At 42.8% G+C, this 231,959-nt stretch overlaps 3 protein-coding genes and 1 long non-coding RNA gene across 22 annotated transcripts; 2 read left to right on the top strand and 2 right to left on the bottom strand.

Annotated features, from left to right (window-relative positions):
• Positions 1-3,265: 3,265 nt before the first annotated feature.
• On the bottom strand, positions 3,266-17,683 carry LOC113021443 (guanine nucleotide-binding protein G(I)/G(S)/G(O) subunit gamma-13-like). Its single transcript, XM_026166130.1, has 3 exons — positions 17,201-17,683; positions 5,553-5,679; positions 3,266-4,231 (listed from the first exon to the last, which is right to left on the bottom strand). The coding sequence occupies exons 2-3, from the start codon at positions 5,648-5,650 to the stop codon at positions 4,126-4,128; spliced, it is 204 nt and encodes a 67-aa protein (XP_026021915.1). The 5' UTR covers positions 5,651-5,679; positions 17,201-17,683; the 3' UTR covers positions 3,266-4,125.
• Positions 17,684-52,672: 34,989 nt separating this feature from the next.
• Positions 52,673-60,620, top strand: rad23aa (RAD23 homolog A, nucleotide excision repair protein a). Of its 2 annotated transcripts, none has more exons than XM_026166128.1 (9): positions 52,673-52,779; positions 53,828-53,989; positions 54,108-54,310; positions 56,605-56,648; positions 57,189-57,316; positions 58,558-58,645; positions 59,859-59,989; positions 60,073-60,234; positions 60,355-60,620. In XM_026166128.1, the coding sequence occupies exons 1-9, from the start codon at positions 52,777-52,779 to the stop codon at positions 60,466-60,468; spliced, it is 1,035 nt and encodes a 344-aa protein (XP_026021913.1). In that variant the 5' UTR covers positions 52,673-52,776; the 3' UTR covers positions 60,469-60,620. The 2 variants fall into 2 exon arrangements, with proteins under 2 accessions (XP_026021913.1, XP_026021912.1); XM_026166127.1 differs by having other exon boundaries at positions 52,675-52,993.
• Positions 60,621-69,398: 8,778 nt separating this feature from the next.
• On the bottom strand, positions 69,399-202,284 carry nfixb (nuclear factor I/Xb). 18 transcript variants are annotated; one of them, XM_026166110.1, is made up of 16 exons: positions 202,062-202,284; positions 201,169-201,912; positions 192,024-192,107; positions 183,663-183,698; positions 161,011-161,542; positions 97,367-97,432; positions 95,511-95,585; positions 94,465-94,585; positions 94,173-94,208; positions 93,515-93,645; positions 91,086-91,160; positions 85,714-85,842; positions 81,357-81,532; positions 79,704-79,851; positions 77,522-77,613; positions 69,399-73,707 (listed from the first exon to the last, which is right to left on the bottom strand). In XM_026166110.1, exons 2-16 carry the CDS (start codon positions 201,169-201,171, stop codon positions 73,693-73,695), a joined length of 1,719 nt encoding a protein of 572 aa, XP_026021895.1. In that variant the 5' UTR covers positions 201,172-201,912; positions 202,062-202,284; the 3' UTR covers positions 69,399-73,692. The 18 variants fall into 18 exon arrangements, with proteins under 18 accessions (XP_026021895.1, XP_026021894.1, XP_026021898.1 ...); XM_026166109.1 differs by having other exon boundaries at positions 201,169-202,284; XM_026166113.1 differs by lacking the exon at positions 183,663-183,698 and having other exon boundaries at positions 201,169-202,283.
• On the top strand, positions 120,133-128,466 carry LOC113021440 (uncharacterized). The gene is made up of 2 exons (XR_003272298.1): positions 120,133-126,212; positions 126,552-128,466. It is a non-coding gene; the product is annotated as an uncharacterized LOC113021440 (long non-coding RNA).
• Positions 202,285-231,959: the final 29,675 nt, after the last annotated feature.

Here is a 231,959-nt window from a genome sequence, read left to right as displayed (position 1 = left end):
CAGAAGCAGAAAACACACAAAAACCAGCCAGGACACCCAAGCTGTCTAAAAATCTTCTACTTTATTCGATAAGATAAATGTTTTTGTAAAACATTCAATAAAAAAATGATCTACAATTTATTGCTCGTTGTCATCTTCACACTAGGAATTTTGATCTGATGCATAATATCTTTTTTCCAAACCACTCTCACGAGGAATATGTTGCTAGATATTTAGACAAGGTTTTATGTTGTCATTATAGTAGTTATAACATACATACATACTCACGTTCAGAGTATATTAAAAAAAAACAAGTAAAGTTACAGTAGCTAGACAGAAAAAAACAGACGAGGGACAGGCAGACTCAGGAGTCCTCTCATGTACTTGTTACTTTAGCCTGCAGTGGCCAGCATTTGTTGCTTTCCCAGAGTGAGTGTTAAACCTTTAGAGCAATTTCAGGGGGATCAGTAGGTATTAGACTTAATATTAGACTCTTTTATGTAGACGCTCGTGTTTAATAGCTCTTTATGGGTAACACATGTGTTCAAATGGAGTTTTTAATGTCCGAAAAATAAAATACTGCTCATCCATCCAATCACGGAGCAGCATTTGGGGGAAACACAAAAAGAAGAGATTCATGAGGATGACCTGAGGCTCCGCTGTCCCAAGTCCTTTAGAGAATCCCACATCCTTGCCGCGCCTCCCCTCATACACATTCTCACTAAGCAGTGTATCTGTGTATTTTGTTGATCTGCTCCTCCTCAGGCCTGCCTGCATGTGTGTGTCTGTGTGTGTCTGTGTGATGCAGCTGTGCGTGTGTGCTTTACAGTACACATGGGAGCCTAAAGTCCAAATTTCTTTTGTAAAACATGGACGCACAAACACACAGTTACAGTCGCATGCACGCGCAACCGCCGCCTGTTCTGCAGTCGGCGGCGATGTCTGGACATCATGCCAACATATTTACATTCTCGTTTTAAGGAAACTGTGTACAAGGCAGTAGTAGATGGTGATCCGGCAAGGTGAAGAAGTCGTTTTTGGTCGTTTTTGTGATATATTTTGTTTTAATCTTGGAGGGCGGGATTGAGGAAGAGGGAGCGGAGACGCAGGAAACAAGAAAAAAAAGAAACGTGAAGAAGAAGAAATCTTGTCAATAAATAAATAAATAAGTTAATAAGTTAAACTGGTCTGTCTGTACATGTGTCAAGAGAGACAATATGTGCATATATGTTTCTGTGTTGGTTGTCATGTCTGTATTTGTGTGTGCTTATATTGTGTAGCCTTTAGGGGCTGTAGCTACGGAGGAGAAGGAACTCAAACCCCTCCAGAGACCCAGAGTTCTGCTCTGACAGCACAAACAGAGCTGCTATGACACTCAACAACAACACTGTGTGCAGGACTAGATGGGATAACCATGCTTTATGAGCTATTTTAAAACTACATATGAAAACCTGCAGGAGTCACACTGAGCGGAGAGCTGTGAAAGCTTCTTGGTTCCATGCAAGTTGTTTATCGCACGTAAAGGCTGGAGTTTCAGTCACTGGCTGTAAATTTAGTCTGTGGGAGATATTTTGCGAACGTTTCATGTGTTATGTTACGTTATGCATTAAGGTGGTCCAGCAGAGTGCTGAGAAGGGAGCCCGTCCGCCGACTTTCCAAGCTCACAAGTACACCAGTTTCACACTTCTCCCTGATTTTTTCTTTCTTTCCATTCTTCTGTTACTTTCGTCACTTTTCTAGCGTGAGAGCTTAACAAAGCTGAACACTGTGGGTGCCTTAGAGAAAAGACTGTCAGGAAGTGTGCACCATTATACAGATTTCACCCTGCATTCGAGTGTGGCAGTTCTGAACCTCTACAGACATTCTGCACAGAGTCACAGAGACCATGCAAAGGCTTGTTTCCACATTTAAATCATTTAAATGAGTCTGTTTTGTGTGTAAAAGTCTCATCTGTAACTGTTTGTTAATTACACTTGTAGATATAAAATTAGCTTTTTGATGACTTGTGTGTCCCGTGAGAACCTATAAAGACTTGCAGTTTATAGTAGGACAAGATATCGGTCATGGCCTGCTCCGCAATCGTGTAATGGACTACAACTGCCCCCAAGCTAAAGCTTTGAATATGGAGAAAAATACAAAGAAAGATACACTAAACCATACCAGCTGCCCACACAGGCAGCATAACAGAATGCTCTCTACCTGTGATATATACTTTGCAGCCCAAAGCACATTTTTACATCTTTTTTCCTGTTTTATTTAAACACGTAACTACTGTAAGCTCTGTAAGCTACACCAACCGTGCAGACGAATGCAAACGTGCTGCTGAAGCTACTCCTCCTATAGTCATTCATGCATCGTTGATGGATTGGATAGCTATTAGACACTGAAAAAGCTAAATGAACATGCACTTCAGATGAAATGAAATGTGTCTGTGCAGACTACTTTGGAAAGTAGTGCGTGGACATGTTTCATCTGTATCTTTGTGTTAGCACATTGGTCAATTTGCTCTGCCATTTTCAGTTATCCGGTCTTTAAGTGATGAGGTGATGAATCCTGCCCAAACTACCCTGCGTTTAATAAGGCTTTTGTGTTTTTAACATGTTTCAATGCTTTGTGTCTTGTTGTTTTTAATCTCAAAAAGCTCCTGCAAACAGGCAGTGATCACTGTCGGCCTCTGTCGGTTTTTATTACCGCTATTCACTTTAAAGCTCAGTTTTTAAAACCTTACGATGTAACTACAGCCCAGCCCGTGCAGCAGTAAATTAATGACTAACCTCGTGTTGTGGATGGATTATCTCAGTTGTTCTCCTGACTGCAGTTTGGTCCGTTTACAGCATCCTGCCATGCGATTGCATTTGTCCCTAACCATCGGGAATCTTCACGTTAACTTTTATCGAGTGAAAAAAGTTAGCGTTCATCCTCCAGCGTTACTGCTTATATTATGCTAACATAGCTGTGTCGCTAGCGATCACGTAGCACATCATTATATACCAGCTAGCCCAACTTCAGTAAACCCTACAAACTTCACTGCTGTTTGGTTTCCTGTCTTCATTTATGTCGGAAGTGACAGCAGAGCTGTACGTCTTAATTTGTTTAAGAAATCCCTCGCTCAGAACATGCTATATTATATTTAGATGGAAACTAGCGAGCTAACTCCCTGCTAACTTTTAAAGCCATTAAATTTCATGAATTCTATTTTCATGGATGCCTGGTTGTTAAACTTAATTGTTACACCTGGTAGAGCAGAACGCTGATCATTTTATTACAGATGAAAGAATTTATACAGTTTTTAACTCTCAGTGATCGTTTGACCTGCAGCGGAGTTTGGGCCCAGACACAGCTAATGACGTCATACTTAAAGACGGGATAAACAGGTACAGGGTCGTCACTGTCACCCTGCACTGCACTGGAGCAGAGCTGGAAGCGATTTACATGTAGCTTAGGAAAAGGAAGCCGCGCAACTATTGCTAATGGCGATGCTAATGGTCATGCTAATGGTGAATCTAGCTAAATGTGATGCTAATGGTGATATTAGCTTGTATTTGGTTGAAAGGCTGTCAAAAGAAAAGGAGATCTGTTTACTTACAAATCACTATCTTATCAGTTCTTAGTTCATTTTTTTTCATCAAAGACTTTATTAATTCGGTTTAAAGGGGTCTGACTCGTTATATTGTAATGGTGGTCATTTCCAGTATGGAACAAAATTCCCCCAGCAGATCTACAGTCAGTCTGGCAGTGAGAACGTGACTCCATTACACATCTTTAACGCATTTAGGAAATTTAGGAAGAAAAAAACTGCAAAGGGAATAAGCTTGTGACTGGCAGCTGCATAAATAAAAGTTGTCGTATATTCATATAAAGACACGTAGTACAAGTATCGATCACTTCTGTCATATCATAAAAACGATGCATTGCCGTGGCAGGATTAAACTTGCAGTGTTAAGTGTGTGAATGCGTGTCTCTGTCAGCGTGTATTTCTGTGCCCTTGGGGTGTGTTTTTGGGGAGAGGGTTAGGTTTGCCAGCTGTTGTACATTCACGGTGAGAGGTTAGGTGGCGCTGTCCTGTCGGTGCATTCACAGGATCAGCTTCAGGGGTCATCTGTAGGGCATGTGTGTTGAAATTCAAGGGTCATTAAATGGTTAAATCTAAAGAAGGATGCATTTTCCTTTCTCCACCCAGGGGTTGTTCTTCATCAGCTCCGGGTTCAGGAAGGGATCCTCTGGGACACCATCCTCTATCCATTTTACCAAACTGTGTGGAGAGAAAAATAGAAAGAGCGGCATTTTTTAAATTCCTGTGGTATAGTCTTACCACAATCTGTCCTCTATCCGCTTTCCCATATAAGGCAAAAGGACAAGGATAAACTGAGCGACCATAAGTAACTAATTATATTCAATTTTGCAACTTTTGTTTGTGTACTTTAGTTCTAACGTACAACTCTGTTTCTTATTAAGAGCAGACGTTTATGATTTTGAATTTGAAGCCAGCAGAAAATAAAAAATAAAATAAAAAAAGCATTTTTTCTACTGCCTTGCATGACCTCTTCTTTAGTGTCTGCAGTAGTTTGAAACACAAAATGTTGTCCCATTCATGCTTAGCTGAACAGTTTGGACTATGCTTTTGAAATAAGTGCAGAGGGAGGTCTTGCATTGTCTTAGTGAAATAGGCCTGACACTGTGTGGATGGCAGCATGTGTTGCTCCTAAACTTTAAATCCCATAATGTCACAGATGTCGGCATCAAATTCAAAATGAACACGTTAAACAAAAGCAGGTTCTCAGTTTCATTCTCTTTTTGAATGTACATTTTATAACATATATATATAACTGTTTATTCTTTTGCATCCTGTGAACAACAACATTAAGGCAATTACACACACAGAGCACTGAGAAAAAGTGACAGTAAATTCTAGCAGTGTGCATTCTGGGCTACAAGCGGTCTGATTGGTCAGATCTGTTGATCTGGATTTGAAAAATCATTTTTGATTTTACATGTCTGGTGTGAAAAGGCCCAGTGCTGATGAAATGCTTCCTTGGGTGTTTAATCTGATGGGACTGCAGAGAGAGGGCAAGACAGATAAACTTAGTGGTGAAGCCAAACGGTACCAAAGCCGATCTATAGCAGCTCACAGACTCCCTAAGACGCCATCATGCTCATCTGGAGCATGCCCAGATGTTACTGACAGTGCATACAGGCATGCGGGGGAGCATACACAGTGCTGAGCCACATTATGGAAGCAAGTACATGGCTTGACTTCTGACTGAGCCCCATTTGCTGATGAGGGAACTTGAACTTGGTCTCAAAACTATACACAAACTAGTACTAATTTAAAATAATGCACTGAATTAATGAGTAAGACGACACAACCAGAGATAGTAACAGCTAGTATAGCTCTATTTTCTCTCCCCAGCCTCTTCCTGTAAATGCAGTTACCAGTGTGTTTGGCATATTTAGCTAAAACAAATATCTTCCCTTTTCAATCTGAGAGGCTCAGAGCGATTTATCTTTTTTTGTGCACAGTTGATTTCAGGGTCGTGAACTCTGCGCAGCACAGCAGTGGAGTAACTACTCACTCAGTCACTGTTTTGGAGGACTTCTCTCTTTTGAAGGCCAGCTGGTACTTGAGGCTCTCCACCTCCTTCTTCATCTGGGGCAGGTCCATCTCATCCATGGCTGCAGCTTGTTGTAGGGCTTTTCTGCCTGTACAAAGTGGGAGGAGGCCACAGTTATATTTATATAGAGCGCTGTCAAATAGCAGGCAGACACGCTCAATACATCTGTGCCCTGCAGCAAGAACACCACAAAGTGCATCTGATTTATGACTGCTGCTTAGTGATTCCACCTACAGGAGGGAGAATAGAGGCTGGTATGTTCATAGAGTACAACCGAGCTGCCAAAAATTTGACAGACTCTCTTAACTCTACAGGATACATTCGTTTGATTTCTTTTGTGTTTTTTGGGCTTCATGTTTCCACTTCCATGGCTTTAATGAATACTTTGGTAATTTCATACTAAGGTCACAAAATGTTTTGCGTCTGTACTCAAAAGGAGGAAAAGGACAGCATGTATTTGTGCTCAATCTAATCTTTCTCCTGTGCTATTGTGTGTACATGTTCAGTGCTGTCCCAACACACCCACAGACACACCCACAGACACACCCACAGACACATGATATTGCACCATATTTACCACAATCAAATGTGTGAAATTGGGTTAGCAAGCGAGCAGAGTCTAACTTTAAAATGGTGGGTAAGCTGATAAAATAGTAACTAAATGTAATTGATATATAGCGTTAATAGGTAATACCAATGAATAAACATTTCTAGTTAAACCTAAAGAATAATTGGTTACATTTGAAAATCCAGAAACCTAAAAATGTTAAAGTTAGCTAAAAGTTAGCTAAAAGTTAAAGCTAAAGTTAGTTCTGTGGTTTCAACGCAAACTTGAAACAGCAGCCTAAAAAATAACAGCTCAATTTTATATTACGGGTCCATATAAGCAAACATTTACAGAAAATGTTTCAGCAGTATTTACAGTGGGGCAAAAAAGTATTTAGTCAGCCACCGATTGTGCAAGTTCCCCCACCTAAAATGATGACAGAGGTCAGTAATTTGCACCAGAGGTACACTTCAACTGTGAGAGACAGAATGTGGGAAAAAAATCCATGAATCCACATGGTAGGATTTGTAAAGAATTTATTCGTAAATTAGGGTGGAAAATAAGTATCATTTTAAGTGGGGGAACTTGCACAATCGGTGGCTGACTAAATACTTTTTTGCCCCACTGTATATAGGTGATATTGATGAACCACCAAACAAGGATGTTGAGGTAACATGCTTGGAAAACAATATTTCCTGTTTATTAATTGATTGATTTTTTTTCTCTGTTTTCCCCCAGCAGCCACCCCCAAGGATTTGGTGAGTATTGAAAGAAATCTGTAAGCACCTAATACCAAAGCTTATCATCCATATCCACAGCCATAGTCATGTATGAGACATCTAAAGTACTGAAAGGCATAACTGAATTTTATGGCTCCTGATAGCTGTTGTCATCATGTTTGGGAACTGTCCTGCTCTTTTCATCCGCACAGGTTTCAAGCATCAGCGCAGCTATCAGTCAGATCGATCTTCTTCCTAAAGATCTTGAAATAAGTTCCTAAAACTATATGCAATTAGAAAATCTGATCCATCGATCCGACATAATGGGATCAGCACTTCTTTTACACAACCTGTAGAGACTAATGCATCAGTAATATGCACTGCAGGTCATATCCATTTCATCCATGGAAGTAAGAAATGCAATTAGCTAAAGTCAGAATCACTCCTATGGAGACAAAAAACATCAGTGTATTTTATCGTGAGATAAGAGATAACTGCAATTACAGGTCATGCCTTTTTGCCCCCTGCTGGCCATTGGAAAGAATGCAAATTTAAGCCACTTCTTGCTGGCTTTCGTTGATCGTATATACCGGGACAATCGCACATACCTGTATAAAAGAACAGGTATGTGCATTATGCAGGACATCGTTGTTTTAACAACCCTGAAAATGGCAAAGAGACACGCTTACGAAGCACAGTTTAAACTGAAGGCCATCAGCTACGCGGAGGAACATGGAAATCGAGCAGCGGCGAGAGAATTTAAGATTAACGAATCGATGGTTCGCAAATGGAGGAAGCTGGAAAACAAGCTCCGGCAGGTCAAGAAAACGCAGCTGAGTTTCCGCGGACATAAGGCGAGGTGGCTCGAGTTGGAGGAAAGACTCGAGCGGTGGATCATCGAGCAAAGCGCGAGCGGGAGAAGCGTTTCGACGGTCACCATTCGGCTAAAAGCAGTTTCACTTTCACTTTTTAGTAAACGGTGCCATTTTTCCATCCGGACCAGGACTACGGTAGCGCAGCAACTTCCAGCGGATTATAAGGAAAAGCTGGCCATCTTCCGCTCCTACTGCAGCAAACACATCGGCGACAAAAACATCCAGCCCAGCCACATCACAAACATGGACGAGGTCCCGCTCACTTTTGACATCCCGGTGAGTCACACTGTGGAGAAGAAGGGGACCAGCACGGTAGCGATACGCACAACGGGGTATGAAAAGTCTTCTTTTACTGTTGTGCTTGGCTGCCATGCTAATGGACAGAAACTGCCGCCTATGGTGATTTTTTAAGCGAAAGACTTTGCCTAAAGAGAAGTTTCCAGCAGAAATCATCATTAAGGCAAATGAAAAGGGCTGGATGGATGAGGAAATGATGAAAGACTGGCTGAGGGAGGTGTATGTAAGGAGACCAGGTGGTTTTTTCCACGCATCACCATCGCTGTTGATCTGTGACTATGCGTGCCCATCTCACAGCCGATGTGAAAAAACTTGTGAAGCAAATGAACGGTGAGCTTGCTGTCATTCCGGGAGGCCTGACAAAGGAACTCCAACCGCCTGTTCAAAGTAAGGCTGCGAGCGGCCTGGGAGCGATGGATGACCGGTGGAGACCACAGTTTCACTAAGAGTGGAAGGCAGCGCCGGGCGAGTTACGCCACAATTTGCCAATGGATTGTAGATGCTTGGGCTAACATGTCTGCTGGCACTGTTGTTCGAGCTTTCGCAAAAGCCGGCATCATTTCCGAGGAGCCGCACGGCACGGAAAGTGACTCTGACGGTGAAGACAGTGAACCTGGCATGTTTGATGGAGATTTAGCGCAGCTGTTCAATTCAGACACAGAGGATGAGGACTTCGATGGGTTTGATTGATGATAAAAATGTGAGTACCAAACTTTGTTTTGCTCCTGCTTTATTTTTAAATAGGCACACTTGTATGCTTGTGTGTTGTTGATGATGACGATTACCGGCAATAGAAATGTGAGTAAGGTACCGAATTCAGGTTTGCTCCCGCTTTATTTTTAAATACGCATACGGTACTTGTATGCGCCCTATGGTCCAGTGCGCCTTATGTGTGTGTTAAATACTCTCGGAAGCTAATCTTTTATGTACAGTACTCTTACAGATTACTTTTTCTGCAATAATCTTGTAATAGAATGAGTTATTTTTATTGGTAATGTTGCTCCTTTATTGTAGGGTCTTTACCTTATAATATAAAACACTTTGAGGTCATTGTTGTGATTTGTTCCTATATAAATAAAACTGAACTGAATTGAATCATTAATCCTGCTGATCTGTTCCCATTAAAGAGTATATTCAGGTCCTGACATAACCCACTGAGGCACTCCTTACAAACAATGTATACATATATCTGTACCTGTACAGATCATCTGATTTACAATTAATAAACAATGCGACATTAATATCAGTTACAGGATCTCTCAGTGGCCAACTCTGCACAAAAGTGGAGTATTTTTTCTCTTCCGCAGCGTCTTTTTTGGTCCGTTCCTCCCTCCTGCTCTCTCTTGCTCCCCTCCCACGCTTTGTGTCCACTCCACTCTCTCAGTAATACGCAGCCCCTCTCGTACGTGTGCTTGTGCTTATGTACCCCCGTGTGTGCTTTTATGAGTCATGTGAGGATTCGGGTGAGATGAGTGCTTGTCTAGTCTGCACTCAGAATTGATCTTGTTGAGATCCTTCAGAATAGAAACAGCTATGGTATTTTTAAAGGGGCACTGAATAATGGTTGATACTACGCAGTTGTCCTTTATGACAGTTTAGTGAGTGAGGGCTTATATTCAGGCAGGAAACAGCGCCCCGAATCTGACAACTACTTCATGGTCTGGATCCAAAAGAAGCATCCAGTCAGTTGTCCAGCAAAGCCTGTCGTTTGCTATATGCTATATGCACAACTATCTTTTGAGAGACAGTTATGAACTTAAAATATAAAGACGTCATTGGTTTCTCCTCTTGTGCATAGCTTATTGCGCTCCTCTAGCAGAGGTCTGCTGCAGTCCATAGTTTGCAGGGAAGTTCCCAGCTTCCCTGCAAACTACTCACCAAACTGCAGCGAAACTTGAGGAAGACCAACAAGTCAGCATCTTTCATACTAACTACAGGGAACCACATCTCCTGGCGACCAACACAATCACAAGGAAGTTTTTGTTGCAGCACGATTTTGTGACCAATTTCACCCGGCAACAGCTGGCAGCCTCCAGCATCCACTCACCAGCTGGCCAGGGAATGTACATTTTCCCAGCAACCTTAAGTATCATCCCGTTCCATATGATCCTCTGACTTTGTATGAAAAGAACACAGCACTTGTATGTTTGCTTCATTTTTCACACCAGAGAGCTGCGTTCTTCTTTTATACCACCGATGGCTGCTGCTAGGCTAGCTTGAAATGTATCGCTCTGACATGTATTTCCCTAAATGAAAAATTATCCCTAACAGTAGTTAAACCCTGGAGTGAGATATGCACCAACTTGACATTTTGGCGCATTACAGTAAATGTACTAGTACAAGAGGCGATTGATACTATCAGGACAGTAATATTGAGCAACACAAAGCCGTAACTGGTTTTTAATGATTTTTCCCCTCTGAAAACTGATATTTAGGACTCTGGAACAGAATGAATCAATCATCACTCTGAACATGGGAAAGCCTCAGGCGTCAATGTAAAACACCGGCTGACATGTTTATTTATTTTTATCTTTAGCACGTCATTGCTATTTGAGAGACGGGTAAAAAGGTTGTGGTTTTAAAAAAGAGGCAAGATTGAGAGAGACGAGGAGAGATGTGCAATCGGTGAGTCGGTGAGGTGCACACGCGTGTGAGTATGAGGAAAACACCAGGTGCAATATTACACGACAATGTGTGTGTGTGTCTTACCAATATTAGACACACAGGACTAGAGCGGTGGCTAGTTCCCGGCTGAGATCAGGTTTCAGCAGCATCCTCTAGAGACAACACTGGGATTGGATGCTTTCCTCCATCTAACTCTATCACTCACCATCTCCTTCATCCCTGTTTTCACTCTCTACCTGTTCTTCTTTTTCACATTTATTTGTCTGCTCCATCCTTCTCTCTCCACTCCTCTCAGCCTCCTTCTCTTATTTCTTCTCTGGCAGCGTCTCTGTTTGACTCCTTTCTTTTTTATTTATTTGTTTTATTTTTGCACCACTTATTGATCGCCTCCCTGGTTTTTTTCTTTCACTTATTCTCTTCCCTGATCTATGTTACTCCTGTCCTGGGAAGGCAGGTGTAGATTCCCTTTACTGCACAAGTCTTAAAATGAAAATGGAATATGGTAAATGGCCTGCATTTGTATAGCGCTTTTCTAGTCCATAGGACCCCAAAGCGCTTTACACTACATTCAGTCATCCACCCATTCACACACACATTCACACACTGGCGATAGCAAGCTACAAATGGAATATTTGCCTTTGTTTGAACAAAATACCAGCGAGTGATGATGCCCGGTGGAAATGTTAACCCGTGATGTCGCTCATCACAAAGTGTTTGAGTCTTAGCTTGGAATTAAAGATAACATTTAGGTGGCTACAGTAGCAACGTCACTGTACAAGCTGTATCAAATATTTCACTGGAAACGTAAAACATCAACAAGCGGAACAATATTCCCGACACGAAGAGAGAGAGTGGAGTTTGGAAAGCGTGGAGAACACAGACATCTGTCACTACAAGTCATTTCCTCCATCCTCCCACCACCACCACCACCGCTGCTGCTGATGTGGATTTACTGCCTGCAGGTAATGCTGAGAAAGAAAGGGGGGGGGCTGCTGTTTCAAACTGTTATGTTTACAAGAATCTGCCAAATTTCGAGATGCATGGCACAGTCAGCGTGCAGTTTCACTAACGAGACAGATTTCAAGCCATTAAACGAGTCCAGCAATTTCATCAGGATACTTTAAAAGCCGCCTAAAGCACCAGAAGTTTGAAGGTCAAGTTCAGTGACTGCAGTTAGCAGAGGTGAGACCTCGCAGACAGCTACAGCTCCCTGTGTTGGCGCGTCTGTCAAAGCAACCATGCCCTCAACTGTAAACGCCATAGCTGTCATGAAGGGAGAAACTATCCATAGATCCCAAAACACGTTTTTAAAGCTGTAAACGTGCTTTTTAGTGCTTTATTGTCACTTTTACATGGAGTCTGTGGGGACTGACTCGTCAACAGAGTCAGTCTCAAGTGGCCGTTAGAGGAACTGCAGCGTTTGGCACTTCCACGTTGGCTTGATCTTTCAGCTCTGCAGTCTGCTAGAGACGACTCAGTCATAATTATTTATGTTTATGTTTTATCCGCTACTTTTGTTGCTGTAATTATATTACTGAAGCTGATCGCAAAGGAAAGCAATGGAAAAGCTCATCAGTGATTATTTAAATGTTACATTTGGTATTGTCATTTTGCAGTTAAAAAAAAAAGCGTATGATTTTTAAAAAACGTTTATTTTCTTCAGAGTATTTTGGTTGCTACAAATAAGTAGATTAAAAATGCGATTGTGTATAAGGGCTAATTTGGATGCTAATTCCCAGCTTATGCTCGGAAAGTCATGCACTGACCCCCCTCCCAACTACAGCCTTTTTTTCTGGGAACAACAAGAATGCCAAAACTGAATTATACAATTATACTACCAGAAGTAATGAGAAAAATTCGTCTATCATTAACAGTCATTGAATGAACCCAAGAATTAAACGTCGTCTTCATGCCAGCTATTTCTTTCTTTCTATCATACACCTTTGTCTCTCTCCATCTCCAATTACTTTGAATGGGACTGGATGAATAGCCAACTGTGTAAATATGTCTGTGTTTATCTGGTAAAGCTCTGCTTTAGACAGCCTTTAAACGCCACACAGAGTAAATAATGGAAAGACTCCACCATTATACTGCCATGTGGTTTACTGATATCTTACTCTGTGGGCTTTGAATCAGAAAAGATCAAGAACTCTGCTGCGTTCTCGCTCCCGTCCTTTCGCTGCTCTCTGATATCTGTTTCTGACTGTCTCAGGCAGTTAATCTGTCGCTTCTCACAGCAGTCGTCTCCGTTTTTTTGTTCTCCGGCCAATTATGGCAGTTGTGGAAAAAAACTATCAATTATATCCCATTTACTCTAAACCAGCAGTCACGTGTAATGGTGCTTGTGATGTATATTAAAACATCAATAAATCAGAGTCAAATTTATTGCGATCCCTTGCTAATGTTACTCTAAACTAATCTCATAAGCCCTGCATTGTTTACTATCACAGGGAAGACCCCGGCTTCCTCGTAGCTTCTATCACCACACTTACGAGGATGAGCATGTCGGAAGTCTTTCCCCCTCCATCACAGCACCATCGACTAGCTTCACATTCACACAGGATATCGTAAGGGTGTGTACTGGATGTACAGCGCTCTTTTTGTCACAGAACCAAACAGGCACTCCACAGCCAAAGCTCACAGCACTGTTGATATTGTCAGTTAGTTGACAAAGTCTGATGTGTGTGTTTTTGTTTTTTCTAGCTCATCCTGTAGTTCTGCCGGGTTCATCGAGCCGTGACAGCCTGCATGAACCGGGCAACATGCAGTAAAGCATGAAGCGGTCAGGATGAGAGTCGGAACAGTTCACCTTCACGTTTGGAGCAAGTTACTGTACCAACCAAGGGCAGTAGAGTGTCATGGGGACACTCACAGTTTTCTCAGATATTACAAGCTACCTGAAAATGATGGAAACGACCTTGTTGTAATCAAGCAAAGTGGGAATGTGAGAAAATTCCCTCTGGAGTCGAGCATGTTAAAATACTTGCTCAGCACTTAACTTGGCTATACATCTTAGCATTGTTAGAGTCGAGAGAGCGTGCTGCTTTTTATGAATGTGGAATGATCCTGAGTGTAGGTGGATCATTTGCACAAGCATCGTGTAAGAAAGCTGCACACTTCCCAGGAGGGGAATGTAGGCAATGTAGTTGTTGGAAACACAGCTTTGTTATCTCGTAATGAAGTCAGATAAGTAAAATAAACTACCAGGACCATCAGGCGCATTAAGCGAATCAAAGAAGTCAGATAAATCAAACTTTATTCAACTCATTCTTCTTGCTTCCTCCACTTCTGTACCATTGATTCATTAATGTTGAATTCTCTGCAGCTGCTCTATGTTGTTGCAGTATATGAATGACTAACCTCGTATTGTGGATGGATTATCTCAGTTGTTCTCCTGACTGCAGTTTGGTCCTTTTACAGCATCCTGCCATGCGATTGCATTTGTCCCTAACCATCAGGAACCCTCACGTTAACTTTTATCAAGTAGAAAAAAAGTTAGCGTTCATCCTCCAGCTTCACTGTGTTTATGTTATGCTAACATAGCTGTGTCGCTAGCGATCACGTAGCATATCGTTATATAGCAGCTAGCCCAACTTCCGTAACCCTACAAACATCACTGGTGTTTAGTTTTCTGTCTTCATTCATGTTGGAAGTGATAGCAGAGCTGTACGTTTGAATTTTTCAGAAATCTCTCAGTCAGAACATGCTATATCATGCTTAGGTAACTAGTGAAACTAGCGAGCTAACTCCCTGCTAACTTCTAACTCTGTTAAATTTAATAAATCCTGTTTTCATGGATGCCTGGATGTTAAACTTAATTGTTACACCTGGTAAAGCAGCAACGCTGATCATTTTATTACAGATGAAAGAATTTGGACAGTTTTTAACTCTCAGTGTGCTGCAGTTTTGGACCCAGATTACTCCACGAGGCTCCTGACTACGGTAGCTGTAATGCTCAGACAATCCATCAAGCGGTGTGGCTTCGTAGCTTACCAAACTAAAATATTTTTGACAGATTTTTGAGCCAGTAAGCACAACCAGAATTCATACATAAGGCGCACCAGATTATAAGGCGCACTGTCAATTTTTCAGAAAATCAAAGGATTTCAAGTGCGCCTTATAGTGCGGAAAATACGGTAGTTGGATGCGGTGGTCATTTTGTAGCTCAGGCGGTGTAAACTTTCTTTGTCGGTTTTAATAGATTTTGTTCATTTTACGTCTCTTTAAAAGAATTCTGCCTCTTGGTGCTCGAAACATGAAAAACACTTTTCCAAAACATGGCGTTCACCTTCACTGTTACCCTCAAAAACATGTTTGACCTGGATGCAGCTCTGAAATATGACTTAGAAAAGAGAAACTAGGGTTACCCCTAACAGGTTTCCCAGGGGGGAAAGAGTTGACCGGCTTTTAGAGATGATGGCTTTGCTCTTACCACACAGGTAGTTCAGAGCAGTAATATATGGTGTTTGGTCAAGGTGTGGCTGTCTTTGCAGAGCTCACTGCAGTGTATACAGAGCTGTAAGTTTATACTGGGACACTTTGCCATGAATGGAGGTCATCTTTTTCTTAAGAGTCTGCTCAAGTTTTATAAAAGATGAAGAACAAGTTAATTACATGTTCTTTATAAAAAAAAAAATCAACTATTTTTATGAACTGAATCTGTTTTCAGTATTTTGATAACTCACAGTGCCTCAAAAATGTAACATTTAGTCAGACTCTGGGTCTGCATCAAAAAGGCTGTCACATATCTGTGTATGCCTGAAGCTTTTAAAAAGATATATTTGGGTTTGTGTGTGTGAAGGTTAAAGTGGGGTGGTTGTTTTAAGAGAGGGTATATAGGTCATGTAGCGATTTGGGTCAAAAGCATCCAGAGATTAACCTTTACCCCCCGTCTCCTCTGCTATCTCGCCCCTCACATATACTATAGATATGTGTGTGTGTGTGATGGAGAGAGTGGAGCAGGTCTATTGTGAGGTACTGCTGTTGAATGCTTAACTCGTGGTCCTTCTGACTGCTATGATTATAGCTCAAGGTTAAATTAGAAAGCCAAGGATAAAAGTGTGAAAGTGTAAGAGTTGGTGGAAGGTAAGGCCAAAGCAAAAATAAATAAATTGTGACAGATAAGGATAAGTAAGAGGCAGAGAGGCTGATGATGGAAACAGAATGAGAGCCTTCTCTTGCCTCTATAGCTACTGCATTGTAAATAGAAGCTAAAAATAGAAAGGAACAGGCAGAGCTCTTCTGACCAGCTGAGAGTGGCGAGTAAGAAAGAAAGAAGAGGCTCCTTGTAGTTAAACTGAAGATGAGATGCTGCTGAGGATAATAAATGCCAGCTTCTGACAGATGATGTTTGAGCTTTTACAACCAGCTAATCTCTTCAGCAGCACTTCAGTGAGCTCTGAAGTGGCTGGGATCAGTCCAGATGTTATCACACTAGTGGGGCCCTGTCTGCATGAGGGAAACATCCAATCAATGGAACCTGATCAATGCAGGCATGAACTAGATTGGATGGAATTAATGTTTGCGTGCATGTTTTTGTTTGGGTGTATGCGTGTTCCCCACAGGGCCACGCATACACTAGGGGTGGTGGTGCCTGCCCCAGAACACAAGACAACGGCAAAGAGATGCAAAGCTTACACCTATACACCAAAGACGACAGGAGTGAGAGCACCAACAGCTATAAGTAGAGATAAAACGTGTAGAAAGAGATAGAACGCAATCGCAAAGAGATCGAAAACAACACACATGTAAAATCTATAGTAAATTTGTTTTAAGACGATCTTTTTGTGACGGAAATTGAAAACTGCAAAAATCCGCTGCAAAGAAATGAACCACAGAGAGACACAAACAGCTGTGAGTAGAGAAAACCATGGCAAAGAGAGGTGAATGAGATGCAAACGTACCACAGAGACACACATTACATACCACAATGAAGAGGCTTGGTATTAATGAACTACAAAGCACTCAGCCATAAAACGGAAAATAAAAAAAATAAATAAAAAGGAGAGACGATCTTCTCAGTCTGGGGGTTGTGCAGCTTTTATATCTTGATCCAGGGGTCCACGTTCTCATAACCAGACGGTTTTAGGTCATTTTAAGTTTACTATCCTTTTATTACCAAAGAAAAAGTGTAAAAATTAAAATCTTCACAACTCTTCACTCCCTCCCTAAAAACGTCGTCCGGAGCACCATCTATCCCCAGAACAGGGTCAAAAGAGGCCAGGGAGAGAAAAGGGAGGAGGAGGAGGAAGAGAAAGTGCAGAGGACAAATATAAGTTTTATGTAACATTCGTGGGTTCTGTATAGCCTGCGTGGTTGCAGTTTGTGAAGTACGCACGGAAAAAACCCAGCCTATGACACAGATGCATAAGGAGTGTACTTATCGTCTTGCCCAGATTAAAATAAAATCCACAGTTTCATTTAGGGGTCAGTTTGACCTCCGTGCTTTATGCGAATAGGCGAGCCTGTAATATTAATAAAGGCCCCGCTATGTTGGCAGAGCAGCCACAGAAGATAGTGTACGGTGGCATAATGTGGCTCTCCTACCTCACTGATGCGCTGGCGGAGGCTGTTGCTCTTTCCAAGTCTGACCGGTGCAGTTAAACTGGAGGAGAGGGCGAGAAGACAGCTGGCCTGACTCACGGAGACTGATTTCCCCCCTCTGCTAGAAAACAAATAGCGCACTTAATGTCCGTAGACTTAGTTTATCTCGGAGAGGCGGTGTGCACTCTCGGTATCCGCTGGAAAAGATCAGGGATAAAATCCGCAGTCTCCAGAGTAAAAGACGCGATGACGACCAGTCTGAAGCTGTCTGGAGCGCTGGAGGAGTCTCGCTGTTCGCCGGTAGTCCGGTTTGTTGCTGCAGCTGCTGAACCTGCACGAGAATGAGGCGGGGAAACGACAAGTTAACGATCTGGTCCCGTGCGCGCTCCGTCGTTCGCTGCCCGCTTCTCTGCTGGGATCCTCCTATATGAGCGCCAGTGCGCGCGCGCGTGAGTGTAGGAGCGAGAGGAAGAGTGTGTTCCCCCAGGATGCGTACGGAGAGTTGATAAGGCGAGGAAGGGGTGGGGGTATAAGCGCAGGTACAGCACAAGGGAAGACTTCTGTGTGTGTGCGTGCGCGCGTGTCCGTGCGCGCGCACGAGGACTCTTTTTGCCCCCATTGCCAGATCCTGGATTTCTGCCCTAATATGGCCACTTATAGCTTCAGAGCAGGAGAAAGATTTAGGTTTCCAGTCAAGAAAAAAGAAACACGTTTGCTTTATGTCACTTTTAAACCCTCTAAGACAACAGAAGAATCTGTTTGATCACACGGTTTGTATCAGCAACTAAAGGAGAGATTCGTTATTTTACTGCCAACCAGTCTGTATAACTCTTGAGTTACACCTTTGATTTAACCTTTAATGGCTCTCATCATCACGTGACAGAAGACACACTGAGTTTAGATTTATTGCTAAAGATGGATGTGGCTTACTGGTCCTTCTATCGGCCAGAACTCTGGTTGAAGAAAGAAGTTTTGTACAGCGATGCAGTATGGTCGTGCAAAGGTTGACTACTAGCTGAATTTAGAGTTCAAATGGAAGTATTGACAATAGTTACAGTGGCTTGCAAAAGTATTTGGCCCCCTTGAACTTTCCCACATTTTGTCTCATTACAGCCACAAACATGAATCACTTTTATTGGACTTCCAGGTGAAAGACCAACACAAAGTGGTGCACACGTGAGAAGTGGAACGAAAATCAGACATGATTCCAAACATTTTTTACAAATAAATAACTGCAAAGTGGGGTGTGCGTAATTATTCAGCCCCCTTTGGTCTGAGTGCAGTCAGTTGCACATAGACATTGCCTGATGAGTGCTAATGACTAAACAGAGTGCACCTGTGTGTAACCTAATGTCAGTACAAATACAGCTGCTCCGTGACGGCCTCAGAGGTTGTCTAAGAGAACATTGGGAGCAACAACACCATGAAGTCCAAAGAACACACCAGACAGGTCAGGGATAAAGTTATTGAGAAATTTAAAGCAGGCTTAGGCTACAAAAAGATTTCACAAGCCTTGAACATCCCACGGAGCACTGTTCAAGCCATCATCCAGAAATGGAAGGAGTCTGGCACAACTGCAAACCTACCAAGACAAGGCCGTCCACCTAAACTCACAGGCCGAACAAGGAGAGCGCTGATCAGAAATGCAGCCAAGAGGCCCATGGTGACTCTGGACGAGCTGCAGAGATCTACAGCTCAGGTGGGGGAATCTGTCCATAGGACAACTATTAGTCATGCACTGCACAAAGTTGGCCTTTATGGAAGAGCGGCAAGAAGAAAGCCATTGTTAACAGAAAACCATAAGAAGTCCCGTTTGCAGTTTGCCACAAGCCATGTGGGGGACACAGCAAACATGTGGAAGAAGCTGCTCTGGTCAGATGAGACCAACATGGAACCTTTTGGCCAAAATGCAAAACGCTGCACATCACTCTGAACACACCATCCCCACTGTCAGATATGGTGGTGGCAGCATCATGCTCTGGGGGGGCTTCTCTTCAGCAGGGACAGGGAAGCTGGTCAGAGTTGATGGAAGATGGATGGAACCAAATACAGGGCAAGCTTGGAAGAAAACCTCTTGGAGTCTGCAAAAGACTTGAGACTGGGGCGGAGGTTCAGCTTCCAGCAGGACAACGACCCTGAACATAAAGCCAGGGCAACAATGGAGTGGTTTAAAACCAAACATATCCATGTGTTAGAACGGCCCAGTCAAAGTCCAGATCTAAATCCAATCCAGAATCTGTGGCAAGATCTGAAAACTGCTGTTCACAAACGCTGCCCATCTAATCTGACTGAGCTGGAGCTGTTTCAAAGAAGAATGGGCAAAGATTTCAGTCTGTAGATGTGCAAAGCTGGTAGAGACAGACCCTAAAAGACTGGCAGCTGGAACTGCAGCAAAAGCTGGTTCTACAAAGTATTGACTCAGGGGGCTGAATAATTACGCACACCCCACTTTGCAGTTATTTATTTGTAAAAAATGTTTGGAATCATGTCTGATTTTTGTTCCACTTCTCACGTGTTCACCACTTTGTGTTGGTCTTTCATCTGGAATTCCAATAAAACTGTTTCGTGTTTGTGGCTGTAATGTGACAAAATGTGGGAAAGTTCAAGGGGGCCCAATACTTTTGCAAGCCACTGTAAAATGCTGCGCAGAGATCTTTCTCTCAGTTTTGGTCGGCTGACCACTTCGTTCCTGAAAGGCTTTTCTAAAATCGCCTACAGCGATAGTGTTTCTTCTTTGCTGGTTTTCTGTGGGTGGCTAGCTTGTATGCTCTCCACACATGTCATGTCACGGCCCTGGGTTTTAAGTTTTTGCAAGTTGATGTTTCTTTTCAGTTGTGAGAATGTTTTGTTCCTTGCATCTTTAGCATATCTGATTGGGTATGATCATTTGTATATAGTCAAGTCTTCATTTCTTGTTATTTTCAGTTACTGTTGAGTATATATTGTACTCCTTTCAGTTTACCCTGCCTCCCTGGTGTTCCCTGTGTATTCTCAAGTGCACATCAATGATGTTCTCTTGTTTGGTCCTTTACGTTTCATTTTAGTAGTCTGTCTCGTGTATGTAATATTTCTAGACTTCCTGTCTAGTTTTCTTGATTAGTTGCAGCTGTGCTTCTGGTGTTTCCTATCTCTGTAATTACCTTGTGTGTGTTTATAGCCCTTGTCTTCTTGTATGGTGCATTCCAGATGAGGTCGGAAGTTAGAATTTCCCAATTGGGTTTTTCATTTTCAACACCCACTCAACTCAGTTTTTCAAATGCCAGAGCAGTTCTACCAACCCCCAGTGAACAACAAAAGACGGCAGGAGTGAACATAAATGGTAGTACACTGTAAATTTGGGACTCGCTAAATGAGCCATACGGCTCCACAGCACTGACCAGGTCCTATCCCCCCTCCCAGTATTATGCTGACTTGCTAGCAATGCATGACTGGCTCTACCTTGCTAAGTATTTTTGTTTTTGAGATTTTACAGCTGGAACACACTAACTCAGGTGATTTTCACTTCTGAATTCCAACATCTGAATTCCAAGGTAACTGGATCACAGCATATTGGGAGTGACGTCAACTACCGTGTCATAATGACTACCCCAGTTCTGTATTTGCATCTTCCTGTGACTTTGGGTTCTCAGACAATGTCTTGTTTTTGATTTCCGTCAGACTTGACCCAGTAGGGGAGTCTGGGTGTCTTGATATTTGTGGAAACAAGCTAAAACACTGAATTATCATGTCGATTAAAGTTTGTGTTTTTCTCTTTCTCTCTTTCTGAATCAGTTGTTGAGTCTGCAAACATGTAGCTTTTCCCTTTATTTGGTTTCTTTTCAGAGACAAAAATCCAAGTGAACTTCAAACGAAGCAGAGTGCTGGTGAACATGGAGAACAGCAGTCGCTAGCTCACTTTAGCTCTTTTGATTACTGTGTTGACATCTGCAGAAACAAACTGCCCCAAGGAGGAAAACGAACCAGAGTTTGAATTAAACAGACTGAACACTGAAGAGATGACATGTTTAGTCAGTTAAAGGTGCTGCGCTGTTTAAGATATGAAGGCAGTAAACTGTGTATCAAAATCCTGCTCCAAAGCAACGATTGCTGCAAAAGTTCCACTTGCAGAAACTTGAGCTTCAAACCAACAAAACACTAAAGCAGTAGATTTTTAAAAATATATAATCATCATCTACGCCTTTAAATGGAAAAATAATGCACTGACGTAATCCCTCCACATGTTTTCAGCGAAATAGTCTGTCCTGAGAATTTTAAAGTAAGACTTCAGTGACCAGTATACCTTCTTGAGATTTTTACATTAGAGAGAACCGGCCTGTGTGAGACCTGACATTCACTTGTGGCTATCAGCACAGTAAACCTGACATTTCTCCCAGGCTGTACTTTGTTCCTGCTACGACCACATCAAACGCCAGCAAATTGCTTTTAGCCATGTTGTGCCTGAACTTGCCATCTAAAATTCCAGTTTGCTCTGAATCAGCAGATGTGAGTAAACTGGCACCATCTGTCAGCGGATGTCTTGTAACATGAGTCAGGACGCAGGACTCTGTTTTAAAGACTCTGAACAGAACAGTTTACACTGCTGATGATTGTTATCCGAACAAATCGAATAATAAAATGCAATCTGCAGATTACTGCACCCAAAACGCAGCGAAATGAGTGATTTTTGGGTGCAACTTCAGTAAGCACGTCCCAATGCACAGTCTGGATATGTAAATTGTTACATGTGGTCTGCTAATACTAATCTCAAGCAAGCCAAGCTTCAGCTGACGGTCTACATGCAAAAGCAGGACTGGGAAATCTTTCTCTGAAATGACTCTCTCTGCGAAATCATGTTCTCCCCCCGCTTTAACCGACATACTTTGCAGTCTCCATTAAGACATGCGACTCAGGGAGCGGCAATATCAGGATGCTGGCTAGATGGAATTAGTCCGCCTCACCTCTCAGGGTCACAGTCTGCCACACTTTAAAGTGCTTATAAAAAACATCTATTTCCATTGGACAAGAGAAGATTTCCTGTACCTGCCACTACTGTGCTGCTGGAGCCAGAGCGCACACTGGGTGCAGAGGTGGTCGACCACTTTCACAGGAGGTGTGAAATGACTGGGAAATTGGCTCGCTGTCCTAGAAAGTCCTTAAAGAGTTTTTTTCCCTCTCTTGACACTATTGATTCCCAGAAGCAGAAGACAGGAGGTCAGCGAAAGAGCTGGGCAGCTCAGATATATCTCGCACTGATAATATGTGAGCAGAGAGGATTATACAGGGTGGGCCATTTGTATGGATACGCTGAAACCAAGCACACCATTGTTTTTCTTGTGACATTACCAATAAGTGTGATGTGTCACATGGCCCTCCTCCTATTGGAAAAACAAAAGTTGTATCCAAGATGGCCGACTTCTAAATGGCCACCGTGGTCACTGCCCATCTGGAGGAGTTTGCCCCCTCACATATACTAATGTGCCACAAACAGGACTTTAATATATCACCAACCATTCCCATGTTATTACGGTGTATCCATATAAATGGCCCACCCTGTACTACATTCACTATGATTTCAATAACTCTGATCTTTTCAGCACTTGGTTTGCTTTTATTAGTGCTCCTCAATTGAAAATTTAATGTTTTTATTCAAATTTTTTTGTTCAAATGCTTTTGAACGCCTACTTTTGTGGTTCAAATAAGAAAATATGGACAATTTGAAGATTTAATAGTGTGTGTACCAGCACTTTAGCTAAAGGTTTTTGGTGCAGCACTGCAGACCTTTTTGGAACATCCAGCTAACACTCACCAGACGGTTGGGGAATATACATTTTTACCTACAAGTGATGGTAGCCAGGGAATCGCCAACTGGTCTCTAGGCCAGTATGACTGGTGCCTGAGGGGGGTGTTTTAGGGAAGACTCAGATGTCCAAACCACCTAGCACATCTAGTATCATCATTTAACTGTCTTTGTCTTTCTCCTGGTAAATTTCTGAACAGGTACACACCTCCACACACTGGAAACATCTGTCATTAGGCCTTTGATGGGCTGTTTCTAATCCTGGAAGTCTCCACTCTTTCATTTATTTCTCATTAATCTGATGTGATTAATGGTGTGACATATTTGATGGAGGCCAGTAAAGAGGGTCTGGATTAGATTAGATTACAGCTCTTTGTGTAAATGCGTATGCCACTGTTGGACTGCACGTTTATCTGTATGTGTGCAGGGATTAGACCAGCAGATTACTGATGCTCCATTAGAGCGGGTCCGCTGGTTCAAATGGACCACAGTCAGTTGTGATCAGGAGCACTGAAGCAGATCCCAAACAGAAACAGCCGGGTCACTCAAATATAATTTATACACAAATATAATTGCCTTAATTACTGTAGAAAAATCAAAGAGACACTGATTGTATGAATAAAGTCTCCACTCCTCTTTCCCATTAACCTGACCCACAGATTCCTTCACCAGTTCTGTGCATTACACTGAACTGCATTTATCAGCCATTATCATTTATGGGCTTCCTCTGAGAACGCTTTTAGAAGCAGCTTTGTTTTGTTTTTTTAACATACATGCATACAACATCTGAAACAGGCATGATGATAGCGCAGACAAAACCACTGCAGTAATATAGGCAATGAATGAGTGAGAATTTCCTTGTAGATTTTAACCAAGCCGTCATTTTTTTTTAACAGAAAAAGTAGAATAAAAATCAAATAGAAGCAAAATAAATGGCAAAAAAGGTTGTTTTAACCTCTCAAACTCTTGTCTTCTGGTTAGTGTGATTTTGCATCCATTTAAGGTGTTTTGCACGTTTTTGCTGTAATTTAAATGAACGGGAAGGGTATTCTGATTAAACCTCACTACGTGCGGAAGTTGGAAGAGGCCCAAACAGCAAAAAATATTAATTGCAATCAATTGCCAAGCACCATTTTTTCCTGGTCGCACAGAGATTCACATGCTACTTTTACTCTAGTGTGATTGAGGCCTCAGGGTGGATCTGACTGACAGTAGCAACTCGTCATTCACAAGCTAGGCAGACTCTGTTTTATCCTCCTGTTTGATTCTCATCAGAACACATGTTGTATGTAACTGAATTTAAATTCACAGACTCTTCCAGAAAGTTTCAAATCAAAGGAACCAACCATCAGTTTCCCATGGATGAATGCACTTTGGCATCGACCTTTTACATCGGGAGACTACGTCCTCTTTCTATATTCAGGCTGTTTTGTTGGCGGTTGAAACATTCATCGCGATCCCTTCGCATGAATTTGTTTTCCTTTGGCTGCTGATGGATTTACATTCTGTCTCGATTCTGCGACTGAACAGTTTACATGCTAATATTCATATGTGAATGCTGAACCGACTGCGGTTGCGTGCCGAGAGGCGGAGTTTATTCAAAACTACGAAATGCACACGCACAAATTTGAGTAAGGATGTGAGCCCCAGCAGCACTTAGAGACAGGGCCTTACTCAGCACTCATCATTAATTCATGACACACACCTCGGATGGAAGATCACATCAGAAACCTCAGCTTTACATGACTTAAAAAATGACCGACCGAGAAGGAAAAATAAATGGGATGCAGAGAGAAGAAGTGAAGGGGAAGAAGGGGGTGTTTGGATGTGACTGAAAGAGAAAGAACCGGCTGTGTGTTCCATGCTCTGTTTCTAAAAGCATCCACTCTTCCACATCATGTTCCCTAAAGACACTCCTGCTCTTAGCTTTCCCTGTACTCTCCTAATCTAAAAATCTGTTTGTTAATATGCCTCTTTGTTGCATTATTCAAATCAATTGGAAAAAGGGGGCTGTTTCACAGAGTAGCCCGCTGCTGATGTGCTCACACTACGAAAAAGGAACCTTTATGAAAATAGATTTAATCCCTTTTTTCCATCATCCCAGTCCTCTGCCCGTCTCTCCCTCCTGCTGTTTCCATCACCCTGCTTCCCATCACAACCTTGCCCTCACCATTGTGTGCCTGGCTGCCTTTCTGTAATCCAGTGTGTCTCTTTGTGGCTGTACAGCATGTGGCTCAGCTGCACTTTGGCCTCTAATGGACCCAGTCAAGGGGGAGAATTGGCACCCTGTTGTCTCTATCCAGGTCAAGTGTACACATGCTAGCGCGTGTGTGCTAGTGGGGGGTCGGCTTTGTGGATTATGTGTATTTTTTGTTTTTGTTTGCATGTGTGCTTGCTGTCCGCTTGCATTTTTTCAGAAAGATAAGCACGTGTTCGATCTGAATTTAGGTTCAAACTTGTGTCTGATTTCATGTTTAAGTTGATGCGTTTCAGATGTATGAAGTATGTGCTGACATCCAGAAATCCTACCAGCAGCTGGACAAAGCTGGACTGGAAGACAGCACAGAGGCATTAAATATGTCAGGGAAAGAGTTCTAAGTACAAGATCCATGGGGGTCTATCGCACCAGGCAAGACCCCAGGTGCAGGCTGTGTAAAGATGCCCCTGAGACAGTCCAGGATATAACAGCAGGGTGCAAGATGCTAGCAGGCAGGGCATACATGGAACGCCTTTACCAAGTGTCCGGCATAGTGTACAGGAACATCTGTGCCGAGTACAGCCTGGAAGTCCCGAGGTCAAAATGGGAGACGCCCTCAAGGGTGGTGGAGAATGACCGAACTAAGATCCTGTGGGACTTCCAGATACCTGCAAACTGGCGGTGGCTAACCAACCGGTCATAGTGGTGGTAGACAAACAGAGCTAGGTGTTCGGAGTGAAAGATGTAGTGGTACCGAGGGATAGCAACATCAGGAAGAAGGAACACAAGAAGCTGGAGAAACTAAAATTTACGTTGTAGATTCAAAACTATGAATGAACACATGTGGAATTATGTGGTAAACACAAAAGTGGGAAATAACTCAAAACATGCTTTATGTGTTAGATTCTTCAAAACAGCCACCCCTAGCTTGGATTACTGCTTTGCAGACTCTTGACATTGTCTCGATGAATTTCACGATATAGTGACCTGAAACGATTTTCCAGCAGTCTTGAAAGCGTTCCCAGAGATGCTGAGCACTTGTTAGCCCGTTTGCTGTCAGTCATTCCAAACCATCGCCATTGGTTTTAGGTCAGGTGACTGTGGAGGCCAGGTCATCTGGCTAGCACTCCATCACTCTCCTTTTTGGTCAAACAGCACTTACGCAGCCTGGAGGTGTGTTTGGGGTCATTGTCCTGTTGAAAAATAAACGATGGTCCAACTAAACACAACCCAGATGGGATGGCGTGACGCTGCAGGATGCTGTGGTAGCCATGCTGGTTCAGCGTGCCTTCAGTTTTGAACAAATCCCCAACCGCGTCACCATCAAAGCCCCCCCACACCATCACACCCCCTCCTCCATGTTGCACGGTGGGAACCATCTAGAGACCATCCGTTCACCTTTTCTGCATCGCACAAATTAGTCGTGGTTTCTTAGCAGCTATTTGACCATATGGGTCACATGGACTGTCCTCTGAACATGTAGAGATGTGTCTGCTACTGGAGCTCTGTGTGGCATCTATCTGGGCTCTGATCTAAGGTGCTGTTAACTTGCGATCTCTGCGGCTGGTGGCTTGGATGAGTTTATCCTCAGCAGCAGAGGCGACTCTTGGACTTCCTTTCCTGGGCGGTCCTCATGCGAACCAGTTTCATTGTAGCACTTGATGGTTTTTGCTGCTGCACTTGGGGACACAGTCAAAGTTTGAGCAATGTTATGGACTGACTGACCTTCAGTTCTTAAAGTAATGATGGACTGTGGTCAGAACATCGGATTCACGTAGTCATATAGAAGGCTACAAGCAAATGGAAAGAAAGATAAAGTCATTTCTTCTCCCCCTTCCTCTCCACTGCTTCTTCACTTCATGAATAATAGAAAAACAGGATAATATAGGAGGACTCTCAACTTTCTTTGACCCTGTCAATGCCTTTTGGTCTCTTACATTCTCCTTCCTGTCTGCCTATTTCTGTCTGTGGTGACTTTTTCCTAGAGCAGAGTTCTGTGGAAACACGAACCTAAAGCCAGAACTGTGTGCAACTATTTCACATTTTTTAGAAAATAAACTCCCTAAGAAAGTTATTCTGTTTAACATGTGCCTGAAAGAGGAAAGAATACACTTTATAAGCAATAAAACATACTCTTGTTCAATTAAAGTAGTAAAAGGTTACAGTTACTCTTTGACTTCTTCGCCTTGTTGGGAGTTCTGGTGGTTTCCACATTTACTCCAGTTGCTCCAGCATGCACCACTGGAAACTACTGAAAGCTAGTGTGGTATATTTACTAACGTTTACGTCATCATTTCTATTTCTGTTGTTTTTTATTCAACTTCTGCTGCGTTTTGTGTGCTTTTGCAGCGTTTTTTCTATTTGCTGGTGTTTTCCCAAGTTAAGCTGAAGTCTGGGCTCTACATGAAGCTTCTTCTTTGACAGTCACAACCCTGCTGTCTGACATAACAACCAAAAACTGTTACTTAGTGTTTGAGCACCGTGAACACTGAGACATGACAGTTAAACTGCATCATAACGATCATCACTGAGATGCATTTTGGAGTTGAACTGGAAAACTATTCCTCAGACAACACGCACGGTTTGTGAAGTCTTACATTAGCAACTACTCTTGTCAGGTAGCTAAAGCATACTCTGTTTTATCCTCCTTTGTGTATCCAATGGCGACTTTAATTACATAATTGTGATAATATTGTTAACCCATTACAAAAGTGTTTAGTGAGGTCACAGACTCAGGCTACCTGAGTTCCAGTAGACTCCTTTACAACCAGAGGAGTCTGCTCCTGGTGGCCACTCTAGCTTTAAGTACTGAAGGACAGAGGATTTTCTGAGAGATGCATATAGAGAAACATTTGGTAAATCAAATGTAAAGGAGCCTTGATCACAACACAACACAGGAAGCACCTTTGGGCAGCTGAGTCAGATTCAATTTCTATATTTTTTGTTTGATATATATTTTAAATAACACAAAAAGCGGATGGTGGGGAATCCAACTCCCGCTCAGGGTGTGTCTGTCTGCCTTTTATGGGTCAGTTCCCCTCAATCCCTTCACCACACACTGGCACACACACGGACTCTTTAATGCACTCAATCCCACTCGCCCTCGCTGCTAAATCCTCACCCCCATTGTCCCTTTCGCCCTGAAATCCTCAAACCATCGTCTTTCCTTTACACACGCGCACGCACACATGTCAGCCCTCTCCTCAGTCCCTTTCCCCAGTCTGTCTGCAGTCGGGACTAATGCACTGCCTAATGGCTCTCTAACCCCTCCATCCACTCTCAGATTACACTCTCGCGGTCACAGGCACACACTCAAACGTGCACATCCACGAGCAGACTTAAACACACGGGATAATGTGGACATGTGCCAATACTGTATACCTAAATGCAGTCACACACTGAACACATGCACGCTGCAGGCACTAATGGCCTGTCAGTCCTCAGCGTGCACACTCATGAGTGGATTAGGATTAACAATCCACTCACAACACTGCTACACAGATACACACGCATACACAAAGACAACAAGAAGCAATCTCTAATGCACATTCTGCCGGTGGTGATAATCTCTCTCTCTCTTTCACACACACAGACCAGGGGAACTGCACTCTGTGCTGCTGAGATCACCACTTGTCATCTAATCTAAGAGCTTTAATCCACTGTTTTGGTGACCTTTGCTCTCTCACTCCTTCTCTTTTATGAATGCTTTTTTCTTTGCTCACTTGTTTTGCTCTCGTGTAGGGTGTGTATTTGTAAAATTTGCTTGTGTTACTGTAACAGAGATGTTGAAGTTTAATCTTGTTTCTTGCAGTTATGCTCTGTACAGTGCTAGATCACACATAACATCATTTTCCTTTTTTTTACAATTAAACTGTGTAAAATCAGTAATATTAAATTGAATTAACCTAAAATATGTCAAACAAATTAGATCTTGTTTTATTTTTTTTTCTTCAATACCAGATTTTTCTTCACTCTGCAATCCAGATCATCCCAAACCATGTCAGCTAGGTTTAGATCAGCTGACTGCAGGGGTGAGGTCCTCTGATGCAGCACTCCATCAGCCGTCCTTTTAGTGAAACAGCCCGTTTTCAGCATAGAATGTATACAAAAGACAGCCATAGCCACAGGAACATCTCCCATTTATTTATCAAGTTCAACTTAGCCTCAAGTTGCTGGTTAAGTGTTGCTTAAATTCTGGATAAAATGGCAGCAGTGTCACCAGCCTCCACGCACCATCACAGCTCCTCCTCCATGCTGGGAACCACACACAGAGATACCATCCGTTCACCTTCTGTGAGTGTCGCAAATGTCACAGTAACTGGAGACCAAATATCTTTTTTTAATTTATCGGTCTCCCTGTGTGGTGGTTTCTTTGCAGCACTTCAATCCTGATTCAGACTCTTCCCAGGCCTGAGTTAAGATATGTCTGCTTTATATTGTTCAAAATAGGACATTAAACATGTTATATGATTACAGGCAGTGTTATAAAAATGTATATATAAATTTATTATATATATCCAATCCATCCATTGAAGTCTGACTGTGTGTTAGTGTTAGTTTGAGAAGTTTGGTAGAAAAGCATATATGTAAGAACCAGTCCATTTATCATATAGATTTCCTTCCTTGTGCTAGTGTAACAGTAACGTATACAGTAAATATTACATACATTTGGAAACAGATTTAGGTGATGACAGTTCATGCAAGATTATTAAGTCAAAATATGCAGCACATTTGACAAAGTAAGCAGTGTAGGCCTGGTAAAACATATATATTAAAAATAATTCCCCACTCGCCCCTGCGGGCGGTTTATCCTTCAAGCTCGGGTCCTCTACCAGAGGCCTGGGAGCTTGAGGGTCCTGCGCAGTATCTTAGCTGTTCCCAGGACTGCGCTCTTCTGGACAGAGATCTCCGATGTTGTTCCCGGGATCTGCTGGAGCCACTCGCCTAGCTTGGGAGTCACCGCACCTAGTGCTCCGATTACCACGGGGACCACCGTTACCTTCACCCTCCACATCCTCTCGAGCTCTTCTCTGAGCCCTTGGTATTTCTCCAGCTTCTCGTGTTCCTTCTTCCTGATATTGCTGTCATTCGGAACCGCTACATCGATCACTACGGCCGTCTTCTTCTGTTTGTCTACCACCACTATGTCCGGTTGGTTAGCCACCACCATTTTGTCCGTCTGTATCTGGAAGTCCCACAGGATCTTAGCTCGGTCATTCTCCACCACCCTTGGGGGCATCTCCCATTTTGACCTCGGGACTTCCAGGTTATACTCGGCACAGATGTTCCTGTACACTATGCCGGCCACTTGGTTATGGCGTTCCATGTATGCCCTGCCTGCTAGCATCTTGCACCCTGCTGTTATATCCTGGACTGTCTCAGGGGCATCTTTACACAGCCTGCACCTGGGGTCTTGCCTGGTGTGATAGACCCCAGCCTCTATGGATCTTGTACTCAGAGCTTGTTCTTGTGCTGCCATGATTAGTGCCTCTGTGCTGTCTTTCAGTCCAGCTTTGTCCAGCCACTGGTAGGATTTCTGGATATCAGCCACCTCCTCTATCTGCCGGTGGTACATACCGTGCAGGGGCCTGTCCTTCCATGATGGTTCCTCGTCTCCCTCCTCTTTCTTGGGTTTCTGCTGCCTGAGGTATTCACTGAGCACGCTGTCGGTTGGGGCCATCTTACTTAGGGCTGCTCAAATAATCGAATTTTAATCACGATTACGATCTGGGCTTTCAACGATCGTTAAAAATGACTGAACCGATTATTAGCCCCTCCCTCGTGCTTTACTCTCGCGCTGCTCCGTGTGGCAAATCGAGAGCACCTCTCTGCATTTCGAACACGCAACACAACAATTAAGAGGACCCGAGGGAAGCTCGGAAAGCTAAGCAGAAGTTATTTGGGGAGGAGAGAGTGACTGCCGTTGGTTGAAAAGAGAGTTTAAAAAAAAAAAAACTTCAGTGGTGTGGAAACATTATGGGTTCAGTCAGACGTGGATCAAGTAGACACAGTGTGTAAACTTTGCTACAGTGTCGTAGCTGCACCACAGAGCAACACTGCAAAGTTCACTAAACATAGAAGTTTACATTTTTCATTTATTTTTTATATTGCAAACATTTGCACTGTAATCAGTATTTGCACTGTTTTATATTATTTTTTAAAGTCATTATTCAATACATTGTTATTGTTAACCCTTTAAATCCCTGTAGAACCTGGACCGTGTAAGCTAGCGCAATAATTTGTTTTGCATATGAAAGCAGAGGAGTTGTACTTACATCTGATGCCATCAGCTTGTCCTCGGTCACGGTTTCCTTCCACACAAAGCTTTGCAAAAACTGCATGAAAAGCGCTTGCAGGAACAAAAACATAATATTCCAGAAACACGCTTTGCCGATCCGATCAGCTGTTCGTAACACTTCCCACAGTGAAACAGACCTATCGCATGTCCGCCATTTCCTGTCCGAAACCGGAAGTGATGTCATTTTCGCGGAAAATGTAGTTTTTTACTTGTAGGCCTTAAAAGCCTTTACTGGTGTTTTTATAAGTCATGTTTGACTTGTTTCTAGGATGCTTAGAACTCGAATTGCACTGCTGGAAATAGTTTATTTTGATGCACCTGCTGTTTTCTATGCAAATTTGCATCATAGGATTGTTTTTTGTTTTTCCTGCAGTATATAAAAATTGCTATATCTCCAAAATAAAACTATGAAGACACTCAAAATAAATTTCCTGTTGTTGTAAACTATTTTTTGCAACCTTTTTGTATTTAAAGTTTTGAGGGATAAACCTCTTAAATTTCCCCAAGTAGAAATATATGTAAAAAAAAAACAAAAACGATTTTCAATTTTTTTGTAGTTTATTGCACTTTTTTGTAATTAATGTAATTACTATGGACTTAATGCAGACATATTATTAAAATATGGGCTATAACAGTTGTATTGATGTATAGCAACTTGAAATGCTCCCAAAAATGGCTCCACAGCATGTAAAAAAAATAATATAAGCTCTGGAGGACTTGGTTCTATAGTAGGTCTTAAAGGGTTAAATAAATATCGTCAAATAATCGAGATCTCAATTTCAGTGAAAATAATCGTGATTATCATTTTTGCCATAATCGAGCAGCCCTAATCTTACTGACGTATTTGTGGATGTTTGTTGTCTCATCCTGGACTGTGGTGCTGACACTCAGCAGACCCCCCTTCCTTGTCTTGATGTCAGTGGCTTCTATCTCCTCTACAGGCCTATTACCCCAGCAGGGTACCTGATCACGGGCAGGGCGTACGTGTTGATGGCCCAAATCTTGTCTTGTTCTTACCGTTCAGCTGACTCCTCAGGACTTGCCTGACCCTCTGCAGGTATTTGGTGGTTGCCTTCATGCATCTATCTATCTATCTATCTATCTATCTATCTATCTATCTATCTATCTATCTATCTATCTATCTATCTATCTATCTATCTATCTATCTATCTATCTATCTATCTATCTATCTATTTATCTATCTATCTATCTATCTTTCTATCTATCTATCTATCTATCTATCTATCTATCTATCTATCTATCTATCTATCTATCTATCTATCTATCTATCTATCTATCTATCTATCTATCTATCTATCTATCTATCTATCTATCTATCTATCTATCTATCTATCTATCTATCTATCTATCTATCTATCTATCTATCTATCTATCTATCTATCTATCTATCTATCTATCTATCTATCTATCTATCTATCTATCTATCTATCTATCTATCTATCTATCTATCTATCTATCTATCTATCTATCTATCTATCTATCTATCTATCTATCTATCTATCTATCTATCTATCTATCTATCTATCTATCTATCTATCTATCTATCTATCTATCTATCTATCTATCTATCTATCTATCTATCTATCTATCTATCTATCTATCTATCTATCTATCTATCTATCTATCTATCTATCTATCTTTTTTTTTTTATGGGATCACAATTAACATAAAGTAATTCAGATTTTCGTGATCATACCTACCTCATCATTACCTACCTAATTACACTGGAGGTAATGTTCCCCAGGTTTAGACAAGGCTTTCATTTATGTATTTATTTACAAAAACATAAGGGTTAGTTTACTTGTAGTCAGTCTTTATGCAGAACATTCATCAAACTGCTATAAAGAGCGTGCAGTAGGCTTCACAACATCACAGTGCCAATGAAATGATCCACTAAATTATCCTTTTTTAATTTAGCTGGAGCTCTTGTATAGCAAAGGCAGCTTTGAAGGCACCCTCGTGTGTCACAGCTCTGAAACAAGTCAGAGAGATCTGTTTGTTTTTCCACTCTCGAAGGCTATTTTGGGTGCTCAAAAAAAATTCTGGCTCTTCTTCGATCTGTCTCCCTTTACTCAAAATGTTTACTCTTGTTCTGCCTCAGGTTTCTCAAAAGATATGACCTGAGTGTGTGTCTCTATCCGCCCATCTGCCAGCCTTTCCTGTGTGATCTTAGAGATTACTGAGCTGATAGTGGAAGCGGTGGATTCTCTGATCTTTAGGTTGCCATTAGCACTCATTTGCACCAAGGGTTAATCTACCCGAGCTGCAGCTCAGACTCTGCCATATCCAGATGGAGCTGTCAAGAAACTCGAGTGTTTTTACAAGGCTGCACCAGATTTGGGCAGCTTTTAGTGGCAGAGACTGCTTGCTGCAGTTACTGCTGAATATTTGCTCAGCTTCCAAGATGTATTTGACGTTCTCTGCTTCTTCCATCTGTAATAATGTGAAAAAAGCTGAAGTATGCCAAGGTTGAAAGACAGGCAGGTGTAAAGTAGGAAATATGCAGTTTAACTCCACAGTTTGTGGTTTTGGTAACTGAACTTGGAAGCAAGCTGATAATTATACAACAAGTACGCAGGATGAAAATAGAGAACAATCACCTAATCAGTTACTTTGATCATTTTCATAAAGTGCTCACAGACTATGTTTCAGCTCCTTGTTTAGCTGCTTAGCCCACAGCTTTAGTGCTCTGAGTCACTTTCATACTCCGATAACGTAGCAGCATTCTCCTCCGTCACAGATGGCAAACATGCAAAGTAACTGACTAGGTGGCAAACAGGAGGAGCACCTTTTTGAATAACCGCTTATTTGTTGGGTATGGTTGAGACGAGCTTTACTAAATCTCCTTTAGTGTGTTGATATACACCCATCAGCCATAGGATTATGAACCCCTTGCCTAATATTGTATTGGTCCACATTTTGCTGCCAAAACAGCCCTGACCCATCGAGGCATGGACTCCACTCAGGTGTGGGGGTGGTATCTGCACCAAGATGTTAGCAGGTCCTGTAAGTCGTGAGGTGGGGCTTGGACTTGTTTCTCCTGATCTCCCAAAGACCTGGGGAATTTGGAGGGCAAGTCAAGTTGTTGTTGTGCTTCTAAAATGATTCCCGAACCATTTCTGTTTTATGTTCGGGCACATCATCCTGCCGAAAGAGGCCACAGCCATCGGGGAGTACTGTTTCTATGAAAGGGTGTACATGGTCTGCAGCAACGCTTAGGTAGTTCTTACATGTCAAACTAACATCCACGTGGATGGCAGAACATAAGTTTAACATTGCCCAAAGCATCACACTGCCTCTGTCGGCTTGCCTTCCCATAATGCATCCTGGTACCAGATGTTGGTATGCAGTGTTGGGACTAACGCGTTATTAAGTAACGTGTTACAATAACTACGTTATTATTGTGGTAACGAGCACGGTAACTAGTTATTATGCCAAAATCAGGAACGCGTTACTTGTTACTGGGATTTAGATAGGGTCGTTACCCGTTACTTTGTGTGGTGGCTATCGCGGAGCTTCCACAGATTCAGTAACATTAGCAGGTGGTGGAGGCCAGCAGGTGGATGAAGGAAAAGGGAGGCAAGAGGAGAGACCCGAGGCGGGCGCTGGTCCGAGTGTCAGGTGAACTGAACTTCAGGTAAGAAGTTATGACCTGCAGTCTATCTGGGTCAGATATGAACCAAGTTTAGGTGGAGTTTATTTTCGTTATGCTGACTTTTTCGTGCTGGGTACTAGCTAGCATGACGGAGTTTCTACACAGCTGGGTGGTGCTATGTTACTGATGTTGAACTTTATTTTGTTCATAAGTTATTAGAGTTGCCAACCGTCCTGTCTGGTATTCAGAGAAAATATTACGCGTTTCTTGTTGAGGTGAAAAGGAACAGTTTGTCCCGTAATTCAGCTACAATGAAAAAGACACAAAGCTGGAGTTATTCTGTCTTTGCTGCACAGCTGCCTCTCCTCTCATTCTCCCCCCTCCCTCTCCTGTTTCTACTTCAATCATGAAAACTGATCAATGATCAGCTGATCGGCTCTCTTGTTTGTTTATCGCTCACTTTGCGCCGAAAGAGGAAACCAGCGGATGTCAACAACAACAGCAGCACGTTTAAGCTTGATCAGCTGTTGTTAGAATTTATTTAATATTAATTTCTAGTATCAGCTGATGTTTGCTGGAGCCACAGCTGTAAAGCTGCTGGTCATGATATCGGTTTGTATATCTGGTGAGAGGGAAACATGAAGATGAAACCAGGAGATGTCCTTACTGAATCATCAGAGCTGAACAGGTGATGAAGAAACAGGTTTACCTTTTAGGTGACATGAATGAGTTGAAGGGAAGTTATGAACTGTTTCTGAGAGACAAATAACACCAGGATCCTTTTTTAGGTAGCTGACAGCTGGTAACTGTGCAGGGGCGGGTCTAGCAAAGTTTGGCCAGGGGGCCAGGTAGGGCATTAACAGGGAATGGGGGGCACAAAGAAATACTTTTCTTTCTTATTCTCATTCAAAATGTCTAGCTTTTAAAAAATAATTATCTGAATCTTACAACAAACGATTGATAGATTGATGCATATATACCATCAGAACAGTGAACATCACTGTCACAACAGTGTTTATTTTCATTCAAAGGCTTTATGATTTTTCCTATAATGGTGGGTCGGTCTCTAGTCAAAATGCCCGGGACGATTTTTTTGTCCCAGTCCAGCCCTGTATTCAGCTCATCTGCAGTCTGGTGTTACCTACATCTTCCTATTCAGAAGACAGAATTTCCGAGTTCTGAGTACAATCGAAAGCACCACGACTGCAGTTTTTGTGTTGGATGTAAAAGGTGCACATGACGCTGTGACGTAGGCTAGAATCATGGCAGCAGTCAATGACGGGCCAGGCGTGGGATTTCTCTCGTGGAAATATGCACGTTATCATATCCTTTCTATTGGTAGGTGGCACAGTGCACTTGTGGCAAGTAAGCAAGCTAGAAGACTGGCAAAGTTATGGAAGAAACACATTAACAAGAGAATTCTGAGTAAAACCAAAGTTACTTTCCCTAGTAACTAGTTACTTTGAAAGTAACGAGTAACTTGAAGTAACTGAGTTACTTTTGAGAGAAGTAACTAGTAATGTAACTAAGTTACTATTTTAAAGTAACTTACCCAACACTGTTGGTATGTGATGCACATGCACTGGGCTCTCCATGTGATGTAAAAGAAAACATGATTCATCAGACCAGGACACCTTCCTTTGCTCCGTGGGGCAGTTCTGGTGCTCATGTGCCCATTGACGGTGCTTTCATTGGTGTACAGGGTGCATGGAAACCCTACTGGTCTGTAGCTATGTAGGCCCATACTACCACACCCTAAGCTGTTATGGACTGTGTATTCTGAAACCTGATTAGCAGTTTTTCGGCACTTTGAGCTACAGTTGCTCATCTGTGCATCAAAAGACAGCAGCATCCAATCTATTTAAAGGCAGTGCTGAGGAGTCAGAGGAACCTGTGACTAACAGATAGTTATGTCACTAAAACCTGGAAGGATCTTTTAAAAAATGTGTAAAACTGGTTTGAAGCTATGTTGCACTAAGAAACAATGTAGTCACTTAGTAACAGAAGAATAACAATTTAATCTTTGGTATTTCCTGCCGTTTCCTTATTTAAAAAAGGCATATACAGTCACATGAAAAGGACAGCTTCATAGGACTCTATTCAGGCCTGTGAAGCACAAATGACACCGTTACAGCTTCCACAGGAGTAAAGAGGGTAAGTAGCAGCCAGGTGTGCTAATCAAATACACTTGATTAATTAATCATCAGCAAATGTGATTACTTCCATGAAAGCACAAGTCTTGGCAGTTTGCTCCTGTTAATTTAGGTGAATTCAATGAGCATTTAGTGCTACAATCTCGTGGCACTGATGTCTCACCAAAGGTTAGCTGTGTAATGTTCAGAGAGGCTACAAAAACCAAGAGCTAATCCTGAGCTCAGCAGACCCCATTTATCATGTTAAAGGTCATGACAGGACAATTAGAAAAAGGATGAAGAAATGTGTATTTTGGAAGAGAAAGCCTTCCTAACAAGAACCAGCATGGCAGCAGGGGTTCAGTTTGCAAAGCTGCATCTGAACAAACCACAAGACTTCTGGAAAAATGTCCTTTGCACTTTGATATGTTTAGTTTTCTCTGCATTTAGAGCACAGTGATGGAAAAGTGATGATTTTGGGCTTGTTCTGCAGTTACAGATACCTTGTAGTCATTGAGTCAGCTGTTAACTCCTCTGTAAGTATTCTAGAGTCAAAATCTGTGTCACAGCTTAAGCTTGGTTAAAATTGGGGCTCACAACAGAATAAAGATCTCAAGGACAGCAGCAAATATAAAGAGTGGCTGAAAGAATTAAGGACTACCAATGACCCAGTCAAAGTCCAGACCTCAGCCTGGCTGAAATGCTGTGGCTGGACCTTAGAGAGCTGTGCATAAACAAACTTCAATGAACTGAAGCAATGTTGTAAAGAAGAGTGGCACAAAATTATTACATAAGAATGTGAAAGACTGATAAAGTCATACAGAAAATGATTATTTAACTTGCTGCTAAAGCTGCTGGGGTGTACGTATTCATTTACAGGATTACAAAGAGTGACATGACTGCACCATGGCAGCCTTATTTCCAAAACAACAGTCATATAGTACATGGAAGTCCTCTACAGTTATGTCTAGTCTAATTAAATAGCTGTCATTAAGTTAAGAAGCCTATAATCTAGCCAATAAAATCATTACTGGAGCATCTACATGTTTTAATTAAACTAATTATTATCTCACTTTTCTAACATTTTATGATGAAGCCACTAACATTCAACTTCAGTGACATGTCATCACCAATTTTATCACGTACCCAAACTGATTATGTGACACTTGCAACAGACCTAAGGTACAAATAATACTGCGGACTATGACGATGTCTACTGTTCTTGTAACGTATACATTCAGACAAAACTGATTAAGCCTCATTAAAATGAAAACGTTTATGACTGCAGATGCAAAAATGACTGTCATAGAAATATAGTCATTTATAATTTTGGGAACATAAACCAAAGATGGTCTGATTCAGTAGTTTGCTTCACTTTCTTCTATTTCAGATAATGACAGAGTAGTTAATATTCAGAGCCCCATCAACACTGCACCCATTAACCCAGAATTAATCCAAGCTCAGCTCTACAATATCAATAATAAGCGAGCAAACAACCCGCTTGCACAGTTTATACACAGCTAAATCAGCAGTGGGGTCAGGTCAGCAATGGGAGGGGGATTCACAATGTATGCAGGGACGGAGTTGGTTGCCAGACACTGCTTTTCCACTATGTGTTTTTAGAAAATCAAACCAAGGTAAAAACTGTTAAAGCAAAGATGGTTTTCATTGAGATGTAAATTAAATGTTGTAAAGTTCTTCTATAAATATTCATCAACCAACAGCCAAGTGACAAAAACTAAAGGTTCTCAAAGGCTACGTTCACACTGCAGGCGAAAGCGCATCAAATCCGATCTTTTTGACCCTATGCGACCCATATCCGATCATGCTATGACAGTGTGAACGGCGCAAATCCGATATTTTCAAATCCGATCGGGGTCACTTTCGTATGTGGTACTGAATCCGATACATATCTGATGTTTTAGAAAGCGACGGTTTGAACGGTCATGTCGCATTAAATCCGCCTTTTACGTCACTGACACAAGACTGAAGCCAATTATCAGCGCCAGAGAAGACATCGCGAACGCTTCCTGGCCATCCAGTGTAAATGTTAGTGAAACTGTTGGGAAGACAACGTAAACATTTTATTTGTACTGTATAATCTGCAGATTCTGACAGAAATCTGCAGCTAGCCTTTGAAGCAGCGCTCCTCTCTTAAACAGCAATAAGGATCATTATTAGGTTATTTACATTATTATGTAAATAACAAAATAACTTAAAGCAAAAATTGTGAAACGTAAAGTCAGAAACAAGTCTTTATATTAAGGGCCATCAGTCAAACAATACTGTTGCTCTGGGTCTAAACAGAGCGCGTTGTGTGTGACATCTTCTTTTGCGCATGCGGCCGCTTTGAGCGTTCATACTAGAGCGCGTTTGCTGTCGCATTTTATCTGTAGTGTGAACGAGCAGACAAAAAAATCGGATTTGATCAAAAAATCGGAATTGAGCATCAAGACCTGCAGTGTGAACGTAGCCAAAGTCAAGCACTCTGACCTAATACACAACGAAACCTGAGTTTTGTGTATAAATCTGTCGAATCATTAATGGAATGAAAAAATAAACCCGAGGGGACATTGTAACCTCTTTCCAGTTGACATTGATCTTCAGGTATATGAAAGCTTTTTAGTAACTAGTGCCGTATTTTTCATACATAAGGCGCACCTGATTATAAGGCGTATTAAGCAAATCAAAACAGTCAAACTTTATTCAACTCATTCTTCTTGCTTCCTTCACTTCCGTACCATTGAATCATTAATGTTGAATTCTTTTGCAGCTGCTCTTTCCCATGTTGTTGCAGTGTATTAATGACTAACCTCGTAGTGTGGATGGATGATCTCAGTTGTTAATATTTATCGAGTGGAAAAAAGTTAGCATTCATCCTCCAGCTTCACTGTGTTTATGTTATGCTAACATAGCTGTGTCGCTAGCGATCACGTACCACATCATTATATACCAGCTAGCCCAACTTCAGTAACCCTACAAACATCTCTGCTGTTTAGTTTCCTGTCTTCATTTATGTTGGAAGTGATAGCAGAGCTGTACGTTATGATTTTTTCAGAAATCTCTCAGTCAGAACGTGCTGTATCATGTTTAGGTGGAAGCTAGCGAGCTAACTTCCTGTTAACTTCTATCTCTGTTAAATTTAATAGATTCTGTTTTCATGGATGCCTGGATGTTAAACTTAATTGTTACACCTGGTAAAGCAGCAACGCTGATCATTTGATTAAAGATTAAAGAATTTAGACCATTTTTAACTCTCAGTGACGCCGCAGTTTTCGTTTGACTTTGGGACCTGAAGGAGACGACGGAGTTTAGGACCCAGATTACTCCGCGAGGCTCCAGACTACGATAGCTGTAATGCGCAGACAATCCATCAAGCGTTGCGGCTTCGTGGTTTACCAAAGTCGGACTAAAACATTTTTTGACGGATTTTTGAGCATCATGTACCACATGAAATCAGTTCAAGGTCAGTAAGCACAACCAGAATTCATACATAAGGCGCACTGTCGATGTAAATGGATACATTCTTTGCTAACCCGTCATTTTTCCATTACGCTGGGTTTTGGGTACGATGGGCAGCAGATTTATATTTTATTTAAGTTAAAGTACTATCAGCAAACTGTGCTCAGTGTATCGTTTGATTTAAAAAATATTCTTACATCTATATCTTATATATGATTCTATAATGAGCATTTGCACAGTGACAGGTAACAAGCTTGATAGACTAGATGGTACATGATTTATGTTAGAAATTTAGTACTTTACAAACTAACTGTTCATGTTATTTAATGGAAAATTCCAGTTTAAAAGCTGTTTACTGGTTTCATCGCAGCACTTGTGCAAATCTTTACTGACGGATGTGAGTTTGTTCTTCAGCAGCAGATTCTTCCTAAAAGGCACTAAAACGTCGCCTGTCTTTGTCAAACAGAACGAAGACGTGTCGTTGAGTTCAGCTCAGTTCGGCTGTCCTAACATTTTACTGCCGCTGCCAACGCTTCAGCATACACAGGTTTTACCATGACGGTAAACTTTGTTTGATCTCCGACAACATCGAGACGGCCTACCTGGAGGAGATTAGGAACCTGGAGACCTGGTGCCAGGAGAATAACCTCCTCCTAAACATCAGCAAGACTAAGGAGCTGATCGTGGACTTCACTACAAAGCAGGCGAGGAATTACAAACCCCTCATCATCAGTGGCACGCCAGTGGAGAGAGTGGACAGTTTCCGATACCTGGGTGTCCACCTCACTCAGGACCTGTCATGGTCCTGTCACATCAACACCCTGGTTAAGAAAGCCCGTCAGCGTCTCTTCTTCCTCAGAAGACTTAGAGACTTCCATCTGCCACTGAAGGTGCTCAAGAACTTCTACTCCTGCACCATCGAGAGCGTCCTGACGTCAAACATCTGCACCTGGTTTGGGAACAGCACCAAGCAGGACAAACGAGATCTGCAAAGGGTGGTGCACTCGGCAGAACGCATCATTCAATCAGAGCTCCCTGACCTGCTGTCCATCTACACCAAGCGGTGCAAGTCCAAAGCTAGGAAGATTATGATGGACCTCTCCCATCCCAACAATGGACTCTTCTCACTGTTGAGGTCTGGGAAGCGCTTCCGCTCCCTTAAGGCCAAAACAGAGAGAATGAGGAGGAGCTTCTTCCCCCAGGCTATTCGGGGCCTGAACCAGGTGTAGGACTGGACTCTCCCAAACACGTCACTATAAGACTGGACTCTCACACACGTCACCACACGCACCACCACACATTTCCTATAATCCTATAATTCCTATAATTTATAATCCTTATCTTTATAATCTCTTCTGCTATTTGCACATTCTTTACTGTAAATTCCTAAGTTAATTTGTAAATTTTTGTAGTAAATTGTAAATATTGTAAAACTTTTCTTCTGTCATTTAATGGTCGGGCATTGTACAGCTACAAGCATTTCACCCCCATGTCATACTGTCTATGGTTGTGTGTGTGTGACAAATAAAATTTGAATTTGAATTTGAATTTTCACAGTAAGCTGGATAATGGAACAAAATAACGCTGTTGCATGTTGCATCTCTTCATTTTATGTGACAATAAAACAGTGAAAGCCTTAAAAGGAATCGTGACTGTATGCGATGCATTCCCTCTCCTGCTGCAGCAACCTATTAAAGAGGCATGAAATATGTATTTTGAGATATGATGGCCAGCTTTGCACACTTTACTTACTTTGAATTTCTAGTGCATGTGCCAGCATGTTGCATCTTCAGTAAAAAGGTGTAAACCAAGAAAACAAGGATAGCTGGTAGAGACAAATCCAAGAAGAGAGTCGATGATGTTTAATTATTTATTTTTGTCATATACGTATTTATTTATTTAATATGCATAAAGAAAATCTTGGGGAAAAAAGGTTGTCCAAATGCCACAGTAGCCATCTGGTGTAGCCTACTTTAGCACTACTACACAGAACTGCCCACTATTGTTGCACACGATTCCTGAGCAGTGATTGCTCTGTACTGTCGCCGTCTCAACAAAGATGATCATACTTGGTCATCTTTGTGCGTATTTGGTAAAAGGCATATAAGGCACGCCTGTGGAAATTTATCTGGATTACTCCGACTCAGCAACAGCGTTTTTACCTGGGTCAGCTGCATAAAAGCGGCTTACGTGATGGATTTTCCTCAAAAGTTTGGCAAATCTTCAAGTTAAACAACAACCCACCATTTTCTATTTTCACAGAGGCCAAGACCTCATGATGAAGATGGAGTGGAAAATGCATTTATCAAAGAACATTACAGCACCACAGCTTTTAGATACTTTTCTATTTCTACATCACCTACTTTGTAGGTTTTAAAAGAAAACACTGCATCACTTTACTGCACTACAGTTACCTTACATGTAATTACCGCACAAAGCGACAGCACTGAAGGAATATCAAATTTAAATCAGGCATGGTTTAAAACCTCGTATGAAACCTAAAGACAGATCATAAACATTAAAGTTCATCTTTGTTTTTATGCTGGCACAACTGACCAATTTTATGACATCACCTTAAACTAACCTGAAAGTAAAGGGACACTCAGCATCAGTTTTGAGGCTCATTTATGTGTCACAAGAAGACATAAGACGTCTCACATGAGATAACATCACTACAACTATGCCGCAAAACTGTCAAGGTCCCCCTACTCTACAGTCCATGGCTGTAAATGGAGAAAGGATCAAGGATGTGGTTCATTAAGACGCTCTGAGCAGCATCTGATGTCTGCTTCAGAGCTCTGACTCTGGCCTCATCTCTTTGCCTTAGAAGGAAAAGTCCATCTCAGCTAGAGCTTAATGTCGGCATCCATTTTTATGTCTCTGTCTCACTTCCTTGCCTCACTTTGACATAATCCCTCATCTTCCTCTGCCCATTTAACGTCTCCCATATATAAAACAAAAGATACAGCTCCTAAACATCCACTGTTTTTTTTTCCTTCCTACTCCTGCTTCTAGGCTCCATGTGTCGGGAGATATGGGTCACACAGGGGGCAAACTTCATTTCCGTAAATGAGGACAGAAAAGGAAATCCTGACACACTGGTTGCTTAACAGCACACTGCCCCTCTCTCACCCCAACACACACACACACAGCAAGAGCACGCTGAGACCTGTTTGTAGATCTAATTAGCATTAGCTCGCTCCGTGTACGAGTATCTGTCCGTGGGAAAAGAGCGTGTGTGTGTACCTGGGAGAGGGTTGTGCTCTGTGGCCCAGTTTTAGCTGAATAAGGGAGAATACTGTAGGCCTGATAGAGAGGCAGGGGTTAGAAAGGACAGATATACATAGAAGTGAGAAAAGGAGAGGGAGGGAGGGATTCTGGAGTTGTTAACAACTAAAGCGCTGCACTCCCTTGTGAGTTTCCTGTATGTGTGTGTGTTTGAATATTCTTGTGTGTTGTGTGTGTGTTTGCACGCTCATCTGTGTTTTTTCCTCTGAGGTGTCATTACCGGTTGTCCCACTCTCAGGGGAGTCCGTGTTTACCCAGCATGGTCTCTGAGTTGTCACTGCGGGAGTCATGCATCCGTCATCACCATGGCAACCAAAACATGCAGTGCGCCCAAATGGGTGTCACCTATAAATGCAACCTGCATACGATATTAGATACTTGTCAGCCGATGCATGAATAACAACTAACTAAATTATTTGTAGGAATTAGATTTGTGCTACATTTATGTCGTGAGAAATTTGTCGCTGACACAGCCAGAACATACTGGTTTCACTCATCCAAACACATGCATGGAGGTAATTCTGGCTGCAGGTGTGGAAGTGAGAGGGTGTGGTTCTTTTTGAGTCGGCCCTGCCATGGACTGGTTCAAGGATCTTTGACTAAGTTTGAAAGCGGTTAAGGAACTCATGTGTTGTTGCAATTTCGGGATGCAAATGTAGATTTCCAAGGAAAAGCTAAAACTCAAAATATTCTACCAGGAATAATAAAGGTGCATTAACTAACTGAGTCAATCGAGTGGCTACTTCTGGGTTTGAAAAATAGAGCCAATGCAAAATGGCAAAAATTGCAGTTCCTCCAGTGGCCACATGAGGCTAACTCCAAAAACAACAAATCCCCACAGACTCTACAGCAGAAAAAGGGTATTGTTTGCAGAAATATATATTATTATTATTTAATTACATCTTCCAACAAATTGATGCATGATCATAAATTTTGAATTAATCTATTAAAAATACACGGGAAGTTTATTTTATGTTTAATTATACAAACTCTATTGTGCCTGCACTTTATGATGGCATTTATTTATCTACTTTATTTATTTATTTATTTATTTTACGGATTTGACTTATTACGATGACTAAGCTGACCACTCATTTTAAATCTTAGACCTTTTTTTGTTGTTTTTTGTTGGGGGGTTTTTTGCGTACGGGTGTGGGTTTTGAAACTTTGCACATCTCTTTTGTCCACTCAGGAACTGTTATTTCATATTCCAGGGTTTATTATTTGTATTATTAGCTTGGATCTTTCTTTTTTTTTTACATCTACTGGCACTGTTGTAATTGTGAGGTGGGAATGTGTGACTCATATTGTTTTACGTTCTTCAAAATGAAAACAGCATATTGTTCAATTTGTCTTTTGTAAAACTGATGCAAAAAACTAAATAAAAATATCTGGGAAAAAATACACAATACAATACTGTGCTGTGGAAACTAAATTTTATTACACTTTATATATGAAGGATCATCCCTATGTTTTTACATCTACATTTAGCAGGGCTTACCAACAAAAAATGTTCAGGATATCCACAACAATTCACCTCAGTATCGCTGTCATCGGACAGAAGTAAGCTTCACTGACTCACTGACTCATGTCGGACTCCTTTCACAAACTTTTACAGACTGCTTTGAAAGTTGAGGTAAACAGTGGACTGACAGCCTAGACTCACTGCAGACGAACGGCAGCCAAAGCTATTTGTACGGTGGCCCTGAGAGGCCAAACGGACTGCAACTTTAAGAAAACACCAGCAATATGAAAAATGCTGCAAAAGCACACAAAACACAACAGAAATAGGAAAAAAAAGATTTCCCAAAGCACAAGGGAAGTGTTTCTGGGGAGACAATAATCTGACGGATCAGTTGCAGGAACCAAAATATGGCAGGTAAGTGTGTTTTGATCTCATGATTCATATGATGACGGATTTTTAGGCTAATAGTTAGGCTAACACACTTACCTCTCACCTTTCTTTCCAGAGATGCTGCACACTGTACCTTTAAGCCTGGCACAAACAAATAGCTATACTCAGCATAATTAATTTCCCTCCCATAACACCTCACTGGGAGTATTTTGTGTATAACTGCTGTTTAAATTGGATTGAGTCTTAAAGTTTGCATGTTTGGGGGCGTGGCCACGGTGACAGCTGCTCGGTGACACATTTAGCTGTGGCAGATAGATATTTACTGGGCTTCAACTCAGCTAATCAGAGTCTCTGAGCTGGGCCTTGCACGTGTGTTGGTGTTTTGTAAAGATTTTAATGTCCCCAAATACGTGCTCTGGGTTTAGTCTGTATAGGCCTTGTAATATGTTAATATTGTAGCAGTGCTACACTTATAAAGTTTATCGATGCTGCTTGATAACAAAGCTTGCTAGCTTAGCTCATCATGTAGCACTCAACACTGAAATCTTTTGGCTTCAAATATGTAAACACGCTAAAATACTTTCAGTGGTAGTGCTCATAGATACATAAGGGGTTATTCACTGTGGGTTGATGGTGACAGTAGACGACTACATGTAATCACGACTGTTGCCGCAACGGGCCAACTAAAAGTTGTCGGTTTAAGCTGCACATCACAAAGAGAAGGCAGGGGGTTGTTCAAATAAGGCAATGCTCTTTAAATACAAATGAAAGCAAAGCGTTGAATGCCAAACACAAATAAGGAGATAAACACATTATAATTAGGTACAGATTGTGAGCGTGTGCCTGTGTGCGTGGAGTGTAGGCCTTCTGGGTCTCAAAAGTCTCATATTAGCAAGAATCCCTGTGGGCTGTGTACGTGAGTCACTCATTGTATCAGTGACAGCACCAGTTCTCTCTCACACACATGCACACACACACAGAGCAGTGTGACATATCATGGGTGTGCAGATGATACCGCGCTGTGGGGGTGTACCTGTGGAAGAATAGAAGGATTTCTCTCAGAGGACAGAGAGACAACAGGAAAGAGGAGGAGGAGTGACACAGTCAGTAGTTTCTCTGCCAGCTACTCCCCAATTAAAAATTATTTTGATCACACGACATTTTTTCGCTCTTGGAAAGTGTGGTTGTGTTTCATATATGTTTTACTGATATTCTATACGAATAAGTGCAGAAAAAAGTTATAAATTATAATTCACATTTTTCTAAAATGAGCAGGTGCGTATTGTTAATAACCAGTTAGTATGTGAATCTTTTGGTTTTGAACAGATTTTTTCTTTTATTTTGACACAAACGGGGATAAAACAGAGAACATGACAGCGAGAGCTAGCCAAGATATAGCCTGCAACAAATGGTGTCTAATCCTGGCATATGTGTGCACATGGTATCTGTATTTGTTATGCTGCTGTTCCCTGCCTTCAGTTCTGCATTATGTACGTGTAATAGCGGACTCAGTGAAAAATAGTAGGCCCCACAATACAAACTAAAGGTGCTCCATTGGCCTGGAGCTTTATTAGCCCCTACTAACTAAATTCATCCAAGTACCATGTTAAAACACTGTTTTCTTTTCTTTTTTTTTGCCTTTTAATATTTTTTTGTAATGTTTTGCATGTTATGATATCTTTTTAGTGTCTAATGGGACACAAAAAACTCCACAAGCTGACAGAACTCACTGGCCCTCCTTAACAAGGTTGAAAAATGAATGTCCCCAGATGTAAGAATGACTAACAGACCTGAGGCTCCTTTTAGGCTCATAAAGAATTAGCATGTTAGAGATATAATTAGGGGCAACCCCAAGTGTGCTTTAAAAGTCATCATTCACCCGAAAGACAAAACTCCAAAACACAGACTTAACAATGTGGTGTATGCGGTACAGTGCAGCGAGGAATGCCCAGACCTCTACATTGGAGAGACCAAACAGCCACTTCACAAGCGCATGGCACAACACAGAAGAGCCACCTCCACAGGACAAGACTCAGCAGTCCATCTGCATCTTAAGGATAAAGGTCACTCTTTGAGGATGCCAATGTTCACATTTTGGACAGAGAGGACAGATGGTTTGAAAGAGGAGTGAAAGAATCCATCTATGTCCACTGTGAGCGACCATCTTTGAACAGAGGCGGGGTTTACGACACCAACTCTCTGCCATCTATAATCCAGTTTTGAGATCCTTCCCAGACGCCTTAACGCCCACTCACATCCTGGGCCATCTGACCTCAGGAATTCGCATGATAAGGTGGGGCCAGGTTTCACAATGAACACACCCGAAACTCTGGCTGATTGGGACCCACACCCAGTTTCACACTTTGGCTCAGGCGATTAGAGGATCATCAGGGGGTCCTTTTGTCCCTCTGTGGGGGGTCACTCCCACTGGGTTTAAATCTGGGACTCTCCACCATTTGACCTTAGAACTGAAGAAGCTTCTCGGATGAGAGGTGAAACGTCTTCAAGTAACTTAAAGAAGTCCAGACGCTTTTCTTTGCAGGATCCTTTGACCACGATGACCTGGATGACTGAGAACCTTCACAGACATCATTAAAAAATCTTAAGCAGTTCTAAATCATACAAATAAGCAGTGTATGGATGCAGGGGTTTGCTTTTGTTAGCCGTCTTGCTGCAGTATTTCAGAACCATTAAAGTTAGGACTGCTGGTATATCTGTGAAGGTTCTCAGTCATCCAGGTTATGGTAGTCTATCGAGCTTGGAAAGAAAATCATCTGGACTTCCTTAAGTTACTTGAAGATGTTTCACGTCTCATCCGAGAGGCTTCTTCAGTTCAAAGGTCAAATGGTGGAGAGTCCCAGATTTAAGTCCCATGTTTCGGGTGAACCCGCTGTGAAACCTAGCTCCACCCTATCATCTGTCTTGAGGATGCCAACGTTCACAATTTGGACAGAGAAGACAGATGGTTTGAAAGAAGAGTGAAAGAAGTCTGTGAACAGCCATCTTTGAACAGAGGCGGGGGTTTACGACACCAACTGTCTGCCATCTATAATCCAGTTTTGAGATCCTTCCCAGACACCTTAACGTCACTCACATCCTGGGCCATCTGACCTCAAGCAATCTCAAGTTGGGTGGGGCCAGGCTTCACAATGAGTTCACCTGAAACCTTGGCTGATTGCGACCTACACCCATTTTCACACCTTGGCTTGTGTGATTAGGTAGAGGATCAACAGGAGGTTCGTGACCCTCTTGGGGGACAATCCCCTACAACTTAAATCTGGGACTCTCCCCACCCTAGAACTGAAGAAGCTTCTCGGATGAGAGGTGAAACGTCTTCAAGCAACTTAAGGAAGTCCAGACGCTTTTCTTTCCAAGCTCCTTAGACTGCTGGTATATAAGACTTTTGGCTGCAGCATGTTGAAATAATATAGCTGGTATAGCCTGTATAAGACAGGAATACATGCCACCCACTTGTGTTAACAGCTAGATTGGGGAGTCATCAATAAAAACTGCTACAGTGTTTCAAGAATAGAGCCCGACCGATATAGAATTTGTTAGATAAATCTGATATTTTGGTCATGTGCAGTTACTTATGAGTAATTACCAAGATAATATGATAATGGAATTTAAAAAATAAGCTTGTTTTATTATCATAACATGTCAGGCACGCTCTGCCCAACACTGCTTGGAACAGCCGATTGTTACGCCCTGCGTTGGCATCTGAGACGTTTCAGAGTGCCCTCTGGTGGACAAACTATGCTAAATCAGTACTCGAACATGGTTGAATGGTGTTTCTCCCATCCCTTCTTTAGTTTTTTTAATTTGAGTCAGCAAATGGCTAATATCAGCGGTTGGGCTTCACTCTAGAAGATGGCTCCATGCTCTGGTTGCCTAGATAACTGTCTAATGTATTTGCCACCTTATCGTGTTAATCGGCTGTATCTTTGGCTCTAATTGCTTAATCACTTTAATCACTCACTTTAAAGTCTGGACACCTAATTTGCGTCACACTTGCACTGGCTTTCTATGGTCTCCACATATCGTTTTAAATGTGGCTGCCCCTCGATGCTTTTAACCAGACAGTCGTGGTGTCAGATTTGGTGAGTAGTGGCACCAAGATTTAGTGTTTTATTTACTTTGTAAATGCTTCTTCCATACATCCAAGAGATCATTTAACAGCCATTATTTGCAGTTTCTGGTTAACTCCATAATACTGTAGCACTCTATTGTCAGGTGTGTGGCTTAAGTGAGGCTGATGTAATCGAGGTTTGACTGCAGCACTCCAGCAAACAGCCAAGCTTACAGTCATATCGTCCTAGAAAAGACTGTCGTTTTGTTTGAACAAAATAAAAGCCTCCAGAAAAACACACACATGCACACAAAAGCGGACACACAATCACAGACATTTAAGTGGGTCTGTGTTTAGAGCCATATGCCTGCAAATGCGGCTGGTCTCAATAAAACATGGTGGTTGGTTGTTAATCTTTAATAGTTCCTGTCCTTGAGAATTAACCCAGATGAACACACATTTAGGGCACCATCCTCTCTCTTACACACACACACACACACACACACACACACACACACACACACACACACACACACACACACCGTCTCTCATTCTTCTTCATCAATCTCTTACGCTCCAGACGTTCCCCCTTTGACACCCTTCTCCTTTCACTTCATCACTCATCCCTCTGTTCCTTCCTCTCTCCGCTCTCTTTCTAATCTTGTCTTCACTTCCCTCTGTTCTTCCGTGATCTCTCCCCTCGTAGCCCTCACCCTTTTTCTCCTGATTTCACACAAAACAGGGTAAGCCACTTTGGTAGAGGTAGCATCAGGTGTGACAAAAATCACCAAATACAAGTATAATAAAGGTTGAAAGGGGAAAAAAAATCTTGAGAAGAATAGGAGGATGATCATGAGGAGGATGAGGAGCCGCGGGAGAGGCAGGGAGACCCTCGCAAACCTGGCAGTGAACGATGGAAGGAGGGTAACTTGATAAAAAATTGATGTCACAAAGCTGGCTCAAGACTTGACTGATCGTTGGCTCAATGTATGTGCACATTGTTGTGTGCATTTGTAACAAATCACACACATAGGCTATTATATTACAGATTACTGTAGCACCTACCACACTTTACATTCATCTAAAGGTTTGTAAAATGGAAACAAGCTATTTCCTCATTCCCCGTGTTTCTCAAAAGGCACAGTCGTGTAACTCTGAGTAAAACCTTTGCATCCACCCTCTGTAGTACGGGCTCAGCATGTGTCTGATGACAGTGCCCAGTTCCCATTCTCGTGAAGGCTTCAGTTAAACAACCAAAGCAGCCTCACATACAAACACAATCTCTCTCACACACATGCTGGTTTTTATTGCTCAAAAATGTCCCATGTTTTCTATATCCTCTTCATTTCAATCAGAATGTGTTTCGGAGTGGTCAAACTCTGCCCTCTGGTGACTGTAACACTAAACTGCACTGATTACTGATAAATTGCGTGCTTGCAGTGTGTGTTTGAACAAGATGCCAACAAACCATTCTCCAAACTGCTTTCACCGTGTGTGTGTGTGTGTGTGTGTGTGTGTGTGTGTGTGTGTGTGTGTGTGTGTGTGTGTGTGTGTGTGTGTGTGTACCTTATAGGTAGTTTTTGTCAATGCGCAACATAGAGTAACTAAACTTTACAGTTGTGATCAATACAGGGCTGAGTTTATATGGGACTGTTATTGTAGCACAACTATCTGTGCCCAAACGCTGGGGACACTGCCAATCTGAAAGCGCTGCAAAGCCTGGGAAGTAGGTCCAGAGGAAGCTGCAGCGCCCTCTGGTGGATGTTAAAGGATGTGAATTTTATTTTGCCTTTTTTGTAGTTACTCTACGTAATATTTCAATTTCAATAAGGAGTTAAAAAGTGGATCTTTCGTGTACTTGTGTTCAGATATGTGGTAGATTTCTAATCGAAGCACCACAGGAAAGTGGCCATGCAAAAGGCAAACTTTGGATATCTTCGGTAATCTATTAATAATGGGATAATAGACACAACGACAGTACTTCTCTCATGGTTCAAAAAACAAAACAAAAGAAAGAAAAAGAAAAAATGAACACTTGGAGAATTTCTAGTTTCCATAATTGGTATAATTTAAATCCAGTCTGATAAGGGCTGATGGTTTTGGTTTCCACTGACTGTTGTTATGTCATTTTCTTCTCATTGAACATACATTCACCGTGTCCTTAGGTACATCTTGCGAGTACCGGGTCCGCCTTTTCCCTTCAGAACTCCTTTAAGTCTTCACGGCATAGATTCAACAAGGTGCTGGAAAACATCCCTAAGAGACTTTGGTCCATATTGACATGAAAGTCATGACCTGGCCGGTGAGTGTTTAGGTCAGTAAGCATTTCCAACTTGAATATTTTCTTCATGAGCCCAATGTAATTATTAAGCGTTCTGGACTTTGTGCTTATAGTTTGATACAGACGGACACACACTGCATCCACGCCACAGGTGTTACTAAACGTTTAAAACGCTTTGTTCTCTGTAGGTACAGAATTGAAATCATTACACAGCTTGATTTACAGACTGTCATACAAAAACAGCTGCTGCTTAAAAAGGTCTGTGGGTGCTCACTATTGTAGCAGTTGCCGTGACCCAATCACAAGATTGATTCTTTTGTTTATTTTAATTGATTTGCAACAAAACCATGTTATTTAACTACCAGTTCGTTAATGTTATTGTCACATTTCAGATAATATAAACTAAATTTTACAATAACATGAAGTTTTCTGACTTTAACCTGTTGTAACTCTAATTGGCCATATTTTCATAATAATTGTCCCATGTGGACACGCTGACTGTGTAGATAGAAACCCCATAGCTTGCCATAGTCACGGAGCAGAGCACGTGAACGCGAGATCTCTGGCGGAGCTTTCCTCGCCGCACCACCAACTTGTCACCAAAGATGGCGAGTTGCTGAATGCTCATGGATACACACATTTCTCGGCTAGTTGTTATCTTACCCGAAACGCCAACTTTAAAAACAAATTAACTGTTTAGCGAGCAGCTGTTTCTCCGTTTGAAGCACCTCTGACCCAGCGTCAGTCGCCGCTACCATGCAGATCACACTTAAAACGCTGCAGCAGCAGACTATTCAGATTGAGATAGACCCCGAACAAACGGTGAGTGGCTATAGCTAACGTGCTTTAAGCTAACAGTGCTAGCTGCGGGACCTGTGTTTTGGCTTTGCGTGAAGACCCGACAGCTTTCCATTCATTTATATTACACATTAAAGAACGACTAACAACTAGACTCGACTGGAGGCTTCGCAATAGTCGCACACGTTACAAAGAGGCAACCCACAAGAAACCGCAAAACAACGCGACGCCTCACTTCTGTGATGAGTTAGCGTTAGCAAGCTAGCTAGCAGAGTAGCCCATTATCAAAGTCATAGCGACACAGTTTTAAACGACTTTTTTCATCATTTAAATATTGTTTCGCGGGTGTGGCTACTACTCTTTGTTAAAGGGTGATATGGGTTAGGATTTAAATCTAATATTTTTTGATGAACGCAAGCTGTGGACTACGCTCGTGATTGCTAATGCTAACGCCTATGACACTGCCAATTGCGATTAGCTTCACTCAGAAACTGACTCTTTCTATTAGCATGTCCTCACATCCGAAGGTGTAGTTGCAGGGCCCATTGTTAAGTGATATATTATAATGAAATAGTACGAGCATACTCTCAGTGGATATAATTCTTGTGACATTCCAAAATTTAGTTTTTAGTAAACACGTAATAGACCAGGTGTGAAATAGACCACTGCATTTTATAGCATTAGGATCCCTAACTTTAAAGCTGAAGTCAGCTAGGATGACTCCCTGCTTTGTAATGACTTGAAGGAAAGCCGGCCATCTAATATTAAACCTCTGGTATTACAAGCACTGGAAGACATGTCATGGATAATAATGAGTCCTGGGGTGGTTTTTGTTTCTTGTTTTGTTATTATTATTAGGTGAAGGCCTTGAAAGAGAAGATAGAAGCAGAAAGGGGAAAAGACAACTTTCCTGTGTCCGGGCAGAAGCTGATATATGCTGGGAAAATTTTGCAAGATGACACACCGATTAAGGACTACAAAATTGATGAGAAGAACTTTGTTGTAGTGATGGTGTCCAAGGTGAGATCCTAATTAATACTTGTGGCTGGCATCAGTGTATTTGGCTTCTTTTCTTGTTAAACAGATTTAACAATATGTTGATAGTCTAATAGCACTTTTTTTTTTAAATAAACAAAAGGCTAAGCCTGCAGTTGCAGCCTCACCATCAGTCTCAGAAGCACCCAAACCCCCAGTACAGGACTCTGGCTCCACATCAACAGCTGCCCCGACTACAAACCCAACTCCAGCCCCAGCCCCTGCCCCTGCAGCTGTCCCCATTCCTAGCGGGGAGGCCAAAGAGGAGTCAAGTGCCGTAGCCACAGAACCACAACAACCAGCTAGGTACACTCTCTCTATTACTAAAGCTGTTTTTCTGCACTGCCAGCTGAACTCGTGTAGACACTACTAAGTGGAGATAATTGTATGATCTGGACAGCTCGGACATTAAACAGCCTTTAACCAGCCAGTGTCATATTATAGAGTCTGTCTGGTTTCTGAATGCACCTAATTTGTGCCAGTGTGAGAAGAGTGTAGGCAAAGTCACAGCTAGCAATTGAACATCCTGTGTCCTGCCTCCTGCTCTTTTCAGGCCTCCATCAGAGCCAGCTCTGCACATTCTTAACTATTTTATAGGAAAATGTGTCAAAGTGTAATAATTCCAATAGCTTTAAACATGGCAAATATTGCCTGTGATAATTGGCCATGCTGATCATTAAAGTTTACTCTGATAAAGGAGAAAACTGGATGATGTCACTACATCATATTTTCCAGAATGTAAGTGAGAAATGTTTAGAGCTGTAAGAACTGTGCATTAATTAAGTGATTGGTGGGAAATTACAATCATAAATTAGTCATTTCTTTTTCCTTTTTTAAATTCTCCAAGCTGATAAGCCATTGATTAATGCTTCTGTTTATCATGTTAAGTGGATATCTGTCTGGTTGTAGACATACAGCCGACCGTCTTTGGTTGTTAGAAACCAGTCGGCGCGATTAATCAATAATGAAAACAACTGTAGGTATTACATTTTAGTAATAAAACATATTATAGGACTTGTTCAAGTCAATATCACAGCTGATAACTTTTAAGATATGAATAGGGAGGGTTTTAACCCGAGCACACAACTCATAACTGGAGTGCTTCCCATGCACACACTCTTGGTTGGGCTGCCTCATCTGGTGACTAAAATAAAATTCTATTTATCAATTTAAGAGAATCACCATCAAATATAGAAATTCTCTTAGAGTGAGATTTGTAGTGGAAATCAATCCTGTCTTTTTTTTGGTCAAAGATCAGCTGCAGATAACTAGCGAGCCATCCCCTTTTCTGTCTCGTGTCATCCTGTGTTTTCCTGTACGTCATTCAGCTGCTTAGAATCTAAATCTGTGGGATCTGCTCTTAGGCTTCATGTTTGTCAATAAGTTGGCTAAATTACAAACCAAAATGTTATGCTTTGTATTTAGCAGGCATACCTTGGGAAAAGATGTGCATGATTAGTCTGTAATAAAACCATTTTAAACATTTCCAGTGTGTCTGAGCAGGAGTTGACCTGCTTGTATGTACTGGACTCATGTATAGTTAAATCTACATACTTACAATGGCTTTGAATAAACTGTTCAACAGAGTTGCAGCTGCCCAACTATCTGTGTACCACTAATTATTACCGTTACTTACTATGCACCATTATGTGGTATAATAAATAATTTAGCATCATAACTCATTTAGTGATTTGAAAAGCTTTTTAACTAGGACTTCCACTTGGGAGTGAGTTCCCAGCAGCAACGATGGCAAGAAAAAAAGCTACAGTTAGCCTAGCTACAACTGGTATTGGAATCTGGTAGCATCAAATTTATACTGTTATCTGATAATTCAATTAAAAAAAGGTTTGCTAGAAAGATCGCCTCCCTGTGCTTTGGGTTAATTAGCTGGCATAGACACTGTAGTTCAAGTCTAGTGTTTATGCCTGAAATCAGGCAAACAAGTTTTAGCTAATGTTACCCAAAAGAAATCCTAAGCTCGACCTGACTGAGCCATACAGTTGGTTGTATGGGCATTAAAACCAGCTTTTAGTTATGCTCATCATGTTAGCTTACCTGCTTAGTCAGTCAGTTTAATGCAGCAGCCTCCTGACTAATCTGAACTTGCTCTATCTCCAGTGTTGTTGGTGATAAAATTGTCTGAAGTTACACCAGAGTTTGTGTTTTTTGAGTTTTGTGAAATTTGTGGTTGTTTGAGAAATGTCCGCTTGTTGACGTTACGTGATCAGCGGACTCTCTTGGCTAATTGCTAATGCTGTGAGGAAGGTTAAGAAAGGCCAAGCGTATAGGAGTGAATATTATATTTTAGACTTTCTGTGGGGCATCAAGTCCACAGGCTTTTAGAAGCAACTGAGGTTTTGTTGTTCGTGTTTGTTTTGTTGTTGTTTTTTGTAAATGTGTTTTAATCCAGTTTAACCATTGCCTGTATGATTTTGTTTGTTTTGTTTTTTTGTTAATTGGATGGAACAGATGTTGATCACCAAGCTCACCTCCATCACCATTGCCTGGTGCCTCTCTCAGCACAGCCTCCGTTCACATGAAATCACAGGAAACCTGTCTAATGTATATTTTTTCCCTCGCTCCAACTTTCTTTTTTGTAGCTCCAGTGGTGGAAGTCAGGGCCTGGATGCATCCTCGACGCTGGGTAGGTAAAGCAAGCTATCAGACTTACATCGCAGGATCGGATAAAAGCAGCTGGCGCCTGTCTTAATGAAATAGCTTTATTTAAAAAGTAGCTGTTAAAAGTGAACTGTACAGAGACAGACAATAGCCTGTGTTGTGTAACGCTTACATGAACTACCAGAAGCTGTTACTGTTGTAAAAGTGGGACTTAACTGGCTGCAGTGTGCTACATGCCATTTCTATATTTAGGCTCTGACAAACGCAAGCCGCCTCTTGTTGTGCCTATGAGTAACGGGGGATTCCCATTATAAGAGAGGGGAGTGTATGCGTAAAGTGATTCTGTTTAAATCATGTTGTAATAAAAAGTTTGCTGAGATTCTATTTCAGTGTTTTCATGGTAAAAGCTCGGAGTCTGAAAGTTGTCTCGATTGTACAAAGTGGATTTAATTTGTCAGTACGATAAATGTTTGATGAAATTTCAGAGGATATTTTTTTTTAAAATGTGTTGATTTGCAAACAAGCATACCATGTTTGTTTCAAACGTTTACATGTGCCCTTTCAGTGACCGGAGCGGAGTATGAGGCGATGCTGACGGAGATCATGTCTATGGGCTATGAAAGGGAGAGAGTTGTGGCTGCGCTACGGGCCAGTTTCAACAACCCCCACAGAGCCGTGGAGTACCTTCTTACTGTACGTCACACACATCAAGGGGAGGGCGTTATAACACGAGCTAGTCATGGTGGTGGGCGTCACTCTCCACAATGCATACTGCATGAAAACACAGTAGCTGCATTGCTGCTGCTGGTGATGCTGAGACACTAGGGAGATGTTTGCATACAGAGATGAGTGATTCAGCCACAGTAGCCATAAGTGCGGCTAAAATGGCTTTCATCTGTTTCTGTGTGTATAGGAGACTCACTCTCAGGTGTTTGCAGCACAGACAGACATGTTGGTCTTTTAACAGAGCATTTCTGCAAATATTAGTTACAGTAAGCTCTAATTTAACAGACCAACAGACAGAAATACTCATCCTTCACATGGGCTCAGGAAAAGTATTGAGGTTTTGCAAACATGTGACCAATAACCAGTTTGGACTCATGGTGACAGTGGGAGCAGTCACACAGGCCTAGAGACTATCTGGCAACCACTGGTACTGAGGGAAAATGTTGCTGAAGCCCGTCAAACAGGCCTGCACACTGGTCAGTCACCTCTTGGCAACCACCTGTCCCTCGGGAAAGACAAGTATTCATTGAGTGGTCAGTAGCACATAGCTGCTGTCCTAGTGTGAATGAAAGTGACAGACGTGTACACAAGTGCTGTTCAGCTGCTCTTGGAGCTGTTTTGAATCTGTGCAACATAAACCTGAAGCGGAGACAGTTTGCCTTCAAAGTGAAAGTTGCTCCTTTGGAAACATGTTGCTGGAGCGCTTAGGAACAGCTCTGACTGTACAGGCCATCGTTCTCCGTCTCTGGTTTGCGTCAGTTTCTCACGTTGTGCTGCTGCTCAGCTTGTAGAGTATTTGGAGACATCCAGCAACCACACATTTCCCTAGCAACTGGTTTGCATTATGTCCAATATGGCAGATAAATCTCAAGCATGATGTCAAATAAAAACTTCAATGTTTTGATTATGTTTTTATTCTTTTAAAAAAATGTAGCATTTGATTTATGAGTGAAAACATAGGATGTCGATGTACTTTCTAACTGGCAAGAAATAATAGATGATTTTAACTGCCAAACATGTCTTTGAATATCTACTATTGGTTGTGGCTGTTAGCTGTTGTGTTGATGTTGTGGTATATAAAGAGTGAAATATGCCTGTGTGCCACAGAGCGTGGCTATTGCAGAATGACCGTATGACCGTAGACTTTAATGGTCTTAGCCTGCTTAAATGTCTGTGGGTGTGATTGACAGTTGTATTGTTGTTTGCAGGGTATCCCTAGCAGCCCAGTCCAGGAGAGTAATCCCCCAGCGCAGGCTCCCACATCTGGAACCACAGAAGCTCCGTCTGTACCAGAAGGTAGGGCATCCGACTCGCTGTGATCCAAACACAAACATGGTGTCAAGTGTGTTTGTGCATCTCTGGCAGCTGTGTGACAAACAGCACAGTCACTGGCACTGTGTAAGCTTTGATTTTAAAAGGTAGAAAAAACACGTCTCGCGTCAAAAATAAGATTTTTTTCCAGAGCGCTGGAATGTGTGACTGCTGCAGGGGTGTAGACACAGCTACACTTAATAACTGTCACTGCAAGATGACTCATCGTGACTCAGTAGTGGCTAAGCGGTTCTCCACCACAGGCTTGTATGAAGTGTTGTTAAACCTGTTAGGTGGCATCAAACCTGCACGTCCATCACATCACTGCAGACTTGCAGCTCACCCGTACCCTATTTCTGATTTCCAGTTAGTTTACCAGGAGACTCATCGTGGATCTGCATGCATGGATAGAAATACACTCTTTACTATGCAGCCTGTTCCAAGGCTGTAACAGCTAGTTTGGTATTATGGGAGAAGTCATTAGTTACAAACATAATGTAAAGCTGTACGTACTGACTTGTGGCATCGCTTCATGTTTAATGTTTAATAATACATCAAGGGTTCAGTGTTTGATAGATCGTGTACATTTCTGCATGCTGTGGAGGAGGTTGAGTGGAAGAAGGTTTTTGGTAATAATTGTAAGACTGGAAAAGATGACCTTTAAAAATCAGTAACTATATTACATCATCTAACAAAAAGATTCCTCAGTTCATTGTGGGGGGGCTGGGTGACTTGTACACAGTCGTCCATCTTCAGATCCTCAAAAATAATGAGACAAATGACTTAGTTTGATGGCCCAATGAGGCCTGTGACTACATGACAGCTAGAGCAGATGCAAGATTTGAATTAAAAGCCACTGGTGGTGTGCAGAGCTGGTGGTGTGCAGAGCTGGTGGTGTGCAGAGCTGGTGGTGTGCAGAGCTGGTGGTGTGCAGAGGCAAAACTAGAGTGGTGTTAAAATGACATCACGGTCCTTGTGGACATGAATGCATGCAGCACAGCTGTTCAGTCTTTGCTATCAAAGAATAAGTGATTAGCTGTTTGAGCTGGTCATGCTGCAGTCATAGTGTGCAACATTGTTGATGTAACTAATCCCAAACACACACATGGGTCACAGCTGCAGGCTCGCACAAGTTTCCTGGTGGAAATGTTGAAAGAGGACAAAACTCTCACTGTTGCTCATTCTTTTTGTGCTCTAGGAGAGAACCCGCTTGCATTCCTGCGCACTCAGCCCCAGTTCCTGCACATGAGACAGGCCATCCAGCAGAACCCCGCCCTGCTTCCCGCTCTCCTCCAGCAGCTAGGCCGGGAGAATCCTCAGCTTCTACAGGTACCACAGCCTGTCCGAGTCCTCCTGCTGCTCGTCTCTGTGAGAAGCTTTTTAAATTCTTCTTTTTTTCCTCTCCCAACTAGCAAATCAGTCAGCATCAGGAGCTGTTTATCCAGATGTTGAACGAACCAGTGGGAGAGGGGGGAGATGCACCAGAGGTTGGAGAGATGGGGGCAGCAGGGGAGGAAGGCGCGCCTGTCAACTACATCCAGGTTACACCTCAGGAGAAGGAAGCCATTGAAAGGGTGAGCGAAGAGTAAAGGCTAAACATCGGCACTTTCTTTAATTAAAAAAAGGCGGTTGGTTTTAAACGCCCATCTTCCTCTTCTCTTTCCTCTGCTCTTCCATGACTTCCAACGGAGCAGTTAAAAGCGTTGGGTTTCCCTGAGGCGCTGGTCATTCAGGCCTACTTTGCCTGCGAGAAGAACGAGAACCTGGCGGCCAACTTTCTCCTCAACCAGGGACTGGAAGACGACTGAACGGCAGAGGGTCACTGCCTTCCTGCTCCTCCCTCCTACCCTTCACCCCTCTTCTTCAGCTCAGCATAAAGACTGCACCCCCAGATTTTACTGTACAACCTCAGCTCATCCCAAACAGGAGGGGGGGAAGCCAGTGACGGGAGAAGGGTGGAGGGGGGTGGGAGAAGAGGGGTGGCGGGGCAGGGGGATGGGAAGGGGAGACGGGGGAGGGTTTAGGTTTCGGAGGGATTACAAGTACACAAGGTCGACGGTTGTGTGCAGGAAGGTCGGGGCGGTTTTAAAGAAGAAAAAAAAAGTGGAAGAATTATGAAATCCACGTGAATTCCAATGGAATGTGTGGGGTTTGTTTAGGGGAGATCTATAATTTGATTTTAGACGCGCTTTGTGAACATTCGGGTGGGGGGGGGGGGGCGGGGCAGTGAGAGTGTGTGCTCGTGTCTGCGTGTGTGTCCACGTATGCCTGTGCAGATGGATGCGATACAGTTAAGCTGAAAAAGTAATCGATCTGGCATCCTCTAAGTTTGTTAATGCTGTAGCCGCGATTGTAAGGAAGCACGTTACTCCTCACCGCACGTAATCTGTGTGCGAGCCTGTTTGTGTGTCTGTGCGTGTGTGTATAAACTGCTCGTGTGTTGGAAGCTAACAGTGGAGGAACAACATAGATGGACTGGTTCTTGCTGCCCCCCTTGTTTTCTCTGTCTGACGTGACGTTGCTGGGAACCATCGGCCCACATGAGAACTAAACTGACAAATGAGTATCTGCTTTTCCTGTTCCTCACTTTGTGCTGCCCAGTCAGGAGTCCCTGCAAACACTGTGCCCGCCCGCTCAAACATCTGAGGGTTTTATGTGCGCTGATAGCTTCTTGTGCCAATTAACACTACTCGTAAACATCTGTGGTGTTCTCCGTAAGAACACGGCTTTAATTTGTGGTGGCAGGTGTGCGTGCCGAGGATTAGCAGTGCCAGGTCACCATCATCGCTTTGCATCGCTTCATACTCATGAGGCTTTAAGCTTTCGAAGAGACAAACGTCTAAATTGACAATCATGAAGGAAAAAAAACCTACAATAATCACGAGGAATGAATGACCTAATGCAGCGAATTTATATGTTAAAGAATTTCACTCACAGACTTTCAGAGAAGACTGCGTCATCTAAAGCGTTAATTAGCAGAGCTTTGTAGCCACCTCTTCTTTTTCTAACAGGTTGCATCAGAGTAGACTTGTTATGCTTTTCCTTTATTCTGTCATATTTATGTAGTGTTAAAATTATGGAATAATAAACATAGCAACGAGTTTCAACTAACGATCCATGTGTATATACACATGAGGCAGGTGTCTGACTGCTTTAAATGATCACTTTCAGGCAGTTTTTCTTCTCTTGGCTCTGTATGATGTCACAGAGAGGGGCGTCCCCACCCACCTGCTGCTCAGATCTTCTGTTTCTTGGGGGAAACTTGAGTCTAGTTTAAGATGAGGATTATTTTGAGCTGCGAGTCTTCCGTCGCCTCTCTAGCAGAGTCCAAGAATAAAAATGCAGTGCTAAAAGTGAGCAAGATAGTTCCTCTTTAAGAACAAGTGAACTCGTTGTCTGATTACTACCTACAGTGACATGTCTGGGTGTTTGCAAAAGTTTCTTTTTTAAAATTTGAGTTTCCTTCTAAATCAGCTTTCGGACACTAAAAAATGAAAGGAAAGGTCTGGAAATCAAATAAGCCTTCAGCTTCCTCGTGGAGCAGATGACCTGTAATCATCCTGGTCTGTGGCAAACTGAATTTAAAGTGATGTGGCTAAATAGGAGCGTGAATAAAGCAGAGATTCAGTTATGCTAAATTCACTCCGGCATTGTCTGAATGTTGTGACACGGAGTCTGAGAGGGCCACGCAGAGAAACATGCTGCTGTTCCCTTTATAGTCTGATTAGCTAGCCTCCTGTTACCGTGTGTAATGTGTAGTTATCATTAAGAACAAAAACCCACTGAAGTTGAGTCAAACTCACTTGAGATGTTGGCCCTTGCACACCTGCCGTCGATCATAAGGCCGTGCTCTTACTTTGCAGTAGTGTTGATCAACACGGAGGCGCGCACGGGTTGGATTGAAGGCTACCAGTGCACACAGAGCAGCTAATGAGGAGCAATGTGAGGAACAGATCTGATCCATCGTCACCATCATACCCACCGTATGTGCACACGGGCTCATGACCCACTACAGATTACTGTTTTGAAGCTTTGCTGACCCGGGCCCTGTTCTTCACACGTGTGGGGTGACTAAAACCAGCTACATGCTGCTATCAGGCTAAAACAGAGCAAATTGTCGCACAGTTAATTTCATCTGAAAGCATTCTGAGGACTGATAACCTCGGATGAAGTTCTCAGTGCGTGGAGCTGGAGCCGGAACTCCAATCAGCACAGTAGCTTTCAAATAGTTCTGCAGGTTAATTTAGGATTTTTAGTGTTTAAGAAGATACATTGTCATTCTGATGTCTATCTTTTAATGGGTTGTGCGTTCTTTTTGGGTTTTTTGTCATGCGTAGATACAGTTAAGATTAAAGATGCAGTTATGGATTTTATTAAGACATTTGGATCAGAAAATGAGTGCAAAAGTGGGATTCCACAACTCTGGCTTCAAAGAACCGAAACAGTCCAGGTCTCGTATCAAATTATCAGCTAACCTTGAACGACTTGAGGCGTCCACACGCGGAGAACGGGGCCCCGGTTTGTGGTGTGTGAGGTGGGGATGTGTGGAAACCTTGATGCGGGTCTGCAAGGAGACGGTAACTGTTAACTGCAGTCTCATCCTGTGTGTGCGTGAGGGCAGTTTATACTGACAGCTGTCCTACAGCATCAACATGATCTTAGACTATGCTGTGCTACATTAAATATCAGCAGTCTTTCAGGCCTCTGACTCTGTGTGTCATTTGCATCAGCATGGATCGCACTCGCTGCGCGCATCATGCACTCACCTGGTCAGGAGGTGCCTCCTAGTGGTTAAATATGCTCCATACTACAGCCAATACTGAATTTATTGATAGTTTTCACATAAAACATGTTGGATTGTGAGGGTGAACTGAAATGTTGTTGACAACCACAAGACCTGAGGAATGTCAGCGGGACGGGAAAAGAACAGTGGTAGAAAGGATGAACACTCATGTTCTCACACTTAATCCTGTCATATATGTCCTCTTAATCCACTAAATAGTTAATGTTAATCACAACACCCACTGAAATAGAAATGATTAAGCTCATTCACCCTACTTTGTACAGTGCACTTGAAAAATGGCAAAAATCATATTTTGCGTGGTTGGATCTTTACTAGGTTCCAATTCGAGCTTCAACACGCAACAAGAAGAAATGAGAGTGAGACAAAACATTTTTCCGAGTATCCAGCTTATTCAAAGCGACGCTTAAACGGAAACAGGCTGCTTTACAGCTGATCAAAAGTTAGGAAGTTGTAAGACCACACCTCAAAAAACCCTGCAAACACCCCAAATCAAAACTCAAAGTTCCAACTCAGTAATGAGTAGCTGCATCGTTATTGTTGATCACTTCAAAATTTTGTTGCGGCAAGCTTGATGCAAGTGTTTCCATGAGGTGAGTGGGAACATTTCTCCAAGTGGTGAAGACGGCTGCACGAATGGCATCTGCTGTCTGGAACTCTTTTCCATTTTTGTAAACCTCCGTTGCCATCAATCCATCAAAGCTTCTCAATTGGCTTTAGATCAGGGGAACACGCAGGATGGTCCTTAAAAAAATTCCAACTAACTGTCTTGGTGCGTCCCACCTTAGCAGTGATAGCCTGCTGCTTATGCAGTTCATGTTCAAAAGGAAAAGGTGCCTTTGCAATCAGAACGTCACGACACTGATACCTGACAGAAAATGACACTGAATCCACATTTTTGCACAGATTTGGTCCTCTAAAGGTGTGTAGTCCTAAACAAGATAAACTGCATCTCTCCACAGACGACAACAATTCACAAACATCTTGATAGTTAACGGCTCATTTATCAACACTTCTTTATCGCCTCTCGATGCAGGACTTGCCATAGTAGTGCATCGTTAGGTGGAAGTTTTCATTCACCTGTTTTGAGTCACTCACATTTAACGTTGACCAAAACTGTAAATATTCATTTATTAATGAATACTCACATAAGTGCTGAAGCATCAGACCAAGTAGTATGATGGGTCGTCTTTATGTCCAGATTTCTTCAGTTCTATGTGATTTTACTGTGTTCCTCAAGTGTGGCATTATACTCAGTCAACTGCTCAGAAAATAAAGGCAACTCTCGGGCATCACAGTACAAAATACAGTCAGTTAAGTGTCAAGGACACCAATCTCCCCAGTTAGAAATCAGAAACCATTTCATTTCACCTCCTTTGGTGTAAATGAAAGTGACACCAGGTGCACACGCCCATGAAGGGAATGCTTTTGCTGGTTCTGAACACAAACCATTGGCGCTCTTTTTGACCCCTCCTCACTGATTTTGCTCTAGTTTTGTTTGGTTTTTTGGCTAAACGTCTACAGTCCTCTGCTGAACGTTCAGCTCCTCCAAGGTAAGCCTATGGCAACCAGGTCTGCAGTTTCTCCCAGTTGTGAGAGTGTGGGGAGGATACCAGGAGACAGGGTGTTACTTAAGAAGAGCTGGACAGGAGATCATAGTAGAAGATCATCAGCTCAGCTGCAGGACCGGTATCTGCTCCTTTATGCGGGGAAGTACAGGAGCACTGCCAGAGCTCTACAGTATCACCTCCAACAGGATACTCGTGCATGTTAGATTAGATGGATTAGATAAAACTTGATCAATCCCTCGGGTGGGTTCCTCTGTAATGTAATGTTCTGTTATGTTTGTGGTCAGAGTGTCAGAACCATACTGCCTGCGGGTGGCCCAAGGGCCCAACAGCCTTTACTGGGACCTGTGCTCATAGGTCCCCAGACCTAAATCCAACTGAGAACCTCTGTGATGTAGTGTATCCATCTGATGGTGCCACAGACTGTGGCTATATACCTGTATTTAAAAGTAGTGGCAGTATCAAAGAATTAGGTGGTAGTAACAAGAGATGGACCGATCCGATATGCTGATCTGATATAGGGGAGAAAAAAAAGTAATCCGATCCATTAAATATCACAAAAGCACCTCACAAAACTTGGCGTAACCCAGGTAGTGACCTTAGCACGTCGGAGCAGTATGCGTCACGTGGTAGTTGTGTGCGAGACCTGTCGGGGGTCTGGAGTTCACACTGAAAGCATCTGGAGCCTCGCTATGTGCTGCCAAGGTAGGCATCGCAGACAGAATGTGTTTCCCTGCTGGGCTTTCCGAATCACAGACAGACTCCCACATTCTTGATTTTTAGTTGACAAACACTTCTTATAACGACGAACTACTCCTGAAACCTTGGAGGTTTTAGCTCTTTATACAATAAAGTTACAGGAGGATAAAAATAATTATCAGGCCAAATCTCCTTGGTTTGGTAAAATAATCCCGTCTGCGTGAGAACGATAAATACATCATTTTCTGTTGTAACCCTCAAACTGAATGGTAATGTAACAACACTTTTTCACGTCTTCACAAACAAAACAAACACTTTTTTCATACTTGTGTTAAGTTTGTATAGAAATTACACAAAATTCTGTCTCAGGTTAAATGTGATAGAAACAGCTTACACTGGCACTCATCTTGCTAAAAGAGGAGCGTCGTGAGAAGCTGTGTTTGCACATATTTGCACTGCTTTCCACTCTGGATGTCTATTTATGTATAAAAGGGTCCATTCTACAACCTGCTTTTTTTCCAAGTTGTCGAATATAAACATTATTTTGTGCTGATATTGCAACTTCTTTTTTTCAGAGCCAAAGACTTTTTGAAACCTGTATAAAATTTTAAATTATTTTTTGAATATTACTTTAAACACTTAAAGTTCTGCTAAGAGTTTAAATAACAAGATCAGTATTGCTGAACTGAAATATTTTGGGTGCAGTGTATAGAATAGAATAGCTTTAGTGTTTTGTCTTTTAAAATTTTAGGATGAACTTATACGAAATCCAACAAGATACTAAACATCTTTTTATTGATTATAAACATAGACTATATCAGATTTATATCGGTATCGGCAGCTATACAAATTTATGAGATCGGTATTGGACGTTAACAAAGTGGTATCATGCCATCTCTAGTAGTAACACATCAATTAAATCAGTATTTGTATTTTAAACTGAAGCCCAGTTCGAGCTGGAACAGCGTGTTAGTAAATCTGACCCGACTCTTACAAAATGTTTGGAAAACGTCTCCGACCTCTGCAAACATCTTCCTGTTGAGTTCATGGGCTCAGTCCTAGAACAGCTCTGTGAATTTTGGTTGTTACCCAATTCATACTACAGTAGGAATTTGTTACCCAGCATCACATCTGGTCACATCTGGTTTCCAAAAACCTGCCTACCCCTCGGCCTCCTAGTAGATGCATGTGTGGCTTCCCTCAGCTCATCAGTCCCAGCAGGCAGTTACAGCGTTTCTGTCCAGAGTGCTTCTCCTCTTGCAGCGCTGACGAGGACACGGTAACAAAGACAGGCGACACAGGCAGGATACAGTCAAGAACATCCTTTTATTCAATCAACTGTTTTTTTATTATTATTATGGAAAAGAAACTGTAATTAACACATGCATTTCACCATGGGCTCTGGGAGGTGTGTCTGAGGATGGGACGGCTCTGACAGAGGGGAAGGAGGGGGAGGGGCACTTGTGGTGGGCGGGGTTCAGGGTGTGGCGGGGTTAGTCTAGCTTGGGAGCTCAGTCACTAAATCGCTAAACAGCATCCTTAAAACAGTGATAGAAACTGAGCGAGGAAAACGTAAAAGTGAAACATGCTGACGGTTGGGCCACAGGGTCCGACTGGGCTCTTGAACGGTGCAGGCGTCGGATACTGCAGACGCCCGCCTCTCGACTAAAGCGCGCACACGCTCACGCACACGCTCACGCACACACACACACGCGCACTCGCTCTGCTGTGTGACCTGTTTGTCTCTGATATGGCTTCTCAGCTATGGCGCTTTCACTCGTCAAGGCTTCGCTGATAATACTGCTGCTGGCTTCATTCGCTTAATGCAAAAAAAAGACATCTAAACGTTGCATATACTTTTTTTTTCTTCCTCGATTTTGCTGGTGGAGCCTCACGGTGCTTACATCTAATGTTTACAGGATTTGGAACCGCATGGTGGATAGTGATGGATCGATAAGTCACATTTTGTAAGGATTGTGCTGAATCTCAGTCTCTGTGCTGTGGCACCGCTCTGTTTTTAAGGTGCTTTGAGTCATTTTTCATGGTTTTTTCTTCTCTTTACAAGAGCTATTCTCATTCACTCGTTCTCAAGATGCATAACCAGGTCACGATGCATCGTCCATCAAGACGAAATAATAAAAAAATTTCAAATTCAATTACAAAACAGAAACAAGGAAACCTGCAAACGAACAAACCTGCCTGCGCTAGCAGTCCTGCTGGTCACCACCCTCGCCTAAAGCCCAGTATCACATTCCTCGTGCTTTTATCCCTCCACCTTTCTTTCTTTTTCTCATCCTGTGCCCTTGTCCTCAGCACAGCCCAGAGCCCTGTGGTGTAACTTGTTCACTTACATTAGCTGTTTGAATGGAGAAGCTGAAGAAGATGGGTATGGTAATACAATGTGAAGCGTACAGACAAGAATAACATGTGAGCTAACTGCATTCTGCTCAGACAACAAAAGAAAAAAACCTTTGCGTATTCTTCTTCTTTTTTTTTAACCCCGCCGTTCAGAGAAAAGGGAGAAAAGGAAGGAAGTGGGAGAAGGGTACGCGGCTACAGACTACTCCAGTGTCCAAGTTAGACAGACGACAAGATACAGAGGAAGAGAAGCAAGACAGAAAATATTCTTTTTTTTTTGTTTTTAGGTTTTGTCTTTTTTTTTTTACGTCTTTTCTTAATAATTCAACAATAAAAAGAGGAACTAAATCACACCAATTTCCTTTAGTACTATGTATACTGCTTGAAAAAGCTCTGAAGAATAGGAAGAGAAAGATACAGAAGAAGCATGAAGGAGGGGACTTTTTTTGAGATGGGCACTCAGGATTACAAGATGGAATCTGTGAACAAAAGGCACTTTTTAGGGACAACCTTTAAAGATGCTCTGAGTCTATAACACTACATCACCAAACAAATATTTATAATCATTTACAGCGGGGAAGGGGATTGGGGGAGGATGGTGGTGTGTGTGTGTGTGTGTGCATGTGTGTGTGGAGGGTTGGGATAGGGGGGTAGGGTTCACATTGTTGGTAAATTGATGACAGCACCCCCCCCCCCCAGCCAGACAGAGGCCGCTGATTCCCTCTTTCTTTCTTTCTTTCTTTCTTGTTTAAACAAGTAGACATTTACATTAAAAAACCAAAATAAAAGAAACATTTTCTTTAATTTCTATGGACGTCATCATTGGTGGTTTGGACTGGGGAATCCGTACTTGTGCATCTCCCAAAAATGGGGAAGATCTTGTCTTTGTCCCACGCTAGATGTGTTGGACATAACATGATGGAGAAGAAAAGAAAGAAAAGAAACAAGATCTGACGTGATTTTCATTTTTTCCCTGTTTGTTTGTCCTGCAGTGGCGATAAAGTTCGGGGAGGAAAAATGCCTTTTGTCCTACAATGAACCTCTCACCCCCCCGCCCCCCTCCCTCGGTAAATACAAAAAGAGAAATAGAATAACGCACACTTTCCTAAAATTTGCTTTTTATGATAACACTTAGTTCTTGTTTATTATTATTTATGTATAATAGAGACTGAATGTACTTTATTCTTTTACGAAAGCACCAGTTGTCATAGTGATATATATTTTACGAGTTGCAAAATTGTTCCTTCAGCCCTCCCATGGTTTTTGAAAACAAATGAATAGAAATGAAGTTTTTAAAAATGAACAAAAAAATGTAAAATAATTTCCCCAAACTTACTTACAAAGACTGGGATTTTTTTTCTCGCTGCTCTCATATTTAGAGTCCCGGAGCAGGTGGACTTTAAAACAAACAAAAGCCCCTCCCCCCCAAAAAAGATAAAACAAAGAAAAAAGAAGAGGGTTTCCCTCTTTCTGTGTGACACCCTCAAACAATCGCTAACAAACAAACACAATTCCTCTACCAAGGCATTGCACATGGCTCAATCAACATACATCATTTAGTTTCAAGAACAATACTTCCCATCAAGACACGAAAGAAAACAACAAAACCTAATCTGCTTTATCTTTTAACCTCAACTACGTCATCATCACTTGTTGTCTATGTATCTACTGTTGCGTTTGCCGTCCTTTAGCTTTATGTCCTGTAACGCGGGTGCGAGCGGGTTTACAAACTGGTACTTTACCTCAAATCAGCTTTTTCTGTGTGTGTGGTTTTTTTCTGAGATGCATCCTATGACTGTGCGATGTACGCCATGCTTCAAAAAATAACTAGACTGCCACAGAGCTTATCTTGCAAATAAAAAAAGTATATATCTATAAATATATATGTGTATTATATATAAAGATGCTTGTGATTATCTAGTGAGCTGTCAACGTGTTTTTTTCTCCCCCTACTGACATAAATGTTTTTTCCACCATTCACTATAGCTTATATGTGAGAAAAAGAACCTGAATTCATGTTTGACAAATTGCATAATGGGAATACAGAGGCACTTCCATAGATTAGAAAAGAAATCACCTTTAGCCGTCGTTAATGTCTTACTCAGCGGAGCTAGATCTCTCTACGAAGCTGATGAGATGATCGCCATCGATTGGCCAGCTATGTCGCGCTTTTCCCTGCAGTGAAGAACGTGGCCAGGCAGTCCAGTTATTTTGTGAGGTTGGATGGGTGATTAGCTTTTTAGTAGGGCTAAATTTGTGGGCTGATTCTTTATATAGTTCTAGATAATGATTGAAAGCATAAAGGCCTCCTCAGATTGTCTATCTTTAAGACTTCCCTTTGAATTGAGTCGGGCACGGGGGACGTGTTAGTAGTGAGTGGTCTTCGTAAGTCTGTGTGGAGTTTTTTTTTAAAGAAGTGGCGATCTGTGCTCTACAAGTGTGATTCCATCCCAGTAATACATCCACTGATTTGCAATACTAAGTGGTGGTCGATCTATTGTAACCATTACAAAAAAAAGGCTGATAAGGTTGGCTGGCATGATTGTATTAGTGCAGTTTTTTGATCTATAAGGGCTCTTCCATTCACCGTAGCTCAGTGGGAGTGCTGGTGCGTGTGTGTGCGTGTAAGTGTGTGTTGTGGGAATGCTATATCCAACACTACCAAGCAGCCTTTACCTGATCCTGTGCACCGGCGTTTAAACGGGCACACCCGTGATCCGTCCTACTGCTAAGCCTCGGCTCTCGTCCCCTCTCCAAAAACAGCCAGATATGTCACATATTCATTTTGCTCCGCAGTGTGGCCCCCTCTGCTCTTGGAGCAGCGGCTTGTCTGGGAGTGTAAACAACAGGGTAAACTTTAGGGAGACAGAAAGAAGAGCTACTCTCTCCTTAACTCTGGGTCCCATCTTCAGCAACCTTCCCTCCTCAGATCTGTTTTCTATCACTCGTACATCCCCACCAGCAGCCACTAGCTGTACCTGGATCCAAATAGTAGGCGCGACTATTTTGTCTTCTTTCCCTGACCGTTATGGCCGAGCAGGCGATCTCCCAGAAAAATAAGCTTCCTGTGATTGTCAAAACCCTGCATCGTGTTGTTCTACAGGAGACGTTCATCTGGAAAATATGCTTGTTCGATGGGTCACCTTCACATGAAGCAGCTAGGTGGCTCTGTTCAAAGGTAACGAGGGTCCCCGCATTCGTGTGAATCTTACTGCCTTCACCCCAAACAGTCGCCGAGGTTTCCTGGTTCTGCTGGAGGTTTCTTCCTGTTAAAGGGGAGTTCTTCCTTGCCAGTGTCACCAAGCACTTGCTCACAGGGGTCATGCGATTACTGGGGTTTTCTCTGTATCATTGCAGGGTCTTTGCCTTAAAATATTCAGCACCTTGAGGCAATTGGCATTGCGATTTGGCGTTATAGAAATAAAATTGAATTAGTCAGGGTAGTTCCAATGTACTAGAATCAGGATAAAAGCAAAGTGAAGTGTCAACTAAGGAAATATACGCTCCACCTCTGGTGGAAAGTGAGGCTAGAGCGGAAGTGCTGAAAACCTGGGCTTTTTCTAATGGCCAGCAGGGGGCGACTCCTGTTTGCAAAATCTGATTGTATCCAAGTCTATGAGGAAACGATCCTCCGTATCACTTTCTGACCTCAAGAAGTACTTTTGTAATGAATTCATGGTCTCAATCGCTAAACTGACGTCTTCATTGATATAAACTCTGAATTTCTAGTGAAGCAGTCATGCTTTTGCATGTGGCTGCCCTGTGTTCCTGGGTTTTAAGTCAAAGCCACAGTTAGCTTATGATGTCCAACTGCCAAAAAGCTCGACTTAACATATACAATCAACACTAGTTACCTAGTGGATTACTTTCAAATGCTTTGTTCTTTCTAGGATTCTCACAGTAACGGTGTTTTCACAGGACACTGCATTGCAAAGCTACAAAACGCCTGAGCTGCCGTCTAAACTGTCGCAGAGTTGATTTCAACATTCCTAAAAAAATGACCAAACGGGTTTCGGGTCTAAACCCTCTTAAAACTGCTCATATTCTGCACGGATACGTCGATATAAAATCATCATATAATCAAAACGGTCACTGGGGGTGCAGGTTTGGTGGTTTTATTAACTTTGGACAGAACCAAGCCAGCTAACCTCAGCTAAGCCAACCAGCTGTAGCGGTATCAATCAACTCATCTCAACTCCCTGGAAAAAGAAGCAAATAAGCATATTTCCCAAATGTTTTTGCAAGCGCTACTTGATCTGGGTAAGCTAACCACCCTGTCTCCACTGCTTCAACATACCGCTTCTGACTGTGTTTCTCTTTAAGGTGCTGTCATTCAAATACAAAACAATTATAAAATAGTACAAATCCAAAAGAGGAATAAATTCAAATAAGAGAACACACGAGAGATAATAAAATCATTCATCTACATTACATAAGGGCAAATTGGGAACCAATAGCTGCTGCCTGTAGCTGTGAAGCTGTCAGTAATTATATAGTCACACTGCGATTTTCAGTGTGTGTGTGTGTGTGTGTGTGCGCACAATGTTTGGATATCTAATTAAGGTAGAAAGACTTCACTGGGCTTAAAAAAATAAGAATGAAATAACACAACACCACCACCTATAAATACTACAACCTAAATGTGAGTCTGGGCACGTGTGTGTGTGTGTGTGTGTTTTCATACATGCTGTGGTCATGGCACAGACTGAGTGATTGTTCTGAATGTGGGGAGACATGAGAGTGAGTGGAGGCCAATGATCTGTCGAACTGAAAGATGGGGGCTGAGGACTTGTGAAGGCTTCTTGTACCTCAGGTTTGTTTCCTCTTTAAAACTTTTAAAATAGGCAAGTCTGGTTTACCTCCCATGCCTTGTAGGTAAATAGTGCACATCTTTAAGATTAGTGTTAATTGATTCAGCTTGTAGTGCAACCCTTAATCAAGTTTTGGCATGGTCACTAGTTAGTAGTAGGGTGAAAGGGGCTATTTTAGGTCATTCAGAAGGATAGAAACATTGGTCATTTGGATTTTGTTTTGAGTGATGACAGACATCACAGGAGCGTGGACTGCAGCTTTCCCTGGAAACCGAATTGCTTTGATTAGACTGTGACTTGAATTTGTATTTGCTAGACAACTGATTTTTCTAAGCCATTTGTTACACAATGCGTCTTTATAAAGTAGGAGAAGCCGACGGTTTTCATCCTCAGGTTCCTCCTGCGCTGCTGTGCTGGTTCGGTGGTTTGAGGAGAGATGCCTCCTTGCTGCTGCCGTCCCCTTACCCCCCCTTCTCCCTGTCATCCCGGCATCCTCTTGTCCATCTATTCGTCTTTCAACGTATCCATCTTTGCTTGAAACGGGTCCTGCCTCTGACTGTGTGTAAGTAAGTCCAGAGTTCCACTAAAAGCGTCATGCTGCTGTAATTTCCTGCGTTGCCTGGTTACATTTTGTATCAGGTGAGACATACTGTCAGGGCCAGTCGGTGGGTGGGTTGGAGGACAATTATTATCCTGCGGGTTGTTTCTCTGGTTCTTTTTGTGTTTTTTGTTGTTGTTTTTCTATTTCTGATTGCAAAGAAAGAATTCTAGTTGCTGGTTTGCACACAGATCTTGTCAGAGGAACCAAGACTGAAAAAGAAAAGAGAGGGAAAGACGGGATGAGATTATGTTAGTAACAAAAATAGTAAACAGCTTAAATAAACTTTATGTGCACAAAATGTGACCCACTGTGTTTGTTCAAAATAAACTGGGATTACTACTTTGCAGCTTCCACCAACCAGTGAAGCTGCAGTTTACCTGCGTGTCTGACTCTTTACTGTTGGCCACCAAAGGTTAGTGCAGTCATTTCAGCCTCCTACCAAATGTTAAACATCACCACAATCTTCTCTCTGTTTCTCCGTTATGGCATCAATCCGGTTGTTCAGTCTGACGTCACTAGCCGTGTCTGGGCCTAAACTCCGCTGCAGGTCCATATATCAAACGATCACTATGGCATTACTGAGAGTTGAAAAACTGTCTAAAGTCTTTCATCTTTAATAAAATGATCAGCGTTCTGCTCTACCAGGTGTAACAATTGAGTTTAACATCCAGGCATCCATGAAAACGGAATTTATGACATTTAACGGAGGTAGAAGTTAGCAGGGAGTTAGCTCGCTAGCTTCTATCTAAATACAATATAGCATGTCCTGACTGCGAGGTTTTGGAAACAAATTAAAACGTACAGCTCTGCTATCACTTCCAGCATAAATGAAGACAGAAAACTAAAAAGCAGTGACGTTTGTAGGGTTACTGAAGTTGGGCTAGCTGGTATATAATGATGTGCTACGTGACCGCTAGCGACACAGCTATGTTAGCATAATATAAACAAGCTAACTTTTTTTTCACTCGATAAAAGTTAACGTGAGTGTTCTCGGTGGTCAGGAACAAATGTAATCGCATGGCAGGATGCTGTAAAAGGACCAAACTTCAGCCAAGAGAACAACTGAGATAATCCATCCACAATACGAGGTTAGTCATTCATATACTGCTGCATGGGCTGGGCTGTAGCTACATCCTAAGGTTTTAAAAACTGAGCTTAAATAAATGATTAGCGGTAATAAAAGCCGAGGGAGGTCAACAGTGATCACTGACTGTTTTAGGAGCTTTTTGAGATTAAATAGAAGAAAATGCAAAACATTAAACATGTTAACAACACAAAAGCCATATTAAACGCAGACTACTTTAGACCCGGAAGTAGGATTCGTCACGTCATCACTGAACAACCGGATAATGCCCATAAATGTGTTTGAAGAAAAATATGATGATATCCTTTAACCTGTTTGTTATGAAATGCTATCATCTTTTATTCTAACACACTGGTGTGAAAGTTTGTCATAATCTGAGTAAATACACAAGAATTTGCACCAAATCCAAATCAGTTCATCCTTTAGTGTAAGTGAACATTCCTGCCAAATTAAAGGTGTTTTCTCACATGAGGTTGCTGTGACCTTCACCTCGGAGCATGGATGATCAACCTGAAAACAATGCCTGTAGCCACACCTGTCACCAGCTGTATAACGAATGCCCATCCAAAGAGCAACTGCACCACAAATGGTTTCTGAAAATGTCTGCACACCGTGTTGGCTTTTGGCTTCAGGGGGTTCCTCTAGTTTTTAAATACAGTGAATGACAGAATTGTCATCTGGGCCTCTAGCCCAGCTTATTACCATCGAGTCTGTTCATTTCTGGAGAGAAGTACAGTATGTCTTGAATTTGGCTGAGTAGTTAATAGCTCCTAATAGCCAAGCAGCAGCAGGGAGATAGCAGTCTGGCGCTCTGTGTCACTTGCGCCTTCTTCACGTTGAGTTTTCTTCTCCTCAGCATGAGCAAGGAGCAGAAATGGGTCACCGCCACTGTTGTTGGCTGCCCTGCTTGGCCTCCAGGATCTGGCACTGTGGGCTGGTGCACCAACATTCTAGAAGTCAAGCCTTGGAAACTACTCTGCGCCTCCAGGGAAGCAGCCTTTTGTTTTGTTTGACTCTAACAGGTCGCATGAATACCCCCCTGCCTCCCTCCTGCCTCCTGCCCTTCTCAGCTACCCTACTCCCCTTGGGCACGGTCCCAGCAGGCCTTGGGCATTGTAACTTCTCCCTTCTTAGTTACTCTGTCCCTCTGTGTATGTGCTTACAGACACACACAATCCATCTATCTCCCGTGAACACTCCCACTAAATCCTTGGCAGCAGACAGTGACCACCCTCTTTTCTTTCCTGCCCCCCTCTCGAGCAACCCCTTCTCAAATTCAAGATCAACTGGCTATGACATCATGTCTGGTTGCCAGGGGTAACGAGACGGCCAGGACGTGACTTCTATAGGGGCCGAAACTCTCTGTTGCTCTGTTCCCTCCATTTCCCCTCTCGCCTTGCCCTGCTGGTATCTAGTTTCTCGTCTCGCCTGGATGTAGCACCCAACGTTTGCCACTAGAGGGAGGACAAAGCCCAGCGCTGGTCCTGAGCCGCCACAGGCTCGTTTTTGAGAGGATCTTTGTTTTGTGATTGATCTTTTAGTTTTAAAGTGGACCATTAATCTTTTCATGTCACTGCAGAGACACGTGTAAACAGTTGGTGCCGTGTGTGTTTTAGCTACGCATTGAAAAGTAAAACCATATTTCAGACAATTTGTCCTAGTCGGTACAGAACATCTCAACTTTTCTATGAGACACACAGCCAGAAGTTTTTGGTTACCTCTGTCCAAATACATCTGTGTTCTTGGTGCTATATTTTTTTAATGTTTTTATGGTTTAGGCCTAATGAAACCAAAGACATAGCGGTAAGTAATATTTTTGACAACAATGTGTTGGCAACAGTTTGGGGAATCCGATATTTTGCTACACACAGAGCCAGATCCATGAAGAAATAGTTTTAATGTGAATTAACTTCACTTGGCGTTAAGGGGAACTCTGACTGCAAGTCTTTATTGCCTGAATTCAGTGCTTTAACTCACAATAATGGCCTTGTGGTTAAAGAGCAGAGGCAGTTAGAGGAGCAGATTAATACCCACGGATCTTGAACCTGATGTTTAACAATTAAATACAGTTTGTATGTGATGTTCGCGTGTCCACACAGTTTGGCCACATGATGTGTGCAAAGTTCAACTTCCAAGAAAATAGAAACAACTTAGAGTTAAGCAACATAAACATTTCATCAGCAAAGAAAACGTTTATGAAGTGATGGAACAAAAAGAGATGAACAGTGAAGCAATGAAGGGTAAAGAGCAGAGTATAATGAGCGGAGGGGCAGAAATGGAAAGGGAGAAAAGAGAGAGAACAGAGGGCAGAGAAACAAGGGAGGAGATCAGCAAAGCAGTTTCAGATGGTTTCCATGTGTCGACGAGTGGAGCTGAGCTGGCTCCAGGCGGGTGTGGTTGGACATTAATGAGAAAAGTACTGGTGGTAATGGAGGAGGCACATGAATGAGGTGCAGGGTGGTGAAGGGGAGGAAGAAAGAAGGTGAGAGAAGGAGAAAGTAAAAGGCAGAGAGTGAGCAAAGTGTGGTAAAGCTAAAAGGACGGAGAAAGAGAAGTAGGAAAAAAAAGGGGGGCAAGAGGAGGGAAAGGAAAGGAAGCAAGTAGAGAAAAAAAAAGCTGTGAGTAAAGGAGCCTGAAGGGTAGGCTCCATGTGTGCCAAATAAACAGTTGAGCACATATGGTAAACCACACACGTACTGTAAAATACAGATGTACAAATGCACACATTGATGGCGAGCTGTGGGATGGTGCGAGAGAAGAGGTGGAGGAAACCGTGCAGCAGGTTTCAGGCAGTGAGGGAATAAGAAATATTTTGGCGTACATCCACGCAGTTAATAAGTTTCCAGAGTTTGACCAGTAATTGCAGCGAAAACAGCTGAGTTTCCTCCTCACTCTCCTACAAAGCGAGAAAAACTGCCAGTATATCACCCAACTCCTACCTGTGTCTGCTGCGGGATGTTCAGAAAGTTGTTGTCCCGTGATCCGATGCCGACAAACCTGTTGGGAGCTGTGGCGCCTGGCGTGGAGTATGCTACGGAAACAGAAGGAGGACAGAAAATCATCAGTGCCAACTAAACAGCTAGCACTGCAACCTCTCATGGAGTCTTAACTGGAAAGGTGCAAATTCTGCGAAGTAAATGTGTACACTCATTTTATGAAAGTACAGTGAAGAAAGGTGTTCTACTTTCATGACTGTAAGCTAAACCGAATGTAGCTACCTGCTTGTTTAGCTTAGCATAGCATTAAAACTGACCATAGGCTGGATAAAATGTGATGAATGTAGCCACGGTGACACCACTTATTGGGTTGTAAAGCACTCTTTTAAAGCTCCAACAATATCTTTTTGTCTGCTCCCATGTTGTTGTTTTTCTTTTAGAAACAAGTGACTACACACGGCTGAGCATAGAGTGCTAGCTTATCAGGTAACGCTAGCAAGAACGCCTTGGCTAGCAAGCGGCACCCATTAATATTACAATTTCTCTCTATCTGTTTAATTCTTAATGACTTTTAAAAAGAGTACAATTCACTCTTCATTTAATAATTATAAAATAAAGACAGGACCCATTTTTTTCAAGACTAAGGAACATGGACATCTATGGGTTTAGCTTGTTTTTGGAGTCAGTTGTTTTCTGGCATTTTAGTGTTGACTTTATTATGCGTTTGTTTGTTTGTTTGTTTGTTTTATCTCTGCAGGTTGATACTTGACTAAATAGCTAGCACAATCCAAAGTTAGCAGAACCCCTGGAGCCAAAAAAACTAAACAAAAACAAAACATAGCCATACCTGTTGAAAACCGAGATTCTAAATTAAGCAAACTGACGTTACCTTCATGTGATTGAGCGATTTAAATGTTTTAAACTTTTTCTTCTTCTAACTTTGGCAAAAAAGCAAATCATTGTAAATGGTCATTGCTTCAACATGAAATGGCATATATTAAACCTAATAGATTTTAGGAAACAGGCGCTTGCTTCTACCGAAAGTACAGCTATACATCATTGAGGTCATTAAGACCCCATGGAAATCTGGCATGCAAACTCAGATCTCCCCGGGTGATTAAGGATACTTGATAAACTTCGTTGGAAGCGATTATGCACACTGAAATTCTGACACTGAGGAGTCAGGGACATTTAAAACCCAGTGGCATCAACGTCTCTGACAAATTTAGGGCAGTTTGAGGTACCCTACGGACTCCAGAATCTGAATCTCACTGAGGCATTCAGAGATGTAGTGTGTAGACTTGTGCATACGTGTGTCTGTTTGAGTGGAGGAAAGGGAGGACAAGAATGAGAGACAGGAAGGAAGATAGATATACATCCATGTGTTTCTAAGAATTGGAATAACATAGATAAGACATAGAAGACTTTGAGACGCTGACTGGGGGTAAAACAAAAACACTATATTTGAAGGAGAGCTAAAAACAAACAAAAAAGTGCTCCATCCAGTGCCCCTCCTACCACAGGTGAGAGAATGTACTGTATGACTGACAAAAATTTAAATGCACACCCTGTTCTTGCTCTCTAACAACTACCATGCAACAAAAGAAGCTAAAGCAAAAGAGGTACCAGTAAGTTATTCCATAAGGTGTCCCAATCTCTACTGGAATGTTCTTGGAGTCCATATAAATTAACTGCCCTAAATTTGTGCCCTTTCATAAGCAACAATAAGTTAAAAATAAAAATCTTCTTACGAGGTTTAGCGATGTGCCCAGAGAAGGAAGAAAAGAGGATTTAGAAGTAGAAGAAGTGGAGCGGTGATGTAGCTTTCTCACACCAGGCCACGCAAAATGGGTTCAACATGTAGAGCTCCTGAAACTCATGGGACCTAATACAGAACCCTGATGAATGCCACCCAAGTCCATAATGAAGACTACTTTGAGCCAAACCTTTGATGGCCTTGATCTACTCTATTGTGCTCCACAGTATATTCTGTGCTTGCTGTTATTGCCTTCCACGGGGCTAGGGAGATGCGATGCTGGATACACAATGATGGGGCGAAGTTGGAGGAAGAACACTGACAAAGGTCCTTTGCCTGGAGAGGGTTGGGATTTTCTGATTTGTTTTTTATATTTCTTTTTTTTGGTGTTGGTTTGGTTTTGAGAACGGTCTCTGCGGGGTCACTTACACGGAGATGCGGGCGAGGAGAGTCCGCCGTCAGGGGGCGTGCTGTTGGGTTTAGAGTCGGGCATGGGAAGGGGCACTGGGCGGGCCACTGGGGGAGGTGGAGGCAGCAAGAAGGAGCCTGGCATTTTGCTCTGGCCGCTCCCGTTTGGCTGCAGACAACACAAATAGGGTCAGGAGGGCGACATGCGACAATCCGCAGACACGGAATGAAAACAGGACGCAGCTTGGGAGGCCAGGTCCAAAAAAATATCCATGACGGCGGGAGGAGGAGTGGGAGGGGGGAGCGATGGTGGAAGGAGGAAGAGGAGGAGGGTGGGAAACAACAACCAAAGGAATGATGTATGTGGACGGCATCTTCATGAAGGTGTGAAAAATAATAATCACCACAGGGTTTGAAAGGAGTAGGAGTTGGAGCTAAAGGTGAGAGGTTCCACAGGGTGGTCCGTGTCGGGTGGAGGAGGAGTGGAGGAGGGAAGTGAGCAAACTGTTTGACTGGGTTCGTCCAGAAGATGGCAAGAAATCAAAACCATGGAAGGATACTCTTCTACACAAGCACAACACCACCAACAACAGCAGCACCAAACAACCAAAACTTCAACTAAAATCAGAACGGCTAAGAATGAAAACAGAAACACGATGACACAACACAGGGCGGGGATGCTTGACTTGAAGTGTGCCGTGACTGATTCATTCTCGTGCTGATGGTTATAATTTCTGAGGGGTTGGGTGGAGCAGAAGAAAGAAATAAAAAGAGGAGGAGGGGGAACGTCAGGGTCTGAAAGAGGAAACGGCAAAATGACATCGACAAGACAGTACAAAGATTTGTAGACCAGCTGAGTAAACGAATGTGACGTGTGCTGTATTTGTGTCGCCGTGGGTATATTTCCCTATAATGTAGGTGGACACATCGTCAAAGAAGCTCTCTGCCATTCCTAGTTTATTCAAAGTAATAGTATAATGGTTCATTCATGATTTCAAATTTAGGGCCATAGTTACAGTTGAACTAGCTTTTAGACTTTTGAATATGTCATTAGATTCCAATGAGGTATGATTAAGATGTGCAACTACAACAAAATTTCCAAATTAAGACAAAAAGAAAGAGATTTGTATACGTCTATTCAAGCTGCTCAAATTCTCACCTGTAAATCTATTAAACTAGTTAACTCCAAGCACCAAAATGACAGATGAAGGATTAAAACTAAAACAAGCACTATTCTTGAATATGTATCACATCTGTCAGTCACATGATCCGAGAAAAAAAGCAAAAACCAACAGAACCTCAGGGATAATGTGCATACCTCTCATTTGGTGAACCTGACATCATGTTACGTTATAATTAACTGAGAAAGACGAGCCACAAACACAGATTTCATTATGCACACAGCTTCCGTATGCTGCACTGTTTCACTAACATACGGTGGTCCCTCGCTATAACGCGCTTCAGCTTTCGCGGTCTCGCTGTTTCACGGATTTTTTTGTGTGCAATTTTGCATTCTTTTTTTTTTTTTTTTTACAGCGCATTGTGTCCTGCATCCTGATTGGCTGCAGACCATTGTCAATCAATCTCGTGCCATGTCTCCTGCACAGTACAGAACGCGTTCAGCTTGTCAAATTTACATAAATCATGTTTACTTTCATTGGTGGCGGGTCTTACCTGCCCAGCGGCCTGCCCTGAGCCATCGGCACAGACAAACTGCACAAATTCCTTCAGGGGATCCTGTCCAGGGTGGTGGTGATAGCGGATGGTTGGGTGGGTGAAGTAGGGGCTAGACTGCTGGATGATGGAGGGAGATGGGAAGTGCAGGGCCGAGGCTGAAGCACGGGGGCTCCCTGTAAACACAGACGTTTGGTATTAGAGGAAACACGAGCAGAGGAAGAGCGGGACACGAACCGCTGAGTTTCTAAACATTCTTACAGTTGGGAGAGATGAACTGAGCAACCATCAAATGATAGCAAGAATATCACATCGCAACTGGAAACAATAAAACTTAAATCTGGTTTTAAGATGAAAGGAACTCGGTTTTTCTAGGAAAAGCTAATTTCGAGTTAATAGGTATTGTATGCATTGCTTATTTTTTATGACTCCTCCAGTAAACCCTTACAGCTTTATTGAAGAAATTTATATGAAACGCTGCATCCAGATGAACACAATGAACTTTTCGGAAAGAGATTTTTACACACACATATTCACATCTGAACACTCACTGAGACAATGTAACAATTTAGGGCAACGCCGTTCAGACTGCACACACTTCTAAATGGGCACAAATTCAGCAGATAAAAGCGCTGCATTTTGAAATCAGATCCAAAAAGCCTGTTAAAAAACACAAAGAGATCATTGAGGAGTGTCTTATATTAGCCTGTCTTAATGCCTGCGCTCCTGTGTGCTGTTTTTGAGGGTGTGATTCACTGGCGTTGATGCATTTTGGCATTTACATACTAAAGCCTTTTTTATCTGACACATTTTGTTTCTAAGACAGAATTAATCTGTAAATACTCTCTAAATCTGAGTTAATATTTTTTCTGCTAAATGGCTTGTGAGCTTTATATCTGTGTATGTGCACGACAGGTGCGGAGATGCAAAATATAACTGCATTCTGTGGCTAATAAGCTTACAGAAACAAAAAACATTCTGTTTTTCACCAAAGAAAATAGTGAAACTCACACCAAACAGATGAATATATGTCTGAGGTGCGAAAGGGGAGCAGTTGGTTGAGCCCTACCACACCGAGCACAAAGCCCTCCCTGTCAGACTTATATCCATTACTAAATCTCCTTGTTTTGTATTAGTAGCCTGTTCTCTTAGCTGTGCCAGTTTAACACCCACCCCATCCCATACAGGCCCCCCAGCTGCCCACGTTGGGCTGCCAATGCTCTTTAGTGCTTGCATCTTATACATTGTGTGTGAGTGCACTTCATAAGGGTGCCAACCCTGCTGCATTACCCCCCAGACAAGGACCTATGCTTCAGGGCCCAGCAGCACCTTGCTTCCATGCCAGGCTGCCTGCTCCCAAGTGAAGCAGTCGCCCTGCTCCTATAGTCGCATACTAATCCCATTAGACACTGGGTGAAGGCCAAATGCTGGGGGTATGGGAGTATGGATGGGGTGGTGGTGGCCCCTTCATACTTTCACCTTCTTTTGATTCCCATCATATTTGCCTTTAAACTGGCAAAGCCCAACGAGCCCTTCACTGATACCACCTGACATGTCACAGAGGTATTAAGAATGTTAAGATATTAAAATATTGCTAAATAAATTCATTATAATCCTTCTTATACAGTTGAAATATCCGTGTTTGCTTAGTTTCTAACCGTGCTATGCTAATATCCAGGGTGGTAGAAGCTGGACATTTAAACCAAACGGTCACTACTTGAAGGCTAATATTTATCAGCTGTTTTAAAACGTTTCCTTTACTTTCAGCTAATGGTGGAAACAATTTATTCATTTCTTTTAGATAACAGATATACATTTTTGTAGGTATTCCACTCATTATTGCACTACTTTAGCTAACTATTTTACAACGTCAGCCAACTAATCTTTGTTACTTTCAGCTAGCTGTGTAAGAATTTATCTGTCATTTCAGAAACATGTATTTAGCTTTGTGTAATTTTTTCAACATTTAGAAATGATTTTGAGCTCTTCCAGCATTTTAGACATTCCTGCTAGCTAAGTGTTTCAAATACTTTTTGAAACTGTACATCCAAACTGTCTGTTACATACACTATAATTTGTTTGGTTCATCTGCTAACTAGCACATGGTCCTTCAATACAAACACAGATTTTTTTATATAGGGAATTTGCAAAAAACAGTGGAACCATGGCTGACGTGGCTGAAGGGAGAGACTCCATGAAAGCCACCCTTTAGCACCGTTGCTGCTATGAACAGCTGGGCCCTGCATGCTCCTTATTCCCACTTTCAATCCTTTAAATCTCTTGGATCTTGTCTTTTACGTAGAATAACAACAATGCTGATGATGTGGTAACCACTTTCAAACTAGCATGGCAGCATTCCCAGTGTGCACGCTGCCACAGTTTGTATAAAAAAAACAAATCCCAAAGTGTGTAACTTAGAACCTCTGGCCACCGCAAGGATGGGATATTGTATACATGTGTGCACGATGGTGTGAACACTAACAGTGCATGTATGTGTGTGTGGAGACTGGATTTGCTGTAGTCACATCTCAAGAGGTTCTGTCAACAAGCGCTGAGTAGGGTTTAATGACATGGCGGTCAACCTCACATCTGCTCAGTGACTAAAAAATCCTTTGATGTAGCGCAAGCACAAGGGTAATTATCTCCAGTGAGCTCCTTTACTTTGTGAATTTAGAAAAGTACATAAAAAAGAGAAAGTCTCTAATTTGATCTGTACTGGTAAAAAATTATGATTTCTGTATTTATATTTGGAAGCTCTTTAGCTCCACGTGTAAATAAAGTGGCAGGGTTTAAAGATTGATCTGGTACACAGTAGCTCAGACTCAAAACATCACTTTGTGGCCGTGCTAGTTTGAATTACGTGTTCAACCTGGACTTCCCAAACTGGAAAGGGAAGCAAATCAATAGGAATTTCAAGAAAAAACCCGTAACGTGACTAGTTGACTAATTAAAGGTCATGAAGCAAAAATGATTTGAATGAATGACTGATTTCCTTCCTGTCTGGAATGATACATATTCACTACTGTTACCACTAAGTATCAGTATGACCTTGCAGCTTGCAGATTTTGATAAAAGGACCCCGTTTAAGACAAAACAAAAACGGGAATTTATCAAATTGTTACAAACCAACAGTGAGTTTGGGGATCTGAGACCATGGCAGTTGCGCAGTTGGCGTCATTACCGTCAGACATTAAAAGGAAATGTTTAAGACCAACAAATAGAAGCTGAGATAGTGACTTTTAGTTTGTACTAATGAGGGAAGCTCTAGACCCCATAACTCAACAGCGTCTTTCAGAACCCACTCTTCAAGTAATTCTGACTTTCTGGTAAAAATGTAAAGCGTTCAGCCAGGATGAGATAACCTGTTGGCCCATTATGAAGTCATCGAGGTCTTTTTGCCCAACGAGTCAAACTTGTTTCAGAGCTAGAAAATAAAAATGCAACAATTCTACTTCTACAGTTCTTGGACTGTACTAGGGCAGCTTTGCATCTTTTACAGTTTGAAGTAATGCTTATTTCTTTTTTGCTGAGCCTGGTCATAGCCTAGTCGACCTGCCTTCATTTCCCCCTTGATTGGCTGCCAGGAGGCTCGAACAACGACTAGGTGAGGTTGCTTTGCTCACAGCCAAAGCTGTGACATCATGCAGAGCCAAGAGTTACGTGGTATTTAGAACAGCCTGAAGCCTTGGCCTTTGGCTCACAGGGATTAGTCGTGCGTACACTTACCTCATTCATTTGAAATTTTGTCCATGTTTATCGTGAGAAAATCTGAATTTGGACCCCCCCCCCCCAAAAAAAAACAAAGCAAACAAACAAACAAAAATCCTAACAATAGCTTCTTTATTCATTACTCATTTCCACCTGTGGTCCTGAGACTGGTTTGCCATCCAGGAGTCTTGAAATGAATACTGGGAGTGGATGGGTAAGAGGAAGCTGTTTTATTCATGTAACATCTTGACTGATCTGACAGAACAGGTTGCAATATCCACCAAATCCCTCTAAGAGGACAGAGGCAATCTACAGAAGAGTACAACTAACAGCCATCCACCACCAGACAGAACTAGAGAAGCCACACACCACACCCAGAAACCCTGCAAGCTCCATCACCGGCAAGACCTGCACCCTACGAGGTAGGAGGAGGCAGAAGAGGACGAGGCACAGACCCACAGAGTTACCTGCCAGCTTCCCAGCCACTCCCATCTCCCAAAGACAACGCCCCCAGCTCTAAACCACAGAGGGGTAGGGTGGGGGATGGGGGCACTGAAAAAGTGAGAAGTGGGTAGGAGGAGATGGTGAGGAGGGGGAGAGGAAGGGGTTGGGGCGATCAGGGGGGGATCGGGAGCTGGGTTGGTCTCACCTGGTCTCACTCCCGCCAGCATTGGCAGTGGGTGGTGGGTGAACGCCATGCGGGGGGACCTCGTCTGGGAGGACAGGGCGCTGAAATCGAATTTCCCCGGCTTCTTAAGTGAACCAGGCGACGAGAGTCCTGGCAAAAAGGGGATCAACAAAATGGCAGAACAGAGACGAGGTTTTAATCAAACATGGCTCCTTTTCTTACTTTGACTCTACTCAAAAAAAGAAAAAGAAATTTATCAGACTTTGTCAGATTTGATTACAAGAATCAAATGATTATGATCGACTGAAATCAATGGATTGATCGACTGATTCATTCATTGATTTGTTTGATTGGCTTAACATACAGATGGGTCCTCACAACCTGTCTATTCTGTGTCTGTACAGTCAGCGGGCTGTACCGTGTCTGGGGGCTGAGGGCAGGGTCCGGTGAGAGGCCATGGTTCGAAGCAGCGGGGGTTCAGAGCAAAGGGAGGTGACGGGAGAGGGGAAGGGGTGGGTCGGGTTCAGGTCGAGAGGCTGGGGGCACAGCGTCAGGACAGAGGAGAGCTGGGAAATGCAATAGCAGTTCAACTATGGTCACCACTGAGTGTATGAACAACACAGCAATCCCCCTGCTTACTTTAACCACTGAAATCTAATCAAACGGTCTCCTTTGTGAGGCGCAAACTACCCGACTAATCCCACACGACAACGCTCTCAGAGCCCGGCGTCGCTACAGAGAACTTCAGGAACGCAGTCAACAAACATGCCAACCAACCTACTCACTGCACTTGTCAGGATGCCTCTTTAGAATGAATGGGATTCTGGATGGCCTCATATCTGGGGCAGACTGTGCTTTCGATTCAATGCCAGCATGAGCTGTGCAACTACATATAGCTGCAGACGAGCATGCCAGAACATACATCAATGGATCCTCTGATGTAGTGCCCTTCTGCATATCTGACTGTCAGGTATTTTATGTTACTGACTTATAGTATTTCATAAAGACGTGCTTGAACTTATATACACACACACAGACGCGCGCACACACACAAGCTGCTCAGGCTGGGTGGTAAGCACCGGGCGAACTGCCAGTAAAGGCTAGATGGCAGAGCTGTAGAAAGATGGAAGAAGTTAAGCAGGAGCGGAGCGGTGACGGCATGGCCGGCACACACAGACAAACATATTAAAGTTTCCCCCCTTGTCTATAAATGTCGGCCGAGGCTAAAAGCCTGCATGAAATATCCCTTAGTTTGGCAAAAAGGGGCACACAAAGTATAGGCCCAGCTCACCAGCGGACCAGAAACATGGCCAAAAGTGTGAGAGCTACAGATAAAAGAGGCTCTCTTCTGTGATCAAGGCCTTGTGTGGTGGGTGCTGAGGGAATTTATTTTGATGTATGGTAATCCAAAGGCACAATTTAGACTTTCTGGGTTTGAGGAATGGTGCCAAATGGTGTATCTGACCTCTGCGTGGAACCGCAATGTTGAATATAAGCTGAAATAAAACTCTGGAAAGAAAAAAATCCATAAAACAGAGAATAATGAGGAAGTTAAAGTACAGAAAAGTACATCAGCATGGACACACAGAGCTCATTACTTTTCTCTGGAACATGCGGAGCTCGTGTTTTGCTTCACATTTGGTTGAAAGAATAGAGCGATAAACAACCTTGGCGAGAAGGACGCCCGTAAACTACTAAGCGACACAATATTCACACATATAAAACAAACACACTCGAATAAAGACGTGGATCATTTCAACACGGCCCGAGAGATGTGGAAATAGATTTTATGAGCTGAGCTTATAAAGTCTAACACAGCAGATTTCTAAACAGCTTTTTCTTAAATGCTAAACTGGGAAATGTTTTATCACTATTTAGCCACAATGCTCACAGGCACCACGGGTGCAGCTGTGCTTGTGTGGGCACCTATAAGCACAGAAAAAGGTGGGCGCTGGCACTTATGTTCAGATAGGCACGTCACGTGACTTCACGAGTAGGTGGGAGGAGCGGACACGGCGAGGAGGGTGAGATGCACTTTATTCACCGATAGATTTATGAGACAAATATCATCCATCTGGTGATGCTTTCTTGGGGGCATATTACAACCAATTTACAGCTAGTACAGTAAAGCTGCAATCTACTGTTAACAGACTGTGGAATATTCAGCAATCAGCCAGAACTTTCAAATCACTGGCAAGTGAAGTGAGTAACATTTATAATGCCATTAAAATGTAATATTATGCTGGAAACTTTGGATGATGTCATACATGTGGCTGTTACTTTGACATGCATTACCCACCACGACGTTGATCCAGACCAAGCCCACCCTTTCCCTCGTGATGACTACTGTACTCCCTGCTGGCAGGCAGCATGCCTGCCAAACTCCTCACGAATGGCTCAAGAAACGTAAGAGCTCAAATTTTCAAGCCTCCAAAGTCTTAAAATTGTAAAATGACAGAGCATCACAGCACCCAATGAGGTCCCCTGTCCATACCCCAACAGGTCAGAGCTGTTTGGCATGTTAGGCAGATGGTTTTAGTTTTGTGGCAAATCTCAAGGAGTAGTACGTAAGGATGTACCCAATGATGAGCGGTGCTCAGGAGACGTGCAGAATCAATCAGGCTCTGGAGTATCTTTGAAGGAGTCGAGACCACAGATACGGCTCCATGTTCAGATTTTTTTTATTTGAGGGTTTAAATTGTAATAAAATACTATTTGGGAGTATCAGAGATGTCACTGTCGTAGCACCGTGAGCATGTGTCTTTTTTATTTCACACATCAAATGAGCAGCTGCGCAGGATTTCTTGCAGCAGCAACCTGAAAGCAGCTGACCACCACAAACAGCAGCGTTTCTGTTTTGATGTAATTTTCATTTTTATTATCCTTTGAAAACGTCTCCCATCACGATTGGTTTCAACGTAATGGAAATAAAAGGACATGATATGCCTAATTTTGACTAATATCTGATACTTGTGGGCATTTTTGTGTAGATGCAAGTTTAAATAATGGTTTTAGCAGGGCTCTGTCTCTTCACAGGTTATCTGCAGCCATGTTCAGCTGAACGGGTTAAACAGGGATGGCTCTCTGTAGATCAGCTCTAGTCTTTGGCTGGAAGTCTTAGAAAATGTTCATTTCTCTGGTTCTGCATTGGTTTAGCTAATTTTATAAAATGAATTTGTAACTTCTGAGTTCTTCAACTTTCTCCCCCCCCCCCCACACACACACACACACACACACACACACACACACACACACACACACACACACACACACACACACACACACACACATGAAAAGACATAATTTAAATGGTGTTAAAGCCACAGAGACTGAATGTAAACATGCTGTGTATTCAATGCTTCCCTGCAGCAAAGCCTGTTTGGCTGCAGTTCCTCTGTTGGACGTATAGGCAAGACTCTGTGCTGCCACATCCCAACTTTAATTATAACCAGCTTATTATGCACAAACAGCCTTAAATTATACATATTGTTTTTAGTCTCTGTGATATTCCCTAATTAGTCGCTATCTTGCTGAAATATCTATCTATGCGGCTTCTCAGTGAGGAGCAGCAAATGAGGCCCAGATGCCCAATGAAAGCTTTGTCTGATAAAGCTAACAGAAGTTACTCTGATCTCTCTCTTAATCTGTGCGTGAGAGAGCGCGTGTGTGTCTGCACATATGCACGCACGCACACATACACAGTTGTTTGTTCTACGTTATTTCTGTGTCCTGCTCCTGGCACGCTGCGCTAACAGACTGGCAGCCAATTGCTCCCATGACCCTGTAGTCTTGCCATGCTAACAAGCTGGCGACCACACAAACCCCCTAACTGTCACAGAACTGGTCCACTAGCATGTGCGCGCGCACAACAGAGAGACGACAGATCTCGTGCACTCCTCGTTCAGGTAAGCGAGGAACAACAGTGTACATCAGCAGAGCAAAGCACCTCATTATACTCGCTGCCACGCGCAACATTAGCGCTCGTAAACACTAAGATTCAGCGCAAGGACACCTCCGCAAGACAGCCACACACATGACGATTTAATGCCCAGATAATTAGCTTGTAATCTCTGTCAAAATCACAAATACACGGGAAACCCACCCCCTCCTTCCCTTACTGAAAGGCTGATAGTGGGCTTTCCCACCACTGAGCAGCAGCAGCAAGCAGGCAGAAGGAGAGAGCGGAGCAGAGCTGAGCGGGAGACAGCGGACTTAATGATGAATTACATGATCACCTGCTATGCCTCAGAGCTTTTCATTCAGGTAGAGAATCACCTTCTGAGCACGCAGAGGCGGAGACTCTCCCCTTTCCTTCCCCCCACCCCCCTCCCCCTGTCCTCCGCCCCTCTTCTCCTCTCCACATCTCTCACTCCCAACACCACCACCACCATCACCAGAACAGATGTCTGCTGTAACCCAGTAGCTCCCTTCGCTGTAGACACATGGAGGCGCCATCTGGACCGGAACGCTGCTCCTCTCCAGATTGGGGAGCGTGCTTATGTGTGTGTGAATGTAAATCAGAGAAGGCGCTTAAATTTAGTTTTCTGTGCGCGTACGCATGTGTCTGCATGTCATTTGTAAATGTGCGCGTTAGTGAGTAAGCATGTCTCGCAGACAGAAGGCGCCTTGTGCATTGATGACACACCTGAGTGCCTTTAGTCTTGTTTGTTTGGGTCGTATGTTGTTTTTCCTGCGCTGTCTTTCAGAGATGGTTGAGTCAGGCCTACAGCAGGTGGGACGCCACTCAACAGCTCTGTCTAAACAACCGGCAGGACGAAGCAGCAAACCCCCATTCACACACCCCGCTCCTCCTTCTTTGTGTCTTTCAGTGCTTGCTTTCTCTCTCCGGGCTCAACAACAAAATTACAACACCCAAGGCACTCAGCTGAACGCCGCTGACAAACTCATACCACCTCGCAAACTCGGTTTGCAGTCTGTGGTTTTTCAGATATGATAATGCACCTAATTGCATATGTAGACTAGGGTTTACATCAGTATAAGAGCATTCAGACATGTTCTCAATGCCACAGAGACGTCTTTATCCTCCTAGACATCACATTTCTTTCACAGATTTACATCTTTAATGCAGACAGGCGGAAGATGTTATGGAGCTACTGGGCTACCAAAAGGCTTTGGTGAACCCACAATGGACAACAGCAGACATCTGGTAGAAACACAACCCCACCCAGCAGCAGCATAGCCAGAGAACAGGACACAAACAGAGGGATGAAGAGAAGAGAAGAGAGGGACAAATGAAAAATAACCCAGATTCGCTCTGAGAGCTCACAGATTTGAAGAAAGGACAGAAAGAGATGTACACAAGCTGAGGGTGGTGTGAGCGGAGGTAGAGCATGTATACATGAACACAGTATAATGTTTAATGTTGTTCTAACCATGGTAAGGAAACTGCACTCCATCGCTCTCATGCTTAATCTTCCTCTCCTGCACACTGGCCAAATGGTGCTGCACTGAAAGGCCAAACAGGGGAGAAGGGAAGAGTTAACAATGGAAGAGGGGAGGAGAGAAAAAGAGACATCGAAAGAGATGGAAAGAATGAGAGAGAGAGAAACAGGGCTGGTTAAATAATAGGCAATAGGGGATTTTAATGTTATAGAGTGCAGCAAGTGTCTATAAAATAGTTACATCATTACTGTTGGCAGTATTAAAATGGCAGCATGTGAGTGGGAGGGACGGAGAATACATGAAAATTTAGCAATTTAACAAAATCCCCAAAGCCAAATACGACACCCAAGAGATATATGTTAAGTCTATTGAAAATACATTTGACGTGATCACCATCATGATGGTTAACAGTGCGGTTACCCAAAGAGTGAGTGGCTATGACTTCAGCATGTGAATGGGTGGTTGGAGTAGTGCCGCTCAGGATTTTGGTATAACTTTTAGGTATCTGGAGAATACTCAAAAATGAGAAATTCAACATTTTGGGAAATAAGCAAAATACTGATGGATGATAAAACTGGTGGCCTTCTGATGTCTGTATTATAAGTCAGCATTGAAGCAGCCAGCTCCTGGTTAGCTTAATGTTGTCTCAGTAAAAAATAAATAGATAAAAGAACAGCTAGCTCGGCTCTAGTCAACCAACAGCTCTGAGATTCACAAATGAATATAAAGAAACAAAAACAGAGAGAAGAGCAATTTGCCCTCATGGCCCTTTACAAGCCAGTTAGCCTATCACAAAACAAAGAACAAACACTTATTCTCATTTAATAACCTCGAGATAAACTGAAGCAAGAAACACAATGGTGTCACGTGACAGTAGCCCATCAGTCACATGACCAATTAGTCTCTGCACTGCATTAGCTAACTGGCTGCTAGCACAGCTTCCTCTTTGCTGTGCAATAATGTAAATTGCTGTATTTCCCAAAATCTCAAAGTACTCCTTAGGAACACCACATGCAACATTACAGTCATTACAGTGGGTTTACTTTAAGTTAGATTTGTAAAGGACTCGGTTACACCCACTTGATAAAACAAAGTTGCTAAACATTTAGCAGATGATGTTTGTGTTTCGCAGTCTAATGCATGACACTCGCACACACGTGCACTCAGTCCTGGAGGTGAGCTTAATAGATGTTAGCTCTAATGCCGTAAAAACTAAATGTGTCCATCTCTGCAGCTATTCTCACAGTCAGACAACAAACACTAGACAGCAGGCTATCCTCAGTTTGTGGTCTGATTGAAGGGGCAGTTCAGCCAGAACAAAAAGTTTTTTTCTGTCTTTTATCCAATAGCTTCAGGATCAGCTTTCTTTCTGTATCCCATCACAACAGTGGTGTGATGTACATAAACCTTGTTTGTTTTGAAGAACTGGTACTGGAAAGACATTTTTCCTATTTCCAAACACAATTTTCAAATGCATTAAGCATTAGATGATGGCAGAATTTCCAGCGATGGAAATAAAAGACCTTGAAATTTCTGCAAATTCCCCCGAATCTCTACAAACTGTTTAGAGTAACTGAGAAAATGTGTTTTTTACTGGCTCTTTAAGTCCCTGCTGTATGTGAGAAATGATGCTTTGGTGGGGGGTCCATTTAGGTATGGCATATAAGAGGATTAGAAGTTGAAAATGAAAGATGGTGCAAGTGGGGATGATGAGGGGGGGGCGAGTATTGAAGAGTCAAAATAGATGCAAGCGGGTATGATGGTGAAACATAATTAGCTTTAGCTTCTGGTCCATGTCAAGTCAGGAATTTAATATTTGTGGGACATTTGTGGGAAATACATCTTTTTGCCTCGTTGCTGAGAGTTATTTAGAGCGTTACCATTCTAATAGCTGCACAGTAAGTATGAGCAAAACACAGCAGGAAGTGGAGGGGCTAGTTTGGGCTTTGTCACATATGCACTGTTACAGGAGGAGACGATCATATTAAACATGGCTGTCTCAAATAACGAAGTCAGTGCCCAAACCTTCTGTTTATAAATCAGGAGAAAGGCGGCTTGCCTCATAATGTGAACGAACTGGGCGCTGCACCAAGGCCTAGATAACATCAGATAATAATGCTCATTTTGATGACCTCAACTAGCAATGAGACCTTTTGCTGAAACCAGACTGCTTGTTTCCCTCTTTTAAAGTTACGCTAAGCTGACCAGCTGGTGCTTGCTTCTTGTTTACTCTACAGACATTACAATAGTATCAAACTACAGAAGCTAAACGTATTTCCCCAAATGTCAAATTGTTTTTTTAAGGCTTTACGATTCAAGGTGAAGCCAGTGTTTAAAGTTTGCCTCTGAATTGATGTGGACCTCAGCACAGTTTCTGGATTGCGTGCAAAATCTGATGCAGCAGTTGCAGCGGGACTACCTGCATCCACATCATTAGGCCAGCCGCTGGACTGAGAGCTGCTGCCAGCCGCTGGGGAACGGCCCGAGTAGAAGACATCATCCACTGGGCTCTCCATCTCACTGTCGTCAATGGACTTGCGCTTGTTGGAGCTGGGAGAGGAAGGAGAAAGATTAGTAAAAGGGATTCATTATGAGAGCAATCTGAAGCAGGCCAGGGTTTCCCACTAAAATAAATAGGCACAACTAATTAGTACAGGGGACACTGATAAATGTCATATCATCTTAAATCAAGGGAAATGAAACAAAGTCACCTTTTCTCTTCAGTTATCTACATTTTGTTTTCATATTATGTTACAGTCTTAAGGGACAAAGCAGCATAATTGGAGACAAACAAACACGAGGCCAGAATTTTAACAACATGCTGTGTCCACGCCGGCTCAAAGCAGCCGCGCGCTAGAAACTGCAAGCAGAAAGTGTGCCTGGTGATGTCGGAGCCTATTTTTGTGTGTGTTTGCACATTCCTACAAACACATACATCTGTGACCAATAAAATAAAAGGGGCTGTGAACGTACAGCGTGTGCGTATACGTGGGACAGCATGCGTGTGGCTTTTGTGTGATGCAGGGGTCTGTGCTACATTAGTATCAAGGGAGATATTCTGTAATGAGTGTAACTACCTCCGTGGGAGACTTGCATAAAGCTCCATTTCAGTCCTGCAGCGTAAGATGAGCGGGAGAGGACGGCAGAGGAGAGGGAAACAGACACAAACAAGGAACGGGTGACAGACAGATCGGTGGGAAATATGAGTGGGGACGAGGAGGGTTAGTGACGAGGAAGGAGAGAGAAAGATCACGATCAAAAAGCAGAGCAGGCTAAGCATTAGGAAACACAGTACAGAGGTTGGAGAATGAAGAATAGCAAGTGGCAGAATTAGATTTAGAAGGAGCGTTTCGAGTGCTTCGTGTGTACCTGGTGGAGGGGGTGGAGGTGATCGAGCGCCGCCCCAGGGTCACCTGGTTGATGTTGTAATAGCCGGGGCTGTCCAGGTCAGCCAGAGAGAAGTTGGGGCCTGTCGCTGTAGCCACAGGGGCTGAGGGGATGCACACAGAGGAAACGAGAGAAAAGAGACACATCATAGAAAAAAACTAGAATTAAAAGCTGAAAGTGTGAGAGAGCCGTCGACTGCAGAAACAGTTCTTTGTTTAAGCTTCGCAGAAGATGATTCCTGATAACTCTGACGTTTCAGTAGCACTACAAATGTACTCATTTCAAAGTCTCTATAGCCTTACTAGTCCATTTTTGGAGACACTGACACGATTATGTTTACAGGACTTTGCTAAACTTCTATTCAACCTCGTAGGACCTGGTGTCCACATATGGGAACATCACATTTTGGGTTGTCTGGACCAGCGGTCCCCAACCTTTACGTTTCCCCAACCACAGACCGCTTTATGTCTGACCTTTAAGGTGTCGCAGATAAATACAACAAAATAAAACCAGTAGAGCTACCACAAAAAAAGATTTATTCATGACACACAGGACACTGACTTAATGATAAACATGATAACAAAATAATGATAAAACCCTGAAGACCATAAATTTCACACTCGAGCCTCAACTCTCGGGCCCGGCACCAAACGACCCACGGACTGGTCCTGGTGCGTGGCCCGGGGGCTGGGGGCGGCTGGTCTAGACCGCAATACTAAATTTTGCTCTTTCAAAATTTGTTGTTTCTCATTTTGTTTGTGTACTCAGGAAAATGCTGCTGTGTTCAGTTTTGCACATCATTACTCAAATGTGACTTTTAGCGTTCTATCAAACACCATCGAGCCAGATAGCAAAGAGGAATTCAAAATGCACGTTCGGATCTTAGCAGGTTAATGTACGAGTGATATAATTATGCAAATCAATCCAGCTACTCAAAACTACTAGTTATAATAGGTTATAGAGTAATATACTTATAATAACATAAGTAACTATATACTAAGAATGAGAGGTGACAGTGGTTGACTCACTCTGCGACACACGGACCAGCTCGGCTACGTTCCACACACCCGAAGTAACAAAGCAGTCCTGGAAACTCAAGTTGCCTGGTTAAAGGGAGAAAGAGACATTTGTGAGTTACACTCTGAATGCACACACACACACACACACACACACACACACACACACACACACACACACACACACACACACACACACACACACACAGAAAGAGGCTGAAAAACACGTGTGGAAAGGCCTGTCACACTGCTGGTGTCATCCACTGGGCCCATGTGTTTTCTATAAGGTACAACAGGCCTTTGGTTTGGACGTGTTCACTTTCTTGACTGTTGACAGTCCAACATACACAACCAATCAGATCCAACAAGCGGCTGTAATCTCCACACAGACAGCTATGTAATGGATGATGCGCTGCGCATTGCGATCTTCATGTATATATCATGCGCACGCATAATAAAGTGCACATGTTTAATAAGAGGTACTGGAACACTGATATACACACGTCCTCGCACATCTGTCCTTTCAGTCTGTTGAGACTGTAACCAAAACCTTGATTATAACTTGTGTTGAAGTTTCACAACTACAGTCATCATTTCTTCTCAGTCGACTACACTGCGCTGTAGCCTGTGATGGGTTTTGTCAGTGGAACATTTTCTTAACAGTTCTTAGTTTCAACGTTACGATCATCTGACTGCTTGTCAGCTGTGTTAGTTTCCAGCACCGTGTCGCTTTTATCGACAATAACACGTATGAACAATACTCGACTTCAAATGAGCTACAACAAACCCTCGACGCTTGCTGCCTGACGATTGACCAATATGCTGACCCTTGGCCTAAATCTTAAATCTAACATTTTAGCCATCAACTCTTGATTTTGAGCACAAAGGCCTAAAAAGAGAAAAACAAACAAAAGAAACAAAATACTGTAAGATGCAAAATCACTTTAAGCTAGCAACGAGCCAGACAGCAGAACGTGCAGATAAATTTGCAGCTAACATAATAAACTGGACTGATATTTGTCAGGTGTCTAGAAACCTGATGACTGATAATGTTCTGGTATCAGCTGACAACAGGTAAGAACCTTGTTTTCACATAAGGAGCTTCATAAAAGTCTTTAAAAAAGGCTTTTATGAAGCTTAGTGAACTCACCTGATCTTTGATTCTTATTTTATTTAAACTGAATGTAAACAGCGAGGTAAGTGAAATGTCTACACACGAAACACACCGTCACAGGTGAAAGTGGTACCACCAAATTAAATGTGCTGCATTCTGAACTTCTGTTCCCCAAGTAAAGTTTAAGTATGCGACACTATGTTGTCCATGTCGTATTACGCTGTGTGTAAAGCGGATCGCTTTATGGCTCCGGGGCCGAATCCATTTTAAATCCACACCCTTCTCTCCCCCTTCCCTCTGTCTGTCCATCACTCCCCCCCACGCCTTCTCCCTTCGCCTCTCATTCTTTCATTCAGTTCTTTTCAGCCCTCCTTATTTCTTCTCCTCTCGCTCCTTCACTCCATCCCTGCCCGGGGTTAACCACAGCGGGGAGAGCGCATGAGGTCAGCGCTCAGCTTCGGCAGCGGCCATGTGGTTCCCATCTTCCAAGAACGTCAGTGTGATTTATGAGCGGCCTGCCACAAACCCAGCACAGCCCCCACGCTACAGCACCATCAGCTCGCCTTACCATAATAAACTTAGATCCAACTCTGCTGGGACGCACTTGCACAGGCACAGAGGCCCGCGTGTAGGGCTAATGCACATACATGTGCATGCATGACTGTATAGGTGTGACTGCGTGCAGGCACAGGTATGTTTTTTAATAATTGCACATGTAGAGTGAGATTAATGGAACGTGCACTTGTAAACCTACCGTTTGGTGGGGGCTTCACATCTGTGTCTCCTTGCTGGTTTGAGTTGTCTGATTGTCCTGATTGTTCTGCAGAGAGAGAGAAAAAGAAAGAAAGATGGTGAGTCAGGTGGACAGATGTCTGGACACTGACCAAGGTGAGGGGGCAGGTAAAGAACAGAGGAGTCTCCTGAGAAACTATATGGTAAACTCTTTTCACTGACAACGGACAGACGTGTTGAGATTAAAAAGGCAGATATTTGCACTCGGTCGAGGCTCAGAGTACCGTTAGTAGATTCTTATCTGGTCATTATCGTACTCACAGCCTTAGTGTATGTTTGGTAAAGTGCTACAAATCCCCCAAAACATTTTTAATGCCAACAATTAACTCAGCGTAGGTGTAATTTCTGGGTATTGATGCACCGTCTTTGCCATTTTTTTGAAAGACCTTCTAAAATATAGAATCTGAATACAGTGTAAACTGGCTCAAGTGTTCCTAAGAAACAAACCTCTGCTTCTGAGTCGCGGTTTTGAACGTGTGCGTTCCTGTATTCTGGGTACTGCTGTGTATAACTCAACTGTTTTTGTATCTTTGTTTCTTGCAATTACTCAAACTCACCATTCATGTTGGGCAGAGAGCTAATGGTCCCAAGAACTTTTAGAAATGCATCATTTGGAGTTGAATCACCTTAAAAAATCTTTTCTCTCTTTGTGTACCTAACTTTTCGGCGCTTGAATGTTTGCATGTGCACACAGCTACAAACACTAGGTAAAAAGTTAGGTAAAGTGACAGATGTGTCACCTCAACAGCCCACGCTGACTAGTCAAATGTGCACTTTGTCTGGATTGCATCTCCTGCATTGCTTCCATCTATAGGGACACGAAGGCGCTCAGAGAGTCGTCTGCTTCAGCTGCTTTTCTTTGGCTCGCTGGCTGCCATTCTTCTTCGGATGTGTAATGCACCCTTGTGGAGTTTTATGGTTGTATCATATATACCATTCAGGCCAATTACTCCAAAGCACTTAGCCTTTAAGGGCGTCTTGGGCCAAGACTCCCAATCCAAAACGTGGCCCCCTTGCAGCCACTACTAGGCCCCCCAATCTCAACATCTTCTAAACCCAAATCAGTGTCCTAATCTTGGGTGGCAGTGTTGCGTTACGTGCCAGCAAACTGGTGCACTATTCACCCTGTCGGTCGCGTGCCAAAAGCAGGAAAACAAAAAGAAACCCAAAGCACCTCATCGCTCTGGGAAGAGGGAAACACGAGGAAGAGCTTCTTTTCTTTCCTTCTCGCAACACTCGTCCTTCATTCTGCACAAGAGTCCATCTTCAGGTCTTTCTCCCTCAGTTCCTCTCACATTGGTTTTGTCTCTTTCTCTCTTGCGCGCTGTCGCTCTGTGGAATCCTGGCAGCCATCTTAGCGCTTGGCAGCCATCTTAGCTTTGGCGGTACCCATGCATTCCTGCTAGCTGACGGCACACCCACACACACACAGAAATAGACACACATGCTTGCAAAGCACACTCACTCTCAAACACAGCCCCAGTGGTCTTAAAGATAAAAAGACCTACGGAGGACGTGCGACGCTGATGGAGTAAAGGGACGCTTGTTTACAATCCTGTGAGTATCCTGTCGCCTACGCTAATAGGCCGTTAGAGTTCGACAGCTGATCACAAATATCAGACGCACTCGTAAAGCGACAGGAAGTGTGCAAAGGGCAACACAAAGAGAGTCCTCCAAGGTAAACGAGGCGATGTTTGGAGGAAGCCTGAGGCCTTTCTCATCGCTGCAGCGCTCATCCCGACAAACCCTCAGCAAACAGTCAAAACCTCTGAAACCCGCGTGCCTCAGAAAAATCTCTTGCCCTGTGTGACAGCATCCAAGCCAAAATTCACTGCCTTGTTGTCATGACAACGTGGATGGCACACCACAGTCCCTAATGATGAGTGGTTGTTGAAGCCTGTGTGTGCATATGTGTCGCTGTTTGGCCTGGCAATTAGTTCGAATGAAGATAATAATATAGCTTCCTGGCATGCGCTCAATGTGTTGTTTTGTTTAAGTATCTCTTGGCACAACGCAGAGCGGTGGCCGCACAGCCACTCTGTCACACGCCTGCTTTACTGTATCAGGAGTTCTTCTGTTTAACTCTCCAGGCTCGGCTTTGAGAACTTTCCTGTTTCTCTTGTTAAATCACAGCGACATATACACCGAATTTCAAATGTAAATGAAGTGATTGCAACTACAATACAAGTTCTGAAACTTTAAACTGATTTTGAGGGTTTCCAGCAAATGAAGGGTGGCTTTCTATCCTTAAAACTTGTGCAATGTTTAACAACAGTTAGCAAATGAACCAAGGTTATCCTATCACTGTGCTTCATTTGCACCAGGAGGTTTCTTCCTGTCAAAAGGGAGTTTTTCCTTCCCACTGTCACCAAGTGCTTGCTCATAGGGGGTCATGTGATTATTAGGGTTTCTTTCTAACATTGTACCATGTTTGTGCACCTTGAACTGACTGTTTTTTGTGAATTGGCGCTACATGAATAAAAGAATTATAATAAAAGGAATTGTATTCAAGGCTGAAAGTTGGAAAATGAAGAAAAATGTTGTTTGACAGACTCCTTTAAGACCACGTGCCCACATCGGAGAGAAAAATAACTGTCAATTCTCTCTGCTAGCAAAAAGCTGCAAAGTGACTGATAGCACATGTGTGGTTGGACGCCCTACCAACAGACTAAGGAACCCATAACCAAGGATGTTTTCACAACTTCACTGTTTAGCCCATTTGAGCTGACCCCTGTTTTTTTCCTCCCTTGGTGCAGGTTGTTTCTGCCAACATGAACGTAGTCATCGTACTCTGATTCGGACCAAAGCAAACGCCCTTTGGAGGAGGTGCAAACCTCAGAGCTTTTAATAATCAAATTAATCTGACCCAACGACCAGCTGTGCGCTGCAAGTTTGAGCTAAATGCCATCCCATAGTCAGGCATGCTTTGCATTCTGTGACATAATAAACACAGACATGTAGAGTGCCTACCGTAGTATACCTAAGCAGGCCGGACGTCCTCAGCTGGTTTATTGTAACGCACTTTTGCACTACTGGAGTTTGCTTGAAGGCTACAACTTTGCTAAGTCATTAACTGTTTCGGGCCACAGTAAACAAAGTATGGATAAGACAAAAAATGTGTTTAGTGTTTAATTAACTTCTGAACAAAAGAAATGAGCACTTTAGGAGACGTGAGCAAGATGAACTACAGGAAAACACTGACAGATGTAGCATTCGCGCTGTCACTAATAAATCAAATATGAGGTTTGTGCTACTATATTTCTATAAGCCAAAGTCAGTGTTACACTGGAATGTGGATCATTCAGGAGGATTTGGATAACATACAGCAGCTTTTAGCACATGGCTAATATTATCTAACAGCTAAGTAGATACAGCCAAAATAAACTTTTTAAAAGTGTAATATTTTAGTCAGCCAGAGGATTTTAGCAGCGTTTCGGCCTCCAGTTACATAACGCGGGAAATAAAGATCTAAAAATAATGTATGAATATATATTTTATGCCAGGTTTGCTAACATTTCTTATGTTTACGGTACACACAGAGATACTAGCAGGTTAATATCCTGGATCTAGTGGCATTCTTGATTGTTGTGTAAAGCAGCTATAAAAAACAATCCCACTCTGTAAGACGTTATGGAAAAAAACGTTCATGTCTCACTAAGTTTTGGTTCAATTTGATTCTTGCCTAATTTCCCGTTTGTGTATTTGCATAATTATGTGTCATTCCCATGCTCTGCTTAGTTCAATAAAGCAAAAATGTCTTTGTCTGATATTAATTTAACGCACGAACGCACTTCACAATATGTATGTGCTTGTATGTTTTATGTGCTTTCATTCTTAAATGTGCACGTGTATGGATGGAGTGTAATCCGTGGCACGGTGACAAGCATGCATCTATATTTACATACATTGTGTGGGTGCACAATAGGTGCCCAAAGGTGCCTCTACAGGAGTACAGTAAGGAGGGGGTGTGATGCCCTTAAAGAAAGAAGACGCTCTACGCTCCTGGTAAACAATAGCAGTTGTGTATTATTATACAGTCATATAAGACCACCGTGCAGGGAGAAATCACTGCCAGCAGGCCTCCCATCCCCACTGCAACATTTGTGTGTGCCCACACCTATAACACGCAGAGGAGCACATGTGACCGCTTTTATTAACGTGTTGGTTCAAGTGCTCGGATGTGCACACTCCAAACATGGATGCACATGCCTCCAAAGCACAAACATGCTCACACACACACAAAAACACAACATTCAAACACAGATGAATCACCCTTATCTCCTGCACACAGTCGCCCCAAGGCCCCCTGCACACACCCCGCTAGAGATAACACACACACACACAGGCCATCTAATACACCATGCTATCGCTCTAATCACCAACATGCACACACACATTTCACTTTGTTTCCTGCTCAACATACAGTACAATTATTGCTAATGTACTCCAGTAGAGTCTATGTAAAAGTTAACACTGGCTATACATTTGTCACACTGCAGACGCAGACGAACTCACACCCAGGCTAATGTACACACACTCAGAAACCACACTTGCACAATCGCTCCATTCATCATACACGTAAAAACAAAACGACACCACGCACGGATACACAATTACGCAATCTGGAATCATTAAGTGACACTTGAATGTAAAATCACATAGACGTGCTCCCCTCTTAGTGCGCAGGCAGCCACTGCCAGCGCTAATGGACTCATTTACGACGTGCATATTCATATACGAGCGCACGCTGCACACTTTTTGCTAATTTACAGAACGGCTTAGAGTGTTTGTTTGTGCATCACAAGCACACGTGAGCAAACAGGCCCTCTGTAATCTAATGTGCACTAAGTGAGGGGGATTTTGCAGACTGATGAGAGACTATAAAGCTACCATCACCAGTCCAGCACTAGAGATAAAATATAACGTCCTTTGGATGTTAAACTCGAAGGCGATTGCAAATATTTCCATAAGCAAGTTATTGTAATAGTCAGTATTATCATCCTGTTTATGAGAATCAGATGCTTTTCGGGGCCTTCACTCAGCTGTCTTTGTGACTGCCTGCACTAAAATACCAAATCTGTAGAAAGAAATAACCAGATTAACACAAAAACACAGCTACAGATGTACCGAGAATAACTCTACATGCTACTTCTTAGCAGAGACTGATCATAAAAAGCCGTTAGCTTAGCGATCATACCTAACAAAGCACGTCTGTCTTCACACGTTCATGTTAAACCGACAATAATTCGTTGCAAATGCAATTAAAGAAACACAGAAAAGCACGAGTACAGGTGCGCAAAGAGGGTTTAACAAAGCGATGCTATGAAGCTGCATTGTGGAAAACTGAGGAGGCGGAGCTCCAGCCTTGAAAGTCCACCATGCTGGTAATGAAAATTCAATACTACGCTGCTTCCCTTTAAATACCTTAAAAATACAGATTTAAATCTTTAAAGTGTTTCATTTAAATGAAGCTGGAACGAATTTTGAGAGTAAAAGTGAGAAATTCTAATCCACAGTCGAATCTGTGGATGTAGCTGCAGCCTGAGATCCTTTGACTTCCTCTGTCTCCACCCTCTGCGTGTCATTTAAGGATAGTTCCCCTGACATGGTTCAGTTCACAGTCAAATGATAGGGGCCTCTTCCTCTGACTACTGCAGAAGTCTGTGGACAAGTCTACCACTGTTCTCCCTCCTTGATCTCCGTCTCGCTGCTGCCTTTCACTCTCACACTGTAACCCCCCTCGCTCCACCTCAGCTTCCTCTGCCTCCTTTTTTTCTGGATGTCTCTCTCTTTCACTCTTCAGAGTTCAGGCCTGCTGGTACATACAAACCCCGTCATTCCCTCCAGAGTTCAGCAAAGGATCTGCTCTCAGCGAGGCCTTGACTGGACCGCAACGGATAAAACACAGATCTACACAAAGAAACACTAAATACAACGGAGACTGCACAAAGGTACGGCTGCCTGCAAATGGAAGACTGAAGTAAAGCAGAAAGCACGACTGCACTGACTGACATATACATATACAAGCGTAGCTGCGCAGCCTCAACCCCTCTCTCCACCCGCACTCCCCATCCACCAGCCTCTGGATAAAGAAACCGAACTGCCTCCCCAATTGGGTTTCGCTTAAGAGGTTTATCGGTGTGTTGCTAAACATTCTGACCTTTTTTTTTAATCTTTAATGCGCTTAAAATGTTCCAAACCCTCCTAATCCCCACGGCTATCCCACACAGATGTTCACTCGGCTCTTTTATTGGACTTCATTTCAACCTCCTTTTTTTTCTTCCTCTCCTCCTCCACCACCTCCTTCATCCTCTCCACATCTCCCCCCCTCCCCTCCGTTTTCATAGGCCGATTCGTTTTCCAGTTTCTGAATACTAGTCACTGCCTCCTGATCGCCCCGGCGCTGCTCCCACCCCCCCCTTGTGTTTCAATCTTCCACTAGAAAAGCTCATGTTGAGCCTGGTTTTTAAGCCACGGGGGCTTCTTATTGGACGCTGGCTGCGCTGGTACAGTGTCATCTGTCCCGTGAGTGACCTCAGCTCACTGTGGCCACCTTTCGGTTCAGAAAAAGCGTGAGTGTGTGAGAGGATGCCACTTTTACCAAAAAGCGCTCTGGATAATTAACAGGAGTTAGTTTCATTAGTGTACAGTTTAGTGTAACAGGATAATAACAGGGGACGGTGAGAACATTGTGGTTCTTCCTGCTGAGCTATTAGGACATCTGGAACAGCCTGAACAAATCCAGTCTTTCGCTTTTTAATGACTCTCAATGTGAAATCTCTTTATCTCTAAAATGTTACATGCAGAAGGAAGTTTCTACATTTATAGAATGAACTCTGGTTACGGTGCTCCAGTGTTGTATCAATTAAGTCCCAGTTACTAAAGAAATGTGTTGTTTGCTTGATGAAAGAGATAAACTTGAGCTCTGTGCTTTTACCACATCTTCTGTTTAAGGACAATGTGACCTGTAAGCAGTGATAAAATGCACAAGTGGCCCATTTATGAGTCAAAAAAGTGGATGTAGCTAATGTGACTGTTGTTGTGGAGCCAGAAGCAACCATATTTAAACAAGACAGTAGAGTGCTAAGGAATCAGCTAATGCTGTACAGCTTCAACACGCTGATGCTAAGTGACAGACTAATGGAAAAGGAGAAACTGTTTTTACTCTGGAGTACTAATTTCTTGTACCAGTGAATTCAATTAGCAAAGGTGAGATGTCGAAAACACCTGCAGGCTACAGCTGCCTGCATCTGCAGCCGCTCGTCAATCAATCACAGAAGCCACAACTTTACACCCAAGTCAACATTGGTGATTTACCTCTGTACAGGTGTTAGAGGTCAAAAGGAACTTTAAACATGAAATCTGTTTTCCGCACCGTGTTGATTTCATACCTGAAGTTGGACGTCGTAACACGGGAGTCTGTGGGGACTGACTTGCTTTGGAAGCCACCCTCATGTGGACAGAGGGGAACTGCAGGTTTCGGCACTTCGGAGTTTTCCACTCGAGTGCTGTGCTTTTACTGCCTTGTCTTTTTTTAAAGGAGTGTTTGGCACACAGGAAACATGTTAAACCTTGACGCTATAAGATAAGAGATAAGATAAGATAAGATAGAACTTTATTAATCCCTCGGGTGGGTTCCTCTGGGAAATTCGACTTCCAAAAAGCACAGCAACGACCGAAGTTACAGTTACAGAATTGTTATATATATATATATATATATATATATATATACACACACACATATATAAATACAGAGACAAATATAAATAAAATATACAAAGGGGATAAATAGAATAAATAGGAATAAGGCAGACTTTACAGCACAAGAAACAAAAAAAGGTCACAAAAATGCAACATTTGACGCATCAAGGAAAAAGATTCTGAAAGTGCTCAGTCACTGATTTATAACGATTTATAGATTTATAATGAAAAGCCGCCTCCATCCTTGTGAAACTACCCTGCATTATACGACTGTAATGACAGCTCATTTACTGTCAATGGAGCAGCACGTTTCTGTTTACAAATCAAGCCAGAGTTTCTAGAAATTGAAAGAATAACACAGGGGTTTGCTGTTTCAGGATGGGTTTTCCTTTCAGCTATTTTTGGCGCCTTCCTGGGAAGTTTATTTGGCTTCCATATCCACACCCTACCTATTAAACCAGCAGCTTCCAGCTCTGGCAATTCCTCTGGCAATGTGGCGGTGCACAAAATACCTCTTACAGGCTAGTGCGCTTACGACTTCCCATCTTTTTGATACATTAAAAACATTTTTCCAAGTCTACATAAAATCAATCTTAGTGCCCACATTCAGTGTGTAAGTGACAATAGTGCATCTCTGAATGTCTGGCATGTAACTCCATGTGACAGCGCAGCATGGGGCGATGTGATTAATTGTGAAATGTGTTTCAGTGCTGCTAGTGCTGAAGTGTGAATGTGTGGGTGTGACACTATAAATACCTCACTTGTTGGCTTTTGCGTGTGAGATTGTGTCTTATATATGTTTATGATATTGTATACGTGCAAAGATTTCTGGAGCGCACGTGTTGAGGCACAGTTGGAGATAAGCGTGTAAACATCTGTGACTGACAGGCTGAGCAGCAGAGTGTGGGAGGCAGACGACGTTCTTTTATTAAAACACGCGTGTGCAGTGCGTGCATCGCTTCGTGGGAGTGTTTGCATGTGCGCGCTCCCCGCGATTCTCTCTATACGTGTGAAAGTTCAATAAATTAAGAGAGATAATTCTGTGTAAGATGCACATCTGTGTTTGTACGTGTGCGCACTAGTGTGTGTGCGCTTGTGTGTACGTGTGTGTGCTTGCGTGGCCGCCTGGCCGAGCCCTGTGCCAGCAAGGAGCAGGTGTGGGGAGGCAGCCCTGCTTTGCCCGTTGCCCATCTGCGTGGCCGTCTGTGTGCCGCCTGCGCCCTCTCTTTGCCAACGCCACACAGAGCCGGGGAGCCAGGGGGTGAGAGGGGGGTGAGAAGGGGTGAGAGGGGCCTAAAGGGAATCAACCATGGGAGAGAGAAGAGGGCAGGGGGTAGAAGGGATGGAGGGGGCTGGCTGGCTGCCCACGGATACCCCCTCCTCTCTCCCTCTGCCCTGTTTCTTTTATCTTTTATCTGTGCCTATGCTGATGAGCTGCGATGTACAGGGAGAGGTGGGCAGGGAGGGAGGACCAGGCGACACAGAGGGAGAAACACAAAAACAAAAAAGAGCCCTGCTTGTTGTCGGGGTAAACGCAAGAGTAAAAAGGGCAAAGAAAACCATCGAGCGATTTGAGGCTAGTTTTCTAATCTGTGGCTGTTAGTCTCTCTGTCTGAATAATAGTCTGTCTCTGAATTTCTGAACCTATCCAAATGTTCACGTCGAAACTGAAAATGCATATGGTGAGGTGTCATTCCTCCATTTGGCCAGCAGATGTCACTTGTTGGCAGTGGGGGCCACAAGGCAGCAACACATGCTAAAGAAATCTGCCTCTTGCAAGGGGAAGAGAAAGCAGTGGGAAAGATTTCAGCAGGGCTGCCGTGGCTTTAGAAAGATAGGAGGTGAAAGCTCTCGGGCATATTGGACTTTAGTCGAAACTACGACCACCAAATGAAATATCTGTGTCTCCAAAATACAGCACAACTGTGTCTTTTTCATAGCGGACGTGCTGCATGTTAGCTTCATACCTCTCTACCCACAAACTGACAACTACTATTATTTTTCCCTGCATTTCCTCCTCTTGTGTGTTTCTGATCACATGTTGATAATACTCGAAGCCAGCGCGATGACACGGACAATAAACATATAGTGAAAAATGCACCATGTCCATGCAGGCTTTTTGCACAGGAAGAATTGTTTAAACTGCACTGATGATGTGTGTATATATTAAATTTCATACAAACAGAACTAAGCAGACAACGTACAGCACTGAGGTTCACAGGGCTGAATGAAAGACATCAGCCACCCTGTGATATATGCACATGCATGTGGGTGTTTGTGTGTGTGAGTGGGGCTGGGTCTGGGCACAAGTGGGAATGGGCATCATGTGATGCCAGTTCGTGCCAGGGAATGGAGGAGAGAGAGAAACAGAGGAGGAGGAATAGAAGGAGAAAAGGCAAAAATAAAAGGGAGGGAAGAGAGGCAGTCTGAGGGAAGAAGGGGGCACAGAAAATGACAAAAAAGTGAATGAAAGAGAAGAAGAAGAGGAGTGGGGTGAAGAAAGGGAACGAGTGATGAGAAAGAGGGGGTTAGAGAGAAAGGGAGGGGGGTGAGGTGGGGGCTGGGGGGATTGTGAGAGCTGTGGGAACGTTTTGCCTCGCCAAGAAAGACGTGAGCAGAGAGAATAAAAGAAGGAATGAGAAAGAAAGAGAGACTTGTTGGCAGAGCAGAAGAGGAGAGCAGAGGAGGGTACGAGGAGGGGGAGTGAAGGCAGCGTACGGCGGGCACCAGCCAGGGAGCAGACACCATCAAACCCGGCACTACGGGGGAGACGAGGAAAAGCAAACACACAGCGCACCACAGCCACCACAAGGCAGTGCCATCGTTTTGCCAGGAGCCAAACATCGCAAACTATCCTCCCCAACTCATAAATTTCACACCCAAATCCATGACAAGCACCGGGCAGATCACGGTGACCTGTCACTCAAACGTCGCCCCTGTGTGTTCGGACTGGGGAAAGCTCAAAGTGTGACCTTATGAACTTTTGGCTTCACATTTGATCGCCATTCCCCCGCTGCATCAAATCCCCTCGTGACAAATTCTCAGCAGCAGACCCACAGTGGACAAATTCATGCGGCGAAAAGTTGTAACGCCGGAAAACAGGCAAAGCAACCTGTGCAAGATGGGAAATGACATCCCCAGGCGCACACACCGTCATCCATGTCCCCAAAAGGCTCCCACATGTACAATTATCAGAATTGATTTTGGTAGCTGGCAACAGATTTGTGCAAATTGCTTTGGGAATATGCACCCAATCACAGTATCAACTGCAATTATAAGACACTTAAAGGTACGCTAATCAATATTTTATATTAATAGTGATACAAATGACTGTGTGCAACGTGAAGGATGTTTGGTTTACAGTAATAAACCCAAGCTCAGCCACCTGTGCAGTTTCAAGTCTCTTGTTTGGCACCTTTTAGACTTTGTCTCGTTTCTTGACTTGCTGTTACAAATGTGGATGATCACATTAAACATGGACAAATACTCACAGCCAGCAGCTCAGGTTTCAGACAGTTTTCTACCTTTGGCTCTGTATGATGTCACAGAGAGCGGACCTGTTGTTAAAATATTTTGCTGACCAGAGGCAGCCAATCAGAAGAAAGCAACTGTAGCAGCTTGTTTCAGACAGACGATGAACTGACACACCCACTATAACATGACTGAGGATTATTTTCAACTGTGAATCACACAAAACTACATTAGTAGAGTCTAAGAATAAAAAGCTACAGATGAGCATAATGATCCCCAGTAAACACTTTTTCCTGATTTGGAAACCTGTGCCAAACAAAAGACGTTGAGCATTAACAGTGAACGATGTCTTATTGAAGACCATAATAAAGCTGAAAATGAGAGACAATATTGTTGTTATGGGCAATCATGCTACCAAATGAATGCTAATGGTCATGTATTCAGTTTGATTGCTAAACAAGTCAGCTAGCTTGTTGCAAAAACCCCATGAAAATGAAAAAGGAGCTCATTAATGCAGGTTAACGGACAAAGCTAGCTAGTTTTGATGGCTTCTGTTGGACTGTATGCACAAATACTCCAAGTGACTTGTTTTGTACTACTGAGCCTAAACTCTGCTTCTGTGAAGTTCTTCAGACCTACACAGAAGAATGTGTTGGGGTAACCACAGGCTCTGTTGGAGTAAATGTGGATTTCAACAAAATGCCACAATGTGGCATGAAAGTTGATAGGTTGATTCATATCCTGTCAGGATGCAAGTTCTGAGCAGAGAGGAATGCATGTATGCAAAGGTAAATAAACAATGTTAACAACTACAGATAGCTCTTCTGGCCTAAGGCAATACGGTTATATTTAACGGTCTTCTAGCACTGCAAGGTTGTGATGGTATGCTGTGCATCCAGGAGCACGAAGCTTAAAAAACATTCTCACTTGAAGACGTCCGAGTTCTAACATTCCTGTCAGGATTCACACCAACAGTGATTCAAATAGTGTGCAGCCAGTATTCAGCTGATGTAATCCCTCACATGTTTTAATACAACATCAACAAAATATGATTCAGTTTATAAGACAACACGATTTGCATCTCGCTCTTTATTTACACCAATGGGCTTTCAGCCTGAACGCACTAAAGATTTATTTTGGTTTGGTGAACTATGCAAATAAATGCTCCCAAATCTATCTGGGGCTTGGAGAACGTGTTTTATGAGGGCTGTAAAACTCCACACAAACACATAAAGCGGGCCTGTAAAAATAATGTGTGCTCTGCATAAATGCTCATTTGGACTAATGAATTAGGGTAGCGATGAATGGCTGTGCAAGTGTCCACATCCTCCCTGGGTGATGCCGATGGAGGCTTAATGTTAGATGTGCATGATTTGTGAGTAGTACTGTGAGTGTGTGTCTACATATGATATGTTAGCTGGAGTAAGGGGGAAGTGTTGCTCTGTTTGTGCATGTGTGTGGGCACCAGTGACTTTGCTCCTCCTTTAACAACCTCATTCAGCTGTCAAATAAGGAAACCAGATCCAAAACTATAATGAACCAGATCTGGGGGCGACATACAGAAACACAAAGAACAGCGGTACCGGCTAAACGTTTCTATGAAGTAAGTAAAAACTTTGTGATTTTATATCTTGAAAGGTGCTATATAAATAAAGTTCTTCACAAGAGCCTAAAATGAATAAAAAAACGAAACAAGAGAAATTAATAGAAAGCAGATTTTAAAAGATATTTTTCCCAACTAAACCGGAAAAGGTCCAAATCTGTGTTTCTGGGGAAGGATCAGCCACATCTACAGCATGAACTGAAGACTTACTCTTTTATTTGATGGCAGCAGAAAAGAGGAGGAAGAAGAGACAGACAGAAGCAGATGAGGCCTGAGAAAAAACAATCAGCCAAATGAGGGCACAGACAGAAAGACAACCTTTGACCACCAGCTGTCTGGGAGTCACCGTCCAGCCGCATTTCTCAGTCTGTGTCCCCAGATGAACCCGGCCCAAGGGTCAGTGGCTCCCAGCGCAGCCGTGTGTTTGCGCGGCTCGTTTCCGTGCGGGCACACACGCTGCTGCACACTTGTGCACACGTGCATTAGGGAGCCTTCCAGTGTTTGTGTGCGTGTCCATGCGTACGAGCTGCCTGCTATCTGTGTCAAAGCTGGCTTTATCTCTCAGGCTGATAAGGTGAGTAAACAACTGCCCCGGTCTCCCCGTCTGACATGCTAGCTGATAAACTATGCAGTCACCAGTATCGGCGGCGGGGGGGGGGTGCTGGGACAAGTGAGCCAGGCTAGTCCCAGGCTCCAGCTGCAGCCAAAGGCCTGGGAGGGAAATACTGCAGCATTATAATATCTTTTGTTAATAACATTACAGGTAGGGTTGTGCAGCAGCCTCACGTCTCTCAGAACATACATGAATCAAAGAGCATGTCCCTATATGTCACACACAGAGGATTAGCCTAGTTTGGGCAGCTTATGGCTCCACTCAGGCTCTCTCTTTGGTCAAGCTGATAATTGGAGATTTATTCCTACCATCTATCAATCCATCTATTAACTTATTAACCCAGAGAAAATCTCTAAAACCATCCTCCCCACCCTCAGCAGATCCAACTCTGCAAAGTGAGATTAAACTGATGCAAATCCACTTAGCAGCTTCAAAAAACATATTCATCAATAAGCATCGCTGACCTCGCTCTTATTATCTCAGCTTCTGCCTGCACTTTAAAATCCGACACGCACTGGGTGATAATGACAGGGAGAGGGGGAAAAAGCAGTGAAATTGCATGCTTAAGAAAAAAAGGATGAAAAATGAAAAAAACAAACAAAACAAAAAACGTGGAGCAGAATTAAGTTAAGTATTCACACTGAGAGGAAGAAAATCCTCTTCCGAAAATGAGCTCACAGTTAACTAACACTTTGTAATCTTAATACTGACATTTTCCACCGTGACATTTACTGTGATTATGTCATAAGTGCGCCGTGACTGGTAATCATGGATCAGACGTTTAATACATCTGCTATGAAAATGTCCAAATGAATTAGGCCTTTACTCAACAAGTTCCAACTTAGCGATCGCACTGATACCGCGATCGATCCATGTCCGAAACAAAACAAAACAAAAAAAGCAGGATTTGGGTTAAAGTGGAGTGTTTCTCAACTAACACGTGAACACACCTAAGCCTTTGTTTTATTTAGTCTGTTTACTATTTCTAAACCTGAAAAACAATGCCTTGAAGACAACCTGCAGTACCCTCAACTACCACCAGGGGCAGCAGCTCACACTTTGTGAGTCAGTCCCTTAGTTTCCTTTTCTAGGTTACCTGAGTTAGAAGCAGCACAGGTGAATGTTTGGTTATTAATACGGCCACTAGAGGTCACTTAACTTCAAAATACAAAACAGGGTGGTGCAAGAGCGAGTCCCCAAACATGGAAATAAGTTAGCATTTCTGCACATTTTGTTCCCTTATGCTAAACCCAGCAGGTTTCCTGAATGGGTTTTTGGGTACACGCCTGAAACAGTCATGGTTAATGTTTTTTTTCTTAAAATAAAGAATAACAGTGTCCTGGAAAAGCATTTGCTAACAAGCGAGACTAGAGTTGGTAACATAAACATCATCACACTGACCACAGGAGCTTAGCAGTGAGGATGCTAAAGTGGCATCAATTTCCATGATGATCCAAAAACCTATGGAAAAATGCTGTTAGCTTTTTATTGAGTGAATCAGGGCAATGCTTTACTGGTGGCCTCCAAACTGAAAAAAAGAAGTCATCCTCATATCTCACTAACAGCTTGCAGAGGCATTCGGGGGGGAGGACAGTCTTCCTCTGCCATTACAGCACATTAGTTTTGTGCTGTGCAGCTCTGCTAATGTCCAAAACATACCAGAACAAAATGACCAATAAGTATATTAATTTAAATGTGTCCCTGTCAGTGTGTTCTGCCTCTGTTCAAGGCTGGAACGTCAGTGCAATGGTTGCCCTGCTGCCTATGGGCTCTGCGGTGTTAAACGGAGAGGATGTTCACGTTGAGGGGCAGACCAGAGGAGCCTGCATCTGTTTGGCAGTCGCTCAGAAATGTCTAGCGTTTCACACTACGCCTCTGGGAGCGCTGGCTTGAGCTCAGCCAGAAGTTTATGAAAAACAGAGAGTGTGAGGGAAATGAGGGAACCAGGAAGGAGAGAAATGCACCGGGAGGGGGCTAGAAGAGAAGAATGAGCTGGATGACATGAGACGACAGAAAGAGAGATAGCAGAGAGGAGGAGGTTGGACAGCTGAAATGAGAAAGGGAACCGGTTTAGAGGATGATGTGATGTTTTCCACTCTGCCTGTGGTGCGTGTGCAGGGGTTCTCCTGAGGCCCCCGAGGATCCCGAGGGCCCCTGGTAGGATCTACGAGTGGATTCAGGTGAGGAACAGGTGTGACCACATGTCAAAACACATTGCTACGAATGTGGTAATTACACACTTTAGGGACAGAGGACAATGGTATCTGTATACGTGTCTGTAAGTTTAAACCACATGTGCAATGCTGCATGAAAGTAAGTGTATATTTTATGTAGTGCAAGAGAGCACAAACGCCTGTGTATTCCTTGGATTAACATGTGACAGCCGGCCCTGCCTTCAGTCAAGCCCAGTCCTCCACAACAAACCCGCTCCCCAGAGCCCAATCGTTGGTTTGGTCTCCGTCTCAGCTGTCACCACGCCTGCACTGTCTGCCTCCTGTCAGCTCGCTGAGAAAATACATGGCGATTTATAGCCGTACCATAGGGTACACAAACACACTCACAGACACACACTTTCACATACATCCAGGCATTGAGTTTTCTTCAACAGGCAGAGCAGTTGAATGTGCTCTGTCTCAAAGTGTGGTTGTTATTATAAAGTAAGAGGACATCAAGAGGAGGTTAAAAGGTTCCACACACCAATAAAGTTACTTGAAGTTAAGTACTTTGTAATATCTGTGTTTTATGTGACAGCCTGAGGAGAGCACACACTGACCACAGATATTACTAAAGATGAGCAAGATATGTTTACAATCACCATCTGGTTTGGGTTGCATCTGCTAAGTTATTATAATTAACTACGGAGACGTTCTAAACTAGGCGTGCTGCAAAAAGCTAATTAAATGCTTTGAAAAAGGCTTTAGTAATGTGTAAATCAGTAGCTGGGGAGATAAAACTGTCAATCATGACTGTTGGGTTCACAGGCCTGTACTTAGCTGCAGAAGTCTGCTAATGCAGACATGCCTGCTTTGAGTGTTTGCATAGGGGACGTATTATATGTGTTTATCTGCAAGTATTCAGGCAGTTTAACTAGTTTTCTTCCAGCATAGCCAGATTAACCTGCACTGGTTCTCCACTACCCCACTCACTGTGCTATTAAACCATGCCAATCTTACATGATGTCACCAGTCTTGCTAGTATTGCTAGTCTCTTTATGTTGCCTGTGGGCCAAGGTGTAAAACTTTTTTTACATATTTGTAGTATTTTGAGCAGTGAAATCCATTTATATGAAACATCTACGTCTACACTCGTGCTCTCACTCACACTTTGTGCCAATAAGCCCCTCAGGTATCCCCTCACTCAGGACAGTGACCCCCCACTGCTGCCCACTTTTCACTGTGTTGTAACAATGTTTTATAATGTTTTCAGTTTTTCTGAAATTATCACCAAGTAAAAATTATTTTTAAATGTGAACACAGCATAGATCTTAAGAAGTAGAAGATGTAACACATCTTTCTCTCGCTGTGTACTATTCAGGGAAAAAGTGTCTAATTCTTATTTTGTAGGGACCATAAGAAAACTGGACCAAAGCTAAAAGCAAAGTGCGCAGATATTAGTAACGTTACAGTTTTAACTACAATACCTGAATGATTCAACAGTCAGTGGAAAGAATTTAAGATGCTTTAGTTTTCTGTCCCACAGCCAACACAGTAACCCTCACTCATCTGGTATCTGAGGCAGGTTAAAACCCTTTCCCTCCATTTCTATATACGACCCTGCTCTAGTCCTCACACACTCACAGCTCTGAGGGGATCAAACAGAGCAACTGCAGGTCAGATGAGGCTGTCATCTCTCTGCACGTGTTTCACTATTTCATCCAATAAAACAATCAAGCGAATGTATTCCTAAAGACTTCTAGAAGTAATACGAGCCGGGGTTCTTCCACTTTGGTTTGGATCTGTGTTAGACCCTCCTCAGTGAGGCTGTGCACTAACTCAGGCCTGCAGGAGGGAGGTGGCAGCGTGTTTATTTTACTGTGGGCTGTATCTGGCCATCATTATCTCACACTGCAGAAGGAGCGCTGTAAACAGATGCTTGCGGCCCACTCGGCTGCAATAGTGCGCCTGGCTGAGGCAGCAGCGGGAGTGGGAAAGAGGATCTAAGCACGCTGAGGTCAGAGGCAATGAGAGCGGGAACAGACTGTGGCAAAATTTAGACGTGCCGGGGCCGAGGCTGTGATTGAATCTGTAGGGCGAGGATGCTGACTTTTGAGGTTACGAGGGAGCGTCTGTTAGTTCTACGACGATGGCTGCGAGGTCTTGGAGCGAGGCAGGGCCCGATGCTTCGGCCTCGCTGCGGCTTGCAATATTAACACACCAAAAGAAAGGTTGGCTTTGTAGTGGTCATAAAACAGGAGGAAGTCATATCAATGCTGGAAAGCTCAACAAACACTGGCAGTGAAGTTTTCACAGAGCCATGTGGCCTAAACAAACTGCTGTGGAAAGAAGAAGACGACGAAAAAAGAAGGGGTGGAGGAGAAAAATGAAATGGCGTCTCTGTTAGCTGCAGTTGGGAGAGAGCGAGAGTGGGATCTGCTGCTCCTTTTTCTTTTTTTACTTTAATCAAAAGCAGAGACGCTCAGCAGTGGAAAAAGCATGACGAAAAGCAAAGTTTACATGAGCTAAAGGCAGAGGGGGAGGCGGCGGGTGGGGGGGAGGCGGGGTGAGGGGTGGGGGACGGGTAGACACAAACAAACAGACAACTACTGACGAACAGCTGCGCCGAGCACTTCACTGACAGCGAGGGCGAGGGAGGAAGAGAAGGAATGACGGGAGAGAGAGAGCACCCCAGTTACAAAAATGGAAAGTCCACATTTCAGCGCAGTATGGAAATATGGTCCTCATTTCATGATTCAATTCCCGCTCCCTCCCTTTCCCTCCCTCTCTAACTACCCCTTTCCCTACCAAACTCTCTTGCTTTCTTTTGCAGCTGCAGTTCGGTTATAAAAGGCTGTTAAAACACAGGAAGGCCAGTAAAACGGATAAAAAAATAGCGGGCGGGAGGTCTTTTGGTCGAGCGAGGCGATGGAGCAAATGGGAACGAAAGAGAAATGCAGGCGGAGATGTGGTGTGAACCATGAGATCTTACTGAACTGCTGAGTCTCCCTGACTTACGAGCATTTCTGGACTTTCGTCATAAAAACATCATCAGCCTCCACCACTCCATGCCCCGCTTTAATCTCCAAACTTATCTTCTCCTCATCCCTTCCTCATCCCTGCGTTGCGTGTGCAGTAAGACACACAAGTTTCAGGGTTGCTGCAAAGCCCCTTGTTGACTGCCTGAGCAACGCCGAGGAGCCCGGTCAGCTGTGGCCTCTGCGACTCCGTAAAGGCTCATCCCCAGCCTCGTCTCCCATGTCTTCCCCTCATATAAGCCTAATCCTGGTGGCTTTACATCTTAACCCCCCACCCCCAGTTTCTGGCTCAGGATCTGCGCCAGGGAGAAATTAAAAATTTGCCCTAAGAAGCAGAAGAAGCAGTTTTAAAAAACCCAAACCTGCTAACATTATGCATGTTTTCGAGTATCAGAGCCACCATTGGCTCTGCCGAAAAATACTCCTCTTCTGCTTCCCATGCAAAGCATTGTCCTCAAGTGACATCTTCTATGCTCATCTGCTTTTGTTCACGCCACTATCTGTCAGAGTTACTTTCTTTACTTATTCCGCCCATTCTCTCTCTCCCCTGCTCTATCTTCCCTCCATCAGGCCGTACACGGTTCTTCTCTGCAGTTCACTTCCCTCCCTGCTCAAATCACCGAGTTAGGCCAGGCAGTTCATTATTTCAAATTTACGGCCTGTCCGTTTGGCCTGCCTCAAGGAGGAATAAAATCAGGCTTTGGTTGGCGTAGTGATCTGGTTCCAAGCCCAAACCCCTCCTTCTACTCTTTTACAGTTTAATATAAAGTCATATCACATTAAAGTTAACGAATTAAAAAAAAGAAACTTCTCCTGTGCCAAGAGCTCTGCGTGACCAGAGAGCACGCACACACATGCATAGACTTGTAACTCAACACTTAGCTGCCATCTTTAGGGGAAATAAGTGAATTTGGCAAGAGCGTGTGTACGTGGAGGCTCATGTGGGGGGTAAAAGGAGGCCGAGGACTGTTCATCTGGTGGAAGGAAGCATAAAATTGGACACATATAAATAACATATATAGTGCACGCCTGAAGTAGACAGCGACATCATGTAACTGTATATGGATGTAGCGGAGTACCATGAATATGTCAACAGCTGTGTGTGTTTGTGTTGTGCGTCTTGACCCCCGTCTATTAACCCGACACAAACGCTGCCACTGAATAGAAAAGAGAAGGCTGTATTTTAAATGGATCAGGCTCCACTAAATAATGACGGTTGTGCTGTGTCAAGGCCCTCAAAGCCTTCCTATCCCTACATACTCATAGGCCCTTTGGGGATTTCAGCCATTTGAAAATATTTTAAAGAGGCCCGATTGCCCCCAGCTCAGCGGCTCAGAGAAGCCTTAAAACCCTGCAGCTAAATCCCGGGGTTATGTAAGGTAAAGCCCTAAATCTCACTGCGCCTGATGTTACATATTACTGTAATTGCAAATGAAAAAAAGGGAGTAAAAAATACAGGGTGGGGTGAAGAACTGCAGAGAAAAAGGGAGATGTTGGGGGCTAGAGGACGGAGGAAAGAAGAGGAAAGGAAATGAGGGAGGTGTGAGAGGATGGATTGGAGAAAGAGAAAAGATGCAATCAGAAACTGATCAGGGGAAAGAATGAGTGGAGGACGTCTTTGACACACCAGATCCCAGAGGTATACTCTCTCGCGCTCTCTTTATACTCAGTTCTGCTGTTTTTTTCTGGGGGTTTAGTGACTCTCTTCCCTTTTAGCAGGCCGAGTAGACTCGGAGGGAAAGTCAGCGCGCTGGCCAAAACCGTGGACTAAAAAGGAAATCCAGTAAAACTTAGTCTGCGTTTATCATCGGTCCACCGTACATCGTTCGTCATCTTCTAGCACAATCCTCCGGGGCCAGATAGAACTGATCCGACACACGCTCACACAAATGCAATCTTGAGAAGACGTTATAAAGTACCCCCATGAAAAGAAACCCACCGTGTCATAAATGCGCTGTTTTTCATGTCTAAACATAGTTTTGTGGGTACATGTGTGTTTTCTGTGCGATCGTCCCTGAACGTATGAATCTGAAATGTGTGTGGAGGCGGATAAGGCAGTTAACGTTGTGATCACAGTGCATGATGCAATCCATCGTCTAAAGATGTAAACAGGCTTTAGAGTTTCTGTTTTTCCAGCGTAAAATTTCTGGATGGAAGCAGAAAGGGGGGGGTTTGGGTTCGATTGTGGAAAATTTGTCTAACCGCTTCAAATCTGCCAGTGCAAAGTTAAGACTGTGAATATCTGTAGTGGTGAAAAGTATCACTTAATCGCTGCTTTTCTGAAACAAAATGAAAGAACACTGCAAACTATTCTGATCAATAACAAGACTTCACTTGTTGCTTTTGCAACTTGTTGAACTCTTCTAGGACTCAGCCTGTCTTGATCCTGCCAGTCGCCTGGTACAAAATGTCAGAGTCTGCTGATGTGCGAATATTTTGCTGCCCTTACTGCTAGAGACTGGTTGTCATGTGTGCATGGCATCAGTTAAGCCATCGGTTAAACCCCACGGAGGATTTCCACCAGTGAGAACTAAAGAAGACCATTTCCTGTGCTGTGCACCATGTAAAAAAGGACGTTTTCTTGACCTGATTCCTGGTCAAGCTTTCATCCCATTGCTGCTGAAAGCTTTCACTGACACACAAAGACAATCTGCTGTGTGTGGATGAGCCAATTCAATAGAAATTCATCAAAGCTTGTGGATTGATCGACAAACTGACAGGACCTCAGTTCTGCTCCACACACAGCTGGAATAATAGGACCTCAGAGGAAAGGGGGAAGTAATTGTTTGAGACTGTGAATGCCTCGGGGAACTATCCCCAAAGTGAGACCCACACTGCATTATAGTCATGTAACCCGGCCTGTTGCTATGCCCATTAAACTTCATAATGAAATTAAGCCTGCATTACCACTGGCACCGGGGACTGGATTATACATCGCTGTGGATTAGAGGGCCGTCGGCGGTGCAAACTAAAGAAAGGTTAGAGCGAACGAGCGAAGGAGGGGTGGCAAAATGCCGCTCACGAAGATCACTCACACTGTCTGTGTCGCAGGCTGCCATCCAAGAGAAGGCCAGTCAACAAAGGGACAGTTAAAGAGGAGAGGCTGTAAGGCGTGCACTGGCGGTGGATGTCAGGTAAAATGAGATGCAGGGTTGAGTTGCTGCAGTGTAGAAGTCAGAAGATCAGTGGAGGTTTATGTCAGATGGCACTGTTACACCTGAGGACACATTAACAGCAGAGAGTCTGCTGCAGCCCAACTGAGAGATAAGCTTTCAAATTTATCTGTTAAGGCTTAATTCTCTGAGCTGGCTGAAGAAACGCAGGAGGAAATGCGTTAGTCTGCAACCCTTGAGCAAAGGCATCAGTACCTTTCTAGAAATGTTTTTATGAATGCATTCCCAGCTACTGCCTGTCATCGTAGTCTCTTTCAGAAAAGCTGGGTTTGGGCACAAACAGCGTCTCCTGAAAGGTCAAAACTGACTGATGCATCTAGGACATGACAAACACTGTTAAGACCAAAATCTCATATCCCGATATCAGACATCTATCGTCCGATAACGATATAAATCACAAAAATTTAACATTTTCTGTAAATTCTGTGAATCTCGGGCAGCTCAACTTGCGTGAAGTGTTTCCAGCTGCGCGTCGTGTAGCTGGAGTCGAGTGTTTTAACCGATGCATGAAACGACACATTTTTAGATATAAGTTGTAACGGCGCCGTTTTCTTTGTATTCATTACACGGCGTGCTGCGGGGGAAAGCCTGTTCTAACGTTCGAGTCTAAGGTTTATTTTTTAGCTTTTTTACTTCTCATCCGTAAATACTCTGCATCTTTCACGTGATTCAGTTTATTTTGAAAAGTCTCAACAGGATCTTGAGCTTTATTGTGAAAGGTTTATGTGGAACATAAACAAGCGGACACGCGATAGTTTTACTGTCGTTGTTGCTAACGACAACACATAAAAACAGGCGCTTGTCCGTCCGTAGTGTGGTTACAGTATATTAAATATAAGAGAAAGAGAGAACTTTAAGAAATTAATAATAACTACAGTGACATCAGAACCATGAAAAAATATTGCTGTAAACAGTTTATTTTGCGACACCACGAAACAAACGATAGCGTAAAATGAAACGACAGACGTTTTTATATCGTCGTCTGATATATATCGTTATATCGAACAGCCCTAGTTAAGACCTACACATATGTTTGAGTTTTTTCCTTAACCCATTCTGTGACAGCTTTCACAACATGTCATTAACCAGAACCGAAAACCAAAAGAACAAAGTTAAAGAGACTAAAGTGTAGGCAACCCACATTTTCCTTTTACAGTGACACAAAGAAGGGTCCACATTCATTTTAGAACAACACAGCTGGTGTTATTAAACCGTTTTATTAGATCCTTCTTTTCTGCAGTTACACTCACATGCAACACAAGGTGACTGGAGTAATTAAAGGAGAAATACTTTGTTTGACTGTGGAGTAAAGTGGGCACTATTCTTTCTTTGTCTTAATGCTGATTTCAAAACACAAACACTCATTTGATCTTGAATTAGGTCTTTGGAAAGAAGATTTCAGATGCCACTGGGTAACAAAGACACTTCAACTGACATACACAGAACCTGGAGGTACTTCATCAAACAGCATCAAACAGAACATGCATATGCGTGAGTACCATTGCTCTGTGATTTTTGTACCTTTGGTGGTTTTTAGGCAACATGATGACACCATGATATGCTGCGTAACATGAGACTTGCTAGAGAGCCCACAGTGCTGTGTTACAAAGCTTAACGCAGCCGTACTCCATATTGTTTTTTCTTGTTGATCACTGCTAAAGTGAGAAATCAGCTGTTTGTAGTGGCAAACGCCACAGAAATTTTCCACTCAACTCTCAGCTCCATAGCATCTTGTCATGCTCTTATGTTATACGCCCTCATAGCACAATTTACAGCAGAATAGCTTCCATAAACCAATCCAGCACCAAACAACAGAAAAATTAGCAACTAGCTGGTGAACACAGCGGATCATTTAGCTGCGAAAGGGCCAGATATTACCCTCATTAGTTAGTGGAGGCAGAACGAGAGCTAAATGGAGCATGAATATTGGACTTACATTCATTAGGGGAAAACAAACGTGACTCTAAATGGATGCTACTGTTTCTTCATATTTGCTGGTTATCAATAGGGAAGGACTTGCTAAGAGGTTTGTGTCATTGCTAACAAATGGAAGCACTTTAGGGCACTCAGACGTTCACCTAATCTATACTGTATTTTTATATGTACATTAACACTGCTGACCACATTAACTAAATGTGAAATAACATAGTGGGTGTAAACAAACGCCTGCTTATTTAGAACAGATGCACGTGTTGTCGTCTAGCAATCCCATAGTCTTACAGCGTGCTACGTGTTATTGTTATAAAATGTATTTTACATTAGGTCTGCCTGTGCAGTGCTGTTCTGCCTCTATCTGAAACTTTCCTTCCCTTCACTCTTCTTCTGCTCTGTATTTTCCCCCCGAATCGCTGCCAACATGTGATTTCACTTATCTTCCAGTGAAATTAGAGTGCAGAAGAACAGACTAATGGTCATCTCCCTGTCTCTACCTTTTTCCCTCCTCTCTCCTCACCGTGGCAGGGCTTGATGAAAGGACCTGTATATTTTGCTTAAGTTTCAAATTCCGCTGCCCGAAAAAAAAGAGAGAGAGAAAAAAAACGTGCAGATGTGGGCTGCTCGCCGCACCTACACAAAAATGTTGGACTAAAAAAAAAGAAAAGAAGGAAAAAAACAATATCTGAAAGGCACAAAGAAAAAGAGCAGCTTAAAGCAGAAACTCTGGACTTCCTTCTAGAGTTCTTAAACACAGAGGCGCCCCTATTATTGGACAATCTCAGTTTAATGTCTCTTGAAGAGGAGACCATGCCTTCTGCAATGGTCACTTCTGAACTATCGAGATTTCCATGCCAGAGCCAGATTTAGTTGCACTTGTGAGCCTTCGGAGCTTGAATGCCTCCAGTAAACCTCTCTTATGTTACCCAACCTCCCAGGAGAAAAATTAAGTCATTACATTTAATCACCACCTCTGTGGTCAGCACAGATATGTTACCCCAGATGTGCAAACATGCTTGGCCAGCACAGTCGAGAGATAACACTAACATGTCAGTCATCTATGTCCTAACAACGCCTTTCTCTGCGCTCTGCGGGCCCCACAGAGGGACTCGTCCTGTCTTTAGGGTACAGTAATAGTGTTCAGAGAATCCCACAGAGATCTGAGCGCGCTCGCTCTGCGTCCTCTCATCCCATCAGTACCTCTGTGAGTCACGCAGCCACTGTCCTACATCTGCGTCAGCTATCATCAGGGGTCAGAAGAACAACAGCCAGCATTACTAATGTAATGCAATCTGCTCTGCAATAAATCTGCCAAACTCTGACATTTGGAGGGTTTTAAAAAAAGATGTAGTTAAGTAAAAAGTGATATCTCCACAGAAGGATTTGATTTTAGCTTTACAGTTTGTAGCAAGAGAGCAAAAAGACAACTTGCCAATGTGGAAGTTCCTTGGGTCTCATTCACACAGGCTGAGATCAGTTGTTAGCAACAGAAGCACTCTTAACCAACAATGTATATTTGCACTTCAAAAAGGTGCAACTTTTGAAATCACACTTTTATTAGTGCTTGGTGAATAGTCTGCGAGTGTTTGCAGACAGGTCAGCACTTTTTATACAAACTACCGGCAAACACAGGAGCTGGTTAGAAGCTCACTGTAGAAATCATTTAAATGGACACCTTTCTTCAGTGCCATCACATTTTAACATTAGGAGCTTCATCCTTTATTTTCAAGAATTACCAACACATACGGATACATACTTTCCGCTGGTATTACTCAAGTGTTCAGATTCTGATACACGCCAGACACACTGGAAAAAAACTAAATTAAACATCGCTACAATCATACAACGTTACAATACAAAAATGATCTTTAATGAAATCTTTAATGGATCACAAACTGAGAACAAGCATATTTTTTTAACCTCAAATATCAAGCTTTAGCCTCAAGTCTTTTTTCTTGCAACAAGTAAGACTTTACCACTGTAGTGGTTTTTACCGCTGTGAAAAACCAGGACTACGACGTCCTGACAGGTATTAGCTAGAAAATCTTTCGTTGCTGTGTTTGGTTCCAAAAGAATTGCAATCGACTTGCTTTTTTACCAGTCAGCTACAATGAGCGCTTCAATGCTTCAATGCTGGTTCAGGGCTCCCCAGTTGCTGTGTGAGAGCGCACTCTCACACTGGGGGAAAACTTAGTGCAGGACCTAAGTACCTCACCAATAGTAACCCCACCGGGATCGTAAGATAAAACGGAAAAAAGAAAAGAGAAAGATGAAGGAGGGACGGAAAGCAAAAGACACAGCGTGCCAAGGCAAAGGCGGGGAAAGGATGTGAGAAGGGCTGCTAATGTTTTTTGCAGACACTGGCTCCTGAAGGTTCCTGTAATTGGTGCGATCTGAGAAGTTGGATCTTTCTACTTCAGCTCTGCCTGCCTTTCTTCTCCTCTTTTTCTCTTTTCTTCTTTCCTTCTCATTTTTCACCTCTTCCTCATCCTTTGACCTACAGGAAGCATACTGGCAAGGCTTTTTTTCACATTCACCGTCTCCTTCATTTAGCAAAGGCAAGTCAAAGAGGAACCACAGATTGGAAATAGTAACACTGAATCAGAGAGCAAAATAGCTCTGCCCTTCATGGAAGGCCCTGATTATTCCAATCAAAACGTTAAGTCAGCAGAGCTCTAAATGAGGCCAGAATAGCCAAGATCAACGTCGGTGAAGAAACACAGGTGGCAATTTCATGATCACTGTGAGATTTTTCCACACGAACTCCTATTTTAACCTCCATGTGCCGCATGCATGGCCAGTAATCAACGTCGGTGATCCAGTTCCAGTAATCATCATCATAGCGGCTTATTTGCCATAATCTGTGCGCAGTGTGCAACATCCAGGGGCTCCTCTCTTTACAGCAGCACGAAAGCATTAACATTTGAGTGAAAAATGAAATAAAAATCTGTGTTATTTCTTAAAATATACTATATTTTCTATACTGTTCAGTTTGCACTAGTGCAAAGACAGCAAGTCTCAGTCTTCCTTCGAGGTCAGAGGCAGAGGGCCTCTGAGACATGAGCACCTTTAAGACCTTTGGCTTTACAGCTCAAACAGAGAAGATAAGCTTGCTTAGCAGAGCATAAAGACTACCCACACACAGTTCTGATGTGAGGACTCAGGGACTTAGATGGATTATTCTCCAGCTATATGATCCACTCATGACCATGCATGTGTAGGTGTGTGAACCCGAGCGACAACAAGCCAGACTTGGCTTCGTACACCAAAGTGGCTCCACCGAGGAAACTCTGCTCTATAGAAATCAATATGTGAGCTTGATGCCAAACAGCAGAATCTTGTTTAGTTTAAGAATAATTATAAGGAATCCAAACTTCTCAAATACATCAGTGTTAATTTGGGGAAAAAGAGAACTTACTTTACAGAAACTGTGAAGTGAAACTCCGCATTCAGGAAAGAAAAAGCCCTTTCTGGGTTCAAGGACTACAAGTTTGAAAATACATAAACTTTGAAATTAGTTTACCAGACTTTTCTTTTTATAGGAGCCTTTATTTGTCAGATATACATTACACACAGCGATCTTTTCCATATTTAACAGCCAAAAAGCAGGTTCTGTGGTGCTGTAACCATCATGTGCACAGTAAAACCACGACTTCTGATCAATAACTAAGACTATCGCCTGTACTCTGTAGCCGCAGCTCTTCGTTAGTAAAGCAGCTCAAAGCCAAATCTGCCACATTTACCACTCTGTTCCAAACGTAAACCTGCTATTGTGAATGCGTTCATACACTGACAAGTGCGGCTACATGCACGCTACACAGATGGTGTATCTATAACAGTCAAGAAAGTGAGTCATCATCTTGGCTACCCAGATGAAGAAAGAGGATCACCAACCAATTATCAGCCGGCATGAAGAACACTGCAGCACAGACAACAATGCTAATGCAAAGAGCAGCAGATTCTTATGAGACACCGAGTTTATTGTTGTTGTGGAGTTACTTTGTATTTACATGGGTACATTAATGTTAAACTGCCTTGCGTGGTTAAGGTGCTTGAGAAGTTTTTAAAATGGAACAGCTAATCAGTCATCTGGTGTGCAAACACTTCACTTCAGAGAGACACATCACAACCATTTTTAATATGTTCACATGTGCACATCTGGTATACTATTTTGTTTTAAATGGCCCAGGAACCTTATAATATAATGAGCAATGCTAATGCTAATACAAACTTATTAAATTATTTGAAATGCAGTGTAAAATCAGCAAAACCCCCAACCCTGAAATTATAATTTGATAAGGTCAGAAAAGGCAAGTATCTGATTCCAGCGGTTGATTCTAGATAACCATCAATACTAAACACAGGAAAAATATCAAGACCCATCCTGGTGGTCAGCCCTAGGATACTTTACTTTTTCAAGTATGAAAAAGCAGTGGTAATAATACAAGGTTGCATGCCTCAAACTATAAGTGGATATCCTCTCTCCGTAAAGGATCATCCCATTTCCAACCAGTGCGCCTGACCTCCGACTCCGACTTTGTCCCCAATCAAAAAAGCACAACCTCGTCTTTTAATCCAACTCCATAATCACAAACTCTCCCGTCCTCATCAGCCACACATCGCTGGCCTACAGAGATTTGTACACAGTGTACAGAGCTGAGCGGCGACCCTCATATTACAGCAAATAAGTATCTTCCATGATTAAATCATTAAGGAGCTTTTTCTTTTTCCCCCTAGCTAAAGCCCTTTCCTCTAAATTTGCCTCCGTTCAACCCTCTCTGCTGTTTGATCTGGAGTTAGAGAAGGGATGGAGTGGGCTGGGGCTGGTGGGACGTTAGTGATGGTGGGGGTGGGGATTAAGTTGTTTGGGCTGTCCACAGGCTCAAACGCTAAGCGCTCAATCACTCAATCACCGGGATCCACACGCTCACTGGGACTTAGCCTCACAGATCCCACTGACATTGACCGTGCTTGGTCCGCTAAATCTATCTGCGCCCGAGCTGACCTGCACAGCCGCCGATGAGCCTGTATCTCTATCTGTATTGACCAATTTTCCATCACTATCAGCTGCTTACGATGGAGGATGATATCAAACAGAGAGGGGGAGAGGAAGAGTGAGAGCAGGTAGGCACAGGATTAGAGGTCTGCTTTGTTTTTCTGCACTGTACATTTTTAAAACACATTTTCTGACTGTAGCACCAGAAAAAAAGAACAAAACATAAGCTGAAAGGCACTTTTGGGACTCATCAAATAGTAACGATGCCATTTGTTGACAGTCTGTCTTTCTAAAGCTTTCAAACTTCTCAGTTGGCGTTCTGCATGCCTGAGAGATCTTTACACCCCGTTCCCCATCCAGTGCTTTGTGCAGCCAGAAGATGACACACTTGTTTCATTACAAACATAACCTCGTTGCTGCCTCATAACTCTTTTTGCCGTTAATTCTTCCCTCTGTTTTTCTTACAGGCTGCTGCTACGCGGACGGGCCAAAGGTGCTTTTTTTAATGAGGAGAATGGTGTGTTCGTGAGAAGAGGCAGATAAAAGAGACAGAGATAGAATATCAGAAAGTCTTAAAGGTCAACTGTGTGTTCACTTCCTGTTCTTTCAAAGCACATTAATATCACTATCGTCACCCATAACATCAGTCCTCTCCCACACTCCACACCTCATGTACCATTTGGTTCTCATGCAAGAACATTTTTCTATCCTAAACCCTCTCAGATCCAGCAAAGCTTGTGGTAAATTGTCCATTTCAACTTGATGAAGGTCAAGTGAAGGTCAAGCCTTAGCACAATCAACACTTGTGAACGTGCTATATGAAAGCCAGAGTTGCCTCAGGACACTTTGTTCGAACTTATTTCAATTGGAAAAACTAAAATAACTAAAAATCTGAACATTTAGGATTTTATTTTGTCTGAAGGAGAACATTTCTGCTCACAGTTAGCCTGGACACATGTGTAACAGCAGGAGACAGAGGCCCGAATGCTTTACAGGAGTTTCAGTTACGTGGGAAGAATAAATATTTATGAGGGAAGTGTCTTCATGCATGCTCACAAAGTACTAAAGTTTAACTTCGGCAAAAATTAGAAGGAGTCTGCTGTAGATGTCGGTTTGCCTTAGAGTATGGAAAGTAAAGTTTCCGAACTCGAGGATAAATTAAGGGACCAATGGCAAACCACAACCCCCGGTTCAAGTTCGAACAGGGACCCTTGATTGATCGCTCCGTCAACTCCTTCAACTGTCTCCACTGTAATGTCCCCAGAAGAATACTTGGCAGTGTCAGTAGCTGCATCGTGGAACCAAAAGAAGCAAAGAAGTCAAAGGCGCACTGTGACAAAAGCAAAGAGTAGATGGACAAAGTTAAAAACCCAAAGCAAAGGAGTACATCAAAGAGAGACGAACTGTTTGAGAGCATGTGACAGTGATGAAGATAAGTGAGGCAAGACTGCGAGGTGGAACAGAAAATGATCATGGTCTGCAAAACCTGGAGTATAAGTTGCCAAGCCAAAACATGCCAATCAGCAATCAGCATCCTTCCAAACCTAGAGAACGGCGCTCGTTTGGCAGCCAAAGAAAATAAAACCAACATCAAACTCAACTGATCTCAACATCGGCTGATAGCTCAACTTGGTAAATCTCATAGTGTACGCTATTTAGCTGTTAAAGATCTGCAAGCCACTTTGTAACCTAACTCCACCCCAGCTCCTTTTTATCCCGTCTCTGACTCAATGTCATATCTGTTGTGACTGATGCCTGCGCTGTGAGGGGGTCTCGCCACAGCTCTTTCTGATTTCCATATATGTGTGGAAACGTGGGGAGGTTCCACTGAGCTATGATGCCAAATCTAAATTACAGCAGATGGAACTAATCTTCTTTTGACTATAGTGACCCTGACTGAAACATTAGGTTCAGTTCACAATTTATCTTAGTTGGTTTCAGTGTTTTATCCTATAGACAAAGGTGGACAAAACTCTGAAACCACTCTGTGCATATATTCCTCGCATTGTTTCTGATAACTGGCCTGCCACACCATGCTCCAACACCTACCCATAACGGAGTGCAGATCACAATCAAGCATGCTGCTGGGTCACTGCACTACACATACAAAGTTACACAGAGTATAGGAAACATCAGGGAATGATTAGGCTAATGCAGCCGTATTACAAACAGAGAAATACTGAAATCCATTCAACTGTGTGACGGGACTTTTATTGTCCAAAACTTTATTGTCCAAAGCTTGAGGAAAAATCGCCTCGATGAGAGCAAACTGTTGATTCAGGGCTCCAGCCAACAACAGTGAGAAATTTAGCCAAGTTCTGTAAGTCAGCCTTTATGTATTTTTGGATTATTAGTGGGTTATTAAATCTTCATTTTTATTAACACTGCCTCGCTGCTTCACTATTTGTCTTTAATGAGTATTCATACTTTTATTTATAAGTGTCATTATCTAAACAGCTCATCTTTACAGCCAATAGAGGGTCCCCACAGGGGTTACTTCTGCTGCTGTGGTGGAGAGCTGTTTTGGAAGTATTTATTTCTGGAACTGATTTTCTGTCGATAATGTCCCTCTTTGAACCGTGCACATTAAAGACCAGCTTTGTGTTATTAAAAGAACTATAATATCTGACATGTAGTGTGCAGATTTGTTTTTGTAGCCTGCTTTTCAAGGATGAGAAGTGAAGAAAAACAATGAGAAGGAAAAACAGAGGAATAATAAAGAAACTTGTGCGAGAGCTGAAATCTTGGAGACCCAGAGGTGACAAAAGATCACGCTGAGGGTTTGGAGGAGAAGAAGTAAGATGGAGAGCAAGCGGAGCGGCCCTGGTGTCTGTTTTCCCTCTGGCTGGTGATGGGCGACTGCAGCCAGCATAAACACATGCCTTCATGGCTCACACATTTCCTGCTTCACTCCACATCCCAGTGCTGGGCCACACAGGCTCAGGACACCACAGTGAGTTATACGCACGGGCGTGTGTCCGAGTATACCTCCGTACATGCATCCATGGCATGCTACTCTTGTGGTTAACATGGATTTAACCGTTTGCAGAAATCTTTCTCTTATCACAACTCCGACGACGTCTGTGCAGATGCCTGAACTCACAATGGTACCCGCACACAAATCACACATTAAAAAGCTCCATCTCAGCTGAAAGGAGATCTATTTCATACTGAGCTTTGAGGAAGGAAAGAACCAGCCTCATTCCCATCTCATATGTGGTCTAACAAGCCTTAGCACTATTCATCTCCCCACTTGTTGGCGTACCTCTCCTCCCACAGGCAAGATATCTTAATGCATAGTACTCCTTCTCCCTCACATACGTGTGAGAGAGCGTGTTGCATCATTCTGTTACTTTAAGGGGGAGTGGAGCAGCAAGGTTGTCTAATGTGTTGATTCTACACAGTTCCTTTCATCTATTGAGAGCCTTTTCTCATCTATAGCGAGAACCTCCTCAATCACCTTTGAGACAAAATCAGGCGGAAAGAGTGATTTAAGACACAATGACGATGGGTAGAGAGGAGCAGGGCTGTGTGGGAGATTGAAAGGCAGGGGGGGGGGGCTAAAGAGATGGATCGAGGAAAGAGAAGGTAGAAAAAAAAAAGAGTCAGCGGAGGGGCTGCAAGGGACCTCGCGATCCGTTATCCTAGAGAGACAATTCCCAAGAGGACCTGCCGTTAATTGGAAAAAGACATTACTGGTCAACTCCAGCTTTGTGGTCTCCCATCTACACTCCACTGGTATACTACCAAGCTGTGCTTCACTGCATGAGTTAGAGAAGCACAGGAGAAAATGTTCTTCTGAACATCCATTTCAGCAAAGGCGTTAAAGCTTTTAGAGCTGAGGGGTCGCCGAGGCACGTCTCTCTCTCTCTCTCTGGTAAATGGTGTGTAAAACAGGCCTGGTGATGAAAGTGGCTGTGTCCCAGAAGGAGATGATTATCTGGGGCAAATTTCACACACTGCGGGGCACTGAGTGTCCCTTAAGGATCGTGTAAGGGCTGTATAGACATTATATAGTGCTGGATGAGTATCCCTAAAGTAACGGGGCAATCATCTGGGCATCGTCCGCCTTGAATGGAAAACACACTCTTGTCCATAAATCTGGTTAAGGAGGAGCATTTATTCAAAGGCTGTAAACATGAAAAAGACAAACGATTTTTACGGTCTATTCAAAGAGCTGCTATAGTTGCTGTGTGGAGTCTAGTCTCGAATAGATCCCGGACCGAGACCTGGGAGCACATTAGGCCACAATGAATGACTCACACAAACTTACAGATGTACAGCACATTGTGAGATGAGGAAGTAAAAAATGTGACCAAAAGTCCACAGTGGGAAGTTGGAAAAGATGGAAGTGGCATGAATCAGAGCACTTTCATCCCAAAGACATGTGTTTTTCAGACGTTCTCTTTACTTTAATTGTTGATGTTTCATTTCCAGTGTTTGGCTGGATGGAGCTACTTTGTTAGGTTTATGAATATGTGGGCGAGTGTTTGATTTAAAATACATGCATTCACTAATTAAATAATGCAGACATGAGATGTGATACATCTGCTTTATCATTTGTACTTCAAACCTCCAGCTCGCACAATATTCTCATATTCACTGCACAGTTTAAATATTAGGAATCAATTAAAATAAATCTAAGAAAGACTTAAGAAGTAGCTTTCTTTAAGCGCGCAAATGCATGTTATACTGCAGAAGCTAACCAGCAGCTAACGTATCAACCTGCAAACACAATGTGTGAACGTGAAATATTTGATGTTTGAAATATCTGGTTCACCCAGTACTATGCAATCCTATACCATAAGGCCTGGATGGCATATGGTAAACGCAGTGGTATTTATATAGTGCTTTTCTGGTGATCGCTTATTAAAAGCTTATTACTGCAGCTGTAATTTAACTGCTGACCGTTAATAAAAAAGTGATTACATACGCCTGTGTTGCCAGCTAACGAGCACAACACCGCTCCCAACACACGACCGCCAAGTGTTGAATTAAAAAGACGACTGATACATTACCTCGCTGATCAGCGGCCACGGTCGCTCAGCCTGCGCGCTCATGTCGAACAACATGTGTTAAGTATGGTTGCTAAGGTCATCAGGGTCCACAAGGTGAAAGCTGATCATCAGCAGGTATATCAGTTTACATGAAAATTAATATGCGTCACACAAACTCTCTCATGTGTCATTTTGTGTGCGTTCTACACGCCCCCTCTCTGTTTGCTTGCTTTTCACTCTGCCTGCAGTCTCCTAATGGCTCAAGTGAGGTCGTTCTTTTAGAGAGCGCACTGTTTAACCCCTGTCAGCGCATGCATGTCTTTGCATATGTATGCATACATATAAATATGCTGCATATGTTTGAGCATGCACAAAAGTGTGTGAGCGTGTTTCTCCTGTGTGTGCCCAGAGCATTTCTGTGCTGCTCTGAGCTGTGGGCTGTTTTAGGCTGCGGTCTAAGTTCAATAAGCCAGGTTTGACATACGCGAGCATTCTGTACAAACACTGTCCAGTGGTCGGCCCTGCACTCTAACCCTGCTATTATGACTGCTGCGCTGCCAGTGTGCATATGTTGCAGTAGCGGAAAGAGGAAAAGCAGGAGGCAAGAGAAAGAAAAACAGCACAAGTTGGCAAATTAGAAAAAACAAGAACAAAACCAGAGTCCAGAAGGGACAACGAGCTGCCCAGACCTAAAAATATTGTGATGTTCTTCCCCAACGACTGAATATGTTTCTAGGGTAATGACAGGGTTGGACAAAATAAATACAGAGTAAAGAAGCTGGCTCGGAGCAAGACCAGCAGGTGTCTCTGCACAGGAACAAGGTAGAGCAGCAAAGACGGCCGCTAGCAAAACCAGTTAGCGCAAGCTGAAGGTTGTGTCAGTACGTACTACCGCTGCTCTCTGTTTAGTCATCGTGTCTGATATCAGTGCCAGACAAGTCAATCCAGACAGTCGGAAAACAATGTCAGCCTCACAGATGTTTCTGAACCCACACTTAAAAAAATTATCTATTCTTATCTAATCCAATTTGCTGTTATAGAAAACAACCCGCAATGTTTCAACTCGGATCTTGATGTACTGTGTAATGAAATTCACCAAATGGAAAAAGTGAATTGGTTTAGTGGGCTGAGACAACCAGCAATGATGTTAATCTGGAGAATTAACTGTACTTTGCTGTACAGTGCCCTAATCTAATTGACCAGTGAAGGCCATTGGATAAAAGCCTGCCCTCCGTGCCTTCCACATCCTGTGAATTACTACACGTCTGACTACCATCCTACCTGCCTGCTGGCCTCTCCATCTGCCCACTCAACTAGCAAATGAAAACCTTCTTCGGCACACTGCAACCTGCCTAATACTACACTTGTCTCTCGTACACCCTACTAGGCATGTGCTGTCTCAGTGGTGGTTTTCTCATAAAGAGCTACAGTGTCAGCCTGCCTGCCTGCCAGCTTGCTGCTCCCATAAAGACGTAGGAATGAGGGACCAATCTCATTAGGGGAAGATTAGGCCAACATCTGTTTGCTGTCCCGATGCCATTGCTGCTGCTTCTGCTGCTGTGTGGCTCTGATGAGTGGTAATGCCACTGCCAGGGTATTGTACGAGCTAACGTGCACGCAAGCACACCCACTCTCCACACAATCTAAGCTGTTATGAGATACTAATCACTGCTGTCATTGGCTTGGAGTGGAAGAGTTAGCGGTGGCCTGACCAAGTTTGTGTGTGTTGTCTTTGTTCTGCTGCATGGTCCAAGCCCACAAAACAAGTCGCAAAACACCCGAGGGATATGAGTAACAGACCAAAGACAGAACCCAAACAGCTACAATGTTATGAGAGGGAGAGAGGAAAGCAACAAGTGAGTAAGAGGCAGAAGTAGGGAGGGATAGCAGGAGAAAGGGAAACACGTGAGGAGGTTAAATGTAACAGAGGCTTTATTGTTTGTGGTTCGTTGGGGAGGGAACGAGTTGAGCGAAGGAGGGGAAAGGGAGCAGGATGAGGGGAGGGGAGGGAGACAGTGGGAACAGCGCGTTGGCAGAAGCCAAAGCGTCAGGCAGACCTGCTCAGTCAGCCTGCAGAATACGGCCTCCCTCCCAAACAAGCAGCACGATAATCTGACTAATGCTGCTCAGTGGAAATCAAACAGCTATGGCACAAGATTAAACAGGCTAGGAAGGAGCAGGTCATTCACAGGCAACACACAAAACAAGCTAGGCTTGAATAGTTGTAACTTACGATTGTGAGTTACAAGTGAGTCATCAAATTCAATTCCTCACAGGAAGTTGGAGAGGTTTGCATTTTAACAAACACACCTCTTTTCCTATGACGGAAAAACTGGTGTTTATACCACACTTATGCCTGTGTTAAACTAGTGCTGGAAAACAGTCGGCACATTAGCGTAACTGCTAGCTGAAAACATGCTAGAAAAATGGCTCAATAAACAGAACATTATCAGAGTCGTAATAGCTGTTTCCCCTGTTTCCACTCTTTAAAAGAAAATCTAACTTTCAGCAATAAGCACGTTTTTGGCTGCTGGCTTATTATAAAAGAGAAAAGGCATCTTTTCAGGAACGTTAAATCACAAGCTGTCCCCCCCGTGCACTGAAAAGCTTCTCGGTAGGTGTCAGCTAAATGCTGCCAGTTGTATTTGGAATATATATAGAGGGGTCTAATGTTTTAATCACTGCTCCACTATAGCTTCTGGTCTCCGGAGGCAGCATTGAGTGCACAGCTGTCGAGAAGCACTCCACTTAGTGAGTGAATAGGAATTCAGACACTGTGTTTGACTTTGCAAGAATTGCATCAAAAATTATGGAAACTGCATGAAAACAAACTGTAAATCTGCTGCTAAGAAACACCAATGATGCACCTTTGCTTTAAAAAACAAAACCTTTTTTCAGCATCTTGAGATTTTCATTAGTGAACAGAAGACACGGTGTGATAAAAGTGTGGAGCTGGCTTTAAAACGATTATCACCGTGAAAAATGAACCACTCGAGTTTCATCTGCTTTCTCTGTTTGCAAAGGAAGATCTCTCAATCTCCTGCATTTTATCAGTCTAGTGTGAAATGTAGCTTTTAGGTGAAAATGGATGAAGTCGGACATGTTGTTGCCATGTTAACACCAAAAGCATAAAACATTTGGGAACCATAAGTAAAACAAAAAGAAGTTTTGACGAGCTGTACACAGAGTTAGCTCCAGTCACATGTCAAATCGTTTCCATTGAAACGACCTTTAGAAGGTCCGGTTGTAATGAGTGCACAGACATAACTGGTATAACTGGACTGATTTCATGGTGATGTTTTTAAACACTGCAGCTCCAAAGAACTTTTCTCTTCTGATTTTTAAGCAGATTTATTGGTTTGCATTTCTTTGCCTTTGATTTTTGACGGTCCTGCTGACCATATGCTGCAACTTTGTAAACTTTAAACTCTGGAAATTAAGTTTGTATTTTCATTTTTTCCTGCACCAAAGTATCCGTATAGTAAAGCATCGTACTCTGCTGTGACTCGATGGCCAACATGTACAGTATACATTGAAAGGAATGCACATATGCACATACTTCCTTGTCAGCAGCAGGAAGACAACTGGCAGATAATGATCTGTGTAGGGGCCAAGGGTTTCTCTTTTTCTCTACGTCTCCCTTTCTTACTCTTGCACTTACTCATTTTCTCTCTCCATCTTTGACAGATTTTAAGTAAATACCAGCAAACAAGCAATTATTTCTGGCAGCCCGGGCCCCTTTTCCCTTCCAAAAGACGTGGAGCAGAGGGAGAGGGGGTGGATGAAATCACCCTAACAGATGTGATTTAAATCAATATTACATTATATGTGCCTTTATTTATTTAAAAAAAAAAGTAACACAGGGAACCAAACCAAAATGGGCCCAGTGATGACTGCTGCCCTTTGCATGATGGAATAATTGCTTTTAATACATCGGGGTTTTTCATATTTTAATTTCCTTTTACCCCCTGCTTGTCTTTCTTCTGTGTTCCTGCAGGTCTGAGCAATCCCCCCGATGTTAAAATAATATCAGGGAAAAAAACGGAAAATCAGCCGAGCTGTCAGACGTAGAGTTTTAACACAAACCATCTGGTGGAATGATGGAGGTAAACAGGCGCAAACAGAGCTGGCCTGGGAGGAAGGCTGGAGCAGGGGGGTGGAAAGGGAGGCCGCTGAAGGAGGAGAAAAGAAGCAGAGATCCTGAGAATGAAGATGGGGCTGAGAGAACCTGAACTGTACAGAGGAGGAGTTATGGAGACTGTGCTGGTAGGAGTTTAAAAAAAAAAAGAAGTGGAGATTTTTGTGAGAGAGGTGAAAGGTGGAGGATGAAGAGGAGGAAGAGAGACGGATGATTGGGAGGGGAGGATAGAGAGGGTGACAAATTAAGGTGCTGCAGTGGAGACTTGACAGAAGGAGAGGAGGAGTGGGAGCGTCAAACACTCCTCTGTGTTGTAGCCATTATAACAGAAAACAGGACAATAGGAGGGCGTCTTTCCAAAATGCTATGAAACCATTCTCAAATTGAATTTGACTCACTAGAACTTCAACATTCTGCAATTAACCAACTTATTCTACTAGCTTCAACTATTGAAGCTAGTAGATATTGAAGCTACTGCTGCTGCATATCAACCTTTTTTCACTGATATCACAGGTAGACTGTACATAAAGGATGAGCATACCCACAGTGACATCAACGTTTGATTTGTTGTGCTGAAGGTGTTTGCCTTTTTGTTTGCTGAACAGCGTCTCTTAGTGCAACCAAACACTGAACAACACAAAATGGCACCTACCTGTCACTCTGAGGGGCCGCGCTCTTAATTATGACTTTAAGCCACATTTTAAACAGGTGAGAGTAACATAGCCAGTATTCACTCATATAGTTACTAGCTGTTTATGCTAGGATATAAACATATGCTTTAAAGTAAAGTCAATTAAACAGGAAGGGGGAATGAAAAACCACGAGTCAGAAAACAGTTGATCAGTCTTATGGCGAGGGCTAATTACTGTGTGTCCAAACATGTGCGTTTAAGAGCTAATTAGAAACTGTATTCATTCATCAACAGTGAAATGTTACCTGTGTTAGGTATGGTGCTAGCATCACAGATTATATGGATGGCACCACTGGCCTTCTTAACATCTACATCTGTGAAGAATGTGTCTATGTATTGCTGCAGCATAGTGTTTTAGTCTAACACAGCCTACAGAGAAGACCTCATTTCCATAATCAAAGTCATGCAGAACTATGGTGGTTAAAGCAGTCTGCATCTATTGCACTTTCCACCTTGCTTTTTTACAACAATGCATCACAGATACAGAATATAGGCAAGTGCAGGTCACTGGGCAACCTTTCAGACTCAGCAGTTAACATGCTATCCACTGGTTGAATAGTCAAGCACATCCCCAAAATGTAATATGTAGGTCGACAGGGACTGTCTAGGTTTTGCACCAAACCTCAGTGGACATCTGAACGACATTTGTGAAGTCCCCAGAGGTTCCTGCTTTAACGTCCCGAGGCCGATGTTATATTATTCTGCTGATCAACAGATTGTACTAACATGCAAAGGATTGTGTCCATGTCACATCAATCTTGCTCGCAATATGCATCGATTTAAAGAATGTGGCTCTTCAAATACTCGCAAATCTGCTAAACACCTTTTATGAAAAAAGAAAAGCTTAAAAAAAATCCCCAAGTTACAAAGAAGACGTTCTGCGTGAGAATCGCTGAATGCAAATATACAGTAGGCTTGCCAGTTAATGAGCAAACTCCACAGGGCACATTTAATGAGTGATTTAACTGTGGTGATTAAAGCAGTTAATGTATAAGGATTGGCCACATTTTGCAGCCACACAGCATACTTCTTCCTGTTCTGAATGTCAGACTTGAATGTTGTGCTGTAGAATCAGTAAGCAGAAGCATGCTAATAAAAACTAACTATACTTGAATGAGAAGGTGTTCAGCGAAATAGGTAAAGAACATGTGTGACAGGACACGTGGTTCATTGTGGCGACAGGGAGGTGACATGAGTTGGAAAATGCTTCAGCAGATACGTCAGTAGTTTTTTCTTACCTTTGTTGAGACAGTTCATGATGGCAGCAGAAACATGAAGGAAGAAAGAAAAATACATAAATCAGCATTATGGTTTCACGCTCACATTTTCTCTCCTCCCTGAGCTTAGAGGCAGATAGCCGCCCACCCCTAGCCTGGTTCTTCTGCAGGTTTCCTGCTGCAAGAAAACATTTATCTGGGTAAAATAGTTCACAGTAGTGCAGCTGTAATGGAAACTTTCCCCCCATTGCGAAACTACGCAAGAAAAACTCAAAATGGTGCCACATTCTCTAAATACAGAGTACAAACATAAAATGCTGAAGTCGTCTGAAGATTCAATATTACTGGTTTAAGATAAAGAGTCAAATAAAGCCCACACTAGTTTGTGTGCCTCGAGAAAGCGCAGAGTTTTGGCTTCGATGCAGATTGAAACAGTAACTACAGGATAAACATGTGAATAAAATGTGTGAACAAATACTGGATGCAATGCTGTGAAACTGGCAACATTGAACTCATAACTTGATAGATTACTTTAACCTAGCGCAGGTTGAAATCTGAGCATTACTTCAGGTTACCACCGAGAGCATTGGAAACTAGTGACATTTCTTCATTTGGTCGCTTCTTCAGAGGTAGTTAGCAAGGAAAAAAACCATGTCAAACGGAGACGGTTCGATCAGACTACACTGCAGCTACAGCTCACTTCCCCACTTTAGGGATGACTAAGGAAACATCACTACTGCTGGCGGCATTCATCTTTCTTTTGTTGTTGTGCGTTTTTTCTGAAAACTCAAGTGTCATTCCCACAGCAAACTTGTTAACAAAGTGACTCAGTCCAGCTTTGTTAGACTGAGTCACTCACACAGGTGCAGTTAGCCTGTATGAACAGGCTAACTGCACCTGGAGTTACAGGAGATTTCATTCTTAGTTTAATTACCAATTTGTGGTCTGCCCTTGCTGCAGCTTCTCTGCTACTCTCTGTGCTCAGAGCTATGCTAGCTGCTAGGTTAGCATGCGCCGCTGCACTTTGACTCACAGGTGGTCCTCCAGTTTGCGGTCGGTCTGTTTGAGTCACTACAGTTTGGTACTCTATTATAACTTCATGAAATAAAATGAGTATACCGATCATACTGCTTTAATACTGGTTTGGCAAAATTATTTTTATTAATTAGCAACTTTGTTCGTGTCAGCCTTTGACTGATATTTTTATACAAGTTGCCACATTATCCTTTTTGTGCATTCTTGTGGCCATATTAATCATGTAGCAAAAAAGATTTTATAGCGATGGCCCTTGCTGCTATAAAGTTCACGGAGTACACGGAGTATAGGGTTATTTTATTGATACCCACAGGAACTCCTTCACAGTGTTTAAATTTCCACTGTAGGCCAACACAATGACAGCAACCCTCTTAGCTCCCTACTCGCAGACCATATCCACATTAATTCACATTCTTTTTGGATGACTTGAATAAAAATTTACATTATTAATGGAAGCTGTTACAAAATTACAACATCAGCTTGTGAGTGTGGGAGACCAGCACTGCAATGTAAACAGAAATGACCCAGTTTTTGCAGTGGAAAGGACACCATTATCTGTGTTATTGGTTTTAACAGACTATACAACGCCTCTCCTTGATAAAAATTTGGCACAAAAAAGACTCCAAAATCCACACATAATGAAAAGCTGAAGTAAGCAGCATACCCCTTTAGGATGTCAGCTGCCCCTCTCTCAGTGCATTACTCCTTGTGGTGGCGTGCCCCCTCTCAGGTGACACAGGAGCTGATGAGGCCTGACAGAAGGTCAGTGACCTCACTTCCTACTCTAATTGGTCCTGGGTGATAAACCGGCCCCCCGGGACACAGGGAGATGTAGGGCTCAGTGCAGCAGGAAGCAGCGAGGAGTTGTGGAGTGGGGTGAGTAACTGGGGGCCTTGCGAGGCCTCTTCTAACTCGAGCATTTGGTAATGCGCTAATTAGTTTTAAGAGTTCAACATCCCCCCTTTCTGGCCCTCACTAGAAACAGATGTTAAGCTTGAGGAGGGGATGGGGGTGATATGCTGAGACTGCCGAGATACAAATCTCCAGAACAGGAAAAGAAGAGAATGCGAGGGTTCCAACGGATCTGAGTCATTCTGCCCGGCCCCTCTCTGACAGGTGAAGCGGATGACAGTGCAATTTCACACCTCGCCGAGCGAACGACAGATTCTTATGCGTTAGCGGGGAGGAGAACAAAACATCCCCCTGAAAAGCGGCGCACGTGCCCACATGTACGTCTCTCTCACACACGGAAATAGAACGCGACATAATCTATCCTGTTAACACTCGAACCGCAATGCCCTATTCAGGTGTGTGTGGCATTTGTAACCTAAACAAAGAAAAAAGACACAACGTTGTGGGGAGGTGTGAATACACTGGAACAGTCAAAAGTTGACAGCAGGATTACCAGGAGAACGTGGCTTGCTTTGTCGGTTGAGGGGGGGGTCTGGAAGTGATCTGTAGCACTGACAAGAAAACAGGACTGTATGTACGCGGGGGTTAAAGGGATTTAAGGGGGCAAAGGAGGGGGGTTGGGGAGGTCCAGGGAGGCGCAGTTGATGTAACCTCTGACCTTTCGGCACGCTCCACGGCCTCCCAGAAGCCACTTCAAAGTGCACCCTGCATGCGAGTCCCTCGTGCCACAGAAAAAAAGAAAAGAAAAGGGAGAACGAGCAAACGAGCAAGGAGGGCGAGTTTCAGCTGACATCGGTGTCACCGAGCTGCGTGTACACTCAAAGCTAATCACAAAACAAGCACGCTGTACGTTTCCGTGTGCACGTTACCATGCACTGATGCACACACTTCTACCTTGCACCAAATCTCAATACAATGTTTCATTGTTTCATGTTTACGCACAAATATTTCAAGACTTTGTCTCGACATTCCTGTTAAGTAAAAAGAATTTTTTGATCATTGTTCTATACACTTTCCCCCAAAACTCAGCAAGACAGAAACTGTTTGTTTTTAACTCACTAGTGCAGGCCAATGATTTGCACATTATACTGTACATACGCAGTCTGTATGTGTAATGAACAAAATCCTCTGACAGGCGGCAAAACCAGAATCCAGTGACAATGACCTAAAGATATCATTTATCCACAACAACTAGCTATACTTGGATCCTCTAAACCAGCAGAAAATGACTTGCATGCTCAAAAAGTTAAAAAGTCTTTAAAAAGAAAAAAATATTTTTAAATACATTAACTTCTGAGACCACAAGTGGAATCTTACGGTGTTTAAATAAATGAAGCTGACTTCAGAAGCCAAAAACTGCAGTTCCTTAAATGACCACTCGTGGCTGAGCGCTCACACAGTGCTGTGTTACAAATCTGACATTAGAGAAGAAATGCATGAAATAGTTTTTACAACCAGTTTTGTTCTTTTTCACTTTGCCCATTTCAATAAATACTTACAACACATCTGGGGTGTAGCACTATGAGTGACATCCTCACTAACAAGAGTCTATTTCTTCCTCCAAAACACTCTTTTTCTGGCCCTGGATCTCAAAGATTTGCACATAACACATACTGCACAAAAAAGCCTCTCATCCCAAAACCACAGACCACCCTCCTGCCCCCCCAGAAGAGCATTAACTGTCAAACAACAAACTCCCATAACACCGTCATTCTCCTCTCCATTTCCCTTAGCGTGTGTGGTCTGATTACTCAGGCCTCTGCGGTTTAGCTCTGACCCAGGGAGTATTCAACACAGGCAGGGCTGCATGGGCTGATGGAAGGTTGGGGGGCACTTTGATGAGGGTGATGTGCCAGGATGAGGAAACGCGATATCATCTGTGAGCTGTCAACTTCCAGCGAGAAAGCAGACCCAGAGTGCCGTTATCATGCCAGCCCCATCGTGCCACACTTGATCCCCCAATTCTTCCCATAGCCCCATGGCTATTTCTGACCTATGTAAAAACCACCTGACAGTTGACGGGAATCTGTCATCAACCTTGTTGACTGATTGTGTGTGTACACACACTCAAACATATACATCAACATACAAGTGCTGTGTGCAAAATATTAAGCCAGCACACATAGTGGAATTCCCTCCTGACTCTAGCTTCCAACAACAGTAGCGCACACTTCCAAGAGACTGGGGAAGAATTGCTCATTTACTTTGGCTGTGTCAGCCGACAGCAGCCACCTTGGCCAGACCGCCTCCTACTGGGTCTCTGCCGGCCTAGAAAGAAGTAACAAAGCAGGAATAGCCACAAAGACAGAGGGAAACTAGGAGGAAGCGAAGAAAAGGGGCTGGACAGCCAGTGCTGGAGAGTAGATTTACTCAAGTACTGTTGCCTCAATCTAGTGTGCACACTCTCACACTTCTGGCTCTTGCACTAAATTTTAGAAGTAAATATTTATATGTCAGATAAGAAAGTTGTGGATTAAAGTGCCCATATATATATATATAGTTACAATTCTGTTGTAATAGATCGATGCATGAACCGTGAGGTCAGCCAGTACTCATTTCAAACTTTTTGATGATTGCTAGACAAGAACTTTTTTGGACACAGGTTTTGTCCTTTTTTTTTAAACAAAGTTGTAGTTATTATTTGATTTTGCCTGTTTCACCACATAAGTATGCAAGTGAAGAGAGAAAGAGAAGCCCTGCTTACCACCTACTAACTTTTGTCCCTGTTTGTCTGCACAATTTGAAAAAGCACCGCTTCTCTAGCCAGAGAGTAAAAACACATGATGCAGATCCTCGCTGTAGGCCGGCTTATAAAAGAGCTGAGCAAGAGAGACGACAGGCTGAGAGTTAGTCTCGAAAATACAGGATCAAAATCATCATGAAAGGCAATGATCCTAATGCTATCGCACTGAGGAAGCGAGCCCAGCCGACTCCATAAACACGCTAAGAGTTTGTAAGCAGCGCTCGAGGTGAGAGTGCGTTCGAGAAGGAGCAGAGCAGGAGAAAAGATTTTAGTCACTTAGTCCTTCATTTCCTGTGAAGGCACGCTAAAGAATTCAGCAATGTGCTGCAAATGTTTCGCAAACAACTGCCGGCCATATTGATGATCACAACTGGCAACATTCCCCCAGTTGGGTTGATTCGGGCTCGACACTCAACAGATTGAGCTGTGCGAGTCGCTGTGTGCTCACCATCGCACATGTTCTAACTGTCATAGCAGTCATCTGCTCAGAGCTCTCTGCATACACTGGCACACACATACACACACGCAGAGTGAAATATTGACACAAGCTGCTGGAAGCCTGGCTATTTTGTGCAGCAAAATGCAGGAAAGGCCTCGTCTTTCCATCGTTCAAATCTTGGCCTGCATGGTTCTGTTTTGGTTCATGTCTCGCTGCTTTTCGGGGGTGAGGGGGCCTGAATGCATACCACATGCTAAACGTGCGCACTCGTGACAATGCGGGGCAGTCTGGTTAGAGGCATAGCATGCTGTTACGCAGGAATTGAGCTCGTAGGGTCTAGGGCGCAATGAGGTTTAGAGGAAACGGGTCTTCAGCCCGACCTCCAGATTATCAGTTGCTCTATAAATGCAGACCCTGGAGAATATCCCAGCGACCTATAATGACAGACACCATGAATTCTGGAGTCAATGAGCCTAACAAATGTTAACAATGCAGCCCCTCTCACTGTCGCCCTCCCCCACCACCACCCTTTTCAGCTCCCAACCACTGGGACCATTGTAGCAATTAGTATAATGAATGTGGTTTTGCTGGTAGGTAATCACATACTGTATGGTGCAGGCCCCCCTCCCCACATACAGGCGCTCGGCTTTGAATGCTTTGGTTTCATTACAGTCCTACTCTTTAAAAAAAACAAAACTCACTCCCACTTGCTTTCCCTCTCTCTTTCTCTTCCTTGCAAAGCTCGCCTCCTAACTCCTACACCCATCCTTTCCGCTCCGTTCAAATCTAAACAAAAGACACATCTGGTCTGTCTCTTACCCCCCTTTTCTCCCCTCTAGCTTGCTTTCTCTTTAACTCCCTCCTTGTTTCTAGTCTTTTTCAACTGTTTCTATCAGCATAAGAGCAGCACTTTGTTGGTGGGAAGAGCTGGGTGAAGGAGCTTTGTTAGTGGGTCAACAACTCGACTAAAGTCTGTTGCTGGAGTTCGGCTCACTGTAAAAGACAGACACTGTGTCTCACAGCCTCATGCATACAAACTCCAAACCAACTGAGTATTAATCTGACGGTGTCTCTCAGAACTGATCTAGGAGTGGCTCCTAAACTTCCAGTCACACATAAACTCAAGTATTCTGTCACAAAAACAAAACCCTGTTAATGTGAACTGATTTTCACGTGAGTAATATTTAGCACGTTTGCTAGTAAAACTGTAGTAGTTAACACATTCTCCTAACATGTGAAAGATCTGGTTCAAGACTCGGAGGAGATACAAACCCTGGGGAGGGTTGCATTATGAAGGGCGTCTGTGGATCCCTCCACTGTGATGACCTCTGATGAATAAGGCAGCAGCTGAAGGAAGCATTACTGAACTGATTGAACCAGAGTGCGTGAGTTTCAGTACTCCTGCAGAGGCAGAACCACGTCATATTCAGCAAATAATTAAAACTCTCTCCATTATTTTCAGCTTACTCAATGTGCAGCAAGTCTCAGCTACAATAGCAGTCTACTTCTGTTGGTTTCACAGTGGGCACTTGCTTGACGTTTCACAATAGAGACGGGAAAAGAGCCCTAAAATGCAATCGTCATAGGTTTTAAAAATGTTTTCTGGAGAAGGGGCCAGCAAAGAAGATGAATTTAGATTTCCTCAGCCAGCTGTTTCTAACACCTGCTTTGATTTAACTGTGCACTTGATGTCTTTTGGAGTCATTTGAAACCAGCGAGATCAAGAGAAATCTCTTATTGTAATTCCTCAACCAACCAATCGGCACACATTAGCAATAGGTTTGCTTTGTATGGCTGAAATCGGCTTCTACCTACTTGAACTGTTAGTTTACCTATTTAGACAAATCATTCACCACACCGGCCTTCCTGGCATCTGAATAAGCACCACCCAACACAAAATCATGAAGTTTGTGAGTTTTGAGCACACAGGTGAGGAGCGGAACCTTAACACTGGCTACATCTGTTCAAACCGTGTCACAAGCAAAAACAGGAACAAATTTAGAACAATCGATTATCTTCTCAAAAGATAACCTCCTTCATCCGTTGTGCCTACTCACAGCCCTCAGGGAGTCTCCGGTCTCCATCAGGCCCACTGACACACACACGCAAATGGAGCCGCAACTGTGCTGAGTAGGCTATAAAAGCCTCTGACAAGTATGTGTGAGTGACTGTTGTTCCTCAGCAGATGTCTAATAATGCACATGATTTAATGCTTTTGACCATCAAATCCACCCCGGGTTCAGGCATCAGTACCTGCCCTTTCCAGCGGGGTCACCACGGCTCACGATCTCACCGACTTTCGCCCTTTGAGCTGTCAAAGGACACCGGCTTCACATCTGGAGCCAGGGCGCCGAGGGTGCTGTTGTCATACAGCAACACTCTTCTGTTGCCTTTTTGTGTTTTCTCCCACAGCCCCCTTTTACCCCCTCAACCTTATCTCTCTTTTTCTCACTTTCTTCCCAGCTTGTTTCTCTCCGTTCCTCCATCCGTCCTTTGGTTTTATATAGAAAAACATTCCTGGTGTTCTACTCGGCTCCAGTGAAACCTGGTGCTTATTTTCAGTGCCCTAAATTGATAGCAAATGTGAGGACAGATCCCTCCTCTCCTTCAACCCCCTCCCAACCTCCTCCCTTTCTGGCATTAACAGTGAGGATACGTGGAACATTTTCATGACCATACTGAACCCTGGGGTTTTATGTTTTTGAAGGTGTTCTCCTTTTTATTTAACTGCATGTGTTTTTGTTGAATTTCTGGGGAGAGAGCGTCTGCAGCCTGAGAGTCTCCTTGAGAGCAATACTGAGTCATAGACTTTTTGTTTTTCAATAAGCCCCCCACCGCACCGTGGAAACCAAACCTGGTTAGCCTCAGCTGTCTTTACCCATAATTCAACAATCGCTGCGTGTTTGTTTTCTCGTTGTGCCTCTCTCGCTCTCTTCCCCTTCACTCTCTTTCTCTGACTCTGTAAGTGAAACCCTAACTGCTCCCCTCATTTTGATCCAGCCAACTGAGTTCTGCTGGACCAAAATGCCCTCTATTGTTATGGATGTGTGCCGAGGAGAGAAACTGAGCCTCACGGATCGTCCCTCGGTGGGTGAAGCTCATAATGGTTTTGATTAGAAAATGGGGGAAGAAAACCCGAGTCAGCTCCTTGTGAAGTCTGTTTTTGTTCAAAATTCAAACTCTGGACTTTGTGTGCAAAGGCAAAGGTGCAGCCTTGTAACTAAACTGACAAATATGACTCTTTTGCAAACCACAGGCAAATCAACAACCTAAGTAACGATGAGCTATCATTTCATTTCACTAATTTATGTCCCACTGCTGATGGTGCAACTTGTTATCCATTTGCAACTATCAATGTGTACGACAAAATGAAGAGGGGACCGTGAAAGCCAGCTGAACATGTTGTGTTCAAATCACGTGGGAGGGAAGGTAATGATGGGGAAGAGTCCGATGTTTATGACTCATGCGTGTTCACAATTTTCTCTTGGATGCTGTTCTAAATGAGTTTTCCAAGTGGGAACTGCTGCTTCAAAACTGCTTCAGTTTTGACAAGTGAAATTTTGAGTATTTTATTACTTAGCGCTAAGCTAATAGACGCAGTTTGCTAGCATAACCAGAAAACGTAACACTGGAACCTCCCAGCAAAATACATCTGGCTCTAAATCAAGCAAAGCAGCTCTCACAAGATTTCAAAATGTCATGTTCACATATGAATGCTTGACATTAATATTTTATATACAGTGATAGGCTAAAACTAAAAATCTCAGGGTAGCTGAAGGAGACTACAATCAGGAGATTCCTTGAGGCATCGATACTTACAGCGAATAAAGACGTATGTATAGTCAAATGATCCATTGCTAAAGTAGCCAAGTTCAATGTTAGCTAGTCACACTTATTATACTTTCTGCCCCCTTGTGGCCAACCGTCGCTCACACAGAGCAAGAGGTTGGTGGTATAGCTAACTGGTGGTTGTTGTGCTCTGCATGGACGGAGAGCCAAGGCTGCCTGTTTGTATTGGCCAACTTTCAGCATTCCACATGTCTTTGTGATTTTCAGCTCCCTGACCTCAAGAGACCCTCCACGCTACTGTAAGTTATACTCACAGCAGGAGCACAGATGGATCAGGAAGGAACGCTGGAATCCAATTGGTCGTTAGCTGCTTTCTAAACACACTTGCCCTAAAAAACAATACTAGCCACATTGCAGCTGCCACAGCCACAGGTCTGAAATATGAGTTGACGATGCCTCTAAATGTTCAGATCAGTGACATCTCTCTTCTGCTGTAGTTTGAGGTATAAGAAATGTGTGAGCTGGAACAGCATAATCCAAGAAGTCATGATATTAGTCTAGAGAAGGAGAATGGCTAAAGGAGCAACTCACCACTGTTTCTTGATATCAACAAATAAGTTATGTTTTATTCTGCAACAAGTAAAAATGAGAACAGCTGAAAACAAGTTTAGATGAGAAGATGGAAGCAGCGTGTTGAAATTCCCCACTAATGTCTCAGGCAGTGGGCTGCTTTGAGCTTCCTGTATCTTTGTTAGTAGGGCTAGTCATGGGGCTCCCTGCGAAAATGAAATTAGGAGCTCTAACAAAGTTAGAGGTGCTAATTACAGACTCACGCTAACTGTTTGCCGAGGAAAAGGCAAAGGGAAACAAACTGATTCTATCTGAACTCCAACCGCGCCCATATTTGAGCGTAGCCAAGATATCACTTAATTTAATAGTGCCTAACCAGCTATGACAGCCTGTCCAATACCTGTGCACAGTTCATTCGGTAAACAAGCAGATTCTGTCACTTATGTTGACATAATAGTGTCAGTATCACCTTGTCCTGCTGCTCCACATTTGTTACCTTAAGTAACCTAGTAGGTCATTTAAGCAACACGACGAAGAAGAGCCTGCATGCTTGATAAACAGTTTCAGGTCAAAGACCCAGAAAAGATGTAAGCTTGTTAAGAAAACCTCAAGAAATGAAGAGAGGGTGCATGCACAAGATTACCAAGTGGTGCTGCGGTGATTAGGGTGAGAGAAGGGAGGGAAGACTGCGTTCGTAGCCAAATTAAGGAACAAGTAGTGCCTTGGGGCTGATCTAAACAGGATTTACCTGTTGCTGTCCCGAGGTGACTCGCTTCACTCATTTACCCAACAGCGCTGCAGGGCCTATACTCCCAAAGACCTCATTAATTAAGGTGCAGACATGCAAAACATTCTGTGTGTGTGTGTCAGTCTATTTGAAAGTGCATAACCACAATCTCCACGCAAAAACTCTTTCCATTTTTACCTAATTATCTAACAGCATCACCCTAAATCAGCACTCCTATAAACACTGGGGCAATTTTTTAAACATCCACAAATGTATATGTTAAGAGTTCCCCTCTAACAGAGAGGTCTCTGTAACAGCAATTACCCCTAAAGTGCAGCCGTTTGCCTCATGAAACGTGCTTGCTGTTCAATCAGTCCAGTTTATCCAACTTCAGTCAGTAGAATAATGAATTACGATCTATGACAAACAAATCATGGTGTCATAAATCCTCAAAGCCAAACACAAGTGTGGCAGGTGCAGAGATGGAGGAGTGAAGGCAAAAAATTGAACATTTTTGCCCCAGAGTGAACCAGACTTTTTGAATTTATACCTGACAAACGCAGGCCTCAGCAAAACGCGGAGCACAACCATCAGCGGGTCATGGCAGGTCGTCACTCTGCTGTTACCAACCCTATTATTCAAGTAAAACCAAAAACAATAACTGTCAACCGCAATCGACAAAAACTGGGAACAAGGCCTGGACTGGCTCCAGCTCCCAGTTTCTACCTCTGCAAATGGAGACCAAGCTGTCCACTGCTACCACACACCCCTCCTAAAACATATTCCTACATCAGGGCTTTGCTCTGGGGATATGTGTCAGGATGGTTTACACTCTACAAACAAACAGGCATCCCATTGCAACAGCGAGAAAATGGATGTGGGTTTGGACACGTTGGGAGGAGGTGGGATGGGGTGCAGAGACACAGGGATAGGGGAAGGAATGAGGAAAAGAGGAAGGGAGGCGGGGCATCGCGGAGCAAGAGAGTGAAAGTTGTCATAAAACGACAATAAGAGGCATCAGTGCCACCCAGGGACCACATCAAGGCTTCTGTAATGACAGGCTGTGCAGAACACATGTCTGCCTGAATGAGGGAGTGTGTGATTGTGAGTGTGTGTCTGTGTGCTCCCTTCTGTCAGTGCTACAAAATGGCTTTGTTAACTATTTGTTTCTCAGTATGAACAAATGCACAGCACATCACACATTCGAAAGGGACACAGTGAACACACGAAACCTTTAATTTAGCCTGAACTCTGGTCTTCAGTCACTCAGACAGTGCAGACAACTTAAAAATGGCCAAACGGTCAAATAGTGCAGACAGTAAGTGAACATGGCTTCAGAAGACCCACCCTCCTGCTGTTCAAACCTTTCATTTGTGATGGGCAGCCAATCAGTTAAGTGTTGGCCTTATGTGAAGGCAAGCTAAAACAGCTTGTTACAGCAGAGGATGAACTTGGGGGCTGCCCCAAGCACCAGTGTAAGATAAATACGGTTGGTTTTTAACCATGAAACATACAGTTGCTCTAGTAAAGTCAAAGGATACAAATATGGAACAGGACATATAGATAATAGGCCTTCATCAGTTTCAGTTATACAGTGAAACATTTATTTTTACTACCAGCCATCTATTCTTGCTGCATATGGGTGTTTTCAGAGTTGCTTTCTTTTAGAGCACTGCTTTTTCTAAAACACAGCATGAGGGGAAATCCCCGTCTCCTTAGCCAGCAAATGGCCCACTATGTTCACTAGCTAGTAGCTAACTTAGTCTGCTTTTGTTATAAAGCTAGCTAATTGCATGTCCTGTAGTTACAGGTGGAAATAGGAAAACAAAAGTCCAATACTGTTGGTGTGCTGGAGTGGATTATAGGTTATATACGTGTATACTCAAAAGCATGTAAGTGTTGCTAATATTTTAACAATCAGCCTTCAAACAAACAGCATCTATCTTTGAGGGTATGCATTTATGCTATATAAAAAGAAAAACAAACACGAGTTTATGCAGAAAAAAAGAATAATTGCAAGACATTCCAAGCAAAACCCATTCCCAAAATAAAATCGGCTAAACTTCACTGCTATGTGTGATAAACAGTGAGTGTCAGGCAAGGCTGTTTACCAGAACAGACCTGGACCAAGCAAGCCAGACAGGCAGCAGTGGAGTGATGGAGGGACCTGAGCCCAGAAGAGAAAATCCTGTTCTTTTTCACAAACACCTTGTAGAGAAAAAAAGCCTGACAACAAAAGAGGCTCTGTGCTTGGGGCTATTTCAGTTAAGAGTTCCAGCCAGGACAGATCCACTGAGAGCATGAGTGAGATGGAAAGAGGGAAAGAGAAAAGGGAGCTTTATTTGGTTAACAACTTCCACGAATCAGCATGGGGGAAGAATGTGTGTAATTTGGCTCTGTTTGTTTTAGGATTTTAAATATGTTGGGATTACTTCATCACACATCTGAAGACCAACAAGAAGGAGATGGGCGAGAAACTAGAAGGAGGGAGAACCACGGGTTTTGGTGAGCTCGATTTTGGGCAACATCAAATGCGTCGCAAAGGGACGGTGGCTTCGGCAAAGCACGGTGGAAAAAATATTAGCGCTGTAAATGTTACAGTGCTTCAATCAACATCAACCAACAGCTACTGCAAAGTATTAGGCTAGAGGATAATGATGCTGGGCAGAGGTTCCCAGCTTTTCGTTACTTTCTTTGGTAGAAGTAGAGTTCATTCCTTCATCAACACCATCATTACTGCTGCGACCGCAGAGCCCGGATCATTTTCACCTTGCGAGTCTATTCGTCTGTGAAGCCATGTGACACACGCTCACGCGACTTTACTTTTATCACAAAAGTACAGTCGTTATTCTTAAGGCTCAGATCGGCCCTTCTCTGTCACATGCTCTTTTTAACGTGTATTTTTATCTTGTGTAACAACATATAAGATATCATTTCTCAGCGTTATGATCCTTTATGCATCTTGATGTTCTCCGGTTATTATCGCGGTTCTCATTGCAAGGGTTTCCCTTCATGGACAGCAACAGTTCGAGTGGATGCTTTTGGTTTCAGCACATTATATAAAATATATAATATATTAAAGCACAGATAACTTTGCATGTTGCGCTGTGGTAGCCTGGTTAAAGGGACGAGCGCTGGCGCCCGTGGTGTGAATGGTATCTCGTTAAGGTCTGTTTTACAGCCAGGCCAAAAGGGAACCTGAACGCAGATGAAAAGAACAGAAACAACAGTAAAAGAACAGACGGGGAGGAAAAAAGAAAGCAAAGATCCGAGATGCTCTCAGGGCCAAAACCGCAGATAAAAATCTAACCACAGAATGAAGGCCAGATTGCTCTAATTCACTGTCATCTCAAGTATTTTTTTCCCCTGCGTGGAAGGAGAGCGAGGTAGAGCGAGTGACAGAAACCACCCTCTATCCTCCCTCCTTTCCTCCCCGTCCTCCCACACCCACTCCTCTCCTCCATTCAGATTTACTGCTCTTAAATTGTTTGCCCTCTGCTTTTAATGGCCATCTCTAGATCATCAGCTCTTAAAATAAACACTGAGGCTTGGATTACTTTCCCTATCGCCATTCCGCTGAAGCAGAGCGAATTCGCTGCGACGGCGCCTCTCCTCCTTTACGTTAATGCTCTCTGTGTATGTTTGGGTTGCTGGAGGAGCGCCTGACATTAAAGCTGAGCAGCAGAAGAATGGAAACTCAAGTGGGGCTCAGAAGCAGGGTGGTCTGTGTCTAATAATACACCAATCAAATGTTACCACACAAAGGGCAAATAACCAAGTAGATCAGCTCCATTGCTTCTGCTGCTGCTAGAGCAATACCAGAGACACTGACTAAAAAGGCTCATTGTAATGACTGGCACCTTCAAATCACATGCAAACTGCTTCCTAGCAGAGTATGGATTTTCAAGAGAGCATACGGTTTTCTACTTTTGTGGCGACAGATTGCACCCAGTCAAAGACCAGTGAGGGGGGACCCAGTTGGGGCCTGGTTTAGCTCACTCTGAGCCCCGCACACCCCATAAAAACACTCCAAGTGCCAGTTTCCAGCAGGGTCAAGCCAGTGCATGCGCTGTTTCTGTACATGTCTGTTTGCAAATGCGCTTGTTTCTCTCCATGTGTCCATACAAGGCCCACAGGCATCAGGTGTGAAGGGGGTTCAGGTGCTGGGCGCATCCAGAGAGGACACTCATATGTTCTGCTGCAGACAGCGTTTGTTGTCACTCAGCCTGCTTCTATAGTGCACATGGGCATTCGTGAAGGTGCGCACACACACACACACACACACACACACACACACACACACACACACACACACACACACACACACACACACACACACACACACAGATAGGCAAACAACACCTAAAAGCACACTTCACACACTCGACTCCTTTGCAGTTGAAGAGAGCCACTGGGGATAAAGGTTTGATCTTTTAACATTTAAATCAGTCGGCATCGAAAACACAAGAGCAGCCAATTCACACGCAGTGGGTGTATTACTGTAAAATACACAGGGGTGCAGCTCTAATGATGAGCGTGAGGAACGAGACCTACGGAAATCCTTGTTAAGAGATCGGTTTACATTCACAACACTGAGACTAGGTTCAGGTGTAAATGAGACAGGTTTGGTTCGTTTTAGGGGGAAAATGTAAAAATATGCTGAAAGCCAAACTCTGTCAGCTTAGAAGAAACTAGCAGAGAACCGCATGTCTTCCAAGCATCGATTGACTGGTTGAACTAAAGCCACGCTTTGAAAAATGACACCAATTTTCACTAAGTGACGTGTTGGTGAGTGTGCTGAAATAAAACAATATTTATATTATCATTCCTCTCCGTCTCCACGTAAACCAGAAACGACGACAGAAATCACTCCTCTTGATAGGATGGACGTGGGGATTTATTAGCATGAAGACATACAGACAAATGTTTGTTTTCTCGACACAGCCCTGTTTTCTGATTCTGTAATAACCACTTGCATGATTTATGAATTCACTCATTTCCAGGGTTTAACATCTGATTAAAAGAACTTTGTTTTCATATGCTTTACATTAATAACTGGTATCAAAAGGATTTTTAATCATATTTGAACAAACCTCTCAAGAACCAGATAAGTTTATTTGGATTTTGTCCTATTATTTATTCATTTATTTAGAATTTTCCGTCTATTTGATAATGATCTTCAGAACGCCTAAAGAACTGAGAGAAGGACAGATTTGATTTTCTGGTTAATATTTTGGCACTAAGGGCAGCGGGGTCAGTGATATCCCAAACAATAAGAACATAAGGCCAAAGTCAGCAGCACACAGGGGTTAGAGCCGCTTTGTTTGCCTGCAGGCAAGTCTTTTATATCACAGGCTCCCCTGCTTTCATAATGAAATTATATCACAGCTGCCATCTCAAAAGGTACTTATAGCTTCTCAGAGGATAAAAAGCCCCCTGGACTGAACTAAGCCTAGCAAAATGTGTGAATAACATTAAGGGAAAAATCTGCTCTAAAATTACTGTGACATTTTTATATGTCTCACTTGGCCCATGTCCAGTGACAAGTGTTTAAAATAAAAATAGTAAATTATAACACCAAGAAAATCTAATATTCCTCCGTTTCCTCTTAGGAAAACAAATGAGTCATTTTGAATCTAAGACTCTGACTGCATGGGTTAGTGTCCCTGCTCAGCTGCATATATATATTTATATATGTGCTTATTAATTTACATGAGTGCTGGGGATGCCCTCTATAGAGTGAAAGTGATCTGAGTGGATTCCTCTGGCAGAGCACTGCGCTCTGGTTGCCCACACTGTAGGCTGAAGCGCCACAGAAACAGCCCAGCACTGCATGGCCACTCAACGTGCCAACCAGGCCAGTCGCTGACACTCCTTGGATATCACCCAGGAAAGGTACACTGAGAGGAAAAAAAGAAGCTTTGTGGCCATGGCAACTCTATTCATCTACCTTTCTGGACAGCTATCCAATGCAAAGGTGCCGTGAGGCCGTTTGGAGCGCGACAGTTACGCTGGCTTTGTTAGGTATCCGCGATGTAAAATGTATGAAGCTCAAATATGATACCGGACATGTGTTTTCTTGATAATAAAAATCCAAACAAACAATTGAATTTGAATTACTCCTTTCCCACTAATCTTCTCCATATTTTATTGCTCACCAGGGAGAGCGAGAAGAAATTGTGTTGTTTTCCTATCTTTTATGAAATTTATGCATCGAAGCTGCCAATAAGAATTCAAATGAGTCTGAAATTATAGACGAGAGAGTGCTGAGCGCTGACAGTTGACGAGTATAATGAGAATGTTGCCATCCAAAAGTGATGTCTGTGAAATGGAGCTGGCCGTCTATATGAAAAGCAAACAGACGGAGAAAGTGAGCGAACACGTCAGGTGATTTTTGTAATTCTTCTTTTTCCCCCTTTGAGCGGAGCCCCAGAGCGGGAAAAAGCTCTGCCCCGGAGAGAGTTTCCAGAGCTGAATGAAGAAGGATGTTGAATACAAGACTGAGTCACATGAAGGCAGGCTGCCGGGGAAAGTCATCCACACTATTTATACTGCTTTGGCCTTCCCATAGTTTTGCACATCTGCAAGCCACTTTGAAACCCCATCTATCTGAATGTGAGCGATGCCCACTCTGTCCTCGCTGGGGGCCTTGCTAATTCTTTCCACCTTTAAATACAACCTTAACTCAGCTTCCTTTACCTTCAGCTAGACAGAGAATTCTGGACTCGCATGAAAGACTTAAATGCACTCATTATTAAAGTAGCTACAAGCAAGAGTGCTATAGTTATTATGAACGTCAAATCCTATTCTGAGAGCAGTAGAGTGCTTGGAAGTGATGTGAGAGAAGGGGGGAAGGAAACACAGCTTCCTTTATTCTCTCTAACGGCTTGTTCAAAGTGTAAATCCCTCTCTTCACTCCTTTGTCCCTCTTCTGAGCACTGCATTTGCTGTTCAGTTGCTGCGAGACGTGGCAAGCTTATTTACTTATCCGTTCCCCATTAATTAAAACATTTGTAGTGACAAACGCGGAAGTAGTCACATTAGCGCCTAGTTTACACCCACTTTCCCCCGACTCTGGACCGAGACAGAGGAAGACGCAGGCGCTAATGGAGAAGAGACGCACAGGTGCACTTGTACGCAACAGACATAAAAAGAAATAAAAAGAAAATAACTTTAACATATGCTGCCAGGATTTCTGAACCCAGTGACAGCAACTTATTTAAATACAGACAGTTAATTAGACTGTAAGTCTGAAAAAAATGTAAGTATGGAAAAAAGCCAGAAAGACAAAAGTAAACATAATGCTACAATAAAAGGAGTAGCTTACAGTCAGTAGCTCGTCCATACTGTGCTCAGCACTGGGAACGGCACCCCCCTCCCAACTCGACCCCCATACATTCACTCTGTTATTTCAGGGAACAAAAGACGGGCTCTCGAGGCCATGGGTGGATCCACGAAAGGAAGAAAGGAGTCCTGCTCCTGGTCCTGGCTGAATAGGAGGCTTTCACACTTAGAGAGGCCTGTTTACTCTCCCTCAATAATGGCTCTAATTTTCTGATCATTATTGAGTAATTCCATCCACCCCCATACCCAGCGTTTAATGCTTTCTCTCATCGCTCACAGCAGCACGTTCTTGTCTCCATCCTCGGGCCCCGGGTCTGCATCCCGAAAGACGTACAACTGATTTCTTCAGTCAGCCCACAACCCTCACCTCCACTCTGCCTATGCAGATGTGTGCATACGCCAAAACACATTAAGAAGAAGAAAACAAGCAAACCAGGAAATATTCAGAATTGCTAATTTGCCAGTAACATTTTTCCTGACTGGTTCTCCGCTCTGATTGGAGAGGAGCTGTGCTTCATCCTCCATTTTGTTTTGGACCTGAATCCACAGAAGCACGCTGAGTAAGAAAAAAAGAGCTGTGGAAAATATTTTTCACAAAAATAAAAGAACACGTCTGGTAACACGATAGCCATTTTATTCAACGCGCCGACATCCCAGCAAAACAAGACCCGAACGTTCTCGACGTTCGTCTTTTCTGACAGCCCGCTGTGAGAAAGCATCCACGGGAGCGGCGGTGGCTGGGGCGTAAGGGGACGTGCAGAGGGGAAGAAGTGTTAAGCGAAAACAAGGATACAGGGGGAAAATGTTAAAATGAGAGAGAAAGAAAAGGATCAGAAGGAGAGAAGTTGGCAGGGACTGTGTGTCGGTTTGAAAAGCTGGCACCTCCTAAACAGAGCTGCAGCTTTGGGTGCCAAATGCTGCCAACCAGCCCCACTAGCCTGAATATGTGCCCTCCCTCTCTCTTTGTTTTCAGCATGGCATTTTCCATTATCTTTATTCTACGCTTTTCTTTTTACTTTATATCAGCGCTCAATATCATCCTAACAGCAACCACTGACATTTATTACCATTAAATGGGAGAATAAATGAAGCAGGGGTGAAAATATTTATTAATCTCCACATTATTAGCGTTCATTTGTGGTTATTTAAGGGGATTTTGTTTGCGTATAATTGCTCATTTTTTACTTTTAAATGAAAGATGTGCGCACGGAGGAGACGGCGGATTCGCCGCTGTGTTCCGCTCCGTTTTTTTTTCCGTGTGGAAAGAGCTATCCCAATTACAGGGCAAGTCTCCGTGCATGTGCTCTGCTCCGCTGGACCGAGGCAACAAGGCGCGAGGCGGACCGATCAGAATCTGGCTGCTGGGAAATGGCCCAGAAAAAGACGCTCGCTTCGCTCTTTTCCGTCCTTTCTACACATCACTTCTCCGCTCCTCCTGCTCTTTGCCCCTCGGCTCAGGCGTTAGCAGCCAGAGCTCCTGTGCGGGGATACCTATGTTTTTAGCGGATGGACAGACTTCAAGCCTGGCGCCTGCACAGAGAAAAGAGAAGATCGGTCATGCAAATGCAAAACAGTGGAACTGAAGAGACGAAAAATAATACACGGAGGAGAAACATGGGGGGAGACGTCTAATTTGTGTTTGCTCTGTAGAGGAAAGCAAAGAAGCTGTGAAGTAAAAATAAAGCTCAATAAGCTGAATAGCCTATTTATTTTTATTGCTTTTGTTTACTCTACTCATTAATCCATATTATTAAGTCATTTAATTTCTTGAGAATTAAATAAATTTCTGCTCGTTAAATCCAAAAAAGTGAGCTAAGCTGCTAAACAGACACCATGGCTTTTATTTATTAACCTTAATTACACCAATAATTAAAAACCACTGTACAGTGAAATTAGGAAATAAAGCTACTCTTTGTTGCACTTTCTGCTACAAGGAATTTTTCTATTCCCGAAGTTAAGACCCGACCTTCATTTCAAATTGCACATAATTCAATCATACACTCAGCCTTTTGTGTATCTTTTCCAGGATTATTCACTAAACTGGATAATTACAGTGAATATGAAGCAGGTTGGCCTGCTCCCAAGCCCATAGAGCAGCACGGCGGTCGGACCTATAGAACGGGGAGAGATGTGAGGGAGAACGGTTAAAGGAGGTCAGAGGATCGAGCATTAGCGCAACCGCCTCGGAAGCCCGATTGCACGGAGTAATCCTTTTACCAGCGATTCCTTACACTCCGCACACTCCCCTCTTCTTTTCACTTTTCCTCTCTGTGACACACGCACGCATTAAAAAAAAAAAGCTGGAAAAACGAGGGGTTCTGAAAATAGGCCCGGACGCCACAGCGCACATTAAAACGCGGCAGCGTCACTGACGCTGTGCTGTCATGTCAGAGGGGCTTGCAGATGCTCAAACTTTATTGGACGCATTATTTCAAATGACAACAAAGCGCAAGAAAGTTTCCGTTGAAAGCGTCGGAGCAGCAGTGTTTTTCACGCCACATGAATGCGGCTCCCTCGGCGCCGACACTCTCTGTTCCTCCGTCGGCCCGGGTTACGGGGCCGTGCCAGAACGCTGGAGCGCAATTCTGCGCTCCATCCAGAAATCTCTGTTCTGCGCAACACGCAGATCCAAGAAAGAGAAGACAGAGTATTTTTCCTGCTTTAACCATTACACCTCCTCCTTCTCTTCTGCTTCTGCAAACACTCAGCCAACGGCAAACATAACACGACTGCTACTTCTGCTTTAATATTCCAGCGTATTGCCTCTATGGACCGAGCTTGTGTGTAATAAAACAAATCCCACTCTTTCCTGTTTGCTTTTTTTCTTTATTATGTAACTGCATCTGATAATTTTACCTCCTTTTTGAAGCTCAGGATATTGGGCGAAGCAGATAAGATGTGTTTGATGGATTTAGCATGACGTGGAGGCGTTAAGTCTCTCAGTCTGGCTGTCTGTCTCTTTGTTTGTCTCTATTAAAAGAGATTCTCTTGGTCATTTGTAATGTCGCGACGACGCACAAAGACACACTGATGGGTAAATGAATGTCTCGGATTTGTGTTTGCGCCATAGCAGCATGGAGATACGGCGTTGTCTGGCACGCGTAGTTGGCTTTCGGACCTGCCCCGGGCACCTCTCTGGTCTGTCTGTCTCCAGCACAGAGACCAGATATGGAGGCTGCACTTGCAGAAACATCTTTTTATCATAACAGCACAAGTAATGAAAGCCGTATGAGGCTGATCGGGCTCCAAAAATGACTAATGCTGGAACTGTGCAGCCTCGTCAGACGGACAAATATGGAACACGTCGCTCGAAAAAACATGACCTGAGCCGGGCGTCTCTAGGTGGAGGACGGCCCGCAGCGCCCAACTGGCGAGCCAGACTTTCCTTTTCGACAGACACGTGATCAAAGATGAGATCAGACCCACCACCCCACCTCTTCCTCATCCCCGATTTCCCTTGCTTCCTCCACATCCCTGAGCCATTACTGCTGCCATCGAATGCAGCACAATCAGTGAAAAGAAAATTAACCACTTTTGGGATCCGACTCTCGTTACTGCCTGACAATTATGTCATGCTCTGCGCTTGTGTGCAGGCAGGTACTTGTCAAAAAGAAAATGATCAGGCTCGTTTTGTGATTAGCGGGACCTTGCTCTTGAAGCTGTGGTGCAGTAGTGCAGATCAGAGTCCATCAGCTTTGATCTGTCCCTGCCCCGCCTGCGAGGGCCGAAGTCTATAATTGGACAAAAGCAGACACATACTGTACTGTAGGGAAGCAGAAACAGAGGGGGGGTGGGGGTTAGTGAGCGTGCGTGTGACTGTGTATGTGTGTGTCAATCACGCCGCATGAAAGCAGATCCACCCCCCCGCCTTACAGCTGGCGACAGTGACATCAGTGGGGACGAGAGAGCTGAAACACGACGGCGGGGACGAGCTGGGTGAGACGGCTGCGGTCCAATCATCGGGCCTAGCAACTGATAACTTCCGCAAGACACAGACACCCTGGGAAGGGGAGCTAAGAATAAAACTGTAACGCTGCCACCCCAAAGGTTAGAATGGAGCCACTGTCTGCCTGTCCTCTGGCTAACCCGCGCCAGCATGCTGGAACAACACAGCGACTTGCGCTTACAAAAGGTGGACGCTTTTTCATTTTAGTTACCGCACACATTCTCCCCATTCTTGACCAGTTGTTAGTGCAAGGTGGCTGCACGGAAAAAGCAGCGCTGCTTCTCTCACATGCAGTAGTAAACCAAATACAAGCCACTTGGCCTTAAAAAAAAGATTAGAAAGAAAAGAAATCCCATAAAGATTTATGGAAAAATACTCACATGTGTACAAATAAGATGAAATACTAATGAAATGCACAAAGGCCAGAAAGGAGACGGGCTAGTGCATCGCATCGATGGGGGCGAGCGGCTGCTGGATTCTGGCACAGAGTTGTCAGGGAAAAAAACTCTAAGGAGCACCAGGCTGCGCTGGGAGCTAATCTGAGCCGCGGTTTGCCATGCCACATTGTGGAACAGGAAGGGGCGCTCACGGAGGCCCCGCAAAACTCAAGCAGAGTTACACACTGGGCTGAAAGGAGCCTGGCATGGGGGATTCTGTCACAGAGGAACGCTGCACCTCCCTGCCAAGGAGAAGAATTAAGGCCCTGTAACTGTATGCCAGTCTGTCGTAAGAGAGCCCGAGATAATAGGAAATGGCTGAAGAAGAGGAGAGTGACTGTGTGTGTGTGTGTGTGTGTGTGTGTGTGTGTGTGTGTGTGTGTGTGTGAGATGATTTACACCTGCAAACACCTGACAGAAACAGACAGCTACATCAAGTGACGACAACAAATAAAATATATAAAATAGACCAAATTATATATGAATGTGGCTAAAACTGTAATCACAGCTAACAGTGGTAAAGCTGGGCTTCAATTATAAATACATTAGCCTAAATTATACTATAAATCATCCAGCACATTCAGGCATCTACAACAGGAGTGCTACTACTATTACTACTATATTCTAATAGAGACATTTTTAAACATTAGTGTGTTTAAAAGGACAATTTAAATTCACTTGTGTCAGGAAAATTAAGCTTCAGGCACATCAAATTCTCACTGCAGTAATTAAATGGAATTTAATTGAACAGAATATAATTATCTATGTTTTTAAATGTTTTTGTTTTTTGCAAAAGTAGTTACAACATATTTAATAATTTTATATCCAGATCAGCATTTGTTGCTATTTATTTTCCAAAGTGGATTTGCATTCCTAAAATTACCTGAGAAATGAAATTAGGTTGAAATAACTACAGCTGTGAAGTGCAACAAAATGAGACATGCAAATATTATATTTCACAGCGTTGATCGCTGCCCTCACACGAGTACACATGTGGCTTTGTATACATGTTACACCAAAATATTTTTACCGCCTCTATTTCAACTTCACCATCACAGCAGAAAACACGTGTGGATGTAAACGCGAAACGTCTCACTGCTGTAAACACAAACGTGTGTGTGACTGTGTGTGTGATCAGTTCGCTCAGAAGAACAACGCAAGGCGCAGCTTGGGTGTTTGATCGAGAGCTCCTGAGCGAGAGTCTGTCCACTTGAGTGTGTGTGTGTGTGTGTGTGTGTGTGTGTGTGTGTGTGTGTGTGTGTGTGTGTGTGTGTGGCGTTAGGCTGAGGCTGCAGACAGGCTGACTCTCTCTCTGCCTCCTAAACTACCTGGGACTGGGCCAGCTGTCACTGCGCTCTCCAGACCACCACACACACACACACAAAAGAAACCCACAAAAACACCACACTGCTACTGATACACAACAACCCCACAACACACATGGATTACAGACACATGACAAACTGCCTGTCGTGCGCGCACACGTGTGCACATGCGTGCACACACAGATAAACAGGTTTGCAGATGCTTTTGTTTACAGATGGCACTGAAAAACATGCACATTTGGATTTAGACAAATTTGTGCACAAATACTTGAACAAATGTACCAATGCAAACATATCTCTAGGTAAACACAGGTTTTAAGCCTGACTGTCAGATTCTCTGAATCTCTTTAAACCAGATAGAAACATTGAGAGGAAAACTTTTTTTTAGGACTATACGCTGCAGACTTTAAATATCAAGACGTGGTCTTTATCTCAGTGCTGACTGGGTTTATCAAAGCCTGGCACTAGATCAGCTTGGTACATAGTGGAGGGCAGGGTCTAATCTGTGACTTACATGCCAAAGAGTGTGTGACAAAACACATGACCTGTGTGTATGTGTGTGTATAACAACCACATAAACGGTGGGAAAAACGGTTCTTCTACAGGTATCACATACCTGGTGTGTGGACGAAGTAGGCCAGGTAGAGATCCAGCTCCTTGACCGTCACCCCAATGTGGTGTGGCTGGACACACAGGCCGTGGTTGGAGCACTGGGGTGACTTGACCAGACGCTCGCCGTCCGTGCTCTCCAGGGGGCTGCCCTTAAACAGGATGACCATCACCAGGTCCAGCCTCCACACCTTGTCGGCCTGGCGGAGGCAGTCGATGCGGCGGATCTTGCCCTTCTGGTCGGGGTTGGACAGCACGCAGCAGGGGGGCTTCTTCCCCGTGATGGTGAGCACAAAGTCCTCGCGGAACTCAGGCCGGATGTCCTTGCGGAGCTTGGCCAGCAGGCGCGAGGCCCACTTCTGCTTGATCTCTGGCTTCTCCCCAAGCAGCTCATCCTTCACCGCGCGCTCCTCATCCTTGGTCATCCTCTTTTCGTGCTTCTTGAAGTACTTGCGTTTACGGGCCTGCAGGTTGAACCAGGTGTAGGAGAAGGCACGGACATGGGGGAGAAGGGCCTCAATGAAGGGATGAAATTCATCCTGATGAGAGAGAAAAAGATGCGGCGTTAGGAGGCTGTAAAAAAATTTTTTTTTTAAATGCCTTTTTTTTTTAAGTTGTAAAATTAGAGGTTTTTCAAAACTTTTAATGAAAATGCCAAAATGTTTAATAATACTAAACGTGTTGTGGGAATAATGAAAATTCTGATGATTATCAATTAATTTAAATTCAAATCAAAAAGCTATTCAAATAACTGCCATTAAAATGTTAAAATTATTTCTCATTTCCAACATTCAGACTCAAATAAAAATAAAGCATGCAGGAAAACCAGGAAAAAATCATCCTTACAATAGCATGCAAAGGTATAACACAAAGCATTTCAAAAATAAAATGTTCAAGACAATAAAGAAAAGACGACAGTTCACGAATTCAGATGAAAAACTGAGCCAAGTTGCGCTCCCGCTTTTCCTGCTGTAAAAAGAGAAGTTATTCTGCTGTACCATAATACCTTCACTACATATCTCTGGGCAACAAAGCCCAGATCTCGCCACAGCGTTCCTGTGCCAGGGTTGCCACACACCGGTCGCTCACCACCGCCAAGCTTTGCCGCCACTAGACCACTGTTGAAATGTGCCGCTAAAAGATCAGCCATACCATTTCCTATCTGCGCTACCATGCAAAGGGAGCTCCAACCAGACTCACATTTCCACAACAAACTGAAAGCAGACAGAAATCACCACAGAAAACCACACTGCTAGAGGAAGACAGACGGCCTGGTAGTTACCATTTTGCACTCTCATCATAAATTTGGCACAGCGTTTAAAGTGAAAAAAAAATCTCCTGCACCAGTTTTTTTTTTCTCTTTCCTCCCGCGCTCCCCAATGTAAAGCAAGCGCTGGTTTTGGCAGGGTGTGGAGAATTAGCAGATGAAAAAAAGAAAAGAAAAAAAAACTTGGGGTGGGTGGGGAGGGTTATAATTTTTTAAAATTTGCAGAACACGCTGCTGAGCACAAACAGTGGACTCAAGTTTAAAAACACACACACACACCAAAAAAGATTTTAAGGGAGTCCTGCAGTAGGACGCTAGCCAGCAGTTCTTGAGACAAAAGCCAAAAATGACACAAAAAAGGACGGACAAAAAGTTGGAGCAAAACAAATAATAAACAGGTAAAAATGTAAATGTTAGAAAAAATGATTAGAAAAAGACTTTAACAGCGAGAATAAATGTATTCGAAAAAAAGAACAAAAATTCAACAGTCCTTTGTGAGTTCCAAATTTTTTTTAAAAATCTCGGAGGAAAAAAAAATCCTTGGCAAAATCTAATTGGTGGTGGTGTCTGTTCTGATCCCGGGCCCGGCACGAGCGCGCGCATGCACACACACTCTCTCGCAAACACACACACAGATGGGGGGGCCAGGGAGAGCAGAGCACAGAATAGGGAGGAAAAAAACAGAGAGCCGAATCAATGTTGGATGAGCGCATACGACCGCTGGCAAAGCCGAGTGCTGCTTCTTTTTTCCCCTTTTCTCTCCAACTCTCTCTCTTTCTCTTTCTCGCTCGCCGTCTCTCGTCCTCTCCGCGTTCTTTCCCTAACCATTGCTTGAGCCTTTGCCAACACGAGTAGGGCCCACCTATTTGGCAACAAGATGCCTGTAGCCCAGCCAATGCGTTAGCTTCAAGAGCTGAAAGGGAGGGAAAAGAGAAAGAGGAGAGAGGGTGGGAAGGGGGGAGGGAGGGGTAGTGGCAATGAGAGGGAGAGAGAGTGAGGAGGGGGTGGGGGGAGCAGGTGGGAGTGTAAGGGAGCGCGCAGCCATGTCCGACGCTGCACAATCTGCCAAATCGACAAGTTCCTCTCTGACACGGAGGCAAAGTTCAGGGGAGCAAGCCTTCTCCTGCACCAATCCCCACAGCCCTCAGCCTGCCTCCATCTTTACTATGGCCGCCACTGCTTCGTCTCCCTCTCACCCCACCGCCCTCACCTCCTCTGTGTCTCCCGCTCCCTCTCTCTGCCCCTTTCTCTGCTCGCATAATGCCACCTTGGCAGAGGATGGCAAAGCGAGAGAGAGGACACACAGCTTCAGAATCCCTCCAGACCCCACCACCGGCAGCTGCTCATGGGTTTACCACAGCAAACAAAGAGGGAGAAACAAACCCGGGCAGCCACACTCCTCCTCTCGCTGCACACTCGCAAAATGAATGACGAGATGATTTAGAGGCACAGATACAGAAATTGTTACAGAATTTAAAGGGGTGGGTGGGGTGTGGGGGTGAAGGCAGGAGAGGAACCAGAATTTGCCTCAGCTGTTTTTGTTTGTTTTCTGTTTTTAAGCAGCACAGCTAGCATGAGGACGAAATCCCAGAGCCCGAATCGGCTCCGTACGTATCCCCGAACACCCCCCGCCCTGGGAGGTTTCTGCAGTTCGGTGTCGGAGCGGAGATGACTGCCGTGTTGCCTCATCGTAAAGCACGTTGTTCAGGGCTACATCTGCTTGGCAGGCAGCTTGAGTGAAGGTGGTGGTGCTGAATCACTGACCAGTGCAATAAACCTGAAACATAGCATCAGGAGACCTGCACCACAATCAGATGGAGTCAGCAAGGACGAAGAATGCATGTAGAGTTGAAAATATCTGCTGATAAATTCATGGGAAATTATCTGGAAACGGCCACCTTGAAGCAAAACTGCCAAACACTTTCGGGTCTAAGCTTTGCAAAAAATTGGGGTATTGATACATTTATCATAAATGATATTAAACTAACATTAGACAAGCTTTCGGCATCTAACAGACTAAATGGAAATAAATGGAAATAATCACTAGTTTCAGCTCTGAACGAGTGTCAGTCAGGGCTGCACCTGCTCAGCAGACAGATAGTGGGAAGGTGCAAGTGCTGCTGAATCACAGACCAAGAGCAGAGGATCAGGACTCCAGATCTCATGCAATAAAATGACGCCACATTCAGATGGAGTCAAAAATGTACAGAACAAGAACTAAAAAATGCCTGGGTTCATCTATTTAATATTAGGAACTGGATGGTTTCCGTTGTCATATATGACTGAAATGAGCAATTCTCAGTGTGTAAGGTTGGGAAGCACAAGCAGTAGAAATTCAAGTATTTCTAATGGTCATTTTTTGACAGTTTCTGGCTTTAACAGACAAAATCAAACGGAAACAATTGATAGTTGCAGCTTTAAACGGGTGCCTTCAGCAATTATTTAAATTGATATATTCCTCTGTTACATGACAAGCATTGAAGAAAAGACCACGGTTAGTCAACTTTAAGTTCTAGCAAGTCTTTAAATGATGATTTCATGAGAAGAGGCCCGCAGACTGTCAAAGGTCATACAATCGCACCATTCTGTCAAGGCTGAACATCCTCCACACAGCAATGAGAGCCCGTAATGAAACACTGACGCTCACCCATCATCTGCTAACACAGCGAAGGACGTCACACCTCCACATTTATCTCCAATCAGCCAAAAGTTTGATATATCGCTGGATAACGTAACAAAAGAACCTCACCGTGGAGTATGACTGTGTTTGGCATCACTGTCAAGATATATTTGCATCCATCACCACCTGCACAAACTTAGTGTAGCAGGAGGAGATAACTGACACTTGAATGCATTTTCCAGTGTTTCTGCTTTTCAGTGGGAATTAAGGTTTTCTGGGTGACCTTGCCAAAATGCAAATAAACCACCATTCAAATGTCAGTGAAATTTGACTACAAGGAGTTTTAAGTCATTTTGTCTTCGCTATGCTGTTTGCCTTTCACTTGCTGAAGAAGTAGAAGAAAAAAAAACATATTTATGTTATGCATATTTATTTTTCAGGAAGAAAACTGCAGAATTTTCTGAAGTCCCAGATTTTGAAAGGGGGGGGGGGCAACCCCGTGCTTTCCATTTGCATGTCTGCACTATCTGCTGCTCCACACTATGCCTATATTGTGTAATCTTCATGTTGCTGTGTTGGAAGAACCTATAATGGTTATTTAGGTCTGTCGAAGCGGCATAAACCCATCATGGAAAGTGTCTCAGGGTTAATCTTCTTACCCGGAAATTAAATTAGGGCCACATGCGCGTGGCCTTTAGCTTTAATTATTAGCCTATTATCAATTAGCAGTCGGAGGTGACGGGGTTTACTCAGTGATATTATTATTATTTTATTTATTAATTATTATTAATAATAATAATTAAAAAAAATATGAATACGAAATACATGCTCTGCTTCAAACGTACCAGTTTGCGTCGTTTCACCTCAACTAACCGTCCCCTTAAAAGACCCCGGAAAAAAACCGCTGCTGTGACCAAACAAATGCGAGTTTCATAAACACACCGATATCCACCCAGTAAAAGGCACGGCTTATTTTCTAACCACCGTTTTCTCTGGCTCAAAACCACCCAGGCCCCAATAATAAGAGCCAAAACAATTAAAGCTGCGCCATCACTTTCTTCTTCTTCTGCTACCACTTATTTTTTCTTCTTCTTCTTCTCTGCCATAAAAGGGAACTTAAAATACAAATGTTTAAATAAATAAATAAAACAGTGCCGATATCGTTGACGGACCCTGGCAGGAAAAAACATGTAAATTAAAAAAAATAGAAAATCTGGAGACGGCCTGGCACATCCCCCGCAAGCTACACATTTGTGCTACACCGTTACTGAAACCCCGACGTCAATTAATACCGAGAGAGGAGACCCTGAAACACCCAGATATGTATTTCAAATGTAGCCTGTCAAGCAGATGCAGTGCCAGCACGGCTCTGAATGACCCGGGACGCGGTTCAGCATATGGAATTCAGTTCAGGTTTCGCGACATTAACGCATTTCCCCCTTAAATCTTTAAATGTGCTTTTTTCCCTCCCCCAGTTATCGTATATAAAAATAAACACTTGGCCCACTCAGAGTCGATAACCCCAAATTAAAGCAATTTGTATTTATAAATCAGAGATCACAGTTTCAATCGCGAAGGTTTCGGCTTTTTATTCAAACTGAAATAAAAAAAAAATTAAAAATAGTCTAATCGTCCACATAAAAGCCACAGCTGAACGCTGCCTATGACAAGACAAAAGAAATGATTTTTAAGTCCTTTATTTTTCCAATTCTCCGCACGTCTGACAGAGACTGAGAGGAGTTGGCTGCCAACTTCAGATTAACTCTTTCAGCAAGGACAGAAAAGGCTCTTAACTGTGAAAAACATCCCAGAGTTGGATTCATTAGTGCTCCTTTGCATTTTAAGCTCCGTTTGAATAAACAATGGAGGAGTCCATCATTTTAAGATAATTGATATCTTATTATATTTTTTTCATTCATTAATAATTAAAACATTATTGACAAAAACATACTAAATATAATGTCACTATTCTATTTAATTTAGTCGAATCTAATCTAAAACTAAATGAGTTTTGCTTTTTTTGCTTTTTGGCATTTTTCAGTCACCGTCAGCACCTCAATACATAATTTCTGAGTATTTGTGTCTTTGTATGTGGTTGCCATAAAAAAAGGATAAATCAAGACTCAATCAACCAAGAAGCTGAAGGCCGTCTCGCGTATTCACAATTCTTTTTTTCCTGTCCTTAAACAAAAACAGGTTGAATGCATGCAATTAAAAGTAACACGGTGATTAGAAGTGTCAGTTTGTGATTTTAGCCATCCAACTTTTCCAAGAAATGATGGCGGTGAAAGTGAGCTTTTGCTCTAAAGTCCAGATCCTACAGCCAAATAATCAAAACTCTGGCACAATGAAATGCTTTTCTTTTTTTTCTTTTCTTTTGCATTTTTTTTGTTATGATAAATCTCTGGCTTGAATTTTGTTTAACAAACAAAAGTGTTTGCCATGCCCAGAATACGACAATGACTTGTCTACATCAGGTAACTTTCACATAAGACCCACAAAACCCATGATAGTAAAACTCTTTCTGAACCCAGCAGCAGGTCCTCCCATCATGTGGCACCTGACCTCGTGGAGGCCTCACTGCATCTCATTAGGCCAATTAAGCCAGTAGTGTGCACAACCCGAGGGCCTTCCAGCTGCCTGGCCCCTTCATTAAGGGGAAGCTCTGGGCTGGCGGGGCTCGGCTGCATCCTCTCCTGACCACCTGAGTGTCCCTGACCCGGACGAAGCCTGACACCGGTTCCCCCACTGACCCCTGGCTGACAGAGAGCCAGGGTGTGAGGAAGGTGTTGGAGGAGAAAAGGGTTAGGAGGGACGCAGAGGAGATTCAGTCATTTATTTTAGAGTGCAAAAATGTTAGAGGCCTGTGAGAGTGAGGATGAGGCAGTCAGGTGTACATTTCGAGAAGGAGGAAAGCACTTGGAGTATTCTAGCTGCATTTTAAAATTTCACAGATTGGTGCTAAAGTGTGAAGAAACTGTTTCCCCTGATGCCACAAAGTATGCCATCCTTTGGTTGATGGTCTATACTGTAATGAATCGGCCCACTGCATGACCCTCTGCTGTTATCATCCACGGTAATCATTCCTGGCTCAGGGTAACATTAAAAAAAAAGGGGGGGGGTATCTCGGAGCACCCTTTACTCTGTTTCTTTAGCAAGCGAGTGATGCGTAGAGATCCATGGAGCTCACGCCGTGCATTGGTTGCACTTATCTGAGTTTACAAACCAGCACGTTACTATGTGTGAAAAATCTGCAAGCAATTTGTGGTGGCTGCGTGCTAACGTGCCCGGGGTGGGGCGGGGTGAGGTGGAAGAGGGGCTGAAGAGAAGAAGAGGCACGCACGGCACATTCCAGTCCCCACAAAGAGCTGCTCCGCTCACCCGGATTGCACTCCAAAATGGTCCTGGGCCCTTTGGAGCGTTGGCGTTAACACGAACACTCAACTTTTTAAGTGAAACTGCGCAGCGCAGACTGAATGTGAATACACACGAAGAGCACAACTAAACACACCTCATCTGTAAGTGTTGAAGCTGATGACTTGAGGCTATTTTGTTTTGTGGATTCTCAGCAGAGAGTTTATAAAACAATATTTGTTCCCGCTCGAGGTGGTATAACACAAGTAGAGGCGTGCAGATGTACTTGGATGAAGACGTCAGTATCGCTGAGCGAGGACAGAGGAGTGGGGTAATGCACTCCGATCTGCAACATACGTGCATGTCGCATCAGCCTGCTCGGTAACATGTGGATTGTGGCGATGTCACACTCTGGACTCACCTTTGAAACCATGACATCTCTGCAGCCTGGAGCTCCAGGCATGCATTAATGCACATGCAATCGCATGCTCCAAAACCCTTTCCCCTGCCTAGAAAGAATGCTGGATGAAGAAACCGCCCTGCATCTCACTAACACGTGTGCGTGAGTGACTAACCATGCCGGGACAGGCCGACTCAGCACCACCACTACAGCCATGACTGAGTGTTTTCTCACTGTGCGAGCCAACAGACTACTGCTGCTCACACTGCAGCCAGTGACGGTGATACTACTGACCAGACTAAGACATTATGCCTTCTTTTTGTTGTTTTTGCCTCACCTCTTGTTAAAAAAAAGAGAAAAAAAAACACCACCAACTAATTCTCACAATTTCCCCAAGATCCAAATAAAAAAGCTGCCAAAGTGGCTGGTAGTGGAGACAAACTTACAAACCACAGCCAGCTTTTAGCAGCATTTGGCTGGTGGCGAGTGTTAATTTCCTACCCTGGTAAAAACCAGCTCAGTAATCGGTAAACACGTTGTGCCTGGCCTGCAACAAAGAAATGCATTTAGCAAATTCATTCTCTTTGATCCCACATTCCTATTTTGGTTTGATGGAAAGTGATACATTTTTGATGAGCAGGCTAGAAGTGAGATATCATGTCATTTGAACAGTCTATAAGCAGCCAGGCGCTCGTAGCCATCGCCATACACCACATTTATCTTTGATCTAGACAGTCTGGTTGACACACATCACAGAGAATTACAAGCAGACCGATTTATCAATAGGCTTAAAGCGGAGGGATGTTACACCATAACCCCTCTCATGAAAAGATCCCTTTTAGTATTTGGAATTAAAATTTCAACACTGCCCGAAATGAAAAGGATCTTCAGGTTCATGTGTTAACTTGCCGCCTAGCAAAGCTGTAGGGCTTTACTCCTCTTTTCAAAGACATGAGTGTGAAATGCCAAAGTCAGCCTTTCACACACTGCTGGGAGAAGAAAGTGAGCTGAAACAACACGATTGTGTTTTCAAACCGAGGCTCCGCTGTTTGTTGCCCGTTTGAAGGTAAACTCGTCGCGCTCTCGCACCGGAGGAGAATTTAAACATCATCTGAATTTTCTGAAGCCGACACCACAATTTCTGGTGTTTGCGATGTTCGGAAAATGCTCCTCTAAAGTTTGGAGTCCCGCCCTCCCTGCACCAGGTGCACAATGTTTGGGTTCGCGTGGATTTACAAGCATGCACAAGGGCTGATTACGCCTTCGGCTGGTGTCAGATTTTTATCATGTACCATATTAGAATAGTCCATTATAATTCTGATTCTGTAAAATAACCTGCTTTCACAGCTTTGCCACCTCTAAATAGCTTTACAGGATAATTTCATAATTTTAAGTCTGCTTTAAACCAACAATGAAATAAATATATGGAACAGGATGTGAGGCCTTTAACATTTCCTTTGTTAATGGCAGCTATTAAGAGACTTTATTCCCATATTCTGTCAAATGATAGGGGAACACAGCCTCCTAAAAGCTTTATTACATAATTATAGAAAATAAATTAAAAGTCATGTAATTAAAATCTTGTAAACCTATTATCATTAATATATACTAATTACAAGAACTCTAACTTAACTTTTACATATTGTATTATTAACGGTGAAATATACAAACAGAACTTTACCAGTGTGACCTGTAAAGGTGAAGCTGAATAAGTATTGTTGTAGTAATTACATGAACTGTATACGTGTTTATATAGAGAAGTATACTGACACTGTATTATTGTTGTGGATGTGTATGAATAACTGGTCAGTGTGCAGCTAAATGCGTACTGTCTGGAAATGAAGGCTTATAATGTAAAACTTCGTTTTTACAAGTTTTTATTTGAAACAAGGGGAATTTTACTTTTTTTTTTTTTAAATTTCTTGTGTACCAAGAGTGTGGGAGACTCATGTCACACTGTTCTATGCAGAAACTGACTAGGATAGTAGAAGAAGTAATTGTAACTGGCTTGCTATTAAAATATGTTTATATTTAGTAAACTTGTTATTTATATTTGGAGAACACAGAGTAAAATTACAGACAAAATTAGTTTTTTTTAATAGTGAAGAATGTTAAATGGAGCCAGTTATTCCTCTTTGTAATCTAGTGGTGTAAAATTGTGTAAGTAACATGCAATGGAAATACAAATACCTCTAGATTTGGCCATTAGGTAACACAACACACCTCAAACAGTTACATTAAGTAATAGAAATCTATTCTAAAATATGAAACTATGTTTCCACACGAAGCACACAGTAAAAATGTATTTGTTTGAATTGTATCAATTTTTTGCTGCTTGAACACATGGATACTTTGTAAATAATGATTTTTTTAACACTATATAAATCTATGTAGTGATTGTTGAAAGCAAGTGATTACTGAGTTATTTGCATGTTGCTTACATTTTACAAAGAAATATTTTTCACAATGAAATAATATCAAGCCAGTAAATTTAGATCTTTTTTAACATAAAAACACATTCATTTGTAATTAACTATGATTTTACTTGTAAAGGGACATTTTTATTTGTCGCACGGTGCTCTTTCTTAGGCGGCGCAGCTTGTTATGGCTGTCCGTGCCACCTCACTAAAGGGATTATTCTTGTGCATCTTTCTGTCTAAAGTTCAGCCTCGTGGAAATGCTGAGCTCTCTGCTTGTCGCACAGTGTATGTTTGGAATAATTTACCTTGCACTAAAACTTCTTAACGCTGACCATACGTCTACACTTCGTACCAACATTAACTGAATTTCCTCAGATTTTTCTGACAAAATGAAAGCCAAAATTCTAGTTGACTGTCTTTGATCAAAGCATAAATTTAACGAAAAATCAATTTACTCACGTAGACAGTAACTTCCCATGACTAGTGCTAATTAGCTCCCACAGATGCCTAATGAAAAGGCCTATTGAGGTTTATGGTCACAGTGAGTTTGCAGGCATCACACTCTTAGCGGTCATAATGACCGCAGGCTGTGCGCGATGTGGAGAAAGCTCAGACTCTATACACATCACTTATGGAACTCAGGGATAGAAATAACATGCTTGCACTACATAGTTGTCCCTTTCACTTCGTGCTGCCTTCAGATCGCCAGAACCACAGACGGCATGAAGGGAGCAGCAGTGTTGTGGCTCTGAGAAGCAGAAGGTAAGAGACGTACACATACAGACAGGCAGAAGCCGCTGCCTGCCTCTCTGCAGTTGTCTTCCGGTCTGTATTTATCTTCGAAATCACATCTGAATATGGCATCGAGTTAAATCAACACTGTCGTTAACCTTAGCGGGAGGCTTGCGGATAAAGAGCAGAGGCTTGATAAAACAGACAGGTCAGAAACTTTCTCAAACTGCCTGATGATTGCACACAATCCAAACTCTGAGACATATGTGGAGTGACAATCGCAGAACAGGCCAAGACAGAAAAACTCCCTCCTGAATAAAGGCTCCAGGAAAGTAAAGCCCACTACTAATGCAGTGTTGAACGCTTTGCAATCAGACAAATAAAGGGGCAATCTAGCACACAATCAAACCAGAGATTTAGCCTGCTCTCCTGCCAACAGCTAGGGACCTCCTCTTTCTGAACAAGGGATGCACTATTGACTACAACCCCCCTTCTCTTTCTCTCTGTCTCTCTCTCCAGTCTTCCCTCTCTGCCAGTCTGAAAGGCGTGATGCCAACCTTTTCCACCATTGGGCATGATGCCCTGCCCTTTATGCAAATGCTTTGCTGCCATCCCTAACTCACAACCCCCACTGTCTCACCCACCACGTCTGTGTGCACCCCCCAAAGCCTCCTGTCTATATATTCTTTATTATCTTTAACTTGTAATAATCCAAATCGCCGAGCTTGAGCCTTGACCGTAAGTTAATAATTGAGGTCCTGCATGTATGGATCCCATATGAAGAGTAAAGCTCACTGCAGAGCTTGTAGGCCCGTACTTTGCTTTGTGCCCTCTGTGGACAAAAAGCACCAACCGGGGGCGAATATTTGACAGAGGTGTGGTTGTTTGTGTCTGCACGAGCCCTGATAAAGGAGGACATCTCCTGGCTAAAAGAACACAATAAATACAAAGACCAGGAGGGCAAAAGAAAAAAGAAATTAGAATGAAAGAATAGGGGATCTATTTCCAGCAATTAGTCGCCGCTTTTCGCATTGCATTTCCATTCATTAAAAGGTTTGTGGAAACATACTCAGCGAGGGCTGCGCAGTATATCTAACTGAAAAGATCAAGTTGGGTTCACATTTAAAAAAGAAGCAGAAAACCCATTTCAGGGTCTGCTCAGTGAACGATGAAGAAAGGGTTAAATATGTGACTGAGGAGAAGGTCAATCATGGCTGCCACTGACAGGGCAGTTTCACAAGTTGGCATAGAGGCTATATGAACCGCAAAGGTTAATAGATTAGTTGGAAAGATGCAAAGCGCTAACAGTGACTGAAAAAAGGGAGCGTAAAAGGACAGCCATAGGTTTAATAAAGCGGGCTGGAGACTGCAGGAAGAGCCCCGATCATGCTGTTAAAGCAGAGCTTCCGTTTGTGCCGTAGGGTGAGTGTCGAGAGGCGCACAAACAGGGCGCAGGGTCCACACAGGCTGGACCGATTCAAGCCCACACACACCACAGGAAAGGAGCTGGGACCTAAGACAAACACTGCACGGCCAGACACACACACACACACACATGCATGTATACACAAACATTACTGTCTCCTTATACGCCCTGAGAATACCAGGACATGCGGTCTGTTGAGCTTGTTATTCTAAGCATGCTCCAAAGACACAGTCATACAGTAAATAAAACCATTGAATTAAAAAATGCAAATATATGCTGGTCAATAGTCTACATTTTTCGTGATGCTTTTGTAAGTGTGCAGGTCTCCCCTGCAAGAGAAATCTCGATCTCAGTAAAAATTTTCCTTTTTCCATATAAACAAACAAAGACGTCTAAACCCCAACAGTCTAAACCAACAACGCAGCACCGCAACAATCTCCAAATATAAACTTAGAAGCCTTATTTCCCAAGCCTCAACACAATGGCTTTTCTAATCTTCCTGAGAGAGAAGCGACAAATAAACAAAACCCAAACAGGTTGGTTGAGGGAGAATTAAGGTTTTAACACCCTTTCCTTTTCTTAGCGAATGCCACTACACACACACACCAACACAAATGCCCATTTTCCTTCTTGCTATGCGGACTTCCTCGTCTGAAGCTGCTGTAATAAAGTTTTAAAGAAGCCTAATGTGGTGCCAATGCAGTGATGAAAGACGAGCGATTAGGGAGGGTGAGAAAGACAAAACAAAGGATAGATGTGGAACAAGAAAAGTGAGGTTTGTGCCAATATTTAAGGTTACTTCCCACAAATGACTCTGACAACAAACACCGATGAACGCACCATCAATATAATGAAGCTAAGCTTCTTTCTGTGTTTGGCAAGGGTGTAATAACCTAAACAAAGCTGTGAGGGACAGTTTATATACAGATACTACATATGATATTGTGGTATTACACAGCTGGAATAATATAAATATGGGCCGTAGAAAAACCTCTACATTAATAAACATTAAAAAGGTGATATCTCAGCTATTTCTTTTAGATATATAGTCCTCAATATATATCAAGTGTCTAATGAACTGACAACTTGTGTTTGGGTGTATAAGGTATATCTGCAAACTGTTTTAAATGTCAACATGTTACATGGTATAAAGGTGCATCCTTCACACTTCTGATTGTATCGTGCAAAAGTAGCTTTCTGGATTTTAGCATGAAAAGAAAAATCAGCACTGATATAAAAACACGGTTTGACTTTGTGTTTGTGGGATTTTCTTTTTCATATTACTGTCTTATATGGTTGTGTGTTGGGATCTTAGCTGGTATTAGTCATTTCTATAACTGAGAGCATTTCAAAGTAAACCACTGGACTTCTCCTGTTTGACATTGGGTCAAAGCTACATCATTAATATATAAACAACATTTCCTGCTAATGCATTTTTCATTGGCTAGGTTAGGATGGTCAGCGATGGCCCTAACCCTGTTTTAGAGAATAGCAAAAACAAAAAAATATCAAAATGTAATTTTTTATGCAAGTCAGTTACAATTATTATTATTTTTTCTTTGATTCCCAACACTCATGGGAACAAATTAAGAGAAAAAACATGTTCTGATATGGTTAGGGTCACCTTACACCTCGCAGGGCTAACACAAAGCTCATATCATGACATGAATGTTACATGCAAATTCTTTATTATCAGAATGATGTAATTAACTGTTACAACGACACAAAAAATACACATATCAAAAGAAATATCGGGGCGTATTAGCGAACCATTAGCTTCTTTCAGGCTGAATCCAATCGCCGTGAAAAATAGAAAGTGTTTGTGTGAGCCTGTGCATGTGTGGCTGATGGAGGGAGGGAAATGAATGAGGCCTTTTCTTACAGCAGGGCCCAGATCAGAGCTCCTAACTATGGGATTTGGTGCTGTTGCCTTTCTCCCCCTGGAGAGAGTAATTAGGTTAGTGAGGACAACTGCCGCATTGTTTTAACAGAGAAGGGATTGTGCAGGCCAAAGTCCCACCAGCAGCATGCTTCCCTCACAACAAAAATGCCAAATGGATTCTGCGGCGCTCCACGCACATATATACACAGCAGAACTTTTTTTGGGGGGGGCTTCCTGCGTTAAGTTTTGTATTTTTATGCGGCGCAGGCTTTTAGCGCCGTGTGTATACGATGAAATGTCAAATATGGTCCAGCAGTGTCAAATATCCTCTCCTGTTGTTGCACTTGTGGCATTCGGGACTCTTTAGAGTAACTGTGTCTACTCTCTCCTGTATCCAGAGGCTTGGCAACACAAAGCACTCCTAACTAGTATAATATGGTTATGATGCATTTGCATTCCTTCCAATCCCCTAGGAAACACAATACGCCTGTATCGTCTGTTTTAATCACGGTCTGCTTCCAAGGAAAGTAAAAGGAGAATACAAACAGCCACAGCTATAAAGAGGCTTTCTCAAATATACTTCAAGTCTGTTTAAATACATCCTCCGCTGATTGATAGAGAGTAAATCAAACAAATCATGCTGGTAGAAAAAAAATAAAAGGATATGGAATGCTCCCCAGTCTACTGTATTTACAATACACAGACTATGGCCTCTTTCATTCGCGCCCGTTTCCCCCTCTTTTCTCTTTGTGCTGAATTTCTTTCTATAATCTTCCTAAAATGAAAATAGCTCTGCTGTTGTTGTACTCCTCTATACTATTCTCAAGACCATCAGCTCTTCCAAGACAGAAGAAAAAAAAAGGCGCCATAATATGCACCTCTGCATCCCCGCCCACACCATCCCTATTCACTTTCATCATAAATCTCCACAGCCTGGCGGCAATATACAGTCAATTTGTGGTCCCCATATGAGACCTAACTCTGGCTTGATATATTTGTGTTCAGGTGTGCAGATGGAAGTGGGGGGAAAAAATCACACCAATGATATAAAATGTGTTTGTGAACTGATACACGAGTCCAGCAGACCGGTCTATAAGGCCTGTGAGAGTCTTTTCTCCACCGCAGCTTTCCACAGGTGGCGGTGATGATTGCACTTTATTCCAGATGATGACTGTAATGAGGCCGGCTTTAAGTTTCACTGGGCTTTGCAGAGGGACTGACAGAAGCTTGACACGTTAGACAGCCCAATGCTATCAGGACATTTCGCTCCTTGTCCCCTCCACACACGCTACTGTTTCTCCAAACGCCTCCTTTAGAGATAATACCTAGACCAGAGTGACGTCTTAATAAAGGGAAGGCAGTGGGATGAATGCACCATGGAAGCGAATTCACAAGCTGTCATGATGAGAGTTAGACGAGCGGGGAACGTCCGTGAACTCGCAGAGTAAAGTTAAATCTGGCCCATCTGTGTTTTATATTTTAGCAGTGACATGAAATCCGCATCCTGCACTGAATTTTCCAGTCAAATATACAACTTTCCATGTAACACACACTAATCCTGAAGCTATTTCTCTGAGCCTAAACAGAGCAGAAAGTTTATATCTGAATTCCCTCCCAGAGTATGCTGCAGCTGGAGTAGGGATGGTAGTTACTGGCTCCCTGAGCCAAAAGTAGAAGCCGCAGAGTTGTGTTTGAATCTAACCCTGAGCCCTCCTTGGCCTCGGACTCCTCTACTCAACTTTACTCTACTCCTCACTTATTTCAACAAGGCTCTATTTGACTCTACTGTACTCGACTCCACTGTCAAGGGGGTCTGAAACAGCCTTGGGCCTGCAGCGCCGGCCAGCAAACGCAAGTTACAAGAAGCATAGAGCGTGCACTCATACCCGACACATACACAGACACTTCCACACAAACAGAGTCAGTTAATAACACACAAACTCCCGCCCTCCAGCTCTGTTTGCTCACAGCTGCCAGGCCTCCTCAGAGTTCATCTGAGGTAAAGATATGTTATATTATGCAACCGGGTATAGATTTTCCACCCTTGGCCCCAAGCCAACTTCCTGCTCTGAAGAGCAAGTTCTAGCGCTTTGTTCCCCAGGGTGACAGCTATTCCTTGCTGGACGGGGTGGCCGAATTAGATACACAGACAAAAAGAGAGGGAAGGTAGCAGGAAGACACGAAGGGGAGCGAGTGAGTAAGAAAGAAAGCAAGAAAAGGAAAAGAAAGAAAGAAAGTAGCCCCAGATATTTTCTGCAGCTTTTTGTCTATATCTTAAAATGCTCATTCCCCCTTCTACACTGTCTTTTCCCCGCCTCTTGAAATCAGGTCACAACTGTTTTCATTACTGTTTGACTTGCGGGTTCATAAGCCTCCCAGCGTCAACGTTCCTCCACCCACCCCCAAGACAGGAAAAGATTTTCCCTCCAACATTAACCCAATAAATGCCTTGTAAGCCCAGTCACAATCTTTAAGCCATGTTCCTGGAAGAGAAAAAAGTACATCTGAAATGTTGATGTAACGTTAAAGCCCGGGACATAATCAGTGTTGGGCTCGCAGTCTAAGGAGTTACACTCCTGCATGGTCTATGGATCAGCATAGCCAGCCCTCGATCACTTCCCTCCCTACAGCATGAGGTAATGCGGTGTGATTGTAAAAGAAAGCCTCGGGAAATATGAGGTAAAATCAACGAGCCAATCAGCGCCCCATTATCCCTCCTCTACTCAAAGGGGAACTAAAGAAGTGGTGAAAAGATGATTAATGCCATGACATCATAACCACGTGATGTCATTCCATCCCAGACACCGCCACCGCTTCCTAATTAACTGTGGCCTGATGAAGTCTTTGTATCCAAATTATCCAAATTATTATTACCTCTCCAGGCTCTACCAGGTGTGCAGAGATGTCTCTTTAGCCTAGTGATACAAGGATGGGTAGAACACACACACACACGCACTGAAGATTAACAGCGAAAAATGTGTTTTGGTGCCTTCCCATATATATGGTAGAGTGCCCCAGGGGGTGTTTCTGCTATTGCCAGAAGGTACGTGGAAAGAATTTAGAAACGCTCAATTAATTTGAAGCAATAGAAATGCTGTTTATATCAATTTACTGAGTTAGCTGTGACTATGTGTGACTCTTGACAATGCATAAGAGCAATGGGTGTGAGAGAGAATTTTAAACAATTAGTTAAACGTAATGAAAACTTAACCTTTAGCTAAAATAATGTGTAGAGGGTTGAAACAGAAAACTAAAAATTATTTACAAATATTTTTAAATAGCTTAAGATGAAAAAAATAGCAATTGTAATGGGTAAATATTCAGGTGTAGCGACAGACAGTTCAGTTAACTGAACATTGTTGCTAAAGGAGCTAAAACTGTTAGCTTAAAGCAACTGGTAACTGAGTGACATCTGAATACGGGTTTTTAATATTTCATATGTTAATGTTAATAAAGTCTTTTCAATGCTCGATTCTCCAGACCAAAACTCTTTGATATTTTATTTAGTAGCAGTAAACAACAATGAGCTAAAACCATTAGAAAAATGACTGGACTTGTTAGCTAAAGCGTATAGCTAGCCAAAAATAAACTGGATAAATTAGCCAAAAAAGATGGATTATGACTGATATTTTGCTTCTTTATCAAAATTAAAGCAGTAACATCCCCTTTTATAAAATCAGCAGTATTAAATGCGTTTCTAAATAAACATGTCTAGGCCGGGGGGAGCTGTCACTAAAAGGGTACTGGAGTTCATTTCACAGGACTGTGTGACTACTTTTAAATACTGTGGTTAATTAAATACAGTAAACGGTCTATTGCAACAACAGAGTCGTGATGGGTGTGATTTTTTTCTGAAAGAATGCACACCTGTGTCTTGTGGAATTAAGTATGTGCAGGTGCTTCAGGCTTGAAGCCCAGCAAAACATAGCGTATATAGCCAACATTAGGACTGAATTTGCAGAAATGCTGTACTGTACGTGTAGACGTTTGTTTCTGAACAAGCAGAAGCCTTTGTGGCTTTTATCTTATTTACAAGATGATAACGCATAAGTGTGTGCCACATTTGTATGAAAGACTTCATCTGCCAGCTTCATTTATTTCTTTAGTTTTTGAATATTAGTGTCTGAGAGACTGGGTGAGATAGAAAGTCAGCCTGTGGAAGTCTGTGAAGAGAGACTGCAGTCAGACACGGCGGGGGAGAACGGTGCTCAGATTTCATCCAGATTAATCTGGAAGCTTTGTAATGAGGGGTCTACTGTATATATTTAGCCAGAGCAGTGAGATGTAGGTCAGACAGACAGGCAGGACAGGCCAAACAACATGCCCAGATTGCCCACACTGAAGTGACCTTGAGTGGGCTGTCAATGATCCGCAAAACAAATCTCTATCTATTCCTGTTGACTTGTGACAGACTGATGCAGCGGCTGTTTCACCCCACTCGCGGGTTTTGGCCTTTAGTTTCTATTTTGTGGGGCACAAAAGAACTTCAATATCACTCGGCTTGTCTTTTCACGGAAATGCTGTTGATTAAAAAGAAAGAGCAGAGAATGAATTACTGTCAACGTTCGCGCCGTGTGTTGATACTGGCAGTCGTTCAAATTTACTCAACACAAGAACAAAGCACGCTTAGAAACGTTTCTGAGTCGGCTGTCGGTGGCTCTAAACACGAGACAAAACTAACTAAACACTGAGAAATGTACAACATTTTTCATTTCACAATCTGCATCACGACTTTATTGACTAAAACCTTTTATAGCAGTGACAGTTTTGTCTACTGGACTTCTTTTGTTGCTTCGACATAAACATGTTGTCAAACTGATATGCAATTATGAATTAACAGCTGAGCGATAGCAACCAATAAATACACTAAAGCTGCTATGCAAATTAAAATTATGCCTCAGTTCTTCATGAGAGTTCAGATCTTGAACCTTTTCAAGCCGTTAGAGGTCCAAGGTTTGAACATCTGCTCGTCCTGAGGCCAAAACACAGTTGCGCTGCATATTGGGTTTTATTGGAATAAAGAGGTTGGCTCTGCTGAATATTTTCCTCACATCAAGTAAAATTTTAATCAAATGCTTGACAATTTAATTAGCACTCTGTTTTTGCAATTTTTTTGCCCTCCCCCCATAATGGATCAGTTTAATAAGACAAAAAATAAGCTTTTTTTTAAATAGAGACCACCGACCGTGGCTGGGTTGGGAAGCACATCTGTAACCGGAAGGTCGCCGGTTCGATCCCCGGGCTTTCTGTCCTGGTCGTTGTGTCCTTGGGCAAGACACTTTACCCTACCGCCTACTGGTACTGGTATTGGCCAGAGGGGCCAATGGCGCGTTATGGCAGCCTCGCTTCTGTCAGTCTGTCCCAGGGCAGCTGTGGCTACAACCGTAGCTGCCTCCACCAGTGTATGAATGTGAGAGTGAATGAATAGTGGTATTGTAAAGCGCTTTGGGTGCCTTGAAAAGCGCTATATAAAATCCAATCCATTATTATTAAGTGTACAACACCGCAGCTCGAATGGATGCTAATTCTGGGTTAATATGCAACTCAATGGAGTAAGGGTTACTGATAATCCTGGTTGGGGGATATTTGGTGTTTGCTACTTTTCCAATTCAAAGATTTTAAATTCGTAGCGCACCGACGATCCAGTTGGGCCAATCTACAGCTCAGGACGAGGACAATGAGATGAACTTGAGGAATTATGTGAATGATGCATTTGTGTAAACTTAACCTGCCACACCCCTATCAAACAGACATTTTTGGCTTTTACAGACACACACACACACGCGTGCGCACACACATGCACGTGTGTGCCACCACAAACACCTTTCCCTCAACTGCCTGTTGTTCCAAACATCCGCATAATGGCAGCACTCTTATGTAGATTTATGACTCAAAATCAAGGGAAAGAACACACTGTACCGATGTGTTAAGCTATGACAAAGCTCTTAGATATTCACCAATGCATGTCAGCTTTGAGCTCTCGGTTCATATTCTGGTAAAGGAACACTTTGTCTCGGTGGTTTTCCCTTTTCCCTTTTCTCTGCTCACATTGTACACTAAGTATTTTGTGTTCCTCTGTATATTCTAGCTCAATTATGTAATTTAGCACCCGTGTGTGTGTGTGTTCAGTAGCCATGGCAACGGCACAACATATCGGCGACCACAGAACCGCACTGGGGCCGCCGGCACTGCCAGGGTTGTGCCAGAGACTAATCCATGCCAGAGGTGACATGAGCGAAGGAAAAGTGAGGCGGGTGGAGACAACATGACACACACATGCAAAAATCACGCAAACATACACACGCATACAGACATGTGTGCACACAGACACACCAGCATATTCCTCGCCCCTCTCACTCCTCGCCTTCCTTTTAAAACACAAGCGCACACACTGGATATCCTCCCATTCTTCTTGGCTGGAGCCTCCCATGGCAATAGCAGTAGGAATCCATTCTCCACGGATGCTGGGACAGCTGTGCTGATATTGAATGAGACGCAGTTGGTTCTGCCTCTCTCTGCATGCAGCTCGAGATAAAAACTACATGCTACTTAATTCAAATCTATATTCCCTGCTGCCAAAAATGCACCCGACTCATCTTGTCTTTGTCTCTGCCACCACAGAGAGCTCTGATTTTCTTTGCAAAAAAAACCAAAAAAACGACAGTAAATGTCTGCATGCTGACGCACGGTGGCCCTCAGTCACATTTCTGACTGACAATAATCACAGAAACCTTCATAAACCTCTAAGTCATGCGCTTTCAATGCAAATATTCCATGTCACGCTAAAAAGCCCTCATTTGGAGTTTTACAATGTCTTATCAGAGTGACCTGCTTGTTTGAGGCCTGAGGTGATATTTGTGTGTGTGTGTGTGTGTGTGTGTGTGTGTGTGTAATATTTAGCCTTTTAGCGGTTGTGGGTTTTGAGGCGGATGGGCCTGTAACTGACTGTGTGTTATAAATGGAACACAGTGTCCCAGGCAGTCTGACATTATGACCTCCTGGTATCCCATGAAGAGGGGGAAAGGGTCCAGCTTTGCCTGTACAGCACAAAACAACCAGCACAGCCAGTCCAGCACTCCAGTTACACATGTGCGCACACAACCAGGAGACGAGAGAGCACAGTAGATCAGCCCTACCTGTCAATCAAACGAGCTATGAGTTCATTTTTTCTGACTGGTGGCCAGAAGCAGAGTGCTTTACTGGCCGCTGTGTCTCTTTTCCACACTTCTTCTTCTTCCTCTATAGCTTTACTGGATTACACTAGGGGTGTGTGTGTGTGTGTGTGTGTGTGTGTGTGTGTGTGTGTGTGTGTGTGTGTGTGTGTGTGTGTGTGTGTGTGTGTGTGTGTGTCTAGAATCAAAGCAATTAAGCTGTTGTGAAACTGAACCTGATCACATGACAATAACATGATTTAAATATGCCCACCTGAGTAATTTAAGACCAATCCTTAACTGACTTTTAAAGGATGGGAGCAATACAGTCTGGCTGGAAAAGGGCACCCAGTGGTGCCAACTCACGGGCCTAACTGGTGTAAAGACATTCAGATTGGTGTTAACCAAAACTTTCAGGTGAACAATCGGATGTCCCGCGTGGACGCTTGGTTACACGCTGTTCATTAGGTTTCTGAAAAATCCAACATTTTTCTGTTTATTCAGACCACCCTTCCATCGGATTTTAATCCTCTGAACAGCTGTTCCAACTCATTTTCCAGACCATGGGAAGAGACAGAGAGACAGCCTGGATGTGTAGGGAGTGGATGAAGTGGGTGGGGGTAGGAGAGGGGGGTGGGGGTCACCAAATTTGTGTAAACTTAAAGTTAATGCATTAAAGTCCAGATATTGATTACATTTGTTTATCAGATGTTCACATAAAATAAACAAGCTCATGTCCCTCCCACCCCCCAAGAAATACTCTGTTGTCACTGAAAACGCGTCTTTCTGATAACGCGAGATACCGATTGGCGGTGACGTAAGAAAAATATAATACATCCTCTTGGAGAAATATCGCGCTGATAGGGGAAACTGTGGCGGACAAACTAATAAGTCACGGAGCCTGACATCGTGGATCTCAGAGCAGAGGCGACTTATGGCTACTAAGAAAATAGATCCGCAGGAAAATAAAGTTCTTTAAAGTCACGGAAAACGACCTTTCCTCGCGGATTGTTACAAGTATTATTTGGAAAGTAGCGCCGATTTATAATCTGGTTTTACCGCCGCAGTCATTTATTCATAGTGTTGGACCTGCGGTCAGTTTTTGATCATTACCCGCTGTTTTTCTTTAACTACAAATATATATAAATAAAAACACTAACAAAATAAAAGCATATAATGTGAAAAATATTTCTTGCTAAGTGTGTGCTAAACAATGTCAGCGCGCTCCTGCAATAAATCCAGCTACAGGTCAGAGTGAGAGGCCCTACGTGAGGAGGAGGAGAAGGATAAAAAAAAAGTGGTTTTTGTTTTGTTTCTTTTTCCAAGATTAAAAAAAAGGAAAGGAAAAAAGAAAGAGAAGACACATACACCTAATGCTGAATAAAAAAGGGACTAAACAGGACTTACCACTAAGGCATTGTTTAGAAGGTGAGTAGGGTAATACTTTAGTGTTGAGAGGGTGTTAAGAGGCGAGGAGAGCAGGGGTCAGCGTCCAGGCGTGCAGAGGGTGGGGGAGGGAGGGGAGGGCAGAGGGAAGGAATAAGTTAAAACGTCGCACCAGTGAAAACAGTCTGAGATGACAACATTACGAGCTGCATAAATGATTTGAACACATTAAGAAAAGCATTGAATACCACCCCCATCCCCTCCTCCCCAAAATGTTTGGCTTTTTAAGATTTGTGCTGCGTCACGGTGGCCTTCTGGGAACTTAAAACTTTGGGGGAAAGCAAGAGCGAGAGAAGGAGGGGTAAAAAAGTGAAAATGCATTATGTAAAAAAAAAACCCCAAAACGATTAGCAACAACACGATTATGTCGACGCATAATCTGAGCAGCACTCCCAAGTATAGTTTCCAAAATCCTTTAAAAAAAGAAATGCAATGGAAGAGGCAATGCAAAAAGAACCGTAACCCAATTCTTACTAATGGAAGATTAAAATATAAATAAATATGCATTGAAAGTACATCCTGAAACGCAGTGGGAGTCACGCAGCAAACACTCCTCTCCTCTCGGGGCTCTCTCGGTAATCTGCCTCCATCACGCAGTCTCCGTCACATCCCAGCACACAGTTAATAATTCATTCGATTGTTTACATGTGTTGCCATATCCGAGGTCCAAGCTCGATTTCTTAATTATTAACAGCAATTAAATAAACAAAATGTGCCTTTCTGTCTGCAGACGGAGCTGCAAGGGAATGTGAATGTGTGTGTGTGTGTGTGTGTGTGTGTGTGTGTGTGTGTGTGTGTGTGTGTGTGTGTGTGTGTGTGTGAGAGAGAGAGAGAGAGAGAGAGAGAGGGAGAGAGAGAGAGAGGGAGAGAGAGAAAGTGCGTGTGTGTGTGTGTGAGAGAGAGAGAGAGAGAGAGAGAGAGAGAGAAAGCGCGCGCGCGCGCGTGTGTGTGTGTGAGAGAGAGAGAGAGAGAGAGAGAGAGAGAAAGCGCGCGCGCGCGCGTGTGTGTGTGTGAGAGAGAGAGAGAGAGAGAGAGAGAGAGAGAGAGAGAGAGAGAAAGCGCGCGCGCGTGTGTGTGTGTGTGAAAAGAGAGGAGGTTGTTTGCACGGAGAGGGAAGTTGTTTTTGCGCACACATAAGGCTACTAATTATTAAAAAATGACAAGAAATACAACATGAGCTTCTATCCCTTTTCATGCCCAGTCAAAGACATACTGTAAGTTCCCATCATGTGCACCATGTGTGCTACATTAGCCTGTATGAGCTTCTGCTGCCACTTAGTTTGAATTAGGGGGAAATTTATGTTGGTAAATAAAAGCTTCTTTTGTTTAGGGATTATCTGTGACTGTGCAATATTTTTTATGTTGCAGATAAAGTCATCTGCAGAGTTAAAAGAGTGTATATATATATATATATATATATATATATATATATATATATATATATATATATATATATATATATATATATATATATAATTTATTCAGTACTAATACAGCTTCACCATCCAAGTCCTGAAGTCAGCACCCTAAGTAGCCTTTAATAGCTTCTTCAATAAAACGAAGAATTAAATGGGAAAATAATAAACTCTCTGGGCTCTACGGGCATCATGATCGGGGAGACTAATGTTTTTAAATGGAAACCAGACATGACTTGTGCCCGCGTGGGACGAACCCAGAAACATCCCTCTCGGCCCGTCTGGTAGCAGAGTCTCATACAATGTGAGGAAAACACTTTCTTTCTTTCTTTCTTTTTAATAAAACCACTGTAAAAATCAGGAATGAATTACACATAAAACAGCAGCCCTGGCAGTCCACTGTCAGCCGAAACCAATGAGGGATAAACAAGTTTGTCTTTATAGGAGTAAGACATCCAGCAACTGTTTAACACGGGGGAGGTCAGTGAAGGAAATACCTGCAATAACAACAATGATATATAATAATAATAAAAAACAAACAAACAAAAAACCTTCTTGATGTTGAAATGAAAACTTGAAGAATGCCATGTCAGAACGGAGACTTTGGATTTTATTTGGCTTTGCGAAATACGCTCTGGTGAGAGAAATGATGACAGTTTAACATGGCTGAGGTTAGAAAAGATACAGATTAACTGCATGGAGAGGGAAGCTTCAAGAACAGTCTGAAATGTTACATTTATCTCCAGCCAACTGTGCCGCAAAGCAAGAAGCTGAACTCGCACCGCTTTGGAAACTGTAGTTTTAGGGAAAGATTTGGCGTGTTAGCACACGTGACGTGTCAGCTAAATTAATATGAATAAAGCTGATTTTTTTTTTTTACTAAGAGCCAACTTAGTAAAAAAAGTTACATGTATTACAAATAAACTGGAGGCAAAGTGCATGAAATACAATCTGCTAAAAGTAGTATGCTGATATCATTTCACTGAACGGATATAAGAGATGAGCGCTCTCTCTCTCTCTCTCACACACACACACACACACACACACACACACACACACACACACACACACACACACACACACACACACACACAGATTTAAATAAAGTTTAAATAGCTACTTAATCATCGCTCTGAGATATCTCTTCACACTGATCGCTTCATCAGGTCTACAATAGCAGCAAAGGAACACTGACAATTGCTCGAATTAAATATGACGTGTGCATTTTGCAGATGCAGGAAACGGTATCCCTCAATATTTCTGACCCGAAACAAAAGCAAAGTGCTAAAAAAGTGAAGTCACTACCTGGACTTTATTTCACCCTGCAACGCGAGGAAGCGCCACACACAGCTGTCTATACGTTCAAGGTCAGAAAGAAAAAGAAGCACGTGCAAATACGCGTTTGAAATCGATCCTGTCACGTGTTGCGTTCAAGTGAAAAAGAGATGGTATAGCAGCAGAGCAAGAAAGAAAGAAAGACTATTTCTAAAGGCGCACGCAGGACGTATACTGACCAATTATAATTACGCGCGCGCGCGCGCACACACACTCTCTCTCTGTATTCCTCTCAAACACACACACACACACACACACACACACACACACACACACACACACACACACACACACACACACTTCAGGCTCCAATCTCTCGTTTCTCCCGGTCTCAGTCCCACATGAAAACAGCCCTAAAGGCGGCGGTGTGCGCCCCTGCTCACACCCCTCTCACCGGCCAAAAAAAAAAACCCTCCCTGCGTTTCTCGCCACTTCAGAAAAATCTTAACAGCAGTCAAATTAAACTCCGCTCCACGTCCTGTCTATTCCACCGCTCTGCTATCTCCTCCTCTCACGGGCTCCCCTCCTTCTTTTTTGTTTAAAAAAAAGAAATACATTTCGGGAGAAGCGCCATTTTCTCTCCCAAAAAAAGAAGAAGAAGAAGAAAAAACCATGTGCGATGGAAACGCACGGGAAAAAGCTTCGTGCGACCGAGCGCGCCGCGAGACGAGCCGCCGGGAGAGCTGAGGATAAGTTTGAGTGGAAGAAAGACGCTCGACACAACCACGAAACACACGAGGAAAGGCAGAGTGGCACCGCACTGAATGCACGTATATATAAATATACGTGCATTCAGAGAAAACCCCGGCGTCCCCACTGTAAGCTACCCAAACAATGAAATAAGAGAAGACAGTTTACCTGTGTCAGGCAGTACGGGGAGTACATGGTTATTTTTTAGGAAGGAGACTTGGAGAGCTTATTTAAGTTGGATGGAAGCTCGGTATGGTGCTGCATTGCAATCGCTCGCCGTCCTGTTTCTCTCACTCCATGCTGCTGCAGCTTACAGTAACCCCGCCTAGAAAGTGAAAGCTTGCACAAACTTTCAGGGAAAAAACTTTGTCTCCCTCCCCTCTCCTCTCTGCTCTCCTCTTCGCAGGACTTTTATCGCTCCCCTCTTCTATCCTACTGAAAGCCCCCCCCCCCCCCCCCCCACACACACACACACACACACACACACTCTTTCTATTTTTCACGCAGATTGAAGTTCTTCTTAGTAAAATGTTCGGATTTTGCCACAGCATGAATTTTGCTTTTGGGGACTCTGAATCCGCTGTGCACACGCTTCCCCGCGTCTTTAGGTTCGCAATACTGTGCTTTCGAGCTGCGTTTACTGACCCGTGCATTCCATGTTGAGAGCAAATAATTACCAGAGGGCAGATGAGCCGGTCAGTTACACCGACTTGAGAAGGAAACACGTAAATGCATCAGCAGAGTAGATGAAAGTATATAATTTGAGGAATATTGTGAGAGCACCTCTGATTTCACTGACTTTTTAAATATGCGATGGCCAAGCATGCATTCAGTTGCATAAAACCTCTTAACATAATTCTGCTGAAGGTCCTGATCACAGGAATTCTCTCATGCATAAGTTTACATTTGATTGCACACTTAAATTCATTTACAGGCATTCAAATCGATGCGTCATCTCATTGCTGCTGTTAAGTTAAGTCTATTTATTTACTGAACCAGAGTTGACCCAGTCTGAAAAACCCACAACTGTAGCTTGAAAAACCAGTGAAGTGAGTCCAAGCCAAACAGTTACTGTAGCGTTCACTATGAAGTAGAAAACAGCGAAGACAGACGTATAATCACAGTCTTTGAGCGGTATCAAAATACTTCACTGGGGTGTGTGAGGAAAAACACACACACACACACACATGAACGGTAGTGAGGGGTACACATATCACATAAAAATCATAAAATAACATTTCTTGGAGCAGGTCCCGAGTGTGGTACAGTGGGAATTTGGGTGGGAGTGAAGTCATTGTGGAAGAAGTGGAGCTGAAATTTTAGGCCTGACGTTAGAGTCCCACAGATTTATGAGGCCTACTGCTTGTGCATTTTTTATTAAATACTGCAAGCCTCTGCAGGCGAAACAAAGAGATCTGGGCTCTGTGTGGCCAATTACTGCACGCGGCCAGATACTCGAGCCAGAGGCGCAGGCGGGGAGGGAGAAAGTGTGTGGTCAGGAGCGCATGTAACGCCACAAAACTGTAACCTCTCGCCCTCGCCGTCGCACAAGGTTAGAATGCCAGCATTCCTTTTCTGTGAATAGGATACATGACTAATGTGAACCACACACGCCCTACAACACATTCACACACAACTTTTGGTTTCCCTTTGGGCAGGTGTATTAACTTCATAACCTGCCTGCAACATGTGCGGAAATCTCTTTGTTTTCAGCTCGCTTTGGTAGCCGAGTGCAAAAGGTTACAGCCTCTGCTCTCTCCGTCCTTTATGGAGCCGACTTGCATGCTCCGCACGCAAACACTCCTCTGCCGTCGCTCCTTAAACGAGCCACACATTTAGTGGTCTGTGTGAGTAAATCTCTCATTAAGTAACACATGGTAGAGCCATATGCTATGGTTGGTGGGTCTGCCGCGGCTCTGCTTTTTCACACGCTTCGCATATACATATTTACCACTGTTCCAGAGTGGCCAGCGCTGTTAGTGACTTCACCCACCAGCTTGGTGCTGTTGTGCAGTCGCACCAGAACTGAGGATTTTATTAAGAAAGTGTCACAGAAGTGAGCAGTAACGATCTCGCAGCCGCTGTGGCCGTGTATCGCGGGGAGGCTTTAGGCTGTGGGTGTGCAAAACAGGCTGTATGAGGATGAAAGTAACCACAAATTTGACGGAGACCCGTGCGCACAGTATTACAGCCGGTGTTGATACCACAACTGTCTATAGGTGGCAACACAGCGGAGCGGAGATAAGTAAGTGTGGTTGCAATGTCTGGCAGAGCAGATGTCATCTCTAGCAGCGCGTCGTTTACATACACTGCACATGCGAGGCTTTGCTTGAAGTAGTTGTTCCCAACCAGGTGGAATCGCCTGTAAACACATCCCTCTCACCAAAGTCACCCTCTAACTTAAGTTCCAAAAGATGCCTCCTTTAATTAATTAAAAAAACAAAACAAAAACATGAGCAGTGCATGAATACACTTTCTAGCAATCTTTTATTTTCTGTTTGTCTAGTTTCACGCACAGACATGTAAGCAAATAGTTTAAACTAAATATCAAAATTTGGGGGGGATTTCAAAATCTTTTCATTGGCTGTTAGTCACATTGGATAAACATCACTTCTGGTCGATTTTAGAAAAATTCAGACATGTTATATTGGCAACATATTATAAAAAGACAAAATATTACAAGTTTCCCTTGCTTTAAAAGCATGGAGTAAGCCAGTTCCAGTGAGTAAATTTAAGGTGGTTGCAATTATTTGTTTGAACTAAGAACAAGGAATTGAGCACACGACCCACTTAATACAGTTAGTACATCTTAGTTTAGCTCCATTCACATGAAAACCACTCATAAAATGTGGATTATTAAAAGGCTGCTATAAATGTTTACAAGGTTTACACATATTATTAACCACAAAACTGCGTTTTATGTCACATTCTAGTGGCTCATGCAAATACAGTAATACATCTGAGTGACAACCCTTAACATGATCACTGTTGCTAGCTAAAATTTGAAGATGACCCACTGTGTCTTGCTTATTTTCTGTCATTTGCACTGCATTGTTACAGAGGTGGATGCTCATATTAAACTTGACCACGAGGTCAACTTGTGTAGAAGTAATCTGTGTGAGCCCAAAGAGCAACGCAAATGTTTTTTTCTACTCTTGGCTCTGTATTATGCCAAGGAGAAGCCCCACCCACTTGATGTTCTTTGTTTGGGAGGGGTAGCCAATGAGATTGAAGTTAGCATAAAAGGAGGGTGTTTTTCAAACGAAGAGCTGCTAAAACAGCTTGTTTTAGACAGTGACTGGAAGATAAAGACGAATCATTTAGACTCTCAAAAAGCTCAGTCATGCAAGGATAGTCTAGTAGAGTGGAAGAATAAAAAATACAGAGCTGGAAATGACCAAAATAGGTCCCCCTTAACACTGTCCTTGGCCACCCAGGTATGGAAACCACATTATTCAACCTCAGCATTGGAGGTCTAAACACAACAGATAAAACTGTGACCACGGCACTGCTGAAATGAATTGTTTGAACTTAAACATTAATAGACTCACTAGCCTTTTCTTAGAAAAGCTGTTACCAAGAGAAGCCAGGTTACAAATGATTAAAAAGAAAAACAATTATGTGGAAAATTCAGTGTCAGCTAGTAAAGTTAAAATACCCCAAAATAAAAAAATAAAAAGTAAGCAAGGTTACCTTTTGCATTTATGGTGTAATGCAAATTCTGTTCTATATTAATTATTCACTGGCTGCAAAATTCTGGGACGTTATTGTGTTTAAATTTCCATTTTTTCTGTGTTTATTTTCCTTTTTCTGTTATTTTTGTGACAAATAAGAAATCACCATTGCAAATGTTTGAGTGATGTGACAGATCATAGATATCCTCTTTCCCCCACTTCTTTTCTTTTCTTTGCAGATATACAGATATCAATCAACGGGGCTGAAGGGGGAAGTGAAATGTACACTGATACTGATGTATCAGAAATAAGCATCCAGGACGATCCTAACGTTATCAGTACAGGTTGTTATAGTTTGCATAACATTATTGTACAAAATGCTCAGGACGACAATGAATGGAGTCGTGACGCACTTTGCACAACACCGAGCCCCCTACATTAGACCTCCCGGCGAGAAGCTGGAGGTCGACGCTCTCCTGTGGATGCTCTTGAACTCGCTGCCCCCCGGAATCCAATCCAGTCCAGTGACACCCCTCCCCCTCAACCCCTGTCTCCCAAAACTCTCTTTAGACGGCCGTGCTACCCACTCCTGGCCATAGCACTTCATTTCTTTACCCGGAGACATACAATATAGTGTAGCAACCCAGATTCTCTGAGAGACTTGGCATAAGACTTAACTCTGGGAAACAAAGCCTGTAGCCTAGAAAACTGGCTCCCACCTCATTAATGATCACATTTTCAGTCATACACAGGACCCCCCGCCCCACGCCATCCCGACTCCTCTGCTTTTATTACCATTTTATATCATGCCGATTGCTGTAAATCTCACGGCTTCTTTTTTTAGAAATGCTGCTCACTTTTCTCTTACTTTGTAGTTCTTTTTCGTTTTATACATCTAGGCATGCTTCACATTATCGTCGTAATTTGCACTCCCGTGAGACGAGGGCGCTTCGGTGAAGTTGCAAAGGCTTCTTTTTCTTTCCCCCCCTTTTTTTCTTAAATGTGCGTGTGGAAATAATAATTGTAATGGTTTGCAGCTGAGTGGAGGGAGCTGTGAATGACATTATGATTGCGGTGCAATTACCAATAGCATGAAAACGGACTGTCAGTCAGAATAATGAGTAATGACTCCAATAACACATTTAATACCGACACATGAAATAATAATAACAATAATAATAATAATAATAATAATAATAGATGCATACCCTGTATGAATCTGATACTACAAAGCATTCAGGCATCCCAGGACCTCTGGAGGGTTCTTCGTTCAACAGAAAGGTTTCGGTTGCCTGAAATGTAACACAGTGATTCATTAGTTGGTTCTGTATTTAGGATCAGGGAATTTAAAACACACAGAAAAGCTGGTCGCAAAGCTGCAAAAGCAGATTTTGTATGTGAAAATCCTCCTCATCCTGCTGCTCGACCTATTTCATCATCCTCCTCAAGTCCCACCACCAGATAACTACTCAAGATCGGCGTCTTTACACTCTGCACACACGCGCACGATCGTGTGCACTGCCTGCCTGCGCCCATATGCTGTGCAGGCCCGAGGCCCAGCCCTGCCAGTCACTGCCACTTCAATGGGGAGCAAAGTGTTTAGCTGCCGTACCCGCACACAATACTCCGGCACAATGGCATTTCCTGTCCCTGCTATTTCACCTGCATGGTCACTTTTCTGTCAGCCTGCTCTGATTCAGCACAAATCATTCACACACAAACACACACTCACACACACAGCCGCATACAGTAATACACATGTTTGGCAAAGACTCGCACATACAGAGGCCATACGTCTGCCTCCACGGAGACAAAAACAGGCCACTCAAAAGGCCCTGCCCTGCATCCGCTGATAGATGCAGCTAAAGTGTTTATCCCAAGTGTTTGTTTCTATTCAGTGCAGTTCATTTGTATGCTGAGGGACGCGTCAGCCGAGACTTGGGCTCTGAATGAGCATCCATTGCAGTTCTGCTGTCAATTGAGGCAGCCAGGCCAGACAACATAGATGGGAGGAAACCACAGACTGAGGAGCTGGATATGGGAATGGGAGTTCTGCCTGGTTTGCTAGCCTGTGGCTATTACTTTTTAGTCCTAACTGGTACAAATTGCTTTTTGCCAGGCTAAATTTTAATGTCTCTTCTGGAAATCGACTAAACCTATTAGACAAGGGCTAAAAACGTCTGCGTTCATGAAAATAGCTCCGGTTCCATGAGTAAGAGAGTGGAAGTTTTACTCACAATGGGACTTACTTGAGTTTCTGGATATGGGAGAAGAGGGGAAGTAATCTTATTTTCCAGAACTTTACCTTCTTATCTCTCAACATACCTACAGCAGAAACAAACATGCACCCAAAACAGGAACAAACATCGCTCGTAGCCAGCAAGAAAACGTAAAGTTATAGTATTTAAACTGGCATGTGATATAAACAGTTTTTTAGGGAATTTAAACAGATATTAGGTTACTTAAGCATTTGCATATGCAGACAAATACACACATGCGCCGGGTGACATGGGATTGCCCTTAAACAAATACATGCAGAGACACATGCATAAACACGCAGCACTATAATAAGTCCCAGACTTGGACTAACTGAGCTGCGGCTGGAGACACAGGCTATTCATATCCTTCAGAATGAGAGGTTACAGCTCGAGTCTTTTCCCTTTTCCTTTCTACTGTAACACAGGAAGGGCATCTGTGTGTATGATTTCACTCAACGTCTGTGGCAAAAGGTTCAGCAGGCAGGTTGATTAACATAACACTAACACTGGCTTTGTTAGCGTGGCCTCTCCCACGCACAATAAGTTCAGCGTGTGCCTCGTGAAGCACACGCTCGCTTAAACAAAAGTTAGAATTCGAGTCATCCAAATGGCTAAGAAAACACTGCGCGCGGCGCGCGGCCTCAGCATCCAACCTCTGGCCTGTCATCATTAATATGTGGGGAAACACTGGAGGGAAACCATTTGAAACCATTTGTCCCACTAAATGGTGCCCTTGTCAAGCTCCCCGGGATTTCTGTTAAGCTTTTAAACTGCCCAGTCCAGCTGAAGGATATATTTTACTCCACTGATAATTACAGAGCAGCACAAAACATGGCACTCCACTGGCTCGAGCGGCCTCTTGTTTCTGACATGTTTTAGTCATTTAAGGATGAAAAATAATTTTCACTGCACAGAGGGAATCCCGGCTCGAGGACGCTGAACACCGGATAAACGACAATCTAAAAACACATCGTTTAATGAATGAATCTTTCTCTGTCTCCAGCCCTTAGAGAGCTGCACTGAGGCTCAATGTTGAGTGCAGCTCCCTGAAGCACTGGCCTGCTTTCCTCCTCTGTCAGTTTTTAAGCAGCATAGTATCAATTATACATATATGTGTTTTTCTATATGTATGCAACATATGCCTGATCCATATGCTGGCCCCAAGCTAAAATAGTTGCAGAGTCTCGTGTAATAAACACTTAAAAAGCTCCACTACTCATTTGCTGTCTGCGATGCTGGTTTTTGGTGACTGAAATGAAGCACAGATGATTAAAACAGAGAAGCATCAGCCTGGGTCAGGCTTAAATCCACAGTTCAAATCTCCATATTATTTACATGCATGTATGGGGTAGTTCAAGAGCTTGGGAAATCCCCCAGTTTGTGAATTTTAGCTATTTACAGAGGAAATTTGCAGGAAACTTCATAAAATTGTAAGTATTCTGTTCAGTGGTTGAATATGTTACGTTATGTTTATATCAAGTAATTTTGCTAAATTTACAATTATGGAAGTAATAACTATTATGTACTAAATCATTTGCTGTTTTACATGTTTACAATTCACAATTTGATCATCAATTCTGCCCACAGAAAACAGCAGTACAAGGAATTCCCTCTACGTAACCCTAAACAGAGAACAAATAACAGACTCATCAAGTGGACAGAAAATCTCCAAATGAATGACTGAATGCGAAAATAGAATATCAACGATCACAATTTTTTTCTCTGCCAAAAAGTTTTGGCATGTAAATTTAAACTACAGACGGCGACAGCAAAACAATTGCATTAAACATAAAGAGGTCTGAAGATTTTTAGCTAAAGGTAACACAAACCAGAGAAACAGAACACCCCCCTACCCCCAGCTAGGTTAGCTCTGTTCAGAGAGAACAAGGATTGCTATATTTTATTTATTTTTACTTCACAACTGTTTTATCAAGTCGTTTTATAAAATCCCTCAAGTTGTCTTATTTCTCTGTCCTGTAAAAGCCTAATTGCCAGAATAAGACTAAGACAATAATAAGCTCATAGTATCAACCTCGAAGGTAGTAATTTGTCACTTATTGCTTCAAACTATTGCAGATTTTATAAAAGTAAACGTATACTTCATAACAGCTAGGTTTTATTTCCCCCCCAACATGCTTACACTAGCAGTGTTACCTGAATTAGCATAAAAATGTTAGGCATGAATCTGGAGCTAGCTTAAAATAAAAACTAGAAATTGGGATAAATAACTAGCTTAGCTCTGTCCAACCCTTCTATTAAGCTGTCTTACCAAATGTTTTTTGTGTCCTCGCTAGCACAACATTATTTGTGAGACTATGTCGCTGTACTTTTCTTTGTTCACAAAGAAAAAGTTCAAACAGGTTAGCTTAGCACCTGCTAAGCTAGGTTAAAGTGAATCTCATGAAGAAAGTGAAAAGGCGTACTCTAATTTTCAAATATTTTCATATTGTAGTGAAAACATTTATTTTAGTGTATTATTGTTGTTGTAGATTGCTAAATGAGCCATATGAGCAACATCCTGCTGTTGCTGAATTCAAGGTGAAACCGCAACCGGCTGTCAGTTGAAAGCGGTCATGCCCTTGATTATGAATAGGCACTTTGAGCTGCTAATTGCTCTAATATGTTTACAAGTTAGCCACTCGCTGTTTTAACCTTTTAGTTGATTTTACACAACTCACTTCGCTTTTTGTGGAAAATGATAGAAAAAAAGCAAAAGCAACAACTATAACAGGCTGGGCAGTCACCTAGCACCAGCGCTACCTTCGTTTAGTCGCATCTGAGACCAATCTCAGACACAACTGAGCATGAATACGAATCATGATCTCTACAATACCTCAGCTGCACTTACTCTGCTCAATTCTCTCTGACATCCACGTTTACAATAAGTGAGATCTAAAAGGGGGACAGATGCCTAAGTTGGCTGCCTCACATGGAATTAGATTAATCAGAGCGCATATACATATGGCCCACCTTCCTCTGTCTCCCACTTTGTCTTGTTCACACAAAGATACACAACAGCCCAGAAACCACCTGGGTTTCCATATTTCTGAATACGCGTCGATCCACCAGTGGTGGGTATCTTCGCAGTCACTGATTAACAGCCTTCTGATCATTCCGCCGCACCGTCCTAATCATTTGCAGACTTGTCTGTATGAGCTCAACAGTTCCTAGAGGATCAGAGACTTCTGCGGCAAAACATAACTGACATCCTACTCAGTCCTGCTCCATTCAGCCTTAATTGTATCCTCATTCTTCACCTGGTAACAAGCTAACAAACCTGTGCAGATGTGGCAAGCACATCAAAGAGAGGGAGGGATGGGAGGGGGAACTTGTTTGTAAAAAAAAATGTGTGGGGGAATATGAAAGGGGAAATTTACGTTGTGTGAGTCCAAGCCAGCGCCACCTCAGGGAGAAATGCTGGAAAAATGTGATATTTTACACCTGCATCTCAGGAGGTGGGGAATAAGAGACAAGGAGGGGGGTGGTGGTAATTAGAGGAGTGTGCGTGCTTGCATGCGTGCGTGTGTGTGTGTGTGTTCGTAAAGGATTTTTAGTATGTTTCTGGGTCTTGCCGCCGGTTCTTCTGCAGCATTCAATTTGGTATGATACATTCGATGCCAGATTATTAAAAATGCTAAACCTGGTTACGAATGCTAAAAAAAAGTGTTGAAATTTTAAACAAATATGCTAATATTGTTAGAGTGATAAATAGCTGGAAAGCCCTGTTTAATGAATAATGCTATTGGCTCTAATTCCTCATTAAGGCCCTAAAGAGGAGAGTGAAGAGAGAAAATACATGTATTGTTGTGATTTTCCCCCCTTTTCTCCCCCCCAAATTAAACTCAGAAGGCATAAGATACCAGCACCTTCCCAAATTAAGTTCATTCAAATTACTTGGTTACACAGCTGGTGTGCATTCTGGTGTGTCTTGTGAAACCAATTAATGTGAGGCTTCAGTCTTGATAAGATAATTAAAGGAGGGCTAGAATAGAGATGGAGGAGTTTGAAGTGTTCAGGCTCGTGGTACAAAATAAGACTTCCTTTAAACTGCAAAAAAACTTTGCCTTGAATCAAGTTAAAATAAAATCTGTGTGATTTGTTCTGCCATTTCCAAAGCAAACTGATCTGATCTGGGGGCTTAAGTCAAATTATGCTCATACTGAAGGGTCTGCGTTATTTCTAGATTATTATTTGCTTAAACTAACAAGTGAGATTATCTCACTCCAGTGTTTTGACTTTGTATATTTTTAGAGCTCACTTAAAGAAGTTAAAACTGCATGGTTTTGAATCTGGCTTCCTGTACTAGGCGTTATGCATTCCCTGGGAACGTTTGAATTAAAATATATGTTTAGATTTTGATTTTGTTCTATAAGAAGAGATGCTTTTTTGTATTAACTGTAGCAAACAACTGTCAAAACATCCTGTAAAACACAGTAATGTGGCATTCTTTCTAAATACAGCTGAATCCCGTGACCTCTCGGGCCTTTGATGAAATCTTACAATCTTAATGTTTACACCCCGTTTTTCTTGGATTTGACCTTCATTCTCTTGCTCGCGTCTGCTCGTTTGAGCAAACTTGCAGAGCACAGCGTAGCCGCCAGAACACGGTCAATATAAAGACATTTATAACTGTAGTAACTTGATGAAGCAATCGCAACATTTTAATTTGGCGGTGCCGTGTGTGCTGGTAGTTTTAGTTGTGCTGCACTCAGACTTTGAGTGTTGCAGATGTTCGATATGGTTTCCAATTCTTAACAAAGGTGTTTTGTAAGTTAAAGAAGAAGCAGAATGAAAGGAAAATCCCCAACAATCAGACAGTCTGCTATGAGGAAGCAGTTGGTGATGATGAGAAGGAAGAACTCCCTTTTAAAAGGAAGAGGCCTCCAGCAGAACCAGTCTTATGTAAGCATCTGCTGCAACCGGTTGGTGGGTAAGAGAAAATAGTAAAGAAAAAAGTGGGGCACACACGTCTGTGAGTGCAGTGGTTCGCTTTTTTCTCTCCAAGAACAATGTTAAGGTTTAACTAGCAATAGTACACCACGACTGAGTTAATGAGTTAATCGCTTCTGTCCAGCTTCAGGCTGGTTGTTAAGATGTTGAATACAGCAATATTCTGAAAACGCAACCAACAGGCATGCAGACTGTGACCCTGTTCAGCATAAGAAATGTTGTTTTTAAAGATTCAGATCTGTGTATTGCACTCAGCAGTGATATAAGGATTTTAGAGTAGTAATACTGAAATGGATAAATATGAAAATACTCCATTTAGAATCCATTCATTGTATTTACTATACAGAGCACTGTCCAGCCTGTAAAACCATTTGTCATGTGTTTCGTGGGTCTATTAAAAATGCTAAAAATGTTTTGAGGCCCAAAAAAAAACTGCCCTGTTGATGTCATAATGATGTCACTAGAGTTTTCTTGACATTTCAGTCTATTAAACGCACACACACAAAAAATATATTACCAGTATAGGAATGGAGTCTGAGCTGAGTGAGCTTAACTTAATGAAAATGTAATGAAGTTGAATTGAATTTAATGAAAGATGTTACTGAGCTGCACTGAGATCTGGGATTCAGCTTTTCTCAGTTTGAATTATTAGCTTAGCTAAGCTTAGCTCAGACTACCCCAACTGTAACCAGTAAACCACTGGAGTATTACTGTACGTTTTATCTTTTGAGACACTCTTTCATGAACTTGTGATTCGTTTAGCACAACAAGGATCTCATATTAAGGAAGCTGAATGACTGAGGTGATTACAGCTCGTGATATATCCACTGTAGCCCCTCGGCTGCACACTGTTAAAATCACAACAGCTTAAAAACCAGTCAACCTGACAAGCACATCTGAGCTCACTATACTAATATTTATGCTGTTTGACTGTATATCAGAGTTTCCATCTTTAAACTACAGCAAAAGCTTACACGCTGCATAAGCTATTATAGCCTCCTTGAAGCCTTATTTATTTTTCCAGAGAAACGTCAAGGCCAGGACAAACATAATAGCATAATATTCTGTATACAGTGAGGGATGACATCACTGGCAACAACGGCCAAGATGGAGATCACACAAGACTGGAAAACCGCTTGTCTGATCATCATGTGGTGGGCTGTACACACACACACACACACACACACACACACACACACACACACACACACACACACACACACACACACACACACACACACACACACAGGCAGAGTGCAGGATACAGTTACCACAGCTATTTACACAGCACTCTGTGATTCTATTTTTTTTAATCTTTAGTTCCTGCACTATATATCACACATATGTTTACCATGGAGAATCCAGTGTAAACTTTGCATTTGGCTATATATTTAAAACACCGCTTGCATTGCTTATTGTAAAGGTCCAGTCTGTCTGTAAATCATCATTTTGGACCCATAATGTCATCTTTGTATTTCCTGATGATGGCTCAAACTTTCTGTTTACTTTCTGGCACATAGGGAAAAATCCATAACCTATAAATCCTCGTGTATATATAGATCATCTGTAAAGAAAAGTAGTGTTTGAATATTTATTTCTGTGGCAGAGATGGCGAACTGGCCTCGGGGAAAGCTAACAGGAGTCTGACACTGATTGACAGATGCCTCCAGTGCCGTCTGACTAAACTAACATGCAGTTGAAGTGTTTGGCACAAAATCAACACAACACACATATAGCCTTTGAAAATAAATAAATAAGGTTTTTTTTTTAAAGAGGTGAGTTGCTGCTATAAGTAGGAGAATAACAAGTGGGGATAATCCCATGTGAGGCCTGTCCTGAATTCTGTATCATTTTTACTGATGAGCTTCTTGGGCAGCTGCCATGTCAGCAAGGATGCTCGTAAACAAATAATTATTCATACTAATAATCTTCCATATTCATGTGCAAATAAGATCCATTCCTGGGTATCTAAGCAGCTTCAAGGTTGTATGTGGGAGGTTCCCCTAACTATTGCCTGACTTGAAACATTTCATGCCAAAAAAGAATTTCTAAGGGTCAAGGATGTGTGAGCTCTCTTTCATAGTTTTGCATAAAACAGACTTTCTTATTACTAATTTTAAAACCTAAAAGCACTTCATTCAAATGAATGCTTTCGCAAGCCTCACAGAGAGTAGATTTCTCATTTAACATGTTAAAAGAAAATCGGGATAAAACATGAAAAACGTCTTCTGTTTGAAAGGACTCAACTCAAACGAAAAAGGAAACCTTGGATAAAATCTCATAAGCTGATGTCTGCTTAAAGAATCCTCAAACAAACTTCAGTTAGAGTTCGAGAAGCATTACAAACGTTTGCTTTGTGATACCACTGGATTTCCCTGAATGGGACAAATAAACCACCTGCGTAATTAAGGATTTAGTCCCTGCGTAATTACGCACAAATCAAATGGCCACTTAATAGAACGCTGGCGCAAACAATAAGTTCCATCCTGCTACAGCCAACTTTCCAGACTCTGGTAAACCTTGCCTTTAGGTGGGATTTGTGCTCTAGGATCCTTCCCACATGCAACAGTGAAACCTTTACATACTGTATGACACCTCTATTATGGATGTTGTGCCATAGGTCCTATCATATATGCGACTATAAATAGACTAGCCCAGTCTGTGAGAGGAGTCATGTTCTTCGTGTGGATGAAACGGCAGAAGGCAGTAGGCATCGAGCGGTGAACTGAGAGGGCTGGACACTAATTTGGCCAGCAGGTTGGAAAGAAAAAATTGGCAACAACGTATGTAACTATTAAAATAAGGTGGATTAGGTTTTCCTTCCAGCAACATCCTTTCAAATGTACATGCAGCTCCTTAGCAAGGAAATCTCCCCACATTTTTAAAACAACCATAAGATCCTAATGAGTCTAACTGTGACAGCAAACAGATTCAGGTAGGTGGAGGGACTTGGCACATACTTTGTGACTGTTACACATTAGCCACACCAAATACACACACACACAAACACACACACACACGCACACGAAATATAAGATAGCTCACTAAACTATAAAGCACAGAATCATTAAAACGATGAACAAGTACAATGATTGTCAAAGCTGACTGCATAAATGAGCAAATTATTGGTTTACATAGCACGTACCATTGTGGTGTGAGGATATGTGCCAACACTCTCAAAGACCCATTTTCCACTCTGAAAAGTTCGGCTTCCAAAAAAAAAAAAAAAAAAAAAGTGAGTGGGAGAGAGAAAACTGCTCGGTTTCTTGCTCAGCTGGGCCTTATACCGGAAGCAAAAGAGCCCTAATGCACGGCCTGCTGCCCGGTAAACATTTTTTGGGATAAAGTGAAGTCAGCTCTTCTCAGTCCAGGCAAACGGGACGCAGAGTCGTACAATCCAAGCGGTCTGCCTCCCGACTTCTTCATGCAAGGTGTTTATGTGCGGCTTTCAACTCGTGATAGTTCCACGAAACTCGAAGCTGCGCGCGCCTGGCTGCACTCTCAGTCCCGGTGCCGTCACGTCCCCGCACCGAGTCCCCGAGCTACGTGCCACCGAGACGCTGCACCGTCAGAGCCCGAGTGTCGGAGCAGAAGCCTGGCCGCGCACCGACAGTAAGTAGCCTGCCCTGCGCTCTCAGCTCACGCGCTCACCAAATCAGCTGTTGCTCCTCCAGACTGGACGCCGCGCGCTCTCTCCCCTTGCATGCTCAGGCGTCGCCGATCACGTAAAAGTGCAGTCCGCTTCTCGGTTCTTCTCCACCTGTCCTCCACCCCCTTCTCAGTGTCGGCACAAAGTTGCTGGGAGGACCGCGTCTGAAACAAAACTCAGCATGTGGCAGCGCGAGTGTCGCAACATCCGCGAGCGGGACCTCAGCGGACGGTCTGTGATCTGAAACCCAAAAACAAAGAGGTGAAACGTGCGTCTGTCTCCCCGTGTGTGCGACTGTGTGTGAGTGTGTGAGTGTGTGACATCGAGCAGCTATAATTAAGTAAACAAAATGCGAGAAGTGAGCGCACAGCGTGGCCGCCTGCACGCACCACTGAGGACGAAACGGTGTCCTGCGGCCGCGGCCGAAGAAGCGGAGCGGAGGGCTGGTGAATTATTAATAACCAGAGCGGTTCACAGTCTGTCGTGTTCAGTGAGTAACCAGGGCGGCAGCTGGGGGTTTAGAGGAATTAAATACGGGCTCAGAGTAAACCGTGGACGCAGGGGATTAGTAGCTCTCACCGGCAACAGTGTAGGGGCAGCTCGGGGCCGATAGAGAGGGCGGGAGGGAGCGGAGGTTCTAGGGAGCAGTGGGGGAGACGGCGGAGGTGGTAGGGTAGGACATTTTTTTTGAGTGCAAATTTAATAGTCAGCCTAAATGGATGGGTGGTATGTACGTGAACACGTGTCACTTAAAATTTAAATATGAGCTCCAGCTGCTGAACAAAAACCTACAATCTAAACAAAAATCTCCATCTATAGCTGATATTTTTATGTAGTACATTTTCATTAATCGAAATTACCCCACGCCCCCACGTAAAAGACTCCCATTTGTTGACACTTGACTAACCATAGAAGAGTTTCTCTGAGGATAAAAAAAATAAAGTGATAATAAACTGAAGTGGGCTATAACCCTCTGCTGCCCGCATATGTTTCCATTTTAATGGCGAAACAATTCAAATAAAAATAAAGGCAAGTTTACAAAAAAGTCTCTATTTAAAATGTTTAACCGGATTTAAGACATTTTAACACCTTAGTTTTTGCCAGATTTTACGCACAGTCGGTCACCGCAGGCTGACCGACTGCAAGCCCCAATAGTGCAAAGCTATAAACCAAATCCTTAAAAAACAGAAGAAAAAAGAGAATAAACTCCTCCTCTCTCTCCTCTGTGTCTTGATCCGTTCAAATTACTGATGTGTTTATTTCGCCATGAATGCAGCGAACAGTTTGAGCACAAGTTTGAAACAGTGAGGTTAGAGAGAGAGCGCAGGTGCATGACTTCTGGCTGGAGCCTTCACCACTTCCCCCCAAGTTTTTATTCCCCACAAATATCCAAATCAGCCCAGGAAATTCAGATGGAATTTCAGCAGACATCTTTTTTTAAAACACGACAATAGAGGTCTTTTTAATGAATAAATTACCAAGAGCGAGTTTTAACCTTTTATGGGTAAAACGCAGTATTTTACGGAAGTGCGCAACTGCAGACGTCACGCATCGAAATGATGAGCAGAGACAAAAAGGATTCCTCCTGATGCCAGTTTACACCGTGTTGGTTCAACTTCAGCACTTCACACACAGTTAAAGAAAAAGCTGCCGGGCTCAGAGTGGCTGTGGTTCGTTGCGTGGAGATTTCAGTGACAGAGAAGTCCCTTCGTGTCTGAGTTCACACTAAATGTAAAGCTGCATTCATTCTTTTCCCATAAAAAATGTGATTTTTTTATGGGAAAAACCAAAACTCTGGGTTATGAAAAATGATAAGGCTGCTTTTTTAAAATAAAATAACGTCTCCCTAAATCTACACTGAAACTAAAGACACACACACACACACACACACACACACACACACACACACACACACACACACACACACACACACACACACACACACACACACACACACACTCTCTATTTCTTTTTCTTTAAGTTTTCATTTCTGGATGACAGTTAGGGTCATTTCTGAATCCTAATTGTGCACAAATTCACTGTCACTTGATGCAAAATCAGACATGTACGGACTGTCTCAGTGTCTCTAATCACCACAATCTGGGATTCAGTTTTAGAGAAACAGCATTAAATAACTGTCGGTTCTGTGATCTGTTTCAAAAGAAACAAAATGAAGTGACATTATTTAAAATTCTAAAGGAAAAATTACAACCTGAATACACAAAAGAAACATTTACACAGCAAATAACCAGTTTAGGCCTCGAGTTTCTTTTATTTCATTTGTTTTTTTTAAAAAAAGCTGATATACATATAATTAGACCATCTAAAAATATATTCAATGTTTGACCAGAATTATTTTATGGACAATATGATCTGAAATATGTAATTTAAAAAAGATCCACAAAAACATCAATAATGTGTAAAAATATGAATCTGTTCATTTAAATTGCAAGTAACACATTCAAAGCATGAAATGATGTCAAATCGCCTGATTTATTATCAATTTACATTTTTAATTTGAATGATTAATTATTTAGTTTTTTTCTTTTAAACTGTCTGTGTGTGTGTGTGTGTGTGTGTGTGTGTGTGTGTGTGTGTGTGTGTGTGTGTGTGTGTGTGTGTGTGTGTGGCCTTCCAGTGAGCGGCCTGCTAGAGAAATCAAGTCTTCATCATGGGAGACAAATACATGAACTTAAGGCCTCCGTGGGAGTGGAATCATTTCAGTGTAATCAGTTCCAAGCTGCTTTGTCTTTTACTTATTTTTTCTTTGCTCTGTCGACGTTATACAAAACGTTTCTTTAAAATTTAGTCAAACTGCAGCTTTTTATGATACCACTGCACAAACTGGCACCCGAGAAAAATACAGAAAGAAAGAAAAAAGGCACGAGTCTCGTGTTTGTAAAGGGACGAGTCTGAAACATAGAACAGAATGGCTTCAAGCGTCACCTGATCAAAAATCAAAACTCCAAACAAACAAAGAAGCAAAAAATAAAAGATATAAAGTCACGCCACTCTGATGTGACACTCGTTTCATTCATTCACGCTCCTCTTGACTTCTTACTTGACCTTGAAATATTGGATTTCGAGCAATGAACTTCACTTGAACTTATACTTGAACTACATTTATATATATATATATATATATATATATATATATATATATATATATATATATATATATATATATATATATATATATGTGTGTGTGTGTGTGTGTGTGTGTGTGTGTGTGTGTGTGTGTGTGTGTGTGTGTGTGTGTATTTAATCCATCATTTCAGAGGTGTTGGATGCTGGGCCGGCTGGGAGCTTTATAAAAAAATGAGAACAAAACATTTTCGAAATGTAAACCAAACTCTGGGTTATTTACAAAAAGGCTAAAGGCAAAAATGTGCACCCGATTTCTTTGTTTTTGTAGCTACAAACACACCAGCGATGGTTAGTTGAGATGGCACTATTTAGTGCAGCAAAGCTCGGATATAAGCGAGGCCACAACACAAAAATCTGTAGATGCGCATTTTTGCACGCATCTGTGCTTTGTGGGAAAAAGCTCACCTCTCATTTAAAAAGTAAGAAATTCCTGTCTTTATCTATACATTGCCATATAGTGTCTCCACATCTGACCCGAATGCCCCCCTCATCATTCTGCACCGGTCCAAACCGGCAGCTTGCGCTAATTTGCTGGGGGGGAAGCCCTTTCTTTGGTCTCTCTCCTCTCCCGGTCCTATATACCGTCTCTCCCAGGAGGTTTACACAAACTGTGAGACAAAAGTTCCACTAGGCAACGGCCTGTCGAGGAATGCTGACCTTGGCACGGCCAGTGGAATCGGCTCGGCCGTTCTTTCGTTTCTTATGGTTTGAATTAAGGCGCATTTGACCTGCGCCAACTTCCAAGAGTTGCCACGGAGGCGAACGGGAGCCGTGCTATAGGTTACTGCTGTTGCTGCCTGCGCTGAATGAAATGATAAAAAAAGAGAGGGAGAGAAAGGGGGCTGCAGACCAACGATGAAACGCGAGAGGACAGAAAATACTGACCAACTAACAATCGCTTTAGCAGGAATGTAGGAGCAGGCCGTTAAAAACAAACAGAAAGATGTTAGAACGGACAAACAACAGCGATGAAATCAAGTAAAAGATATACAGTAAAGCAATCTGATGAGCAGGAATGGATCTGAATCTTTCACACGAGTGAAAGTGGCGTCATCAGAAAGAAAAGGGAAATTCTGAAGGAACAGCTGGAAAAATAATGACCCCTATTCACACTGTTAGGCTTACTACATTATTAATATCAGTGCATTAAAGTGCGTTTTAGAGACAGTTTACTGATGAGTAATGTAGTCTGAAGCACTTATTATCAATATCTCTAAAAAGGTGGTCAACCCCCCCCAGACCAAACCGAAAACACAAATGACGATTAAAATGTACAACCCCTTTAAATGTTTCAAATGTAAAATAAAAGCACCACAACACCACCTTTGATTATTCCACAGCTCTTAAATGTTCTGGAACAGCAAAAGGAGAGCAGTGGCAGCTTTGCACCGAGGAACATCCTAAGTTAGATCAGGTACACTCCCTGTTGGGCATCACAAAACATTACAATCCTGCTTTTCACAGGGTCACTCCCTGTGAAAAGCAGGATTGTAATGTTTTAGGCATTAAATTACTTCATGCCTAAACGCTTGAGTAAAGAGATTATAGTGGGGAAAAGGGACAGAGAGTGTCACCTGCGTGTTTAAGCAGAGAAAATGAACAAATACTGCAGAGATAGACAGAAAAACACTGATTGAAATAAATCACGTACTGTTTTAAAAGAATTTTAATTTCGTTTTTCGTATGTTTTTCATGTCAAAGTAAAGTATTTCTATATCTACTGATTTACCGCTGATTAATCTGTAAATCCCTGAGGACCTTTGATATACAGGTTAAGGTTTAATTAGCTGAGTTTAGAAATTTGCCTAATTACCACAAGACCCTTGAGGAAGTGTGTTATTGGCCCTTTGTACATAAAAGCAGAAAAGCAGCGTTAAGCAGGATTAGACTAAAGTCACCTTACTTTAAATATATAAAAGGGTTTGCTGATTGGAGAAGAAAGTCTGTTTTTAATTGTTTGGGTTATTTATAGTAAATCTTACAGGTAGTAGAAACACTCACTACACTTTAAAGGGACACCACATTTATGGAGACGTCTGTGCTCTGAACCGACATCAGTCTGATCGGTTTTCTCCCATGCAACCAAATTATGAGGTAGTGTGATTGCTGAGCACACACACAGCGCACACGTGCAGATGTTCGTCCACCTGCAGGCTGAGCGCTGAAATGAACAACACCTGAAGAAAGATGACTGGTGGAGCCTCAGGCCCTGCGAACCACTGATTGGCTCAGCTGAGGATCTGGCTAACTGATGCTGAGCGGCGTCTGTGTATGCGTGTGTGTCTTTGTGTGTGTGTGTGTGTGTTTATGTGTATCTCTCGGGGTATCCCACCCTCCCCTGCCTTATCAGGCAGCTCCACGGCACCGCTAGAGGAGTGCTGCTCTCAGGAGGGCAGGGCTACCAGCACACCGCTTATCTTCTACCAGCAAGGAGGGTTTATAGGTCTGATTAACTCACTGTTTGCATGTGTTGTGTGTATGAGAAAAGAAGAGAGAGGGAGCTGCAGTGTATAATTGTGTATTGTGGACTAATTGTGTGTGGGTGATTGTGTGTGCGGCGGCTGTGTAAGTGGATGCCAGTGTGAGGAAGGTGTACACTCAAGAGCTGTGAAGCACTCGGTGAGCCACCCAGCGAGCACACATCCAAACCTCTTGTTCCCTCAGTGAGTCGTAGCTCTCCAGAGGCTCACCCAGGAAGTAACACAATGGCTCTGTCGGGGTTGAGTGTTGTGTGTAGGCGACAACATACAGCACCCGACAAAAGCCCGTCTCGCTTCAATGGATTATGAGGCTAGAAACCCAAAAAACAACAAAGACCAAAACAAAACTGTCTTGTTGGTCAAATTTATATCAAATAGCAACCATCTCGATGATCCTAGCGCACATTCTAGCAGTGGTATGATTTGCTCTGGTTTAGGTCCAGTCGATACCGCCAGAGAGAGTGGATGTCTGAGGGGGGAGGAGGTGGCAAAGGGAAGAGTGTGCCCCCTTCCCAAACCTCACACAGGAGAAAGCATGGCCGCTATAATCTCTTTTCCTGGCTCTCAATGAAAGAGAAAGGAAGCGGCACTGGAGCCTGGGTCCGCTTAGATCCGCTGCCCCTCACCCCAACACTATCTCTTATCTGCTATCTCATTTTTTTCCCACTGTCTATCTGCCCTTCTTTTGCTCCTGCTCTGCATTCTTTGATTCTCATTCAGAATCCATGCGTAGCCACGCTTCACTGTTCAACCAGCTTGCTTTGCTTGCTGGGACTGTGATCATATCCCACACCTTTCAGCTGCTGCTTGTCAGATCTCCGGTACAATGTGTGCCTGTGCTCGTCTTTGTGTTCCTCTCTTTTAACCCTGCTGCTGCAGGAGTACTTCTGGGATGATCCCAGTGTGGGTTTGTCAGCGGCTCCAGAGTGAAATCTGTAAAAAATATTCATGGCTCCCAGAAGATAAATTCTTTAGTGATTCTAAAATTCATTTTTACTTGCAAGTTGACATTTTGGGTGTTTTCCGAAATATTTTGACTGCACTGAAAGAACTGGTATAAAATTATGGCGCATGCTTCCATCCAAGCCTATCCAAGACGACTCCAGCTGACACTCGGTGAGAGGCAGAGGTGGGTAGATTCCATCAAAGAGCTGACATAGAGAGACAGGCAACCAGTCACCTGGACAATTTTCAATCAACTAATTATTGGAAATTCCCCTATTTTAAATTTAGCACCACAGCCAGCCCAAACCAGGAGAAATATCAGCCCAGGATGAACTTTTTTTCCTTACCATTGACTGGGACACTGGAATTTGCCTCATATCTCATTTGTAAGTTTGATTTTCACTCTGTCTTTATTCAGGTTTAGGCACCAAATCGTCTTAGTTTTAGAACAAGTAGCTATTCTGAAAAAGACTGAACTGCAGTGTTTTCTTGGATATGAGGGTGCAGAGTTCCATCTATGTAAAGAATAAGGCGTAGCTTCAAGGCTATGCCTTCTGCTGGTGTGGGGGAAATTTCTCTGTTTGGGCAAAGAAACTAGATTGTATAGAAGTTTATGGGAAAATGTCCTTTGAACTGACTTCATCCAGTCACTCGACTTCACTAAACATCTTCCAAATGAGTTTATGGACTCGAGTAGTGACCCTGAATAGAGTGAAAAACAAAGTATATAGTTTAGGGAGGGTCCGCCTTGTGATTGAAAACTTGCTACCCTGAACCTCAGTTTCTCCGTCACATCCATCCTTGATTGTCAGGTCTGATTACTGTCTTGGTGTTACACCAAAATTCTCACCTCGAGGCTTCACAACATGTGTCCATCGTTTATAATGGAATCTATATATTTATATGAACATTTATTTTCGCTCCCATTTAACACAGGTTGTGTCAAAAGAATCATCTGATTTTAATATGCTAGAGTTCCCCTGGATGCACGGCACATGTCCATATGATAGTCAAACTGTCTGAAATTCACATATTTTCCCATCACCTATCCTTCCTCCCTGTTTCCTCCTTCCTTTCTCCCTCAATCCTTACTCACCCTGAAGATTTTTTTTAAGGCTGGAGTCTTCTCTATGGTGCCACTTTCGTGTTTGGTAGTACATCCAAAAGGACATGAATATTCATGGATAATCCATTCTGCACCCTCCACCCCAGAACCACCACCACCGCCCCCCACCCCCACTCGGCCCTGCAGTTGAAGGCAACACTTGGTAGTGGCACATGGTGAGACAGCTGTTGCGAACCAAGCCTGGCATCTGTGCAGCGGGAGAGTACGAGGAAGCGAGAGACCGAGGGGAGCGCGCGCATGCAAAAGACACGGTTAGAATCAGATAACGAAGGCAGAGATAAAGAGAGGGAGGAGGCTTTTATATAGAGTATGGTATGGAACGGGCAGTGGTTGGAGGCATCTGGGTAAAGGAGAGCCAGACAGACAGAAGGAGCAGGGCGGTGACAGGGTCATCTGGGTGAAAAGGAAGGGGACAAGCCAGACGGATAGAAATGGGCACTGATGGGAGGCACTGTCTGGGGACAGAGCGAGAGAGACAGACAGACTGAAAGAAGATGGAGAGAAAACGGGATAGAAAGTAAGGCAGAAGGGGAAATCTGAACACAGGAGGCAAAGCATAGAAGGAGACAGCACTGGAAGCACAAGGATGACACGAGGATGACTCAAAGAAAAAAAAATAATCGTAAAAAGATCGAGGTCATCTAAATCCTGTAACAGGAATTCCTGATAACAAATACAGTTGATGCATGCCAAATGTTATTAGTTGTGAAGTATTAGGTTGTTTTATTACTTTTTAAAGGCTTTTCCCTCCTAAATCATGGTGTAAACAAAGTCCTGCTTCTGCAGCACCAAACTTGGCTTTTTATTTGTATTGAACTGAGTGCCAGTTTACCATCATTTATACTGCAGAGCAGTCCACTGGAGCAGTAAGAGTGAGTAGAGTCCCTCTCTGACACAATGAGACCACGGACCGCAGAAGAAGTTTCCCCTTTAACTCGTGTTTTACGTTGTGGAAGTGTGTGTTTTAACCAAAACCACCCCCTACCCTCCCCCTACCTAAACCTAACCACATAATTTTATGCCTAAACCTAACCAAACCTAACCACGTCCTTTTTTTCTCCCTTTTTCATGGTTTTTGACTCTGCAGGAAGAATATAGTCAAACACAAAAGTAAATAAAAGGAATAAAAGTTGTTCCAGAATCAGACTCTGCGTGACTGTAACGGGGAAATAAGAAAACACAATATGAATTTCTACACACAGACCAAATTATATAAGTGTCTCTGTTTTCTGTAGTGGACCTGACAAGTAACCAAAGACTGTATGTAAAAGATGGAACTAGCTATTGTTGCACGAGCCACTGCATATTTTAGCCATCATGCTCTTAGTGTTTTGAACCTTGAAGTTAACCTTTTGTCACAAATCACATCTGTCACTCGTCTCCACCCGCTTCACCCTCCCTGTACTCTTTTGTTCCCCTCTCTGGTGAACTGCTTTAGATGGTCGAAGTCAGGTATCTAAACTAAACTAACTTCAAAATTGATACTCTTAATTTTACAGCTTGATAAAGTTGTTTTACCTCGGACTGCATCTCAAAAATAAAACCAGCAATTCAATCAGGAGCAAATTTACAAAAAAAGGCATGAAATAAGATTCATGCAGTAAATTATCTAAAATAGTAAATACACCTCCCCCACCACACACAAACCTGTGTAGTGAACCCATGCTGTGTGTACCACAAAGCTGAGTTGCTGTATGTCTGTATGCTAAATGCTCCTTTGCCAGCCATGCCCAGCCTGTGCCCCTCTCTCTGCCCCCTGTAACCCCTCCACCCCTCCTCCCTGCTATCCACCTCCTGCATCCCTGCATGGGGCCCCAATGCTGGCTGCCATCCCTCCCTGTCTCCCCCCCAACACCACCGCCACCACCCCCACTCCCACCCAGGCAGAGGGCCTAGCTCTGCCCTACATAGCAGTGAGCGCAGCAGGCTGGCGCTTAGAGGAACCCTCGGGTTTACAAACTGTGTCAGGCCTCGAGACGGCTCTGTGATCAACACCAACCGCCACATGAGAGGAAATAATAAAGCTACTGCTACCAAGAGATTGGTGTGATTGATGTTGTCAATATGTGAAAGTCTGGAATAAATTAGCTCTGTGATATGATCCAAAATGGGGATGTTTGTGTCGTAAAAAAAGACAGCTGAAGGTCAAAAGTGCAGAAGATGGCAAGTGCTTTTTACAACCAATGATGATGACATTTCTTTACAGTTAACCGAGAGTTCAGTGAAATAAAAAGCTGCTTATAAAAGTGACAGAATCTGAACGCAAACGAGGGCAACAATGCTAACGCCAAACGCAGGGACCACTGGATAGAAAATAGCACTGCTCGCATGAAAAAAAGGAATGCTATTTGTGTTGCCTCAAAAGTGTATCATGGCCTTAATAAAATTCAGAATTATTTCCTCTGGTGGGAAAGAAACAGGTTTTAATTAAAAACTCCCATCCTTTGGGATAAGCCCCAGATATCTTTGATGGAGTCAATCACCCAAATGATCTTGTGATTAGAATATAAGAAGACGAACTAAGTGTGTTTAGTGGAAGTAGCACTGTGACTTTATAGCCTGAAGAACTTTGCCAAATGTACACACCATCATCACATCGTTCAGGTTCATGCAAATTTACATGTGTGCCTTTCAGATGAAAGCATCACAGAGTCAGCAGGGATGCTAAACTTGTCTTAACTGCTAAAAGTAGACCACTGCCTGGCTTTACACTCGCAGGATTTCCTGTTGGCCTTCAATGCACATATAACAAGTGACTGAGCACAGTCTCTTCAGAGGTGTAAAAGCATGCAGCGTGCACAGTATGTAGAGTAAAATGCCACATTCTGCAGCAGTGGGACATTTGATCCGAAACAGTGCAAACGAGAGCAGGAGAATGAAATGAAAAAAACAAAAACAGAAGAGAAGCAGACAGACTGATCGATACAGAATGAGGGAGAGACAGGGAGCATCCGTCCTACCATCCACCATGACCTGGCAGAGAAGTCATAGCACAGCTGCCACCTGAGCCCGGGGTCACTCTGCCTCTCCCACGCCATTCCACACTCTGCCACGCTGCGTCTCCCACGCCAGACTCCTCTTCCTGGGACTGATGATAAATATATAAATATGGAAAACACACTCAGTGAGGGGAAAAGCACGGATAGAGTCACCAATCAGGAGCTATCTGTTACCACGATGCTGCTTGCGGTGTGAGTGATAGAGAGAGTGTGTATGTGTGGGTATATACAGTATGTATGCTAGTGTGTGTGCGTGTGTGTTTGGAGGGAAGAAGGGACACAGAAATGCCACGGAGACCCTCTCCAAGCAACTGTGCCTCTCGCTTCATCGGTCCAACTGCTCCTGCTGCCATGTTCAGACTTACTGAGCCTCCAACTCTGCTACAAATACTGAGGTGCACATTCATATCTATGGCCTCACACATGAGGGGTATGATCATATTTCAGCAGTATTTGTATACACACACACACACACACACACACACACACACACACACACACACACACACACACACACACACACACACACACACACACATATATGGAGAGAGACAAGGAGTATTTATGACACACATCGTCAGTAAAAACAACAATTTCTATGTGCTGTGCTCTGTGCTGATACACATGTTCCAAGAGGCTGTGGGCCAAGCTCAGATGTCTGAGCCAGGTTACTGAGGGGCTTCTATTGGACACTCAACGTGGCAGGTCAAAACTGAAAGCAATGCTTTTTATGTAGAACCTTTTATTAGTTTTTAATGTTTTTTCCATATATCAGTGAAACCTGTATTAGAATTATTTTTTCTCAACAGTGCAATTTTTTTCTTTCTCTTCTTTTGGTTTGTTGTGGCATAAATCATGCAGAGTGCAACTCAAACTGCTGGGCAATAAAAACAGGAGAATACAAATAGAGTAGAATAAGAAAATTTAAAAATTCAATATACAATGTAAAAAGAGAAACAAAGAAGACAAAACTGTAAAATAATGATAAAACAAAGGACATTAAGTATCCTTCAAAGCAGGACTGGACTGGGACAAAAAATCAGCCCGGGCATTTTGACTAGAGAACGGCCCACCAGGTATTATAGGAAAAGCCATAAAGCCGTTGAATAATCCGTCGATTATGTCGCCTAATCGACATAATCGACTTTAATTTATTGCCAGGGTAAAACAAATGCACAGAAACCAATTATTTTTCTACAGTAATTAAATAGATTCAACATCTTTCTTCAACAGAATTGCAGACTGCACAGATGGCACCTCCTCAAAGGAAAAAGCACTATAGCTTACTACGGTATATATTAGACTTAATATTTACTATATACAATAATGAATTTTTATACATTTTACATCAGATAACCACTTTGGTTGTAAGATTTAGATAATTATTTAATAAAAGCTAGACATTTTAAATGAGAATAAGAAAGAAAAGTATTTCTTTGTGCCCCCCATTCCCTGTTAATGCCCTACATGGACCCCTGGTAAAACTTTCCTATCCACCCCTGCACAGTTACCAGCTGTCAGCTACATAAAAAAGGATCCTGGGGTTATTTGTCTCTCAGAAACAGTTCATAACTTCCCTTCAACTCATTCATGTCACCTAAAAGGTAAACCTGTTCCTCCATCACCTGTTCAGCTCTGATGATTCAGTGAGGACATCTCCTGGTTTCATCTTCATGTTTCCCTCTCACTGGATAACCAAACCGACATCATGACCAGCAGCTTTTTTGCAGCTGTGGCTCCAGCAAACATCAGCTGATACTAGAAATTAATATTAAATAAATTCTAACAACAGCTGATCAAGCTTAAACGTGCTGCTGTTGTTTAGCGCGACATCCGCTGGTTTCCTCTTTCTGGCACAAAGTGGGCGATAAACAAACGAGATGGGACTTAGGACAGCAAAGCCGATCAGCTGATCATTGATCAGTTTCATGATTGAAGTAGCAACAGGAGATGGAGGGGAGAGACTGAGAGAAGAAGAGGCAGCTGTGCAGCGTAACGACAGAATAACTCCAGCTTTGTGTCTTTTCTAAGATTTTTGCTGAAGTTCGGGACAAATTGCGTTCCTTTATACCTAAATACAGAACTTTAAAGTTCGACCTCATCGGCTAATTGGTCCAGCCGAGAGTCGATCATGACCAATTAGCCAATCCACCGCCTTTTATTGTTTATACCGTTACAAAAAACCCAAACAAATGCCCGGTATGCCCGATGGCCAGTCCAGCTATGCTTCAAAGCAATAAGTAGGTGTGATAACAATGAACGGCATAAAAGCAACACAAAGACACGGCTGCTAGATGACTTTTGAGGTTTTGTTTGAAGTTGTCTTCTGAGTCAGATGCTCTAATCTCTTCTGGGAGGCTAATTCACAGGCCAGTGATGGAGAATGCAGCATCTCTGTCCCATCTGATCAACCTATCTGTCAGAAGCTAGTCCATTAAGAGACTGTTTAAAAAGCACAAAATGAAATATTACATTTTGAGCCTTTAAGAACTTTTTTTAAATGTATTGCCTTCATTCAGATGACATGGTCAGGGGCAGAGACAAGGGGTAGCTTTGAAGGACCATGACCTTGACTCGGGTACACTAAAAGCAGTGTCACTGAGCCGCTGCAGGTACAGCGTTGAGTAGCAGGGGAAAAACTGAAATGAAGCTAAGGCGAATGAATGAGATTTACTGAGGGAAAATAAACAAACCAGACTAAGCTGATTCTATCGTGCAGGCCTCTATTTATTTTTTTGCTGTTAATGATTTTTTAAAAATGTGGGATACGGGGGCATGAACTTTTCTGGCTTCTGAAGTGGTGGGTGCTTAAAAAAGCCGAAGAACCATCATAATAAAGTCTGGAAACCCGCTTGGCCACAAAACATAACCAATGTTGACGCCTATTGGAGAGCTACACTACAATAAAGAATTAGGGCCACAGAAAAAAAAGTATGTTAAAATCATGACTTTTTTGTTTTGTTTTGTTTTGCTTTGTTTTGTCTTTCTTTTCTTGTTCTTTCTCTCAGAATTATGGATACTGAGATCAATGAAATGATTAGAAAAACTGTAGCTTGTAACTTACTAGGCAAGAAAAATGTAGACTTTACAAGGTAGAGAAGAAAATGTAGACTTTACAAGGTAGAGAAGAAAATGTAGACTTTACAAGATCAGGAAGAAAATGTAGACTTTACAAGGTAGAGAAGAAAATGTAGACTTTACGAGGTCGAGAAGAAAATGTAGACTTTACAAGATCGGGAAGAAAATGTAGACTTTACAAGGTAGAGAAGAAAATGTAGACTTTACAAGGTAGAGAAGAAAATGTAGACTTTACAAGGTCGGGAAGAAAATGTAGACTTTACAAGGTAGAGAAGAAAATGTAGACTTTACAAGGTAGAGAAGAAAATGTAGACTTTACAGGGTAGAGAAGAAAATGTAGACTTTACAGGGTAGAGAAGAAAATGTAGACTTTACAAGGTAGAGAAGAAAATGTAGACTTTACAAGGTAGAGAAGAAAATGTAGACTTTACAAGGTAGAGAAGAAAATGTAGACTTTACAAGGTAGAGAAGAAAATGTAGACTTTACAAGGTAGAGAAGAAAATGTAGACTTTACAGGGTAGAAAATGTAGACTACAAGGGAGAAGAAAATGTAGACTTTACAAGGTAGAGAAGAAAATGTAGACTTTACAAGGTAGAGAAGAAAATGTAGACTTTACAAGGTCGGGAAGAAAATGTAGACTTTACAAGGTAGAGAAGAAAATGTAGACTTTACAGGGTAGAGAAGAAAATGTAGACTTTACAAGGTAGAGAAGAAAATGTAGACTTTACAAGGTAGAGAAGAAAATGTAGACTTTACAGGGTCGAGAAGAAAATGTAGACTTTACAAGGTAGAGAAGAAAATGTAGACTTTACAAGGTCGGGAAGAAAATGTAGACTTTACAAGGTAGAGAACAAAATGTAGACTTTACAGGGTAGAGAAGAAAATGTAGACTTTACAAGGTAGAGAACAAAATGTAGACTTTACAGGGTAGAGAAGAAAATGTAGACTTTACAAGGTCGAGAAGAAAATGTAGACTTTACAAGGTAGAGAAGAAAATGTAGACTTTACAAGGTCGGGAAGAAAATGTAGACTTTACAAGGTAGAGAAGAAAATGTAGACTTTACAAGGTAGAGAAGAAAATGTAGACTTTACAAGGTCGGGAAGAAAATGTAGACTTTACAAGGTAGAGAAGAAAATGTAGACTTTACAAGGTAGAGAAGAAAATGTAGACTTTACAGGGTAGAGAAGAAAATGTAGACTTTACAAGGTCGAGAAGAAAATGTAGACTTTACAAGGTAGAGAAGAAAATGTAGACTTTACAGGGTAGAGAAGAAAATGTAGACTTTACAGGGTAGAGAAGAAAATGTAGACTTTACAAGGTCGGGAAGAAAATGTAGACTTTACAAGGTAGAGAAGAAAATGTAGACTTTACAGGGTAGAGAACAAAATGTAGACTTTACAGGGTAGAGAAGAAAATGTAGACTTTACAAGGTAGAGAAGAAAATGTAGACTTTACAAGGTAGAGAACAAAATGTAGACGTTATGAAACGGAAGAAAATGTAGACTTCATAAGGTGGTGCTGGTGTTGATGGGGGCCAGTACAAAACTTGTTTTGCATCAGTTCAGTTTTGAACAACTGGAACAGAGTACAAGTCATCTTTTAGTAGTGCCACCTGCACTGAAAATGGAACTGTTTACTCTCCGCCTGATACGAAAGCAAAACCCCCTCCACCAAATCAGCACCGTTCACATCACCAAACCCCAGTGTTTCTCTTCTCCTCGCAGTGTGCATGCAAAACCAAAGGGAAATCTGTTGCTGATGAACAGAACAAAAACAAACGAAAGTCATTTTCGTCTGTGGTATAAACAGTTAGTCATTTCACATGAGGATGGCATTATTGTGGATTTGATTTAGTCATGCCTGTTATAGAAAATAAAAAGCAACGTCTGAGAGTGAAGTGGGGTTTGGCCCCTTTTTGTTTGAGTTGAGTGCTCAATCCAATGGAACGGCGGATTTTATCTGACGCATTGGATCTATTTGATCAATGCGCCTGTCTCAGTGCGTCTGCTCACCAGCTCAGGATGCTGCTTGTGTTTATCTGTCTGTCACCACTGTCTCTCTCTACCTGTCTGCTGTAGACAGCACAGACCTGTATGTTTATGCATGGGTTCATTAACATGGCACTGACAGCGTGTGAAGGAGAAACGCCATCACTACCGCACGTGTTCCCAAATGATGGGAGTGCTGCTATTCTTTATGTTTTACATGTGTAGTGGGTGACTGCAGTGAGAGAATATTGGTGGTGTGTGTGTGTGTGTGTGTGTGTGTGTGTGGTGAAATTACAAGCAATTACAGGGCCAGTTATGGTGTGATAGCCTGCTTGACAGTTCGCGCTTGGCAAGAATCCCCATTTTAAGGGAATTTAAAAGCACTAGAAGCGGCTCTAATGTGACCTCCTCCTCCTCCTCCATCCATTGCTAGCTTCCAGTCATGATTCAGTCCCATTTTTAATCTCGCCAGGCCTCAGCGGGGCCTAAAAGCACAGGGGCTGGGCGCACTGCCTAGATGACCCCCGGTAATATTGAAATGGATGGAGAGAACCCCACTCACAGTCCAGGCCAGTGTGCGAGTGGTTCTTAATTTTTCCATCAGAGCCGCTTCACCTGATACATTTATGCCAGCAGAGGAGTCCTCCACCCTCTCCGGAGCCTTTTTGGTCCACTGCTCCCCCTCAGCCTCTCCAGAAAGGCCGGCGTTATGCAACTGCACCAGATCACCCCCACCTCCCTCCCGCCCTGCGCGCTGGGCCCTGCAGGTCAAGAGCTCACTCTGAGTAGCCACTGATCATTTCAAGCGAAGTGCTCCACTCAGAAAAGTTCTGCTTGAAAAAAACACTCACCTCTGTGCGCACTGGCTCCAGCTGAAGAGATTTGGTGCTTGTCATTAATGTTCTAATGAAGTTATGAAGCCTTCCAGAGTCACAGTCCGCTGTGAATTCGATCATTTTTCCACTCAAGGCTAAAAGTAAGCTTGAGAGACAGGATACTCTAAAATAAAACAAACTTTACCCTCTCCTCTGCGCTCTCTCTCTCACACAAACACAGAAGCACACACATTTACACACACTCCCATCGTAATTTGTCTGCCCACTGGTTTCACTTATTAAGTTTCAAAAGGTTTCTGGGCAACATGGTTTGAGAAAGGGGGGCAAAACGGAGAGAACCATGGCATTTTTTTGGCACACCGCTCTGCCCGTCTTGCCCAGAACGAGGAGGTTACCATGGCATCAGTGGGCACCCTCATAAAGCAGACCATTGTTGGTGTGTGTGCGTGTCTGTGTGTGTGTGCATGTGTGTGAGTGTGTCCGCCACATTGAGTTGCATGGCAACAACCTCTGGGCACCACCAGCCCCAGCAAGAAGCTCAAATCTTGCAGGGGGCAGTGCCAGCCTGCAACATGAACAGCAGCCTTCCTCTGTCCTTTCCGTCGGGTTCGTTCGGATTTCTTCTCTCTACCTGCTATTTATCTGTCTCACGTTTCCACACGAGGAACACACATACAGTCTCCCACAAAGCCTGTAAGTCTGTCAGCGCGCTGCAAAGTAAGTGAAAGATCCCATAATTGTTACTTAGATGATGATTTATCATCCCTAAACACAAAAGAAACATGTTGTCAGAGGTTAGCAAATCACCAGTGATCTGCAGCCTGTTTTTCTTCTGTGCAGTGGTGTGAGTGGACTTTTCATTAAAGCTAGGAAATTGCTCAGAAACATGCACAGCATGCTTAAAAATGGCGACCACAATCTAAAATAACCGGAGGGCGAGAAAAAATAAACAAGAAAGGTTTAATTTTCTTGTCTTTTTCTTAAAAACAAACAAACAAAATCAGATCCATTAGCTGATACACAGTATAATGCAAGTTTGTTTGCAATTGTTTTAGTTCCAAATAGCCCAAAACACTGAGTTACTATGTGTGAAAATCTGGACACAATTTGTGGTTCCCCTGAAAAAAAAAGAAGCGAGAGGAGAAAGGAAAGGAGCTATTTTCAGCTTATAAAAGTTTTGGTTGGGGTTGAAAGGTACGGGTGACAACAACCTCTGACAGGTGTGCACTCACTTAGCTCACTGCAACTTTTGTCTTGCAGTTGAAGGCGGAATGGGTGCAGAGTTGTGGGCTGCAGATTAAGTGCAGAATAAAGCCGAGAGAGTCTGAAGTGGGGTGTGGGTCCTCTGGCACCACCTACTGGTGACTTTGGAGAACTACATTAACACTAATGCCACTTTTGTCTTGTTTGGCTTTGCAGTCACCCAGGTCATGGTAATCTTTCGAGCCCTTGAGCTTAATGCCACTAATGGTTTTTTTTTACATTTTCCAAAACAAATTCATACATGGCTCAAAATGATTCAGGGCAGAAATAAGTGTAACATGTGTGTTTATGTTAAGAATTATGAAGTCGCTCTGACCTCATGTGACTACTTAAGGCTGAATGGGGCGTGGAATGATGCATATTTAATCACAACTACTTCCAGCATTTATGTATTTATCACTAACTCTCACCAGATGCAAACAGCTACGTGTTCCTGCGTGATCACAGCATTAACAGACAAGTCTCAGGTGATGCTGACAATCCACAGTTTCTCTGTTTATATTTTGTTCTTCTTTTTTCCTGAGATGCAATGTCATGTAACCGAAGGAGAAGTGTACAATCTAATGTGAATGATCGCGCTTTATCTCCCCAAATCTATTTCTTTGCACCTATGAGCTGATTTTTGGTTTCAGTGCATTATTTTTCTAATTTTATTTTCCATGCAACTGCGTAGCTCGCAAGTGTGGCATTAATAAAAAGGAATATTGTGCTGCGCAGCAACGCAGGGATCGGATCAGCAGTTTGACTGAACAAAGAAACATAAACAAAAAAAAAAAGGTTCCTATTGTGCTTCCAGGTAAGGGAACTGTATTTATTTTACTGGACCTCAGCAAAATTAGAGGCATTTAAACAACAAAGCTATTCGTCAACTGCTACATAATAACTCAACTGTATGCTTTTGACTTTTTTACTGTTAGTAGAATTGAGATTCTACTTCCATGTTCAAATTGCAATACTGCAGTGTACAAATACACAGGGAATCATGAAAATTATGAATTATTGCGATTAAACCAAAATCTATACAGTTGTTTTTTGGTAGAAACATTTACAGTAGTTATGTATTTATTTATTATATGTTGTATTATTATCTTAATCTGTGAAGTAACTATTATCTCAAAGTGAAAAAAATATAAACATATAGTAAGTATAGCAAATATATAGGTAAGTAGAGTAAGAGGCACGATACAAGTAATGTCTTTTGTGCTTCAGTGTTGGTGAAATGCTGAAATTATGAATAGACATTGCTTACCCCTGTGCAAATATGATTGTTCAGGAGACCCATCAACATTAAAATTAATTAAAAAATAGAGAAACATTTAATACGGAACTTGATGTGAAAGGGTGAACACATCACAGAAGCAAAACAAACAGAGTCAGAAGGTGTTTTACTCCTAAAGGCTCCATCTGGCAGGATCTTTTTCAGGCCTCCTGAAAACAGAGGCATAGAAAAGAATAAAAGCAAAAATTGCTCCTCGTAATCCAATGTCCTTATTTTTCTTCTTTAAAAACATCCTTGCAGTTGAAGTGCCTTTTTGTGCAGATATGCTATAAATTAAGTATTACACAAATGCATTACTGGGAAACACGACTGCATTAAAGTCTGTGTGATGGGAACAGGCAGTTTGAAGGAACGTGCTTTAAAGTGCTGCAAGTTCATTTTTGCGCAGCACAACTACAAACTGAAGGGGGGAAGCAGACATGTTGAATTCGAAGCTATAGCGACTGCTTTGGCTCTGATGTAGCTGATTGGCTGCAAACAGGCTGAAAACACCAGAACGCTCTTGAGAAGGAGAGTGACCTAAGAGGGTTCAAACTAATCGCAATTTATATATGCAGCCACCTGGAACAGAGTTCTTCACTTGCCAAATACATGCCATATTTGGCCGGGGCAAGCTCGGCTGCTCTGAGTGCCTATGTGCATATATGTGCGTGTGTGTGTTGTCAGGTCTGTTACTGTGGTGCTCGTTTTGGTCCTGTGCTGTTGTGCAGCATGTGGCCCACAGATTAATGCTTTAAATGAGACTCTCTCCTGTTCTGAATGCGCCCTCTGTTTGTTTACAAGGCCCGAGTGAGACAGAGTGGAAAGATTTTGAGAGAGTTTTTGTATCTCCTCCTGTTCAGAGGGGAGGGGGGCATCCTATTATGAGTGAAAAGCTAAAGGGAGGGCACGGTCACAAAGGGTTAAAACCAGAGAGTCTTTTTTTTGGCATAATGTGCAGAATTGGCTTTTTTTTTGGTTTTAAAGACATGTGGAAAACGGCTCCAAACAGATTTTAGTGTAAGACAGGTGCCAGCTCTGCCATCTGCTTTCACTTTTACCTCCCTCTCTGTCTGCTCACAGCCGATCACCTCCTCTCTCTCTCTGCAATCCCAATTCATCTATCTCTCCTTTTCTCTCTCTCTTTTTTCCCCTTCTTTCCACCAATCGGATGAGTTTGACACCCTCCCAGTCATGCGCTGGCACACCTACAGTTACCTGGAAGAAATGAAAAATCGAGGAGAAATGGAATTGAATGGACGTTTGTTAACTTCACGTGGGATCTCTTTGAAAAATATCAAAAGCTTCGGTGCTGCATATGTACACTTAAGATTTATTGAGCATTCACAGTCGCTGGTTTATGTTTGGGGTGTCTGGGATAAATGCTCGCTGACTGTCTCTGTTATGTGACATATGTGTCACATATATATTGTGCATTTTGTGAAACCTGATGGAGGAGGTGTGGGTGTACCTGTGGATGGCTGGTGAAAAAGGTGCATTTGGCTTTATTTGGAATTCATTACGCCCCCGTGTTGTTGTTGAATGTAATAGTGCATTTTTAAATCTTTCTTATAATTATGTTGTATTGAGATATCAAGGGCGGGAGTTATCAGCAGGCTAAAGAGAATAAATTAAATGCTTATAGCATAAAATATATGATTCAGGCCTTTCTCTCCACACCTTGATAGTTTGGTACAGTCTCTAACTGCACAGGCTCATGCAGACTTATCTTCCAACAGGCCATAAACTGAGATGTTTGATCTGAGAAAACAAAAAAAAAAGCAACGTCTTTCTACGATTGACTAGCAAACCTTTGGCATAGTGAAATCACACTCAAGGAAAAAGACCCTTTTCCCTGTCAATCCTAATCTGAAGACAATGTGGAAAAGTGAACTCACTGAAATCCACGCAGCCCTGATTCAATTCAATAACACAAACGTTTATTTAGAGCTTCTCTTGTGTGAAGCTCAGCTCTCTGGATTTGTTTTATTTTTATGTGGAGAAAAAGCAGTCCAGCAGCAAAGCACAGTTTAGTGTTATTTATTAGCTCCACTATTCAAAAAGTAAATTGCTTAAAGTGGATCCATTATTATCACCATTATACGACAGATGCAAATTGGCTGAAGGGTCACTTGCGCATTTATCTAATTATTCCCGTGCTTTTGTCATGTTCTTGACGTGTCCTAGTCGTTCTGTCTGTTGGTTCAAAGTACTCGGTGATTTTTCTGGGGTGCCAAAGCAGGTAATAAAATAAAATAGATGACCAACTTTTGTCGACTGTTGAAAACAGAATTTTAAAGACAAAAACACGAGAGCATTGAAAAAAAAAACTCAAAACAAAATCCTAAAAAATTAGCTGACATGTGGGACGCAACTTTTATTTAATTACCCCCCAAAACTTGCATTGTTAGACCTGTGTGTGAGTGTATCAGCAGGCTTTGTGTCGTGGCTGCCTTTAGGAAAACAAAGAGCACCAGCTGTGGAGCTTTAAAGTGATGTTCGGTGATACAGAGCTGCTCCTGCGTTGTGCTGTAAGCGTGTTTGTCAAACTCATGCGAACGCTCATTCACTGACTGACCTCTGGGAAAAAAAAGAATATAATAATTTTAGCATGAGCACATTGCTTTGTTGGAAAAGACGCAATTTCTTATGAAAAATATCAGCTTTAATGGCCAACTAGGATGACTTATGAAAATACATAAAAGTGAAAACACATTGTTGGCTCCTCTCGCCGCAGCTTCCCCCAGGAGAAAAGAGGCCAAGCCTCATTTAAAGTGCGGCGCCTGAGCCGTGTCGCTCGGTTCACAAATGTGGGGCTTTAACCTGGTGGTTTCTTCCTGGAATGAGGCCGCTACTAATGAGCCCATTAGGACAAAGGTGAGTTCTTAATGAACTGAAAGAAAAGTAAACAAGCCAGGTGACAAATTGCAAGTTGCCTAGACGGGGAGTCTGTCCACAAATGCAAACTCGCTCACAAGGAAACCGGTGACTGTTAATGCTGCAAAGAGTTGTTGAGGCTCACGGTTTTTTTTGTTTGGGGGACTCTTATAGCACGCAGGTGCTCTTTTCAAAGGCAGCCCTCTCTGCCAGCCACTTCTTGGCCCGTGTTGAATGTTGGGCTCCCAGGGTGTTTGTTTGGGTTCTGTTTTGTATGCCTAGTGTCTATGCCTGCTTGATACCTATTTCTCTTTTCTTCTCTTATTTAAGTGCACATTTTCTCCCCAGAACGCTTGTAAGGCTTTACAAAACTTATAGCCTGCTCACAAAAAGAGTCTTTTTTTTCTCTCCTTTCACGAAAAGGAAAGAAGGTCTCGCCAAGCCTTGTAAAGCCATGTAGTGGTGCAGAAATAATGCATGCTGCGCACTACTCATTATCATAAATCTCATGATAACACATCATTGCTTAATGTGCTATCCTCTACAACCTTTGGAGTTAAGATCTCAATTAAAACTAGGTGTTCAGTTTCACACCACATCGAGATCCTGCCTGCGATTTTGGCCCTCAACCTTCCACCGTGTGTGTGTGTGTGTGTGTGTGTGTGTGTGTGTGTGTGTGTGTGTGTGTGTGTGTGAATTCATCAGTGCGTCAGATGGAGCCCGTTGTGCCAGGCAGCCGGGCAGCAGCGGTGCCACTCTGTGTGGTCAGGGCACAGTGTGTCCTCTCAGCTGCTGTTTCGAATTCACAACTAACTTGACAGCAGCATCCTCGCTCATTCACTGCAGCAGATGGTGGCGAGCTTTGCTGTTTGCGTGCGCGCGTGTTTGCCCAATTCTTTTGGAGAGGCAGCTGTGGGGAGGCAATGCTTTGCCCGCTGCTGTGTCCAGCTTCATGCGCAGGCAACAAAGATGAGGAAACTGAAACTGAACTGAAATACAACTCTGGATATGAAAGAATTAGAGAGAGCATGCATCCAGTCAAGGCTCCCTTATCGCTCCCTATCATCCAGAGAGGCTGTTTCATCTGAGAGTAATCCTTGAGATTATATCCCAGCATGGTGGACAATGAGCATATTGTTTTGATCTTGTTGCTGTAATCCAGCTCAGCACCCTATGCAATAAACAGCAACGCTCTCTGGAGAGCTGCAGCTGAATAATAGACTGTCCAGTCATAGGACGGCCAATCATCTCGATGTCTGAAAATAACTCCAAACTACAACTAAATTACAGAGCAGCATCCACCGTATTATCTGGAAAATGAAGAGCAAACATCTCTCTCTTTCTTATCTGGTCATTTTATTTTTTGTTTTTGGTTCAGGAACAACTAGACATATCAAAAGGACACAGCATGGTACATCCATTTGAATGTCTTGTAGTCTAATACGAATATGATTTCAATTTTGGTCATAACCTCAAGTGCACAGCGAGGCGATAGATTGAAATTGGGGATGGGGGGTGAAGCCATCTGTTTTGCAGTAGAATCAGAGAGACAGAAGAAGGAATCTGGAGGAGCCGAGGCTCATAAAGAAACAGCAGACTCAGGCCAAATTGTCAGGCAGTTAGTAGATGAGATGTCATGCTAGCCAGACATGCTAGACAGGCGGGCGGCGTTGCCTGAGGAGGAATCCTACTATTTAATGTGCCTCAGCAACCCAGCTGATTCACCACTACACCATCCCATCTAATAGGTTTTGTTCTGGTGAATCACTCCAGGTTTCCTTAATGGAAAAGCCAAACATACTGCTCTAACATTGGGTGACAAGGGCACCTTGGGTTTGCAGATGTTCACGCAGATGACAGATGGCGTCGGCGCAGCTAAGGGAGCAACGGGAATGATGTCTGCGCCAGGCTGGTGCCACACTCACCCCTCCTCCCTCTTACGCTCCCCCTCTGCACTACAGAGTCCCCATCCCAAAAACAAACCTCCCCCAAAATGATGGGAGTGCAGAGTGTGCATGTGTCTGTCTGAAAGTGAATATTCAAATGTAGTGACTCAGCACCCTGCGGTCAGGGTTGATGCCGCCACAGTGTGTTTCCCATGCATCTTTGTGTTCCCGGTTAAACCAAGTGGCAGCTCAGACCTTTCACCTTTGTCACATGAGGAAGTCACAGAAGGGCATCAGAGGTCAGACTGGTTACTGTGTCTTTCATGCTTTGCATTCTCTGGACAGTTTACAATGACTGCAATGAAAATCATTCTCTTATTCACTTCTTAAATGTAGGCTTGTACCAGGATAACTTTGGCAGGTCAGTCAAGACCATTTTTACTTGACTGTTTACTTGAGATCTCAGATAAACTATAAAACATGACATACAATGTCACAAAAACAAACCAAAAATGTAGAAGCAGTTTGTGAAAAACTAAGTACACCCTCACTGCTTCCATGGCAATTAAGAGTCAGCTAGATGTTGGTAATCAAAAGCACTTCATTTACTGATCATCAGCAAGTGTGGGCGGTTCCATAAAAGCTGGTTTGCTGGTTCGGAGAAATTCAAGTGTGTGTTGACACAATGTCAAGGAGGAATGAACTTGGAGAAGCAACTGTTGGTGCTCATCAGTCTAGAAAGGGCTGGAAGGACGTCCATCGTTCTACAGTGAAAAAGATTACTCGCATATTCATGACATTCAGGTTGTGGCCAAAATTCCCAGGAGTGGGGGTTCCAGTGTTATTTTACTCACTGAGGTAAAGGACACTGAGTTATGCACTGTAATTCAGATCCAGACAGACATTTGTTGCAATACACAGTGTTTATCTCCTATAGCAAACTAGCCAATCAAGCTAACTTAAAAATGTGTAGCTAGGAAATGTTTAAAGCTAGCTAGGTAGCTATTAAATGTTCGGACGATAGCCACATGCATGATTCTGTGATCAAGTTTTATAAAGTCAACATCCTATCCAGACGATGATCTATACAGAAAAATAATTATCCGAACATATTCGATAGTAATAAATAAGAAAAAGGGATGAGAAACAGGTTTGGTTGCTGTTTTTTTTAAAATAAAATCTACAGCTTGGCCTACTAAGCTTATCTTGATGTTTCACAGCATCTAAGGAATCATTCTTGTTCCCAGCTCCAGTCTTCCCTCAGTTCTACCCCCGGGATGGGGAAGTCTTATGATCCAAGAGCTTTGGGCTGTTGTGAAATTTAGTCAGAAGGGCTATGGTTAACTCACCGCAAATAAAATTAAATGATGAAAATCATTTGTTTTCTTGCTTTTATACAACAGAAACAATATCAAATGTACATGTGAGTAACACATCATATTGTTACAATGCAGTATCCTGCTGGGAAACTTTGAGTCCTGGAATTCATCTGGATATCACTTTAACACATACCACACTCAACGTTGTTGCAAATTACACTCCCAGTGCACCCCAACAAAGAAGAAGAGCACAACAGCCAAAGAGGGGTTGACCTTGCCTCTGAGCTTCACAGATCCCAATCCGAGCGTCTACAGCCGGTGCCAGAACAAGCCTGATCCATGGAGGCCCCATTCTGCACCCTGCAAGACTCAAAGGAATTGCTCCCACTGACTGAGTACCAGACGCTATCCTGGCAGGTCGGGTCTGTTTTTACAGCATGATTTGCACAATATTAAGCAGGCGGTTTTATGATGTTATGTAGAAATTTTTTTTTTTTTAAATTTGAATACAAGACCCTGAAACATGCGACCATGGGAAGGAAAATACCCTCCCAATCAGCAACGGGCCCCATAGAAAAAAAAGGCCATGTAATAATGTCTCAAATCACTCTTTATTTTATAATATTTACAGTAATGTCCATGCCATTTGCACTATTTTAAGCTTAGAATCCACCAATGCAATGCAGTGTGCATGAATGTCTCAAAGTCCTATTGGAAAATGACATTAGCAAGACATGCTACGTCTTTGCAGGTAAGGTTGCAGTAAAATCAAAGAGATTAAACTTTTTGTTAAACTCTTTATATTAATGTTAAAAGGCAGAAAAAATGTCTCCTCAACACCGCCTCGTCATGTTGACAAATCAAAAGCAGGGTCGGCCTTTGCTACTTCGTCCTGCGTAAGGAGTGAATGATCAGTTTTGTTCTCTTTGCTAACTGAAGCGGAATTGTCCGAAAGCGGGTCTGGAAAATAAAACTCGAGGATAGTAAAAGTTTTTGTCAGTGCTATTTCTAGCTGCTCTTCCAGCAGTTACCATTCTGGTAATTTGGCAGCATTTTCAGCATCTCAGGGAGGAGATTTCATAGAAATCACTGACATTTTAGCACAATGCCAGCTGGAGCACAAACAGTGATAGCTGTGTTGACCAAGTGTTAGCAGTATCACTTAGAGTCGACTGTATCAGCGGAGAATGCTTCGTGATTAGATCGTTTAGTGCCAGTGTGCAGAACGAGGCATTCGGCGCGGCATTTCTGTGTCAGATGAGAGCAATAATACTGCTGTATTAGTATAATGTGGAATAATCTCTCATTTCGGGTTCAATTGTGGTCTATCATTAAGAAGAGGAATTTGAGTTAAATGTGGGCTTTTTCTTGCAGACAGATTACGAGGCTTGGAACGGCAGGAAGCCACGCAGAAGGCTGAGAGCAGGTAGTGCTCATAATTAGCTCCATTCATCTTCACTGGACCCAGGCACTGTTTTATGAAGGTGCATCTGAGTGCGGGCCCACATTTGATGAATCTCCCCTTAAATTAGCAGCCACCGGTGGATCGAGAGCCTCCATCACTCCGTATGTTCCCATTCATCATCTCATTAGGACCCTGGGCTGGGCTGCAAAGGCCCGAGGACTCCCAAAGAGAAAGGAGAACCTATGAGCTCCATCATAGCTAAACATTTCAGGGATGTTATCATTGCTGTTTACAAATCTGTCAAATCGTGCATTTTTGTGTGTGTTTTTTATAAACTGCAATCTGTTCAACTCCCAAGGCCATTTCATGATTTGTGGGGGGGAAAAAAAATCTTAATGTATCATGGGCGGAGAGTGGCGCAGTTGTTTACTACCACGGGAATCTGGTGCCATTACAGCCCGAGAACAAATGCCAAATCCTTATGTAAACCCAGTCTGTGTGTATGTTTATAGGACCGGGCTTCTCCTCAGGTATTTACGTGAGCGTGTGTGATATAAAGGTTTGTGACGCAAGGTAATTTGGTTAAAATGTTACGGCCATTGTGATGCGGGAAATCCAGTGGCAGTCCGAGGAGTCCCGGCACGCCATTTGTACTGCACTCTTTGCAGCAAAGTGAGCAGAAATAAAAGGTCCCCGGTGGTCTGGCTGCTCCGCTCCCCCTCTTTTCTGGTTCCTCTGTCACCCCTCTTTTGCCCAGGTGGGATGAATCTTTCAGAAAGCCACAGGAACACCCCCTCCCTGCATTTTTTCCACAGACGGTGAGGATGCAAGCAGGGGCACCGAACAACCCCCGGCCCTCTTCAAAACCCCCTGCCTTGCCCCCAAACACACCACAAACTAGAACTCCATGTGGTACATCCATTACCATAAAATACTCTGCTGCTCCCCTCGCTATCCTCCTCTGCCCTCCGCGCTCCCTTTGCGCACCCATCAGCCCTTACACCTCCCCCTAAAAACGCCACAGCCACAGTCCCTGTCGTAAGAACGCTTACGCTGGCAGTTTTGAATTGGGCCAAGTCCAAGTTTAACATTAGTGGGGTGGGGGGTGGTTAGGGGGTTTTAAAAGCAGCATGCAGAGAGAGCTGCAAGAGGGATCACAGCCATGACTTAAGCTCTGTTTAAGAAAAAATAAGCATCTGCATGCTTTGTAGAGAGTGCGATGGTTTTGTTCGAGACCAAGTTTAGAATTCAGTAATGCCATACAGATGTGCGTTCACATGTTGGAGGAGAAAGCTGAAGTTGTCTATGGGCAAGTTATGTCCCTGCTGCCAAGGACAACATTAGTTACCTCAGGATTATTAATTTCTGTATGATGTTCCCATGGAGAGCTGCAATTCATCACCAGCGCTGTGGGGACTCGCCTTACCAATGAGGACCCCCCTCCCTCATTTTCTTTTTTCTTCTCCTACTCTGCGTATATCGCCAGAGTTTGCTGTCATTACCAGGAAATGGAGATATTTTAAGGCTCAGCTCTCTTTTATTTGGATTTTGTCCTCATCTCTTGTTCTGCGGAGATGCTGACAAATCAAATTCTTGGTGCCAAAATTCTGAGTAAAATCCTGTCATTGTTTAATGCCAACAAAAGAGCGGTTCATTTGGTCTCAATTTATTACGATTTCGTCTTTGTGTCGACACGTAGACGCACAGGCTTGGGAGATTCACGGGAAAGACAAAACCCGGTGCTGGCTCTTTCTGAGCGTGAAAAAAGTGCATCATGTGGAAATTTGGGGGCTTTGGGGCAAATGTTTAATCACCTTTAAAATAATAGAAAAGTGTGCATATCAAAGCTCCAAGACATTTCAATGTGTTAGAGAAAAAGGAAAAAGTGTTCATTGCAACTGCAAGCTTTCCATCTTTATGAAGAGACGTTATTAATAAAGTTATCAAATTCTGGTCCTGTGGTGAATTTCATCATTTAAAAGGGGTATACCTACATTTATCACACAAATCTGTTCATTTAAAATCAGGTCCAAATTAGGTGCCAGCAATCAGAACTTTCTTTCCTACATGTGCTGCAGCTGTGTAAAATAAAAAGGAAGTCTCAGAATATGCCCAGTTTATCAGAGCATCTGCAGGTAATCCTGAAATTGCTCATGTTAACATGTATGTGAGCTTGCCCTTCACTGGAAGTAAAGCCTTTGCTGACACAATATTGGAGCAAAACTGCTTTATAGCGGAGAAAATATGAGCTAAGCCTCTGAGAATAATGTGCAACAACTGAAAAGCATAGCATTGGAAATGTTCTGGTTTAGGATTGCATCGCAGGTGCGCATTAACATAAACAGCACTCTGGTCACATGATGTCAATGCTGTGAACTGAATAAAAAAGCAAACATACAGGTTATAATAATCACTGCTGTTCTTAACGTGCAGGCATTGCAATTTTTTGTGGTAGGCTGTAACAGAACAATGGCCAGATAATAGCCTGCGCCGCACGAAATAGCATCACTGGACCAAGAGTGTGTAATTTTACGTTTTAATGTCTGCTGTCTCGACTCCTCTCTCACCCTCGCCTTTCCTCGCCTGCTCAGCTTGCATTTCAGGCGGCAGGAAAGCACGGACGTAAAAGCTACGAAGGAGGGAGAAGAGGGATTGGATTCAACTAAGAAATCTGCACGTCATATCAAACTGTGCTTCAAGTTACTGTGTGGCACCTGTTCTAAAGCTGAAGTTAAACCCAAAGTGGACCTTTAAGCAGGATAATGATCGGCACACAGCAAGTCCACACAGGAATGATCCAGAAGAAATGGACTCTAAATGGATGGAGTCAAATTCTCGTTTTAAATCCCATCAAAATATTTGGGTAAAGGATCAGATCAGTCTTTCCACAGACAATTTTATATCTTTTGATATTTCATTCATTTCATTTTCACTGAATTAATTTAGGGATGAGCTGATTTTCCTCAGGCATAAAGTTCATCTGTACGAACACAGTTTGACTTCTGACTGCACATAAAGACTTCTGGTCCTCATTCTGAACCTTTAAATTGCTGTTTGACGGTTCACATTTTTTGGGTGTATTAGTGTATCACTGTAGTAGTGATGGTTCGGATCTGGTTTTATATGCCTGTTAGCACAAAGAAAATCCATCAGTAATTACTGGTTAAGTAAATCACATGTGGGAACCAAGTAATGTGATCCACTTTTTTGTGCAGCTTATTAGGAAGTTCAGAAAAACACAATAACTTCTTGGTATCCTGCTAAGAAAACCAAACCACAGCTGCACAGAGGCACCACTTATAAAATCATAAACTCTAATAACTGGATTAAATGAGTGAAGTAAGGTCACTAAAATCAGAGTTCCTCTAAGTTAACTGCAGACTTTGTAGACATATTAAAACGTTTAGCTAAGTGTCCCACTAAGTTCTTTCCTTCATTTTATGCTTCCCCTGCTTTTCCATGATGCTGTGACTTTAGAGTGAGAGGATCAAAAAGCAAGGCCCAGTGGAAGATGCATAAGGATTATTCTACCCTGTGAATAACCCGCTGACGTGTAAGTGATCATATGTGCTAACCCTATCTCTAATCCTAACCTGGACTTCGGGAGAGCAGCACCAGGAAATGGCATCAAACAGTCAAACAAACACCAGCATCCCAAATATCTAGATTATTAGATT

The sequence above is a fragment of the Astatotilapia calliptera genome, chromosome 4 (genome assembly GCF_900246225.1).
Source record: "Astatotilapia calliptera chromosome 4, fAstCal1.2, whole genome shotgun sequence".
Classification (NCBI taxonomy): Eukaryota; Metazoa; Chordata; class Actinopteri; order Cichliformes; family Cichlidae; genus Astatotilapia; species Astatotilapia calliptera.
This window is presented reverse-complemented; position numbering and strand designations above follow the sequence as displayed.

Coding starts and splice junctions, on each gene's coding strand:
- LOC113021443 (XM_026166130.1), bottom strand. CDS start 5,650: ATGGATGAGATGGACCTGCCCCAGATGAAGAAGGAGGTGGAGAGCCTC. Junction 4,232..5,552: donor TCCTCCAAAACAGTGACTGA/GTGAGTAGTTAC, acceptor CTCTCCACACAG/TTTGGTAAAATGGATAGAGG.
- rad23aa (XM_026166127.1), top strand. CDS start 52,928: ATGCAGATCACACTTAAAACGCTGCAGCAGCAGACTATTCAGATTGAG. Junction 52,994..53,827: donor AGATAGACCCCGAACAAACG/GTGAGTGGCTAT, acceptor TATTATTATTAG/GTGAAGGCCTTGAAAGAGAA. Junction 53,990..54,107: donor TTGTAGTGATGGTGTCCAAG/GTGAGATCCTAA, acceptor AATAAACAAAAG/GCTAAGCCTGCAGTTGCAGC.
- nfixb (XM_026166107.1), bottom strand. CDS start 162,177: ATGGTAGCGCAGATAGGAAATGGTATGGCTGATCTTTTAGCGGCACAT. Junction 95,586..97,366: donor TGTGAAGCCCCCACCAAACG/GTAGGTTTACAA, acceptor CCCTTTAACCAG/GCAACTTGAGTTTCCAGGAC. Junction 77,614..79,703: donor CTCCTCGCCCGCATCTCCGT/GTAAGTGACCCC, acceptor CTGTTTCCGTAG/CATACTCCACGCCAGGCGCC.